Source organism: Rhododendron vialii, chromosome 8a, assembly GCF_030253575.1.
Source record: "Rhododendron vialii isolate Sample 1 chromosome 8a, ASM3025357v1".
Lineage (NCBI taxonomy): Eukaryota > Viridiplantae > Streptophyta > Magnoliopsida > Ericales > Ericaceae > Rhododendron > Rhododendron vialii.
Window position 1 is genome coordinate 12,085,622 of NC_080564.1, and position 288,358 is coordinate 12,373,979.

The following is a 288,358-nucleotide window of genomic DNA, read 5'->3' on the forward strand; positions in this document are numbered from 1 at the left end:
CAACCTTATAATAAAGATATTGAAGCTTTCTTTTTACATAATTTCAAAGGTTGATCGCAAGGATATATATCCATTGAGCTCATTGCCTAGCTAAAGAGTTCATTTTTGGTTTCTCTATCAGCACCTTCTGTATGGAGCTAGGAGAGATCATAACATTTTTTTGTAGCTCTATTTTCTATGCTGTATTTCTCTGTAAATTGTTATAGTATTTATTTAATGAAGGGTCTTGTTCTACTCCTAAACTCTAATGGTGTAATGTTTGTGAGCCCCATACATATATGTTAGTGTTTATGCATTTGGGTGCATGTGTTTAGTGTGGTTGTAGACTTGTTTACCATATCATACAAATTAAACTGAGCAGCAATAGTATCTTGCTTCCTTTATTTACCAAAATATGCCCTTAATAATGCTATTGGGTGTTGGGCAGAAGGAGTAGTTAATTAATAATGCTATTGGACCTTAGACTAACTTTTTATAATTAATGCAATGTTTTCGGGTAATTTTCTTTGATTTTAGACTTACAGTATAGCTCTCTCTCTCTCTCTCTCTCTCTCTCTCTCTCTCTCTCTCTCTCTCTCTCTCCTATCTTAGTTGCGCCAACTACCATCGCCACTTTTCCCATCGTCGCCGATTTAAAATCACAGCCAAAACACCTTGAATTTGCTTGAAGAATGATGACGTTTTTAAGGTATTTGAAGTAGAGAAAGAAAGAAACTTCAAAATAAAAAAAACAAATAAAAAAAAAAAGCAGAGAAGAAATTCTTCCCTTTGGGCTATATTAATTTTTTCTTTCCTAGCTCTTGGTAACATTCTCATGTTGCCACATATTACAACCCTGGTGATTATAATAACCGAAAGACTTAGGGGCTGTTTGATAAAACTGAAAACTGAAACTGAAAGCTGAAAAATTAAGTACTGAAAACTGAATGCTGAAATTTTTAAGTTGAAAAGCTGTTTGATAAATATATTAAGTACTGAATTAAAAAAATGATGAATTAATTTTGTTCCAATTCTATCTTAATTTACTAACGGTCACAATATACTTTTGGTAATGGTGGTGGAGTGGTGGTGGGGGAGTGGTGGAGGTAGTAGGAGTGCTGGTAGTGGTGGTGGTGGTGTAGTGGTGGTAGTGGTGGTGGAGTGGCGGTGGTGGTGATGGTGGTGGAGTGGTGGAGGTGGTGGTAGGAGCGGTGGTGTGTGGTGGTGTAATGATGGTAGTGGTGGGGTGGTGGTGGTGGTGGTGGTGGAGTGGTGGTGGTGGTGTAGTGGTGGGGGAGTGGCGGTGGTGGTGATGGTGGTGGAGCGGTGGTGGTGGTGGTGGTAGGAGCGGTGGTGTAGTGATGGTAGTGGGGGTGGTTGTGGTGGAGTTGTGGTGGTGGTGGAGTGGTGGAGTTGTGGTGGTGGTGGAGTGGTGGAGCTGATGTGGTGGTGGTGGTGGTGGTAGTGGAGGAAGAGGTGGTGGTGGAGTTGCTGGTGGTGATGTGGTGGTAGTGGAGGGAGTGGTGGTGATGTGGTGGAGGAGGAGTGGTGGTGGTGGTGGTGGTGGTGGTAGTGGTGGTGGTGGTGGAGTGGTGGAGGTGTTGGTGGAAGTGGTTGTGGTGGTGGTATGACGGTTGAATGTAAGTACACAAAAATTCAGCCAGAATTAAGTAGCTCAAAGCTACTTAATTTTTTTCAACTTTTTAGCCTATATTTTAAGTGGTACTTAATTTGTTAAGTACTATGAAATGTGGTTATCAAACCTACTGAATCACTTATTACTTAATTGATTCAGTATTAAATGCTGAATTTAGGTTATCAAACAAGCCCTTAGCTCGGTTGTGATATCTATTCTAATGTATACAGGGGAGCACCACTTTGGTGTCTCTCCTGTCATGTATTTTCCTTTCTTAAAATATCCTTTAAAGAGAAAAAACACAAAAAACAAAATAGTTAGTTATGGGGATATATTGGACATTTTAACACACAAAAAAAACTCCCAAAAACAGTTACCACCTCATTACATATCCAGATGTCCTCAATACACCCCTTTTCCCATCAACTGCTCCGTCCAACATTACCTACACCCACGTTGTACAAAACACAATTCACTCCACGTTTAACAACTGTACCACATCCACAAACGAAACAGTTTTCTTCTCCTCTCCGCCATTGTTGGGGGGGGGGGGGGGGGGGGGGGGGAGCCTTCAGATGCTCATGGGTAATTTGCTAATGTTTCTTTTGATACAAGGGGTTTGGTAAACACTGATGTGGTTTTCCAAGTTAATTTAACGCCAAGGCACATGCGGGGGGAAATTCGCATAGCCTTAAAAATGAGATGCAAATCATTTGGATTTTTACCCCGGGATATTTTCGGAGGTCCACAGATGCTGTGACCGTACTCCACTGCCGCGGGTGGGCATGGTTTTTCGGAGGGCCGATCGAGGTTTTCTGAAGGCCGGAGACACTGTGACCGTACTCCACTGCGGGGAGTGGTGAATTAACTCAACTTCTTACAAAGTGGTGAAGTCTTCTCCCGATAGAGTACGTACCACATTTCTAAATTTAGAAAAATTAGATCCATGCCCATGCAAAACTCGACATTTTTTGTAATTGTGGGTGGTTGATATTAAGCACAACTGGATGTCGGGGCACATACGATGCGTGTACAAGTCCAATTTTGACAAAATTTATGAAAAGTTCACTCAAACAACAAAGACGGAAAGTTATTGTGCATATTTTGTCAATATCCGACTTGTACATGCATCGCATGTGCCCGGCCTATAGTACTTACTAATCTCAGGTATGGGCATCAAAGCCTTGCAAATTGTAATTGTCCTCTTTCACCATAAGACCTTTTATCATTATTATCAAAGCCATTCTTAGGCCACTGTATCATAATATATACGAACCAGGGGTACTGGGGGTAAAAAAAATCATGTAGAGTTTCCTTTTACAAGTCAACCGCAACCATATCATTTCAATAAGCTCAACCATATTACAAAGGGATCTATGAAAAATACAGAAACAGGAAAACAAGTATTCGACCCAAAATAGATTTTAAGGGGTCCTCATCTATCTAATCCTCCACCTGCGACAAACCCTAAACTCTCTTCGATCTCACTCAATTCATCACCAAAATCTACTGGAATTTAGACATCGAATTTGGCACTCGTAACTATCACACAAACCCAAGATTCAAAACAAAGGGGGTGTTTTCACTAACGAAAAACGCAAAAAATTTAATGCATTTTATCATCTCATTTCTACTAATAAAAAAGTTTCAGCATTTTACCATATCGTTTTTACTAACAAAAAAGTTGACAACAAATTTCTTTTTTGCTACAGTAACTCTATTCACAAACCCATCAACAACTTATTCAATCATTACCGGAAACACCTAACAACTTCTCAACCACAAATAAAAATCAACAACTTATTTACTACCGGAATTGACATTTCTTAACAACTTATTCACTGTCGGAAACATCTAACAAATTTTCAACCACAAATAAAAATCTACAAAATTTTCACTACCGAAAACACCCTCTAAATTGAAATAAAACTTAAGAGGAAAAAGCAGACAAGGCCGATGGCTTAACCAATCCCCCAATTCCGAAAAATATAAATTAGTTAAAAGACATCTAAAATCTTTGAGATTAGCCTCCAATACAACACATTAGATAGGAAAAAAATGCGAGAAACTCAAACCTCAAAACGAATAACTTACCGATACATAATGTATGTATATATATACACCCTCAAATAGAGAGAAAAAAGAGTGTGTGTTTGCAAATGAGGAGATTACGATGACCCAAGTGGGCTTTTGGGTCTTTTCAACACTTCAATTCCGTTAGAATTCTTAACAGTTTAATTTAACTCCAATGTTCAAGAGGTGCGTTTTTAAAATTGCAAAAAATGCTAAAGACAGTCTAATGGGATGTCGTTAAGATTTTTAAAATGTATTGGAATTTATAAAAGTGCATAGAGTGTGTGAAAGTATATTGAAAAGTGTAAAAAATACATAGGAATGTGTATTTTTTTGTATTGTTCTTTGCTTATTGACAGTCCACTAACTCGAAAAATACTAAGGGCAACGACGGGTATGTGCACCGACCAGGGTTGATTTCGGTTCGGAGTGAAATTTTCGAAGACCGATTCGGTTCGGTCCAAATATTTCTAGGACTGATCCCGACCTGAGTTGAGTTTGGTTCGGTTAGGAGTGGGATCGGTCCGGTCGGAGATTTCGATCTACCCAAAATATAAAATTTCCATTTAATTTAAAGTATATATATGTAATATATATTTTATAGTATTTTTTATGTAAAATATATAGACGATCGGTTTGGTTCGGTCCGGCAAAAATTTCAAGAAACCGAGACAGAGCCGATTTCGGTTCGGTCTGGTCCGATCCGAAAAAATTCTGCCATCGCCCCGACCGAAAACTGAACCGATTGGTCGGTTTTTTTCGGTCCGTCAAGTTTTATAACACCCCTAACACTGATGGTGCACAAACCGGCACACGGGGGCCTTCTGGGTTGTGAACGAATGATCCGAGCCATTCAATATTTAAATATAAAAAAAATCAAGTGGCCCTTGAAAATCAGTTTAATTTGATATGTGTAGGAGTTCAATCCAATATTTCAATTTTTCATTCAGATTAGATCATGTCAAATTATCGAACAACACAGATCATTCGTGCTGGATTTGGAGTGAGCCCCGTGTGTTGGTCTGTGCACCGTCGGGTGGCCGTGGTCGGGTTGCACTGAACTGTTGAAACTTGAAATCAGGAGGTATTGGTTTCATTTTTTTTTACTTAAAGTGGTCATTGTTCAAAATATTTGAGTAAAAGTAAATTTTTTTACTTTTTCGATTCGTCTTGTTGAGACCAATCAAAAGATCAAAAATATTTGGCGCAATATGAATAAGCACGAAAAAATTCAAATAAAAACAAAATAAAAAAAGTGAAAAAAGTTACTGTATTTAGGGGTGAGCAAAATAACCATGAAACCGTGAATCCAGTCCAAACTAATCCAAACCGAATAGTTTGGTTTGGTTTTTTAAAGATGTGGTTAGGTCTCAGTTTAAAAAAAATAGAAACCGTGTTAAATGGTTTGGTTTATGGATTTACGTTAATGGTTCTGGTTCCAAACCAATCCGAACCGTGTGATACACACACATATAGTATATAATTTGTTTAGATATACTTAATAAACTTAATTTTCTTATCTAATACTCTATTCCACCACCCTATTCTTTTCTTTCACTTTCAATATTAATTTCCTAAACTTCCTATTCCTACAATTTCATTACACTAAACATACATGGTTTGGGCTTAGTAAAGTGATTTCCTACTCTTTTATCTCGGTAACTTACTTTCTAATGTATTCTATTCTTATTTAGTTGATTGATGTTAGTGAGCTTTGATGATTTTAATATATTAATTTCAATATAACTTTTAGTTTAAGTTATCTTTGCAATTTTAAGTACTTAAAATAGTTTATAGTAATGATATCTCAATTTTAAACGAACCGTGGTTTAAAACCGAAACCAAACCGCCTTTGAATGGTTTGGATTGGTTTGGTTTTATGAATTTTATGGATTGGTTTGGTTCTCTAAATTCATAATCCGTAAGTAGTGGTTTGGTTATTGAATTATTATAAAACCAGACCAATCCGATCCATGCTCACCCCTAACTGTATTAGTGAAACTGGGTCTTAACCCTAAAACTAAATTATGCCACCCTAAAACTTTTAAATTACGCCAATATCCCTCAATCAATCTTTTTTCAATTTCCAGAGGCATCCACGTTCCACGACAGTACTGTATATGCTTGGCTTCCGTTATCCGCGAGGCCCACTCGGACTCACGAAGCCCCGAACCTTCACGCCGACAACACGACAATTCAGTAGTCCGTGCTACACAATTCCCCACTCACGGAGATCAGCACAAACCATTCAAATTCCCTACTCGAACACTCTCTACTCTGAGTCTTCTCTCATCGCCGATTCGTTCATGGCGAAATCGCAATCCAATACACGAGTAAGTGAGTAACACGACCACCACCATCCGCTGCATAAGACGGTCCGCGATGTTCCTCAACGATTACGTCCAACGGAGGCTATCGTCCCTGTTGCGTCCGTTGCTCCGAGAGGACCCGGACTTGGAACTCCAACTAGGGTTTCTCCGCTCCCACGGCGTCGCCAAGAACCTCAGCTTCGACCCTTCGGTTCTCAACCGGCAGCTGTTCGACGGCTCCTCTCGATGGTCTTTCACGGACGTAACGGTCGAACAGTTGAGTGTTAGAGTGTCCTACTGGTCTTCCCCCAACCTCGTACTCGAGGTTCGCGGTCTCCGTGTCGCTCTATCACTTGGGTAAACCACTGTTCTCTCTACATCTTGCGAAAAAGTTGTGTTTTGTTGTATGTATTGTGTATCTGTGCATGTATTTAGAGTCCATGTATTTTATTTTTTTTGAAGGGAATTGAAGGAGGGGAGAGGTTTTAGAACGAGACAGGAATGGACAGACACGGCTTTGGAGGATAAGGAGAGGGCTTTAGCCGAAATGGATCCTGAGGTATTGGTGCTTTCTTACAGTGAGAAAAGTAAAGGAGAAAAGAGCCATTTGTTGTTTAACTGGGCGCAATATGGTTCACTTAATCCTACTAAATAGGTAGCTTTGATGCTTACAGAAGCTTGAAGTCTTGTACGACAATGTTAAGATTACCATGGCATGGACACCCCGTTGGTTGTGCCAACCCAGTGATATCATTTGCTTTCTGTTTGTTTAACGGAACAAAGCAAACAACAAGAAAAAGAACCACAAGCACATCAATAGAAGAGAAACTCTTCCTGGTATATTGTTAATCAGAGACCAGTCAACAAACATGACATGGTGTACAACGTGCGTATGTCACACCGCCTCATTGGTGATTGGGATGGTTTGTTATTTGTTGTCTTAAACCTAATTACGAATGGGTCATTGCCACTCAGGCATGCTGTATGAATTGTGGCACAGCAAGCATTGTGCATAGGGTTTCTGATTAATCAAACATAACCTGAGTAGCCAAAAATTTCCCCGAGTAAGGATCCCATGCCACCTGCTAACCTTACTTATAGCCGCAGTAGTTCAAAAGAAGCTAGGAACAACTTAAGAAAAGGATATTCTTGTGCTAAGAAGGCTAAATAATTGAGAAAACATGAAAATTGTCTAAAATGAGAATAATTAAGCTCAAATTCGGAAATTAAAGAGAACCACCATTAGGTTGTAAAAAATACATTTTTCCTTATGCCAACATGGAATATTAAACTACTTTTTTAGAGTTAGAGGAAAAGATTCTTTCTTTCTACATTTAGCCGTCATTAACAATGCTAACATACATTCTCGACCCATAACCGACTTCCATTCCACTAAATGAGCCTTGAAGCATTAAAATCCTAGTTTGCATTTTCACACTCTACATTTGCTGATTTGTATATCTGTAAGTTGGCTAATAAAGTTTGGGCTTAATCTGGGTCACAGGGTAATGACTCGCATTGACCCTAGGATACACTAATTCAAGTACAAGCAATAGAAGGCTTCTTAATTCAACATATATAGGCTTTTGATATGTTGGGTTTTAGATTGGACTGCAAAGTGAAATAGTAATCAGTAATGACAGATTTTTTGATGGATTACAGGGTAGAGATTTACATGAACTCATGCAAACATTAGCGGACATCGATTATGCAAGGAATCGGAAGACTTTTATCTTTAGTGGGATACTAAAATTCAGTCAGTTGCAGATGCATGACATTCATGTTCAAGTGCAATTTCCCACTTCAAATGATACATTCAGCTGTTTTTGTGAGATGAAGGAGCTTAATGCAGAATCTATGTATACTGAGAATGGGTGTATTTTGAAAGGACTCATCAGTTCACTTTTTTCTCCTTTAAAAGAGGGATCTTTCAGTCTTGACGTGAAAGGTTTTGAGATTGGGTTGAAGAGGAGAGATAGAATCAGCTGTCCTGTAGTTTCAGCAGATCTGTTCACTCGCATCAAATTCAAAGGTCTGCAGCTTATGGGCGTCAATCTTAATGTTCCAGTGTTAAGCTTGTCAGTTTCTCCAGAAGACCTTCCCATCATTTTCGCATTTTCGCCACCCTCACCAAATGAATCCAATTATCCGAGAAGTGGTAGGCACCTATGGAACATAGCTGCAAGCAGAATTAGTTCCCTGATGTTGACTTCAAGATTGACATTGTATACGTTGGTTGGTATTATCTGTCTGTGGTTACGGTATGTCAATGCTTATGAGAATCTACTTGTGTTAGTTGGATATCCTGTGGACAACGTCATGGAAGGATCTGCTGTTAAGATGTCCAAGGATAATCCCTTTTCAGTATCTGTTAAAAATCATTGGAAGATGGTTTCTGAAATTGAAAAGAAGCTGCCTGCTGAGGCTATTGCACTGGCACGGCGAATAACCCGTTACAGAGCAGCATTAAATATTAGACAAACAAACGATTATTCTAGTAGATTGTTAGTCAGTACTTGCTGGGGATTCTTCAATAGGGTCCTTGCACTCCTACAACTTATTTGGAGCTTTCTATGCGGAGCACTAAGGTCATTAATGATATTACTTGGGCAAATATTATTGGATGACCATTCACACATTGAAGGACAGAGTAGAACTTCTGAAGATTCCTGTGCACAAAGTTGCTTTAACGTAAGCATGGGAATGATTTCTATTGTTTCCTCAGTGAATAGGGTTCAGACTGTTAGTGGTGGGGACCCAATTTCAAGTGCCGGGAGCTCCATGGGTGTAGTTTCAGTTTGTGTTTCAATTGACGGCTTGTTTTTAGTATTCACTGAGAAAATTTGTGAACAGTGTTTTTTCTTTTCATGCGGGAACTTGAAGGTTATGTCCTCATCTCATGCTGAAGATGGCTTGAAGAATAATACTAGATATCTGAACGGACACTTGAAAAAGAAAATTGATTATTCGAAAACCATTGTATGGGGTGAGCCTGCACGAGTGTTTTATCCAGAAGATACTACAACTAATGCAACTGATGGGTCTTCTGTCTCGCCCTTGTGGAATCTTCTTGGTGAGATGAGGTTAAATTGGAAAAATTATTGCACAACATTTGAAGGAAGTATGATTCAGTGTTTCGAAAATCCTTTGATTCTCTGTGAGATAAAACGATTTGCGACGGATCGAAGCCTGAAGAATTTGAGTTCTGGGTTTTGGGAATTCTGTTTGATGGTTGGAAAATTGAAGTTTGTCTTGGATTATCCCTCGATACTACCGACTGCTCGGGTTCTTAGACAGGTACACCATGCTCTTTGTTGGACAGATTGCAGCAGGAGAGCACAAGTGGTTTTGCCTACTCCAGTGACATATGAGATCCCACTAGCAGTCAGTTGGGATAGGAGATGCAAGTCATATATTAGTGAAATGGAGAAGGCAATGCTTAAAATGCTTCCACAGAAACATATTCAAATTGCAGTGTTTATTGCTGGTCCTCTCATCAAAATTTCCCTGAGAAAGGAGGGCTTCCATGATGAGTATGAAAATGGAAGTCATGTCTCTAGCCAGGATGATCTTCACCTTGAACTTGATGTCCACAATATAGAACTTGCTGTTTGGCCAACTTTGAACTCTGATTTTGTAGCTTCTACTGACCGACAAGGATTGAATGATGCAGGGCGAGAATCTTTCAGGTTTAAGGAACCCCGAACAGTTAAAGTGCCTAAGATGGATAATGAGATATACATGTGTCAGGGGAAAATTTGGCACGGTATTTACTTAAATGTTATTGGTTTAGAAGCTTATCTCCATGACTCAGCAAAAAATCAACAGTGTCCAGTTATTTTGCTAAATCCAACAACTATCAAGTTATCCTTCTTGAGGTAGGATTTTAGTCACTAATTTTTGTACCTTATCTGGATACTGCGGTTCCTCTAGATGCGGGATATTGAAAGACCTTGCTTTTGCTTATTGTAACTAGTTAAATCACTTGGCAAGGTTACTACTTACTAGTTCCATACTTTTTTCCACCTCGGTCTTTATTGAAACATGCATTTGTGTGCAGATTCTTGTAACAGCATTGTGGATTTCTTTCTTACAGACTTCTATTTTTCTTTTTTTTTAGTACTATGTAAAATACCAAGGTAATATCGACGTGGAAACTGAAAGTTCTCATGAGGACGATCAAAGTAGCAAATGTAACTTCCGATAAGCTTCAAATTTCCTTTTAGTTCTTCTTGTCAAATTAGCAATCCTCATTTTTGGAGTTATAAACTTGTAATCTTGTTGACATGGCAATGAAGGCATAATATTGCCTTCCATGTATTTTATCGTTCGTTCCTGTACCAAGACACATGTAGTTGATAATGATCACCAGTTTTTCCAAAGCTGAAACTGTTTGGAAATGTGTCCACAAAAATGTATACCAACTTACCAAGTTGTACAACGGAAGGATGGGTAGGTGTGGCAATTTTGGGTTTAATGTGGCCTCTGGGTGTGGATCTATTTTGCAGGGTTAATGTTGTTGTCTCCTAATATTTTCTTGCTGGTCGTCAAGCCTACATTGTTTAGCACATCATCACTTAGTCCGTTTTCCTGGGTAGATGTTAATTGCGATACACTCATGACTCATCATCATATTTGCACACTCAAGGTAAGCTTGTTGAAATACTGTGTAGAAGACTACAAAGGTACTTGCGTACGAGATATAGGAGTCAAATGTCTAGAAATGAAATTAATCTTGTACATATATTCCCAATGGACAAGCTGCATAGGGATTATGTTTTCTTAGGGTTTTCGACATTACATGAGATCACTTTGAAGTCCTGAAGTTACGTTGGGTTGAGTTTGATTGGCCAAGCTTTGCATATTTAACTGGTTGCCCAAGTCTAGCTACCATGCAAACATCATGAGTCCAAGGAAAAGGTGAGCCCTTGTCCTTTCAAATAAATGCTTCTTGTTTAGCCATTGCTTTCACTTCTTGTTTAGCTTGAAGAGCCTCGCAACGGAGTGTAGGATAAGTTTCAGTTTTATGATTGTTGGAATGAGGCCTGTTTTGTGATTTGTGACCCTCTTCAGGTGTTGTCGTGTTGCCTATTCTCTGCATTGTCAATTTCATAACTTGTTGATATGGTAGCTCATTTTGTGGGTATTTCCCTTTGTTTTGGTTTTATACACCATATTGCACCTCTCTCCCCTCCTCCTCTGATTATGAGAGTGCTTTGCATTGTATGGCAGGGAAGATGTTCATTCATTTAGCACATCAATTGTGGCATTCTCAGCAGCGTTGCATGGGATGGCGACAGGAGTAACTGTCTCATTATGCATGGATAGATTGTCTATTTTGGTTGAGGTAATTCTTTTGTTTTTGTTTTTTTTTGGTTTCAGCATATATATATTTTTTAATTCTGCATTTAGTAGTATAATTTTCAAGTAAGGTGCATCAGCTTGTTTCATTGCTCATATTAGATTTCCTTCTCTCTTCGTTTCTTGGAGCATTTGGCGGATACTTGTTGGCCATCTCTTGAATATGACTGAGAATCTTCTTCTAGGCATGTTGTTGTTCCTGTTACAGTCTTGAAACCATCTTCATTACATACTTGGTTATGTACAATGGATCATATTAATGACAACCCTATTTTATATCTTCTTATGTCTAGTGTGTTGTCGAATGGATGAGGAAAACGCCAAATTGTGGAGTGTGGAGAGTCTTGAGGATCTTTTCACACATTACGAAGAAATTTTGCATACTTCCTAGCATTTATCGCCATAGTTATCAATATATTATGATTCACGGTTCGGTTCATGATTCATGCCTGAGTTGATACTAATATATGGGTTATGATGGTGATTTGTAATTAATTTGAAGAGGGATTCTCCCGAATAGGAAACGGATGTGTGCATAGCACGTGATCCATGCGGGATACCACGTGATGGTGAACGGTATAACCGAACTTGTATATTGCTTGCCGGTAGGGGCACGGTGGTCTTTGCCGAACAGGTAGTTCGGATACAGCTTCATTCCCGAACAGTGGCAAACCCTAGCAGAACCGCCCTCAGTGGTAGGGCGGTGGAAGCATTCTGGAATGTTCTAGAAGCAAGATCCTATGTGTTATCCCGTGAATGTTATAAGTCAGTCTTAAGTAAGATGCTTGACAATTCATTACAGCTGTCAATAAGTGGACACTGGATATTAGGTGCTGACATATTGACATATGCCTGCGTAGGCATGTGTTATATGACTCTAGATCATTGGGTATCTTGTGATGTCAGCAGATGATGGGTGCTTTTTTTGTTTTGTCTTGTTTATCTTGTGGACTCTAAAGTTAGTAGCCTTTTATTTCCTTTGTAAGAGTTAACACTTTTCTATATTGCAGGAACTTGTTGACCTGTTTTCTGCCGTGTCATGTGTTGATTCGTATGGTGGTGTAAGCTTTCAAGAATTAAGGAGGCAAGAGATGACGTGCGCTGATTCTGCAAGTGAGGCGACACTGGTGACAGGAACGAAGAGGCTACCATTGTGCTGGACGAAAGTTCTTTTTGGTATTAGTAGCACTTTTGAGATCAGGTCAATAGTTCTTGTCCTCCATAACTCCCGGAAAAGCAATATGGAGAACTCTGTCATGCCATTTGACACAACATGGGGTGTCTGCAACGCTGTTGCTAAAAAGTTTGCGATGGATGGTTTGCCTGTTTATGGAATTTTGTTTTGTGTTCAACAGACATCTTTGGAGTTTTTGTGTGAAGAAAGTGAGCTGGAAGTTATTGCTCATCTCACAGAAATTCGCTCCGTCATTTTCAGAGATCAGAATGACATTTGTATAACATTAGATAAATTTCAACATAGAAATCTGCTGCATTCTCTGAGTTGCTTGTATGAACTCTCTCTTTCCCACTGTACATCTGCTTTGCGGTTAGCATCCCTTCAGAATGACTTACATTCAGGAAGTGTGAGTGATGCAGCTGAGGGCTCTTCTTCTGTGGGAAAGATTTCTCATGTGGTGGAGGATTCGGCTACACCCCCTCAAGAATCAAACACTCCAAATAGGGTGGCACCAGCCATTGGTACTTGGTTGGTTACGAACTTCGCAATCAGTGAAATTTATATGACAGGATTGTTGGTAAAGAAGATATTGGTTGGAGCTCAAAAATCAACCAAGCTTGAATGCTCAGTATCTGTCGGGCATGAATTCCGGATGATTGCTTGCCATATACAGGTAATTATCTTCTCGGTTGGATGAAATGTGAAAGATAGCCTTGTTGCTGAAGTTTTTATTCTTTACTCCAGTGATCATGCATTTTGACTTCATGTAATGTCATTAAAATACGCAGGCTTATTATTGGGTTAATCTTAGCCTGATTATTTGGAAACTTATTAACATACTTAAGGATTTTGGGCAGGGTGGTTCTGTATTCGTTGAAACAGAAGCACTGGCAATGTTTGTTGAAGGTTTTGCTTCGTACCTTGGTTGCATCAGAAGTCTTTCACATGTAGCATCATCTGAAGAGCACATGGTTACTGAAACTGGTGAAAACATGGCTGCACAGGATGGTCATCCCAGTGAAGGGCAACAAAAGACCCTTCAACAAAGGATATGGGAGCAGTTGGAAGTATTTACAGTAGATCTTTCTCAGCTTTCTCTGTTTCTTGTGGCTGCAGAAGAATCTGGTATAACCATTTCTAGGTCTGTTGGTTGTTAAACAATTCTGCCATGTTTGTTTGAGTTATGTTTTACTTTGGTGCAGGTGGATTTAAAGAACTTCAATTTGATGCTGATTTGCATTTGGAGCTTGAATTGGTCAATACGAATAAAAGATTTTTATTTGATCTTTTCCGCTTGTCTATTCTTTCACAAATCCTTCATGAAAATGAGGAACAGCAAACCAATGATATTCCGATTCCTCATTTTTCATCTCTCATGCTGAGCGATTCATCTTCTCAGTCTTTACATGGGGATCCTAAATTAGAATTTGAACTTACCGATGGGATTCATTCAGCTCTTAATGATGCAAGTTGCTCAGGCCCTTGTTTTTGGCAAAAGGAACCTGTTGTGGATGGTTCTGTATCTGGAGTCCTGGATTTAAGTCGTCAAAGCTATATATTGAAACAGTTAAGTGCATCCATTGCCGTTGAGAAGCCTGTGCAGGGAGAGAGTCAGGTCTTGAATGAGGTTTGGGTTGGCATTGGGTCTATTACAGGTTTTGACATGACAATCTCTCTGCCAGAAGTAAAGGTGAGCCCTATTTTAATGTTGTATGTAATTATTCCAGAGAGGTTTTCTATCTCTTATTATAGTAGGGCTTTGACTGATGCTAAAGATCTTGTTAGAACTTAGAAGCGTGTCTATGGATACCATGTTTTTTGACTCTCTCTCTCTCTCTCTCTCTCTCTCTCTCATATGAAGTAATTGGGGTGTAGTTGGTGCAAGTTGTCTGATGTCAAGGATTCTTTATGTACCATTGTTACTGTGGTTGGTTTTGGAATAAGTTACTTTGCATAACTTCATTTTCTTGCATCACAGGTGCTTTCATCTACTGTTGAATCCTTGTCAGGGATTCTTGGTGAGAAGACTTCTGGCAATGTCAAACAAAGGCACAATTCTACTAACCAAGAATCTGATAGAAGTTCGGATGAAACAGTTCGTGATGGTATTATTTTTTCTTGATGCTTTTTGTTGTCATACAATTCTCCTTCCAGAGAACTTTGGGGATGTTTAGCCTAACGGCATGGTCATGTCATGTTTAGGGGCTCTTGTTGCTATTCAAGATGTCCATCAGCACATGTATATGGCAGTTGAAGGTGGAGAAAGCAAGTACATTTTGGTTGGAGCAACTCATTATTCACTTGTTGGAGACAGGGCTCTTTTTAGAGTATGAAATTCTATATGTAGCATTCCTTCCCATATATAATCTTTAAAATACTGGTTTCCTTATTATAGAATAGGTTTTTCATATCATTTGTTTCAACCAAAGGAATTAGCTATGTAATTATTTGAGAGCTGCTAGGTTAGTTGGAAGTTTATGTGATTTGCATTCCAGTACTTGGTAAGCAGTGTTCTAAATGGCGCTCGGCGCTAGTCAGGCTGCGACCCACCGCCAAGCGCCTAGGAGCCACCAAGCGATTTGGCATTTTTTTTTTTTTGTTTTACTATGTTTGTTAGAAACATAATCCATCACACTACATGCACAAAAACACAAATATCCAGTCAACACCGCCAGTCACAGACACACACACACAGAGTCGAACCCGACAATCGGCGATGAGGTGTGGCGGCGATGAGAGGGCTTCTCAACTGGACTAGGGCTTTTCAATTTCGATTGATTGATTGACTGGGGGCTCTGGATCATAATATATGATAAAAAATTACACCGTCCCCTTACATTAGATTACCACGACATAATTTTTAAAAATTACAGTGCCTAGCTCCGCCAAGTCTCCCTGGGCGCCTAATGAAACGCCTAGGGGTGTAATCGCTGTGGCAGGTTGCCGCCTAGGTGCCGTGGCGGCCGTCATTTAGAACACTGTTGGTAAGCTACATTTTTTGTGGAAGTTTCTGTACTGGAGGATTTCCTCTTTACTAACTTGTACTACAACATTGGATTAACAGATTATGTATCCATCGTCTTCTGCATTCTTTTCTCTCATTAAGTGTCCTTTACTTGTTAGTGGAAGCCCATCATGTCTCATATCCCTGATCTCTGATCGAACTTGTGCTTAGGTGAAGTATCAGAATCAAACGAGGTGGAAATCATCAGTTTTGTGGTTCTCCTTAATTTCATTGTATGCTAAGAGTGATTCAGGGGAACCATTGCAATTGAACTATTGCCCAGGATCTGGTTTTGTTGATATTTCCAGCGTCAATGATGGTGGGCGGGCACTTTGGAAGATGATTTCTCGTAGACTTGACAGTTCCGAGGGTGATATAGAGTCAGAGTCCTACAACTTCTTAGCTAGGAATACATTTTATCTTGTAAACAAGAAGATTGACCGTGCTGTTGCTTTTGTTGACGGGGTTCCAGAGTTTGTCAACAAGCCTGGAAATCCTTTCAAGTGGAAAGTCTTTGTTGATTTTCCTCTAGCTCGTGATGTTGGGCTGCCAGATAGATATCCGGTGGATGCTTCTAGAACTAGCCTGCAACATGATTTACATGGGAATAAAGAGCGCTTCTCTGGCATACCGCAAAATCTTCATTACATAGATATTGTGATTGAGAAGATCATATTGACCATTGTTCATGAACTTCCAGATACAAAGGAAACATTCCCTCTCCTTCAGGCATCTATCAGTACCAGGGAATTCACAGTACAAATTCTACCTGCTAAAGCGAGGGTTATAAGCACATTAAGCATGGTGCTATGCTACTTTGATTCCCAAAGTAACTTATGGTGAGTTTTCGTGCCGTTTAAGATAGTAGCAATCCCCACCCTAATCTCTGTAATTTTGGCTCCAGTAGATTTACTCTTTTGATATGAATATGTTTCCTTACTTTCTCCTTGTGATTGCAATATTGCAGGAGAGATGTCATTCACCCAGTTGAAATATGTGTTTTCTACCGCTATCGGTTCCTGATTAAAGGTTCAGAACTTGATCTACACAGGGTGCCTGTCCATTTTTATGGTAGAATGAAAGAGGTCTCATGTTAAATCACTTTAATGTCATTCATTCTTTCATTGCTGTTTTATGTTCATTATGTACTCATATCTTTGCATATTGGCAGTTCAGGATGTCAGTAAGTGAGCTTTCCGTGGACATACTTTTATTTGTGATTGGAAAGTTAGATTTGGCTGGTCCCTATGCCATAAAGACCTCTACAATTTTGGCTAACTGCTGCAAGGTTCTGTACTTTATTTTGCTGTGATTGGTTCATAAGAAGCACTTGTTTGTTTTTTGCTGCTTGTTATTGTGAGTGTTCTCATCTTGTTTTTTTACTTGTTTCTGTGAACACTGTTCTCATCTCATATGCATGCACATCTTTCTGCTTGTACTTGCACTTGTTAGTGTATGCATATCTTGACCAATATTTTCCTTTTCCTTGTTTCTATCGTAGGATTGAATTTTCTTTTCGTTCCATGTGTATTTTACTTTTTCTGATTCCGAATTGAGCCTTTTCGCTTACTTTGTTTGTCTTCTTGAAATCATAGCTTAATTTGTCATTCTGGATTGAGTAGAGAAAACTGGAGGCTACGAAAATGTTGATGGCATTTCCAGTTTCCCAGATAAGTGGTAGCCTGTAGTAAGGGGTTTAAACGCATATTGTATTGTTGATGGTTTTGTGTACATGGGTCCAGCCCCGCCAGGTTGTGGCTTGGCTGTCATTCCAACCAACCTATGCTTGATTTTTAGGTTCTCAAGGATGCTGCATCTAAAACTTCTAATTTGACCTTCTTCAATATATGCTCTGCGGCGATGGTGCCTTATATGCAAAAGACAGGATTTTGACCCCTCTCTCTCTCTCTCTCTCTCTCTCTCTCTCTCTCTCTCTCTCTCTCTCTTTTCATTATGATCTTGGGTTTCGGTGTTATGTTGATATATGTCAAGTACGCTTACTGTTCAGTACGCTTACTGTTCTGATGGTGTTGTTTCCTCTCCTAATTTTATATCCGTAAGCTACTCAGAGTCCAATCGGTGAAATATTTACGTGGCCTTATTTATTTTGTTCTCTTCCACCTTTAAATTTTTCTGAATTTCGATCAATCCCAAAATGTGAACTTGGAGCATTACAGAGGTTTATTGTTATGTTGTGAAATAGGTGGAAAACCAGTCAGGCTTAAATCTTCTTTGTCACTTTTATGATAATCAAGATGCGCTGGTAGCCAGAAAGCAGTCAAGTATCATTATGTTAAGGTACCACTCTTACTATTGATCCTTTAAATATTGTAACGAGTTTCTCTCTGCCTGCGATTCATAGAACGTTTAGCCACATGAGATTTAGAGGATTCGACACAAACTATTTGTCATTTTTTGAGCCTTGCTGAAGGAAGCTTATCATTTCCTCCTCTTTCTCACCTGCTGATAGACATGGATTGCAATTGCAAAACTTTGTAGTTACTGTGTCGTTCAAGCTAATTGCAAGTTAACTTTAGAAGAGAATGTGTCTTTGCTTCGCTAAATCATGACTAACTATTCAAGGTAATATAGGCGAGTTGTAGACTATATTGCAAATTTGTTAGTTTTTTCATGACAAGTTGAATGGAAGGAGATTCAAACTTAATAGGAGTGACATACCACATAAGGAAAATGTATGTAATTCTATGGGAAGTTTTAATACTGATTTTCAGTTAAGTATAAACTTTCCAAAAGGAAAACTATTCTTCCTCACAAATTTTGAGAAGTATTTGTTTCCTGTTCTATTTGAGCAACTAGTTATTTTCTCGATGTATCATGGGAAGTCTCACAATCATGTGATACTTTGTGCGAGATAAACATTTGCAAAATTATATGGTCATTGGTAATATACTTGATTTGTACAATTGGGATAACTTTTTAGCTGTTTAAGCTTTTGCAACTATTGGTGATCTAGCTATGCATCGGATCTGGTATCAGGAGATATTTTGGTCTTGCAGCATGTATTTGTTCCCACATTGGATCTGGTATCAAGAGATACCATGTTATATGGCACGGAGTGTTGGGCTAATAAGAAATGAGATGCTAGTAAAATGGTTGTAGCTAAAATGAGAATGTTGAGACAGATGTCCTATAAAATTTGAAACGGAAACCTTAGCGGGAGGGCAGGGGTAGCACCTGTTATGCAGTCTTGGGTAGAACTCAACCCCAAAAGCTAGTTGTTGAAGTGAGGGTGCCCTAACGCTTATATAATTCACATTTGATACCCAGGTGATATGGGACTTCGCTTCACACCCTCCCTCACACGCAACAAGCTCACTCGGCAGCACCTGCCGCGTGCAGGCTAGAGACACGCACCCTACCCATCCCCAGTACCTAGCTTTGATACCATGTTACGCGGTCTTGGGTAGAACTCAACCCCAAAAATTAGCTGTTGAAGTGAGGGTGCCCTCACGCTTATATACTTCACATTACGTACCTAGACAATGCAAGACTTTGCTTCACAGCACCGATAGAAGATGAGAGAGAATATATTAAGGTGGTTTTGACATGTCTATTGTGGATCGGTAGATGCAGTAGTTAGGAGCAGTGATATGGCTACGGTTGTATAAATCTAGAATGTTGGTATTAGGATGATCTTTTTTTGGTTTGTGTGCCGGTTGCGGGGCTTTGACAGTCACGTGTGAGATGAGGTTAATTTCCAAGCCATCGGCAAGAGATTTGGAGGCTGTTTTGGGGTTGTGAGGCAACAGAGAAAAGGCATTTTGGGTGAGCTATCCTGTATATACAAGGCAATGGCTTTGGATCCAAACTTGGGTTAGCATCATGTTGATGTCGATTGCTTGTGGTCCTGTATGGGTCAAATAACAGAATTGGGCAAGCACATGAATGTTGACAGATAATACTGCACATGTTGGATAGGAGGAAGATGTTGGTTCATGGAGTTAACAATTAGGCGTTCACGTAGTTCAGGTTGCTTGTGCGTGGCATGAGGAGGTGCGTGCCACCAGGTGGGGGGTGCATTGGACTTAGAATTCATAGTGGCCTACAAGATTGGTGGTCTTGGGGTGAAGATGTGGAGCGGGATGGCACATGTGTCCTTAGGTTGGGTCAGCAAGTGGATAGGCTGTGAAGGTGGGTCTGGGAGTTAAGGCACATAATTTGTTGTAGAAATGAACAGGGGTTGTTGGTGTGAAGAATGGGCCACAAGTTGATGTTGGCCGGGTGAAGTATACTCTAGCTGAGAAGGGTTAGAGATATGGAAGGCGACTATAGCCCAAGCATAGATGATTATTAGAGGAGGATACCTGTCTAGTCTGGCCAAATGGAATGCATCTTATATAGCGAAACTTGGATAGTAGCTTTTGAATTTTTGGCTCGGTGCTTTAGTGATATAGGCTTGTAACCCTCTGGAACCGTTACGTTACATACCACAAACAATGGTGACGTAGTTAGCAGCCGTGTTTGTAACCTCTTGTATACTTTGGTGTTTAATGAACGCTAGTTAATTACGATGAGACCACAAGTAAAGATTTACACGTTACATGGACTTGGGTACAAGTGGTACGGGTATGTTTCTAAGCTTTGAATTCATTGAACGGGATGCTCTTATTACGTGGACTTGTAACGAAATTTGCATTTACAAACTTGAGTTTACCACACCCTTGCACCTTCTTGAAAACTACAGCCTTGAAAGGAATCTCCTTTTTCCTTAACACTTTAAAAAGATTTGCAAACAGATCAATTTTTCTATGAAAAGTCAAGGCCACCGACGGCCACTCGTGGGCCCCGCACGGATGATCCGAGCCGTTCAATAATTTAAAAAAACAAAACGAATGGGCCTGTGAAATAAGCTCAATCCAATATGTGTTGGTGCTCGATCCAATCTTGCATTTTTTCATTCCGATTTCGGATTCGTGAAAAAATGGAAGACTGGATCAAGACCGGATTGAGCTGATTTTTAATGAACCCACTCAGGGATTTTTTTAAAATTATTGAACGGCTCGGATAGTCCGTGTAGGGCCCAGAGTGGGCCCTGTGTGGCCGTTGGTGGCCATGGTCAGCGTGTATAGCAGATTTCATTTTTCTATCACTCATGACCTCTTTGTTCTCAAGAGTCGGAGGCGGCACAGCTGGCTGCCCTTAGATTTTCCACCATTCCAACTGGCTCTGATATCAAATTGACTCCTGTCTTTCTACATGAAGGCCATTGAGAAGAATAAGACCTGGATAGTCAAGCCACCAGCTGATACATCTAGTTGGTTAATCTTTTAGGTGAAGACCTAAAGGCATAGGTGGAGGCTACGGACACAGAGACAAAGGGACATGGAGAAGAATTCGATTATGTCTCAAAAAGGGAGTCATGGAAGAAAGCAAAGCCAGAGTGACCCATGGCAAGAAAGACAGAGCGATAGGGATATAGATAAGAGTAAGAAAGCCATACTGGCCTCACTTGATGAACTTGAGCCATCCAATATCTTTCTATCAGTGCCAATTAGACATTTCACGCATGGTATGAGAGCTTAATGCTTTAATTTGCAAAACTCAAGTCTTTAATGGAAGAATGTCAACTACACGTGGCACACATAGCTGATGGCCTTACTGAAGTGCATGTTTAGAACAGTCTATGTAACATGGGGTTACACAGAGAAGATAATTCCTTTGGGCGAGTGAATTTAGGATCCAATCAACATTGACAATCAGTTTTCAAATATTTTTGTTATATCTCTCGTTATAGCATCATCTTGTTTTATGCATGAAATTGGTCAAGACACCTTGTAAGTTGTAATACAAGTTACCGTAGAAATTAAACTGAAAACATAAAAGATACAATTTTTTTTTGCAATGTGCAGGTGTCCTTGATATAAAATTAGATGAGTCTGACACCTAGATAGATAGCCTTCTATGTAACATTTAAGTTACAAACTTTGGTAGTGTTTTGGTCGCGGACCTTACACAACTTGTTTTAAACATACGTCCTGTTGTAGCGGTGCAATTTTCTGCAATTGAGGTTTGGTTTTTCATTTGTTGCATCTTCATGCGTTTAAATATGTTTCTCCAATGATTATGACTTCTACTATCCTGGTACATGTTTCTAAGGCACTCGGCTCTTGCCAATCAACCTCGAGAAGCATCATATGTCTCATTCCAGCTTGCTGAGCGAGGAACCTATTTGACCTCTCCCATCCGTCTATCGCTCTTAGAAGCTAGATCACTTGCTTGGAGAACGCGCATAATGTCAGAACAAGGTTTGTCCAGTGCCTGTCCTCCCTAGATATTGACTAAACAATCTTGTGCTTAAATGTGAAGTCCTGCTATATCCTCTGAAGCCAACAATCCAAACCAAACCCTTCAATGGCTGTGCATGTGGGAAGGAGGTTAAGATCTGATGTATGCTTATAGAAGACCTTAAATTAAAAACATAACATAATCATAAACCTCTTATAAGGTAACAAGATGATAAAAAAAAGAAAAGAAACGTAATTGAATCCAATCCAATCTGAAGCGATTTTATCTCCCAACGGATTTTCACCTTCTCCAGCGCTGTTTTTTTTTTTTTTTTTTAACGGCAACAAAAATATCATTAATCTTGACATTGTTACAAGACTAATAGGAGCGTGCCCAATCTGAGATCCAAACCTACGATTGGCAAGAAACCAATCAAAAGACACCCATTTGGGACAAAGCCCACCTGAAAGGGCCAAAGCCCAAACACCCTATATGGGTCTAAAAATACCCAGATCAAAACATATACAGGACATGAATAACTAATGGCCTATCTGCCCAGATCAGAAAAAAATCCGCTCAATAAATGGGCGAAGCCCAGCCTAAACACCACATCCTAACCCTAACCCATCCACGGATGAACCCATCCCGCCACCCAAACCAAACGTTGCCGACCACCAAAACCTAGGCGAACACACCACCACCTGAACAACTTAATCGGACTGCAAACCCTTATCCATCAGACTTTGAAGACGATGAACAACGCCGCCGTCTACCTACATCGCTAAAGCCCCGAGAAACCTGCCAAGAAGCAGCCACTTCAACCCTTACGAACGGCTGGAGACCCCGGCAACCAAGGCATGAAACACAGCCGCACACCACCATCGCGGAATCGCCCATTGAAAGCTTGAGCATATCCAAACCAGCAAGCCAAGGATTGCGGCCACACCACCACACTAGTCATGAGCTCCCAACACCGTTAGGCCAAACTGGAATCACTCAGGAGTGAATCGGCTGGAAGCCGCACGATCCTCGCCCCCATACCCACGACCACACGTCGTTGTTAAGCAAAACCAGTTACACCAAGTGCGGTAACCGGCGGTTGATAGAAGCAGAGGGGAGACGAGGTGGGAGAAGGAGCAGCGACAAGGAAGAAAGGAGGAGAGGAGACTTGCAAAAGAGAAAGGGAAGGGGAAAAGAGAGGAGAGGAGGGAAGGAGGCAGCGCCTCCCCCCAGGCAGAAAAACCCTAGATTTGAATGTAGAGAGACAGAGAGTCTAGAGAGAAGCTATTGGGAAAAGAGAGTCGGTGCCATGAAAAGCATAGACGAATTTAAACATTTCCGAACTGCGGTAGTACAAATCATTAGGTGTATGTAATAGTTTGTATAATCTTTCTTTTGTTTGGTATCTAGTTCCATCTTTTTCCCCCTTTTTTTTGAGCCAAGGGATTTTGAATACAAGTCTATGAAACTACTTCACCTTTGGGTTCACTTACACGAGTAGTGGTGGTTGCTAACTAGTATTGGTTAATGTTTGGTGTTGATGGTGTGGTAGTAATAAGAAACGGGTCAACATTTTCTACACTTAAAAAGTGGAAAAAAAAAAAATTTGTGCCATATTTAATTGAATTTTTGTTGACTATATTTTTCGTCACACCAAATATCGAAAAATATATTCTATGAAAAATTGTTCTCTCCAAATTTTTTAAATTTTTTATTCGATTCAGATTCAAGTTTCTTTTAACAAAATAAAATGAGGAAGAGAGAAGATGATGCATCAAAAAATTAGAGTCAACCTTGGTGATAAGATTTCTCCCTCATTTTAGGATTCTATCCAGATTTAGTTATCAAAATAAGGTGGATGGAGATTTCCTTAATGAAATAAGGGAGGAAGGGGTAATTGGATTCTTTATATAAGAAGAATATATAGACAAAATAAAACAACAAAGAGTGTCGTGAGTCTCGTGACCAGATGCAAATGCCAAGTCAGCAGTCCACATTGTTGGGATAAAAAATCGGAGATGCTGCCATCAGAGGATAAATCATCTTCTGAATATGAATTGTAAGGATGCTCTTTCAATATGCAAAACTCTGTGATGGCCATTGGGTCATTGCAGTCAGGTATTTCACACCTGGGGCTGGCGTGTCTACTCATGATCGAGAATAATAACTCTGGTACCAGTTTTAATTCTGGAATGGATAGGTAATCAGGTCAAAATATTTAGATATTTGTCCAGCTCAAATTCTAAGGTTCTCAATGATGGTTTAAGATTACCAAAATACAACATTATGAAAGTCCATCTCAATAAACATCTTTTCTGGCAAGATAATCCCTAGTATGTCTCAAATACGACACAAACCCCCATGATAATGCGGGCGTTTACAGGCTTTGAAATTTATTAAGTACCCTTGGGCCATCTCAGACACTCAAGACTTGAGTAAACCGAATGTGATATTCTGGTTTTTTTAGATGGACACTCCGCTGGAAAGCATATTTAAGTTTGAGTATTTGGGAGATTGGTCATAATATCAGGTATGAGTATTGGGAAATTTGTCCAATAGAGCTAAAAATTAGTTAACTAGGCAAAAGCACGGACACGTGTATTGACCTCGCAATATGTGTCTGACACTCTCCGGGCACATGTCAGATACACATAAATATGTTTAATTACATGTCTGATTTGTTATATTTTTTAAAGTAGGACACGTTGCGGATACTCTAGGGCACATTGGGGACACATTAGGACATTAGAACGCTTTTAAAAGATTGCTCATAGTAATGACTTCAATTGTTTCGTTCAAGGGTATACGTATATAATGACTCTCGATCTGTATCTTCATAATCTGAATACTATTTGTGTCTTCTTCTTTTTCTTTTTCTTTTTTATGTACATAAATTTAACAGAAACAATGGATTAATATTTTACATGAATTTCTAAGTATTATCTATAATGTAAATGTTTTCTTTGACGTATCCCTAAAGTTTCCGTGTCCTAGTTTTGGAGAAGTTTGTCGCCGTGCCTGTGTCATGTCCATATCCGTGCTTCTTAGTGTAAGGGTACAAGTTTGGTTGTCATAAAATCAGGAGGGGTACGTGCCCCAGGGTGACTAGGTAATTCCATGTTTTAGTTGATCATTTCATTCTCTGATTCTTTTGTTTTATTGGTAGTTGTGGAGACTCGTTGTGTTCCTTTATGGGAGAATGTATCCTTGACCATTGGGATCTCCCATAGGGACCAAATTATCACCTCATTAACCTTTCCCTTTTCATTATTGAAGATTCCAAAACATATCCAGGCCCATTTATCGTGGTTGACATCTCAAGAAAAAGTGAGGTATTTTCTCAAAATATTTTCAACTTTTCTTAGTTTCAAAAGAAACTCTGGTTATCTGTTTAGTCATGTTGCTTTATTGATACTTTTTAGGATGGTTTGGCGATTGTGGTTTCTCCTTTATTGAGAATACACAACGAAACTAAATTCTCAATGGAGCTTTGTTTTCGACGGCCTGAACAAAATGAAGCTCAGTCTGCTTCTGTGGTGCTCAAGACAGGGGATTCAATTGATGATTCTGTGGCAGCTTTTGATGCTATAAGTTTGTCTGGTGGATCAAAGAAGGCATTGACATCTTTAAGCGTTGGTAAGTGTTAACTAATCGGGCTGAATTGTTTTCAAGAGCAGGAGACTATTTTTCCTTTATGGTTTCTACCAAAGTAACAATTAGAAGTTTCTTTTAAAGCTGTGATGTTGTGAGACCTTAGCAAGAGAAGGACATGCTCTTTTATTGCTGTGTATTCACAGTAAAACTCTTGGTGCATGGATACATTTTTTTTTTTTGGAGGGCCTCCTAGTGTAGTCGATGATTTGCGATGATTAGGGGACGAAATCATATCAAATGGGTCAAATTGGTCAATAGAAAGGACATAATGAAAGCTTGGGCTCCGTTTGCAGTGTATGCAAAAAATGTATACCTGAAAGCCCTTTTGTGTGCTTAAACCTACGTCTCCAAGAAGTTGGACATGTTTGTATGAAAAAGTAATGTGTTAACTTCATATGTTTTTTTCAACTATACATGAACCATTCAATGTTCATTACATAACCTAGAACTCTGGAAATATTTCATCAAAAAGCTTTAGTATCTAAGGAATAATTATTTCTAGTCGTGATTCTGGTGATAAAAGGGCGGCCTGGGTGCAACGGGTAGTCACAGGTTTGAGTCACAGTGACAGCCTCTCCCCTTGCGGAGGTAAGGCTGCGTCAACCCTTCGCCATAGTAGATGTAGCCTTGTCCACCAGGTAGCCTGTTTTAGTCATGTATCTGGTGATGATTCTGCGAAGTACTTGTAGTACTAAAAATTTTAAGCTGCTGCTTGTAATCCAAGTAGCGGAGGTATTCACTGGCAGTTCTCCTTTCTAATTGACTTCTATAATGCCTTATTTGCCTCTTGTGTTGTAATATTGCTCTTGCTGTAAATGATGATTCGATTTGCAACTACATTCTGTTAGTTATACTTGGTGTTTCTTAATCAATGAGCATAGGGATGCAATTGTCTTCATTTGACATGGACATGTCTGTGACTTGTGGTAAAACTGTGTATGCGAGGTTTTGCGTCACATGGTTCCCAGGAAACCAAAATTGCCATGATGCTCATGCTTTATTCATGCAAAAGCAGTTCTCCATTAGTTATATAAGAAGAGGGTAGGCCAGAGTTTATAAATGAGAGCAGCAACAGATCTAAAATTGAGAAAAGGCATCTTTTGGTCACAAGAAAACTAATAGACACTTGTTGACGCCAAGATCTACATGGTTTCTGACATCTCACAACCATCCGACCATGGATAAATCATTCAGCTTGTTAAGTAACCATTAGTCCCAAAAGCTTAAGCGGTTAGAAAATGGGCACAACAATGTATATCTAGTTATCTAACACCCTACCTCACTAGCAACCCCGTCTTGCATGTGGAGATACAAATTTTTATAGATAGAGCGAAAATAATATGAAGGGGAGAAGCAGGATCCAAACGGGGAAGAACTGCAAGCAGAGAGACTTGAACCCTAGATCTCTCACAACCTGAGCTCTCTGATGTAGTCCCAAAAGCTTAAGCTGTTAGAAAATGGGTCCAAGAATGTACATCAAGTTATCTAACACAGCCAAGTAACCAAGATCATTGGTATTAATTACTCATGTTTAGTGTTACTGATTAAATTATCATGGTTAATCATGGATACTCTGCAATTTTCATAGATTGCTCTTGTATTTAACGGTAATTTATAACCCTTGGTAGCCGTTAATCCAATTCTCTTACGTGACCAGTTAATCATGGATACTCTGCAATTTTCATAGATTGCTTTTGTATTGAATGGTAAATTATTACCCTTGGTGGCCGTTAATCCAATTCTCTTAAGCACCTTGATTAGCCATTCAGACACTGCATCAAAGAAGCCCTAACAAGTGCTGCTAAATAAATATCTATTAGCATGGATTGAATTAATGTCAGTCTCTTTTTTAATGTTGGTAAGAAAAATATCATAAATCACAAGTTTTAGGCATTCTAAGTCACTTCGATGAATTCGCACGAGGTAGTTTTCATGAAGTCAATTATCCGAGAACCAAGGCATGTTCTTATATATGGAAGGGTTTTCCGGTCGGGGCTTGTTCACAGACATAGCAGCCAAGCGAAATGAGCATTCTTGGTGTTATAAAGGACTTGTTCATTTAAAGAGGTGTAATGAGCATTATCTATGTACTATGCAAAGTTTTACCCAAGGATATTGCAGATTGGAAGGTAACTGCAAATAAAAAATCTACAGATTATAGGTTTTGGATTGTTCAACTTAAGCCTCCTCTTACCGAGGCCAGCCTTGTAGATGCAAAAATAAGTATCATTGTCCACAACATCATGTTAACTGTTAGGAATTATCCAGCTCTAGCCCGAGTAAATATCTTTAGTGCCATAGCTTCATTAAAATGTTTATTACTCGTATTTTCATTCTGAGTTTTAGTTAAATATTAGAAATGTAGAATATATTATAACTCTCAGAGTTTGGAGTTGTGATGTGATGTGAGCTATTTGGGGAGTTAAAGTCTTTCAGTGTTGACGAAAGGACTTTTATTTTATTATTTTATTTTTTTTGATAAGTAAAGGACTTTTTTATTTTTTATTTTTATGGATTCATGGTAAAGGACTTGATGTTGAAGTGTGTAGCTCCAAAGATTGGATGTAGACTGATCATTTGATTGTTTAATCAACTTCGTTTTTGCTGATTACATATGTGATCTAATTGGTCATATTATTTGTTGACTGATAAATATTGTTCGCTATTTGTTACCAAGATGATTATGACACCAATATTTTGGGGGAAGTTATTCAAACAAGCAGTTGGTTTGGACTTTGGATCCGATGGGAAGCTGATAGACTTGGGTGCGAATTGGAAACATTTACAGAGACAATGGTTGTCTTGTTGGTACTGAATGAGCTATATGCAGAACAAACCTGCTAGCTGACTCCCGATATCTAATATACTGCTCTGTAGTCTGTAGACTCTACAGTGCTACCAGACAATGTTTTAAAATTCGGATCGGTGAGCGAACCGAAAAAGGAACCGGGCGGATGGGACCGGAATCAAACCGTGATATCATAAATATATGGGTTTTTTACCTCTAGGTCCAGAAAATAGAAAGTAATTCCCACCAGGTCTCCTCTAATTAATGAAACACTAAAACCCTATGAAAGTGCCTAAAACCCTAAACCCTTAAATTGCCTAACTCCTAGGGCACCCTATGAAAGTGCCTAAACCGCTAAAACCCTATAATAGGAAAGTGCACCCTAAAACCCCTTTGAAAATGCCTGAAACTAAACCCAAGGGCTCTATGAAAGCGCGTAAATCTAAACCCTAGGGTAACCTCAACCCTAAAACTCAAAAGTACCCTAAAACCCTAAAACCATATGGTACCCTAAGATTTAAGGGCACCTAAGGTAAAACCCTAGGGTGACACTTCCATTAATGGTAAATGTATTTTTGTAAAAGTGGACCTAGTGATAAATAAGTATTCCATCTCTCCTTAGTGAGAATTGTTTGTCACTTTTTTGTACTTAGAGGTAAAAATCTATAAATATATTAAATATATACATATAATTAAAATGAGCATGTAAAAATGTCTTGGAGTGAAAAGAGGACCTTTTTTTAAACAGAAAAGAGGAGGACTTGAGCTAGGAACAAATTCTTGACACTTTTTACCTATGAAGCACCGACACCTCTAAAGGTCGAAGTATCGCAGTGTCAGGACACGGGGACACGGGGACACCGCGGGACACCTCGGAGATACGTACGGGACACGCCACGTGGCGTGTCCCATATTTTAATATTAAATTTTGAGGGGGACACGGCGGGGACACCGCGGGGACACCGATGGGGACACGGCAGGGGTCAAACTGTAATTTTTTTTAAATTTTGGGGGCCAAACTGTAATTTTTGAAAAATTTGGGGGTCAAACTGTAATTTTTTTTAAAAAAATTTGGGGCCAAATTATATTTTTTTAAAATTTCTGGGTGCTAAACTATAATTATTTATTTATTTATATATATAAATAAATAAATAAATATACACGTGGCGTGTCCCCCGCCGTGTCCGTGTCCCCATTTTTTTAGAATTCCTGTGTCCCGGTGTCGGTTTTGGTGTCCGTGTCCGTGTCCGTATCCGTGTCGGTGCATCATAGCTTTTTACCAATCCCACATCGGTGGATTTTAGAACTGTTGGGACCTCTTTCGCCTATCTAATGCTCCTTTTGTCAACAAGTGTGCTAGTGCAGTGAGTGGGTCCATTACCTACTCATCCACGAGCCCAGCTTTTGCGGGAATGGCCACTGATTGGTTGGCAATAGTTTAAATTTTGAATAGGCTGGGTTGCTAGAACTCTAACGGACAAAGGGCCGGTTGGCCCGCCAACAGGAAATTTGAGGCGGTTCTCATTAAAGAGTCCGGTTCTCTAATAATAGCAGTTTTGGGGTCCACCCAAACCGGACAAAGGGCTGGTTGGTGTGCCAACCAGCCCGATCGGCCGGTCCAGTCCGGTTTTTAAAACATTGCTACCAGATATAAATAAAATGAAGGGTGAGAACTACGGGCCTGTTTGATTGCAGGTTTGGGAGATGGGATAGGATTGATAAGGTGGTGGAGGCTTTAGAAAACATGTTTGGTTGGATTTTTAGTGAGTGGATTACAAATCCCATAGGATTCTCAATACCCCAATCGCATGGGATTAGCCAACCCGGGGAGGTGTTACGACCAATCCTGTCCAATGGGATTGGTGGTGAACAGACTATAATACCCTCCCTTTTTACATATATTGACACAATTACCCTCTTCTCTCCTACATAAATGAAGAAAACCAGAGAAGGCAACACCACATCGTCTTCTCCTCCAAGACTGGCAACAACATCCGTTCCAAATTAAAATACAATTGAACCCAAAAAAATCACAAAATCACCATTAGTTCAAGGAGAAACCAGAGAGATCATTTTATACGCAAAAGAACTAGTAACAAATAAACAGTAACAAAATTTTGGTTTTTTTTTTTGATCGGCACAAATCGTTGACGCCATCAAAACTCGAAATAAACTGTAACAAACTCATCGCGGCGAACATGACAGCGCTGGATCCGGCGAAGGCGACTCTGTTCATGGCGGGGGTGGCGCTCTTGGGGGATTTTGCTGGGGAGGATCCTGGGGCCTAGGCGAGGGCAGATCCGGCCAGCAAGGCGAGGAGAGACAAATGATTTTGGGCGAGGGCAAATGGGTCTCTCTCTCTCTATAACTGATTGTGAGTGAAATAGATGGTTTTAGAGAGAGAAAGGGGGTGGGGTGGGGAGAGGAGAGTATAGGTGGGGCGTGGAAGACACTGGTAAGGGTTGATATTATTTTTGCACAAGGGCAAAAATGGAAATAGACATCTCAATCCAATCCTATCTCATGTAAAACAAACATGTTAGATAATAATCCTATCGTTTAATCCGGTGCAAAACAAATATGCAAATTACTAATCCCACCTCATTACCAATCCCTTCTCATTACCAATCCTTATCCTAAGCCCACCTCATTACCATTACCAATCCCCTCGAAACGAAACCTGCAATCAAACAGGCCCTAAGAAGCAATTTGATCCATCTCTGAATTTTCACTTATTGAGTTATGTTCTCCCTATTGATGCAATCCTGCCAGAAGAAGAGACCGGCGCCTGCTAACTGGGACTGAGAGTGGTGCTCTTGCTAACATAGGATAATGTTAAGCTCCACGATCTCGATTTTGGACCAGTAGTTCCTCACAACAATTATTTGATGCTTTTGTCCTTTGTAAAGATGTGAAACAGAAATTTCTTTTGTCAATACGGAGCAAACTAAATCATTTAAAGTGATGTTGTCATGCAACATTTACTGGATGATCCACTAAACAATTACTACGGTGGCGTCTTCAATGTTAGTAATACACTCAAACCTATGGCATTTCATGATTTTTTTTAGTTCAGTGTCTGTGAGAACCACTTCGTCTAGCGGAATCCATAATGATCCTCCCTGTGATTCCTTAAAAAAACCATAGTTGTGATGGAGGTGAAGGAAATTTTTTACCTAGAAGATCTACCTGCTTGACCCGTGAGCCTGGGCAACTCGCGCCATTTCTTACTGAGGGAATCCGAGGTGCTACGTTTTCTGGTTTCCAAGTAAAACCCTTGTGATCTTGGGTTATAAGCCTTCCAGTTCCATATTCTGCTGCTGTTTACAGATAGCATATTTGAGAGCGTATTAGACCAAAAAGATTGTCGGTTATTCCTTTAAGAATATGTGAACTTCATGTTGTACTGCTGTTTTATTCGTTATTCTTCTGATAAAAGTGGAAACTTTGGTTGAGGAAGCACAATTCGGAGAATGTGCTCAAGTTTATCTTCTTCAGGGGATGGTTACAACCATGAAATTAATGTTATCGTAAATGAATTTGCAGGTAACTTCTTATTATCTTTTAGACCAGAAATTACAGAGTATTTAACCATTGCTAAGAAATTACTATCATTGGAGTGGTCAGATGATCTTAAAGGTGGAAAGGCTGTTCGGCTCTCTGGAATATTTGATAAATTAAGTTACAAAGTTCGGAAGGCTTTCCTTGTTGAACCAGCGAGATATTCCTTCAGTACAGTGTGTTGCTCCCTCAGATATGAAGGTGGAGAAGTTGCTGATTTATTTTTCCTTGTTCAAAGTGTTGTAAGGAATATACCTGTTATACAACCAAACAACCATGGATATGCCCCAGGAAATTGGGATTCACCACTAGCATTACAGGAGCAGAAGGAAATCTTTCTTCTTCCTACAGTTAGGGTCTTCAATTTGTTGCAGGAAGAGGTTCACGTGCTTTTAACTGATATGGGTAATAGCAGAAAACGGTTTGTACAAAAATTTAAAGTGTATATTTGCTTTCAGTACTAATATCCATCTTGCTGCAGATCCATGTGCTGCTATGGATCGTGGAAACATTGGGAACCAGGCAACTATTCCTCGTGGGTCATCTATTGATTTGTATGCTAACCCGGTCACGATATACTTCATTGTTACTTTGACTGCATTCAATTCAACCTGCAAGCCGGTTAATAGTGGTGACTGGGTTAAGAAGTTACAGAAGCGAAAAGATGATGTTCATTATCTGGATATTGATATTGATTTTTGCGGTGGAAAATATTTAGCGTCATTAAGATTGTCTCGTGGGAATAAGGGTGTGTTGGAGGTGATTACTTGCAACCCATTTGATAGCTCTTACTTCTTAGACAATCTATTGCTCATCGCATAAAGTTACTTAAACTACAAGTTGCAGATTTAGCCATTTGGAATGTCTCTCTTTGAGTTCTGCACTTGTAACTACAAATTCTTCGGCTTATTTATTTCTGCTTGTTTGAAATTTGTGGGAAAACTGAATTCTGTGTTGTTTGCAGGTGGCTATCTTTACCTCATACACACTGAAAAATGACACTGATATCTCTTTTTTCTGCTTCGCACCCCATCAGAAGCCTCTTTCTAGGTAGCATTGATCTGATTATATTTGGGCAGATTGTGCAACTCATTATCAGTACTTGTTTCTTGCCACACTCGTTAACTTATAGTATTTGCAGGGATGAAACTGAAAAGCTTGGCTTCACGATTCCTCCGGAGCTTGGAACTTTTTTGCCCCCAAAGTCCACCAAATCTTGGTTCATGAAGTAAAATAATTCGCCTAACTGCCATTTTTTGCATTCCCCTTCATCGCATCCCAATGCAATGATTGAAATATCTGTCTCTATCTAATAATGGCCAACTTATCTACATTTTGTTCCCAGAAAGAACAAGGTGTGCCTGAAATTGTTGGAAGAGAAAGGATCTGTGGTGATGTTGGACTTGGATGCTTTGTCGGGCCTTACAGAGATAAGCGTGGAAGTAGAGGACATTTCTGGATTTAAGTACCTTACAAAATTGGGGGTTTCTTTAGGACCATCTACAAGTGAACTGAATGTCACGTCACAGATAGTATCCATGGTCCCACGATATGTTGTATCCAATGAATCAGAGGAAGCCATCATTGTCCGCCAATGTTATTTGGAGGTTTGTATCCATTGTGAAGGTGTTTTTTGTTTGGATGGGTCAAAAAGTTTCTTGAATTGAATTCTTGTCTTTTCACTTTGGAAAGGATGACATGGAAGGGATGATTCCTATCAACAGCAAGCAAAAAATAGCCTTGAAGTTGCTGAGTGGAACTAGCAAGAGGGAAATTAGTGGTTTTGAGAGATTTGTCCGAAAACACAGGAATACTCATGATGATTCCATGGCATTCATCCAGTTTCGACCAGATAAGGCTGGATTGGGCTGGTCAGGGCCAGTATGTGTGGCTTCACTGGGGCGCTTTTTCCTGAAATTTAAAAGACCATCAGATTTTCTTGGAGAACAATCTAGCCAAGTAACTGCAGATAGAAACATTTCAGCAGAATTTGCAGCTGTTCATGTTGTGGAAAGAAGTTCTACTCTTGTTTTGCATTTCCACAAACCACCGGATATCAATCTGCCATATCGTATCGAAAATAGCTTGCATCAAGCATTCATCACCTATTATCAAAAGGTTGTGTCATTGACCCTACCCTTCTTAGAGCATCTCCAGTCAGAATTTACAAAAATTAGTTTTAAAACTGTACTTTGCTACCTTTCATACATAATTTGAAGGGTGGGTTAGTAGAGTGCACTCCAACAGACTCTACAAATTCTACTTATTTTTATCATTTTATATCTTCAGTAAATTAAGAACAAATTTACCTCCCTTTCTTTTCGATATTAGAATTTGTTGTTGCCATTTATTTATTAGATATTACAATCTGGAAAATAGAAATCATTTTTCAGAATATTTATAGAAAAAAATTCTAGGAGAGTGGAAAAGTTTTGAAAATTTGGTAGTGAAAAAACCCAAGAATAGTTTAGTATTTATAGGCAATGGAAAGTAACGAAAGGATAAAAAAATAATAAATAAACATTCAAACGTACTAACTTCCAACTATAAATAATCATTGAAATTGAAAAAGTAAATATAAAAAGGAAAAAATGTATTCTTTAATATTTCTAGATAGACGATAGAAATTTGAAGGGTGGATTAACCTTTGAAGGTTCTACCGGAGCTCTTAAAACATGATAGAACCTTCAAATCTCTTAGTTTTTAACATTTGGTACCTCTGCTAGAGATGCTCTTACAAATTTAGGAGATGCAAAATTTAGATTGTGTTATATATGTTTACCCGATACCATAGTTACCTTTTGAATTATGAATGGGCATTTTCCAGGATTCAGAGGAGCCAGAGAATCTAGGTTCTGGAAGGAGTGTAGATTATGTCTGGGATGACTTTACTCTTCCACGAAGGCTAGTGGTCCAAATTAATGGTAATTACTTCACTTCAAAATGTTTTTGATGATGTTGATGATATTTTGATCTAAATATGTTTTGATGCTGTTTGTACGTGACTGTCATCCTGGTCAATTAAACTCAACGGGCACAAAGTTTGAAGCTGTCTACTCTTTCCAACATCTCAACTCTTATCTAAATCTTGTTCGTCTGGTGATTATTTAGACAAGAACACATGCTTTTGAGATCATTTTTTAGATTATCTTTTCGGGGTTAGACTCATGTGGTTAGGCTTACGATATTGCTTGTCACACATGATGCTAGTGAGGAATGAGCGCAATGTTAAGATTAATCACGAGGCTTGGCAACCATGCGAACTCATTAACTATGTTTACCATGACATTAATTAGCTTCCATGCATGGGGAAATTGGGTTGTCATATGCTTCTGTCTTCCAGATGCCATACATTCCTAAGATGGCTATCTCAATCTGCAGAGTGTTATTCTCTTTTATGTGGTGGTAATATCAGGTCCCGGTGGTTTTATGTCACCAAGACTTGATACACACCACTCTTTTGTTTGAGTTGAAGGGTTACCTCTTGGTGTAATGGTGAAAGCTCAGTTCTGATTTTTGGAAGGCAAGTCAAGCAACTTTGACGGTACCCAAGTTCCATTCGCCAATCCTTATTCCGGATGCCCCTAGTGAGGAAAGGTCATGCGTTATGCCAACACCCCTTGGTAATGAGTTGGTATGCTGGAGAAGCTGGAGAAGATCAGAAGACACATGTACCTCAGACATGGAGTTCTGCAAACTTGTTAAGTAGTGATGCTTGCCCAAACTTTCTCTATCTTGCCATTGGTTGGTTATCCCTTGCTTGGAGACAGTGTTCCTTGGGACATAAAACTTTACCTGAATGTGGAACGAGAATGGGAACATCTTAGACCACATATCTTGTAAAGACACGATAGGGAGGACTTTTGTGGATCACATGATTGGTATGTATTAAGGTACTTTTAAGTGTTCCAATATTTGGTAAAAGCTACACAATTGGTGAAATATAAATCTAAACAAATTTGTACTTGGTTTAAAAGCTTCTAAATATCTAAAGCAGAAATCCTATGAGGACCGACCAAAGCCCACCAAAATCATACCGACGGCCACCGCCGGGCCATCTCCGGCCACCAGACGGCCGATCAGAGCCGTCCAAAAATTCTATAAAAAAAAACCGAGGGGGCCGGCGCGGGAATCAATGGCATCCGATGTGTGTATGGTGGTTGGATCAAGCACCCAATTTTTCGTGTATATTTGTATATACACGAATGCCTGAAAAATAGGGTGTTTGATCCAACCACCCTACACATATTGGATGCCGTTGATTCCCGCGTAGGCCCCCTCGGTTTTTTTTTGAAGAATTTTTGGACAGGTCCGGTGGCCGGAGACGGCCCAACGGTGGCTGTCGGTACGATTTCGGTGGGCTTTGGTCGGTATGGCTAGCAACACTCTATCTATAGTACTCATGTTTAAAAATATTTTAAATTTTACTCTTTAAGGTTGTCTTACAGATGGTTTTGTGGCCCCTTATCAACTCTCGTGTTACCTTTACTTCTCCCTTTCTAGACTTTAAACAAATTGTCATCGATATCTATATTCTTATTCAGAAAGTCTAGGCTTACCGCACGCATGTGGGGCCCACTCCGGGTTCTACAAAAATACATAAAACTACCCATAAATTTTAAAATAATTTTTTATGGAGCCCTGTAAAAAAATAGCTCCAACGGATATCGGTAAGCATTTTTTCTGGATTCGTGGGGTGAAATTGCTCAATTTTGCCCATACGAATCCAGAAAAAATCCTAACCGATATCCATTGGAGCTGATTTTTTACAGGGCCCCAAAAAAAATATTTTAAAATTTATGGGTATTTTCTGTATTTTTATGGGACCCAGAGTGCACTCCACACGCGTGCGTAGACATGTGCGATAAAACTTGTGTGGTGACTGTAGCAATGCTGATTCTTATTGGACTAGTTGTAGGCAAATTAACATGGAAACATGTTTGGATGGCTTTGGGCATAGTTGTTAAAGGCACTCCTAGGCGCAAGCTATGTAGCACGGACACGGCAATTCTAAAAAAAATGGGGATACGGACACGACAGGGGACCCGCCGCATGTATGGAAAATATATATATATGGACCATTGTATATGAAAATTTTCACAAATTGTATATTTTTTTCCAAAGGCATAATTACAATTTAACCCAAATGTTTTGAATAATTTCATATTAACCCCAAAAAATTTTAAAAATTACATTTTGACCCCTGGCCGTGTCCCCAGCCATGTCCCCCGTGTGTCCCCTATCAAAAAATAATAAAAAATATTGTGTGTGTCCAATACATATCCCAACATGTCCAATATGTGGATACGGCGTCCTTTTGGAGCGTCTGTGCTTCATAGGGCGCAAGGCGAGCCGAGGTGCACCCCCAGCGCCTTGCTAACCCCAGGCGAGGCGACTTGAAAAAAGCGACAAGGCGCAAAAAAGCACGCTTCTTTCAAATCGATCAAAAAAGTGAGCTCTTTTCAAAAAAGCGCACATAACACAATTATTGTCAGAAATAAATATTTTTTCACATAGGTGTGTCTCTCTTCAAAAAGGCGCGCGCCTCGCCTTGTGCCTCTGGCCTCATGCCCAACAGAACTTTGTGCCTTGGTGTGCCTTTCACCCTTGACAACTATGGCTTTGGGTAGCTATGTTTATTGTGATGAAACAGGAATGTACACATACATTACTTGTATTGGGGTTCTCAAGTAACTATGCATGAAAATAAGCGGCTTTGTTAAGAAACCAGTCCTCCTTTATTGATCTGGCAAGAACATCAATAGGGGTTCAAACCCAGATGAGGGGAGCCGGATACCAAGGTCTCTACACTGGGCCAAGCCCTTTGCTCTTAGAAACCAGTCCAATAATGAGATAAGTGACTCTTTTGTGAGTCCCTGATTTGATATGCCTGTTACTTATTTCCTCCATGACATTCAATTTTTGTGAACTTGTCCCCTAAATAATGGCCAATATGAAAATGCCTTATCAACAATTGCTTTATGAATTCCAGTCACATATTTTGGTTAGTGCCTAGGGCAATGCACGAGTTGTGCGTGTGTGCTGCAACTTTGTTCTTTTGTGTGCATGTTTTTGTTTCATCTAGTCATTGAATCGATTCCTAGTACAACTCATGCTTATTTTGGATCACCTATGGAGGATATAATTCATATGCTTATTTGTAATTGTCCATGTATCTGCTGTGTAATTCGCAAGTTTAAAAATTGAATATCTGAACTACAATACCTCCAATTGTGGTTGATTCGCCATCTTCTGGACTTTCTTTTTTCTCTTTAATGCCGAGAGCATAATGGTTCAGTGAACCTTTTTCTTGGGTAGCTTTACACCATATTCATGACTAAATATGTAGAGTTGTCCTCTTGTAGGTATGAATATTTTGCGTGAAATCAACTTGGATAAAGTGCGAACATGGAAACCATTTTATAGAGTCAGCCAACGCAGGGGGTTGGGATTTCATTTGCCATTAGATAAAAAGCTAGGAGAGCGGGAAAAAACTAGTGTTGGTGAATCAATGGGCCTTCAGATGGTAAATGTGGGATATGAAGTATATGCAGACGGCCCCACACGAGTGTTGCGGTTCTGTGAGGTTCGTGATAGTCACAATCAAGATGTAGTTTTCCACTCGAATACAAAGATACGATTGAGAATCTCCTCTTTTGCTCTCCACTTAGTTGAACATGCCAATCAGGTTAGTTTCTGTTTATTAATGCTTATGTCACCTTGAACACTTCTTATTAACCATATATTGCTATCTTTTTCTTGTCAATCCAAATTTTAATGATCAATCATCAACTTCGAAACTGCATTTCTAGAATATTTGTTAACATTGGATCATTACGATTTTCTTGATTGGAGCTGGTGCAACAATTTATTTAACGTCTTTGCTTTCCCAATGGTTTTCTGCTTCACTAGTTCTAATTCTCTCTTAACTTCCAAAATCTGTGGCTGGTCATGAAAAATGTTTGAGCTTGATGGAAAAGCATGTACCCTTCCCATCTTGTGGCTGGACATTAATAGGTGCAAAGATGAGTATCATTTCTTCCAGTTTACATCATAGGATTCAACAGTCCTTTTTACTGTAACAAAAAAAAATGGAGCCCAAGGTTGCTAGTAGTCTTGCCTTGTATTGTGAGTTAACTACCGCTAACGATTCGTGTCTTTTGATACTTTAAAAGGAGAGAGATACTGATGCTTCAAGTTACGCACCTATCATAGTTCTGAGGCTTGAAAACGTCAATTTGGATTCTATGCTTACTGATAAGCACAAGTACAATGAATTGCGGGTGCAGGTATCCTTTTTATGTGCTGGTGCATATTTATGTAGTTCTATCTCTCTTGGATCTGTGCCTTCAATTTGCTTCATTTTGAATAATTTAGAAGTTCTAAAGTTGGAATCCTTCCCCAGGTTTAATTCACTTCTTACGTCCTTGTCCAATGCAGTTACTCAGTATCGATCAAAAATGGGTTGGAGCTCCTTTTGCGGCAATGCTTCGCAGGCACCAATCGGACTACAGTTACATGAACGACGATATTCTGCGCGTCGTCATTGTCCTACTTCCGTCCAGTTCTAATGTCAAACAAGTCAAGTACTCGTCAGTGGTTCTGCAGGTAAGAGAAGAAGCAGAATTGTTACTTTTTAGACACATTCTCTTGGGCTATTGTATATATTTTTGTTTGCTTTGCCAAATGTCTTATGAAAACTGATGATACGATATACTGATAGTAATCAACCATACCACAGCCACTTGATTTGAATCTTGATGAGGAGACACTAATGAGACTTGTTCCGTTTTGGAGAACATCCCTCAGCGAATCAACTACTCGAAGTCAACAGTATTACTTCGACCATTTTGAGATCCACCCAATAAAGGTTAATGCCTCAATTGTGTACATGTCTTTAGGATCTTAGTGACTCTCTTCGGTAACTGTGGTGATCTTACGTGTATTGTGTATGTGTTTGAAGATCATAGCAAGCTTTCTTCCAGGGGACTCATACTCCAGTTATAGCTCATCACAGGAGATGTTGAGGTCTTTGCTGCATAGTGTGATAAAGGTCTGGCAAGAAGCACTTCACTTCTTTTTTTTTTCTTTTTTTTGCCTGTTGTTTTGACTTCTTGGCATTACTAGATTCATTGCTTGCCTATTTGTTTTCTTCTGTTCTCTTGTTTTTCATGAATTTTCAGGCCCCATCTTGCTTTGTTTTCTAGATCCCTGTCATAAAAAGTGCGACAGTAGAGCTCAATGGTGTCTTGGTTACTCATGCTTTGATTACCATAAAGGAATTGTTTATCAAATGTGCGCAGCATTATTCATGGTCAGTCTGTTGCTCAACTACTGTTCTTTGGGTTTATTTTTTGATATTTGCAGCGGTTTGTCCCGCTATAAAAAGTTATGTCTTTCCAGGTATGGCATGAGGGCCATCTATATTGCCAAGGGGAGCACGTTGCTTCCACCAGCTTTTGCTTCTATTTTTGATGACTTAGCATCATCCTCTCTTGATGCCTTTTTTGACCCGTCCAGTGGCCAAATCCATCTTCCTGGTTTGACAATAGGTACTCTCTCTCTCTCTCTCTCTCTCTGTGTGTACTTTTGTTATTTTGGATTGAAATGAAAGAAACACATGAGCTCTTCAAACATACCTGCGTCAGTGACGGACTTTTTTAGATCACCTATAGTCCCAGAAGCTTAAGCAGTTAGGACATGGCCCAACAATGTGTTTCAAGCTATCCAACACCAGCACAGGTGCAAACCAGTTTTTCACATCAAGGAGAACCAAAGCTACAGTATCATGTTTCGAACATAGACCATTTGTTGTCTTTAGAGCTGAAGCTGTTAGGGAATGGGCCAAACATATCAAGCTATCCAAATGAGTTGACTTTTGTCAGTCTAATTTTGTTTGTTTGCCTCGATAATGATTGGTGAAATTGATCGGGATTGAGATGGCTTGAGAGGATGCAGGAAAAGGTTATATACTGACCCACAGCCTTGGTGGTGTTCACAAGGATGTTTCATGGACAAGTAAAAATGTTAATTTGATGGTAAACAGTTTGGTACATGCTGCTTGTATAAAGTGGCATTTAGAGGTGCATTAGAAGCAAATGTTTTCTTCTCTAACTTATGTTCTTTTTAATTTGATACTGCGCCATCGTGCATAATATTACATATTCAGATTTTGGAAATGGAGGATCAGAGATTATGAGTTCCTGTCCTAGATGGCTACTGATTCTGTGCCATTCGGCATTGAGATATTGTTTTCTAGTGAAACCCAAATATTTAGTTAACTGTAAAGGATTACGATGATGCAGCTGTTGGTCTTCCTTGCTTTAACTGTGTCTCCCGCTATCCATGTCACATTGTAATCCATTGTCAATGGTTGAACTGTCAAGGGCAGGTACATTCAAACTCATCAGCAAATGTATAGATGGTAAAGGATTTTCTGGAACAAAACGCTATCTTGGTGATCTGGGGAAAACCGTAAGTTTTCATGTTCTTTCAATTTCAGATTTGATTCTATAGTTGCCTTCAATTTTGTATCCTGTTGGTTATCCAGATGAAAACAGCTGGGTCAAATGTACTATTTGCTGCAGTAACTGAAATATCTGATTCAGTACTGAAGGGCGCAGAAGCAAGTGGTTTGAAAGGAATGGTAAGTAATCTTTTCCTATTCATACCCCATGTGTTCTAACTATGGTTTCTTTAGGCCACCTACCGTTATATTAATGGATGTACTCTAAACTTTTCAACAATTTAGAAAGTCCTTAGCTGGACAATTTCAAACTTTTGGGTCCATGGTTTTCTTTAGGTTAGTGGTTTCCACCAAGGAATTTTGAAGTTGGCTATAGAACCGTCAGTACTGGGTGCTGCTTTTGTGGAAGGTGGCCCAGATAGAAAAATTGAGCTTGATCGAAGCCCTGGAATTGATGAGGTATTCTACATTTCTGTGACTGGTTTTGTGCATTAGTTTTGTAGTAGAATTGGTTTGGGGTGATTTTGGGTTTATGAGCTGAAATGCTGGTCACGTGCACGTCATTAGAGTCCATAGTTTGTTATGCCACTTCCTATGTTACCATGCCAATTCCTTTATAGCTGGTGTTGAATGTGAGACCATAGAGTAATTCGTCTATTTGGGAAAATGCAGTTATATATTGAAGGGTACTTGCAAGCTATGTTGGATACAGTGTACAAACAAGAATATCTGAGAGTCCGAGTTGTTGACAATCAGGTGACTTGGTTTCTTTTCAATATCCTTTTTTTAAATTATGTTCCCATTGTGGCTCTAGAAATTTTTGCCAGGGTGGTCGTTGAGAAACTTGGCTTTACAAGCTCTATTAAGACAAAACGTCCCAGTTAATATGATAGATCTATTTCTAAAAACTAACAAATCAGTGGTGGCTCCAGAAAAAACATCTTGTTAATATCTCAGATCTATTTGAAGTTTAATCTTGAACCAATGCTTTATTTGTCTCTTGAATTCCAATTAGAACATTTTAAAGCCGATTTTACTTTGTTAATGCCATCATGCATCGTATTGAAACAATATCTCATGTCAAATTTAATGATCCGGGTAATGTCTAATTCTCTTAGGCTCGTTCGAGAAAGCATGTAGTACTCAATGATTTTTCACATGGAGATGGAACGCTAAACAAATAACTTCATGTTTTACAGTTGTGCGTTTTCGTCCTTTGGCTTTGGTGTAGAAATTATAGTCCGTCCCAATTGATGTGAGAATCACCAGCAAAATTATCATTTAAGTAGATCATGCCAAACTAGATTCACCTACAAAATTATTGTTTGTTGTTACGATTTTCTTCCCATTACCATTCTCTACAGGTGTTCCTCAAAAACCTGCCTCCAAACAGTTCCCTTATAGACGAGATCATCGATCGTGTGAAGGGTTTCCTTGTGAGCAAGGCATTGTTAAAAGGAGATTCTTCAATAACTTCACAGCCTTTACGCCACCGACGTGGTGATAGTGTATGTCTGTGCACTATTTAAATTCGATTTCTTTCCTTTCATGTACCTGCTATGCGGTTTTCAGCATACAAGATCTATCACTTATCGATTTTGGTTTCCAAGTGTTTGTCTGCATTTGAAAGTTTTATGCATTTTTATCACTTAGAGTATCTATTGGTGTAGTTAGATCCTCTTCCTTTTTGTTCTTATGCAATCTAATTTGGTGCCAACTTGCTTAATGCTTAAGTCCAACACCATATGTCCAAGGTGCAACAGGAAACTAAAAATTATGTTCAGGGTGGTTTCATAATTTTCCAAACCATGGATTTTTTTTGATCTACTACAAATAGTTGCACTATCTTACTGCCTTTTTGATGTATGATAGCTTGGGTTTTGCAATGTAAAATAGTACATCTCTTGTTTTAAGGTAAAATAATGTTCATTTCTTTTCCGAAAAAAAATTTGTTGCACTATTTGACCTGTATTGTTGCAGGAGTGGAAAATTGGGCCGACAGTGGTGACTTTGTGCGAACACCTCTTGGTGAGCTTTGTGATTCGTTTACTCAGAAAGCAAGCCGGTAAGCTTATTGCCAGAACGAAGTTGAAGGAAAAATTCGTGGGTGATGATCAGAAAGCCATTATCCCGACATCCGCCAAACAAGGACAGAAAATGAAGCTTTTCTGGAAGTGGGGAATTGGCAAGTTTGTGGTGTCGGCTATATTTGCTTACATTGACGGACGGTTATGCCGCAGTATTCCTCATCCTGTAGCGAGGAGGATTGTGAGCGGCTTTCTGTTAAGTTTTATTGACAAAAATGAGGATGAATGAATTTACTAGAGGATAATTGTGATCTCTGATTTGGGTATAGGGGTACAAGCTGCGACCCCTTTTGTATGAAGTAGGTGTACATATTTTTTTCCACGGAAATGTGTATATATCAGTGATTTGCAATTCAGTATAGGGACTGGAGCTGTAAAGGCTAAAATGTATGTCCAAATTGTGCAGCCAATTTTTGGAGGGTTTATGCTCTCTCTCTCTCTCTCTCTGAGGTTTGGAAGACCATATATTTCATGTACAGTATCTGCTAATTGTTTTGAAGGTGAGGATGTATCTTTGCTGCTGCTTTTTTTTTTTTTATACTCATCCAAGCAATACTTGAACATGACTACCCGTAAGGAGTTTTCAGTTTTGTCAGCATGTCTTGCTTGATTATCTAATGTGTGCTTCTTTTGAACTGTAATAAGAACCTCAGCAACCATATCTCAGACTAAATGCAGCCTGACAGCAATATGCATGTTTTTGTGCTTTCATGGTACATCTGTTTTTTAGTTAGATGGATGGCACTCTTAATGGACTTTTGCTGCAACCTCAATCTCCAACTATTCCCTCACTTGTGTTTGTCATAGTGTTAATATATCCAGTAAAACATGAAGTGTCGGTAGTATTATTGAAGCTCTTATGCCGTGAGGGTTTATAGAGTTATATCTTCTTCATAATTCATCAATTCATTCATATAGTGAGTTGGCTTCACAAGAATCATATGAAATTTGATATTCGGTTGCTTGCATTCATAATATTACGCTAACATCTCTCCCAAACTCAAGTATGTCTACCAACTTGAGTTTGAAAAAAGAAATCAGGGGCAGCCAAAAATCAGAAGCCAGGAGAAACCAGAAAGAAAACCAAGAGAAACCAGAAGTGAAGAGTATAAGAAAACTAGGAGAAACCGAAAAAATTTGGAAGAAATCAGGAGCAAGGAGTGGGGACTATAAGAAAAGATCGAGATCGAGACAGAAGGAAAGCAGCTGTGGCGATGCTGCAGTTGTCAAGGCAATACAAAATCATATTAGAAATGTGAGCCCGGCAGACGGCAACGAAGCTTAGGCTGCCTACCAGAGAGCAAGCATCCCACATGGCCTAGATCTTATAAAAAATTGGTCTCAGGTCTATTATGTGAATTTTATAAGTTCACAAATCCACCTATTAGTTTTGTAAGATGTCAAGTCCAATTTTAAAAAGTTTATAGTAGGGTAACATAGGGTTTAGACACTTTCATAAGGTTTTAGGGTATATTTTTCTATTATAGGGCAGGGTACCTTAGGGTTTAAGCACTTTTATAAAGTGGGTGCACTTTCCTATTATAGGTTTTAGTGGTTTAGGCACATTTATCGGGTTTATGATTTTAGGCACTTTCAAAGGGTACCATAGGGTTTAGGCACTTTCATAAAGTACCCGAACATGTGGACTTGTAGGCTTAGAAAACTAATAGGTGGACTTGTGGGCTTATGAAATCTTTTTGTGGCTCTAATACCAAGTTAAGAAAATTGAAATTTGGATTGACAAGAATCTTGTTTTCATTGATGTTGTACTTATTAAACACAAGTCTAACATACCTTTATACAGGGCTAGGAAACATGCATAATAAAGAAACCGAGACTAACTACGAAACATGAATAATTATCAAGACTAAATAGGAAGCATAATAAAACTTAAATTACATGATAACATAATATTTTCTAATATTATGCTAACAGTTAGCATCAAACTAGTTTTAAGTATTTGGTGGTGTTTTCATACTAGTGAATTTGTTGTGTCATCAGCTTTTTACCATTCGAAAATTTTCCCTATATATTGGTGGCCTATACAATTGCTTCTCTTAATTATCCTTCATTAATTTTTACCCACCACTCTTGCGTAATTAATCGAGTTAATTAATTAAAGTTAAAAAAAAGGCTAGTCGTTTTCGCACTTTTTTGAATAGATTAATTAACTCAAGTTTTCTAGACCTTTATCTTGCCTTTAAAAAATTTACCTGCATATTCTCTACATCCATGTTCTTTAAATGCACTGGAAATCAAATAAAGGCATCTGATGAATTGTTCTCTTTGCTTCTACTTTGTACGGAGATCAAATAAATCCATTAAAATGAACTGGAAATCAAATAATTTTTTTCATTTCTCCTTAAATAGTTAATTTGTTCTGTTTTCTGATAACAATGTGAATTGTTCCTTTTCTTCCGGTGAAAAACTTGTTTTCGGCTAAAATTCACTTTGTGTATTTCTATGGCGTTGGAGGTGGAGTAGATATCTAGAGTACAAAAATAGGACGCCACCTGTTTAACCCAAAACCAAGGGAAGTTGCCCATAGTCTTGTCACTGAGTAATTATTCAGTGGTGTCAGGGCACCGTCAGGTAATGCCTCAACACCTTTCTTCAGTTCTCTTCTACACATTCTTATGGAGTCCATATATTTAGTACTGAGTCCCACGAGAATGTCTAGTGAAAAAAAAAGTGTTGTGGCAGTGCCCCAAGACTATTGAATAATTTTTCCTTTTTCACTCGGTAAATCTGTTCATCTTTTTGGCTTTCAAAATTCAGAACAATGTATGCTCGCTCTCTCTCTCTTTCTTTTTTTTTTGGGTAACGCAGGATGTTCCGGCCTGGCAAGCTTACGCGCATCACGAACTAATCCCCACAGCTGTTTCATATGCTTACACATGTGGATGAAGTGGACTTAAGAGTTGCTTGTAAAGATAATCGAACCTGAAATTTTACGAGAAAGTAAACCCGTAAATCTCGAGTCAAGACCACTCGGTCAACCCCTGACCTTATGGTTAACAATGTCTGCCTTCCCTTCAACATACCTGGTAAGAGTCTTGAACTTTTTTTTTCCAACTCTTTAGCAAAGACAACGGGAATTTATGCATTAGTTTTTCTCATCATTTATCAAACAGAATAATGCATTAGTTTGTTAGTAGGGGATAAGGGGTGGAGGCTACATGGATCGCACATTAATTGTCAGACTTCAAAATGAAACAGGCGGCTGCAATAAAAATCTGAGCCGCATTCGGATCCAACCCACCAGATTTCAATAATACCACTCGTCAGAGGAAGTGCTAAAATGCTACACATCCACCTTCAATACAAAAACCGGAAGCCGGGCTGACGTAGAGCGCGACCTGTAGTGCACATTTGGATTATCTGTTTTTATAATCAATGTTTCAGATTCACTGAAGTATTTTTAGTGGGCAAAATTAACTCTTACCGGTAAGAATTAAAAACCATATATGAACCATCAATTGCGGAAATGGTTCAAATTTGTTGAAGCACTTTTAGAGAGCAAAGTTAACTCTTATCTGTAGGAATTAACAACCAGAGACGGAACTACCTTAAGGTCATATGGGGCCGTTTGGTTTGTTTTTTTTTTCAAATTTCAATATTAATATTAGTTATTTTTTGTTTATTAAGAGCACCTAGATATTGTGTTTTGTATTGGGTGTTATTTAGACATTTAAATGTTTTAAAAATGTGTTCATTTTGAGACTTTAACTATTAATTTCATCTCTCTCTCTCTCTCTCTCTCTCTCTCTCTCTCTCTCTCTCTCTCTCTCTCTCTCTCATTACGCAAAAAAATCTCCCTCAAAACCCAAACCAAACAAACTATAAAGATTCCGGAACCTTGAAATTTCAAAATGTTGATCATAATTCGGTCCCCGCGTTTACAAAATCATGGTTTCATTCCTGTTACCAACCATATATGAACCATCAATTATGGAAACGGACGGTCCAAATGTGCACCACAGGTAGTGCACTACATTGCCCCCATTCCGACAAAAACCATGCCATGTCGGACCCGCTCCTTTCATTTGACGTTTGTGTACAAATTTATGCAGTTGGTATGTGCATGGGGACGAAGTTAGAGGGGGTAAGGAGGCCTAGGAAGGTCATAGCCTACCTTAATTTTTCTGTAATTAGACGAGTACCCCTCTAATTATAGAGAGATTTTTAAATTTATATAGAATGACCCTCTCAATATTACTAGTAAATTATATTTTCTCGAGTATTCTAAAAGAATGATGCGACACCCACTAGTTTTCCCTGTATTTCTGGTAGCGTCGTTCTAGTTATTTAATACGCACTTATCACAAGTGACACAATTCCTTACGAATGCGTGAGTAAGAGCGCGAGCATGTGAAAACGTTTTTGAACCACATTCCAAATTACTAAAATTTGCGAGAATAGGATTGAGAGTGTGATCGCAATACGATGATTGAAAGTGAGACCGCAACGTATTTTGAAAAATTATGTGACTAAGCCACAAGTCTTTTCTTGTTCTTCTACTATAAAAACATATCATTTCCTATGGATTATTTTCTATTCACATAAATTGTCTGGAAAATGATACACACGCACCCAATGGGTAGAGGTTAATTACTGAAAATCCATGGGAAGGAACATACAAAACCAGTGGGCAACCAACCCACAGGAAACTCAACTTTTGTGCCTTAACCATACGTGTAAATATAGAAAGCTCAAAAGACTTCCAATCTCCCCATTTTTAGACATATTGCTTCCACATCAGAGCAAAAAAATGGCTTCCATGGCATCCAAGAGCCACCCAATATCACAGGCAGAGGAAGTGAGCATCTCAGATGGTAGTAGAGCCAAGAGCACCACTGAAGCAGTCTCAAGCTGCATCCACCTGAAATCATCATCAGGCCAAATCTCTCAGCCTCTGGACAAAGAGGTCGTGCTCCGGCGGATTCGACATCACAAGTGCTTAAACAAGATCCGAAACACTTTCCAAGCTCTCCTCGCCACCCCTCCCTCCTCGGAACACCGGTGGCTGGAACCGGACGACGCTTTCTCTGCTCCTTGAAACTGCTCTAGCTAGTACTTGCAGCAGTGTCTAATGCCCACTTCTATATGTACTAATAATGTCTGCTATTCGGCTAGTTTCTTGTAGAAAATTTTCCTAATGGCTGGAATCCTGTCATGTTTGCATTATATCGCTTGAACCAGAGGGTTTTTCTTTCATGGCAGACCAAAGCCAGCAAAAACATAGCTCGTTCGACGTGTTCCTATGGTGGGTTTCGTTGCTACTACTGCTTATCGTTCCGTTTTCTCGAGGTTTTTCTTAAAAATTTTAAGGATTTAGTTAACTCCAATGGAAAGTGGAATAGTAGCATACATGATGTCTTAAATGGGAATACCCACCCATGACACTTTTTAAGGTCTTTCTGAGTCCTTTTTTTTTTTTAATCAGCGGTCTTTCTGAGTCCTTGATACGGATTTTCTCCCTCTTATTGGGAAGTAACTGATTGATGAGTGGGAGATATCAGCACACAATTAACTAAACAAATCAGCGAAAGGTTACAAGGCATGTTCCGACTACAGTAATTAGGAATTATCACAAAAAACAAATATTCATGGTAATTAGGAATGTTTGATGTGAATAAGACCAGAATAGTACTAAGCTGCACAAGTGCAATATGCAAGGAAGGATAAGAATCTGATTTTAGAGTAGTGTGTCATCTGTTGCGGATTCGTCCTAATTTCTTTACTCACAAACAATCAAGAAAACCAGATTTTTTTTTTTTTTTTTTATCATGGCAAGAAAGCTAGATTTGATCAACCTATAGGCTAAAGAAATTAAAAACACCAGGCAATTATGGTAAGAACCCGGAAAAGCCATTCAGTGAATGTATTGACCGTGGATAGGACACAATCACATATTAAAGCTTCCCTTCGGAGCATGGCAAAAGAATCTCAAACGTCAGAATAAAAACAATCTGCAGAAAAGGTAGAAATGGAAGGATTGACATATGCAATTGATTTGACAAACAACAATACCACCTTGTAGTTTTTTGAACCGTAACAAAAATGCACTGGCCACAGTTCCAGAATTGAGTCTAAACATTTAAGTTCATCACTTTATCTCTTATCATAGAAACTATTTCATACTTAACAAGCCAGATTTAGAAAGCAGGCGTAGTGCTTGATTGGAGTTGTTCAAAACAGAGGAAGATCTTGCAACCTGCATTTTCCTTTTCTTCAAAAACTCCAAGGAATTCTGCAAGCATTGAGGAGGTGGTAGGTCCTTCAAAATAATGGGTTCAAGCCTGTGAAGGAATATCATTGAGAGAAAGTAAATTCCACCGATAAGCTATCTACCTGAAGTATTTTATATACCGTAAATACCATAGGGAATTAGTCCTTACCCAGAGCTTTTGGACCTTTTCTTCTTGGAGCTTCTCTTTTTATTGGTTGTCTCTTCCTTCTCCCCTTCTGAGTCTGATTCGAAAACTTTCCTGCAGATGCAATGTCGCATTGAAGTTACATATACAGGGAGGAGAGAGAGAGAGAGAGAGAGAGAGAGAGAGAGAGAGAGAGAGAGAGAGAGAGAGAGAGAGAGCATACTTTTCACGAGCTGCCAGCAGTTTGACAATGTCATTTGGTAGCATTCCGGCATTATCCGGGGACTCCTTGGTTGATTCAGGTTCTATTACATCTCGGATGTTTTCAGCCCTAGGAGGTTTTCTTGGTGTTTTCTTCTGAGCCCATTGCCTGCGACGGTCTTTTCCTTCACGAGCAATCCTACAAAGAGGACCATTGCTGGTGTTATCTGCATATGGAATTATCTACCAAGAATAGCGTAGTAACACAAATTAAGGTAACCGAACTTATTAGTTGACCCTGATCACAAACTCTTTCTACTAAGACCATTATGTTTCATGCACATTATCTGCCAAAGATATACATTCGACTACACTTACTGAGGAGGTTAGCTTCAGGACATAGAAAACAGTAAACAGCTAGGCCAAAGAGAAGAAAGTCAGGCCGTTAACATTATAAATGTTACAGCAAGGAGTTGGTTCCTGTCTAATCTAGTACCATGCAATGCATTAAGGTGAATGCTGCTAATTGAAAGGGAAAGGTATTCAAGATATGCAAGTGTTTCAGCAATTGAATTGCAAAGGAAACCTATTAGAGAAGACTTCAATACATCATTATATGACCATGTACACATGTCAGGTGTCTTTGTAGAGTATGTTTTGATGAAGAAGCAATGGCAGACCACAACCGTTATAACTCTTTTCTGTGTTCAGCAGGAGAAAGCATAGCCTGTTTTGGCAAAATAAGCCAAAGTGTGTCTTTAGGTGTGTCTAACAAGTGTCTGTAGTTAGTCATATCCTATTAGAAATAAGAGGCTCCCGCTCTCAATCCTCGCTCTACGCTCTTGCTCTCAATTCTCGCTCTCGATAATTTCAATACTTTGGAATGTTTTCAGAGAAGCTTTCACGCTCGCACATTATGTGACTCAGGGTCAGACGGCAAGTCTTTGCTTTTTAGATTCTTGCCATTAGAGGCTAAGAAGCACGGATACGTGGATACGTGGTTTTTAAAAAAAGTAGGATACGATACGTTGGGGGGATACGTTGAATATAAAATTAAATAAAAAAATATTATATATATACACACACACACAAATTTTCATTCCTAAAATTCCATTAATGAATAAAGTATTCCATTCCTAAAAAAAACAGACATAATAAGGGTTTCAGTTGATAAGGGTTACAGTCTATTGTTTAAAAAAAAAGTGAGAAAGAGATGAGAGAGATATATATACTGCATATACTCAGTATGTACTCCAATCTATATATACATACATACATATATATATATACACTGTTTATACACAGTAAACAGCCAGAGAGATGAGAGAAGAGAGACGACAGACAGAGAGAGAGAGAGGGAGAGATGAGAGAGACGAATAGGTCAGAGAGAGAGATGAGAGATGATCCTCTTCTTTCTTCTGGACTTTTCTACATTTCTTCGTTTCTGATTGATAGGGGGAGAAGACACACACACACACACACACACACACACACACACACACATATATAGCCCTAATTGCAGTTTAACCCATATGTTTTAAGAAATAACATATTTACCCCCACGAGTATCCAAAACGTATCCGAATCGTATCCGAATACCAAAAAATAAAATAAAAAATAGGATACTCTAGAAAACATATCGGATACGTATCTGGAGCGTATCCATATCCGATACACATACGGTATGTGATACGGAAGCCAAAATAGAGTATCCGTACTTCATAGATTAGAGGTGTAGGCATAGTTGTTAGAATCGTACGATTCATGATTCGTATCGTACGATTCGATACGATTCGGTGGGTAATCGATACGATTTGGTGGGTAATCGATACGAATAGGCTGCCGAATCGGAAATAGCTGAGAATCGTAAGTGAATCGGTGATTTACGATTCGTATCGTACGATTCGATACGATTCGGTGGGTAATCGATACGAATAGGCGGCCGAATCGGAAATAGCTGAGAATCGTAAGTGAATCAGTGAATCGTTCGATTCACTTAAAATTTCCGAAATTCATTTTTCTCTCGTTTTGCTTCTTTTGTTGTTTGAAAAGGGTTCAAATATTTTTTTAAGGTCTAGTATTGTTATATGTCATCTATTTTCTATGTTATATGGATAGATAATAAGAAAAAGAGATTTATTACAAGAGTGAATCGAAAATGAAGAAGATAAATGGAATAGACCTTCTAAGGGTTTGTTTTGTACTTATAACTCTTTCGTACAAAAAGAACCATAAGTAGGCTTTACGAATCATCATCTCTTGGTAGTTGCAATAAAAGCAACTTACCTAATATTCCACGTTATTATCAAATCATCATTTAGAAGAAAGTATTTATTGATTTAGGTCTAAATCTTTCATTTGTAGTATATATTGTTGTTACCCTAATCAATAAGCATAGGTTTCTATGCATTATAGAAGTCATGACTGAATCAGAGCGATTCACGATTCAATTCGATTCACGATTCGAAAAATGACCATTTCGATTCTCGATTCGATTCACGATTTGACAACTATGGGTGTAGGCACCTTTTCTCCTATACACGGCCCAGACAACCAAAAAGCTCGTTCTAGAAAACATCGGCTAAGTAGGGTGGAACAAATCGATATTCTGTAATCAGGATGCATTTGCCAGCGACGACCAGTTAAGTCCCTCAATCAAGTTTTAATTTCCACCTAATTAGGTCAACTATTTACCTCATTAGTTTCAATTTTCCATCTGAACGTAGCGGACAATTCTCCCAGTGGACAGTGATTAACGTTCAAAAAGTTCCTTGATATTTGTGAAAGGGGTAAAAATATCCGTGAAAGTGCATCAATATTTGTGAAAACTGCATTGAAACTCTAATTTAAACGTTTCTCTTGTACCACTAACACAGATGCACATGCCTTGTACATTGCAGTTGCTACATAAAGCAAAACGGTAAAAGAAACATATCACGACTCCTCCCAAGCTGAAAACACCATTTTTAACCGCACCAGCCAAAGAAAGGAGCAAAGAGAAGCCTGCGTGTAACAAACACAAATCACTTGGCCAAATAACAGTTGCATCACTCCGTCCCATAAAGTCGGTCCCCTATGACACTACGTGCAATTTTCGAACTTAAATAATGTACTTAACAAAATGATTTTTTGATTTTTTTGCACTGTTCAAAACAAGATCCATATTGCATAAAAAATTATTTCAGTAAGCATGTTATTTTAAAGTTTGAAAATTAAACGTAGTTTCGTAGGGGCCCAACTTATGGGACGGAGGGAGTACAAAATAGTTAAGACTCAACCTTAGAAGTAACGAGTGGCAACTAGTAAGGTGTTTGCAAATTGGAGGTTTTTTACGGTACATAAGGGCAAATTGTCCATGGACATTCCAGTGGTAAGTTACTGATAGGCATAAGTTTTGGAGCTGGGAACTTTTTGAATATCCTAAAATGAAGGGGATTTATCGCTATCAAGAAGAAGATATGCTCTTGCATATGAAACCATCAACTACCAGCACAACTGGAAATTGGAGATGTTCTCAAGTGGAAATCGAACGGTCTGCAATGAAACCTTCGATCCACAAAAAAGTTTTTGTGCTTGTGGTTCGCGCATAACCAAACGAGTTTATTTGGTGTCGATTCTTGATAATCCTTATTCCTTCACAAATGGATTGATGAAACATCCGCAACTTCAGTAAAATTTTAATAATGTCATAAGTCGGTCTACACTGAGTGCACATCACCAGATGAAAAGTCTAAACCTTAATGAGGCGTATATTTCTGTCAAGCACCACTGACAAGTGACTGCTGTAGCCCACCGAAGATTTTGGTTCAAGTTCAACCACACTGAAACCAAGCTTGCTTGTGCAAGCCCATGTCCCAACACCTAAATGCTCTAACAGAACTGAGTATCAAGATTAGCCTCCCTAAAACAATAGGAGACACATCCTTAATACTCAACAGTTTTCCACGATGTTCTAGCGTTCAGGTTTAGCCTGAAGGTCCCAGCAGGGGAAGTGTGTATGTTGTTTTTAGTCCCTGTTGGAAAAACTCAAACTCATAGAATGAAGCATGACAATGAAAATCTCTAGCAATATTCTCTTCTTTGCATTGCATATTTTGGACTAGAAAATTCACAATGGTAAAAGATTAGACAAGGTTTACTACATGGTTGCAGCGGTATAAACATTAACTGCATCCAATTCAAAATCAGGATGCACCATGTCAATCCCTCTAACAACATCAATTTTATAGACCTCTACCGTTCCATATGAGCTTCTTCTGTGATTTACCTTTCCCCTCTTTTTGCCCCTTTTAATGAGATAGATAACACTTTGCAACATGCAAGAACACTAAAGGATGATATGGCAAGCAAATAGCACAGCAATGGAATGGTATTTGAGGTGATTTCTTTTTTCAAATTCTATTTGAAATCAAACCAACCGTCTATACGTATATAGGCAGCTGGAAAATGTATAGAATCAGAGAGAGGAAGAGATGTGGAACATACCTGGCCTTATTTTCTTCTTGAACTTTTCTTAGCTCTTCGTCATTTTCTAGTCCCTGCAACGCAAAAAGAAATATCGAATCAAGTAAATTTTACGGAAATACGCTTCACAATGACCTTTATTGAGTGACTGAATCAATAAGCATGGATAAACCTACGAACGGAAAATTTTGGGCAGAAGAGAATAAAAGAAAACCTGTTCGGAAGTGAATTCCTCGGGAGCGTCCGAGTCGATATCTTCTTCTCTTTCAGACATCTCGGCTTCAATCTCCGTTTCAGACCTTAGGAATTTAGGGTTAGGGTTTTGCAGTCTTTGCTAACACAGGGTATCGGAAGTGGGGTCGTATCCCAACCAGTTAGGGTTGGGACCAGTTTGGTCTAGTTAATACTGATTGTGGGTCCTTTTTAGGCTCACAACAATAATCGGAACCGTTCACTTTTTAGAGCTTATTGAGAAAGTTAACCACACCAAAAATCACATTGATCGAATATCGTTTGTCATGTTTTCTACATGCATTAATCTTCAAATAGGTTTGCAATCCGGTATTGCATACTTTTATTCTTACAAACTTAATATATTTCGAAATCATGTCAAATTATATCCAATCAACGTGATTGTTATCATGGTTAATTTTCTTGACATGATCTTAAAAATAAACGGTTCCGATTATTTTTTTGGATCCGGAAAAGGCCCACAATCAGGATTAACTGGACCAAACTGGTCCCAACCAAACTGGTTGGGATACGCCCCCATTGGAAGTACACAGTAGCAAAGCTGGGAACTCGTGTGGACTCGGCAGATTCTGCCACGTGCATTTCCTAAAATATGGATTTTACCCCTTATATTACTTGAAATATCACCTAGGGCATCCCCGAAATTAAGAATCACTATATATGTGTTGAACTTGACCACACCTAAACCGCAAGACTAGTCCGTTTTGGTTCGATTATGGTTCTACCTAATTAGCATTCGAACACGTTTTCACAACACATGAACTCGTGAAATTTGAGAATTGGGGAAGTACTGGAGTAGGAAACGAATGAAATTGGGTACCGGGTGTTAAATACTAAATAGTCTACAAAAGGTTCTCGTAGCTACAATAATATATTGCAAACTTTCCTAACAAATGATATTTCTAGAGCTATGTTAATATTTCTAATAGATTAACATAGCTCTCCCTTATCTCTTTTTTCTCTCTTTACATTTCTTGACCCTAGTAGTACCTTTCTAGGGTTTTGCCTGAGGGCGTCGCCTTTCCTCCTCCCCCGAGCGCTCTTCCCTTTTTTGTGCTCCTTCTCTCTATCCATCGCCCCCTTCCTTTTTTCTTCCCCTACCCTTGCTATGCACATTATCTCCATCTACATCATTTTTCCGTTTCGCTTTCATCTCTGCTCTTTGTCTCCACAATTGCCGTCTCACCTGCCGACTGCTTCCGATTGTCCTAACGGCTAGCTAGGGCGGCGGCTATTAGTGAAGGAATGACTACTTGTCTCTTTCGTCATTCAAGGCTCTTGGACTTGTTTCGATTCATCCTAATGAGAGTGGGATCACTTTTTCTAAGCATCTTCATTTATGTGGTGCGGCGGTTGGTGGTGACGCATGAATGGGTTGCTCGGGTGGGTTGGATGGTGGTTTGCGGTGGCGTATGGAAGCTTAGGAGTCGGAGCTTAGCTGTTTGTGAGGATTGAACCAATAGTTTCTCGGCGAGTTCTGGTGGGGTTCGGCTTCTCGCGGGATTCGCGTCGGTGCAAACTGCCTTTGGGTTGGTTTGTGGTGGATCATTGCGTTCTCGATGGTCCTTGGGGTGGTGGCGTTTTGGCTGCCTTTGAGGTGGTGGTGATGACGGTTGCTTTTTTAGGAGATGATGGTTGTAGCTGGTGAATAGTTTTAGGTTCTGGGATGGGATGGGCTTGGTCCTTTTGGGCTTTATTCCTTTGGGTGTTTTTGGGCTTTTGCCCTTTTAGGTGTTATGGGCTTGCCCCTTCTTCGGATGTTTTTATCAATCCAACCTCCCCTCTCCCAACTTGATAAACCTTGGTCAAGTTTTCTTAATAAATTTTTTATTGTCTATAAAAAAAAATAGGTTAACATCTTTAGAATACAAATTAACTTATCAAACCAAAATACTATATATATACACTAACCACAGTTTTGCTGCTTTTATGGTTGAGATGAATTCTTAGTAGTTGGAAGGTTTCCTCCTATCTACTCGATCAAGCGTCCCACAGAAGCAATACTATAATTGATGAATCTGCCATACTAACTTGTATTTGTAGTTTCTCGAATGCAATGGCTCTGACTTAATGAAAGTATTAGAAAATCAACACCCTCAAAATAGTCGCCAGGGAAGGGCCACCTATATTCATGAAAAATGTGTCCGTCCATGACGAACAAATGTCACTTTAAAAGCCACGACTCCTAATCAAGTCAATTTCCATTCAAAATATTATATTCTAATATATTTTTGGACACACTTCTAAAAGTGACTGATAGATGGAGGAAAAAAAGAGAGATTTTTTCGTTATTTGAGTCTGATTAAAAAAGATTATAGCATTAACAAAAGCCCTAAAAGACTAGATGGTGACACTCTTAAGTCCAGAGCCAGCTTAGAGGAAAAGTCGCGGAAGCCGTCGCTTTCATACCCCAATCTCTGGCCCAAAGAGGGCCCCAAAAAATACCATTTATAGTTTTCAATAATAAAGAGTTTTAATAGCTTTTGGGTAACATTTTCTTGGTTGTATGGCAGCTTAGGTTATTTGAATGCTTTAAGTGTTGGTTTCGAATATCCACCCCTTAAGTTTTCCTCAACATTTTGCAAAATTTAGTTCAAAGATGCAAAAATAGATGACCTCCCTATTAGAACTTTCACTTCGAGCCCCAAATATCTTTGAGCCGGCACTGCTTAAATCTTATGTACCTAGTTACAGGCAACACCGTTTCCCATATTTATAACAACAAAAAGGTATTAGTATAAAGAAGTCATCCCAGAAGCGAATATAAAAAAGCAAAAAAGCAAAAATAGGTAAAAGTTTTAAGTTTATTTTTTGGGTAATTAATTTTATCACTCCCTTTTTTTATAACCGCAACTCATTTTTTGTCCTCTTGTGATATGAATTCACAAAATTAACCTATCATTTGTTTGTTTTTTGAGTTTGTTTTTTGAGTGAAAGAACAACATGGTAAATTCAAGTCACAAGACAAAAAAGGGACTGCGATTATAAAAGGTGGAGTGTGAAATCACTTCCCTTTTTTTCTCGATTTTGTTGAACTTCGGTTCATAAAATTTTACTGTTCTGATTTTGTTGAACTTCGGTTCATAAAATTTTACTGTTCATAAAGTCAATTGTTTTGACAAAAAATTCAAAAAAAACAACTCTAATGACGAAAATAAGTCGCCTGTAAAAATATGCTCAAATATTTAATGCTTAATTGATTATTGAATTAGCTTAAGTAGTTCAAAATTATAAATGGATTATCTTCAACCCCTACGTTTGGTTGGCGGAAAAAGAGGAAGGAAATGGGGGGAGACAACGTGGGTGGAAGACCGGAAGGCTTTAGTCAACATCTTATGCCGCGTTAACAAACATGGCAAAGAAGGAACAGTTATGGATATTTTATTAGTAGGAAAAATCACGTTATTCTGGAGAAATTTCCACTCATGTTATAAAAGAGAGCAAATTACCAAAATCACCCCAAGGTTTCTGCAAATTATAGATTGCTCTCTCATGTTTGGAAATTACAAAATATCCCTTGTCTCGTAGAGTCATAATAAATTACTCCATTGGCGTGATGTTGCCCCTAGGAAATTCAACGAAATCTATCTAACATGATCAAATCCTAATTACAATAGATCATACTATTTTTTTTTTTATAGCTTTTGAAAGACTGTAGGAGGTGTGAAAACAGCCTCACATGCTAAAAAAAAAAAAGTTGATCCACTGCAATTAGGATTTGATAATATCAGACAAATTCCATCAAATTTCTTAGTGGTTGCATCACAATAAGGGAGTAATTTGTTATGAGACAGTGAGTCTTTTATAATGTCCCAAATATAAGGGGCAATTTGTAATTTACAACCTATCAGCGGGTCAATACTCCAAGGACAGGACAACATTGCCCTTACAAAATCAAAAGTTTAACTTGAAGTGAATTGATTCTATACAAGATTAATTAGTTCATAAACTACGTCAACCCCAAAACAATCACAGGATCGAACCTTGTTCATCTTCCCCAATGAAATGTTTGAAATAAAAAACATCATGGTGGATACTATTGCTGAATCCCTTGCTGTATTAAGTTTGGTGTTAAATATCATACTTGTATTGCGGTTGTTTGTGAAGGTGCGAATACACTCTTTTTTCATACTTGTATCTATATATGTCATCAAGGACTCTTTTTCTTAGCCCCACTTCACGCCCACAACATCTTGAAAAAGATAAGCTTAATTGAATATCGACAGCTATAGTTCCTATGAAATAAAAAATTTTAGTTCAAATTATACTTTGTGGGTGTTTGGTGTTGATTTTTTGCCTAATTCTGGATTCTAGCTTCTAATTCTGCATTTTTGAGCGTTTGGTGCAGATTTTGAGATAGATTCTGCCATAATCACTTATCAAAACCGACACAATGAGGCACAATCCCAAAAGTAGCTCTAGATCTATTTTTGAATTCTGATTCTAGATTGTGAACTATGAAGACCATTTTTATCCTTCACCTTTTCCACTATTTCCAACCCTACCCTTCATTTACTTATTTTTTGATATGTGCAATGAAAGGTTGGCGATGGGAAATGTTTTTTTTTTGGATGGTGTATTTTATATGTCATGAACTTGAAATGACTTTGTTTTTCCGTATACTTTGATGATCAGATAAATGATAGGTAAAAGACATGAAAATATTCATTATGGAATCTCATTATTGACTAGCATTAAACTTATTTGTATAATTCTACACCTGAATAATTTGTTTCAATAGAACGCATATTAATATTGTATATTGCGTAAATTCTTATTATTTGCATTATGGTATAATTTTTGTATAATTATACACCTGAATATTTTAATTTTAATGGAACATATATTAATATTGTATATTACGTAGATACTTTTTACATATCTATGAAGAAAATAAAAGGCCATGTATATGGATAATAAATAAACAATAGCAATGGCATCATGGCCAAATGCACACTTACAATCCAATAATCTGATTATACTATCAAACACTTTTAAGATGCATAATCTATTTTTCATACATTTACCAAAACTCTTTCACAGATTCTGATTATGTATTTTCCATCTAGAATCACAATCCAGAATTCACCAAAATAATCAATCCTAAACACCCCTCTTTTATGTCAGTTTTATAAAACAACCTACAACCTGTTCACGCAATTATTGATAATATGATCAAGCTGATTTTTGTGCATAGATATTGTTCTTTTTTGCAGTATCTACGAGATAAACGGTTTGAATTATTGTTGTGGGCTTGAAGTGAGGCAAAAGAAAAATAAAGGAGTCAAATGGAGGTATAAAGAGGAGCGAAGATAGTAATAATATGTTTGTAGCTTTTAGTTTCACCTTCGATTTTGTTGGAACTGATAATTTCTCATTATCCAAACGAACAAAAACCGCAAATTCTCAAAAGTTTTACAATAATATCCCAAACCATAGGAATTATTTTTCCCAATTTTGGTGGAAAAGATAAATTATCGATGAGAACTGAGAATTTTCCACTCTACGGAGATGAGAATCTCATTATGGTTTAATGTGAAACCTCTCCAATTTTGATCAACAGCTGATGGGTGAGATTAGGAACTAAGTAACAAGGGACTCGCGAAGCTACAACCAAAAACTTGTTACTTCTCCAATATTTATGGTTGAGGATATATTACACCTATTAGAAATACGTTTTTAATCATACGCGGGTATTTTAGAAATCCTAACATTTCTCTAATTCGAAGCTTGGGTGAATTAATCTAAAAAAATTTCACCCGCTAAAAAAGGCATAAACAAATCCTACATAGTAATTAACTATCCTTCTATAATAATCCCCCATTCTACCACCACCACCACTCCATTGCAGCCATATCTCCTTCACTTCCAACTGTCCATCATCACAACTCTCACTCTCTACCACCTTTTGCCATTGTAAAACTCACCACAGTCACTGGCATCACTCTCACTTTCGTCATCTCTACACCATAGTTCGTACATTGTTGTCGTACCACTGCCACCACAAACACTTGATTATGATTAGTAATATCAAAAGAGAACGATGAAATTAATTTATCTTTCCATCAAACCATACATTGTAATTCAACTTCTAAATTTTAATTAAATAATTAATTTTACCTTAGAAACCTTCAAATCAAATTTAAAATTTCAATAACTTCCAATTTTCAATTTTACACAATCAAACATAGTACAGTAGTAACAATCACTTAAGTGGGCCAATCCTGCCGCTAAAAAAAAACAGGGGTGGGCCAAGCCTTCCCATATTCACGACGATGGACGTAATGATTTAACGCGCAAAGTTTATGCCTGGTCAAACGATTCTTCATTTGCCTTTTATTCTCTGTCTTTTCCCACTTTTTCTAGTTGAAAATCGTTACTATTTTTTCGTCTTTTTTTCCTACTTTTTTTTTGTAGGTTTCTAGTCTAATTTTTGTGAATATTAGTTTGCTTTGATGAGAGCAATCAAAGAAGTAAAAAATTCTAATCGAAACTAGATTTTTTTAATAAAACCAAAAAAATATTTTTTTTAACTTATTTTTGTCTTATTCAAAATATTTTGAATCTCAATTATAATTGTTTACTTTTGTCGATTCCTAGCGAAACAATAATTCACATAAATTTAAAAATTTATCATAACACTAAACAAATACAAAACAAATTATCCTAGAGACAAAAAAAAAAAACTATATTTGTCTTATTTACCAAATTAGCCCAAACTCCTCAGGGCAGAAAGGTCGTTCAACTAAAGGAACACTCCAAGTAATACTGTACTAACATTTGACAGTTTGACTTCTCTCTTTCGGCGTTTCCGAGCCGCGAAGTTGCGTGACAAAGGCCAAGCTTTCCGTGTATTCTCTCTCTCTCTCTCTCTCTCTCTCTCTCTCTCTCCACATTATCGTGTTCTATAGTTCAGAAAATGCCCAAACATTTCCAGTCCCTCCAGAGACCTTGACGAAGACCTCCGGGTTTGGTTTCAATCAGACAATCACCCATCCAACTTCGGAAATTGAATTCACAGAGCAATTGCAGAAATCGTTGCAGGGAGTACGCATCACCCCGCATTAAAATTCTTCACCAGACCATTTACGTATCTATGTATGGTCCTCTCCTCTCTCTCCCCATTTAATGACAATCACGACCCCCCATCCTCAACCACATCAACCACACACCTTTAATACCGCAGTAAATGTTCAGCAGACTTCCCCCCGTCGACAGCCTTGAAGGAAATTTTCACCTCTTCTCTCAAAATTCACATCCATCATTCATCGTACACAGCTCTCGATCACAAACTGCGTTCGGAGCGCTCTCGATCACAACTGCCTCTGAGCTGTTTGATGCATGGGAACCCGTTCAGCTCAATCCGCGATGAATCTGCTTTACCCACAAACACTCGTCGCTCTTACCGTGTTAGTAATAATTTCCATTTCCGGTTCAGTCAAGCCCGTTAAATCAGCTGAATGCAACCAGACATGCGGAACCACGGCAAGGGGGAATCCGAACCGGGTTTCGTACCCGTTCGGATTCTCCCGGGGCTGCGGAATCCCTCTCGACTGCACCGGAACCGGCCAAATCAAAATCGGCACGTTCCAAGTCCAGAACATCACCTCCAACAGCATACTGATCGACCTCCCGGCCAAGTGCGGCCGCACGGTTCCTCAGACCAAACAGCTCTTCGGCCCAAACTACGCGCTCAAGTGGCAAAACGGACTCCTGTTGAAAAACTGCACGTCACAGCTGAACGGTTGCATAATTCCGACGGCCATGGTGAAGGCCCGGTTCGGGTCGTCGAATTGCGGGTTCGAATCGGGTAATGTCAGCTGTTACTCCGGGACGGATGACGGGTCGGGGTTTATCAGTTACCGCAACTTGACACGGAGTGGTTGTGGGGAGGTGTATAGCTCGATCGCGGAGGTGGACGTGGGGGGCGATGATGATGATGCGGGGAGGAATTCGACGGTTTCGCTGCTGTTTCAGGCGGCGGAGTTGGGGTGGTGGTTGGTCGGCAGGTGCGATTGTTCGGCGGAGGCGGAGTGTACGAACGTGACGGTGCCAGGTGGTGGTTCGGGGTACCGGTGCCACTGTAGGGAAGGGTTCGTGGGAGATGGGTTCGCCGGCGGCGGTGGGTGCAAGAAAGGTGAGTCCAAGTCTACGGTGATTAATTTTTGTTTTTTTCCCAAAAAAAATTGTCACATAAAATTAAAATTTAAAAATATTTTATTGAGTTGGAATCCTCTACAGTCATTGAATAGTCTAGTAGTGAATAAGATAGGGAAGATATTTTTTAGGAACCTATTTTTTTTTTGGGATCATTTTAGGAACCTACATTTGAGACAGCTCCTTATAAGTCCTAAATGTCTTAGAAATATCCAATTTCTCTTTATTTTTCTTGAAAAAAAATCAATTCTTTTGCCGCTAGTTACTAAATACCGTCAATGAGTTCTTTTAATTTGAATTTTTCTTGATAAAATGTATTTTAAGTTCTCTTTTTGAGGACTATAAATCCTTTTTCCATGTTCTTGTTTTTTTGTTTTTATTTTAGCGATTAGATTACTATGTCAATTGTTTATATGGCGGGTGGCCTAATTTGCGTTTGACTCTTGGCTAGTGGGGTTCAATTAGTGGGGGGATGTGGTCTGTTTTTATCTGTTGACCAATACGGGAATGACGACCAATGTGGGAAGGACACGTTGTAAGTTGTCGAGTGGCCAAAATAGCTACTCCACTTCATGATAGGAGTATTTAATGGGGTTCCTCTTCTTTTCTTTTAAAAATAAAGTTGGGGGCAACCCGGGCAAGGTGGTCATTAAGTTAATTATGAAGTTTTGACCGGTTCTTTTAAAATATAATTAGGCATCCGGATAGCTCGCGCATAACTAATTTGACCTTGAAATTAACAACCAGATAAATTTACAGTAGTTTTAAGGGTTTTTAATTGACGGCTGGTGAATAGAGGATCTTGAGACGTAAAGCGTTATTCAAAGTTAGGATTTGCCAGATTATTAAAACATTAAGTTAAACGACGCAATGTGTACATTTTCTATGTTTGAGGTAATAAGCTTAGTCGCAAATTCATCTTTTGAATTACGATGATACATTGGTCTACAAGGATACGTATCCAATCCTAACCAAATCAAAGTTTCTCTAATTTGCGCCGAATCATGTGCCTCAACCTCTTTTGATTGACCAACAAAAGTTGTTCAAGCCAAAATTTTATCCTACAATAAGAATTTTCAACTATGGCTCAGATTGTGCACTACACCCCTGTAGTACACCTTACGTACTATAGGGTCCCGGTTCTCAGCCGTTAATTCTTTTATCAAAGTTAATGCATAATTTCTTACTCTACTTTCGGCAAAGAATTCTGACTTGAATGAGGCTTTTAGTTTAACATAAAAACAAAACATGTAGGATATTTTAAAAGATGAAGAGGACTAGAAAATGACAAATGGGAGTCTGGAGTTGAAGTTTCAACCGGTGTGCATAGAACTTTCTTGGCATTAAACCCTAATTAAGAAAAGGATTTAGTGGGAATGAGGCTAGGGAGGTACATCCAACTAATAAGAGCATCTCCAACTCATACTCTATTTCTTTATTTTGGAGGAAAAACATTCTCCAATCCATCCTCTAAAACTCTCTTCCATTTGGGAGGATGAACTTTGATCCTTTAAATATAGAGGATGAAGGAAAAAATAGAGGATCTCCTCCAAATATGTGTTGGAGTTGAGAAATAGAGTGTTGGGTTGGAGTTAAGATAAATAGTACAATCCTCTAAATCTACTTTTCAAATAAAGTAGATTAATTTGATCCTCTCAAATAAAGATTTGGAGGGTGTTGGATTGGAGATGCTCTAATGTCAATGGGTTTCTGGGTTATGGAGCTCCAACTGCTAATCTAAGTTTGACCAGACTATTAAGTATGCATCCCATGTACTTCTCCCAAGCCAAACATAAGGAACTTAGGATTGTTTTTTAATTTTTTAATTTTTTTTGGATCTGCATAATGAACTTAGATTGACTTTGTAAATTCTAACTTCCCCAATGAATGATCTCCGAAGACAAAGCCTCCTGCATTTGACTTCAAATGTTTATTACTACTACTATTCTTGTTTATAAAAGCAGGCCACATGCTGAATAGATGGGATTTGATTTTAAATTAGAAAAGTCTGAGGATAGAGGAGACATGTAGTATACTTGTACATCCAACTGAACTGGATATGAGTGCTACCTTTTTCCTACGTTTTAAGCTTCTGTTGACTCTGAGCTCCAAATCTAACAGAGGAGGTGATTATTGAACTGGTTTTGGTGGTGAACTGGTTTTGGTGGTGGTGGTGGTAGTTACAGTAGAACAGGGTTAGGGTTTGGTTTTGGGCTTCTTGGGATGGGCTTAATTTTTGGGTCTGGGCATTTTTAGGCCCTTTGTTTTTTTTATTTGAGCTATGTTTTGATTTGGGCATTTTGTGGCCTGTAAGTGTTCGGGCGCTATGCCCCCAAGTGTTGTAGGGCTTTGCCCTCTTCAGGTGTTTTGTCTAACCTTTGATTGGATCTCTCTCTCCCCACTTGATCCCTTATCAAGTTTCTTAATAATATTTTGCCGTTTCAAAAAAAAAAATACACAATCCTGTAGGCCTGGCATGATTGTGTGGTCGTTAAACCTACATGATTATTTGGTTGTTGAAGGAGTTGAGTTACCACGTCGCTGTGCCCAGGACGGCCCAATAACTTTTCCAGATAACGAAAATGTTATCAAATAGGGGAGATAAAGTTAACCTCTTCAGACTGGATAATGTGGTAACAGTTACCTGATTACAGCATTCAGCTAAAAGCATGAGTTTTCAGCTTAAAACAGACTTGCTTTAAACAGAAAAAAGGCTAGTTCATTAGTAAATGAAGATCAAACTGTAATTTCCGTTTGACCGGAAAAGAAGAAGATCAAACTGTAAGTTTTCGTGCTACTGGCTGTTATGAAATTAAACGTTTTATGCCGGTTACACAAGATGAAAAAACGTTGAACTAAGGAAGAACTGTGTCTAATGTGATGCTCCTTCCATCATGCAAGTTGAAGTTGATTTGTAACTCAATTTCTTGTTTTTAGTATTCTACAAATTTTTTTGTTTATTGCTGATCTTCCCCTCCCCACCCCAAACTGTTGATTGCCAAAATCATCAGTTCCTAATTGCAGTTTTTCAAAGTATATGTCTGGCGAATGCGGAGGAAGGGCCAGAGTTTTTGTTCTTATCGCAGGTACATTTATTTGTTGTTAATTGGCAAGAAATTAAGTTGTTTTTTTCAACTGTAGCAAGCGTACTACTCTCACCACTTACATTCCAAAACGGAATTTTTGTATGCTCAAGCTCCTACCATGGTGGCGATCTTCAGTTGTGTGACCGTTTTTGCTACAATGACTTCTGGGCTTCAGAAGGCTTCTAAGTATTTAGCTACAAAAAACCGGAGAGATTCCATTAGCTTTTGTACTTCATACTTGTGTGCCTTGAGAAGCTATTTAATGCGTTTCCTTTTCCTACCCTTTCGAATTCTCAATTTTGCTAGACTAGAGCTAGAGTCATTTCCACAGTCCTGATATAAGTGTGCATAGCAACCATGCAGTAGGATTGGGTAGGGATGTTACGAACATTTCTTCTGTGTGCTTTGTGATGATATTGTTACCAAAAGAACCAATGTTCATTCATTCGGTTAAACGATGAGGTTTATGAGACACACTTCATGGGCCTAACTTATGTAAAACAGTTTTTTTTTTTTTTTTCTTCTTTGCTTAATTTTTTTCAGGTTTTGTTCAACATTGCTTTCTTTTCCAATTTGTTTCGTTCTGACTCTTCTTGTCGAAGCAAACTGACAAAGTAAAATTTGCTTTACAAAAGCTAAAATAAGTTCACTAAAGGCAGGAATAAGCCAAAAAAAAACTCAGCTTTTTCGGTTTTGTTCTCGAGTAATATGTAAAACAAAATTTACTATAGACCAAAATAAGCTTCTTTATAAAGATCGGTTAAGACGACCCAAACTATTTGTAGAAAATGTCTGTTCACAGTGACCAATCAGAAGTTTGCAATTGTTTTTCCCCGGTAAGTTTAACAGCATTGTCCACTTTCTATCTCTTTAGGGATTATTGCTGGAGCTCTTCTGATGGCTGCTGTATCTGCCACCTGCTACTTCATCAAACGGCGGTCTAGATTAAGAAACCTTGCAAGTACAAAGCGCCTTCTTTGTGATGCTGCAGGCAATTCCAGTGTTCCTTTCTATCAATACAAAGAAATTGAGAGGGCCACTAATAGTTTCTCTGAGAAACAACGGCTGGGAACTGGGGCCTACGGTACAGTTTATGCGGGGAAACTCCACAACAACGAGTGGGTGGCAATTAAAAAGATCAGACACAAAGACACTGACGGTTTTGAACAAGTCATGAATGAGATCAAGCTTCTGACCTCTGTGAGTCATCGGAATCTTGTCCGCCTGTTAGGCTGCTGCATAGAGAATGATGAACAAATCCTTGTCTACGAATTCATGCCAAATGGAACGCTATCACAGCATTTACAAAGAGAAAGGGGTAAGGGCCTTACGTGGACAATACGTCTTACTATTGCCACTGAAACGGCTCATGCAATTGCTTATCTCCACTCTGCCAAGAATCCACCTATATACCACAGAGACATCAAGTCTAGCAATATTCTCTTGGATCACAACTTCAACTCCAAGGTAGCCGATTTTGGTCTCTCTAGACTTGGTATGACCGATGATTCCCACATTTCAACAGCTCCACAGGGGACCCCTGGCTATGTGGATCCTCAATACCATCAAAATTTCCACCTTTCTGATAAAAGTGATGTTTACAGCTTTGGGGTCGTTCTTGTGGAGATCATAACAGCATTGAAAGTGGTTGATTTCTCCAGGCCCCACAGCGAGGTGAACTTGGCTGCACTTGCAATTGAAAGGATCGGAAAGGGTCGTCTGGATGAGATTATAGATCCGTTCCTTGAGCCAAATAGAGACGCTTGGACACTTTCGTCTCTCCACAAAGTAGCGGAATTGGCATTTAGATGTCTTGCTTTCCACAGAGACATGAGACCGTCCATGATGGAAGTCGCGGATGAGCTAGAACAGATAAGGCTGAGAGGATGGGCTCCACTTGACGAGAACAAAAGCATGGCATCGTTGTCAGTGGCATCGTCTTGCTCATCCCCATACAATGGAAGTGAGAAGTTGTTTGGTGGAACGTCGTTTAAGAAGTCAGAGGTTGCGAGCAAGAGATTGTTTGTCCCACAAAGGGCAGTAGCTGATTGTCTGACTTCATTGGAGGAGGTGAAGGATAGCTCCCCTGTTTCTGTACAGGACCCGTGGCTAAGTGGACATAGCTCGCCTTCATCAAGCAGCTTGTTGGGTCATGTAGTTCAGTCAGCAAACATTACCTAAGGCTACATCTCTCTTTGTGAATGTAAAGGAGGTGCTTCTGCAGTTTTGTGTGTACCTTAATATTCGCGTATAGCCTTGATACATATCCTTTTGTAACCTTCAAACCCTTCTTTGTAATTTTTTTCTAAAACATAGCAAGCATGTAGAAACTATTCACTACGTGCATGGTGCGTAGTTATAGAAGTGATATACAATTACGATATTGCCGATGTGTGAAGCAATTGTCATTGTAACTTAATGGCAGATTCACCAAATCGGTCAAAATTAGCGTCCATCGTGGACATTTACATTGTGGAGATCGAACCAGGAATATTGTCTCCTGTCCTGTGACATTGTTCCAGGTCTATTGACTTTTTCTATGTGCATGGAGGCAGATGATTTAGTGCATCCTCTGTTTCTAGTTGGCCAAGTTATGGGCCTTATGGCTAATTGTTCAAAGGGTTGTTCTGCTGCCAATCCATCGATTTTTCCGGTGACTTGAATGGGTTCCACTACTTTTCAAGATACAAACTCCCACTTACCGATTGTGTTAGAAGCATGCAAGTATCCCTACCCAAATTTTACAGGCAAAACGAGAAAACTTCAAGAAGTCACAAAAAAACTGAAGTTGTTTTTGTGAACTACAGTCGTCGATATCAATGGATGGTGCACATAATCAATCTGTTATTATGGCTCGAGAAACTCACCGAGGCGAAAACAATATGAAGTGATGAGGAAATGCAGCACGGGAAATATGTTAGATAAATACAGAGCCAGGATAATAACAAACAGAATGCCTAGGAAAGTGAATCTGCTGTTGATTGATTGATTCAGCATTTGGGATGGATATGAGCATAAGAGCATCTGCCATCCATCCTCCATTTTTGCCTCTATTTTTCTAGCATGTAAGAGCATCCACATTGTAATAAGCAAATTGGTATGGATAATCAAATTTAACAATAATGCTAAAAAAATACCTCACATTGTAATAAGCAAAGTTACAAGTCTTTTAGCAAATAATCAAATTCCACCCATTCCATAACCAAACTTAACAACTTTTACCAATAACCAAAACTCAATAATCAAACCTAATAATCAAATTCAAAACTAAAAAACTAAAAAACACCCCACATTAGAATCGTCTCATCGAGAAGAATAATTTGGTGTGGTCGGGTGCGTGATTAGAACTCGTTTGTAATTGGACATAGGTGCATTGCGTATTGTGGGGTTTTTTTTTTTTTATAGAGATGCAAAAATAACCAATGTGGAGGTAAAGTTTGTTAAGTTTGATTATGAACTAAATGGATAATCAAATACTGACGTGGCACATTTTGGTTATTGATTTTGATTATACCCATTGCGGATGCTCTAAGAGTACGGAGACAATACATTATAAACGAGAAATTTTTTTTTTGGAGGATACTCTATTTAAGCAAACTCCAACTTTTTTTTTTGGAGGATACTCTATTTAAGCAAACTCCAACTCTAACTCCAACCCAATACTCTGTTTATAATTACTAAAAATTAAACACCATATCTCAAACATTAACCTCGTTCTGCTTTCTTTCTAAATTTTTTTTTTCAAAAAAGAATGTAATTTCAAACTCAAATATAATAAAAATGAAAAATAATTTTTTAATTTTTGTTTGCATCGTTTAAAAGATCTCAATGAGATCTATAAAACGAGATCCATATTGATAGAAAAATTATTTGCGCAAACGCATGATTTTTTAGCTTGTAATTATCTTCTTTTTGAAAAAGAAGGTGAAGTAAGAAAGTGGAACGGCCCCTAACACTTTCTCTCCGACATTCAAATAATAATTTTCTAATTTTTTGCTAAGGATATTCAATATTGGTCTTGTGAATATCTTTTGAATGATAGTTTTTAAAACAGTAAATGTACAAATACCTAGTTGATGAATAAACTACAAACTTAAAAAATGTGAATAGTGAATGGAGGATATCCTTCGCAATTTTCCGATACTCCAAATCCGGAGTATCAAATCTCATCTCAAAAAATGGAGGCCAAAATAGAGGATAGGTTGGAGATGCTTTTTCCTGGAAAAAAAAAAAAAAAGATACTCCATCCGTTCCATATTGAGAGTTCATTACGAAAAGTCGTGTGATTTTTCAAATAAAAAAATCAACTACTTTCGTATATAATTTTTGAATTTTTTCGCACCAAATTAAAGTACTTATTGAGATCTTTAATACGGTGCAGAAAAAATTCAAAAAACTATACACGGAAATAGTTGATTTTTTTATTTGAAAAATGGCAAGAGAAATAGTATGAGACTCTCAATATGGAAAGGATGAAGTATTGATTTTTGCACTATACCTTTTTATAAATGCACTCCATCATTTGTCATTTAGTAGTTAAAATTACACAACACAAAAACTAAAAGACAATGGGCCAAATACGCAAAAGTAGTTGATTTTTTTATTTGAAAAATGGCGATGAGCCAGATGCCGTTGTTCCGCTACGCTCCACTCGTTCCGCTCTGCTCCGCTTCGGTATTTGGCCTTCTTTCTAAAACTCATCAGTATCTTTTCATACTTAACATATGAGCTAAAACTCATCAGTATCTCTTCATACTTAACATATGAGCCACAGTTCTAACAATTATTCATGCTGATTTTTCTAATTTCATCCCCATAGCCATTGAAATAATGAAAGTAGACGTCAAATATAGCGGCCGGTTGCACCCATAGAGGTGTGCAAAGCTATGTTAAAATCGCAAGCCAATGCAGTCGCCCACGAAAGAAGCATGTTATAGACCAGACATGTTATCAGGTGTCCTTCGTGGCTTCGTTAGTTGTTACCTCTTGCAGTGATGAGTTCGGCCATGGCTTTGGAATTGCGGCTCTTGAATTCCGACCTGAAGTGGTTAAGGTCGTCGCTCAATTTGATCCCGTCATCGTAGCCGTAAGAGAAGTAAGCGAAAGTTAAGTCCTCTCCGATCGGAGACGCGTTGTTTGATATCATATGTCGATGGACAAAGAGAGTCGCCAATACGATAACCTTAACGCCCATAATCTCTGTCTTCGTTTCTGTGTGGAAAAATTATATCTAATTGCTCAAACCCATTCCACTGCTACCTGATACTTCTAACCCACCTCCACCTTTAATTGCTCAAATCCCTTCCACTACTACTTGATACTTCTAAACCCACCTGTAATTGAACAAACCATCTTCAACTAGAGAGTTCAAAACCCATTCCCGTAATGTGTTATTTCACAACCTCTAATTTGGAATAACAACCTCCATCGTTTTAATTAAGCATGAAAAACAACAAACAAAGATCGACGAGAGAGAATTTCGAAAATTAATTTCCGAGCAAAGCCCATAATTCGAAAGTTCACTCCTAGTTGCAGCCCTATAATTCAGAATTGAACATCCGAACAAGATTCGGAACTCAACTTCCAAATTCTTTCGATTTTTTTTGGGAAGTTGACTTCTAAACTCTTTCAATAATTTCCAGAAATTAACTTTTCAATTCTTTTAGCATTTTTCGAGACTATTCTCCGATCCGTTGTTCTTCATTTTGTTTTCTCATTTTTTTAGATTTTCCTTTTACTTTCTGGATAAACGATGACCAGAAACTGAACCTGGGAGAGGTGCTGTGCAGCACCGTGCTATGCACATCTCGACCGTCTGTTTGACAATCCAACGATCCAGATTTTATCTTGAGAATGAATGGCTCGGATGCTAAGATGGTAGAGATAAAATTTAGACCATTTAATTGTCGAACAGACAATTCAGATGTCACACAACACTCTGATGTGCGGTTGGTGCACAACACCATCCTCCAGATGAAGGGTTTCTACGCTCGGAGATAGCACCCCATACCTGTCCTTTACTGTGGCAACAATTGTTCTTTAATTGCCACAAATCTTATACTATAAGGACTAAGTAGACAAAATCGGTCGATAAGGGATGCAGTACAAAGATTTCAAATAGTTAAGGGGATAAAAGTGTTAAAACGCCTAAAATCTGTGTTCCACCGTTTTTTTAATTTTATTAAATGTTAAAAATAATACAATTTTTATAAGAAAAAATCAAAAAAATTTCAACAATTTATTAGATATTAATGAGTATTTTTAATTTGTAAAAAAATTTAAAATTTTATTTTAAAAAAATTAAATTATTTTTAACATTCGATTTTGCGAATCCGCTAAAGAATTTGGGAAGAGGGATTATTTTTTCCGCCAGGAGTGGTTCTGAAGTGCAGAGACCAAAGCAACTATTTCCTATCTCTTTTCATTTGCGCCCCAACTGAATTCATCAATGGCCGACGACGCTCTGAACCCAGAAACCCCACCACTAAATGCTGATCAAGCTTCTTTTGAAGCAACCGTTGGATCGACCGTTCAGGGAGGCACAGAGTCTTCGTGCAACCACTCGAACGTTGAAACTTCTGGTCTTGCGTCTGACGGTGACCGCGAAAAGTCGCTGGGGTATGCGGAAGAGTTGATGGAGAGGGGATCGAAGGCTGCAGAGGCGAACGATTACGCCGAAGCCACTGAATGCTACAGCCGTGCCCTGGAAATCAGGTTAGGGTTTTAGTGTTCCACTTTTTTCTGTTGTTTTCCTTATGTTATTTCCGTACGTGCTGAAGAAGTGGTGGAAACAAGGAGTATTTTATAAATTGTTAACACCATTGCTTACCAGTGTAGCAATGTCCTTTTCCTGCATTGACCTAGCTTAGGCGTGTAGAATGAGTGGTGGCTCGACTGCTAGAGTCTGTCCAACCATGTAAGGTATTTTGCCTAGTCAAAGTACACTAAATATTCAAAGCTTTACTTTGCCTTAACTCTTAAGAAAGTTGATGAAGTGGTTGATTGTTTATGTGGTATTCTTCCGATTGGCTGGCTAAATTTGTTTAGTGTCTCACTGTTGGCTACACATTATCTAGTGACAAGACAAGAGGCACATTGTCAAGCCAAGTAGGATATCCGCTGAAGTTGGAAAAACAGCCTGTGACTGGCTAGTTTGTTTACAAGCCCTCTAGTGGACAGCCTGCTGAAGACACTCATTGTCCACATTATGCTAGCTTAGGGTTCTAATGGTTGAGGCTACTGGGAGTGGTGGGAAAACGGAATTGTTAAAGCACAATGTTCTAAAAAGTCGGCCGCTAGGCACTGACTAGTCGGCTTCCTAGGCGCTAGGCGATGGTCCAATGCCTAGAGTAAGCAGCCGACTAGTCGGCCTAGTCCCCGCCTAGGTGCTAGGCACCCCTTTTCTGTCCGACTAGCGCCAAGCAATTCTTAGAACATTGGTTAAACAAGGGTGAGCTTTGTGCAACCTTCTTAATTCTTAATTTTACATGCTAAAGGCATAAAACTGTACTACAATTTTTAAGCCATCAAACAAGGAAGCCAATTATTAATCTTGCATGCAAAACTATTAGATGTAGTGGCATTTTTTTTAAAATAGATATAGACATGTGCCCTTGGAACCAGGAAATGATGCATTGGATGATTAGAGAAAATAATTTTCTTTTCTTATTTTGTATGTCAGTACCAAGAAATCAAAGCTAAGTGTCAGGAAAAATGTTTTGGTCTGGAATGGATTGGGTTGTTGCCTGGATGTATCACTTCGTTCAGGACTCCAGGGAAGGAACAAAGATTTTATCCAAGGGGAGGCCAAACTATGGCAACCGTAAAAGATAATCCAAAATTTCATTCAACAAGCTATCGCCCTTTTTCTTTTTCAGTTGTATAGAACCCATCAAATCAACTTTCATGTAACATGCAGAGAACATTTCAGTTGATTTTCTAAGACATGAATCGAATTTCTACTCAAGTTACGCCCAATCATCACGATTTAACACATAAAAGTGATTTTCAGTTGCTTCATGGGTAGGATATAAATGGAGGAGCTCATTAGTTATTTGACAACCTGTAGCATATAACAAGAACATAAACTACTCAATACTAGCCAACAATAGTACAAGGTCAGATCACAAAGCTCAGAAAAGGCTCTCACATGTCTAAGTTGTCTAATATATGATATGAAGAGGATTGAACTCATCTAATATGGAGTAATAATGGTGTCAAACAAATTTTTTTAGTGTTTTCGAGTCACTTGGAGTGGGTGAATTTCGATAGGATTATTCTATGGCATTGGCTGTCTTTGCCTTCATCAATGGAGAGACTGATTTTCAAGCAGTGAGACTGGCCCATGTTGCAGGCCTTCTAATGAAGCTGTTTCTTGATTGATGTGGTATTAACTGTACTCCTTGTGGAATTCAATGAAAAAAAGAGGTGGATATTGTCCTTGGTGTGCGTTTTGATTGCACAGCAATCTTAGGCGTCTGATTTCTCTGTATTCAGGTAAGGTGAAACATGCTTTGCCAATTCTTAAGCTGAGCATTTTATGTTGTATTTTGGTTGCTGACGTATTATGCAGCACTTGTGGTTCTCCGTAAGGAAGTACTGTAGTATATGTGTTGTGGTATATTGACTCCACATAGCATGCAACATTTGCTTCAATTTTGCAACTATTTTGAATGTGTAAATTTACTGTGTAGAAAGAGCTAACATGCATTTGATCCATGGTTGGCAATGTTTCTGTAGTTAAGTATTTATCCAGTTTTTGGAATCACTATTTTGGACCTGGTTCTTAAGAATTGCTAGAAGCTTTTGGCCTTCTTTGATCGGGTTCCCGTTTCTCATCATCATTCTATGTTTTTATTCATGTTGTTTATTTTAACCAAAAGTCTACTCATTCCTTCCTCCCAATCAGGGTTGCTCATTATGGTGAACTTGCACCTGAATGTGTAAATATGTATTATAAGTACGGATGTGCTCTGCTGTACAAAGCTCAAGAAGAGGGTGATCCGTTGGCCACTGTGCCGAAGAAAGAGGGTGAATCTCAACAACTCTCGGCTAAAAGTGGACCTGTTTCTAATAATGGTGAACTGGAGGAAACTTCAAATCCTGAATGTGTACCTGCTAATGGTTAGTTTCCAAATATATTGTACCATGTTGTGATACATTGCTTTTCTGCTCATGCTTATAGATGGGCCACCCAGGACATTTCTGGCATAAGTGGTTAGTTTGTTACAAATGATGCCTCGTTTTTGTTTTTTTGTTCATTTAGCTAGTGATACCTTTTAGATAACTACAGCCATTCCCTTCCAGCTGTGATGACTTGGCTAGGTCGAGTAACTTTTTTCCATTCGTTATGATTGGTTTAGTGCTGATGAACACTTAGGCTTGAATCTACTATTTGTTTTCCAATTTTTGTTGACAAGTTGGTTTGTAATTTGTCTGAAGGGTAATCTCCTAATACTCCCCCACGAATAGATAAATTAATAACAAGACCAAAAAGCGTAGAACAGAATTCTATACCCATCTCAAATACATTTTCTTCCATAGATGGTGCATCGGTTGTTATTTGATGTGATGACAAGTGCTATCTGCTCTCGCGCTACGGTGAGGGTTTGAGTGGGGAACTCTGGATAATCAGTCCTTCCACTAAACTAGTGGGGGCGAGGCTGCTGCCTCGTGCCTAGTACCTTTCCCAAGCACTACTGTAAGCAATTGCTAAACAGCAGGACCTTAGTCGTTGGGTACAGTGAAAACACCAGGATCTTAGTCGTTGGGTACAGTCAAAACAGCGGGTCCTTAGTCATTGGGTACTGTAGAAGTTAGAACTTTGGCTATGTGTTACACATTGCTCAAAACGATATGTTGGTCCAGAGAAAAGTTCATGCGGTGGGCATCCTGGTCCTTGTTTTTGCATCTGTATCTAAATTTTGCACGAGCCCTGTGATAATCGAGTATGTGCTCTCTATGCTATGTGCTCACTCATTCCCTATTAGCTAAATTCTTGGGTTGCCTTTATTTACCATGAATTTTGCTGCATAATTAACTGGAAGTTTCTGTACTTGAAGAGTGTTATTGATTGAAATTTGAAGTACATTACTCTTGCCATTTCTGGGTTTCAATGAATTTTATTGTTTTGTATACTAATGACTTCTACCTAAAAGGTCCATGTTGGTGCCGAATATGACGAATCTTGAACACTGGGCAGTTATTGGAAGCACTAACCCTTGCAGGGTTTGATTTGCTCAACCGGACTATCCCCAATTCAACTATTGCCAATGAACTCAAGGCTTTATTAGCCTGTCAACTAGTAACTCTGACAAATCTACACTAAGCTACAAAACTGGGTTAACTCTGACAAATCTACACTAAGCTACAAAAATGGGCTTCAATTAATAGCTAGATGAGCAATAACAAACAAGCAATCTGGTAATCAGACTGCAGTAGGAGATATATAGGAAATCCCTAGACTGAGCAAAAATCACGGGAGAGAGAATCAAGACCTATTAACTTGCACAGTTGAAAGAGACATTACAGACCAGTTTGTGATTCTACACCTGAAGGCATAAGCTCCTCTTACCGATTCTAGTTACACAGTGCATGTTTTCAAAACCTTATTATCCGGTAGTCCAAACATCCAGAGTCCACCTGAGCCTCCAATTTTTGTTTTTACCCGGAACCTCCTCGAATAGCATTGGCTTGCCCTTGGTTCTCAACCAAAGGTCTTGAACTTCAAATGAAATCTTGATCAAATATCCGTGGAGACTTTTTTATGATGCTCAAGAAGCTTGGATCTAAGCTATATTTTCATGTTCAGGTTATGCAAGCTATACCAACACCTAGGGATCTGGAATTAGGTATTTCGCAGCTCTCGTGTAACGTGTGATACTCGGATTAGTCCAGGAAATGTGTTAAGGATCTATTTATGTAAATTTTGTACGCTACTGACCATTTTGCTCGATCCATTTTATTTTCAGTTGAGTGGGTTCTACACTTCTGAGACTGACAAAACAGCTGCAACTGCTGGTCAACCTTTCGCTCAAGAGACACCATTTTCACTTGGGTAAAATGGTAGACTCTTAATCCTATTCCAACTGCTGCAAGCGCAGAATGACCCAGGCTTGAGCTGAAACTGCATAAATGCTAAATCCTGAAAATGCCTTGAAGCTTCCCTGAACCCAAAACTGAGGTCTTAGGGTGTGACTCACAGATTCAACTCCTAGGAACTCAAATGGAACTACATCTCAATTAGGGAAGAAAAATACAACCCAGTTAGTGCCTGTCTACTGGATTTTCAAACACATGTAAGGGACTGTGGACCTTATGGTAATGAATAAGTTTTGCGATAGCTAGTTACTGCATTTTACATCCAATTAAAAGTTACATCATTGTAGCTTTTGCTGGCCATTAACTTTTGTGGCTATATACGCAGATACTTATTAAAGAATTATGGGACGTTCTTGCTCTTGTTATTATAGCAGTAAACAAATGAGCGTCTTGTCCCTTGTCTTTCTTCCATTCTCAATTCATCTTTGATAATGTTTTGGAGTTCAGTTTACAGGGAAGCATGTATGCTTCAGAATGCCTTGCTCTTTATTTGGTTCTTTTGCCCTACTGGATGTGAGGAATATAGAAAGAAAGAAATTGTATACTAGTGTCTGATTATGGGTCCAATCTATCAGTGCTATTGACTCATTGGTGAAGTAAATTGGTGTGGCAGATTCCTCTAGTTTTTGTTTGTAGTCATTGAATCTGTTTACGCATCCTCCTAAGCAGTAAAAGGTATTGTGCCACTTGAATCCTATTGTGAAAATACCCGAACAATTATGACTGTTGATTTAAATCTTCGCATCGACAATGTTCACATGTACATTGAACAGTGATGAATTACTGTAGCTTCAGAAAAACTTGTGCTTCCATATGCAAGCTTGGATCAGAAACTCCTCACACAATTTTTTTTTTCTTTTCTTTTCTTGGTGATAGCTTGCAGTGGGAAAGATCAAGAAGACGATGAGGAGGAAAGTGAGGCTGAGTCAGCTGAAGGAGATGAGGACGAGTCTGACCTTGATTTGGCATGGAAAATGCTGGATGTTGCTAGGGCAATTGTTGAAAAACACTTGGGTGATACAATGGAGAAAGTGGACATATTGTCAGCCTTGGCAGAAGTCGCTCTGGAAAGAGGTTTATTTTTTGGTTTTTTAAAATACTTTAGAACTAAGTTTTTAGCGCTTGTGGTTGATGAGTTTTGTAGGGGACTTACCCTGCTCATTTTTGTATGCTTATTTATCCATCTAAGACATCTTTTAATTTGGTCAACGCAGAGGATATTGAAACTTCCCTCAGTGATTATCTGAGAGCACTAGACATTTTGGAACGTCTGGTCGAACCAGACAGTCGACGAATAGCTGAACTGTATCCTTTTGAAGGTTGTAAAGTAGAACTTGAAGTGATTTTTATCCATGGTTACCTGAGTATTGAGAGGTTGGCTGGGTGCTGAAGTCGTTCATAGTTATAAATCACCCTTTGTACTTTCTTTATCTTTTTGTCAAGTCACTTCTTTAATCAGGTAAGCCAGAAATTTTAGGATTTGTCTGTGTTTGGAGATTGGGTCGAAAGCTCAAGAAGCCATACCGTATTGCCAAAAGGCTATATCAATTTGTAAGACTAGGGTGCAGCGGCTCTCGAGTGATTTGAAATGTTCATCCAAACCAACCATGCCTGACTGTACGGTCCAACTTTCATCAAGTGGATTTCAGTCTAATGATTCTGTGACAGATAAAGAGGCCGAGATTGAAACACTCAATGACCTGTCTGGTGAGCTGGAAAAGAAGGCAAGTATAATTCTTATCAGAGTTCTCGTTTTGATATGACTAATTGGTGAAGGGAGATATCCCGTAGGATTGATAGTGTGAGGGAATTGTATTGTATACCCATGTTTTGTGGTATATCATTCCGAATTGTATTTTGTCCTAGTCGCAAAAGGTTCAACTAGCATGAATTTGTATCCAATGTGATGCTTTAATCCAGAAAAACAAATGGGAATATCTTGATGCGCTGTTGTTATTTTGTTTTTCTGGTATTTGCAGCTTGAAGATCTCCAGCAACTTGTCTCGAACCCAACATCAATCCTCTCAGATATCTTGGAGATGATATCTGCCAAGGCAAGAGGCACTGAGAATCCTCCTCCAGCTATGAGCTCTTCACAGCTTGGGGTTTCCAGCAGCAGTGGAAATCTCGACTCCCCCGCCGTTTCCACTCAAACAAATGGAGCTGCTGGTGTTACAAATCTTGGGGTGGTGGGAAGAGGAGTCAAGCGAGTGGTAATGAACTCAATAACAGTAGAATCAAGCCCGTTGAAAAAACCAGGATTAGATCTCACAGCAGATAAAGGTGATGGCAAAGCCTCTTAAAGGTATTCCTCCCAGCAGTTCGTACACTTTTTGGGCAAACACTTCCAAGTTTTTGGGTCATGTTTCTTGCTGCGCAAATCAGGTTAGAGTCTGAATTTCGTACGGATGGTAATAGTTCGTTTCTGGTCCACATTAACTGGAGTCTTGGAGCCTGAAATAGTGTACCAGAGGCAGATAGTATGCTTAACAACCGGTTTTTCTGCTGTCAATGCATATGCCTTGTAGCTATGCTACTTTTAGTTTTTTTTTTTTTTTGATCCGCATGCTACTTTTAGTTTAAACTGTTGATTTGCTGCTATGATGCTTTGCCTGTAATATTGTTCATTTCAAATATCATTCCGACGATATTATGCTTGAACATTACCTGCTATTTATGCTACCTTTCTTACGTTTCTTTCTCTGTTGTTTTGTCATCTAATGAGATGCGGCTGTACCATTTCGTACTTTTCCTCCAACAATTCCTTATTTTTGTACTAAAAAAACTCACCTACATATAGAAGGTGGACGCAAATTACTATTTTATGCCGTAATAATGAGATGAGAGTTGAATTCAAAATACGCAATATACAGATAAAAATATTAAATAAGGGTTAGATTTAAAAGAGAAGGAATAACCGTTGCCGATAAAAAAAAGAAAAGACAAAAGAACAATCCCACGCCGTTTTGCTGTGGGGCATGGGTTGCACAACACACTCCCCTGATCCCCTTTGGGCATATGTGCGCATGGATAATACCATAGACGACTAGGAAAGATGGAGAAAAGAGGAGACGAGAAAGTGAAGATTGGTCAGAATAAGGCTTCTTGTGTTTTTTGGAAGCACGTAAAAGTTGACCTGGGGACCTGCCAAGCGCATCCGGACCATTTATCTCGGTAATTAATGGTCCGGATTAAAAACAAATTAACTCTTTCTTGGAAGAGTTAATTTTTTAATTTGGACCGCTGAAAACACTTTTGGACAGTTCAGATGCCCTCGGCTAAGTGCTTGGCAGCGTCTCCCAATCCGTGAAGGTTATGTTGCATTATTGCATAAGCTTGTAGTATGATGTACGGGGAAAAAACTTTGACTTTCTACAATTTTTATACTTTTCCTTATGTTTTTTTTTTTTTTTTTCACTTTCACGGTAATGAAACGGAGAACCCCAAGTAGTTTGGCGAAGTGAGTATGAGAAAATAATAAGTGTTTGTCCTCTATGAAATTACACGTTCGAATCCCACGAATGCTAAAACATTCTAAACTTTTGGGCCATTAAAGGATTTACTTTAGCTAAGTAATTAACAAATGGTTGTGACTATATGACGTATAATTCTAGAGACCTATTCTTTTCTAAAATATGGAGGTGTGACAAAATCTAGACGAGTAGGGCTACCAGTGCTTCTCCGGACATAGATGCGTTCGCAATAGTTCGATGCAGGTGAATCTCACAAGATGCATTTGAGATCCACATCCATGGGATGGTTATTTTGTGTCCGAACATATATGTCCAAAGCATTTTTGAATCTAAACAAAATGTAACAAGTAGAACCAATGACAGAAGAATATACGTTATGTTTCCATCCCCTCTTCTTGCTTCCCCTTCCCCAGGCTGTTCCTTCATCTCTTCCCTCCCCCACCAACACACCGCCCCCCCCCCCCCCCCCCACCCCCCAACCTTTTTCCCCATCATTTTTGGACTGTGGTGGCTCAGATCTGGGGAACCAAGTCTGGGTGTTGGTTCCTGGTTCCGATTGATATAGGCGACGGACTTCAGGTCTATCCATCGACATCGGTGAAGGCGTCTTGCGACGGGAACGAGCTACAATTGGTGCAAATCTTGATTCATCCACCCACCTCTAGGATCTGTGAGTTCCGACACCGGAGCTGTTTTTTTCCAATTTTCCTTTGTATTTTGTTTTGGTTTCTTGTATTTTGGGACCTCTGTGTCCTTTGTAATAGGAGTAGTTCTTTTTGTTATGAATATATGTTTACCAGTTCAAAAAAAAAAAACTTGTGTAACTGGTGAACCTATATTCATTAGAAAATACTACTATATAGTAGTATATAGCAACAGCATGAGAGACAGAGAGAGATGATTACGCCAACGATAATTCTAGAGAGAGATGATTACGCCGATGATAATTCTAATCCAGCATTCTCGCATCATTACTGCATAATGTAACCAAGTTCTTGGGTTAATTAAAATAAGCAGATGATAAGGGGGAATCCAGGTATATAGGTCAGAATAGCCAAATTATGATCCATCCTTACCCAAAAAGAAAACTACTTCTAATTGTTAATCATATGAGCTGTTTCGGTGGAATCAAGCCTTGAAAATATCATCAAAGATAAAATTAGGTAAACGCTGCTTCCAAACAAGGCTTTAATCTCCTTGAGATGCCCCAGATTCTTACATGACGTTGATAGGGGCGCCAAGAGGCATTTGGCTCAACGGTATTAGGAGTGCACATATAGGTGTCAGGAGAAATAAGTTAAAAGTTCAACTCCTTACCAAGCTAGGTGGTAATCTAATTATTCTAACAATGTGAAAAGTATTCATGTACCACCATTTACGGTGGCATTGAAAAGGGGAAGCACTGCTTGTGCCGCTCTCGGCAAGTACCGTTGAACAGCCACCAGCACCTTTGGGGGCATGCATCTTCATCAAACAACAACTCTATCTTTTATTGGGACCCATGACCAGGATTTTAATTAGTGATCATTACGCATTCGATAAACCATTATATAATGGACTTCTCAATTTCGATCTCTAAACATATTCAATATATGGTTGTATCATTGATGTTGGGATTTGAAACTCTAGCATGCCACAAAGTAAGAACTTATTGAAAAAGTTTCAAGTTATTTGTGGCAGACTGTTTAAAGTGTATTTTGTATTTAGAGTATGTACTACTATGATTGTTATATTTTTCGCTTATAGCTAGGGTTGCTAAATAAACTATTCATGTTTGACTCATTTTCGGGTTTATAATATCTCGTTTGAATTCTATTTCTTTTAAAGACATACAAAACTTGAAAACATTTGAAGCTTTGTTAACTTTGCAAACCAAGTTTGAATAACATACTCAGCTCGTTTTGGTTAATTTGCTTGAAATCAACTCGATTAATACAGAAATAAAGCTTGAGCGTGTATTGAAACTCGTTGAGTTTTTAAACCAAACACGACTAAGCTACTGCTCAACGCCGCTAGTTTCATTTGTAACCCTTTTAGAGGACCGAAATATTAGTTATAGTCCAATGGGCTAATTGGGCCCATGTTTCCATTAGCCCACTCGTTTGGAATGAGGAGAGGAGCATAGAGATGCCCTGCCCATCTAGGAGACAGCCGGGTCGGAGCACTGGCCCGGGTCGCGATCAGGAAATACAATGGATCTCAGGTGCTCCCGTACGGAACAATTCGGTCCAGCCCCGTGCCACCACTCTGGGTCAGCCGCGTTGCGAAAAGTATTTACTTGATAGTCTCATGTAATCAGACAACGGTGAAATTAATTAAAAATGGCTGCATTTCTTAACTCCTTTGAATACGTTATTCTGTTTCCGTTTGTTGCTAATCGTGACGGATCACACATGATTCAAGATATTCCAGATGGGTACAAAACTAAGTGCCAAAAAAGCAATATGGACTTTATACCAGCAAACATAACCACAAAATAACGACAATAATGAAGCACTATAATTTTTAACTAGTTCAAAATAAGACAGTTTGTCTACTTACTAGGCCTATTGGCCTTCATTTGGTGCAGATATGATGGAATCTTAAGGGTGCTTTAACCCTAACGGGTTTTGGCCACCCGAAATCAAGAAAGCAATAAGTGTTTATCTTTTATGAGACCGGATATTTGAATCTCACAAAGACTATATATTCCAAACTTTAAGGCCATTAAAGAGATCGATTGTCCGATCGTTTAACTCCAGAGGCTTGAAATCAGTTGAGGTTTGCACAAAGTGACCAAAAAATCTGAAAATATAAGGGAAAAAAAAATCTTAAAGGTGTTTTGGATGCTATTAGCATGAACTATGTTAGAGTCACTCGTGGGCCTATATGTCTAAATTAAAAAAGTAATACTGTATTTGATTTATAGGTAACAATTAAAAAGACGTGCTAATGGAAGTTGTAACTTGTAAGTAAAGGTCAACATGCATTGACTAAAAAGCTGCCTTTTGAATGCGCCAAGTGTGTGGAATAATTAGGAGTGGAAAACTGCAACCCTTTTTCCTTTTCCTTGTGCAGGGTGCCTAATTTGTTTAACTGTTTGCATTAGCCACGGGTTTTGTGCTCTTTTTGGCTGATTATAATTGGGTCATGGTTTTTGGCTCACTTCTTTTCAACTAACTTTTGTCATGTTACTTTTGTCATATCATTAATAATCATTCACACAGATCAACACATGCACGGTTTAAAGTTCGGCCCCATACCGCGTGCATAATAATGTTATTCGGGCTAGCTTATGTGCAGCTCAATCAATTTCGAAAAATCAATGCTACCCTCCATTTGTTGGAAACGCAAGTAAAGTCAGAGTGAAGCTCTATGTGGACTAATTTCGAAAAACTTGATAGCACCTGAAAAGTTTCGATCCTATTCGGAAAACCAATTCTACCCTCTATTTGTTGGAAACACAAATAAAGTCTGAGTGAAGCTCTATGTAGACTAATCTCGAAAGAGTTGATAGTACCTGAAAAGTTTTGACCCTAAGAGTTCAAGACAAAACAAACCCAAAGTTCCAAACTTTTAACTAGCAGGCCACCCTTTGAGTTGTGCATAATGATGCTTCTTCCAATAGAAGACCCCAAAAAAAGAGCACGAGGCAAACTTGAACTTTATGTGGAAAAGAATGTTTTGAATCATCACAAATGAGAGATTGCTACATGATGAGGGCTAATAAAGAGTGCCACTCGATATTCTTTCCATTAGGAAGAATAATTTTGTCAATCCTAGCTCTTTTTATTTTTATTTTTATTTTTTTTATTGGTGAAAATCGTGTGAGTTTTACCACAAACTCATTATTACAAAAAAAAAGTATATTAATTCTGTGGACCCTACACAATTTTCACCAATCACAGGTACAGTAGTATCCACCATTTTTAAGGCCTCGTTTGATAAAAGTATTAGAGGGGTGGGATTCGTAAGGAGATGTGATAGGATTGTAATTGGTAATAAGAAGGGATTGATAATGAGATGATATCGATAATGAGTATGTTTGTTTGAGATGAGATTAAATGATGAAATTATTAATATCATATTTGTTTCACATGGGATATGATTGAATTGATAGTATACATTTACATTTTTGCCCTTATGCAAAACTGATTTAATTTATGGATGAATATTTTTTGGATCAAACTTATTTTCCAAAAAACAATCAGAACATCAAAAAAATACTTTTGAAAAAAATTTATTACCCAGATGATTTCAAGAAAAGTTATCACCAAATTGCGCCAGAAAATTAATCACTGAGAATGGGTTTCATGTGCCTTCCAAGAAGAAACAACGAACTGTGGCATTTTGGTCAATGCAAAAAAATGGGTTGGGAATGGACTGTCAATACAATACCCCTATTTTGGGGGATTCCTACTCTCATCGGCTTACCAGTCCTCCCCAACATTGTGAAACCAAACATAGAATTAGGAATCCCTACTCCTTCATAATCTAATCCCATCTCCCATACCTCTTAACAAACGGGGCCTTTAGGCCCCATGAGACAACACGACCCACGGTTTTTTCAAGGCTTTTGTAAACACCGCCAATTAAATTGGTTAAATTATGTGTAATTCATATTTTTTGGTTCAGTTCGTACATCAGTTATAATGCGCTTCTATGATGCGTTAGTGGATCTCGAAAAGCTAAACATAAACGTAGTTTATTTATTTATTAGGGTGAGTTGATTTGAAACTCGATTTTTATCGAGTTGATCACAGATCTAGAGTACAATATTGAACATTTGACAATATAAAGTTTATAAGCCGACTAGTAACTTGTCCAAGATTAATTAACCCAATCAAAGAATATTCAAATTCGTCTAACCTAATCTCTTAACAAATTTTTGACCAGCGGAACATGAGCTCGAACTAGCTTAGTTGTTTTTCTGAGCCCCGACGGATAACCCTTCTAATCACTTTTCCAGGAAAGAAAGTGAACAAGATTAGGGCCATAATTCTGGCAGTGCGTGGATCAGTGGGAAGCAACTGCCGCCCTAAAAGCTGTTCAAAGAAAACTGCGCCACTACAAGAAAATGCGACCCACACTCAAATATTGGTCCAAGCCATCCTCAACACTAGTGTCCATATATATATATAACACATGGCCTAACCGTCAAGGCTTGAAATTTATGAGCTAGATTGTTCATTTTTAGAATTTTAGATGCATGCGAAATCTCTTAAGTGCTATCGTTTCTTTTGGGACAAATCTACACAGAGCTTTGCACTCTAGCTTTTATTGGAACCCTCGCGGGCCTCACAAGTGGACAGTATGTAAGCGACCCGACTCGTCTAGCCATGGATCCTCTTTTGGCTTGATCAACACTTGGCCATAACAGATACTATCTTGTCCCTTTTTTATAGTCAATTGTTTAATTTTCGATTGTCCCTTAATAAATGTGCATCTGGAAAAAGTTAGTGGATAAAAGTTGATAAATTTTTCCTTTTGCCCTTCTGACTAGATTTTTTTTTGAAAAATTATTGAGAAAAAGTGTAATCATGATATCTCCATAAAGGGGTGGAAAGTTAGAATGTTTGAAGGGTAATACTACTTTGCTATAATTGTTGCCTCTCTATCTCGATCCCTACCAAGTGATCTAAGCTGCTACTTGTCCATGGCTTGAATTCAATATTATGTACTGGCAGGCTGTTTTTTTGGGGTAAATATATTGGCAGCTGTTTAGTTCTAGCAGTAGAAGATGGAGAGGTGCTTAAACCCAAGTTACTAGTAGTAGCTTACATGATTTGTTATATACCGAGATCATCTATGTATACTTCTAATGTGGGATGATGTGTTACGGCGGAATTGATTCTCTAAGATTAGTCGAGGTGTCCGTAAGCTGATCCGAGCACCTCAGTTGTAAAAAAAAATAGAGGAATTATTAAATAGAGGTCATGTGGCATAGAGATACTTAAGTCCCCCTCCTAATTGGTTTAAATAATTAAATTAGCATCCTAAAATTCAAATAAACCCAACAATATGCTTGTTTATTAATTTTCTGTCTCCTGCTCAACAATACTATTATCTTCCATTTATTACGCCCATTTATTATATTATCTACCAATTTTTAAATAATTTTTTTGATATTTCTTTCGAATTTATGATAAATGGATCATAAACAATAAATACACCATAAACACACATATTGCTTCCAAAATATACCGTCAATTTTCATGACATGTTTTTTCAAATCTTTTATGAAAACTTGATTGAATTTATAGCACAATCACATAAACAAAAATATTTTTAGAAATCAATCATGAATATACACATTGCTTTCAAATATACCATATATTTTCATAACGTATTTCTGCAAATGTTCCATGAAAATCTTGATTGAATACCACAACAACATAATTAAATATAACATTTATTCCATGATTTTAAAAAAAAAATCTACTGTGTATTTCATGAAATATTTTCGAAAATCTACCATGAAGATTATCTGTGACATGTGTCAACAATCACAAACATCTCAAAACAATTTTGTCTACATTTTCCAACTCCAAAATAAATGCAAGGAACATGATAAAACTTTAACATTCTATTAAATGTCAAATTTGCCATCAAAATCTCGAAAGTTGCAGTAACCCCAAGATCTTCAACAGAGAAAAATACCATCATCCAATGATGTACTGTATAAACGAATCAAGAAGAAAATAATGAAAACACTTTTCAATGTGTGTCCTCATTTGATCTTTAAAAAAATTACTCGAACTTTAAAAAAATTACTCAAAGAAAAGAGAACACAGCCTACAGATTCTCCCAACCTCTTCGGACTGGATGTCTTGATGAACTCGTTCCGATCGGTGCAGTCATTGCCATGGGGATCGACCTTAGGAATCATCGTCTCGATCTCCTCCATCGTGATAGTTCAACGGAGACAGCCAGGATGGAATCTTCCTTTGCCACGGAGAGGTCTTAATTTGTAGATCTACGCGAGATTTAAGGCAGGAGGAGCAGGACGACCATTGTCTTCCGGTCGACGGGCCGCTATCGTTTTTCTTCTTTCAGGCACTGTATTTGAATGGAGAGAGAGAGAGAGTGATAAACATTGAAGGGAAAGGAGCGAGAGTGTCGTGATAAATTAGATATGATAATACCATGTGTAGAATACAATACTTTTATGCATTCGAATTTGACACCAATAAAAATAATTTTGACATTAGCACTATTCTATTAATTAATAAAGGTATAATGGGGGCAACAATGCGTTTTCAAGATAAAAACATAAATAGCGATGACATTACGAATGTAAACCAAAATAAGTCCTCTGAATAGGACGCTTTTACAAGTACATGCCTTTGTTTCACGCACTTTTTGTCCAAAGATTAGTCACATGAATGCAGTACCAAATAAGGGAATCCCACTTTGAATGGTTTCTTCTGCCCCATTGCAGGCATTCACCCAAATCCGATTTTAAAAACTATACTGTACAAGATTCCAGTTTGTACCCCAAGGGCCTGTTTGGACAGGTATTGTGAAGGGGGATTGTGATATCTTCATTTTAGCTCGTGGATCCAACCTTAAGATTTCGTTTGGGAAGTAAAATGGAGGGAGTATTATCTACGCCCCGGATTTTATTGTATCTCCTAATACCCCCGGAGGGTTATTATTTACGGGGAAGTTCTGAGGTGTTATTACATAATACCCCCGGAGAATACTCCTCTATCTTCCATTTTAACTACAAACAACTCCATCATCTCATTTTATTCCTCATCCAAACCAAGTACTATTTAATCCCCCGTCACATTAATATAGGCCCACCCTTTGTAAATAATACCCTATACTATCTTATCCCACATTCATAACTAATACCATCAATCCTTATCCCGCAACCAAACGGGCCCAAAGTGGATATGTTTGTTTTCCATTGCCACTGTTTCCAACATTGCATTTGATTTATTTATTTTTTCAAAATTGATATAAGTACTGATCAGGGGAGGAAAATTGCACCGCCGGCCTCCGGTGGGCCATTTCCGGCCACCGGATGTCCGATCTGAGCCATCCAAAAATTTTAAAGAAAAAACCAATGGGGCCTTCTCGAGAATCAACGGCATCCGAGGTGTGTAGGGTGTTTGATCCGAGCACCCTTTTTCGTGTATATACATATATACACGAAAAAGGGTGCTCGGATCAAACACCCTACACATCTCGGATGCCGTTGATTTCCGCGAAGGGCCCCATCGGTTTTTTTTTTAGAATTTTTGGACGGCTCGGATCGGCAGTTCGGTGGCCAGAGACGGCCCGCTGGCGGCGGTCGGTACGATTTTCCTCCCCCAATCGGTACATATAACATCACTCTTATTTTTTTAATGTGCCTTTCGAATTTTCCCAGAATGCCCCCACTGGAAGTAGTTAATGCTTAACATTGACATCCCACCCCTCCTGTCACCCCCATTTAATTAAATTGCAATTTAATGCACGTCCATGGGGTAGATATGCTCCTCATTAATGGCCAACGTTCAAGATTCAAAAAATTTCTTTTATTTTTAAAAAAAAAATGGAAGGAGGGATGGACCCAAATTATTTGTTTAAGCGTTAGTAGTATTTTTTTTGATCGTCGGACCCAACTTATTTTAAAAAACTGGACAAATCCTTGGACCTATTGATACTGATGTCATTAAAATCCAATAATTTTTAGTTGATATCCCAATTGATTATCTATGAATTTGAAGGCCCGTTCCAGAAACCTTCTTAAAAAATAAAAAGTTTATTTCACATTTTCAAACTCAAAAATAATGTAAATGAAAAATAATTTTTAAAATTTTTTTGCACCGTATTAAAGATCTTGATGAGATCTATTAAACAAGATCCATATTGGTAGGAAAATTATTTACGTAAACGTATTATTTTTTAGTTTGAAATTGCCTTCTTAAAAAATAAGTACTTATTTTACGTTTCGGAACGGAGCCTAAGATACTTTGGGACCAAGTATTAAATCAACGGCAAATGATGTCATATATATTTTATAATATAAACGTGCAAGCCCATCACAACTTGTTTGACAAATTAATAATTCAAGGTGGATGTTATTGCCACCAATTTTTTGGAATACTATAAGGCCCCATTTGTTGAAAGTGATGTATTGTATGCGAATAATATGTCTCGTAAAGTGAAAAATAAATACTCATAAATCTTAACGGAATGAGACCTAATTTTAATGCATCACTGAATGACTATAAAAGATACATACCCCAGAAAAAGATTGTGATCTTGCACAGATTCGAAAGTTCAATTTCATGATATATAAATCTATCCAACACCAACATAGATTCAAGTTTTGGGAGGCAAATCTGTCCGTTAGCCTCAAACCTTATTTTTAAGTAAAATAACATTAAAAAAAAAAAAAACATGGGCTAGTTTTTTTTTATACTAATAACTAGATGTTCGGGTCAGCTTGTGCGCACATTAGCTAATTCCAGAACTTTGATTAGATAGGCTATTGTACCCATATATTACTTGTCGGGAAGCATTTTTTCAGCACCACACAATCAGTAGTCATGATTTAACGATAGGAGCACCTTTTAAACACTTCAACCCAAAAACTCGTAATAAATGCCGAAATAATAAAACAACATTTGTGTTGACAATAATAACAAAGCTAACATATTTACTAGGAAGAGGTAGTAATTACATAAACTATCAAAGCAAACCACTTGCTTAAATTATCTAAGAGCAATTCAACACACTAAAATGTCAAATATTTTAGCAATCTTGAATCAAATCAGAAAGAGTATCCTTTTTCTTTTTTCAAATTTATCCATAAATCTCAGAGTTCGTATTGCATCGTGGGTTCCATCGATAGAGACAAGAAACAAATCATTTTCGTAAGCAACTTAAAATTAAAGGGGAGAAGAAAGTAGCTCTCAGACACCAATTGCTCAAACACACTACTTTGTCCTAACCAGTTGGCGTTGGCGATGTGTGCGGTGTGCCTATCGTGATACCAAATGCGCATCGATTTCAATCATTCGTTATTCATGATTTGTGTCCTTAAAAGTTGGTTAATTCAAAGTCGTCCCGTCCCTTATTAAAATCGCCCTTTATACCCCACCCAGCCCAACACACACACACACACAGAGAGAGAGAGAGAGAGAGAGAGAGAGAGGGGTGATTCTCTCTCCATCTGATTCAAAAAGAAAATGTAGAAATTTCGGAAAAGAAAACCCCCAAACCAGTATACTGCTCTAGCTTTTTCGAAATTCGTTCCAGCCCTATTTATCCGTTCTCGACCTTCTCGATTCCTATAAAACCCCCTTCCCTTGCCTCCTTCCTCCACCTGCTCCCACTTTGCTCACCAATCACCGTCTTTTCTACCACCATCATCATACCGCTCCACAGCTCGATCTCCTCTTTCGCTTCTCCTGTTGACGAAAAGAGAAAGGCAGACTCGATTTTCCTTCCCTTTCATTTTCACCTCGAAAACGAAGAAGAAAAACGAACAAGCTACTCCACCACTCATTGCTCCTCCAACATGATAGATCTCGCCTTTCAGAAATAAATTTCGCATCTTCTTCCTACTTGTTTCTCAACAAACACAAATGGCTGCCGATAAATCCACTTCCAAGGGCCAAGCGTGGTGAGCCCAATGCAATTTTTCCTCTTTCCTCTTTCGTATTTCAATTTTAATTTGTGCTTAAAGAAAGAAAGAGGGCTTATTACAGTTGTCTCGTTTACTCTCTCAGGTTCTGCACCACAGGGTTACCGAGCGACGTCGTTGTCGAAGTAGACGACATGACCTTCCATCTCCACAAGGTCAGTTAACGTCAAAGTTTTCCACAGTTATTCTCTGCCGTCAAAGTTGTTTTGATTCTTAAAACGTCAGTTATTTTGATTGTTACAGTTCCCCCTGATGTCCAAAAGCAAGAAGCTTCACGATCTGATAACACAGCAAGAGGCAAACCCTAGCACTAGCACCGCTAGACTCCAAAAAAAATCCTCTGCTACAGCAGAGGAGCAACAAGACGACGAGATCGAAGAAGAAGAGGAGGAAAACGAGGAGTCCTACTGCCACGTCTCACTCCCGGTCTTCCCGGGCGGCTCGGACGCCTTCGAGGCCGCCGCCAAGTTCTGCTACGGCGTCAAGATCGACCTCTCGTCCTCGAACGTCGCTCCGATCCGCTGCGCCGCGGAGGTCCTGGAGATGACGGAGGACTACGCCCTAGACAACCTCGTCTCCAGGACCGAGAGGTTTATCTCCCAGTCGGTTCTAAAAAACATCAAGGACTCGATTAGAGCCCTAAAATCGTGCGAGAAATTAATTCCTCTGGCGGAGACTCTCGGCATTGTCGAGAGGTGCATTGATTCTATTGCGGTTAGGGCTTCCTCGGCCGATCCGACTTTGTTCGGATGGCCGGTGAACGAGAGGGTTGAGATCAGCGGTGGACGTCGGAAAACAACCAGCTCCTGGTTTGAAGAACTAGCCTTGCTCAGCCTACCGCTGTTCAAGCGGTTGATTTTCGCGATGAAGGCTCGGGACCTGAGTCCCGAGGTCATCGAAAACTGTCTGATTCACTACGCCAAGAAGTACATTCCGGGGGTTTCTCGGTCTAATCGGAAGGCATCGTCCTCGTCCTCGTCTGTTCCGACGGAGAGCGAGCAGAGGGAGCTATTAGAGACTATAATCGCGAATCTGCCGCCGCAAAAGAGCTCGAGTTCTTCGACTGCCACGAGGTTTTTGTTCGGGTTGCTGAGGACTGCGCATATTCTGAACGCTTCGGAAGGTTGTAAGGCGGCTTTGGAGAGAAAAATCGGATCGCAGCTGGAGCAAGCGACGCTGGACGATTTGCTGATACCTAGCTATTCGTATTTGAACGAGACGCTGTACGATGTTCAGTGTGTGGAGAGGATATTGGGGTACTTCCTGGATGGTTTGGAGGAGAGATCGGCGGGTAGAATTGAAGGCGAGGAAGAGAATAGCAGCGTTAGATCGGCGGCTCTGATGTTGGTCGGGAAATTGATCGACGGTTATTTGTCAGAGATCGCTTCGGATGCTAATTTGAAGCCGGAAAAGTTTCTTGAGCTCGCTGTTGCTCTGCCTGAGCACGCCAGGCTATTTGATGATGGTTTGTACAGAGCCGTCGATGTTTACCTCAAGGTATGTGATTTGTTTACAAAAATTGTAATCTTCACAGTAGAATGCTACCCCAATCGAAACGTTTCCATTTGTGTCATAGGTTAGGAAGATCACAAGTAGGGGTGCAAACAAGTTGGACTGAGCTTTGTAGTATTCGAGCTTAGCTTAGATATCCTCAACGAGTATAAAATTTGCAGAAAGTCTATACACACAATCTGTGCACAGATTTTGTTGTGGGGCCCATCACGGGTCCCACACAAATCATCCGAACCGTTCATTAAATGTAAAATATTTTTTCAAGAGTTCCCGTAAAAAATAATTTCAATCCGATACCTATAGATACTCGATCCAATCGTATAACTTTTCTTTATCCGAAAATCTGAATGAAAAGTTAGATGGTTGGATGAAGCACATATATGTATTGGATTGAGCTTATTTTTTACGGGGACCCTTGAAAAAATGTTTTACATTTAATGAACGGCTTGGATGATTTGTGTGGGACCCGTGGTGGACCCCACAATAAAATCTGTGCACAATCTGTGCACAAAAATCTGTGTGGATAGCACATCTCTCTAAAATTTGAGCTCAAGCTTGGCTCATTTCTAAACGGGCCGAGCCGTTTCATTTTCTAAACTTGACTTTAAAAACAAATCGAGCCTACACAAATGCGCCGAATTTTAGTCCGGCTAAAACTTGAGATTGGCTTGTTTACCACACGAGCTTAAAACTCGAGCTCGAGCTCCTAACGAGCAGGGTTCATTTGCGGCCTAATCTTGAGGAAATTAGTAAATGTCCTACGTTTGAGTGCAGTTGAACTATTGATATACCTAATTAGAAGTAACCAATTATGTTTACGACAAAATGTTTTCCTAGCGTCACAATCTATGAGTTACTATCTCTTAAACGCACTCTCACTGATATATCCAGGCGCATCCGTGGATATCGGAGGCCGATCGAGAGAAGATATGCGGCATAATGGACTGCCAAAAGCTGACGCTAGAGGCGTGCACTCACGCGGCGCAGAACGAGCGGCTTCCGCTGCGTGCAGTAGTTCAGGTGCTTTTCTTCGAGCAGCTGCAGCTCCGTCAAGCCATCGCGGGCACGCTCATAGCCGCGGACATGGCACCGGAGGACCTCCCTCGGCCCTCGAATCTGCAAGGAACGGAAGAACGAGGTGACGCGTCGGACACAGCTGAGGGGGCGCCTGCTGTTGCGGCCGAGGCGCCACGGCAGCAGGCGGAAACTAGCGGTGGTGGTGGCGGTGCGACGTGGAGGGCGGCGGTAAGGGAGAATCAGGTGCTACGGCTGGACATGGACAGCATGAGGTCGCGGGTGCAGGAGCTGGAGCGCGAGTGTTCGACGATGAAGAAGGTGATCGAGAAGATTGACAAGGTGGGCCCACGCACCGGGGGCGGTGGATGGAGGGGGAAGTTTGGGTGCAAGTTCAAGACGCAAGTGTGTGATTCGCATGAACGAACGGTTGTTGAAGCTGGAAAAGGACGAAAACCACCTCCGTCTTCATCAGTAGGCCGTTAGATACTGTTTCCCTTTCACCCTTTTTTCATTGATTTTTATTGATTTTCTTTGCTTTTTTTTTTTCCCCCCAATCGTGGTTATGTAGATTGCAAGAACTGTAAAATTTTGAGCTCTTCATAATATGTGTTATGTGGTGGGTAGGGTTATAAATAAATTGAGCCGTTTGTGGGTGAGCTGTGCTATGTGTACAGACTGCTGTGCACAACAGCTTTTTTCTCCCGTCCCGGGTCGCACAAAGATGATCGGAGCCGCTCATTTTGTTCAAAATATGTCGTTTAAGGTCTCTGTAAAAAATGAGCTTCGTTCGATATCGTTAGAGGCGTTAACAAAACACTCAAAATCACTTCAGAATTTCGGCTCCGATCATCTTTGTGCGACCCGGAGCGGGAGAAAAAGGCTGCTGTGCATAGCTTGCTGTGCACGAATCATTTCTGTTTGTGGGTAGGGTTATAAATAAACTGAGCCGTTTGTGAACTGTTCGAGACTCGACTCGGTAAAAGCTCGTTCGAGTTCGATTCGTCTATTAAATGAACCGAACCTGAATCTCAATTTTAAGCTCATTTCATAAATGAGTCTAACATGAATATAGCAGTATTCGGCTCAATTAGGCTCGCGAACCTAGAGTATATGTATATCATAGAAATTTAATATAGTTACATAGTGAAAATTTTAAAACTTGTACAAGTCTAAACATTTACAAATACTATAAACTTACTTATGTATATATATATTTTTATCATTTTACATGTATGTGAACATATTTATGCACATATTAAATTTTTTATTTGCAACTTTAGACTTGCATGAGAGTATAAATATATGATATTATTGGATCGTTAAAGTTCGTAAACAAGTTCGAATTCGACCCAAACTTAGGCAAGCTCGGTTCGAGTTCGGCTTGTCATAATTTTCATTGAGTTCGGCTCGAACTTGAGTTCGCTAAAAAACTTAATGAACACATCTAAACATTCTAATATTCGGTTCGATTCGATTCGTTTACAGCTCTAGTGGTGGGTAATAAGTTGTAACGCACCATGAGACTTGCATTCACCAATGCGAGTTGAATATATAGTTGCAACTTGTAAGCTTTGTTGATCGAGATCATTCATGATTGGATCCTATTCATTTAAGAATAGATAATACAGTACTATTTTAAAAGACAATTGTGAGCTGATCATTATGTGTTTATTGTCTGATTAATTTAGTAATTAAAAACAGTGTAATGAACAAATTAGAGCACATGCTTTAGGAGGAATTAATGACAACATCGGTGGAAGATCATTAGGTACTTTCGGAATACAATGTAGCATCGATTCGTGTCGTGCTTCCAGTAAAATGAGAATCAACAACACACTGAATCTGGATCACTCCGTTTTTTCACTGGATAATGCTACATCCACCGAGTTCTTTTCGGTGACCAGCCCACCGAATGATGGCCCCACCCCTTAAAAAAAAAAAAAAAAAAAAACAAACAGTGGAAAACAAAAACAAAACCACGCGAAAACAAAACAACCACAATGCTTGTTCTTCTGGTTCCAAGAAAAAGCGAGAGAGAAAATCAGAACGCAACCACCATGTCCTCCACCTACCTACGCCGAGGACCCCATCACCACCACGTTCGCCGGCGACCCTCATCACCACCTCCGACCACCACGTCAGTGGCTCCAACTTCGGCGAGCACCCCCAACACCTCGCGAGAATCGCGAAAACCTGCGGATTTGTCCTAGATTCAAATTGGGACGCACTCCACCGCCAAGGTCTCTCCTCTTCTTCTTCTTCTCTCTCTCTCTCTCTCTCTGAACTTTCCGATTTGCTCTAGATTCTCCATCTTCAAACCCCCAAAAATTAGGGTTTCGAAAATTGGGGATATTGCAGATTTTTTGTGTTCAGTTTGATTGGGTAAATTAGGATTTAAAGTTGAGAAACTTTGTGTGCACTGGTCTAATGAAAATTAGTGTTCGAAGTTGAGAAACTTTGTGTGCACTGGTCTAATGAATTAGGGTTCGAAATTGCGAATTTGTGTCCGATTTTCTGTTTACCTGTTTGCTACCTGTTAGTGTGTCTGATTACCTATTCGAAATTGCAAAAAATTTCGGTCTCATCAAATAAGCATTGATTTTTGTTGGAATGAACTGCTAATGAACTCTTTTTGAAAATAAAAACAGAACAAAGTCATGGGTATTTGCTTTGTAGAAGTAACTGAGTAATGTAGGGAATCTTCTTGCTACATTGTACATTAGTTTTCTCCTTCGCCCCACATCTCCCATGTTCCAAACATGTCGTCCTTAGTCATGCTTGATTCATATGGATTAACCATAGGAGCAAACATGACTACACCTGCAAAACAACCACAGATACATCACAACAAACATATACCAGATGATATGATTTTCACAAAATTATAACATCATAGACTTCAACCCGAATAACTTTAGTCCATTGTCATAATTCAAAGAAGCATATTATAGACACTTTTTACTAGATCAGGTACAAATGGCATAAAATAGTGAATAGGACCCTGGCTATAATGCCTCTTTCCCGTATCTTTGTAAGAATGTTCTGATCATGTTTCAATTCTTTGTTGACATTGCTTCTTCTTTTTTTATCTAGGAATGGCTGGAAAAAGGTCAGATTATGTTCTTTTTGTTGGAATAGTCCCTGGAATATATGAAAGTTGGATAGCTTGGAGGGTGTATGTCGAAGTTCATTGCAATGTGCAATTGTCGTCTCAACCTGCTCAACTCCGCACCGATTACCCACCTTTGCTTGTACCTTTGGAAGCAAACGTGGACGGCCATGGTGGTGCAAATACGTGCATGTACATTGCAATGTTCTTTTCCTTTCTCTTTGCTCGGTGCAAATATGTGCAAGCAAACGTGGATGGCCCTGGTGAACATGACTCGGAAGACTCCAAAGGGACCTTGCAAGAAGTGACACTCTAGGCTTTTCCTTTCTTTTTGCTCATTTATTTATTTTTTCTTTTATTGGTGCACTATCCAGGGTAGAAAGCTGATGTAATAATGCTTAGCTTGTGTCTCCTTTTTGTATCCTAATTTCATGACACATGTACCTCACTTGATCGATGTCAATGGATGCCGTACTTTCCTTTACCTTGTGGTTTGCTCATAACAATGCTTGAGTTTATTTAAAGTTTTAAATTTGAATGTGACTGATGATCGTAATGAGAATGACTCGGCGTTGGTTTACACAGGAATTGTGGATTTAAAAATGATGACCCGGCATGGGTTTTAGACATGATTTGTTTGCTTGACTTGGTTTGCCCAGCTTAGGATTTTATGACTTTGATTTTGTGAATGGTAATTAGGATGAGAAATGCCTGGCGTAGGCTTATAGACTGCTGTTTATTGTTGCTGCCTGTTGTTTGACTGAGACGCTAGACGTCGGGCTGGGACAAAAAACAGGGGAGATGCTGCCCAAAAATTTTCAAATATTGTCCGACAAAAAACAAGGGAGATGCTGCCCAAAAAATTTCAAATATTGTCCGACAAAAAACAGGGGAGATGCTGCCCAAAAAATTTCAAATATTGTCCTCAAATTAAAAGTATGATATTGTAGTATCCTTTTGAGTCTCCTTTTTTCGAAAGAGCGTTTCAAACGAATACAATTTCCGATGCAAGTTCTGGAACAAGAATTTCACCTAAATCACTCAAACAAGAATCCACTTATTGAGCGAGCATTTGTGGACATTTTAATGTCTGATTAATCTGCCTTCCGGGAGCAAAATATCACGACAAATACTATGCTTTAATAACTTGCCTTACATAGATTTGTACAACTTAACACAGTTTTTCAAAACCACAATTAGATTTTCAAAGAGAGTAAAAGACACAATCAGATTACTAAACCAGTCACATTACTAAAATAGTTCAAACTATAATCATCTTTTCAAAGAGAGCTCTCCACTGCATTTTCATAAGTTCACAAAACTAATCACCAAATTCTCGTTGTGGCCTAAGACAAATCCATACCCAAAACTTTCAATCCACCAAAAGTAAAACGGGAACTTCAAATGAGAGACACATGTTCGACTCCCATTAAAAGCAAAAAATTCTAACGATCCGAAACTAAGTCGTAACCCACAAAAATGAGAGACACATGTTCATACTCATCAAAAAAGTTTTCTATTGTTCACCATTAGCTCTTGCATTCAAAATTTCCAAAAAACTTTGTTGTCCTCCTCCCCAACCATGTCCTTGACTTCGGTGATTGCTCGATTGTCCTTCCCAAATTTGAGTACCCGATTGTCCTTCTCCCCAAACTTGAGCACCTGATTGTCCTCTCCAAACTTGACTATCAAGCAAACTTGGCATGTTGCTTTGTGAAGTTGGAAAGTTGTTAAAAAATTGGTTGAAACTTGTTCCTTGACTTTGGTGATTGCTCGATTGTCCTCTCCCCAAACGTGAGTACCCGATTGTCCTCTCCAAACTTGTGCCATAGTTGGTTGCATATTATGGGGCATCATGTTTGGCCACATGAATTGCCCCATATAGCCTTGGAAACTCTGCCCAAAAAAAAAAAATTAACATAATAAAGAAATTTTAGGAGGAACGAACTTAGCAATAAAAAAGTTTCTTACATTTACATTTGCAACGCTTTCTTGTGTCCCAAACACATTGCCATCTGCATTCTCCTAAAATGAGTGAAATAATATAACTATAAGCATTCATCCAACATATGTATATGTCTATCTTAACAAGTATGCAACAAATTTAAAAAAAACAAATAGAGTATGCAACAACAAAATCAAAAACCGTATACCTTCGCCTTTTCGTTTGACAATGTCTTCTTTTTTGGTTCTCTCTTCTTCTTACCAAGTTTTTCAACATAACCTTGCTTTCTTTTCGTTGGCGGTCTCCCTTTTCGACGGAGAGCTACCGGGTCAAGGATCTTCCTGCTCTCTTTGGAAGGTAGAACTCCATCTCCAAGTGGACAAGAATCATTTGGAGTATCGGAAGCCTTATTACTACCACAATCATCCGAACATTCAATCAACTCTCTTTTTAGCTCTCGTAGCCGTCCCATCACCTTATCATACTTCTCTTGAGAATCTTCCGCCAAATCGGCAACCTCATTAAAGAGATTGCACATGTTGTCATGCCGGCGTGCTTCAATTGTTGATGAAGAGTTATCGTAGTTGATTCGAATTTTAGGAGGACATGTGTCCATAGGCATCCTGTTCTATCTACAAGTCCTACCATTTATTACAGGAATCCAACTCAAAAATCATATTGCTATGTGTTTGATTTTCCAAATATCCCATTCCCAATTCACCACGCCATTCCAAAGATGGATTTCGCAGCCCACGTGAAACAAGTTTGGCTACCCGATATCAACTTCGAACCCTAATTTATGCAATCAAACTAAACAAAAAAATCTGTAATTTTCCCAAATTTTGAAACTGTAATTTTCAGGGGTTTGAAGATGCAGAATCGAGGGTGAATCGGCAAGTTCAGAGAGAGAAAGAGAGAGAGAGAGAGAGAGAGAGAGAGAGAGAGAGAGAGAGAGAGAGAGAGAGAGAGAGACGTATACCTTGGTGGTGGAGTGCGTCACGATTAGAATCTAGGGCAAATCAGCAGTTTTTCACGTGGTTCTTGAGAGGTGGTGGAGGTGATCGCTGGAGGTGGAGCTGCTGACGTGGTGGTCGGAGGTGGTGATGCGGGTCGGAGGTGCAGGTGGTGTAGAGACCTGTCTCCTCTCTCTCTCTCCCTCGGAACCAGAAGAAGAAGAAGATCGCGCGCTTTTTTTGAATTGTGGGATTTTCGCGTGGTTTTGTTTTTGTTTTCCACTGTTTGTTTTTTTTTTTTTTTTTAAGGGGTGGGGCCATCATTCGGTGGGCTGGTCACCGAAAAAAACTCGGTGGACGTAGCATTATCCTTTTTCACTCAACTAACAAAAATGTGTCAGCCTGATAAATTCGCTGTTTGTTAGAAGCACAATTTTTATTTTTATTTTTGACAAAAGGTGAGAAGAATTTTATTCATTTGATAGGCAGAACCTAAACATCAAAAAGAGATGCAAATTCCAGAAGGTAAAATGGATGTTCACAAACCGAACAACTCCGAAAATGGAGTATTCAACAATTATGTCAACGGCCCCACGCAAGTATTCCTTTTTTTGGTGCACAGTAGAAACTTACCCCACACGAGTAATGTCAATACTGGAACGCACTAACACCTTACCCATTCTCCTTATGCAAATCTCCATTATTGTGTTTTGGTTCAGCTTTAATAGAACCCGAGAGGGAATTGATTAGTACGTACATGAAATGTTGCTGTCGACACCAATGAATATCTTCTCATAAATTGGTCCCCTCCTTGTCCATGATCCGAAGTATGTGCCAGCAGACAAAGGCAAAGTGAAGAAAAACTCAGACCTTTTCCTTTTGTGGGTGTGTTTTCACTTCGAAGTTCCAACTAATCATTCACTTCTTGTACGAAGAAAAGCAGAGGTCCTCGTTTGACGATGTTCACCCCCACATGAACTCACGTACTAGGGTGTTCCGGTTTTTAGAAAAAGTACTCACTCCGTCCCATAATATTTATTCGATCCGCGAAACGAGGACTACAAAATAATACATTTCTTTCGAGAAAAAATTTAAATTTTTTTTATAAGTTAAAAAAACTCATCGAGATCTAATAAATTGTTGATTTTTTTTTCAACTTTTCTTACAAAAATAGTATTAATTTTACGTCTATGTTTTGCGGACCGGACAAATATTATGGAACGGAGGGAGTAACTTTTGAAAAAAGAAGGTAATTTCAAGTTTAAATATAATGAAAATAAGAATTTTTTTATTTTTTTCTTGCACCGTTTAAAAGATCTCAATAAGATCTATCAAATAAGATCCATATTGATAAAAAAATTATTTAGGTAAATACATAATTTTTAAATTTGAAATTACCTTCTTTTTCTAAAAGTTACTTTTTCTAGAAACCGAAACACCAAGTGGTCTCTAAGATCATTCCCTTCTCCCTTGTCAAAGTGAGACAACACAGCTAACCTACTCTTGACGTTGTTCTGTGCTATGAGTTGCGGAGAACTCTTTGTTGTAGTGACACTGTTTGCCTGTTTGAGATAGGAGATCACACATTTATGATTTAACCTAGACCCTAGGGGCTTCATGGTTTGGCCGAAATAACTGTTCTAAGGATAAACACTCTTATCTCGACTAATCCTGTAAATGATGGGAATTGAACGTGAACGACTATAACTCCCTCTCACGCTCTCTGGTTGCTTTTCTCGGTGCTAGATATGCTTTCTTGGTGTTCACCACTCTTTATCATTCCACATATTGACATATACATGTAAATATATAGAGGAGAAGGGGAGAAGGCGCGCACACACACAAAAAAAGCTATTTATTTAAACCTTGGTAGGCGTCGGTGGTGTTGCCGGCACCGTATTCGTTATCTATGAGTTGTCAGGGTGACCTCCTTGCACGCTTGAGAGGAACTGTTTACACCCGTTTTTGTCACTCAATTCTAGGCAAGCGTTGGACAACTATTTAATTATTATTCAATTAAATTGGGCCATAAAATGAAGAGTCGTTGGGCTAAGATTAATGGGCTAAGGCAATATCAATTGGGCCCGTTCAATTTTAGTCCAAACCGGATGTAGAATCAAAAAGTCGTGGGCCGTGGGCTACGTTGTTTGAAGAATAAATAAAGTCCAGCTAGCCTTTAACAAGGCCTGTTACATTCTTGAAGGCCCATGACCCATGAGGAGCAAAAGGACGAAGAAATGGGAATGGCTGCCACATGGCTATTTGACTTAGTCAAATTAGCCAATTATTCGTTAATGCCCACAGAAAAAGGGGATGAGATGGCTCATTACTTGTCAACTGCCCATGGAAATAGGAGGTGGAATACCCAATATTTCCAGTAACTTCCCATGATCAAGAATAAACACATGGGTAACTGTTATTTACCTCCAATAATCACTCATGATCCCACTAAATATGTTAGTGGGTGGTTATTGCGGACACGTGGCAGCATCCGGAGCTCACATGGGACACATGTCAACTCGTGGTGAAGGCGAAAAACTTAGCTCAGATCTGGACCAGTGCAATATTTGTCCATGATCTTTTATAACTTCCAATAACTATCCATTATCCCATGATTTCATAAATTGGAAGTTACAAGGGACACATGGCGCCACGAGGAAAAGCCAACACATCCGTTTGCATGCAGAATCGAAAACCCTTGGCTTATAAATATTAGAAGACAAGAAGAAAAAAGGGTTCACACACCAATCAAGCTCAACGCTTAAAACCAAAGCCTTCCCAGCGAAGCAACTATCTCACTTCTCCTTCATTTCTATCTCTCTTGTACCCCCAATTTTGTTATTCCGACATAACAAAGTTATTCATATCTCCCTTATATCCCCAATTTTATTATTACGACATAATAAAGTTATTCTTACGTCGTTACATTTTTTCCTACATGGTTAGGAAATTATTAAGTCCTCGCTCGTAGAGGCAAAACCACGGACCTTCACTGCAATCCAGCCCTTAGGTTGCAGCACTATCGCCCTCACAGATTCGAAGTCAGAAAAGGGGCACTCAGTCCTTCACGTTGGACGCGACAAGTCTTGGCATGCCTGCTCAGTCCTTGAGTTACTTCGGAGCCGAAACAGTTTTTGGCACGCCAGGTGGGACCCTAATCGTCTAAGGGTTTTAATATGGCAAGGAAGCAACAACAGCAACAATCGGATCCACCCATCTTGGATCCACCACAGAGTCCTGAGGGAGTGGCAGTCGACGTGCCATTACCCGAAGAGGCTGGTCCTCACATCAGCGCCCAAGATCTTAGCGATGCTACCGACAGCGTCAAAGATTATATGTTTTTGGTAGGACGTGAGATCTCCCGCGACGTAACGCACTAAATTTCACAATTGTTCTCTCAGTCCTTGGAACCTTTGACCACAACAGTCAACAAAATGGTTGCTACGCTTACAGAGAGGCTACCGCTCGCTCCTCAGCAGCAGGGCTTTCCATTGTTTGGTGTTTATGGCAACGGTCAAGACCAAGCTGGCTTATTGGGGGCACCTCCCCTCCTCAAACATTCTATCACGCTACATCATTTAGTAGCCCTGCACTCGAGGGCAGAAAGAGAAGGGAGTTGTGATTGGAGGAGCTCAAACGCAACCAGCAAACAACGATCAAAGGTTTGTTTTGGTTGAAGATCTGAACAAACCTGACAAGACGGACAAAAGGCCTTCGCAAGGAGGCCAGGGCTCTGGAAAGGATAAAGGAATTGCTTATACTCCTCAAAGCTCTGATACTTGGGGGGCAAGTCCAGCCCAAAACCAATAAGCACAAGAGGCACACCCGCAGCCGCATCTTGTCCCAGACCTAGCTATGGGAAGGGATCAAGTCCCGAACTTGCTCCAGGAGTAGTTAGGGCCTGGTTTCAGACCTTTAGGAAGGCTAATGTATAGGAAACCTCATACCGAGGAGGTGGATAATACACCTTTCCCAAAGGGCTATAGAGTTCCAGAATTTCAGACCTTCAATGGTGAGAGTGCGCAATCAACGGTGGAGCACATTGTCAGGTTTCAAGTTTAATGTGGAGAGGCTGGTACCATTGATGCTCTAAAGTTAAGGCTCTTTCCCAATTCTCTTACGGGGACAGCCTTTACTTGGTACATTAACTTGCCGCCTAACTCCGTGCAGACCTGGGCACAGTTGGAGGAGATGTTCCATCAGCAGTTTTATAGGGTATAACCAGAAGTGACGCTGGCAGACCTGTCATGCTATTGTCAAACCCATTTGGAATCCATGGAATCCTACCTCTTACGTTTCAAGACTGCTCGATTCAAGTGTATGATAGTCCTTCCAGAGGCCGAATACATGCGTATAGCATTAAACGACCTGGGCTTTGAAATGAAGAAGAAGTTCTATGGGACAGAATTCAGAGATTTGTTTGAATTATCCTCTAAGGCCTCTCATTATGAAAAGTTCTTGGCAGAGGAACATGACAAGAAGACAGCATCCAAGGGAACGTATTACCGTGACCCTAATTACGAAGTTGCTGCAGTAGAAGCAGAGACAAACCCAGACGTGGTAGTGGCTGAAATCATCAACAAAAAGCCATACGTCTGCAAGGCCTTTGTCAAGATGGAGCCCACAAAGCAGCCAATCCAAAACGCCTTCAATAGGCCAACCAGAGCCTATACCTTTGACGTTGGAAGGGCTGAAGCTATTTTTGATCAACTCCTGGCCGACAAGCTGCTCAAACTACCCTTTGGTCACAAGATTTCAACTCCAGAAGAACTGAAGGGCAAAGAGTATTGTAAGTACCACAATTCTTGGAGTCATACAACTAACAACTGTATAGTATTTAGAAATGATATCCAGGACAAAATTGATCGGGGGGAGTTCAAGTTTCCTGAAAAGGACAAGTAGCTCATGGGAGTCGCTGGCAATCCTTTTCCCTCAGGGCTGAATACAAATATGGTCTCTATAGACATGAGAGGAGTGCCTAGGACTGTTCCTAGGCAGAGGATAAGTTGGGAGCACTTTCCAGAGAAATTTACAAGTCCAACTCGGGCAGGTGCTGAGATTCTTATTATGACGAGAGGGATTTCAGGACTGAACGGGTCAGAAGGTTTGAAAAACAGAATTCGTGGTGGTCCAAACCTACAGGGGTGAAGAAACCAGAAAGGCTAACTTGTTCCATGATATGTACGGAGTGCAGTCATCATGCCAGTCCTAGCAGGCCTAGCAAACCACCCCTTAAGAGCATTATCGTGGGAAGGACCGAACCAAGGACTGAGGAATCACACAGGTTTAAAGGAAGAAGTGTTGTACGTGAATCTGTGTTCAACTGAATCCAGCCAAGGTTGGTTGAAATTGAAGAAGAGCTGGGCAATCTAAGGATTTCTGCTCCTTCTAAGGACAAGCCAAGAGTTGTGAGACCTCCAGTCACTCCTCCAGATGAATGGCATAAGGTTGAACATCCAAAGTTTCCCTCTGAACCTCCACCTTTGTTCAGATCTCAGAAGAGGCGCCGCCAACGATTCAGGCAGGCAGCAAGAAGGGCTGAGGAAGAAGCAAACCTACTTGACGATCCCATGAATGAAGATGACCTCATGAATGGAGATGATCCCAAGGGGAAGACGAAGATGGAGATCCTAGTGGAAGAGCCTATGGTCGGAAAACCTAAGGCTAAAAGAGTATACAAGCCTTTGGAAAAGACTATGGAAGAGGCTATCGTTGAGCCTCCTCCAAGGACTTTACCCCGAAGCAAATCCCGTTCAAAAGGACGAACAAGGAGGCCGTTACCAAACCACCTCCAAAGCAGGCAACGGTACCCAAGAAACAACCTCTCTTGGAAAGAACTCTTAAGGAGGCTAGGATTCAGCCTCCACCAAGACAAGTCTCTTTGCTCCAGAGGACAGCCCTTGAACCTAGAAAGCCAGACTCGGGGGGCAAGTCCAATCTGAATCCACAGGCCAAGGAATTCAAGCCTGGACAGGGTTCTAAAATGCAATGCAACATGGTTGTGATCCTACCAGCAGATCTGGAAGCCAAGGACAACACTCCAACAGCCATGGAAGGAGATGTTGTGGAGATGGGGCAGACTGCTGAAATTCTAAACGAGTCCTTCTCTGTAGGATTGAGCGGGCCTTCGGTAATTGTGCTAAAGGATGAGACTGAAGGGAAGACTGACGATCGGGCAGCTAGCGTGATCTTTGAAAGGCCAAATCTCAAGATGAACAAACACATTAAGCCTTTGTACATCACGGGTTGTTTTGATGGGATGCCGGTCAATCGTCTCCTAGTGGATAATGGGTCAGCAGCCAATCTCATCCCTAGGTTTATGATGCAGAAGCTTGGGAAGATTGAGCAAGACCTAGTCTCCTGCACTTCAACCTTAACTGATTTCACTGGAAAGGAGACAGCTTGTCAAGGTATTCTGATCATGAATCTAACAATAGGGTCCAAGACTTTAACAACACATTTCTTTGTTGTTAATTCACACTCTTCTTTCAACGTTCTGTTGGGGAGAGATTGGATTCACTCTTGCCTGGCAGTTCCCTCAACCCTGCACCAATGCCTTATTTTTTGGAATCAAAACGATGTGGAGGTAATATGGGCTGACCGCAGACCTTTCCAGGCCTCTTCGAATCATGCCAAGGCTCATTTATACGATGAAGGAGTGGGTCCAATGAAAGTGGCAGGCCTTGACAAGTATGGTCGCCATAAGATAGCTCCCGTACACGGCAATAAGTCAGCGGAAGAAGTAAAAGCACTTTTTCAAGAGTTAATCGGTCCAATGATCACGGAGTCAAATAGGCCGATTACAACTTCATTAACGCCCTTCTCAATGTTAGTAAACCCTTCAGAAGAAGAAAATAGTGTGGCCCTTCACGCCACACTATCAAAGTTCGAAGCCTACTTGCTTGAAAGGAGGCTAATGGGTGTCCAAGAATCAGAGGAAGATCATTCGGCCTGCGCGGCCAAAGTAATCAACGAGGATGAAAACCTGGTTGAAGATCTGGATGAGATCAGATTGGAAGACCTTAAAGCAGCCCCAGCCAAGTTGGATGATCTAAAAGCTGACGTGCAAGATCCTTTGGAAGAGGTTAACTTGGGAGATGCAGAGAATCCCAAATCTGTATATATTAGCCAACTTCTCCCAGAAGATGTCAAGAAAAGGTTCATCCAGCTCTTAATGGAGTTCAAGTCCTGTTTCGCATGGACTTATAAGAAACTTCCAGGTCTGTCCAGAGATCTAGTGGAGCACAAGCTACCTATTCAACCAGAATTTAGACCTTTTAAGCAACTGCCAAGGAGGATGTCCAACGAGGCCTATTTGCAGGTCAAAGTTTAAATCGAACGACTCTTCAATGCTGGGTTCATATGCATAGCCAGGTATGTTACTTGACTTTCTAATATCGTGCCAGTCCTTAAGAAGAACGGCAAGGTCAGAGTATGTGTGTGGATTTTAGAAATTTGAATTTGGCATCTCCAAAGGACGAGTACCCAATGCCAGTGGTAGATCAGTTAGTGGATGGGGCTTCTAGTCACAAGGTCTTGTCCTTCATGGATGGACATTCTGGTTACAACCAAATCTTCATTGACAAGACCGATACGGCTAATACTGCTTTTAGGTGTCCTGGAGCCCTAGGAATCTTTGAGTGGGTCGTAATGCCCTTCGGCCTGAAGAATGCAGGAGTCTCATTTCAACAAGCAATGAACGCCATATTTCATGATTTCATTGGCCGTTTTTATGGAAATTTATATCGATGATATCGTGGTCAAGTCTCAGTCCTATGATGAACACTTGGAACACTTGAGGAAGTCATTTTTGAGGATGCAATAGTTTGATTTGAAAGTAAATCCCTTAAAGTGTGCCTTCGGAGTGTCCGCAAGCAAATTCCTTAGATTTAGGATGTCAACTTTGCCAAGCCCATGGCCTAATTCAGCGTGTTCCTGCAGCTGATTATCATGCTGTGGTCAAACCTTGGCCATTTAGAGGTTGGGCCCTTGACGTAATCGAAAAAATTTATCCGCTCTCTTCGGAAAATCATACTTACATCTTGGTAGCCACGGACTATTTTACTAAGTGGGCAGAAGCAGTGCCATTAAAGTCTGTGGATCAATAAAAAGTAATCAATGTGATCAAGGAAAGAATCATCCATAGGTTTGGACTGTCTGAACATTTGGTTGCAGATAGGGGTACAATATTTATGGGAGAACAAGTAGTCAACTTTGCTGCCCAGCAAAACATCATCATGTCCAACTCCACTCCTTATTACGCATAAGGGAATGGCTAAGCCAAATCCACCAACAGGACCTTGGTCAATATTATAAAGAAAATGGTGGAAAATAATCCAAGGGCTTGGTACGAGTTACTCTCTGAGGCCTTATAGGCCTACAGAACTTCAAAGAAGGAAGCTACCAATATAACTCCTTATATGTTGGTATATGGACATGATCCAGTCCTACCAATGGAAGTGGCGGTGAAATCAATAAGGATAGCGTATCAATATGGCCTCACTTCTGCAGATTATACTCAGGCTATGTTGATAGAACTTGAAGACTTAAATGAAGTTAGACTCGCAGCCCTTGACCATATGTTGGTTCAGAAAAGGAGAGTTGCTAGATCTTATGACAAACGTGTAAGAAAGAAGAGCTTTTCTGAAGGTGACTTGGTTTGGAAATCCGTATTTCCTCTAGGGGAAAAGAATTCAAGATATGGCAAGTGGTCCCCGACCTGGGAAGGACCTTATCAGATTGCTCAAGTCCTTAGAGGTAACGTCTATCTTCTTATGGACTTAAGTGGTGGTTTGTTTAAGTATTTAACAAATGGAAAGTACCTAAAAAATCATTATCCTACTATGTGGGAAATGAAAGATTTTGGGGAAAATATTGTTAATAAACCATAGAGGGACCCACCAACAAGGCCTGAACGGAGGCCATAATACCTGTCATGCAAAATTCATAAAGGCCTCAAGTTCAGGTCACATATCATCAAATCAAACCATTATCCTAGGCCAGTTAAAGGAAAGTTCCAGGCCAGGCACAAAAGGAACGAAGTTAAAGTTATTACAGGTCCAAATCGAAAGAAGGAGTAAGTTTTGAGGACAAGACCTACAGGAGGCCTTCAAGGCTGTTCTTGAGCTTTTCCCATGAGGTATCAAAGCTAGCAAGCTGGACTTCAAGTGTTTCCCTCTGCCCACGGAGACTTGGAACTTCTTCGACCAGGAGATTCAACTTCATCTTCTAACTTTTTGATCCAGCCTTCAGCTCATAATGATGTTTGGCCAGCTTCTTGGATTCAATCTGAAGTCCGTCCAATCGACCTTCAGCTTCTGCCAGTTTAGTCTTGAGATCCTAGATTTCATTGGAAGTTGCAGTGATGTTAGCCTCATTGGTCTTGACGTCTTCTTTCAGCTAGTTCCATTCAGTGCTGAACCTAGTTAGCTCCATATCAACCACGTCTAGTTCGGCCAACTTAGCGTTTATCTTGCTGAATTCATGTATGGAAGAGTCATGAGATTTGATTATGTTGGGGAATTCCTTTTGAAAATACCGAAGGGAGGTTTCTTCTGTTTCTAAGGCTTTTGCCTTCACCAGCACGTCTATGACTTTCTTGATGTTTAAGGCTCTGGCGAGATGCACGGCAGCCTTAAAACTTTGAAGGAGAGCCATTCTGAGGGCTGTTTTTGCCTCGAAGACCTCTTCTGGGGTGAATTCAGACTGAGAAGTTGAGCCAAGACCACTACCTGAGGTGCCGGAGGTGTCTGCCTTCAACAAGTCTTGGGCAGATTTGAACAAGGAATCCAGGTCCTCGTCTTCCTCCTCTTTTTGCGCATTAACAAATTCAGGCTTCACGATAGGATTGGTTGGTGGAGTGGATTGAGCAATCGGAGACCTAGGTTTCTCTGGAGTCCTCGAGGAAGCTTCATGTTCGGGTTCCTGTTCAGGCACGTTTAGTCCTTTATCTGCTGCTTCTGCCTCTTCTTCAAAATAGCCGTCGAGTTCCTGAGGATTGAAAACAAGAGGAAGTTGATGATAATAGGGAGCCATAAACGCTTGGAAACTCCTGTCACAATACATCCTTACAATAGGATTATGTTCCGTAGTAGACACGGTATTTTCAGAATCACCCGGGGTGGAGGTTATCTTTCTCAACCTTTTCTTCTTGGATGGAACAGATTCAGCTTGCTCTTCTTTAGCTTTAGAGTCGGCCTGTGAGAAGGAAGATTAGTAAAACATTCAAATAGAGCATGGGGGCAGAGCCATACAGGGCACATACCTTTTCCAAAGGATCAGTTTCAGGAGAACTAGTCTTGGCGCTGCTTCTGGTCCTGCCAGCAACCACCTTCTCAGAGGCCTACAGAAAAGATGAAGGCATAATTACCCTATTTTGGAGGATGGAGCAAAGGACTAAGGCGGTCATACCTTCGGCCATTGCCTTTTGGCTGTTGATTTCAACCTCTTTGATCTTTAAGGGGCTGAGGAGGCCGCAGGAACGTCTTTAGGAGCATCTCCTAGACATACCAGTACAGAGGAAGTTTAGTCAAACTTCAGAGGCTTAAAAAAGGAATAAGACAATAAGGAGCCTCTGAATTACCTTTTCTTTTTATACTTAAGGTAGGTGAAGGACTGATTTGTTGTAGAGGCATATGAATGCCAGGTTCGGGCGCTCTAGCAGGACTGGGCAGAAGCGTGGTCAAGACCTCCAGGTATGAATTGAAGAAGTGCATTCTTGTATAGCCTCCCCACCAGCTATCAAACTTGGCGCCCTTGTCAGTACGTTCAACGTAAGTATGAAAGGCAAAGTTCTTCCTCATCTCAGGGAGAAGGTTCCTAACTCGTTCTAGGTCTCTCGGTTGGATCACAGGCCTGTCAGTAACGTCCTCATTCAAGGACTGATATGGGGGCACTGGGGTGAGCTGACAAAGGCCAAACTGTCTGGCGAATTGGGCTGCGTTGTAGTACTCAACTCCACATTTGTAGTTTGTGGGAGTAAAGGCCATTCCATACATAAGATCTCGTGAGATCAAGAAGCTGGTCCAAACCTCCATATGATCATCATAATCATCACCCGGATCTGATGCCCCTTGCTTCAACCACCAGGGTACTGTATCCCTAGTAAATGGCATCTAGTTCTTTCCCATTCCCTTGAGTTCGTAATAGAAAAACTTGAAGTAAGTACCAAACGCATATCTTGGACCACAGGCGTTAATATAATGAAAGCCATAGCAGGTATGGTCTGGATTTTTGGTCATAGGTCGAGCGAACTTAGGGAAGTAGGACCAGAGCCATAGAGTGATGATCCACAGTGGACCAGGGGCAAATATGAACTTGTTGCTTATTAATTCTTTCATCCCATGATAGAGGTGAGTCAAGACTAAAGGGCCTAGTGCTAACTTTTGCCCTGAAGCAAGGGCACAGGCCAAGTCTATGAAGTCTTTGGTAACTCTATTTGCAGAAACGCAAAAAATAAACTTGTTCAGCCAGTAAAGGAGAAAAGCTACGTGTTCACTATCCTCTACATGACTTTTTTTGGCATAATGATTTATGAAGGGAGAGAAAGACAGAGGCTCTTTGTGCTCGAAGTAGGGGGTTTTCTAGGATAGAAAGTAATTGGCCTCAATCCCGTGAGGATGGAGGCCTGTCAAGAAAGCAATATCCTGAAGAGTAGGACTCATAAGGCCTACCTTGAAGTGAAACGAGTTCGTTGTCACCGACCAGAACTGAGATGCAGCAAGGAATAAGTTCTTTTCCATGTCGATCAGGGATCGACCAAGCAAGATAGAGTCTCGGATCCCTATTTGCCGCCATAAATCCCCTTTGGCTTCCAACATCTGATCAAGCCATTCCACGTATTTTGCATTAGGCCTATGCCAAAGCCGGTTGGGAATGTCTGTAGTAAATCGACTCCAATCAAGGCTTGGAGACTCGAAAGGAAGGACCTTTTCTGCCAGTGGGTACATTGGGGCGAGTTAAGATGGAAACCTTAATTGGAAAGCAGGTCCAAGCCCAACCCGGTCAGCGTTAGCAATCACCATAACGTCGTTGGTTACTGTTATGCGTTCCTCTACTAAGATTTTTCAAATCTGCACAGCTAAGCTATTAGGGTTTAGGGGAGGCGTATGGGCTTTATGGGTAGCCATCGCTTCAAGGGTTCGGATGCAAGATCAAGGAACAACAATGGATCAGGGTCTTTGAGCTCTGTTAAATTCGGATGAGTAGAGATATTGAGAGGATAGAGAAACAAGAATGAAGTTTGAAGATGACGATACAAGATTCGAGGGGTACCGTTGCACTTATCTCACTTGGGATTTCAAAAATTAAAATGGCAATTGAAGAGATAAGACTCTTGATTGACCCGAAAAGGTCCTGGCGGTTTCAAAGGCTGCATGCAAACCAATGCAAGGCCTAGGGAGATGACACGTGTCCCCTAGGCCCAAATAGGTGATAATGATTTCAGCCGATAGGACTCTTCGGTGGGGTTTCTATCCCAAAGTTATTGGGATTTGTTTCAATTCAAAACGTGGGGAAGTCCCAACCCAATTAGAAGACATATTTGGAGATTTAAAAGTTGTTAGGCTTAATTAAAGTCTGATCATCTTTTAAAATTCAAGCATTTAAGAATTTGGGAGGGGTTTTTTAGGCTAATCTAAGCCTAATTATCTCTTTATTTTTTTAAATCCACTGATAAGGACTTGTTTGGTTTGCCAAAAACTACACTCTGTCCTAATCGACAGGCCTAGATCTTGAACAAGGTCAAGGCCTGGGGGCATTGTTTACACCCGTTTTTGGCACCCAGTCCTGGGCAAGCGTTGGACAACCATTTAATTATTATTCAATTAAATTGGGCCATAAAATGAAGAGTCGTTGGGCTAAGATTAATGGGCCAAGGCAATATCAATTGGGCCCGTTCAATTTTAGTCCAAACCGGATGTAGAATCAAAAAGTCATGGGCCGTGGGCTACGTTGTTTGAATAATAAATAAGGCTCAGCTAGCCTTTAATAAGGCCTGTTACATTCTTGAAGGCCCATGACCTATGAGGAGCAAAAGGACGAAAAAATGGGAATAGCTGCACATGGCTATTTGACTTAATCAAATTAGCCCATTATTCATTAATGCCCACAGAAAAAGGGAATGAGGTGGCCTATTACTTGTCAACTGCCCATGGAAATAGGAGGTGGAATACCCAATATTTCCAATAACTTCCCATGATCAAGAATAAACACATGGGTAATTGTTATTTACCTCCAATAATCACCCATGATCCCACTAAATATGTTAGTGGGTGGTTATTGCGGACACGTGGCAGCATCCGGAGCTCACATGGGACACATGTTAGCTCGTGGTGAAGGCGGGAAACTTGGCTTAGATCTGGACCAGTGCAATATTTGTCTATGATCTTTTATAACTTCCAATAACTACCAATTAGCCCATGATTTCATAAATTGGAAGTTACAAGGGACACATGGCGCCACGAGGAAAAGCCAACACATCCGTTTGTATGCAGAATCGAAGACCCTTGGCCTATAAATATTAGAAGAGAAGAAGAAAAAAGGGTTCACACACCAATCAAGCTCAACGCTTAAAACCAAAGCCTTCCCAGCGAAGCAACTATCTCATTTCTCCCTCATTTCTATCTCTCTTGTACCCCCAATTTTGTTATTACGACATAATAAAGTTATTCATATCTCCCTTGTATCCCCAACTTTATTATTACGACATAATAAAGTTATTCTTACGTTGTTACTTCTTTTCCTACACTGTTAGAAAATTATTAAGTCATCGCTCGTAGAGGCAAAACCACGGACCTTCACTGCAATCCAGCCTTTAGGTTGCAGCACTATCACCCTCACAGATTCGAAGTCAGAAAATGGGCACTTAGTCCTTCACGTTGGACGCGACAAGTCCTGTCACGCCCGCTTAGTCCTTGAGTTACTTCGGAGTCGAAACAGGAACTCAACAATAGTTTCTGTTATGTTTTGAGTTTTGTATGCAGTTGTCCGACTAGGGGGATCCGGATCCTTTATAACGATTTCTCTGTAAGGTTCGTGTGAAGGTTTAATGAGAGAATGACACCTCACAAATGAAGGGATCCAACGGCAGATAACCAGGCTCTCATTCTGTAACAAAAAATTGCGTCGTTTGGCAAGCAAAGACACATGCGGAGAAGTAACGCTGCTTAAATTGTACTTTCCCTTCCCATTCGCATGTCTGGCTTCCCAAAGAAACCTCTCTCTCTCTCTCTCCCTCTCCATTTGTCTTCTCCTCTGGCCTCTTTTAGCATCCCTTGCTGACCCAATCGAAGTGCAGGGCCGCCTTCTTTCTTCTCCAAGTAAATCAGATGTAGAAAACACTAGTGGAAATTCAAATCCAAGGCTCGGTGAACTCTTTACAAGGAATCGAAGTCAAACATAAACTTATAATTTTAGTGAAGATCAATGCTGAAGAAGATTGTTATTTTCTCCGTTCGAAATTGCAGTTGGAAAGGGGTTCTATGTGAGGAACAAACTTGTTTTGGTCGGGAACAGTAAAAAAAGAAAAAGGAAAAGTAGGCCGCAATTTCGGTAGTTGTTTCGTTTATTCTCCGTTTGTGTTTTGTTTGCCACACGACGTTATTTTGTTTAAAAAGAAGAGGGCTTGGTTATCTACCGTTAGATCCCTTCATTTGTGAGGTGTCACTCTCCCATTAAAATTCTTACACGATCTTCACAGAGGAATCCTCGTAGAGGATCCGGATCCCTACTAGGGCAGTGCCGATTTGCACTTGAAGGGGTTCAATAAGGAAAGACAAGTTTTCGTCAGGCGACATTTGAAAATTGGCTTTGGTTCTTTTTAGTAATTCTTATAGAATGATTATGATACTATTAATGAATTAAATCGCAAGAAATTGTTGATACCAAATATTAAATGACACCACACTTCATAATGCAACAGTAAACTACGATGTTAGCAAACAAAACACAAGGTCAAATCTTTGTCTATAGACTCTATACCATAATAAGAGTTTTTTTTTTCTTTTTATCCCCTAAACTATGGATATTTTCTCTATTTAGTCCATAAATTATCAATTTGATAACTGAATCCAAAAGATAACGGAAACTAGAAATTTGGACGGAAAATGTCACATAAGGCCTTATTTGGGACTCTGTAAAGCTGACACATGATTATGAGAGCCTTAGAGATAAAAATTAATTATGACTCTTTAGGATAAAACGATCAGAAAAATAAGACATTCGCATCAGTTCAAACAGATTGAAAATTGGAGTGTCCTTGCAAATAAAAATTGCAACGATTATCTTCTTCCCTCGGGGCTCGGGGTTTCCCTTGATACATCCATCCACTCATGAATTTCCGGTTCATGCAGCTGTTAAATGTTACTCCTACTCCATACTGAGAATCACATGGCCTGTTGGGACCATCTATATATGCATCTACTGAGGAGGAGGAGGAGGCGGCGGCGGGTAAAAATGTGGTTTTGCTCCACTCCTCGCCTAAAAATAATTGCCCTTTTTATTTTTGTTTTCAATATCAAACTCTCTAAAGTACAAACCATGCATGCGGAATCCTGTCTTATGTTCTCTTCTTTTCCAATCATTTTAGATTCTCATGCCCTATAGTGAAACATCTTTCTAGTATAAGTTAGCGTCTCCATATCTACCAGGGCAACAGAATTACAAAGATTGAATGTCGTTCTTATTCCATCACCAAAAAGCCATGTTTACACTCAATACATTTCGTAGAGAAAGATTGAATACACCATAGGAACTTACCCGAGAGAGAGAGAGAGAGAGAGGGCGAGAGAGAGAGAGAGAGATAGATGTGTTTTGTACCGGTTATAATGGGCTAAACATATTGTTTCGGGTACGTACAAGAATGGATCGACTCAATATACAGGAACATCTTGGCAATAAGCCACTTGTGTCTTTTCAGATTGGTCTAGTACTGGTCATTAATTAGACTTGGTAGTTTGTTTTTTCATAGGTCTCAGTTTTGAAACCTCCTAGGTGTTATCAACTCTTTTGCAACTAGTTTATAAAGAGCTTTTCGACTTTAAATGAGCCTCCACTAGTGAATGGTGTCCTTCTCTGTTTAGGATCATGATTGATGCCAACGCGGTTGTGAAGATAGAATGTGGCTTTTCTACAATGTTGCCATGTTCCTTTCCCTATTCCCTTATTTGTTTAACTTTGTGAGCCATTTTAATCCTACCGACTTGACTTTAATCCCTGTTTCACTATTCACCAGAACAGAGAATTGGGTTATTCTCAATCAGCTAACTGGGTGATCATCAATTGGTTGACATTGCCCATTTTGCCATTTGGTGTACAGTGATATCGTCTATCCATTTTCAGTTCCTGGCCCAGTCCAAATTAAAATATTAGCCGGGCCTACCATTTCTCAAATTGGGCTTAAATCTGAGTGAGTGATAGACCCCAACCCACCCACCCACCCCACCCCCCCCCCCCCCCCCCCAGCTCTCTCCCTCTCTCAATTAGAGCATCTCCAATCCACCTCTATTTCTCTAAAATAGAGGATGGATGTGACACATTGAGGGGAGATTTTATAATTTATTCTCTTTTTTCTTCACTTTTTGTAATTTTTGGGAGAATTTTTGAGGGGCCCACCGTCCTTTTTAGAATTTGGTCCTCTAAAAGTAAATTTGGTCCTCTAAAAATGGAGGATCAAAAGTAAATTTGGAGTACAAAATTCCTCCAAAACTCTAAAAAGGACGATGGGTCCCTCAAAGATTCTCCCAAAAAGTACAAAAAGTGAAGAAAAAATGGAATAAATTACAAAATCTCCCCTCAATGTGTTACATCCATCCTCTATTTTGGATGGATTGGAGATGCTCTTAGAGGGGTCAAACGAGCTGGACTGATACATGCAAGGTTTTAGACGTACCGGCAGCGGCACCGAAATGGGCCGAGCATAGTATGGCACGGTTCTAGACGGACATGAAAGAGCACTGGCACGAGGCACAACACAACCAATACTAAGTTGTTTGTATTCACACAATTATTTTTTTGGACTGAATACGGTTGGAGATGTGCCAACACAGACATGATACGACATGACACAATTAAATAAATGGATCGACACAGCACGACAAAAAAAAGAGGGCACGACATGAAACGAAGCATCATTTAGGTACCAGTACCACTAAAATAGGGGAAAATGGAATAAAGGTCATCACCATACAAAAACAAAAATGCTAATCACACAAAAATTTAAATACAATATCAAACACAACATCTTACATATATATGGTTCCACACAGACTACAACACCTGTACATTCAAGCACCAGGCGGCTGGCAGGCAGGCATCACTCATTCCATTCAAGCACCAAAACGAACTACTCCATCCACCTCTACAAGCGCACCACGTGGCAACTTCCTAAACGGACACCCGAACTTACCGTTTTGGGAAACCCGTAAAACTCGCACCGTTTGTACGCTCGTTGCTTGATCTCCAACTGAAGCATCGCATCTCATCGCTGTACACATACATAAATTCACAAACACTAGCAAACTGTGCTCTTGTGATCTAAACCCTCTCTCTCTGTTTCGATAATTCAGATCCGTGCGAGTATAAGAGAAAAATGGGAAGGAGATCAATGGGGTTCTTGGCGGATCCAGCCGATGCTGAAATGATCGACTCGGATATCAACGAGCTGAAGATCGCGGCCAAGCGACTGATTAGCCACGCCACCAAGCTCGGTGGGCTAGGGTTCGGCACTTCCTTCCTCAAATGGGTCGCCTCCTTTGCTGCTATGTGAGTTCTCACTTAATCTACAATCTGCATTCCCTTGTACTACATTCACAATTATGCGTGTTTACTCTTGTTTGTGTACAAACTCGGGCTTTGAGATGTGTTGATGTGTTTGATTGAATTGTTGCTGATCTGTTTTGAACTTGGCAATGCCATACCTACTGGTGGATTATGGTGGGGTGTCATGGTAGCAGGGGCGGCTGGAGAATTCTAACCCAGCGGCGAAAGAAATGTATAAAAACATCTTACATACAAAACACTATGTAAAATATTATATTTAGTTCGATTGAAAACTTATCGGCTAGTTTATTTAGTTCAATTTAAACACTATATTTTGTTAAAAAAAAAACTGGGAACCAATCCCACCAACAGTAATCTCAGTTTGCGTGGCTACTCCATAAAGTGGAGCCCATTGAACTGTTATTTCACTTAAGCTTTTGTTTGCGGGTAGGATGACCTAGAGAATTTTGCTCTGGGGAGTCGATCTAGAGACTTGTGTTTGTAAGGGACTTACTTCTGCTCTCCTTACCACTTGAGCTACAATTATTGAGTTGTTCTCTCGAAGGGACAGTTGTTGAAGGAGAAAGGTGCATGGAGAAATACGAAGTGAAGTGTGAACCAAATTCAACCTCTGGTTGAAATTATGACTTGAGGAATTTGAGCTGCAAGTAGATTTCTCTGTGCATAGTTTGTTGAATTTTTTTCAGGGTAGGTAGTGTTACAGATTGTTGAATAACTATGTAAAAAATGTCAATTATGCTGATACCCTTTTGTCAAGAAAGGGAACGAAAGAAAAAACGCTCTGTCTCCCTACCTTTTTGGTGGATAACTTTTAACTTGATTAAATATTTACTCTTTTCGCTATCCTTGCTGTCATTGTGAAGTTTCATATGGGAAAAACTTGACCTATTTGAGTTGTTTTTTTCTGAATTCCTAACTTGATGTTAGCTGCTGTGCATCAATATATTTTATTTGACTTGGATTAGGAAATCTTTTTGGGCAGCCTTGTTAGGCTAGAAATCTAAATCCCCGTGAAATAAAAGTGGATTAGTTGGCTGTTTGGTATGCTTGGGATGATGCGGACGAATATACGATGATGTTGATGTTGATTAAAAGGCACCAACTCAATCGATTTGCATGTTAGGCCTATTACATGATGTTTTACTAAATTCCCTTGGCCTCATAGATATTGTTGAGACAGAAGTAGCGTCGCAATACAGGTTGTTTCTTTTATTTACCGTAGTTTTATGCCTCTATCATAGACAAAGGGAATTCAGATAATAATTCAAATTTAGAGTCTCAAACGGTTGATTAATGAATTCAAATGGATGAATGCACCAAATATTTGGAAGAAAGCATAAAACGGAATGAAAAGAGAAAAGAAAAGGAATTCATAGGAAAAAGATGCAAAGTAACAATTTCCAAATAGTGAGTTCACTTAATGAAATTTTCTAAGGATTCATGCATATTAGATGAAGGTGATAAGTGTGAGGAAGTTAGCCGGAACAAGTATGTTTAAGGTGCTGTAGCTTTTTGGGGTATTCAGCCATTTTGCAGCAAGATTAGCTATCCAGAGTTGCTATTCAACAATAAGCTTGAAAATGACAATCACTCTTGTTTAGTGATCACCTCACTCATAAATTGAGTAGATTTGCTAACATTGCTAGTTGTACCTGTACCACAACCAATGTCGTCGTACTTTTCAAGGTGCTTGCTACACCTACTGGAAAGAAGTTTTGGCTCTCTTACTGGTGGCATTTACCCAGGCAAAGCATGTTTCGGCTCATTCACTTGAGTTGCCAACCCTAACTGGAGGAAGCTTTCAGAGGAACTCCTGCCAAAATCATTAGGAAAGTGTTGTCCTTTTGTTCTGTCTCTGAATAGATGGAATGACCTTGCCCACTCGTGATAAATGAATAGATTTCCATTGCTGGTAAATTGCATGTTGTCTATGCATCTTCCATAATAGAGACATGCTCTGTCGAGTTTCATTGTATCGAACTTTTTTGAGGATTTTGTTTTTGTTGAAGTCCTGAAGTTACTTTTGTACGTTTAGAAGTCTGCTATTTGTGATAAGCTTTGATTTCTCATATCGGCTCTGTTTTGTTGCTGTTCAAAGCTAGAGAACTTATTTGACAACTACATTCTTTGTTGGATGGTTCATTTCTTCTGTATGGGTCTTTTAGATGTACTGGATATTTTCGTAAACTGGCTTCTGGAGAATCTAGGCAGACTTTAGTACAAGCTACTAACCCTGGATTTTTGCTGCAGTTACTTGTTGATATTGGATCGTACAAACTGGAAAACCAATATTCTGACTTCACTTCTAGTCCCTTATATTTTCTTCAGCCTTCCTTCGGTGTTGTTCAATTTCTTAAGGTGAACATTTCTGTCTTCGCTCTCAATTTGTTTTCTTCTTCATGGAAAGTACTGTTCTTCAAGAGTGTATATTTTTATCTTTAGAGGAGAGGTTGGGAAATGGATTGCTTTCATTGCAGTTGTGCTAAGGCTTTTCTTCCCTCGCCATTTCCCAGGTATGAACCCAGTAACTGTTGTTTACCATTTGTGACAGAATTGGATTCCTTTTTAGTATTAGTTGTTTATTACCTGCAACTGCATACTTTGGCCTGGCGTCGCTGTTGACTACGTTAGTTTGCTAGAATTCTTGCTATATTTACTATTCCATATTTTGTTTCCCCATTCATATGTGGCGAAGCCTAACCAGAAAGAAAGAACCTACAACCTCAAAAGCTGTGCCATTGGTGAACTTTCTACAAACTTCCTGGTTCTAACCTTGGGAATTTGCATAAAACTTCAAATTCTTGATTTGAACATCTCTAGTTGCGTGAGTGGCCTGAAGATCCTTGATTTGAAGTTGCGTGAAAGTTGAGATTCTTGATTTGAATCTTTGCTGTTAACTGAAGGTAAACAGAATCTACAACATCAGTTATGATCATCTTTAGAAATCTGGTAAAGATCGTCCACAGAGCGGTGGATGGCCTTGATGCACGTGTAAAATGTGTACAGAAATCTGGAAGAAAGTGCATATTGAAATAGGTGAAATGTGCCTCAGGATTCTAATCATTTTGGCTCTATTCTTATTTTAACCACCACTCTGAAGGCAGTTGTTAGCATGACCTTAAGATTTAAAAGGGACAACCGCATGAAACTGGTTGCAAGGATTTGAAGAACTAGCTTTCGGTAACAAAATATCATCTGTCAACTAGGCTCATGATTTTTTCGGTAAAGGCACTTTCATTAGAAGCTCAAACAAGGATACAAACCAGTCCAGAAACCAGACCACCATCCCTTCTAGAGGTCATACAAGACCAAACTAGAACACAAAAAAACAAGCCAGAGCATAAAGATATCCCAGGAACACAAAAACGAATCAAAATAAGTTACAACTAGGCTCATGATTTTTTATTTATTTTTTGATCAGCACAACTAGGCTCATGATTATTAATATATTACCATCAGATTCTAATGTTCTGGAAGAAATGTAGTATCACACCATTTCTTATGAAGTGAACTGTTTCCCTACCCCCTGGAGCTACATTTTCTTGCGTTGATAGCCGACATGTAATCCTTACAAGTCAAGAGCCCGACCCTGGCATGTTTTTGATAATTTTCGCAGCAATGAAATTAAACTAGAGCGTACTTTGAGTCGGTGTGTGGTTCTCATTTATTCGCATGTTGTGTCATTTTTATAACTTCTGATGACTGAGTGCAGATTGGCTGGAGATGCCTGGGTCGTTGATTCTTCTTCTCGTGGTGGCCCCCAGCTTCTTCGCAGACACCTTAAAAGATAGCTGGGTTGGGGTAGCAATATGTCTAATAATCGGTTGTTATCTGCTGCAAGAGCACATCAGGGTGTCCGGTGGATTTAGAAATTCCTTCACACAACCCCATGGGATATCAAACACTGTTGGCATTATCCTCTTGCTAGTGTATCCTCTCTGGGCACTTGTTCTCAAGTTCGTCTAGGCTTTACTGCCCCCAGTAAGTGAGCCGTCTTTTGATCCGGAACTTGTGGAGATTCAATCATTATTTCGTTTTACGTCTTGCTTTTTGTAATTGTTTTTTGGACGAACCAATTCATTGGCAGCAGCAATAATTTGCTTTGTTTGGTGAACTTTGTTTGTGATTGCACCCAATCAGAGCAATATAGAAAGTGTTCTCTTAGTCCCTTTTGATACGTATTGATTTTTTTTTTCTTTTCTGTATGATCTGAATTTTAGTATAATGTTGTTTCTTCCAATAACGGGGATATATTTGGTTTTTCTTCAATAACGGAAATATATTTGGAAGAGAGTTAAGGATTAATACAGCTATGATGCGTTGTAGTAATTATCTATTGCATATTTCCTTGAGTATTTCGACTTTCCATTTTCTAGTGTCAACAAAAAAATTTATGCTTGGAGAATAACCTTGAAAATCATTTGGAATTTTCTTCTTAACAAGCCTAATCAGTGCGTAATATGAGTTGTGTCTTCTCATCTCACCTCTTGAACAATACGAGGAATACAATGGGCAATTAGCCTAGAGCAAATGCATATGAATTCTTTTCAGGATGACCGTCGAATCGTTAGCTTTTGTAGTACCGATACTAGATACTAGGAGAGATGTACATATATAGTTACGAAGGTTTTCGAGTTAGTGTTTTTCCACGTATTTAACTGAGTAATTGATATCATGAGTAATGTTACAGTAACCACATTTATGCATTATATCTTGGGTAATCATCTAAAGTGGAATCGATACATTTGGAGATCGCGTCTCCCATTTAAAAACTCAACCAATTTATTTGCGACACATGAGATGGCACCCAACATGATACTCAAAAATATAATTACCTGAGCATTAATGCAATATCATGTGAAACGGGAATTGATTTTCGCACTCCTCAAATTGTTAACCGCACTCCTAATGGGAGTGCAAAAATCAACCTCATATTGATTTTCGAACTCTCTTAAAGAGTGCGGTTAACAATTTGAGGAGTGCAAAAATCACTCTCGAAACTAAAGTATGGGAACAGGTTAAGTAGTAGCACTGGATGCTCATTGGTCAGAAACCCACCATTATCCCAGTCTGAGGAAAGTATCTTTATCCCAAAAATTCATGGCAAAGCCAAATGGCAAAATATGAAGCAACCAATGAAAAAAGACCTTATCCTATCCCCTTATCTTAAAGCAATGCCACCAATGAAGTAACACTTTGTCCACACCCCCTCCTCCTCCATACAATCCAATTCCTACTCCTTTAGTACAGTCCTCCTGAGGGGGTTGTAAATCTGAGAGAGAGAGAGAGAGAGAGAGAGAGAGAGAGAGAACAATGGCAGCCTCCTTACAAGCCGCGGCGACGCTCATGAAACCGGCCAAGGTCGGCGGTCTGGGCCGGAGCAACGTGCAGCCGCTGAGGTCTGCTCAGATAGTTTGCAAGGCGTTCGTCGAGGAGGGCAGTGGAAGACCGAGTTGCGCACTGCAAGCTGGCATGAAGGAATTGGCTCACAAGTGTGCTGATGCTGCCAAGGTTGCTGGCTTTGCTCTTGCCGCTTCTGCCCTCATCGCTTCGGTATGTATACGACAGGCTATCTTGTTCGTTTCCAGCACTGCCTTGTAGAGTTGTAGTAGCTAGTATCGCCTTAGCAGGGTTATTGCTCAATTTCAGTAGTTAATACTATATCCAAACAGGTGGATACGATAGCTATACCTATACTTCGCTTTGGTGGAAGACAAAGTAGACGGTGTCGTGCATTTTGTCTTCCACAAATGCGAACTGTTTTCGTAGCTATTGATATCCGATCGAGCTAATTTTTTACACGAACATACTTACTTATCTATAAGGGCTACAATATAAGCAATTTAGAACACAGTAAACTGGACCAAACTGGATGGGAGCCTGGTCTGAATTCAAGGTCATGTTGGGCATAATTTGATGTCCCCAAACTCAAATATATTTCGTTATGCAGACATCATATGTGCTCTTTACAGTAGAAGGAAATATAGGCCAGACCAAGAACTTTTCAAAGAACCCCCATTCATGGTTCAGTGCAACCTTCTTCGAGTGGTAATATTGCTAATTAGACTATGAGATACTATTGGAATTCAGATATATACTACTGGAATTCTATATCTCAAAATTACACTATTTAATTGGAAAACAAACTGATCCCGTATAATTTGATGGAGTCGAGTTCTCTACGTACCTTTCGTCGATGGAACAAAGAGATATCTCCATTCAAATCGATGAATGATAAAAGAGTAACAACAACAATGATTTTTATGTGAAATTTCAAAGCAGTTCTCAATGTCATTGTTATCATTATGATAATGAAAATTTCTTTTGCTAGTGATTTCATTTTCTTCCAATCCTATTTCTTGAAATGGAGATCTCCACTCCATCTAGACGGATTGACGATTAATTATTTTCTACATTGTCAAGTAGAACAAACTAATTCCTGCATTTCTTGGGACAAACCTAGGGTGCAAATGCAGAGGGGGCTCCCAAAAGGCTAACCTTTGATGAACTCCAAAGCAAGACTTACATGGAAATCAAAGGAACGGGAACCGCTAACCAGTGCCCAATCATAGACGGCGGGGTTGACAAATTCGCCTTCAAGCCCGGGAAATACAACATGAAGAAATTATGCCTAGAACCCACTTCATTCACAGTCAAAGCTGAGAGCGTGAACAAAAACGCCCCGCCGGAGTTCCAAAAAACCAAGCTCATGACCCGCTTAACCTACACCCTCGACGAGATCGAGGGACCCTTCGATGTGTCCCCTGATGGCTCTATCAAGTTTGAGGAGAAAGATGGAATCGACTACGCTGCTGTCACCGTGCAATTGCCCGGTGGCGAGCGTGTCCCGTTCTTATTCACGGTCAAACAGCTGGTGGCGTCAGGAAAACCGGAGAGCTTTGGTGGAGAGTTCCTTGTTCCGTCGTACAGGGGTTCTTCTTTCTTGGACCCTAAGGGAAGGGGTGGTTCCACCGGGTATGACAATGCGGTTGCATTGCCAGCAGGAGGGAGAGGAGATGAGGAGGAGCTTGTAAAGGAGAACATAAAGAATACTTCTTCGTCGACGGGAAAGATTACATTGAGCGTGACGAAGAGTAAGCCGGAGACTGGAGAGGTGATCGGAGTGTTTGAGAGCATTCAGCCGTCCGATACTGATTTGGGTGCGAAGGCACCTAAGGAAGTGAAGATCCAAGGGATCTGGTATGGTCAACTTGAGTAAATAGTGCAATGTTAAACCTGTTGTGTTCAATCTTCGGCTCGGATTTTGATAAAACTTGAAGTGTAACACTGTTGGAGAAAACATTGAGTCTACTATCCTGCTTGTATATTATCATGGCTTTATATATATATGTAATGATGTTTCAGATTTCACGTCTGTTTTTATTTTAGATTTCTAACGATCGAGAGATGGCTTCTCAAGCAAGGTTGTTAAAATATTGCATGCATAGGTGTAGTGAAAATGATAATCAGATCAGTTCAATGGGAAAATTAAGCATCTTGAGCAAAGGCTGCAAAACTCCATGGTTTCGGATTCCACAACTACAAAAAGGTTAAAGAGCTGAAATCTCTAAATCGATGCAATGAATAAACTAAACAATGAACTCCAATCGCACAAAACAAAGTAAAAAAGTATACTTGATGCATAAGGTTTACGTGGAAAACCCCCAAAAAGGACAAACCCGGTGCACGAGACTTCCGCCACTAAGGATTCTGTTTCTCTTCTTTAAGTTAAGGTTCATATGTGTCCAAACTTAGATCATACAGAATTTTTAAAGTGAGCGCTTCACGCACGCCTCGATCAACAGACATTTCCACAATCGACTTACTATTGCTTCTTGTTTTCCACAAATATTCAAATGAGTGTTCTTCCACTCTTATCAGCATTCTTTTTCCTGAGTTCTCGTCATGCTCTTACAAAGAAACACTATTCTCTCTATGTTACAATGCATTAGCCTCATTCCAGATCGAAACATCATCTCCACGTGCAGCTAATACACTGCCAACCTTTTTCAGCGGCAATTATAATCGATAGTGCTAGGGACACACAAAACGAGTGATTATTCAGTGCTCCAGGAGCACCGCCACGTGGTGCTTTAGGGAATCACCACACATTCACGTGGAGTCCAAACGCTATGTCCTAAGCCCCACGTGAATGTGTGGTCGTAGATGCCCTAAGAGCACCACGTGGCGGTGCTCAAATCCAAGAGCAAGTAATAGTTTTCCAACAATTACACACATCTTACAACGGACAAGGGCCCCAATCACAATAGCAGTGTTCTCGAAAAAAATAGCAGTTTGTGTGTAGGGTCCTTGACCATTGGGAGAGTGTAATTGTGTGTGCATAGTTGTTTGTGTGGAGGGCCCTTGCCCATTGGGAGAGTGTACTTGTGTGTGCATAGTTGTGTGTTTCCCCAACATTTTTGAATTATAACTATAAATCAGCGCAATAAATCAATCCAAAGATTACAACACTGCATTTGCAATTCGTTTAAGCTTGAAGGTGATACAATGGGATGAAATAACTCCCAAAAGAATACTTCAAGCGGCCGGAGTATATTCTTGAATCGCTGCTGCTAGCTTATTCCGGTCCTCCTCCGTCTTTGTCCGTATTAAGAAGGTCCGTGCCACCACACCATTACTGTTGCCACCGTCATTTCCACTATCAGGCTGCAAAAACAATAGCAATTTCCCACTATGAAGTCAACGGAAATTTAACAAAAAAAAGGGGGAAAAAGAGACTATATTGATGCTTCAACAAATCATTCCATAAATACATTCCTCAACATGCAGCCACCATAGAAAACTATAGAGTTTACAGCCCAGTCGAGGGGTAACATTCCTGGTTCTACTTCTTATCCACGAGTTTCAAATGAAGAAGAAGATTCTTCAGAAGACTTTACGCAAAAATGTACGCATATACGCGGAAGTCCGAACAAAGTCATCTGGGAATACCAAGATACATATGGGAGAGAAGGGATGTCATGATTGCTGTCAAGAGAATATTCCAAATCTCATTTATGCATTGTGCTTAACCAAAACACATCTAAAATGTGTAGAACATCATTGTCTTACGCACTTGTCTATGTAAATTCTGCCACCAAGCAGAATCTTCAGCAATTTGAAGAAAGTTGGATTCTTGATTGGGAGATGAAGATTACAAGTGACCATAAAAAACTAACCGAAAATGTGAAAGGTGTAGGGTAGAACTTTAGCATACCGTAGTGTGAAATATTGCAACAATAGAATTTTTTTGCAAGCTTGTTTTGATGCCTGGATATAGCAATGCATTAAGCAATATTTTCCCCACCTGCCACAAGTAAAAGGGAAAAAAAAAAAGTAAAACTATGGTCAACAATGAGCTTTAGTTTCCTGTTATAAGAAGTAAACTTTGTGGTGCAACAATGCAAGTTAAAAACATGGAAATGAGAGGCCATGGAAAATGTCAAATGGCCTAACTGATATGCCAAAACATTGAAGCTACATCAAATATCTGCAACTGAGATATGTTATGACTTTGACAGCTTGAATCATCTTTCCCTAATAATTTCATTGCAGTGGCTAGATTTGTCAGTGTGCAATGGAGGTTATCATGGTGGTATATAGACTGAGGGCAGAGGGAAAAAGGAGGAGCGGATGGGTACCACATAGATGTTGGGAGATTTGATTTGAAAGAATAGAATTTGAAGACATGGAAAGAAAAAGGGATTGTACGTCCGGAAGAAGGGTGGGTTGGGGGAGGCTGCATAGTTCGGAAATTTATTCTGTTTGACATCTGCTACTTCTGTTTAGTCAATAACAGTCAACTAACTAGTGGACGAAACTGTTACACAAAACATTGAAGGGAGGGAGGAGAGCGGTACTTCAAAGAGTAGAGGGGGTGATAATGTGGTTTTGGATGAATAAAGGGGGTGTCAGTGTAATTTAGCATAATACTTGGGTATACTTTAAAAAACTTTCAAAGTAAAAAAAAACTGAGGTATATTGACACCAGCTACTAATTAACATGTGCATTTGAACTAACAACATAATAATATCTTAGGGTATCTATATAATTCCCCATATGTGTACAGCTATATATGCTCTCCTACAGACGCTCAGAACCTTAGACCTCCTGTATCCTCTCGCTCTCATGCACAAGCTCATGCTCCCTGCTCCCGTTTTGGCAACCAAATTTTGAATCCTTTGAGGTGATTCATTTGGTTTACCAAACCATGAAGACGTAAGAAGAAAAAAAAAGAAACTATCAATTGCCTACTTTCATATGAAACAACAGTAACAGTACCCATGTCATCCACAACTGATGGGGGTATGGGCGGGATAGGACTGGAGACAAACCTAACCTTTGGTAATATATGCAACAAGTGGCTGCTCTTAGAAATTTCATATGAAACAAAACTTTTTAAAAAAAATAATAGTATGCTTTATAGAGTCAAGATTTCAACCTGAAACAAACTTATAGGGGGGGAAAAGATATCATGACGAAACATACATCATTTCGAACAAGAACTGTTGGTTTAGATTCTCTTGTGCACTTGCTGACCCCCTCTTTACATTTGATGGAGAGCTGGCCGGTGCCTTTATCTTTCCACGCATCTTTATCTGCTGGATCACTTGACTGAACAAAGCATAGAAGAAAGAACTTACTGCTAAGAAATCAAGGAAATGCCATGAAAGCATGCACACTAAGAAGCACAGACACATCAACCTGCCTCCCATGTGTGCAACATGAGCACGCCACGATACTCTCTGGGTACGTGTCAAACACACCTAAATACGTGTCCAATTTTTTTATATTGGTTTTTTTTCTTGGACATGTGGACACTGTATGACACGTTAGGGACACTCTTGGGGCACGTTAAAATGCAGTTTTAAAATTTAGCCCGAGTCAAAATTTCCATGGTATTCAGTTCATACTTCATAGTACTTACATTTACAAAAAATTGTATCTTCATAATGTCAAATATCATTTGTGATTTTCATCTTTATTTGATCAAAATAATGTTTTTGAAGTTCATAAGATACATCTATTACATACATATACTTTATGTTTGACGTGTCCCCAACGTATCCGTGTATCAGTGTCCTACTTATTGCAGAAATGACATCTCTACGTGTTTGGTCCAGTGTCCATATCCGTGCTTCTTACCATGCACATGTACAAAATGCCAATCTATAGTCACCAACAATAACATAGACAATAAACAAGGCTTACGTAATCAATACATCAACTGAATGCAACCCACACTGTTCATACAAACTAACCACAAACACTGTGGTGTAGCTAGGAATATGAATTAGTTGGGGCACTATAAAACAAAAACTCCGGTGACAGCCAACCTCCGACAACATCCCACTGACCCACGACTTGATGGTTATTGGCGGTGTGACGGTGCCTTGCATGCTACATCATCACAAATGAGGGGGATTTTTCAGGGTTTGGATTACTATTTTGTTCACCCACCTAAACAGAGGGTGAACATTAGGACCATTACTCACTTTCATGAAGTTCAGGCCAGATTTTCAATTAGATGATCAGAAACATTCAATTTGTGGGGCTTGATTTTTAATTAGATGATCAAATAACATGGATCTTGCTTTAAATTTGTAGTCCAGAATTTAAACAACAAATTAGAAGTTTGATTAAGAACTTATGGATATCTAATCGAGATTCAATTTAACAAAAATGATTAAAAGGGTAGGACATTAAAAAATGGCCTTGACCATTGAAGTGGGACGTAATATGGATCATAAATAAAGTAGTAACTGTTCTCCCAATTTTTGAGTTATCGAGCAAAATATCCTTCATACGTGTGAGTTTGGGTGAGTTGGCTGAACTATATAAAGCAGCATTAACTCTTTGATTCAAGTAAAACAAAAACCCCCAAAAAAGTTGAAGTTGGGCCTGTGGCCCGGTGGGCCTACATTGGCTCTGCCACTGTAGACACATGCACTCCACAGGCAGAGACAAGTGGGGTTATGTGCATAAGTGCATTGGTAAAATTATTTTCCATAACCTTGTGCCTTCAATAAAAATGTCGCATCTTTTCTCACAATCTTTAGTGGTTGTTTTGATATAGAGGTCCCATGAAGAACTTCTAGGTTTTCCAAAATTAACAGCTTTCATGGTGTATGGGAAGTATAGAAAAATAAGGATTCCCACTAACGAATGCAAGATTAAAAAAGGAAAAAATTGACTATTAGAAGATTGTTGAATTATAAAATAAATTGACAATATAAAGCACATTGATTTGTATACATGTTAAGAAGTAAAAAGGTTCAAAAAATTCAACTCAACTATAGAAACAAAAAGAAAGTCAAAGTTCCAATAAAGCAGATAAGTATCGCACATAACTCATTGCAAAAAAATAGATTACCTTCACATAAAGTTTACATTTGACTTCGTGCACCACACTAACACCCTTCTCTTCAGTCTTTTTCACAGATGGGCTACTAGGCTGCTGCAAGTCTTCTGATGTTCCCAAGAAATGAAAGCAAGTTAAAACAAAATGAATTCATGAGCAGAGCACATACCCTATATTCATCAGACAGTTTGTTCAATAAAGGAGTCAAGATCTTAAGGTTCTACGAAAAACACTAACAGTGAATGGCCATCTCACTAGAGTGACCCAAACTTTTAATGGTCCTCATCTATGATGCACCGACACGGACACGGACACGGACACGGACACTGAAACCGACACCGGGACACAGGAATTCTAAAAAAATGGGGACACGGTTATTTATATAAATAAATAATTAATTATAGTTTAACACCCAGAAATTTTTAAAAAATTATAATTTGGCCCCAAAATTTTTAAAAAAAATTACAGTTTGACCCCCCAATTTTTCCAAAAATTACAGTTTGCCCCCCAAAATTTTAAAAAAAATTACAGTTTGTCCCCTGCCGTGTCCTCATCGGTGTCCCTGCCGTGTCCCCAGCCGTGTCCCCCTCAAAATTTAATATTAAAATATGGGACAAGCCACGTGGTGTGTCCCATACGTATCTCCGAGATGTCCCTCCGTGTCCCCGTGTCCTGACACTGCGATTCTTCGACCTCTAGAGGTGTCGGTGCTTCATAGGTCCTCATACTTGTCCAAGAAAGGCGGACTGATATAAGTTTCACATAAAACTAAGGAAGAGAATAATTGAAATTCATTACATACTCCTCCGCTAAGAGCATCTACAGTGAAATAACCAAAACCATAAAGTTGTTAAAGTTAGTAATGTTTTCTCAAAAAAGTGCTCACAGTGGCATAACCAAACTTAACAACCTCTTAGCAACTCATCAAATTTTGGCCCTTGGATAATCAAAACAAGCATCTTTTTGCCAATAACCAAACATTCTCTCTCTCTCTCTCTCTCTCTCTCTCTCTCTCTCTCTCTCTCTCTCTCATATTGTTAAAAAAAGTTTTTGTTTTTTTTGCAAAAACAGTAAACCTGTTTTTTAAAAACTGTTATTTAAAAAAAATGTATTTTTATCAAAAACTGTTTTTTTTTTAAAAACTTTTTTTGAAAAGTGTTTTTTCTCAAAATAAAAGTATTCCAAAAATTATTTTCTATTTCTAATAACCTGTTTTTATTAGTTTGAAAACTATTTTTAAAAAAATTATTTAATATGGTGACAATTTTTAGATTTTTATAGGTTGAAAAGGCAATGTGGCAAGTTTTGATTATCCAATTTAAATTATGTCATTGTGGATATCTACATTGCAACCTCTTAAAAGGATAACCAAAACATGATATGGCAACTTTTGATTATTCCACTATGGATATGCTCTAAAAAGCCCCTTTTGACACCACGAATTTATGTTCATAGTTAGTAAAGTATTCTAAATGATTCTCATGAGAATGTTATATAAGAAATCAATGTCTCACCATCATCCGCTTCATTTGAGGCATCATTGTTTAAGGGAGCTGAGATCTGGTTTCCTGAAATAAAACCACTTTGATTTATAAATCAAATTACAAACAAGAATGTGAACATGAAATAAACAATAAAAGTAAAAAATCACTGACACTACAGTTTATAGAAATGTTCTATGGATCCAACAAAATTTCAATCTCCTTATTCGACATTCATTTCCATTTGCGCCCTCCCTTCTACTAAAAGGTCCAACCTCAATGGGACCCTCTCATGCAAGTGGGATGGGGTTATGAACTAACAATATAACAGTATCACCAAATATAAATGATGGCATAATAAGATCAGTGAGGATTAAGGAACATGTACACAGCTGTAAGGTTACTGTGTTGTGGCAAGCAAACAATAAAAACATCAAGAGTCCCTAGACATTGCAATCGTAGAACAAATAAAACTGGGATCAATACACGACATAGTTACAACCACCCAAGTAGTATCCTAGGGTGGACCTCAAAAGGAGGCCTTTAATGCTGCCAAAAAATATTTTACCAACCAAATGTGAAAGGGCTTTGACTTGAGAAGAGAGCTCCAGACCCCCATGAAGGAGCGAAGACTGCAGTTGCACTAGGTCGAGCAAAGTCAGTTTCCTCCTTAGATGATTTTATCTGGTTCTCCTTACTTTCAAGCACAAGGTTATTTGGAGCAGCGTGAGATCCCAATGCAGAGAAACTTTCTCCATTACAAGAAGCTTTTGCTCTCAACCAACTAACAACGTCATTAAATTTCTCCTGCAGAAAGTACACGGAAGAAAAATAACAACCCTATTCAAAAGTTTCAATGTCAAGATTACAACAAATGAAATCAAGCAAACAAGCACGAGAAATCTTCTATAGTAGGTTCAGATGAGAACATGGCAATCGATTTACAGCAAATCTTGGTAAGAAAACGTCCATCAGGACTTAATTACAGAACCTTCAACTTGATGAAACATACAGAAACTGATCAAAAGAATATCCCTAGTGTTCCAGGCTTTCAGCTACAGATGCATGGCTTATTCGTCCCCAACAGAAATAGCGTCATGAACTTTACAAGCGTAAATTAGGTTAGTCTATATATAGTACACATCCTTTGAATGCACATCTACGTAGGTAAAAGTGATAAGATCATGCACATAGATTGCTGAGTTGCTGACCTAGTGGGCCAGATATAACAAGTCAAAGAACTGGAAAAAGAGTAAGAGCTGTAAAACTCAAAAATTACCAAATAAGTTGCGGAAAATACCATTATGTTTGTAGCATGAGCCAGGTAGTCTTGGACTCCATCTTCCCAAAGTTCATCGGGGTGATTCTGTAGTTGTGTTTGGACCCAACTGTTTACCAAAAACAACACAAATTGTCTAACATGGAGAAGATGCAACTGTATGCCACAAACACAAAAGCTGTAAGGAATCTATAAGTAAATGGCTCAGTAAGACCGGACCTGACTCACATGGGTCGTCCACATGGGTACATGATTTGGTTGGTTAGAAGAATGAGTTACACTTCTCATCTCTATCTGTTCGGGGAGTTCAAAGTCAAATGATAGATTATCTTGGTCTATCAGGTGAATTTAAACTATTGGAGTCTATGTATAGGGAATGCATCTCCTCTACCATAACCATACCTGAGGGAAATTTTCGGTTACGGTTCAGAGGGGGAATTTTGGTTTCGGTTCGGTTGAGATTACCATACCTAGATGGAGCTCTTTTTTTTTTAGGCAGAGTTAAAATATCATGTTCTAAGAGATGAACTGTTCTTATCACCAAAAAAGGACCGGGAACATGGTAGGTAATGTTCACACACTTTTAAAGGTGGGTGAACAAAATTGAACTCGTTTGAGAGTGATTGTTCAGTACAGATCTAACGTTTGACATTCCATACATAAGGGAAATACCAAAACACAAAGATAAAGCTTGACAGCTGACTCTATTTCTTAAAACAACAATCTGTGGACCAATTATTTACCAGACAAACTACTATATAACAAAAGCAGAGAGAGTGGAATAAAAAAGAGTAGACCTTGCAAATTGGGCATTGAGAGCTCTCACATGCTGTCTAGACAATTGAGCCCGACGCATATCCAATGGTGGTGTCGCCATTGGTTGCTGCTGAGATGGCTCTGCCTTGCGAAAGCCAAAAATAGATCCTTCCATTATTCGTTTATTACTCTGGAACTGCAAAATCACAGCAGAATAATAAACAACTCAATGAGGAGTCGGGGAAACCTCCGACTACAATGTGGAAAAAAAGAAAAAGAAAGAAGCAGCGGACAGATATCTAGCAAAGCCACTTAGTGCATTGTACCGGAGTACCACACACCGACACAATGTTTAATCTGCAGTCCTAGGTTGAGGATATCACACGAAGTGTGTAACTTATATTACATTGAATTCTAACTCTGATGGTGGGGGGCTATGTGATCAGTAGTATTCAGAGTTTACATGTTGATAAGTTTTGTTAAGCAGACTTCACCTTAATTTTCTTTGTTGGAGAAGGCAATCTCAACAATTGGGATGTCCGTTGGCACATTCTCAATTATTAATAGCGACGAACAAATGTTTGAAGTCAGATATCAAACTTTCGAACTTAAGCTGAATTAGGTATTCGACAAATTCAATGAAAAAGTGCTGCACCTTCCTCTTTTTTTCAGAATTTTTATTATTCACGGTTTATCTTCTCGACATTTGTGCCAGTAATCACTACAACACTTTTTTCCAGATTGACATTAACCACTACACATTAGAATGTCCCTGCTCACAACTGCGTACAATGTAGTTGGAAACCCTTTACACTACGGGGACAGAATAGGAGATATTGAGCACTCCAAGTCGACAGTGGCATCATTCTATCACTTGAACAGAGAGCTTCTGCCTTCACAAATTTCTAACTTTGGTAAACCAATTAATGAGTGGCAGTGGTATCAAGAACTGGTTTCTTACATCATTTTTCTACTTTCCATGCGCACACACTCTTAGATTCAAGATAGAATGGCAGCACCCCGTCGTCCAATGTATCTCTGCTTCGCACTCAAAAATAACCCATGCAATCCCCCCAACTATGAAAGCACAATAGAATCTATTCTCATTGAAAGTTAAGACACACAGTCACTTTATGAGAAGCAGAAAACTTGTGCTTAGAATTCAAACAAAATAAACGAATTCAGAATGACGCAAGTAGAAGCCAACGTTAAGAAATCTCCAAATTTACAAAATAGAGATAGTTAGCACGACCATTGTTGCTAGACGTCGTTCGACATTTGAAAAATCACTGCAAAGAGGAACTATATTCACCAAAGGACCATGTCCTGATTGACTACAGAAATTGAAAATGGAGACCAAGCAACTGAACTCAAGACCAGGTCTTTCCTTCTATCGTGCTTCTGTCCCCGCTCCATACGTGCTCACAAGTATTGATATTCATAAGATCTAAAAACCACCAACTATCCTACCACTGTGGATTGTGAGAAAGAATGAGATAAGAAAGGGGAGCCCTTTCTCACGAAATCACACTAGCCGATCAAAAAATATCTGTTTTGTACTTATCTCTTCATTTTTTTACCAAAGTAACTCAATCCAAAATAGTGATTTTGCAAGAAACTCTAATCCTTTCTTTTTCATTTAATAGCTCAATCCAAAGGGGCAAAATTTAAGCTCAAGAGCACAGATAACACGCTTCAATGAAGTGGAGAGAGAGAGAGAGAGAGAGAGAGAGAGAGAGAGAGAGAGAAATTAGGGCTTCAGAGAGAGAAAATGAAGTAGAGAACCTACAAGGGAGTCGGTGGTATCAGGGTTTCCGACCGAAGAGGGACGTTTCATTGGTGTCGTTGGTAAGTGATTGTTGGAGCAATTTCCGAGCTGAATGAGTTTGGAGGATGGATTTTCGTAGCGCTTCAGGCGGAGTTCAAAAACTGCGATAGAGAAACAAATTAGGGTTCTTGGAATTGTTGCTACCTTTTGTTGGTTCTTTACTCGGGAGAAATTTTAACAGGGTACGATCTCGACCGTGGAAATTGGGTGGGACCGTAATATGCTAAGTACTAGTAGTAAGTTACTGTAGTAACTACTTTCATTTTGCGGATAAAAAAAAAAAAAACTACTTTCATTTTGAACTGATCAAAAAAATATATATACTTTCATTTTGATCCAGTGTGAGGGGGTTGTGTTTTTTTTTTTTTTTCATTCGTTAATCATAACCTATTCTATTCTAAAAAAATTAGAAAGAAGAATGAATATTTACGAGAATCGAATCTTACTCATATGCATGGAGATAAGGATGATAACGTGGCACTATCCGGAGGAGATATAATTTCATGATTTCGGCTTTACACCATTCACGGTGAAAATAATTCACGGTCCATTTGACCGGGGGAGTAGTAAACTTTTTAGTACGGCTGCAATTTCAATGAAATCAGGGATTCAGGGCTATTAATATTTTTTGGACCGAGTTTTGAGCCCACACCGGTCCAAAACTAGGCCAAACCGGAGGATAACAGGTTGGATGGGAGCTTGGCCTTCAAGGCCATATTGGGCAGAATTTGATGTTCCAAACTCAAATATTTCCTCCTGTAGACTTCATATGTGCTCTTTATTTATAGTAAAAGCGAAAATGTAAGCGAAGGTATTCAACCTCTGAAACAATTCAAAATCAGACCAAGAATTTCTCAAAGAACCCCCCAAAAATTTTAGTGCTGCTAATTTATTTAGGGGAGTGATTTTGACACTCATTGTGCAATAATCAATATGGGAAGTGCCAGAATCAATTCCCTTAAATTATGATAAATCAATGATGGCGCAAGAGTTTGTCAAAGAACACCTCTAATTCTCAAAAGAACAGTGAGAATGGGGGTTGGGTCAGGTGAAATGCTAATTAAATTATCGGATATCGAAAATGTTATATTTCAAAATTATACGATTCAATTAGAAAACTAATGGAGCATTTGATCGATTTAAATCCTCTAAATTTCGTAGATGGATCTGAGATCTCCGTCTGAATCAATGATAGTGCAATAGTACCGACATATCGATGATTCTTATGTAAAATTTGAAAGCAATCAAACGAGGTTTTAAAACTTGTTATGGCAATATGACATATCAATTACTAAGTTTGGGTTTTGATTGAATTTCAATCTTATTCTTTGAAATGGAGATCTCCATTCCATTTAGAAAAATAGAGAATAAAACTTTAGATTGAAGGCGGATTAAAAAAAAAACTTTGGATTGAAGATCTGTTAATCTCTAGCCCATATTCCTAGTTTGAGGTGAATTCTATTCACACCTCTTAATTTCTCAGTACCAACACCATATATTGCTAATTCGCAGAAAATACTAAATTGCCCTCAATTTTCTTAATATATACTATACACCCTTGACTTCCCTTTATAGTGAATATTTTACAACATATGTACTTTGAGTCATATTTATCGCTACATCGTTCAAAAAAATATTTCAACAAAAAGCATTTTATCATTTATGTGTCTTAATAATCATCACCCGTCACACAAAAGTAAGACTTCCTTGTGTTTAATTAGAGTCTTAGAGACAAACATTAATTCTAACTCTTCAGGACAAAATGATCATAAAAATAAAATCTTCGCACTGGTTCAAACGGATTGAAAATTTGAGTACTTAATTTTTTAACCATATTTTTTAATATATAAACACTCTTAAAAATTAAGTGGTCCAATTTTCAATTTGGTTGAACCGGTTTGAAGATCTTATTTTTCTGATCATTTTATCATAAAGAGCCATAATTAATTTTTGAGTCTAAGGCTTTCAACGAAAGCCCTAAATGAGCCCTAGAACTAATTCATCTAATTGAAGAGAATAACTGCCGTTTCATCCAAAATGGCGCCATGGAGAGGTCGGACAGAGCCACTCAGAGCATCCGCAATGGTAATAATCAAAATTAATAATCAAAATGTGTCACGTCAGCATTTGATTATCCATTTAGTTCATAATCAAACTTAACAACCTTTACCTCCACATTGGTTATTTTTCCATCCCTAACCAAAAAACCTCCCACAATACAAAATGCACATTTGTCCAATCACAAACGAATTTCAATTACGCACCCGACCACACCAAATTATTCGTCTCAATGAGACGATTCCAATGTGAGGTGTTTTTGAGTTATTGAGTTTTGAGTTTAAGTTTGGTTATTGAATTTTAGTTATTGATAAAAGTTGTTAAGTTTGGTTATGGAATGAGTGAAATTTGATTATTTACCAAAAGACTTGTAAGTTTGCTTATTACAATATGTGGTGTTTTTTGAATATTGTTGTTAAGTTTGATTATTCAAACTCATTTACTTATTACAATGTGGATGCTCTCAAACAGAAGATCCAGAGCTGCATTTTTATAGTGTCCCTAAAGTGTCTCGAGTGTGCCTTAGCATTTATTTAGTGTCCCTAGAGTTTCCAAAGAACAAACGTTGAAAAATAATACTAAGACACTTTAGTTTTCAAAGTAAGACTTGTGTTTTAATTAAAGTCTACTATTTTGTCTAATGCCCTTGACTCTCTTTTTTGGAAAATGACGGCCCAGGACGTGTTTTGATAATTAATACCCGCTAATGACATTTTCAGCATTAACAAATGTTCTTAGTTTGTCATTGCTGGGTATTAATTATCAAAACACGTCATTGGCCGTTATTTTCTCCTCTCTTTTTTTCTGATCGAGTGTGTCTTAGCATTTTTATAGTATCCAGAATTTCCAAAGGAAAAAAGTTGAAAAATAATAAGACACTTTAGATTTGAGCGCCGAAAACATATTTGGAGTATGTCCGGAAAGTGGTAGTATCCAATAAGTGTCCAATATGTGTTCGGCATCGATATGTAACCTTTTGATTGTTCGTGTTGCATAGTGTTGTTTTATATACCCGCATGGACATTCATCCCTTCGACACTTCTTAGAATGGAGGTTACAAAGGGTCAGAACAATAGGGGGCATGGGTGGAAGGAAAAATTATTGGGTGATCTTGAGCCACCATCACGTGATTCTCCAACACCCTTATTTACCACATATTTGTGTGAGGTTTAGTACTAAGTATATACTACCCTTAACAGAAATGTGGAGTGGAAAAAGGTATTGGAGCACCACAAGATCACTGGATAATAAGTCGAAGACCTGTACTTCTAACAGTAATAACGGTATTAAAATGCCCACTTGCCAGTGGGTCTTTCTTTCTTTCTTGAAAAATTTTAAAATCAGCCCAATAGGCTGGCGTTAGTAGGCGTGTGAATGTATATTAAAAGATGTAAAAAGTGCATAGAAATACATGTTTTTCTTGTCTTTTAATATGTTTATCGACAATAGCAAGATCGTTTTTTCTTTTCACTTTCTTTTTTTGGGTTTTTCTCTTTTAATGTGCTTTTCTTTTATTATTCATCTTGACTGCACAAGAAAAAGAACTCCTCCACCAGCGCCGATATATATAAATTAAAATATCGGTGTACACGTATGAAAGAAACTTGTAAAAACGTTGATGATTTGGAAATCAGTATTTAAATTTGAAGTGGGAATCCCTTAATGAAAAAGGACTGGTTACGAGTCATTCCTCTATATATAACCAACAATCAACCATTGACCTAATTGTTTTTCAAAGACTAGAAGTTGAATGAACCAACATATACTAATCTAAGGAGGGGTGAAGAGCAAAAGTGTAAAGGTTATTATACTCCATATGCTTAAGTTACGATCATGCGTATCCTTTTTAAAGATTTATAGGGTGGAATAAAGTGAACATCTAGGGAGAAATTTAATTAAGGGGAAAATTTATAATTAAAAAAGGAAATAAAAGATGATATATTTTTGTATGGTTTCATCTACCAATAGGATTAAACTTAAGCTTAGATGAAGTGGATGGTTAAGGGAGACGCCTCAACCACACCTCTCTCACATATATGTGGATTCCTGGCATTTATTGTGAAATTTCCACACATGCTTGTGAGAGAAGTGTGGCTATGGTGTGACACATTGATGTATCCCTACCATTTTCCGGATGGTTAATATGCAATCGGTATGTATAACTTGAGAATTATCCTCTTGCCCTCCTTCAAAGCTATTTGATATCATCAATGAATACAAAACAGAGTTGTTTTTTTTTACTATAAAAGTGGTGAAGTTCTTTTCTTTTTCAAGACGGAAAAATGGTGAAGTTCAGATTGTGTGGTTTTTTTATTCAAGAGATATACTAGTAGTAGTGGTACTATGGTTTTTTCTTTTTGTGGTTATTTATTTATTCAAGAGATATATTAGTTGTAGTAGTAGTACTATGGGTTTCTTTTTCGGTTGGTAACTCTTGTCCGCTTTACGTAGGAGGCCAGGGTTCGAGATCCGTCGTGGGTATTTGATATTTTGGGTTATGAATAGCCTCTAAAATTTTTTGTGGACTAATTTACTAATACCTCGATCATGATAGAATTGGAAAAAAAATAAAAATGCTGAAGGGCCCACTTTACGTGGTTTCAAATATTCAATGATGAGATTGTGGCATCACTTGGAATATCTTTTCCCACGGACCGTGGGCTGCGAATGTCCAGCTCCCCACGCCAGAGGATTCAACGTTAAAATAAGGAAGTGCCTAATTTTTTTTGACCATTTTTTAGCGCCGTTTCTTGTTTTTGTTTATCGTTTAATTACTTATTGAATTTGGTTCAACTTTTTAAGCGCCATTTTATATGCAATTTTCCCAGCCTATGTTTTTGTACTTTTTCTATTTCTTTCATGGAAACGAATAATTAATCTATCTCTATTATAAAATAAAAACGTGTAGAGATAAGTTGTTAGAACGACTTAGATTCATTTGATCCAAAGGCTTTAGTGCATTCTCTCACTTCCAGGTTAAGTGCTCATTGTTTTCACCTAAATCACACAACTACCATCCCCTTCCAGCATAGTGTCGTAGGAACGAACTAGCACTAGTACTCTATACAAATGTATTGAAGTCTCACAAGGCCAGTGGGGAGTTAAAAAAAAAAAAAATAGAGGGGACTCAGGGGAGAGTCAATTATTGTATTTAATGTAAACTAAAATCACACCATTTTACTATTTCTGTTGAATTTATTTATGTTTTAAGGACTTCTCTTTCTATTTTCTCCTTTAATTGGTCATGATTTTTTTTATTTAAACATACAATGAATTATTTTAACAACTATCTTTGTGTTCCAAGATAACGAATAAAATTCACTCCACTGTATTTTCACTGTCTCATACAACGAACGGGATACAACGTTAGAATTATATAAAGCTTGACCATAATGTAGTGGGGAATTAAGATAAATTTTTTACTTAAAGAAAGCCACCAAAATTTATGCCAAAGATTCCAAAGTACTCGACTACTCGTAGGCCATTCAATTAAGATACTTCTACGTTAGTAGTAATTACCCTGATTAAATAAAAGTGAGCTGTGCTATTCACACAGATTTTTGTGCACAGATTGTGCACAGATTTTGTTGTGGGGCTCACCACGGGTTCCACACAAATCATCCAAGCCGTTCATTAAATGTAAAACATTTTTTCAAGGGTTTCCGTAAAAAATAAGCTCAATCCAATACCTATATGTGCCTCATCCAACCATCTAACTTTTCATTCAGATTTTCGGATAATGAAAAGTTATACGATTGGATCGAGTATCTATAGGTATCGGATTGAGATTATTTTTTACGGGGACCCTTGAAAAAATATTTTACATTTAATGAACGGTTTGGATGATTTGTGTGGGACCCGTGGTGGGCCCCACATCAAAATCTGTGCACAATCTGTGCACAGATTGTATGTGTGTGTAGACTTTCTGTAAATAAAATGAGGGACGAAAAAGTCTCCCAACCGTAACCAGACCATTTATTACGCCGACTTTGTTAAGACAGCGAAACATTACCGCCTTCACCAATTCCGCAATCTCCCCGAGAAAAATTCCCTTCCTACCCAAAACTTCATCAATTCAGATTTCAAATCACCTTAAACATACCGACCCAATCTATTCTTTCTCAAAATTCTAACCCATCAGATGACCAACTTGGCGTGGAGGAGAATTCAGACTACTGAATGGCTATGACGAGAATAATCACTCTCACACAACAAGGACAAGGAAAAGGAGAAGGGTTGCAATCGCATGCTAAATGGACCAAATGCCGGGGGCCTTGGGTACGAGTGCCAGCTTGGCTCTGCGACTGGGGCAGGCCATCTTCTCTATCGCTTCCCTCCTCTTCATGTGCCTTGACATTGACTTCTATAGCTATACTTCTTTCTGGTAATTCTGTAAAATTTTACTTTTATCCCTTTGATCGTTCATTCCTCAATTGGGTTTTGATTTGATGGTTTCTTGTTTTCTCGTTATTTTGAATACCCATTTTTGTTTCTCTGTTTTCGGACTCCAATTCTAGCTAATCTTGGTTATGGTTTAGGCGGATTATACGGTGTTCGACGTATATGGGTGAATCTCAGGTATAGATGGTCATGGTGCAAGTGAATTGGATTTTTCTGTTCAAAAAAAGTCGATAGAGGAAAGTTGTCAAAAAGTGAAATGTAGTACATACATGTGGAACATACCCCCACGTATATACGCCTTTGGGACCCATTTTGGGTCCCACAAAGATTGATCCGAGCCGCTCATTTTGTTCAAAATATGTTGTTTAGGGTTCTTGTAAAATATCAGCTCATTTGGATATCGGTAAAAGCATTTACGAAACATCCAATTTTGCTTTAGAATTTAACCAAAGTTGGATGTTTCGTAAATGCTCTCATCGATTTCCAAATGACCTGATATTTTTACAGGGATCCAAACAACATATTTTGAACAAAATCAGCGCCTCGGATCATCTTTGTGAGACCCATTATGGGTCCCAAAGACGTATGTACGCGGGGGTATGTACCCCATGTATGTACTCTTATTCTTTTCGTTTGGCTTTCTATAGGGTGTGAACTATGGAGACAAAAGAAAAAGTGAGAGTTTTGAGGGTCATCTTCAAGAATTGGGAAGGGGGATAGATAATGAAAATCAGATTAAGCAAAATAGACATGTTGGCAAATTAGAAGAGGCTAGGTTCAGCTGTCGGATTTCCAATCATAGTGGACTTCCTATGGTTGAACCTGATTGTTCTCCAGTATGGTCTAATTCTAAACCGAGTTTAGTTTAGATTTTGCTCCGTTACATTCCTATTATTTGCTTTGGTGTGTATCAACTGTTGATGTCCAAAAAAAACTGTTGATGTCTATGATTCCAGACATCATCAAAACTAAAGGACTTCGTAGTTTGAGTATTTTATTTTTGCTTAAAACCCATGTGCAGTCAGAGCATGTGCAAAAAGTAGTACAAAAGGCATCTATGATCTACTTGCAAGGTATTTGTTTATGTCACTGAAGGGTGAGACATAGAAGCTCTAGTCTTCATGGCCTACGGTTATGCCCTGTGCAAAAGGATTAGTTCGATTTGGCCATTAGGAAGGCAAACTATCTTGAATGGTTGATTATCAGCAGGTATAGATACTCAACAACTAACAAACACAGTTAGCTTTAAGTTTGTGGATTGCAACACTTGATTAATGGGAAGACTATTGACGACATATAGAACATATTATGGTTGCAAATCATGTCATACATTCTGAATTGGGTAAGAGTTCTTGAGCAGATTGGCTTATTGGAGATGTCAGCTGGTACATTGGTTAACATGAAACCACCTTGAGTGAATGTTTTCAAGGGCTAAGTTGAGGCTCTCTTTGAGGCTTGCATTCACCTCAAGGCTTTCAAAATTTTCCCTTACCCTCGAAAACCTAAGCCTTGTTTATGCTTGTTTATGCGGTGATCCCTCAAGGTGTGCCTTTTGTGCATTTTTAAGCATTTAATGTGAGGCGTACACGTTTTCGGAACATCATTGCCTATAGGTCTTCACAATCTTACCCTCTCTTTCAAGCTGCCATGTTTATTTTATACATACACTACTAGAGTCGAAATGTATTTCTAGTTTCAAAAGAGTGTTTTAAAATTTTACTTAGCATTGTTATTGCTCTATCTTTTTTTGCAATTTATAGATAGATAAGTTCACGAATGTACTAAACTTGAAGTTAAAATTCTGCATGCTTACACTTCTTGAAGCCTACGCCTCGCATTGCCCATTTGCCTTCAAAGACATTGGTTTTAATTGAGAGGTGAAGCAACGAATAGGGTAGTATCATAGCAGACTTTAATGGCTTTAAGATAAGCAAGTAACTGTGTGAAACTTGGGGGAGAAGAGTGGATTTGGGTAAAGGTTTGTTGGTAAAATTACTTGACCTGTGCTGCTACAATCTGTTAGAACTTCAAGGCACGGTCAAAGGATGGTAATTGGTATAGCTTGTCCAACAGCGAGGAGTTATAACATACAAAACTTATATGAGACCACGCGGCCCCAACACTCATTGCTAGTTGGTTTTGAGTTGCATGCTTTAGCAGGGTATCAGAGCTATGCGTTCAGAGGCCTTTGGACAAGACTCTTGTTTTGTCTCCCCGTTGTTTGTACCTTAATTGTACCATATTTCTTTGTGATAATCCCTATTTATGGATCTTTTGTTTACGTCTCCTCGCTCGGGTCAGGTAGCGCATGTGCGGGGCATTGTGGGAGCTTGCCCACTTTCATCACTATAACGGTCAAACCTAATATATGAATCCGGGCGGCCTCTCCACTCCTTGCTGATTGGTTTTGAATTGAATGCTTTCATGGTGATGTGTGGTTATTACAATCTGTGTGAACGTTGGGGAGTGTTGGAATGGGTACATCCTATTTTGAAGGTGCATCTTTGAAACAAGTGGATTAAGCTGGTCTGTATCAAGGACAAATATTTGAAGACTAAGAGCAGAAGGATCCAAAACAAGATAAGTAGGGGCTTTAAGATTGGCTTCACCACCACTTTGATTCCTATTTTTAGAGGCTGAAGATGTAATAGACTGGCGTGTGGAACCATTGTGGTGTTGATTTCTCTTTTAAGCAGAAAAGATGGTGGGAGAGATGTTGGGGAGGATTAGTGTAGAAAATTCTTGCGGAGCATGAAGCCAATGGCAGCATTTGGGCTTATCTCGTAATCTGACCAATATGGCCTGGACTAGCAGAATTTGTTCGAGTTGGAGGAGGAAGAGAGGAGAGTCATTTGCGTATAGAGACATAATAAGTGCACATTTTAGTTACCCTAAAAAAAGTGCACATTTTATGTTCCTTGTAATTTCTCTTTTTGCTGCCTTTCCGCCCCGCCGCCGCCCCCCCCCCCCCCCCCCCCCCCCCCGCATGATTGCCTATTGTTGAACCATTATTTTGGATGAGTCCTAGCACCAGATTCTTGTGTGTTTGCACGTTTGAGCCTTGATGAGTTAAGAAGCTTGGTGGATTTGCCTTCCTTAAGTAACTGGTTTTGGGTTGTATTTGCCCGGCTGCAGCATTGACGTAGAGGTTCTTTTTCTGTTAGGTCTTTGAATTAACACCTGGAGCCTATGCATTACTAGAAATCCAATAGTTTGATCTGCTTTGGTTAATAACACATCCAAACTAAAACAGTTCCATAATGCAGTCCATTGTATGGTTGCTTCTTAAGAAGATTCTTCAAGAGAAAATTACTAATTAATTACTGCTTCTGAGTTTCAGTGTCAGTTGATATTTTCACTGAACATTTAGTTAATATTTTCACTGAACAACTCTTCGGAACTTATGCTTCCTGATTGATATCTGTAAAATTGGCAATGGATTTTTGGGAGGGCTGTTTTGATGGTTGAGATATCCAACCTATGGTTGTGAAAAGTCACAAGAAGCCCCTGCGTTCAAGCAATAAGAGCCTAAGAGATGATACGGGGTTGCACAACTTTACTACAACAAGAGCGACAATTAACAAGATATAATCATACAAGGCAAAGGGTAACTTAGTTTTTAAAATTACTAAGCAGGAAAAAAATTCTCCATTTAACCGTACTTTTGGGCTTTTAGGTCTTACAGTTATCCCTTGCTTTTGGAGCATCATCCCTCTGAGGTTTGTAGCTATTTGGGACGCGGTTTTAGGAGTCTTAAATTAGATGGTGAGGAACACACTTGGATAGAAATTCTCCTTCTTTCCGAATTTCTTTGTTACGAAGTTCAAATTTTTTTTCTCTCTAGCTGGACAACAAGAAGATATATCGTTGACTTCAATTTGCACAGTCAACATGAATTCTTATCAAGTCTCTCTCTCTCTCTCTCTGTAACTTGTTCATGTTATCTTGCAGCTTCTTGGTAACAATTATGGGTTTAGTAACCCCATGGAGCTTGACATTGGCGCTAGTGGATGTGTATTCTGTCTTTTTTAAACGGCCGTCTCGTCAGCCAGGAGTAATGTCGATCATCGTTGTAGGAGATTGGGTATGTGCTGCTTTCCATTCATTAGGCTGTGCTCGGTTCATGGATATCCAAAGGGATGTACTACTAGAAAGGAAGATAATAGGAGAACAAAATGACTAAATTTTGCATCTTACTCTTCAATATCTCTTATTATCTTTGGTTTTAAAATTTGATTTTGTAGCATACCTCTTCAAGTTCGTGTTTTCAAAGATGAAAATCATTTGACTTCAGTCTTCTTCACATAATATTGATGTACAAATTAAACAGGTACTCTCGTTTCTGTCACTTGCTGCAGCGTGCTCAACGGCCAGTGTGACGAATGTGCTGATCAATTCCACGAATTTCTGCCGTTCAAGGATGTGCAGTAGATATCAACTCTCCGCTGCTATGACTTTCTTGTCTTGGTTTCTATCGTTAGCCTCCTCTCTCTTCAATCTTTGGCTTCTCCCTTCTCTATAACTTGTGAAAAAACCTGGCTTTAGCCATGTATAGAAATCAAATAAAAATCAAATTGCTCATGTTTAGGGGCAAAAAAATTGGTTGCTTGGATTTGTATGTTTTTCAATGGTTGAAATCGCCATTTCAAAGCAACATTGGAACTGTACAGTTAATTTTTGATGTTCATAAAGTCAAAACTAGTCCAATGCGATGTAATGATGCTGGATTTAATTTTTCGCCAAATATTGTTTGATAGTTTGGCTTTGATAGTTTGGCAGCAGAGGAAGGATAGATCTTGTTAGTACTTGATTTTTTGCAGGATTGTTGAGCTCGTGCTCTATAAAGTGAATGGTTCCGGTCCAATTTTTAAGCTGAGGACGTAGCCCCTGTTGGAGGCATAACCTTGTCTTCTGTCCTCAGGGTCACAATAGGCCGTCCAATCTCTCTTGAGCTCTTAATTAATGAACAGAAAGCCACAAAAAACACTGCTTGGATGTATTTCTCGAACATGGATTACGTGGGCCCTGTTTTCGCTAAATTACAAGTTGTAGACCACATGACATGTCCCAATATGTGGCTTACAAATTCTTTTCGTTTGAGAAAAATGTTTGGGTGTTCATGTGACCCCCCAAGTGATAATGTGTAGCCGCCTCAGCATATAATTGGTTTTATTTTATAGCTAAAATGATGCTAAAGTTTTGCAAGTTCAACTTACACATACTTGTATGCGCAGCAGGCCCATACATGAAATTGCTCGGACTTTGAACTGAAAATGCTCGGCACCCAAAAATTTCTGCAAGTTGAGGCAATGGCAGATTACCCAACCATAGGCATGTGGACTTTGAATCAACTTGTTATTAATTTGTTAACGACCATTTGTAGTTCACTATTATTTTTGTTTTGCTTTTCAGAACTTCATTGTGACGCACATGTTGTCTTCCGTCTTACATATATCAGGTAATTTTCAAGCCTAAAATTTGAGTAGATAATTACCCAAAAAAAAAAAAAAAGAGTAATGGAACACTAAACAGTACTAGTGTGCCACATGCGTGCGGCCCCTGTGTGTGTAACAATAGTATGTGTTAGTAGTACCACTGAATACGTTTAATTATAATTTGATCTAAAGAAATCAATTCTGCCGGTGGTACACACACTTATAGATAAAAACTTTACACATACTTGTATGCGCAGAAGGCCCCACACACTGCATCCCTGTGGGGCTCTCAACCCATATGAATGTGCGGAAGTATTTATGAAAAGTATATGTATCATTAGTGGTATCGAATGAATAATCATTTACATATCTACATGACCAACTTCTAGTTGGATTTGGGAAGCTTCGAACAAAAATTTGGTTGGTCGGGCCATTTCTCAAGAACAATAGCTAAATCTCTTCACTCTTTTGAAAAATGGTCCATGTCAAGTACTGTTCAAAAAAAAGTATTGTATCTAGGAGCACACCTACTAATCACACATTTCTCACATATGCATGGACCCACACACATGTGAGAGAGAGGTGTGTATAAAGCATGAGAAAAATTTATTCACGGCTAAAGCTTCTTTACAGTAACAATCATGGCTAAAATAATTTTCCTGCAAAAGTTTTATTAATATTTGGAACATCCAAAATACTCTTGGACGGCCGCTATTAGCGCCGTAAACGATTATGAGCCGTGAATTTTATTTTATTTTTTTTCTCATGCAGCATTCCTAGATTTGTGGTGATAGTTGACATAGTAAACCTTGTGTTGTAAACCCACATAGGAAGTGAAAGTCCAAAATCAAAAAACAAATAAGTCCAACAAACTTACAAAAGAAAAATGAACTTCTCACATATTTTCCAATCTCTTGCCAACCCAACTGAGGTAAAATATTTGACACATATTTCGGCTCCGTGTAACACATTTCCACTCACCTTTTGAATCTAAATTTCCCTATAAAACCCCATCAACTCAGCCCTTCATTTCCACCACCTACATTTTCACTATCTATTCCTCTAGTTCAAAAATATTCAAGTGTCAAAATTACAAAGATGGGCTTGAAACAAGCACAAGTGCTCGTTTTGCTACTAACTGCTGCTTCTATGGTAGCTGTTGGAATGGCGGATAGAAACATTTCCGCTACTCAACGCTGGAACTTTGGGAGGGATTGAATCTGCTTAACGGCGAGGCGGTTAGGTGGTGGTGTTGGCTGGATGGTGACGCTTACGGTGTTTCGTGTGGTGGCAGTTTGGGAGTGGGTTTGGGCTTTGTGGGGTTGGGTTTGTCGGGTGGGTCTTCCTTGGCCTGTTTGTTTTGTTTGGGCTTTGTTATATATTTGGGTTCCGGGTGGGTTAGATTGTATTTTTTTTGGACTCCTGTTTTGGACCTTATGGGCTGGGCTTCAGCCTTTGTGATGTATTATCAAACTTTTTTTTGGATTCCCTTTCCCTCTCCTCGTTTCTAATAAAATTTTGCCTATCAAAAAAAAAAAAAAACTTTGGGTTTAATTACACATACTAGTTTGCCAAACACCAGAATAATAATACTGGATCTGGGCCCAACAAGATTAGTGTTGGTGGATCCACCAAATGACAGTTTGAATTCAACTACACTGATTGGGCTATGAAAAATAGCTCATTCTATCTCAATGACACTCTTGGTAAGTTGATACACATTCCTACTTTTTTTTAGACACTAAAATCATGAAAGGATACATTCATTTGTTAAGGAGTAGGGCAAAGTATTGGTGAAATCATTTTAATTTATTATTACAGGTACAATGGATGCAAAAAAAAAAAAAGGCAAATTTTCGTAGTCGTCCATCTAGTTTTACGGTTGTCTCAATTTCGTCCATCTAATTTCAATTGTCTCAATTCTTCCCTGTAGTTTGTTTTACGTTCCAAATTGGTAAAATCGTTAACACTGTTAATGAAACTAAAGGAAAAATATGATTAAAAAATTAAATGCTCCAATTTTCAATCCAGTTGAACCGGTATGAAGATCTTATTTTTTTGATCATTTTATCCTAGATGGTCGTAATGAATTTTTGGCTCTAAGGCCTTTCAATGAATACTCGAAGACTCCTTATTTAGTTTCTGGGGCTCTCTTACAATGCTCATTGAAAGGTTTTAGAGCCAAAAATCAATTATGCCTATTTAAGATAAAATGATCAGAAAAATAAGATCTTTGGACCGGTTCAAACGGATTAAAAATTGGAACACTTAATTTTTTAACTATATTTTTTAATATATAAACGGTGTAAAAAATAAGTGTTTCAATTTTCAATCCGTTTGAATTGGTGTGAATATCTTATTTTTCTGATCATTTTATCTTAAGTGGTCATAATGAATTTTTGGCTCTAAGGCCTTTCAATGAGCACCCTAAGAAAGCCTTAAAACTAAATAAGGAGTCTTCGGGTGCTCGTTGAAAGGCCTTTAGAGCCAAAAATTCATTACGACCATTTAGGATAAAATGATCAAAAAAAATAAGATCTTCGCACTGATTCAATCAGATTGAAAATTTGAGCACTTAATTTTTTAATCATATTTTTCCGTTAGTTTCATTAACGGTGTTAACGATTTTACCAATTTGGAACATAAAACAAACTACAAAGACGAAATTGAGACAATTGAAACTAGAGGGACGAAATTGAGACAATCGTTGTAACGCCTCGAATTTTGGGTACGTTAAATAAACGATTTCATTGAAAAGCTAAAATAGAGTCTGATTTATTATTACATCATAATTCTTATGGGAGTACTTTTATTACACAAGGAAAGGGAAACTAAGATTCTTAACTACAGCTCTGCCTGCTCTTCCAACCTAGCCAGATCTTTGGCTCCAAAAGTCTTCAAGGTGTGCAGCTCATCCTGTTCATCTACCAAATCTGACACATTATACCAACATCGCCACCGATTTAATATGTCAGGATCATCAAAGGTAACACCGTGAGCTACAAAAGCTCAATAAAATAACTCATACACACTGACTCTTAACTTACAACCAATAGATCGCAAATTTAATGATTTCCACATAGTTCATGCATATTTAACAAAACAGTTAACAATGACACATCCACATTCACTATCCAAACTAACGTAGGTGTCTTTGATTTCCTGAGTTTCTCCTATGTCACAACCGTGTCACTATTTTCACATTTCATTTACTAAATCAACATTTTCAAAATCGTTTTAACACACCCAACCTCGGTTCCGCCGCGCCGGTCTCTCAAGTATCCTCACAATGGTTCCGCCGCGCTGGGTTCCCATTGGCACACAAAAAAACATTGAATTTGGCTCTGACTCCTCTCCACGGATAACCAATCCACAATTCAAAACCTTCGGTTCCACCGCTCCGAATTTCTGAGTATCCAACAATGGTTTCGCCGCTCCGGGTTCCCATTTGGGTTTTCGAAAATCATTAAAACAATTGTGTTGGCTCCTATCCGTGGATAACCAATCCACAATTCATCCCTCGGTTCTGCCGCTCCGGGTTCCCGAGTATACCACAATGGTTCCACCGATTGATAAGCGCGTAAATGTTCACATACGCGCCTCTTAATTTATCCTTGTTAAATCTATTTTTATTTTATTTCTTAGAGCTTAATTCTTGATTTTTGTATTACAGATATTTTGAAGAATATATTGGAATACATTCAAGGTTATGGCCAGAGGTACAAAAAATGAGCCTTAAAAAATGTTCCTCCTGGACACGTGATTGTGAAGGGTAGCAGAATAACAGAAGCCAATACATGTTTTTATGGTGGGCCAAATGCTACTATAATTGATTACATTTTATATTAAGTAAAAGAATTAGGTTTTGCCCATGACTTGGACGGCAGTAGAAGAATAGGGTTTTATGATTATAAGTAAAGGAGCAGCAGCTTTTTAATGAGGATGGGGGCCATGGAAAGAAAAGAGGAATTGGTTTTAACGTGAACAGCAGCTTTCGACGAAAAAAAAATCGACGTACGTAAGAAGATTTTTGACAGCCGATCACTGCTCGACCAGAGAAACGATTCTTCTGTTCCAATTCTTCCGAGCCTTCTTTTCCTTTCAAGTTCTATTTGAAGTTTAATTCAATTACTCGCACTCCGGTAACTAATTTTAATTTATGTTCTTTATAAAAGTTGTTCATTCGTTCTTGTTTAATTTAGATCTTTTATTTATTTATTTTTCATCTCGCGTAATAGAAGTATGTTTCAAATTAAGGTTTCTTCTATTTCTTGCATAATGGTTAGTGAGTAATCGTTTAGATAGGGTCATGGGGTGATTAGCACATCGTAGCCAGTTCGGACACTGCTCTTATTTTCAAACAATGAAAAAGACAATTTTAGATTGAAAATATACTTCCCGCGGATGAATCCGGGCATTGTCGGAGTCCATGTGAACGGGAGATTGGGGGTCCAAAACTCATTCTTCGCTGCGCATGGGTAAACGGCGACCACAGGGTCTCGCATCTTGCGGGGTATCTTTTTTCATATAAAGTTAAATGTTTTTAAGAACGTTGAATGGGGCAAGTTAATCCGGACTGGTTGCGAGTGCTATGAACCCTACGACCGTACCTTTCTTTTAATTATCTGAAAAGTTAAATTAATTTCTAAGTTTTAATTAATCTCAATCAAAACAACAAAGAGTGGCTACCTAAGAGCCCATTTAAATTATAACAACCCGAATTTTTAGTCAGCACACATCACCGTCTCTGTGGATTCGACTCCGGACTTACCGGATATTATGCTGCGTCGATCTCCGCCCTACGCTTGGGGCAACCCATTAATTTAGGACTAGGAAATCGGTCAAGCACCGATCCAAGTTTCCATTGGGTTTTCGAAAAATATACACACACCACACAATGGGCTATCATGTCCGGCCACATTGCAGTTTTCAAACCGTTTTTTGCCTTTAACACATCCTAGGTGTCATGTTTCTATTTTCTCGATTTTTGTGTCACGTTGAATGCATAAACTCCGCGGTAGGACTTTTCTTGTACATACATATAAATCATTCATTGTAATCTTGAAACTAAACTAGCAAGATCATCCAACTCTATAATATTAATCATGCTCAATCACAACTTAAAACATAACGCCACATGTACGGACGCCTTTAGAGTGAAAATCACTTATGCTTTATCACTCAACAAATAATACAAACAATTCACGTATACATGTTCATACTTCCATTAGCAAAAATAAGTTTGTTGACTATTATGCATTCCAAACATTATAAGTGACAGGTAACCTTATCTACTTAGAGAAAAACGGTTAAGAATATTCTATTTTATGCCTTGAACTAGAGAGTAAGGGCATTCTACTTTCCAACATACGGTTCTATGCTATATGTGGGGTTAGTGGACAAGGGACTCTACATTTCTTCTTGGCGGTAGTACGACTACGGAAAGTAAGTTGGCTATCGGACAGAGTAACTTCCTACGGTAAGCTTCCGGTAGTTTCGAAAAAGAAGGGTTTCTCTCGAAACTAAATCTTGATTAATACCACTAAAATTTTTGGATCAAGAGGGTGGTCGAGTGGTGGTTTAGTGGCGGCTTTGGATGAGTTTCTTGAAGAACTTCAAGAAAAACTCAAGAACACTAAGAACAAAGAAGAACAAAGTAAGAACTCAAGGATTCTAGAGAGAGAAGTTGAAAGGTTGGAAGGTGTGAGTTAAATGGCAAGGATGAGGTGCTATTTATAGCAAAAGTCTTGACTATTATCCAAGAAATAATATTTTCCCTAGCATTTATTGTTCAACGGGTAAATGAGCAATTATGATAGGTATGGTCTTGTCTTGTCCTAAGAAAGCTTGCTTGCAAAAAAGGATAAAATGATATTTAGGCTAGAGAGTAGTCTTCCCATGTGTAGTCAATCCTAGGCTAGGTTGTAGTCATGTTCTAGGATGATTGCTTGACCGATTCCTAGTCCTAAATTAATGGGTTGCCCCAAGCGTAGGGCTGAGACCGATGTAGCACAATATCCGGTAAGACCGGAGTCGAATCCACAAAGACGGTGATGTGTACTGACTAAAAATTCGGGTTATTATAATTTAAATGGGCTCTTAGGTAGCCACCCCTTGTCGGTTGATTTGAGATTAAACTAAACCCAACAGATAACTTGCTCAAATGATTAAAAAGAGAGGCACGATCGTAGGGAATCCGGCGCTTGCTACCAAATCAGAATCGGCTCGTTTTTCAAAGTTCTAAACAACGATTAAATTTAGGGAGAATTGGAAACCCCGAAGAATGCGAATCCTAAGGTTGCCGGTCCCGTACACAGCGGCGAACAGGTTTTGGTCCCCCATTCCCGCTCACATGAGCCCTGGCAATGCCTCGGATTTGTCCAACGGACGTAGTTTTCACCAACTAAATTATTTAATTAAATTAATGTGCAAAAAAATTGCGAGGCAAATTCTAATTGGGTCGCGGCGCGCCTTTACCCAGCGACCAAACCTCAGAAAAACTACTCACTTATTATTAAAAATAAAAGGAATAAAACCCTAGAATTAATCATGCTTCTATTACGCGAGATAAAGAAAATAAATAAAAGATAACAACTTAATTGAATGCCAACGAATAACTTTAATAAAGAACAAAAATTAATATGAATTACCGGAGTGCGAAAATCTGAACAAACCTTTAAAAACTTGAACGTAACAAGAGCTCGGAATAACTAAACAAAAGAATCGGCAGACCCCGTTCCTGTTTTCTTTTTCTGTCCGTCCGTTTTTTTTTTCTATACAAAAGCTGCTCACTTCCCTTACTCAGTAGGTATAAGTTTAGCTTTATAGGGATTGAAAGTATAATTACATAGTGGCCCTTGGACTTCACATAATAAAACATTAGCCATTCAACTTCGAAGGATTTTGCATTTTGATCCAGAACTTCTATAAAATCTTCGTTTTACCCAAATTATTGGAAACCGAGCTCGAGCAACCTATAAACATTAAAACACATAATAAAAATCAATTAACAAAATAAATGACTAATAAATGTAGATTGGATGGCCAAAATATGTATATTTTGACACTTATCAATGATTCAAGACTAGGTAGTGTGCTTAAAAAAGACTAGAAATAGGTTCTCACATTGTACTTAGGCTGGAGTGTGAACATGGGCTAAAAGGATAGCTTGTAAAAGTGCCCAAAACACAAGCACACACTTCACTCCTCCCTCTCTCTCCCATTCGGCCTCCCCCCCCCCCCCCAAAACACAAATGTTTAGTTGGACTCATGTAAAGAGCAAAATTCTTTAGCGTCATCCTTCGGGTGAAAGTTTGCGCAAAATAGACGTGTAAGAAGGTTTTGATTTACGGTGCAGCCATGCAGCAACCCAAGGTTGCGGTGGGTGAAATTGGTTCTGGGTTAAAAACGACAACTAGCTGGACAAGATAAGGATGGTAAAAAACAAAAAAAAAAACCCGTAGCATTGGAAAGTATTTGTAGATCAATTAAAAAAATAAGAGAGAAAGTATTTGGCCGTGCAATAGATAAGTTTGTTGGTCATAGAGGTGGGCCGAAACCGAAAGGACCTTGTCAATCTCAGCTACTTTTCACGGGGTCCAAGGGGTTTCCGGCCATTTGTTATGGGATGGGGGTCCCCACGGAATGAAGCTTCATAGAGGGTTCACAGGTAATCATAGTACTGGTACTTCTGTACACAAAATACCAAATTCCAACAGCAAAGAAAAAAACAGATAAACAAGGACACGTGAATAATATCAAAAAAAAAAAAAAAAAACTTATCTGTGCTCTTTTTTTTTTTAAAATTGACATCTTTAAATTATTCGTGTCATGATTTTCAATTAACAATTCAGCAAAAGCAGCACCAAATAAATACGAATCGTGTAATATTAACAACTTTTGGTTGCGATTTATAAAAAAGAGGGATCATTTAAAATCAAGAGATGACAGTATTATTTTTAATTTTTTAAAAAAATTGGCACTTTATTTTATCAGCAGACACTCAATTTTTTTTTTTTTAAGATATCCATTTAAAGTGAACCTACGTAAGATTCCATTTACTTGTCACATACTTGTCCAGAATAGAAAATTGTACTAATATGCAAGGGATATAGGTAACTTTGCCGAATATAGATAGACAACAAAAGAGAGTGAAAACTAGAAGAGATATATACTCCTATATTACTACAGTATAACCTCTTTCATTTTTTTAAGCTTTCAACAGGGAAATCCACATTGGGCCAAATCGATCTTTGTCAATATTATGAAGGGTCGGGAATACAAGGGTACTGTTGTCGAGTAGGTAGGGTTCCCAACAAAGCTAAACTAGACATATGATCGCAGTAGGTAGCAGCTAGGTGGGTTGGCATGCAATAAACCCAGAATACACTTTCACGGAAACTTCCATTCCCATTTCTTTTCTAATCCCTACTGTCGTCACTCACACTAGTAAAATTGAATGCGCAGGGGATGCTGCTCGGCAGCATCCCATTGAGCAGTTTATCCAGTCGTTCATCTCAGCATGAACGGCTCGAATCGTACTTGAGCGCATATAAACTTGAATCATCTATTGATCAGTTAAAATTTGAGCCATCGATTGTTGAGATGAATACCATGTGGAAACTTTATGTCCATCTCAAAACCAATTGGCAATGAGTGGAGAGGTCCCAGATGTTATTAAGTGATCACCCATTCCACTCTCAAGCAATGTGGGATTCTATTTCCTTAACATTCCCCCTCACGTGCAGCCGCATTTGAGGTCTGTCACGTGTGGCCACTTTTGGGTCCTATCATCGCGCAGCCTTTTTGCTGGTCTGTCATCGTGGGGTGTGGATTGTTAATTTTTAAAATGTGGGGTGGAACGGGCCCTGCTTTGATACCATGTGGAAACTTTATGTCCATCTCAAAACCAATTGGCAATGAGTGGAGAGGTCCCAGATGTTATTAAGTGATCACCCATTCCACTCTCAAGCAATGTGGAATTCTATTTCCTTAACACGACTGGTCTGACCGCTCTGCAACGCTCTATAGGGAGATATAAACATCTCCCATTCCTTGGCATACTGATGTTTGCTTTCTCTCTTTTCAGTCTTTTTGTATCGACTATATATATAGAAAGAAAATGATCAGTAGACCGTTGTTCTTAATTTTATACGGCAAGGAAAACTAAAAGTACCTACAGGAAATCATGGCTTTCATAAAACGCCAACAATAGTGAAATTAAGAGGGGCATTTTACTCTAGGTCCAGAAAATATAAAGTAATTTTCATCAGGCCTCCTCTAACTAACGAAACACTAAAACCTTATGAAAGTATCTAAAATCCTAAACACTGAAAGTGCCTAAACTCTAGGGTATCTTATAAAAATGCCTAAATCCCTCGGGTACCTTATGAAAATACTTAAATTATTAAAATCCTATAATAGGAAAGTGCACCCTAAAACCCCTAGGAAAGTGCCTAAACCTAAATCCTAAGGCTCTATGAAAGTGCCTAAACTTAAACTCTAGGGTACTCTAAATTCTAGGGTATACTAAACTCTAAAATCTTGAGGTACCCTAAAATCCTAGGGTACTTTAAAACCACAAAACCCTAGAGTATCCTACCCTAGGGTGATACTTTCATTAATGGTAAATGTATTTTTGTAAAAATAGACTTAATGGTAATTAAATATTTCATCTCTCATTATTGATAATTAAGTGTCACTTTTTTCTACTTAAAAGTAAAAGACTGAATGAAAAAACGTCGAGATGGTTATAATGTAGCATATGTGATCGGTTCATTTGAAAGGAGAAAAAGGTGAGAGCTACATGGTCTCGCAAGTGGGTTTGTACTGGACCCTACTGATGAAAGGAGCACAGGTGAGAGCTACCTGGTCTCACAACGTAGGGTTGGTACTCGACCCTACTGATGAGTGACGTGCAAAAAATTACTCATAAGAGTAGCACTATTGGTACCGATCCGTCGGTACCAAAATCGTAAGGGCGGTCACGCCGGGTCATCTCCGGCCACCGGATGGCTGATCCAAATTGTCTAAAAATTGGAAAAAAAAAATGAGGGGGCCCACGCGGAAATTAACAGCATCCGAGGTGTGTAGGGTGCTTGATTTGAGCACCCCGGTAGCCGGAGATGACTCGGCGCAGCCCTCCCTACAATTTCGGTACCGACCCTGTCGGTACCAATATCATTTTCCAAATTATAAATAGATGGAAAATTTTAATCGTATTTCACAAATTTTTTCTCATAATTATTATTATAGAATTGCTAAAGACCTCATTAAAATTCGACAATTGTCATTGTTTGATGATCTATTACCCAAATACTACATAGATAGTATTCAATAAAGTTATGGGTACATATAAGTTTGTATATATATCATGTGTATATGAGTTTTGTGGAGTTTATCTCAGGTCTCACAAAGATGATTAGAACCACCGATTATTTTTAAAATATTTTTTTATGAAGCCCTGTAAAAAATGGGCTTAATCCGATATTGATAAGTATTTTTTCTGAATTTCTGTGGGCGAAACTACTTAACTACTCAATTTCACTTCTTCAAATTCAAAAATTTTTTTAGCGATATTGGGTTGAGTTAATTTTTCACAAGGTTTCATAAAAAATTGTTTTAAAAATAATGAACGGTTCGAATCATCTTTGTGGGACCCAAGGTGGGTCTCACAAAACCCATATGTACACATAGCTGTGATCCTGGGCCTGTACAATCCTGGCTCCACTCCTAACAGGCGTATCATTTTGAGCTATGCTATCCACACAAACTTTTTATTGTACTGATCGTGCACAGATCGTAATGTGGAGCCCACTACGGATGCTATAAAAATGATTCAAGTCATTTATTAAATTTAATATATTTTTTCTAGTGCTCCTAGGGAAAATCAACTCAATTCGATAACTGTAAGTGCTTGATACAATCTCCTAACTTTTCATTAATTTTAAGGGTCTAAAATCTGAAGCAAAATTTCGAAGATTGAATCGAGCACTTACAAATATTGAATTGAGATGATTTTTTGTGTGGGTCCTTGAAAGAAATTTTAAATTTAATGAACGATTCGGATCATTTTGTCAGACCCATAGGGGCCCCCATATCACGATCTGTACAAAAAAAAGTTTGCATGGATAGACTTTTTTTACTCCCTCCATCCTTATTTAATTTTCTACTATGATTTTGCATGCATTTTCCACGGCTTATATCTCTTGACGTATATTGTTAAAAATATGCAATATGAATCTTGTTTGATAGATCTCAAATTTTTTGTATAAGACAATGATTTTAAAAATATAAAACATAATATATGTCGAGAGATATAGACCGTTGAAAATGCATGTAAAACCGTAATGAACAATTAAATAGGGACAAAGGGAGTATTATTTTTTCATTCATTTAAAAGTCGCTAGGTGTACATCACGCAAACACGAATGTACAGATACGTTCTTTTTTATAACCAGATGTCTAGTTTAGCTTGCGTGTGTGGGTGTCTGGTTTGATCGGTATGATCTAGTGTGATCCTCTGGTTTGTTCGTTGGCACTTCGTCCGTCTTCAAGCGACCTGCAAGAAGGCGTTAGGGTTGAGCCGAGCCCAATAACCCTTCGACGATCAAGTTAGTCTAGGAAGAAGAAGGAGTAGTACTACTTTCTTGAAGTGGCGTACCTCTTTATAGAACCTCCATACTTAGCCTCCAAGTTAGCATGAGCTCAACACACAATAACCGTCTCGGTTGACATCACAAATTACATAAATTGCCAAGCGGCTAGACGCACATGGGTGAACTGGCTATAGTATGAATTTTCTGCACACGCGGTAACCGCCTCGAGCTACATCACCATGACGTACGTACCTAAGTAGTTGGGCGCGCACATATTACGCGGGTTCTCACCGAGTCACCGGTCATGTCCGAGTTGGGCATACCCGAACAGAATGGTTCCGAGCAAGGCAGCATGGTTGCACCGGCGAATAACCCAAACGTCTTGTCTGAGGAGTCAAGTCAATCCGAACGATCTTGTTTGTTTGAACTTCTCAAGCTTTTTGTTTTTCTGTGTTGTGCGTGGGTTTGTGGGAAGAAAATGATAGGTAAGATTTTAGTTTAGTTTAAAGTTAGTCATTAGATTAATATGATGTTCAAAAAAAGGGTACTGTAAATTCTTAAACAATACTCATGGCCCTAGCCTAAAGGATGACCTGGCAAATTAATGAGAGGAGTGATGAGGTTGATGGTCCTTCTTCTAAATACTCACATCACTGATACCAATAAACAGGTCTGTATCTATCTATGATGTACGCCATAATTCTTGGTTGTATCATCTATACCCCTTCCTCGACGAATGGTCGTTGTTAGATATGGTTGGCGACCATTAAAACCTGGGGCGATTCTCCTTAAAAAAAAGTCACTTGTGTTTCTCTGTTTGACTTTGATTATCTTGTACAGTATATATTCACGGGATCCGTCTGATTTCGAAAAGTATATGAATACGTACACACACATATATATACATACATGGCGTACATATGCATTTTGGACCTGTCTCGGGTTCCAAAAATTATCAAAGCCCTTCATTTTATTCAAAATAGTTTGTTTATATAGGGTCCGTGTCAAAAATATACTCAATCCGATACCGATAAAGGTAAGTATGAAACATCTAAATTTGCTTCATAATCTAGGCCTAGATTATTAAGCAAAATCAGATGTTTTGTAAATATCTTTAATGATATCGGATTGAGTTTATTTTTTATGAAGAATCCTAAACAAATAATGTTGGAAAAAAAAAGCGGCTCAGATTATTATTTTGGAATTTGGGTCTAAAATGCGTACGTACACGATGTAATACATATGTGTATGTACCTATAGCAAATTTGGTATGATTTCGTAAGAAGTCAAAGTTTTGAGTCTACTTTCGAACGGGACATTACCTTTTTTTTCTTCTTCTGAAATGTAAAAGGCGTTGAAAAGGTCACGTTGGCCGTAGTTGTGAACCTATAATATCCAAACTTTATGTACTAGTTCTTTATTGGTAATTGATTTTAGCTCTATTTTTTCTTAATCGCATTCTTTTTTTTTCCTTGAAATGGGGGACCTTGTTGCTCCTTTGGGCAATGGACAGCTCATAATTCATTTCGGGCAAATAAATCTCATTAGTTCAGTCGAGGTGAAATGAGTCATGCATTGTCAAGTATTGAGCATGAACGACACAGATAGAACAAACACCCACGCTGTCCCCTGAATCACCGATTACCCTTTTATTTGTATACTCTTGCGTACTTTAAAAAATAACATTTAAATTCACATATTAAAAAAATAAAAAAACGAGTGTGAAAATCATTATCTTAATTTTTCTTATCATTACTTTCAGAGTTCATGACCTAATTTCGTAGTAAAAATAAAAATCTCCGCAGTCACTGCGTCCGTAAAAATTGCCGTTCCCGAAACGTGAGTCCCTGTTTAAAAGGACGCTGTGCATTACAAGCTGTCCTCCACCACTTACAGGTTGGCAAATCCCCCTCCCCCCACCACCCCCCACTTGGCCACTTCTCCCAACAACAATAACTAATCATCAAAACTCCGATTTCCATCGTCTGCACCACGTGGCATATCGATCGCTTCTAGTAATACTATCCACAACAAATCCTCGAAAATAATTTCAATGCAACGATTATTTATAAGATTTCTGTCAGATGGTGTGAGATTTACATATACGTTAAATTCACATCATGTGAGAAGATATTTCAAATAACCATTACATTGAAATTTTTTTCCAAATCCGTACACCGAATCGTGTGAGAATCATATTGGAGTTCCATGCTAATAATAAAAGCGCTCAATTTATTGAATCAATTGTTTTTTTTTTTAAAAAGTAGTTCATCTAAATTTTGGTCAGGACTCGGGATTGAAAAATTGAACGAATTAATTTAGCATTTATCATTATTCTGAATGTTGAATTTTTTTTTTTTGAAGAGTCCTATACAATACTTATGTTTTAGATGAATTGAATTCATTTATTTCGCAGCCCAAGTGAATCCGCACAATCAAGTGTTAATTTGAAGTACCCATAATTTTTTTTTAATTATTCGGCGGGTCTTTGAATACTACATGCAGCACCAAAACAATTTCAATGCTACAAAATAGGAGGTCTATAGCCTCTATATACTGTACTTAGGTGTGAATCTCATTTAAATACACGGCGTTAAAACGTTTTGGAGCAATAAGCGCCGGTGCAATAAGACCACCTAACAATTTTTCCCTAGATCTCTCTATAAATCCCTCCCAACTCCCTCCCTCCCCCCTCCGATCTATACGTACACGAAATATTCATTCTCTCTCCCTCTCTCTCTCTCTCTCTCTGTGTCGATTTCTTCATTTCTCTCTCTCTCAGCCATCCATGGGCATATGCAGCTCCTGCGACTCCACGTCGGTGACCACAGCCAAGCTTGTATTACATGACGGAAGGCTACTGGAATATTCCTACCCCGTAAAGGTATCCTACATTCTACAAAAGGACCCGTCCTGCTTCATTTGTAACTCCGACGAAATGGACTTCGACGACGTCGTGTCGGCCGTGAGCGACGACGAGGAGCTTCAACTCGGTCAGCTTTACTTCGCGCTCCCGTTGAGTCGGCTGAGACGCCGGCTCCAGGCGGAGGAGATGGCCGCATTGGCCGTCAAAGCCAGCTCCGCGTTGATGAAGAGCGGCGAAAAATGCCGCCGGCGGCGGCGGCAGCCGTTTTCTCCGATGGTGATGGTAAAGCCGCCGTGTATGGTGGTTGAAGGAGGTGGCGGGGGAGATCGCGGGAGGAGGAGGAGGCGGAGGTTTACGGCGAAGTTGGGTGCAATACCGGAGTAGGGGTAGAAGTGGAAACGAAGATGGGTGGTATTTTTTGTAAATAATAGTAGAATAGTTCGGGTGCCGATCGGTCAGGCACTTTTTGGGGATGTTCTAATTAATTCTAAGGGGTGGTTTACCTTTACCATTGGGCGTTTACCTTTGTTCCGTTTAACCATTCAAGGGGTTTCTTCCAATTTTACCCATGACTGGCTTCGTGTCATCATGTGGACCAGTAAATGTTCAGCATTTTATTTTGTAGAAATACTTTTCTTTTCTTTTTTTTCCGGAAAATTTTCTTGTACATATTTATTTTTCAAGTCTAGTTCAACGCAGGTTTGCTGTGTTTCTTTTCTACTGTGACGCCTTATTGCCAAGAAAAAGATATGGGTTGCGGCTGTGTTCCTTTTCTACTGTGACGCCTTATAGCAAAGAAAAAGATTCGGGTTGCGGCCATTAATAATAATTTTACAACTTTTCCATCAAAAACTAAAGGGGAAATTACAGTAAGCCCCCTCTAACTATACCTCGGTAACGAGTTGCCCCTTTCATCATTTAACTCGAACACTTAACCACCATCCGTTAGTGAGCCATTAGTCAAGAATACATACAACGGTATACACACACACACACACACACACACACTCTCTCTCTCTCTCTCTCTCTCTCTCTCTCTTTCTATGAAATCTCTCTCTCTGCTCCTCTTAACGATACTCTCTCCCTCTCTCTTTTTCTCTAAAATCTCTCTCTCTCTCTCTCTCTCTCTCTCTCTCTCTCTGTGTGTAATGGAATATAGCACTAGGTCGCATTTTATTTGTGATTGCAGACAAAATTTGGTTGTGGATTTTTCATTCGAAAATCCTATGTGTACCGACCATTTTTGGACCGAAACCGTACCGACGGCCGCGCGCGGCGGTCTCCGGCCACCGGACGGCCGATCCGAGCCGTCCAAAAATTTTAAAAAAAAAAACCGAGGGGCCCTACGCGGGAATCAACGTCATCCGATGTGTGTAGGGTGCTTGATCTAAACACCCTATTTTTCGTGTATATGTGTATACACGAAAAATAGGGTGTTTAGATCAAGCACCCTACACACATCGGATGACGTTGATTCCCGCGTAGGGCCCCTCGGTTTTTTTTTTAAAAATTTTTGGACGGCTCGGATCGGCCGTCCGGTGGCCGGAGACGGCCGCGCGTGGCCGTCGGTACGGTTTCGGTATGTTTTGGTCGGTGTATATAGCAGTACTCTTTTTCATTTGGGTTGACCCACCAAAATCTGAGAGCATCCAGTTCAACATAGAGAGCACCCAGAATTTACAGATCCGCAAGTTAGAGTTGCAGAGAAAGGTTGATGAATTGGAAAGTAGAGTGGAAGTGTTGGAAGCAATGAAATAACAAATGCATAAAGAAGTTCAACAAATGCAGAAAAAAATTGGGCAAATGCAGAAGGAAGTCCTATGTTTGAAGAAGAAATCATGGTCGAAGAAAATAGGTTTTCTTTTGATTGTTCTCTTTTTTTTATCCCACATGTACAAAAAAATGGTGACTGAAAAGTACCTTGCTTTGGCTTAGGTACAATATGAATGAGTATTGGTTGATTAATCTAATGCATTCCAATAAAGATTACATCCCAGAAACAAAGTACCGGAAATAGTAGTTGTTACCCAAAAAGACAACCTACTTTTTTTAATTGTCCCGTGCATCGAACGGATACAACGCTAGAACGAATTAGTTTTGCCCGTGTATAGAATGGGTTGAACGCTAGTATGGAATTTGCTGGTAGGAACTACAGTGGGAACTAGCCGTTGGAGGTCATTTACACTGGCCAGTTGACAGAGCGGTCGACCTGGTGGACGACCGAGTGGACGATCGGGTGGTCGACCGATTTATCATTAGGGTATCATCTTATTCAAGGTTGAAAGAGTGTAAATTGGTAATTTTAGCAATTCCGTTAATGGAATCTTCCATTTTGCGCGAGATAAAAGATGAAGGGGGTTAAGTGTCCGAGTTAAACGATGAATGGGGCAACTTGTTACCGAGGTATAGTTGGAGGGGGCTTAATGTAATTTCCCCTCATCTTATTTAGGGCTGAAAGAGGGTAAATTGGTAATTTCAGCAATTCCGTTAATGGCATCTTCCATTTTGCGCGAGATAAAAGATGAAGGGGGTTAAGTGTCCGAGTTAAACGATGAAGGAGGCAACTCGTTACCGAGGTATAGTTGGAAGGGGCTTAATATAATTTCCCCAAAACTAAATTCTGACAAACTTACCACACAAACTGGCTCCAAAGAGAAAAGAAGATGGTCCAATCCTAGCCGTAATAATCTCATGTGATCTTTATACGAGGATAAATAAGACACGGACGGTAACATTATTATCATTGGAAGTACTTTTGAAATTTCAATTCGCAAGTCATCCATGCGAAAAAATTATAGGTAATCGACTAGCAAAAAGTATTTGATTGCATCAAAATTTGTGTTGAGAGTCAAGAGAAATGAATGAAAAGAACAAAAATGTACATTGACAAATCCTATCCATCCGCCTTTCTCAAGATCAATATAACTTGTTGAGTCCAATTAACCTGATTTTCGCTAAATGTTCTAGACATCAATTCTTTCAAATAATCAACTCAAAAAAAAAAAAACCCCTTTTCTCTCTACTGCAGAGTAGTTGTTGAGAAATTAGATGAACCGCAACACATAACACACGGAGAATAATCACGTCAAGGAATACAAAAAGGCACGTAAGTTTTTATGTGGGTTTTCAACCGTCTAGTTGAATTCATCCACGTGTCGTCGCAACACTTAGTCCCATTCGACCCTTGATTGTCCTTTTGAGAATTATCCAAGAGATCGAGCAAATACCAATTAAGTGACGTCAGATAATTCTGTTTTCTCTTTTTGGTAAAGTAGTGACCATTGGGGTCTTTTTGTCCTGCTAATTGTTGTCTAGCTCGATCTCTATCTATTGGCAACGGGGGCAAAACATATTGGCCGGGTGGGGGAAATGTGACTCAACTATTACTCCGTACTATACAAGTGAAATTACACGGAGATTCCCTAACGTTTAAAATCATCAATTCAGGCCCCCTCATCTATGTAAAATAAAAAATTGGCTAACTCTGTTTATGAAATGAGGGGCAATGACAATTCTACTCCTTAAAAACCACCCACACTAACACCCTCTTCTATAAAAAAAAGTTGTCCACGTTGACCCATTCATCTTAGTGGTCTTTTGACCGAAGGGTGCTGATTGGTTAACGGTTATAGATGAGGGGGTACTTTTGAGCATTTTTAAAGGTTAGAGGGTATTCATGTTCAAAGTGTATAGATGAGAGGGTCTCTGTGTAATTTTACCTATTATATATGCATGCCCACTATAGTTCATTGCAGGGAATGGAAAGACAAAAAAATTAATGCGTAAATATTTCTGTTAATAGTAAGGGAATTGATATTCGCATTCCCTTTTTGTTGTTCATATTCTCTCTTTTTTTTGTCTTTTAGTGTTGATAACAAAAAAAATGTGAATATCAATTTCCAATAACAATTCGAGACATTATACACAATACTAGAATTTACATTGTTAATCACAATTATGTTCGGGGGGCGGCATGTCCTAGAAGCTATTGTTCAGTTCATCCTAGAGTAGGGGCTAAGAACGGTCTGGGCTACCCACAAGGCACATCATATAAGAGTCAGAGCCTCCTACCGAGAGGGTGCGGGAGGAAAGAGGTACGACTAGAGACAGAACCAGGATTTTATCCTAGCAGTGGCGAAATGTATATTAAAAAAATAAAAAAGATGCATTACAATATTAATAATCATTGATTGTAGAAAAAATTAAAATAACATAATAAAAACTATAGTAAATGATATTTATCATTTGCACATAGAGTAAAAAAAAGACTAACTTTAATTTAATCTATCTACTAAATTGAGGCATCTTGAATTACACCCCATCCTTTACGTTATTTCACTTTGGCCCATTGAATTTCGTTTTGGAATACTTTTTTGGGTCTCATTTCTTGAAAAAAAAAATAGAGAATATAGGACTAGTATATAACAAAAAATAAGGGAAAAAAATCTAGCAGTGGCGAGATTATATAAGTTGGGGAGAAAAAAATATTTTTACATATAATAATTGCATTTTCTAAAATTCTTGTCGTGACGATCACCGCCACTAGACCTAGTAGCGGACCCAAGAATTATTTATAGTGGAAGCACATAGTCATTCATAACCTTAGAGAAGTTCACCGTCAACTACAATTATATACCATTCCAAAAGTTTTTAAACGTATGCACACATATGTATTATCTGCTAGATTTTTTTTTATTTGAGGGGTAAAGCGGCGAAATACGTTTTCCAAAATTTTGTTTTAGTGTTCTGTTCTTCTCAAGCACTTTGTTTTTCTTTCCTAACTTAGTAAAAGGATTCAGATTCTCTACAAGTGCAATTGGTCCACAAGTATATCTCCCGTCAATCCGAACCATTCATATGATAGGACTCGTCTGACCGCGTCGTACCGTGTCAAAAATATATTTATAAAAACTAAGAATTAACCCTTATTCAGAAGAATAGTGGCCAAGCTCAAGTATCGATCCTCAGGGATAGTATGGCGAAGTTACTATAGATTCGATCAATTTTTAGATTAATTTGGAACAAAAAGGAGAGTTGATTGGTTTGATTATTTTGAGAACTAAAAGAAACTAAAGCAATTAATTAAATAAGAGGTTTGAAAACTGATGTGGAAAGGTCTAGGGTTTAGAATCCACCCCAACCGCATAACCGTGTATCGCATAGACTGGAATAACACTCGAATCGCAAATCACTATCGCTAAGGCTTGCAATCCCAATAGATAGTGGCTAAGCAAGTGAATTTCTGCAATCCGTCAACTGGCATGGACTATCCCACGGCACGAACCGTCTCACTAAAGCGGTCTAGCCGCCTAACGGCACGGTCCATCTCACGAGCATAACCCATCTCAGTCACCCAGATTGAGAACAATGAAAACTATTATGTGAACGGTATTTGAAAACCTAGAAAACAAATACTCAACCGATAAAAAGAATTAAAACCATTCCATTGATATCTTAGAAGGAGTTCTTGAACACATAATCCAATTCGAATAAAAACCCTAATCTATGCAAATACAAAGTTACTCGGTATGGGGCTTCATCTTTCACTAAAGAATGGAGTTAGCCCAGGGGCGGACCCAAGATTTAGTGTCACTGGGGTCAAAGTATCTTCAACATAAACTGATACACAATGACTAGTATCAGCGAGTGTTGTGCACAACTATCAGGAAAAAAATAGAGATAAGGAAGGGTTTTTTCAAGTGAGAAATAGGTAGGTAAATAGATTTGATCCCTCCCTAAATAGTAGGATTTTTCAAATTTGAAGTTATCTTATTGTTGGGGCCAATAAAATTTAAAATAGGTAAAACATATATAAGTGTGTTTAGAGTAATTCTAAACTATGCACATGCCAATGAAGTTTTTCATAGAAAACCCCCCTTTAATACTATATAGTATAGATACTAAAAAAAGAGATCAATTCATAATAATAGATAAAAAAAAGGTGGAAATGTCAATCCATAACATATCGTTTGATTCCCAACTAACCCCGATGATTTTTCATATTTTGAAATTGATTCCTGATAGTATCATTTTTAACATATCAAAAATCTATTGCTCAATGTAAACAAAATTCCAAGTCTGAAATTAGATTAAACCAATGCAGGTACTAGATAGTGATAAAGAAAACTAAAGCGAAAAAGAACTATTGCATAGTTAGTAGTACAATTCCAAAAACAAAAGAAAAAAAGACAAAATCATAGATTCACAATCATACATATAATTAATCAAATTTGTCTCAAATTATCTACGTTTTTATTTTAAATTATCAGGGGTTTAGAATTGTAAATGTTTTATACTTATAATTTAATGCATCTTACATTTTACAAAAAACACATAGGCAAGTTCACTTTGGAACTTCCTTTTTTTACTCTCTACAAAATACAAACTGTTTTGGCATTTTTTGAGAGCGAGAGACTGTGTTACTGATTGAAAGGCATGGTGGAACCACAGTGGGTAAAAAGTTGGGCAATTTTGTAATTTTTGCAGAGTACTTGGGGCAAGATATAAAAGGGAGAGATAGGATCTTGGGGCAAAATTACTAAAATGTCCAGAAATATATATATATCTCTATGGAGAGATTTTATCCAGTGGGGTCAACTGACCCACCTTGCCACTACTTCCTTCCGCCCCTGAGTTAGCCAACCATCGAAGCCGGAGTTCTCATCCGTGAAGTCAGTGATATGTGCAGCTTCTGTCCTCTGTTCGTCGAGAAGTCCCCAATAACGAAACCCTCTTTTTTCTTTTATAATGCTGCTGCCCATTGCTTCTTGTAAAGGGAAATTCTTGTTCTAGTCAAACTCCCCCTGGTCCAATTCCTAATTGAGTCAACTCAATAGCAAATAAAGTGGACAAATTAATTAACACCCCATCACTTGTGGCATGGCCACATCCCGTTGCCATATAACGTGCCGAATAAATGTTGGCTAATCTTCACGGCAACCTTCCGTAAGACCTCTTAACTTGCATGTTTTTGCACTCATCGGTCTCCAAGGCCTATAAACACCACAAAACGCTAAAATATATCAAGTAATAATGTAAATAGACCAGCAGAACGTAGATTAGGTGGATTAAATTGGTACTTTTCAGCACCTATCATCGTCATATAAGTTGTCCACTAAAAAATTTATGTCGATTACACTTTAAATTGAAACAACTCCATTGAAATACTCATACTCATAAAAAATACAAGGTCCAACCATTTTTTGCATAAATGAAATATTTTTAACAAGTTGTTATCAGTGCCCGATCAACTTGATTTTTTGTGTGGACAAATTAATTATTTGACAATCTTTGCGTTATACACGTCTTGAATCATTGGAAAAAGATCCATAATTGTGCGAGATATATTTGGCACCCCTAAATCAAACAAGAGAAAATATTAGTTGAAAAAATTAGTATAAGAGGGTGTGGGGGCACGTGACCTCACGTGTCTCTTACTAAATCCGCCCCTAATTAGACCCTTGGTTCCATCCTTGGGTATGCCAAATGATGGAACCTATACTCTGTGAAGTGATTATTTTTTCAATTGTTGATAGATCTTTTTTTTAAACTGTTTTTAGTAGTCTTTTTAAGATACCGAATGAAGTAAGTAAAAGATTTGGATTAAAAGATGGAAACCGACATCATAAGAAAATACATTGATTGAGAAGCTGAAAAGTAACCCCATAGGGATTTGGCCAAATGAATATGAGAAAACAATAAGTATTTATCTTCTATGAAGTTGCATGTTTAAATTCCACCGAGACCAAACATTCCAAATATTGGGATATGCCTCATGTTTAGTAGCTTTTGCCTGAGCTCCCCTTTAGTGATTAGGGATGGCAATGGGACGGGCCAGAGTCGAATTTTACCGTAAGCGTGCGAAATGGCTGTGGGAGGAGCTGTATGGATTAGTCCCAGGTGCTCGCAAGCTGGCCCGAGACATCCTACATTATAAAAATATATATGTATGATTGTGTATGAGTGGTCCCAGAGTAGTCAATTTTAATTTTGGCCTTTTTTATGTGCAGGTGAGATGCCTGTGACCTCTTCTTGTTAATGAATACCTTATCTACGGCAAGTTAGGAAGCTACGCTGAACGTGGACTTAGCTCCCGGGTTCGGAGATTTCTAGAGTTACGTACGTCAGCAAACAAATGTCTACAAACTGATCTGTCCATCCAAAAATCATGAATCAATTCGAAGCCAGTTGGAGGCAAGAGGAATCCAATGCTTCCAACAAATGTCTGCAGACAATCCGGCAAAAGTTTCATTTTACTTACTTCAAGATCATGTGTGTTGAAAAGAAAAGAAAACTAAAAGAGCACATGTGAAACGTGACAAGCAATAATGTCCAATAATCATCTTCTTCTGTTGTGGTTCTCTCCCGGCGGTCTTTCGGTCTTCTACCGGCTGTAGTTCAGTCCGGTCGTGTTCCGTTTCGGAATTCCCCCAGATTTGGTGTGGTCGTTGTGGGGACTTCGGTGATGGCCTCGGTGGTGTAACCGGACCACCATTAACCGAAGTCTCATATCAGGCGGGACAGTGTATATTCTCCTCTTTAATCGCTCGGTATCAAGTCTCCTGTTTTACGCTTCGGTTAAATACCGAAGTATGCATTCCGTTAAAGCCTCTTGGAAGAATGTTGCATAGCACGAGGGGACCAAGAGTGACACGTGGTGGACGGAATCATCTAGGCCAGGTCTGGCCATGTGCTTCGTAACCGTCTTATCCGGTGCGTCATCTATGACGTCACCCGAGGCGGTTACCTAAGTGTGACCTACACACACTGGCTTGGAGCCCAAGTTAACCTAGGTCTATAAATACAAAGGGATACTCATCTTTGAGAGGTATGCCATCTTTCCCTAACCCTAGACCTAAAAGCATCTCTCCTTACATCTAACTTGATCGTCGGAGGGTCACTAGGCTATTCCAGCCTTAGTGACTTGTTGCAAGGTCAGCGGCGGAGGAACGGAGCAGCGAAAGAGAAGTACTAGTTCAGGCCAAGGTCCCTCCTCTTAAATCGAACCCCTACAATTGGTGACTCTGCTGGGGACCTAGCCACCCTTTCAACTTTCACCTCCCCCTTTCTGCTTCGTTAAAACATCCAGAATCAAACATGGTGGAGATCGACGACGCACATCACGGTGGTACCGCCCACGGGCTCGGTTCCCTCGTGGACCACAGCCTGGCTTCTGGCCGAGCAACCGCCCTTGGAAAGACCCATGTATCCGTCGGAATTGGCGCTGGAGCGTCAGCTCCAGACGCAGGCCCATCTTCCGAGCTCCATTCCTACATTCGCCATCTCGAGCGAAAAATCGACGACCTCACGACAGTCGTGGACCGCGACAGACACGTCCGAGACGAGTTGGCGGAGATCAAACACCTCCTCATCTCCCCATCTCATTCCTCCGGGAGCCGTGGCGGAAGGACAAACCGTCACACCCCCCCACGCAGTCACGAAGCCGGTCACCTGCTAGAGCACAGACCCCGCCCCCCAGTCAAGGATCGTCTTGAGTCACCAAGAGCGGCGGACACTCGAGCCCCAAAAGACGCATCGCACAGGGACCGTTCTCGTTCCCCTGTGCAACTTCGAAGGAAACCATCGGCCTTTGATAGGCTCGGTGGTGCGAGCGTCTCTACCTTCTCCACCCACTCGGTCCTCGTGGGCAAGACAGGCCGGGAATCTACCCGTAGCCTCACAAGGGCATCCAGGGGAGATGACGGCCTTGTCGAGATCCAGACTAGAGGATATCGAGAGCGCCTGAAGGGCCCCCAAGCCAGAAGTCCCATTGTCTCGCACCCCGGCGGCGCGCACAGCAGGAGCCCGGTCACCGAGCGCCTCGAGCCTTCCGCTCGGGATAGCTACCAACATCACCACCAAGAGCGTTTTTCCAGGAAATCGGTTAGTATTGACCCAAAGAGAAAGGAGCATGAACGATTGGACAAACTCGTCCCCAAGAAGTGTACAGCGACCGAGCATCCAGACGGCCCCGACCGTTCGATCCGACCTCATCGCGATGCGCGACTTGCACGACTCATGACCTCTCCCTTCACAAGAGAGATCGACTCGGTTACCCCCCCCCCCCCCCGCCCCCGCCCCAAGGGATTCTCCCAGCCCAAGTTTGCCAAATATGACGGCAAGACCGAGGCGTACACTCATCTGGTTCAGTATAAAACTGTCATGTCTCTGTTTCTTCGGAATGAACCCTCGGACGATGCCTTCCTGTGCAAAGTGTTTCCTGCAAGCCTCGGCAACCTGGGCCTCACCTGGTTCAATCAACTCCCGGCTCGGTCAATCTCCTCGTTCGATTCCCTCTGTGATGCCTTCATGGCTCGGTTCGTAACGAGCAACAAGCACGAGAAGGAGATCGACTCCCTCTTAGCCCTCCGGAAGAGGAACGACGAAACGCTTCGGCAGTACGCCGGCCATTATTGGGAATTGTTCAATGAAATAGAGGGTTGTGACAGCGTCATCTCTGCCCGAGGATTCAAGCTCGGTCTCACCTCCCAGGATGAGCAAGTCTATGACGACCTCGCTCGCCATAAGCCGAACTCTATGAAGGACCTTATGACTCGAATTGAGGGCTGGTGTCAGCTCATTGAATCCAAGGCAGAGAGAGGCATCGGGAAGCCTACAAGCTCAAAGACGTTAAACACCTCGGTGTCCATACCGGCTCCCGCACCTGTCCCAACATCGAAGAAACAGGTCAACACAATCAAGTAGTCGCCGAGGAGGGGACCGAAGCCAAGTGACTTCAACGCCGAAAAGACCGTCTTCACTATTCCTATCTACCGGATCATCGATCAAGTAAAGGATCAGCCCTTTTTCTCCTTCCTAAATCAAAAGCTAGGAACCGAGAATGGGAAAATCAAGAATCCCATCGTCCGATGTAGTTATCACAGCGAACAAGGTCACTTCACCACAGCTTGCAAGCCCTTCAAAGCCTACTTGGAGCAGCTTGTCGCGGGAGGCCACCTCGGCAACTTCATCGATCACGAAAAGACGATGGCTCGGGCGCAACGGACCGAAACAAATACGGAGGAAGAGGTCCAGACAATCCACGTCATACACGGTCCCTTGAACCCCGAGGCCGCTCGAGTCATCCGAGCAGAGTTGAATGAAGCCTCCTCCTCCAAGCAGGTCATGTTAGTCGGCCCCGAACCAAAGCGCCCTAGAACCGATGACGGCTCCAAATGGACGATAACGTTTACCAAGAAGGATCTCGACAGCGTCCAGCTTCCCCACAACGACGCCCTCGTGGTCACGCTACGCATCGAAAATTTCAACATCCGTCGCGTCCTCGTAGACCAGGGTAGCTCGGCCGAAGTCATGTATTACTCTCTTTTCAAGGATCTGAAGATTCTCGAGACCGACCTCCGTCCCTCCGAAGTTCCCCTTATCGGCTTCAACGGAGCTCCTGTCTGGCCCATCGGTATGATCACTCTTCCTGTCCGTGCAGGCTCGGTAACTCTTGAAATGGAATTTGTGGTGGTCGACGTCCCTGGCCCTTACAACGCCATTGTCGGTCTAACCTGGCTGCATAGGCTTAAAGCAATTGCCTCCACTTATCACCAAGTGGTACGTTTCATTGGCACTCACGGGCACTAGGAAGACTTGTACGGAGACCAGACCGCGGCCAAGCAGTGCTACGTCAACGCCGTCCGAAGCACCAAACAGACCTCCCGGGTGAATCTCATCGAAGCCCCCAAAGCCCCAGTTTTGGAGGACGTCGGTAGATCCCCCGATGACAAAACCGTTGAAGACGTGGCCACCATCCCAATCACCGAGGACGGCTCCCGCTTCTTCCTTGTCAGTTCCTCACTTAGTTATACTGATCGGAATGAGACAGTAGCTTTTCTCAACCGAAACATTGAAGTGTTCGCCTGGACCCCCCATGAGATGCCGAGGCTCGACCCCTCTTTCATCTGCCACGAGCTCAACATCGACAAAGCCAAACGACCGGTCGTACAGAAGGCACGACGGTCCTCTCCTATTCACTCCGAGGCCGTCATTGAAGAAGTCAATCGACTCCTAAACGCTGGGGCAATCAGAGAGGTCCAGTACCCCAAGTGGTTGACTAACACCGTCGTAGTCAAGAAGAAGAATGGCAAATGGCATGTCTGCGTCGACTACTCAAACCTCAACGACACTTGCCCGAAGGACTTCTTTCCTCGTCCCCGTATCGACCAGCTTGTCGACTCCACCTCTGGACACGAGCGACTTAGCTTTTTGGATGCGTACCGGGGCTACCACCAAATCGCCATGAGCGAAGGCGATATCGAAAACACCGCCTTCATTACCCCCCACGAGATATTTGGTTACCTTGTCATGCCCTTTGGTTTAAAAAATGCCAGAGCAACTTTTCAGCGAATGATAACCAAGATGTTCGAGCGATTACTAGGCGACACTATGCTGGTGTACATTGACGACATGGTGGTTAAAAGTCTTCGCGCCGGTGATCATCTAACTCACCTCGCCGAAGTCTTTGAGATACTCAAGAACCACAAACTCCGCCTCAATGCCGAGAAATGCGTCTTCGACGTCAGCTCCGGCAAATTTCTCGGCCACCTCGTCTCCTGATGCGGTATTGAGGCCAATCCTTCCCAGATTCAAGCTATTGATCAGCTCTCGGCTCCCCACAACAAGCGCGATGTTCAGCGTCTAACCGGCATGGCTGCAGCCCTGAATCGGTTTATAAGTCGTTCTTCGGACAAATGTCAGCCATTCTTCGCACTCATGAAGGGCAGTCGACGAAGCTTCAATTGGACGGAAGACTGTGACCGAGCCCTACAGCGACTAAAGGAATATCTTTCCATGGCTCCACTCCTCGTCACTCCTCAGAACCAAGAGGACCTTTTCCTCTACCTAGCTGTCTCTCCGCACGCTATGAGCTCGATGCTCGTTCGACAGGAGGGCCGAGAGCACCATCCAATCTATTACTTCAGCAAAACCATGACTCCCGCCGAGACGCGTTACCTCCCCCTGGAGAAGCTCGTGCTCGCCCTCATCTCAGCCTTCCGAAAGCTTGCCCCGTACTTCCAGTCGCATCGCATCATCATCCTGGCCGAGTTCCCCCTCAAATCTCTTCTCTGGAAGGCCGATCTCTCCAACCGAATCTCACAATGGGCCGTTGAGCTTGCCAATTTTGAAATCCACTTTCAGCCCCGGACAGCAATAAAAGCTCAGGTGCTGGCCGACTTCATTGCCGAGCTTACACCGCCCAATATATCCGCTTCGGAACCCACCCCGAGCACCGAGGCAGTACTCCAGGCCAACCCTAGCACAGCATGGCAGCTTTTTCACGGAGATGTTTGGAAAATGTACGTCGATGGCGCCTCCAACAGCCGAGGCGCAGGTGCAGGCGTCGTTCTTCTCTCACCCTCCTGTGTCTTGCACGAAAGCTCATTCTCCATCAACTTCCCAGCCTCTAACAACGAGGCCGAATATGAAGCACTTATCTCGGGACTCAAGACTGCCGAAGCCATTGGCATCGAAGAGCTCGTCGTTTACAACGACTCCCAATTGGTGGTTAACCAACTCTCTGAAGAATATGAAGCTCGGGATGATCGCATGCGTACCTACGTCAGCGCCGCAGTCCAGCTCATTCAACGATTTAAAGCAATCAGGGTCGAGCATATCTCCAGGGAACAGAACGCCCATGCCGACGCCCTCGCAGGGCTCGCTTCGGCATTCTCATGTACCGGACACCGCTCCATTTCCTTCAATTCTATTGACAAGCCCAATTTTTGAGCTCGAAGATCTACAAAAGGAAGTACTGAACATAGAGCTTGGCCCGAGCTAGATGGATGAAATCGTCCTTTAACTGAGGGATGACTCCTTTCCCACTGACAAAAAGGAGGCTCACCGACTCCGAAACAAAGCCGCTCTCTTCTGGCTCAATCCCAACGGCAAGCTTTACCGAAGATCATTTACCGGGCCATACTTATTGGTTGCGCACCCACATCAAGTTCCGGGCATCATTGAAGAGCTTCATGCCGGCGACAGCGGTTGTCACTCCGGTGGACGGTCCCTCGCCCACCGAGCCCTCACTCAGGGATATTGGTGGCCGACAATGAAGAAGGACTCTGAAGAGTTCGTCAAGCATTGCAAGAAGTGTCAGATGTTCACTCCCATTATCCATCAGCCGGCCCGGGACCTTAGCCCTCTCACCAGCCCCTGGCCCTTATCCCAATGGGGCATGGATTTCGTTGGAAAGCTCCCAGTCGCTCCGGATGGATTCAAGTTCCTCTTAACCGCAACCGATTATTTCTCGAAATGGGTCGAGGCCGAGCCCCTGGTAACCATCGAAGAAACAGACGTCATCCGCTTTGTGTGGCGCAACATCATCTCACGCTTCGGTGTGCCGTTCGCCATAATTACTGACAATGGAGGGCAGTTTACAAGACAGAAGTACCGGGCTCTGCTTGACGAATACGGTATCAAATGGGACACGTACACTCCGGTTTACCCCCAGGGCAACGGACAGGCCGAGGCTGCAAACAAGGCAATTTCATCTGGACTTAAGCGACGACTCGAGTCACGACGAGGAAAGTGGGCCGAGGAGCTACCCAGGGTACTCTGGGGCTACCGCACGACGCCTCGGCGATCCACCGGTCGCACTCCTTTCTCCTTGGCATTCGGAATGGAGGCGGTCATCCCACTCCAAGTCAGACTCCCAACAATGAGAACAGAAAATTTTGATGAGTCGGTCAACAACAACACCATTGCTTCGGACCTCGATTTAGCCGAAGAAGAACGGGACAACGCAAGGATCAAGCTCGCTTCATACCAACAGGAGGTTGCAAAGGGTTACAACCGAAGCGTGCGCCTCAGGTCGTTCAAGCCTGACGATTTCGTTTGGAAAAAAGGTGGTGGAGAAGTCCAAAAAGCGAAAGCTAATGCCCAATTGGGAGGGTCCCTACCGAGTTCTCAAGCACCTCGGATCGGGTAACTACAAATTGGAGAAGTTGGATGGTTCCCCCATTGCTAAGTCATGGAATGCAAACAACTTGAAGAAGTTCTACGGATAGTGCTCGGTTACCGAAGCCCGTTTGGTCTTTATTACGTTGCATTTTCTTTTAAGAAAGTTTTGAAGGCAATCTGCTAATGTATTGACAACACTCCACCGAGTTTTAAGGAGAATTATCTCTTCGGCACTATTCGTATACTGATTGTTTAAATTACTTATACTTGGTCTGTTCTTGCCCGGACCATTTTATACCGACTTCAGGGATATTGTTCTCCCATAGGTGATACCCTCGGACAAAATTCCCACCAAGTCGCCCAAGCCTCTTCGGTCGTCTTGATTTCTGGTCACTCGCTCTAAGGATACTCGGCCTCTCTCTCCGGGCCCCTTATACCGACCCACCAGAAATTTCCCACTGTTCGGACTCGCTGCGTCACGAACCTATGGTAGAAGCCATACCCCTTCGTGACCCCGGCCTACATCCCTAGCAGTAATACCATCCTGCCTCTGCTCGATAAGTTCATTTATATTAATAAGCAGGGACGTGCAAAATCAAAAAATTCATTAAACATGTGCTTCTGATTCGGTCCCTACCGGCCCTCCTACTAGCTGGGGCTTTGGAGCAAGTCACTTTTTCTTGCTTAAACATCTTTTTTATGCTTGGCAAAACGATTCGGTTAACGCTCGGTTAAACTTGTTTCTACAAACTTTTCAAGTCCCACCGAAGCAGGGGCATCATAACCTAAGGAGCAAACCAATCAAACAAGCATTTCAAAGATAAAAACATTCAAGAAAAGAAGAGCATTCATTCACAAACAATGAACAAAAAAGTTACTGCTTCAATATCAAATATTTACAAATTCTGGAACGGCAAACTCCAAATGTCCGGAGCCGTCCAGTCAAAAGTTGCAGAATCAAAAGATATGAAATCTCAAGAGAAAGAAAAAAGAAGACTATCCTAAGAGTGAGCAAGGTTGTCAGGCTGGTCCTCGGGCGCAGGGGCATTTGGATCGGCTTGGTTCTCGGGGCCCTGGTCCTCAGACGCAACCTCCACCACCTCCTCCTCCTCTGGTAGGATAAGCTCCTCGGTAGGCGCCTCGGGAAGGGTTCGGAGATCAGAATCTTCAGGGAGATTGAGCCTCATCACCAAGGCTTCATGACCATACCGAAGGCTGTCCAAGAAACGGTCCCGGTGCAGCTCAGCCTCGATCTCCCGAACCTGTTTTTTGTACTCTACTCCGGCTGTGTCTCAACCTTCATCGTAGCCTCCCTTCCTGGCGAAGTTAACCTCTGTGGCCCGGGTGACTCGCAGTGTGTTGGCATCCTCCTCGGCCTTGGCGGCTCTGGTCTCTGCCTCCACCCTCTCCCTGTCGCACCGTCGGAAGTCCGCCAGGTAGAGCTCGCAAGTCTCCCGAGCCAGTTTCAAGTCCTCCTCCTTCCGAGCCAGCTCCCAAGCAAACTTCTCTGTCTTTTCCTCCTGCGCCTTGCACCGGTCGTTGATAGCCAACGCCCGAGCTCCCGCCTGCAAACAAAAAAAGAGAAGAAATTCAACAAGTGCAAACTCAGATTGAAGAGAACGGGACTTAAACCATTAACTCACATTAAAAAGGGCTTGAGCTATCTCGGCCGTGACGTCCTCGGTCAAGCCAGAGACAGCTCGGGCATCCCTCGGAAGGATGCTTCCTCGGAGCATCCCGAAGGCCACGCCGAGGTTTTTCACGCTGTCGGCATGGTGGATCGGGCGGCCAGCGAAGTGACAGAATTCCGGAGCCCAAGGGAGCTCCTTTGGGTTAACCCACTCGCCACCCCCTTCCCCGGCGTTCCCGGTTCCTCCGCCCTGCTCCTCCTCCTCGGGGATCACGATTGTCTCCTGGCCTTCTCCTCAGCCATCCCCTCGGTCTTCGAACCGTGGTCTCTTCTTTGGGGGCTCTTGGGGGGAAGCGGGAGGTGCCTCGAAGTCCCGGCACCAGGAGTACCGGAGACTGTCCCCTGCCCTGACCAGCCGGCCTCCGGCGCCTCAGGTTCAGTACTTCACGAGTTCCAGGGCCCACCATTTCCTCGCCCAGCCCGGTCCTCTCTGGGGTCTCAAGATCAACCTCCTGGCGAATGACTCCCCGAGGCGCTGATGTGCTGCCCTCGGCTTCATTCTCCCCTCCTGTCTTCTCCCTTCTTCCCACACCTCTTCCGGTTCTCCCTCATCGACCTCGTCCTCGGCCTGCCCGCGGGACCCCCTGTTGCCTCGGTTTCTTCTTCAGAAAGCCTGTATAAGTTGGGGTGTACCCAAGCAGCTCCGGTGCGTATCGACTTGTTATGGGAATGGCGTAAGCCGCTCTAATCCGGGCCCGGTCAACTCTCTCCCGAAGTTGTTGAACGATTCCCTCGCCTGCAAGGCAAAATCAAAACAAAGAATCAACACGAAGTACGCCAGGCATAACGAAAACAAACGAAACATCTTTCGAAAAGTAAATTCTACCAACTAGGAGCCCCGGTCCCAAATTGTACTCTGGTAGTGGTATCGGCATTCTCCCCGGGCCCGAACATAAAATTGCCGGTCACCGAGATGTAGATGTTCGCCCATTCCTCAGAATCAGGGAGATGATCGACAAGGAACGTGTCGTACCCCGTCCTGCACGAGAGATAATATCGGTTGCTCTCTCGGTTGACTCCTAGGAGGTATACGCCGAAGAGTTCCTCGACCCCAAAGGTCAAGTTGAACTGCCTCCTCAGCTCAATAATGCTTGTGATGATTCGGTAAGAGTTTACTGTAAACTGGGAGGAGGTAAGGGAAACGGTTCGGAGAACTCGCCGGACAAATTGATGAAAGGGGAATCTAATCCCTCCCTCAGTGATAGCCATTAAAGGAAAGATCAACTCCCCTGGTCGGTGTGGAAGGACCTTGGGGTTGTTGTCAGGAAGCAGCCGGACCTCTACATCCGGAGGGATGCTGTAAACCCTCCTGAACTCGGCGTAGGCAGCCGGGGTCCCATTAAAATATTGGTTCACGTAGGTACACGGCCTCATCGGCCTCCTTCATCCCCGAACCTCCTCCGGGGCATCGGCAAATGGGCCCGGCCCGTGGCCCGAAGTACTAGGGATTTCCATCTCCCAAGAAGCGAAGGTTGTGACGGGGCGTGAAGCTCTAAGAGGGTCTAAAGGCTCGATGACGTCCAATGGGATTCGGTAAAAGACTTGGGCACGACACTCCCTCAAGGTCGGCAGAAGAGGAGCTACTGGTACTGTCAGAGGAGACTTCAACAACCATTCGCCCCTACCTAGCAACAGAAAAGAAGTGCAAAAACCCGTTAGCTATATGCTCAGGGAGAAGCAACATGACCTAGCAAACAGGGACAAAATGGTAGTCGCTCCTCGGTATGTTTCTGGGGCCCTCTCCCCATGAAGGGTCTCCGAAGCCGGTGGTTGTTTCTATGGTCTCGGGTTGAAGATTGGCCCCGGGAAGAATGTGGGCCTCGGTTTGAGTTTAGACCTCGGGAAAACTAAGAGCACAACGCTGGAAATGCCCAACGCCGCCGTGGGACGAACAGCGGCGAGCGGCGGTACAGCCACAACGCGTGAGGAATGTGGATTGAAGGGAAGAAAAACTTCTAAAAAACAATCAAAACATGAAAACCAGCAACTGAAGATCGTCATACCTGAGTTTCGTGTCGAGATCCGCGTCCAAAACGCTCGAAATCTCGATTGAAAGCTGAAAACAGAAGGCGGCGGCGTTTTGACTTCAGAAGCGGAGGAAAAGGTGATGGTCTCACCTCTGTCTCACCTATTTATAATGGGAGAGATGGAGGGCTGCGTGGGAAACGAGGCGTCGTGCATCGAGCCGTTAGATCATCGACACGTGTTATCATCGAACGGCTTGTATCAAGGACCCTGCACCGAGGACAGGCGCCGGATTTTTGGACCTTAGGCGTAATGACGCGTGTCACCGAAGCGACGTTTCGTACCAATCAACTGACATGGCACGTGCTGAGACAACCTTTCTATTCTGAGACCTCGGCAACTGCTGACACGTGGCTCTCGTCTCTGACACACCCAGGACGGGATCTACCGAGGCAAGCTTACTCTCCGGTGGTTCTCTAAGAAAAGGTCTGAGGCCTGATATTTCATACGATGGGATCAAGACCCTAAAGCAGAGGTGCAAAGCTTCAGGACCTTGAGGGGCTATTGTGGGGACTTCGGTGATGGCCTCGGTGGTGTAACCGGACCACCATTAACCAAAGTCTCATATCAGGCGGGACAGTGTATATTCTCCTCTTTAATCGCTCGGTATCGAGTCTCCTGTTTTACGCTTCGGTTAAATACCGAAGTATGCATTCCGGTAAAGCCTCTTAGAAGAATGTTGCATAGCACGAGGGGACCAAGAGTGACACGTGGCGGAAGGAATCATCTAGGCCAGGTCTGGCCATGTGCTTTGTAACCGTCTTATCCGGTGCGTCATCTATGACGTCACCCGAGGCGGTTACCTAAGCGTGACCTACACGCACTGGCTTGGAGCCCAAGTTAACCTAGGTCTATAAATACAAAGGGATACTCATCTTTGAGAGGTATGCCATCTTTCCCTAACCCTAGACGTAAAAGCATCTCTCCTTACATCTAACTTGATCGTCGGAGGGTCACTAGGCTATTCCAGCCTTAGTGACTTGTTGCAGGGTCAGCGGCGGAGGAACGGAGCAGCGAAAGAGAAGTACTAGTTCAGGTCAAGGTCCCTCCTCCTAACTCGAACCCCTACGGTCGTGGTGGTGGGTTAATAATTTTTGAGTTTTCTTTTCGTTCTATTTTGGATGGATTTCTAATGGATAAATTTTCTGCCGGTCGCCGTGACCGTGCTTCTCCTACCGGATCTGGTTAGGTTAGAGTGGTTAGAGCTCGCTGTAACAACAGGGGCATGCTGCGGAGTTCACCTCTACTTTTTGGACAGGGTAATGACCGGAGAGATCTCTTTTTTGTTGTTCGGCCCCTGTCCGTCGGTCGGGCGTGCTAAAAGGACATCAGTCCATGGGACCAGTAGGCTGTTTGTCTGGTTGTTTTCTTTCTTCGGCCGGCCATGGGTCGGCGGAGTTGGCTCATTTTCAGGCGAATGACCCAGTGCGTTACTACAGGGGCATAATGATCAGCGGTCCCTTCAAGATCCCTACAACGAACGCTACACGTCTATTGGAAATTCAACTGCGCATGAATGAGTCATCCCTCCTTGCTGTCTTGTTAGCGATTCTTACGGTTCGGGGATATTTCTTTCGGCTAGGATTTGTCTCTATATTTGTTTATGGTGTGTTTGCAAATGTTAATTTTAGTGGACTATTTAGTCATTTCTTTGTAATCCTGTTACTATTATATCTCGTTCTGTTTGGATTTCTTAATGAAGATATGCGGTTGAACAAAAAGAAACGTGACAAGCAAGTGATTTTTAGTACTAAGAGATTGAGCAGATCTAGTTGGTGATAGTTATGGTTATCTTCGCAATGAATACAAATTCCACTAACTCCCCCGATTTTTACTAGAATTGTCACCCCTTTTATTGTTTGTAATCACATTACGTACACTCCCTTGCTTTAGTATTCTGTGTAAGCCTTTGGGCTCATTTGGATGCGAGATTAGGTTTTGAGGTGTTATGTAAGAAGGGAGGATTGGATAGTAAGGGGTATTGGTTAATAAGGAATGACCCACATTTATGAATGTGGGTATTAAATAGTATTTGGTTTGGATGATGTATTAGAAATGGGGGGTAAAATAGTATTTAATTTGGATGGAGGATTAGGGGTATAAGGAAGGGTGGATGATGTAAAAAGCTGTCAAATGACCCTTTTGCCCTTGTGCAGTCCCAAACTTAAATATATATTACGTAATATATATAATTACAAATATAATTAATCTTTCACACTTTAAGCCTTAATATTTAATTTTACTAACAAATGTACTAATTTAATGATATTAAAAAATAAAAAGTCAGTTTTAATTTGTAAAAATCATTTTATTTTTTTTATAAAATTCTGTTTTTTTTTTTGGAAAAATACATTGTTTGGTAGTTGAAAATATGCCCAACAATTTTGTTAGGTGAATTCCCATGTGGCCAACATATTTTGTTGGTGAAAATGTGCCTAACTAATTAGGTTGGTAAATTTTTTTTCCTTATAAATTGTTCCCATGTCTCTTCTTCTCATTTCACATCTGATATTCATTAAAAAAAAATAGTTTATCTTTTCGTTGGTCAATCATATTGATGGCACGCCGAATTTGGACCGAGGCGGAGGAAGAAACGTTACTAACAAACGTTACGACCCTTGTAGATCAAGGAATTTGGAATGGTGAAGCGGGTGGGTTACATCCCGCCAACTTGGAATATCTTCAAATTCAAATGCAAGCTTCTTTTCCCCAAGTAGGTATTGAACGAAATCATATCCTGGGGAAGATGAAGTACTAGAAATGGGATTATTTCTACGTAACCGATATGCTTAGCCGTCCTGGGTTTGGGTGGGATTCAAATGAAACAAAGTTGTGGCAGAATATGAAGTTTGGACTAAATTAATCCGAGTAAGAAAATATTACTCCTTCCGTCCCAGTTTGTTTGTCTAATTTCGATATACGTGTCTTTTAAAAAATTATCTATATCTCACAATCTATAATGTTTTACATAATTTCAAAAACATCATATTTTAGATATAATTGAGATCTATCAAATAAGGTCCATATTGCATATAAAAAACATTATAAATTGAAACATATAGACAATTTTGTAAAAGGTCCTAAATAGTGAAAAGAGACAAACAAATCGGGACGGAGGGAGTATATAAAGTCTTTTTTAGTAAATTTCATTTTATATAAAGTCTTGTTTAATAAATTTTCTAAAATATTTTCCCTTACTTGATGTAGGATCGGCCAGAAGTGAGACGTTATCGGGACATGCAAGTTTCCAATTTCAATAAATTGTTCCATATTTTTGATCGTCAGGGAAACTAGATGGTCAAAGTTGAAGGCATGTGTTCGAAGAATAAATTTGTACTTGTGAAATAAATGGATATGCCTTTTCATGGCTTCCTAATTTGTGTTATGTATGTGTGTGAGGGTGGATTTCTGTTTGTCCTCTGTATTGTAGCATTGTTTCCAAGTGAAATTTTGAACCACCCAAGAATTTATCTTTGCATACGTTAGTTTTGAACTGAATATTCGAACGAATATGTAATCACGTGATTGATGAAATAAAACGTACAACTTACGATAGTCTTTACAACTTATACAGTCTTCCCAACCTAATTTGTCCAAATTCTTGAAATAAAACTTACGACTTCATTCCGAATCGAACAGATGTGCCCATAAAATACAACATACGAAACTTAACAAAAAAATTACAACAAAGTATGTCGTTAGACTAGTTTGATGTTGAACTTCCAAACCATTTGTGGATATTGAAGCACCGTCACTAGATTGATGTTTTGTTCTGGCCAACTACATGTCTTGAATGAGCCGGTATCTTTCCTCATGAAATGCTAACAATGCTTCTTTCGCTTTATCTAATGTGTTGTACTTTTCCCTCAAGTTCTCCGTGTATCCATTAGCCCAACTTGTATATATTCCCGGTTTACAGCCAATGAAAACCACCCAATACTTATCTTTTTCTTGACTTCCCATTGAAAATCTATTCGGATACAACAATTACGATATTTAAATGTCTAACAATAGTAAGAGTATGCTTACAAATAAATGTGGCTCAGATATATTTGACCGACACATAGTGCACTTACTTGGCTACAAGTTATGTTGCCGAACGGTCATTTAACCGTTGGCCCTCATACCTTATCCTGCCAAGATAAGTGACTCGCCTAAAATTGTCTCGTTTTATATCATCATCGTTTACAATTCCATGAAATTCGACAACAAAAAGGCCTCAAAACAGCAGGAGAAAACACATGCGCAACACATGCTGTCCATACTCACACTTGGACACATGCACTTGAACAACTTCCACATACACATAAATGATAATGAACCAAAGGCATGGCATAATAAGTTGATTGGGCTGAAAATACCCATCCAAACAAGCCGTTACGGTGGATATGTTGGCTACAACAAATGTTACCCCGCCAAGGTATCGACTGCACTTCTAACTCACACATACTGATCTGCACAAAATTGCAGGTAGGTGACTACACTACGCATTTGCATAGCACTACACATGCATGCTAGTTTTCTGCACTTTGCACACATGTTGACAGCAGCACAGAAAATAGCAGATTTCCGTTTCCCTAGCCTTAGCAGCACAGAATTCTACAAAAAACTGTAGAAACCAATGTAGCCCTAAACAGCACAGACAACTATGGAAAACAGCCGAAAATAGGCCCATACAATCCCCTTTCACAATATCCGAGAATAACAGTACTGAACACAGTTAACTACACACACCACATGCAACAAATGCCATTTGTCTCAGAAAAATTTCATCATAAACACTAATAAGTACTTGAAAAAATAGCTCAGCTAAAACATAACCAACATGCCACAAATCAGTAAAAAAAACTACACTATATTATGTAAGGAAACAATCCATAAAGCAAAAAAAAAAATGCACAACATATAACCGAGAATTCCACAACAAAACAATAGCAGCAGTTCAAAAACCCTCATAACAGTCCACAAACTGTAGTTTTTTACCAACTGTCCAAAAACAGTAAAAGAACTGCACTATAGTATGCGAGGAAAACAGTCACAAAAACAGCAGAAAGAAGGCACCAAAACTGCTTTGTAGCATGTTTCCATGACACACACACACACATTGTCCGCCAAATTGCACATGAACCACACAGCCCACACACCTGCACATCCCACACAGCCACCCCTAACCCAGAAAAATGCACACATAATCCCTCTCCAACCATCATAGTGGGCTCAGGAAAGTACTACGAAACGCAAGAGGGTACGCATGGTTGCAACCAAAAGTTGCCTCGCCAAGGTAGTACCTTCATTTACATTGTCATTTTTTCATCATTGCCCTGTTAAGAACCACTTAATAACCATTGAAATTGAGAACAACAAATTGGATAGAACAGAAACAACATGCTAAAAACTGGACAGAGAAGAAACCATTGGTAGCACAGTTGAATTGCACACACACACACACACACACACACACACACACACACCCTCCAATTTGCAACAAAACCCATGCCAAAACAGTCCAGCCACTGCAAAAACAACTCAGAAACTGCCCACAAAGTGCACCAGCTAAAAAGGGGATATCATAATACCCCTTCACAATACCCCATCCAAATGGACCAGAATGGTGCAGAAAACTGCACTTTACACTCACACACACACACTGATAAGCCACCACTTAACAAATAAACATAGCTGAAAAGTACCAGTGTCCAGAAGTACTAGCTAACATTTGGCTCAGAACAATGTCATCATTGCCACCAGTAATAATCATGAAACTGTGTAAGAGCAGTTAAGTGATTCAAACATTTGACTAAAAAAAAACACATCATAGCCACCAACTTTTGGGCTCAGGAAAAATAACATCATAGCCCCTAACTTTTGTGATAGGAAAATAACCATAATGCTGTCCGTATTGGCTCTGATGTGGGTTTAAGCAATTAATGAAAAACCATTGAAAGTTACTCATGGCTGATAAGTGCCAAAATATACCTATTTTGGCCATCCAATCTACGTTTATTAGTTTTTTATATTTGTTAACTGATTTTTATTATGTGTTTTTATGTTTATAGGTTGCTCGAGCTAGTTATCCAAGACTTTGGATAAAAAGAAGAATTTAAAGAAGTTTTGGGTCAAAGTACAAAGTGCTTTGAAATTTTAGATGATTAATTTAATATTAGACAAAGTCTAAGGGACCACTATGTAATTAATGCCTGAAATTCCTATAAAACCAATCTTATACCTACTGACGATGGACAACAGCTTTAGGAAAAAAAGGTTTTCTGGCCGAGGACGAACGAAATACAGCAAGGGGTTGCCGTGTAAAAGTCTTCGACGGAAAAGAAAAAAACAAGAACGAGGGCTGCGAGGTTTTTATATTGTTTAGTTTTTTTTCGAGTTTTTTTTTTCCTTTCAAGTTTTGAAGTTTTGTTCAATTATTCACATTTCGATAACTCGTTTTAATTCGTGTTCTTATTAAAAGTTGTTCGTTTATTTTTGTTTGGTTGGGATCTTTTGTTTATTTTTCTCTCGCGTAATACGAACATGTTTCAAGTTAGGGTTTCTTTTATTTCATGTGCAATGATTAGTGAGTAGTTATTTAGGTAGGGTCGCGGGGTGATTAGCACACTGTGGCCAGTTCGGGCACTGCTCATATTTTCAAACAATGAAAAATATAATTTTAGGTTGGAAAAATACTTCTCGCAGACGAACCCGGGCATTGTCGGAGCCCATGTGAACGGGGGAATGGGGGTCCAAAACTCATTCTCCATTGCGCATGGGAAAACGGCAACCCTAAGGTTTCGCATCTTGCGAGGTATCTTTTTCAATCTAAAATTGAACGTTTTTAAGAACACCGAATGAAGCATGTTAATCTAGACTGGTTGCGAGTGCTATAAACCCTACGACCGTACCTTTCTTTTACTTATTTGAAAAGTACAATTAATTTTTAGGTTTTAATTAAATCTCAATCAATCGACAAGGTGGCTACCTAAGAGCCAGTTTAATCAGTAACAATCCGAATTTTTAATCAGCATACATCACTGTCTCTGTGAATTCGACTCCGGTCTTACCGGATATTATGTTACGTCGGTTTCTGCCCTACGCTTGGGGCAACCCATTATTTTAGGACTAGGAAATCGTCAAGCAATGGCTGCAACTAAGGTTACTTCGCCAAGGTAACTACCTTGTTTACCATTTTCAATTTATTCATTATCGCCCTATTTGTAGTACACAATCACCCAAACCCTGTCATTCAAAAATATTATCAATTACATAATCATCTTTATAATAAGATGATTATTAAAACCATATCTAACACAACATTGATGACATAACAAGCACAATTACATGATCGGATACAATACAAATTAGTGTGTCCAACATTGTTCTTAGTTCACCTCCTACAAAAGTATTGTTTGTAGTTATTCATTACAAATTAACAAATGGCCTATACTCTACGACGAGAAAGTACAGCCACTTCAAAAAAAGTGGGTAAAGTACCAATCTTGCTTATAGTAGTACTTAAGTCTCTTCAAAAAGACACTACTATTGCCATTAGATGGGACCATACACCTCACCGGCAAAAATAGCCTCCATCATAGCCTGCCTTTCCTCGGGCTTCGTGCCATAGAAGTCATCAACCTTTTCTTCCTATTGCACGATTACAACACTAAGCTTGAACTTCTCCGCCAACTTGATATCAAGTTTTGACAACTCCTTTTTCACCATCGTGCATCGGGCGGATAGCTCTTTCTCGTAGCCAAAGGAATTGGCCAATTTCTCCACATGACCATTGTTGATTTCAAGAAATTGTCCATGCTCGCATAGATGGACAACTCCGCTTCACCCATTCTTGTCCTCTTCCTCCCCTTTAGGGCTCCGGCATTGGCTGCCGACATTGAGCCATAGGGAGTGAACATGGGGAGTGATGCATGAGGTGTGAATGCTAGAGGAGTTGTCGAAGTTACGGGAGTTGTGGGAATGTTGGGTAGATGTACGTCGTATTTAGTGAAAAGTGCATCATAGAAGTCATTGGAGTTGTGTGGCTCTGCACTTTCGTTGGCAACTTCTGAGCGCGCCATTTCGTCATAATCTTCCGCACCCGCCCCCGTAGCCCTATCCTTGCTAAATATTCTTTGCCAATCCTCAAAGTACGAGAAAGACTTCCCGTATAAGCCTTGGGCATTTCCCATGCCTTAATATTCAATTAAAGCATTGGAATTCAAAATTGGGAGTTATCTTTTCATACTCATCCCAAATGGGTTTCTCTACGTCAATGCGATTGTTGACAGTATCCCACCCGAAACCACTTAGGGCAGTAATGTCAACTAATCTAGCCCATATGGATTTCCAATGTTTGACCTTGGAGTCAATATGGAGGTTTGCCTGAATGGTGCATCCCGGGAGCACTTTTTGTAACTCCTTTAGCAAGTGGGTGAAGTAACCCCGTTCGAAAGCCATTCTCGGATTTCCACTTATCCCCTTCTTCATTCAACATGCACTTCATTAGTGCATCCTGTTCAACTTTCCTCTAACTCCTACGTTTTTGCTTTGACGGCCCTTCCACGTCCACTACTTTGACTTCATTAGTGGCCATTGCTGCACATGCATTTAAATATGTGCATTTATTGTAAAAGTAGGACCTCAAACAAAAGTTATGAATAAAGCATGAAATACAATAGTACGTTACAAGTTGTTCAGCGACAAAAGTTACGAAGAAATTACAAATAATACAATTACAATGTCAAACACAACAAAACCAAATACAATCAAGGAATGATGCCCTCCATTTGTCCCCCACCATTGGCTAACCAATGGTTATACATGGCCATTGCTAGAGCATCCCTCCCTGCGGTCCACTCATTGGAACTTTCTACGGCACCAATGTGATCATCAACAGGGACATCGTTGACATGTGCTCATTGCCACGCTGTGTACTCGTGTTCAATTGGATCGTTGGGTATCTCTCTCTTAATTAGATTATGAAGAAGACAACATGTCTACACGATATGACATTGAGTCCTTATCGGGTAGTAGGAGGGAGATCTCCAAATTGCAAACCACATCTTGAGAACCCCAAAGCTTCTCTCAATGACATTCCTAGTGGCGGAATGTTTCATGTTGAAGTACTCCTCTTTGCTTGTTGGTATATGACCTTGCCTCCAAATGTTAATGTGATATCGTTGGCCATGGTATAGTGCTAGAAAACTGTTCCCATTGATGTAGCCAGCATCAACAAGGTAATAATGTCCTGTAAGCAATGGAAGACAACACATTGATGGGTGGATAATTGTAATGGACTCAAAGGAAACATAAATTTAGGATATGGAACATACCATGGGGGACTCTGAGACCGTGGGGTCTTTCCATGGCATTCCCAATGATTCTAGAGTCAGCGGCCGATCCTTCCCAATCAGACAATATATAGACAAATTTTAGATCCCGAGTACAAACACCTAAGACATTTGTAGCAATTTCATCCTTCCTCGATCTATATCGTGCCCTATCAACGGCCGGGAGATTTACTGGGACGTACGTCCCATCCAATGCCCCAAGACAATTCTAACAAATTTGGAAAAGATTATTAACTGAAGTGAATATGACCAACTAAAAGAAAGCTTTACAATGGAAGAAATAGGAACAATTGAACACGACTATACCTGAAACCAATTCCACCTAGTGTCTTGGTAGTTAGCAGGTACAGGTTTGGGCGTCACTAGGAGCATTCGGTGAAGGCACAAGACAGTTTGGAGTACAACATGAAATGCCTACTTATTGTCTCAGTAGACCTATAGAAATCAAATTTGGTACGCCTTTGCTTTGTATGGTGAGAGATGACCCACAAGAATATTGCTACCCTCTCCTCAAGACATACGTTGCGTGAGTCCCCTAACCCAACACCTCGGACTAAACAACAAAGTCTAAAAAAAGTATGCCTATTCACCCTTAATTGCTCGTGGCAGTCCACGTCATTATCCCATACAAGCCTATTGATATTGTTTATGTGCGACTGGTAAAAGTCTAGATTCGGAGACAATTCCACATGAGGCTCCGGACGGCGAAACGTGGACGTGATGAACAAGTAGAGACGAAAAACACCAATCTCAACGTTCATAATGGCATGTAATGCCATGAACCCCTCTTGCTCTTCTCTTCTCCTTTTTTGTTTTCTGTTTAATCTTGGCATATCCTAAAAAATACTTACAAGGTTTAGGGTTTTTAATAGATTACTTATAGATTACTTGTAGCACAATATTTATTGATGAATGAAAGCTAGATTACTTGTATCATTTCTTTGATAAGTACCTCAATGTTTATTGATGAATGAAAGCTAGTTTTCACCAAACCTAAGAATTATTGTAAAGGAAGTCTCTTTGTAACTAAAAAGATTATAAAGAAAGCAAGATATACGGAAAATTTATTTATTTGAATGTAGTATGCTATGAAAACCTATAAACCTTTCATTTCAATTTAACATACAAGGGTTCACTAAGGCTTTTCCAATCTGAAAGCCTAAGTTATAAGGAACACCTTAAAGCAAAAATTTAAGCTTCGAGTCAGTTCTTGACAAAGGAAAAAGGGTTTTGATTTATTGTAGGGTTACCTTAATTTGGTTTTTGATTTACTCCTACCAAGTGGGATTTTCTTAAAAGTGAAGAAAAAATGGTGTTTTAACTATTAGGATGTGATGTCAGAAGGGGTTTGATTGGTTGTTGGGTTTTGATGGACCCAAGCAAATTCGTAAACTTTAATTGTAAATTTCCAAAACCCAGAGGGGGTTTTATTAGTATATAAATAGGTAGAAGGGTACACTGTTGAACTTCCCAAAAGTTGTGGGCATATCTATGTACTTGGACCTATGAGAGGATGAATCCATGTAAGATTAACAGCTCAAAATAACTAAAGCATGGCAACAGAACAAGCAGAATCAGTAGGAAATAATAGTAATTATGGTTGCACACAACCACACACACAACCACAACAACCATACCAATACAACCAAAAAAAAAAAAAATCAAATACTAGACAGAGATCTAGAAATGAAATGGTAACAACCCCAACAAAAGCAACAACTTTTTCTGGAAAACTCAATGAAAGAGAACCGTCAAGAATCATAGAAAGCTTCTGTGTATCAACACCATTTTCACTTAATATGCATGGGATCTAACTCCAAACCTTCAAACATTAACATTTCCATCTCTCAATGCACGAGAGACGGTTGGTAATGGGTATGAGCATTAATTTATCTCTTTTGCATTTGGCTCATTTGCTGTGAAATAACCTAAAATATGAGTTATGGGTAATTTGTGGTGAAAGATCCTGAAAGAGAGTAAAATGGTGATTCCTTTTTGTATAGTTGACGAGGGAGGAAACTGGAGCAAGAAGTCTATCTATGCTAATCTCTATAGGTCCATTCGAGCTGGAAAACTATTAAGGATGTATTTGGTGCAATATTTTGTCAAGCAGATAAAATTGGATTTGTTTATTATTCCAACTGTCTTCTTTTCCTTTGGAGCTGGAGAATTTCAATAAAAATTCTTCTGTTTTATGTCTTGAATGGGAGTTTAATTTATCCCTTCCTGTGATCGTTACATGTGGGGTCAATATGAATGTTGGCTGTAGATACCTATCTAAGTATCAAATTTTCAATTCTAGGAAACAAGGAAACGCTAGAATATTTAATGTTTGATATGTGTTATATAGTTTGTAACTAGTATGGTCTTTAATCAGTTGTTTGGAATGTAGTTGGAGTTCTATGCATAGCTAAGTTGTTGTCTTACCAAACATGTCCGACACTGATCCTACATTCTTATTTGAGTTTCCAGTGCCCGACAAGGATATTTGATCAGTGCGTGCATGAACAGAGCCTTCCTGATTCCAAAATTTCATTTTATGGAGAGTCAACTAAGAACAAACAAAGCAGAAGAAAATTATTGCACAGGGTCGGCTGCTACTGCTGACATTTTCATGATCTATACTTATTATCGCGATAAAAAGGAGGTAATGTAGTGTTTTTTTTTCTGTGTACAAGTAACCAAAAAATCAAGATCTAAGGTTTGGGTTTCATAATCTTCAACCCACAAAATCTGAAACAAATCCAAAACCCATGCATCCCACCGGTCGAAACCCTAGCGCCCAAAATCGAACCTAACCTGAATCAAAACAACAACAGAGAGAGTGCGGGAAGAGTAGGAACACAAAAAGCACAAACAAATCAAACCCATACCTCACTGAATCGAACTCAGATAGAAACGCACCCAAAATCGCCACAAACCCTCGTCTCCTCGAAGAACATCTGTGGAGAAGAATTGTGACAAGAAATGGGTACCTCGGGGTGGGAAAGGGGGATTAGGAGGGGTAGATTCGTTCGAAAAATAGGGGAAATTGGGGGGATTCGACAGCAACTGGTCGAGGGTAACCCATCGCTAACACCCCCTCAGCCAGTGTAACGGTGTTAGCTTGTGTAGTGGAAGACGCCGATTAGAGAATACCCCCTCCCTTTTGGGTTCCCAAATGGGGTATAAGGGTGGGTCCAGGTGTTAAAAAGGGGATAACATAACACCCCTTTACAATATCTCATCCAAACAGGCCCTTTAGTCCATTTGCTCTTTAACACCAGTTTTGCCCTTGCCAAATAGTAAAACAACTCATACAACTAGTTAGTTAGAACTAATAAGCATAACAAAAATGCTACAAACCCAACAACTCACACAACTGCTGACGTCATGATGACATCAGCATAAAACGACGTCGTTTTGATTTTTTTAAAAAAAAAACACGCCTGGTTCTCCTTACCTTTTCTCCTTCTCGTTCTTGTTCAAAATACAAACCAGTGGGAGGGGCTCCCACCACAACCTCAGTTGCTCCCCCATCGCCGGCAACCGCCACCCGCCACCCGCCACCCGCCACCATCGGCTCCCACCACAACCCCAGCTGCTCCCCCATCGCCGGCAACTGCCACCAGAACCGGCTTCTGGCACCCCGACGCTGTCCCGGACAAAGGTCTCTCTCTCTCTCTCTCTCTCTCTGTGTGTCCTTGTTTCAGATAGATAGATTATCCCCACTATCTACTCCTCATCAATTAGGGGGTTTCAATTTGAGAAACCCTAAAGTGTTGTGCTATCGAGAAAAAAAAAAAAAAACCTAATTTGAAAATTTGAGAAACCCCTAATTCGAAAATATGAGAAACCCTAAATGGGAGTTGTTAACCCCAGAATAGTGGTTTAACGTGTCGGTAATCTTTGCTAATTGATACCATTTTGTCCTCTGGGTTCAACGATCAACCTCTTGCCCTTTTGCTGGAATTGTGAATCTCGGAATTGGAGATACGACGGTCAGTTATCTGGTTGCTATGTATCATGTTTACATTGTGGTGGCATTGCAATCTTTATTAAGCTTAAAATAGGGTGGAATTCAGTTTTAATTGTCTCAAACGCTTGAGCATCGTACGTTGATGTTCCAAGTCAGTTTAGCATGGCTTATTGTTGTATGGAGGACGGGATAATGGTTGGAAGCACACTGTGCACCTCTGTTGCTCACTATACATGTGTAGCTCTCATGGAGAAGAGAATTTTTGTGACAGTAACTATAGGCTTCTAATCTCCATCTATAATATGAGGCCCCTCGTAGTGACACCGTAGCGGAATTTCTCATGGAATTCAATGTCTTCTTGTTGTACATGTTTTCCACATTCTGCGGTTTCTGCTTATTCTGCTTGAATGCTGCCACACTGCACGTATAGATGAATAACAACTCGGCGCCTTTACTAAATATACCCATCTAAAGCAAAGTGAAATTATTATTTGCAGTACCTTGATAATTTTTAGCAGTTTTGGAGCCAGACAAGTGCTTCCTGAGTGCATTTGGATCACATAGGAAGTTGAACTGGAAATCATATGTATCTTTGCTTATGATTCTGTGTATGTTAGACACAAACACACACACATTTGGGTTGTGAATTTAGCTGAATATTTGATTTATTTCACTTTTATTGTGTTCACAAATGTTGAGAAATGTGTGCGGCCATGGAAACGAGAACTCGTCAAAATTTTCTAGTTTTACTGTCAGTCAGTAAGAGATTGATGAGAGGAACTATTTCTGTCAATGCTGCAATTAGTTATTTACACCTTGAACATGTGCACTTCTATGCCGAAAGCTGATTAGGGAGAGCTGAATCGTTGTTCTTAAGTGCTGAAAGTCAAACTAATATGCTGAATTATGTGCTTAGATGGTAGAAATTATGTTTGTGTAAGCTGGAAATTATAATTGAAAGCTAAAAACTGAAGTTTATATGCTGAAACTCATACTTAAGTGCTGGAAATTGCTATATGGTGCTGAATCTATCTTTTTAGAGCACTAGAGCTACTGGTTTGGTGCGAAATTACGGGTATAGATGCAGGAAATTATGTCTACAAACTGAAATTAGGTGACTTTTGCACAGGACTATGTCCAATAAGTTGAATTTGATAAACGGTGAGTTGGAAGTGCTCTTTTTATGTGGTGGAACTTTGTCTAAGTGCTAAAATCTATATTTGGCTGCTAAAAATTTACATTTGAAGTGCACTAGTTCATGTTTGGTACATTTGGGGTGATGGCTAGAAGCAAAGCTATGAATAGAATTTAATTGAGTACATGGTTATGGTTTTATTCTTATTGATCATTGTTATTCTCAGGTTATGGTTGGAAGATTGGGAGGGCAGGGCAGCTTGATTACATATGGCTGCGAACTTAAAAGCAAAAGAACGGGAGAGCTTACAAGATTTATGGGCTAGAACTATGGGACCAATAGCTTTGCAAAGACTAGTGGAGACTCGAAAAGGCAGTGAAAGAGATTGAAGCTATTCAAGTGAATCGAAGGCCAAGAAAAATGATCAATTTGTTGTAGTTTGGAATATCACTATGTACTAAGCTTTGTAATATCAAGTTGTAGTATTGCAAAACCTAACTTCGTATGTAATTAATAATTGTGATGAGAATGGCTCGGTGTGGGTTTGAAATTTATTGTATTATGGTTTTCGTTGTGAAATGATAATTTGGCAATAGATTTTGGCTATGAATGTAGCTTGTGATTGTTGATTTACAATGAGAATGGTCCGGCGTGGGCTTGTGCATAACCTCGTTTGGTTTCTATTGTTGTTATGGCTGTACTGATTGAGACGTGAGACGTCGGGTTAGGACCAAAAAACAAGGGAGACTATGCCGAAAATTTTCCAAAACCAAATACGGTAGCATAATTGTAGTATTAATATTGGTGACTGAATTCACCTCAAAACTTAGTACTATTTTGCTTTTATTCTAACCTATCGATAAAACCTTGAACCGACCAAATCATTCTCAAAAAAAAAAAAACTTTCAAAATCTTATCTGAATCTTATCTGATGGAACTATGAATTTAACAAGCAATCAGGTCATTACAGAAGCATAATGAAAGTAAATAAGTGGTGCAATTTTATGAACAAAAGTAGAATGCGTCTCATTAAAGAAGTCAACTTCAAACAGAATTTTCCAAACGATCTACCTTATGAAAGGTCATTACAAGATCAACAAACAATCAGGTCTTTCAAGGACACAAAAGGGGACATAGGACACATGACACAATATGGACAGCTTTCAAGGACACAAAAAGGGACACGGGACACGATATGGACACGATATAAAACAATACAAGCAAGTGAACTACTCTTCGACATTATCCGGTGCATTCATCATTTGCGTATAACTTTGTTGTCCTCCGCATCCTTGCCATTGACTTTCCAGCATACTTGGTTGTGGTCCTCCCCAATATTGACCTTGAGCTTCCAAAATACCTGATTGTCCTCCTCCCCAACCTTGACTACCCGCAATAGTTGATTAACCCATCCAAACTTGACCATTTAATAAGCTTTGGTTCAAGCTTGTTCCGGTGGGGCATAAAGTTGGGGAAAATGGGGAGATGCTTCCGCCTTGTGTCATATTTGGTCGCATAGGATGTGGCATCATGTTTGGCCACATTGAGTGTCCCATGTAGCTTGGGTGGCCCTGCCCATTAAAACAAAGGAATTTTGAATAACAATTACATGACACATTAAATTATGCAATTAAAAATAAAATTTTACATTTACATTACGATACTCTCTTGTGTCCCGATATGGTGGCTAACCGCAAGCTCCTCAACCTCCTGAAATTAGCAAATGATATAACTATTACACATTCATCGAACAAATCTATATGTCCATATTAACTAGTAAGCAACAAATCGTAAGAAACTTATACCTTGGATTTTTCGTTGGATTATGGCTTCTTGGATGTTTGTCTTTTCTTCTTAACAGCTTTTTCCACAGCACCAATCTTTCTTTTGCACGGCGGTCTCCTTTTTCGTCGAAGACCTTCCGGGTCAAGTATGTTCGTGCTCTGTTTAGGAGGTATAACTGTAGGTGGATAAATTCAAGTAGTGCTCCGAACAGCACTAGAATGCAGCGGCTTCACGTGCCTCTTGAATGTAACCCTAATTTTGTCAATGAAACCCTTGTCCTGCAAAACAGACAAGGAGTGAGCGCACCTTTGCCTCTCGTGGCAAAGGCCCTCCGATGCCTTTGTTAGTATCACGTACTAGCAATCAAACCCTAATTATCAGTAGGAAAACAATAAGAATGCAGTGTATTGCGTACCTTTTACCTCTAAGTTTACCTCTTATTTATAGATTTGCGTATGCTTGCTGGCCAAGCATCCGTGTTGCCTTAGGATTCCTAACTCGTATAGGAATCCCAGGATATCAAGGATTCCCGTTTCCTTTATCAGTTCATTACCTTAATCCTTGTAGGACTCTTTTCCATAACAAGCCGAACATCCCATACTCGTTGGGTATCTTCCTCAGATCCTATATTCTCGGGATCTTATCCTTTAACGGATTACCAGTGATTCTGGACCCTTCTAGAATGTTCCCTCAAATAGGACTTCTCTCTCTGTTCGGCCATCTCATGGCCGAACAGACGGCCTGGACCAGTTACTTCACGTGTTACTGGTCCTAAGGAAACAATTTGAACCATATCCTTTCTAAGGAGCTCTCCTCCTGTTCGGCTTTCTCTTGCCGAACAAGTTTCTTGAACAATGGCATCTCTTGTAATTTTCCTTGTATTTGGTCCAATAACGTCTCGTGTTATTGCCCCGAGAATCGTACGACCTTTCTGGACCATTGACTTCTCATATCACCGGTCCATAATGCGTTGACCTTTTCTTGGCCGTGCTCGGGCTCGTTTTGTACCTGTTCGGGAATACCTCCCTACAATTGCTCCCCAGCTTTGCTCGTTTATATTTTACTTCAGATGATGAGTAAAGCTTTTTACCGAACAAATTTATTTTGTTTTTGCACCCTATTTCATATATTGGTGCAATGTTTCATCACGTTGCTAAGAAAAGATCATCTTTTCTTGTGGTCGTCACAGGCTTTTAGCCTTAACTTTTACACGTGTCGATCATCGTATTGCTTTTACATCAAATACGAACAGACGTGTTTATTGGAAAACGGAACGCTCAAAACGGCGTCTGGGGTGACGTTTCACGTACGCCACCTACTTTTAGGGTATTTTTGGGTTTTCGTCCCATTTTTAAAAAACCCCAATCTCTCTCTTAGACTCCTTCTACAGGAAACAAACGGTTCAAGCTCTTCCCCGCCATTGAAGCTCTGTTCATCGTCTCAAGGCCTCTTCTTTTTTGCTCTTTAGGGATTCCATCGACTATTCTCGTAAGTCATCACTTCTTCTTCTTACAACTCCCTTTCTCTAGTGGATTGTTTACAATCTCGTTTTAGGGTTTTATCGTCCTCTTTCTTTATACTTCAAAGAACCCCAAAAGTTTTTCTGGTAATGGGGAGATTCCGTAGACACTATAATACTCCTCAAACCATGGCTAGTTTCAGATCTCAATATGGGATTCCTGACAACGTAGCTACTGTTTTGGCTCCTGAGGATGCCATTCGCGAAAGCTTCGATTTCGACACACTTCACATTCCAGTAGTAGCCGTCGTCGAAGGCGGAGTTAGGTTCCCCTTAGCCCTTCTACTCCGCCAAGTTTTAGCGTATTACAGGCTTTCGCCAATGCAGGTTTCTGCTAATTTCTTCCGAGTAGTTATGGGTATAAATACCCTAAACCAAATGTTAGGGACTTCTCTAGGCTTGTATGATATCCATCATCTATATAGCATTTCCAGAACTGGGGACGCCCTTACGTATTATTTAAAGAGTAGGGATTCTAGAAAGAAGCTCGTTCTCGAACTCCCTGACTCTGCTCGAGGGGATGATGACGACTTTCTGATCGTTACGGGCAACTTCGAACCCAGAGACGAGGACGACCAAGTGATTGGTTTTCATGCCCCTCACATATTCGGGAGCCCACGTTAGTGCTCTCCCTTAATTTCATTTGTTTTGTCCTCTTTCATAGGAAAAGCTTTTTCGTGCTTCTAATTGCTTATGCTTTGTTTCAGCATCAAATATTAACCGTGGTTATAACATCATAACCCCACAAGTTCACGTAGCTGATATCAAACGAGCACTTGCATTCAACGGCGAAGGGACATACCTTGCAGGCCGAGCAAGAGCAGCTCAAGTACTTCTCAGCTACAAAGCTTCGTACGGTGGGTTTATTGATCGGCGAACCCGAGCAGCCGATAATCCTGCAGTAGCTGGTCCTTCAAGACCAGTTCCCGAACAAGAAGAGAGGCATTCTCGGACACCTCCAATCTCCGACGAACCTATTCCTCTTGCCGAAGAAGCTTCCAGCTCAACATCTGATTCTTCTTCCAGCGGCAACACCTCCTCACCTCCTGATATGAACCGACCAATTGATTTAGGCAGCCTTCTCACCATCCCTGGTCGAGGTCGTGGCACTATTCGGGGCCAAGGGGGTCAAGGTCGTGGCCGCCGCATCCAAACTCAGACTGATGCTCCTCCTGGATTTTCCCTAGAAGACATCAAAGCCATTCACAGAGAAAAACGTCAAAGGGTGGAGGAATCCCAAGAAAGACCCCCACCTTCTTCCTCATCTCCTGCACCTGCATGGGCTCCCTCTTTCTCTCATGGGAACCGAGCCATCACTGCTCGGGACTCTGTTGAGACTGAAGGGACTGCACTTGCATTGTCCCAGGCCTTTCTTTTGCCTGTGGACATGCAAAAGGAAGTTGCAATGTCTCCTGACAACCTACTGAGTTCTTTTATGTCCCATAATGCCAAGGTAAAGTTTCTCTTTGCTAACTGTAGTGTATATAGTATTTGATATTTAAGTTTAATCATAGCTGTTCTGATCGTTCCAGGTGATGCAAAAAATGGTGGCCATGGCTCAAAAACTCAGCCAATCCGAGCCCCAACGTGCCAAACTTGTCAGTGAGAATACCAAGCTCCAACGCACTATTATTAGGCTTGAGAGGGAAAGAAACCTGGCTATTGGGACAGCGGATGGTTTAAAGGGACAACTGAAGGGGGCGGAGGACAGTCTTGCACAAACTTTGAAGGAGCTTGAGACGACCCAGACTGAAGCCAAAGCTGCTTTTGAGAAAGGATATAATGAAGGAATCAAGGTTGCCACGGAAAGCTACACAAGCCAAATGCCTGGAATTCAGGACCAAGTTTGGGTGGCTTCCTGGACTACTTGCCTTGCCAAAGCGGAGATTCCTGAATCATCTCCCCTTTGGACCAATATGGATTTACCGAGTGCTGCTGCTAGCTGGGAGGAAGATATTGTAGAGGAGAGGGCTGAAGAGCAGGTGGTGAATGCATCTGAGCAACCTGTTACTGAAGTGGAGCCACAGAATGATATGACCAACCCTGGCCAGAAGGAAGCCAGTGGTGGTCCTATTGAAGATGAAAATACCACAGAAGAGCTGGCTGCTCCAGTAGCTCCTACAATTACTCCTGCAGCTGTCCAAGATCTCACAGAAGATGTATAAAGTCAGTCGTTTATTTGTTGTGACAATCCGTTTTTGCCTCCTGTGGGTCAGAATATTGTGTTTCGTAAAAACTCCTTTAGTACTTCGTACTTGTCTTTGATTTGTAAGTTTCCCGTACTTAATCGTTTGAAGTTTCACGTACTTATGCATATATTCGTATGCTTCCAAGTTTGTGCATAGTCTCGTATGCTGTGGACTGTGTATGCATGTATTCGTATGCATTGCAAGGGTTTAAGTTTCTCGTACTTGAATATTTCGTGGCTTAAATTCCAAACAAGTGTTTCCACACGTTAAGTTTCACGTACTGAGAACATTATACAAGTGTTTCGTACTTGCGTTCAAGTGTCACGTACTTAAACTTAAACTTGTGTTTTAAGTTTCACGTACTTAAATGTTTGAATTTTACACAAGTGTTTCGAACTTGTGTTCAAGTGTCACGTACTTAAATGGATATCCCATATCCTGCTCCCCAATACGAATGAGGGAAATCAATTTCGTATTTAAAACAAATACTAAGAAAACAGCAGTTTATACTAAAAAAGTAACTTCATTCATAAACTGTAAAACTCAAGAGGGCATTACTCGTATCCCTTGTAGCTAAAATAACAAAACTAGAACACAAGAGAGTTTTATTCGTAACTCTTCACACAATCACGATGTGCATAAAAAAAATTTCATATAAAAAACTTTCTCAGATTATGGACATTCCAAGGTCTTGGTATTGGGTTCCCATCCAAGTCTGCCAATCGATAAGCCCCAATGCCCGCGATTTCTGTAACTCGATATGGGCCTTCCCAATTCGCCCCTAGCTTTCCCTCATTAGCCACTTTAGTATTGCCGAGCACTTTTCGTAGCACAAGGTCTCCAACACCGAACTCTCGTGGGTGTACATTCTTGTTATAACTTTTGATGAGCTGCTCTTGGTATGAGGCTAAGTGCACCAGGGCCCGCTCTCGTTGTTCCTCGGCAAAGTCTAACTCAATCTCTAAGGCTTTGTCATTTCCTCCACTTTCAACCAAAGTGGTCCTGTTGGTCGGCAGACCTATTTCCAATGGAATAACAGCCTCTGTTCCATATGCTAATGAATAGGGGGTCTCTCCCGTAGACCTCCTAGGCATTGTTCGGTATGCCCATAGAACCAATGGCAATTCGTCGGGCCATTTCCCCTTTGCTTTATCCAAACGTTTCTTAATCCCATCAAGGATTGTTTTGTTTGAAGCCTCTGCTTGTCCGTTGCTTTGAGGGTAGGCTGGAGTCGAGTAATAATTTCTTATCCCATACTGGGCACAGAAAGTTTTGAATTTCTTCTGAAACTGTGACCCATTGTCTGTAATCAACGAATAAGGTACCCCAAAGCGAGTTATGATGCTTTTCCACACGAACCTTTCTATCGTAGGTTCAGTGATCTTGGCCAATGGCTCAGCCTCAATCCACTTTGTGAAGTAATCTGTTGCAACTAGTAGGAATTTTCGATTCCCAGTTGCCTTGTGTAGTGGACCCACTATGTCCATTCCCCATTGAGCAAACGGCCAGGGACTTGTCAGCGGCACCAGGTCCTCGGCTGGTGTTCGAATCATTGGTGAAAATTTCTGACACTTCTCACAAATTTTTACGTACACCTTAGCATCTTCTTGCATGTACGGCCACCAATACCCTTGGGTAATTGCTCGGTGGGCTATGGACCGACCACCAGCATGGCTTCCACATGTTCCCTCGTGGATTTCGTGGAGGAACTTTTGCACCATCTCAGGATGCACACAAAGCAAGTAGGGTCCTGTAAAAGACTTCCTATATAGTTTTCCCTCTGGGGATAACCAGAACCGAGCAGATTTGGTCCTGATTTTATGTGCCTCCTTTTTGTCCAAAGGGAGTATTTCATCTCGTAAAAACTCCACTATTGGGTCCATCCAACTTGGTCCTTGGTTCACGTCCAAGACCATCTCCACACTTCTCCCAATGCTCGGCTCAGTCAGATACTCCACGGCTATTTTTCTTTTAAACTCAGATGGTACATCTGCGGCTAACCATGCCAATGAATCTGCATGAGCATTCTTCCCAGAACTTATCTGCTCAATATACACCCTTTCGAAGGTATCGAGCAGATCTCTGGTCACCTGTACATATGCCGCCATCTTCTCGCTCCGGGTTTCATATTGCCCGGACAGTTGATGGACTACGAGCTGTGAATCAGAATACACCCTAACTCGTTCAGCTTTTAAGGTTTTTGCACTTCTCAAACCAGCTAAGAGTGCCTCGTACTCTGCCACATTATTTGATGCATTGAACCCTAGCCGAACAGATAATTCCAACATTGACCCTTCAGGGGGTAAAAGCAAAACTCCAATTCCTGAACCGGTGTTGCAAGCTGACCCATCAACAAACAGCTTCCATTCTAAGGGATATTGTTCGGCTAATGCCTATTCCTTCGTTACAGGAGGCTTTGCTTCACACTCCTTTCTCGTAGGAGGCAAAGGTGCAACCGCAGGTGAGAATTCTGCCACAAAATCTGCCAACACCTGGCCTTTGATTGCTGTGCGCGGCTGATAGTCGATGTCATATTGGCTCAACTCAACGGACCAAGTCGAGATCCTTCCCAAGAAATCTGCCTTTCGGAGCAGTGATTTTAATGGGAACTCAGTGTAAACCACAACTTTATGGCTCTGGAAATAATGTGGCAATTTTCTAGTTGCTGTCCTTAATGCTAGGACCAATTTCTCGAGGGGCAAATACCTTGTTTCGGCATCTAACAAAGTTTTGCTCACATAATAAACTGGGATTTGCTCGGATCCCTTATTTCTTAAAAGAACTGCACTCACAGCATGCTCAGAAACAGCTAAGTATAAAACTAGAGGCTCACCTGTTTCTGGAGTCGAAAGAAGGGGAGGAGAGGCCAAATATCCCTTTAGATCCTGGAAAGCTTGTTCACATTCTGCTCCCCATTCGAACCCTTCCCTTTTCTTCAACAGCTGAAAGAAAGGTCTGCACTTGTCACTTGATCGGCTAATAAATCGATTAAGAGCTGCTGCCATCCCAGTTAATCGTTGGACTTCTTTCGTTGTTCGAGGACTTTCCAGATTTTGTAAGGCCTTTATTTGGTCGGGATTCGCCTCTATTCCCCTTAGAGTTACAAGATGGCCCAGAAACTTTCCAGAGCTGACTCCAAACGCACACTTCGAGGCGTTGAGTTTCAACTTGTATTTCCTCAAAATCTCAAAAGCTTCTCTCAAATCTGCAATATGGCCTTGCCCAGATTTACTTTTTACCACCATGTCATCTATGTAAACCTCCATAGTTTTGCCGAGCAATTTTCTGAACATGATGGTTGCCAGTCTCTGATACGTTGCCCCTGCATTCTTCAATCCAAAAGGCATGACATTATAACAGTACAACCCTCGTGGTGTAATAAAAGATGTCTTCTCCTCATCTGGCCCAAACATTGCAATTTGATGGTATCCTCGATATGCATCGAGAAAACTCATCCGTCCATATCCCGCTGTTGCATCAACCAACTGGTCAATTCTTGGAAGAGGAAAACTATCTTTAGGGCACGCCTTGTTTAAATCTGTGAAGTCAACACATACGCGCCACTTTCCGTTCTTTTTCTTGACGACAACAGTATTGGATAGCCATTCTGGATAATAAACTTCCCTTATTGCCTTGGCTTCCAACAAATGATCCACTTCTTCAATTACAGCGTCAACGTGTTGTACGGCTGCCCTTCGTTTCTTTTGAATGACCGGTTTATACTGTGGATCTATATTCAAATGATGGCAGATAAGATCTGCATTCACCCCAGGCATCTCCTCTGGTGTCCAAGCAAATACATCGACATAAGTTTTCAAAAAACTAATCAGTTCATTCTCTTCCTCTTCTGGCAGTGATTCCCCAATTAGAAAATACCTATCTGGATCAGTCTCGTTGATCAGTGTTTTCTTCAAATCCTCAACTACCCTCTCGGTTGGGTCTTTTCCAATATCCTCAATGGTCGGCAGATCCGGAATTTCCACAGTATTAACATGGTGGGCATTTTGGACTCTTTTTATGATGGATACCAAACATTGTTGAGCTATCTTTTGGTTACCTTTGATGTGCTCAATCCCATTAGACCCTGGGAACTTTACCATCTGATGGAAAGTTGAAGAGACTGCCCTCATCTTGTGCAACCATGTTCTCCCTATAATCACGTTATAGGAAGACGGTACATCCACCACTAAGAAGTCGATTCGTAGCACCACTGTCCCAGCCCGAACAGGCAGAGTTACCTTGCCTAACGGCCAAACTGCTCCTGCTCCAAATCCGACCAGTGGAGTTACTGATTGTACCAAATCTTCTTGTGTGAGCCCCAGTTTCTTGAACGCATCATAGTATAGCACTTCGGTGCAACTCCCTGAATCCACCAGGATTCTTTCCATATCATATTCCCCAACTCGTAGGGTTATGACCAAAGCATCATTGTGAGGTACCTGGACTCCTCCCAGATCTTCATCCGTAAAAACTATGCCCTCGTTGCTTGCCCCTTCGTTACGCCCTCTTTTCTTCCCCAACTGCATTACATGTTGGTCATGTTTCACTTGTCTCTGAAGCAATCTCACCTCATTTCTCGTATAAGGTTCCGCTAATCCATGTATCATATGGATTACCCCTTTTGGATTCTGTTCGTAATCCAATTCCATTGCCTTGTCTTTATCCTTGGAATCTTCTTGGATAAACTCTTTGAGGTAACCTCGTGAAACCAAATCATCAAGATGCCGTTTAAACATCTCACAGTCCTCAGTCATGTGACCCCAATCCTTATGGTAACTGCAGTGCTGATTCGTAGCACGTTTTGCATCTTTATTCCCACCAAGAGTTGGGAGCCATTTGAAATAAGGTTGATTCTTTATTCGATAAAGAATCCTGTAAATGGGCTCTTTCCAAACCGTGTTTATGGAAAAGAATGACTTGGGATCCGGGACTTGTTTATCTTTGTACTGCTCTTTCTTTGCCTGCCCATAATCTTTTCTTTCTCGATAAGTTTTGGGCTCTGGCTTGTCAGCTTTCTTTATAGGTCCCTTTACTTGCTCGGCGGCCAACTTGCCATCCTCTCGAAGGATGTCATCCTCGTTCCTGGCGTGCTGCTCAATTCTCTCCATCAATTTTGCCAATGTCTGCACGGGACTCATGTTTAGAGACTTACGCAGTTCCTCCCGAACAGGTAAGCCTGTTTTGAACGTGGCTATTGCGTATTCCTCACTACATCCTTCAATCTCGTTGAAGGTTTTCCAGTACTTCTTTGCATAAGTCCTGATCGGCTCGTCCTCTCCTTGTTTCATAAAAGAAAGACTCTCAAAGGTTTTGGGAGCTTTCCTGCTCGTCAAAAACCGTGCAGTGAATTCCTCGGCCAATTGCACCCATGTTCGGATGGAGCGTGAGCCCAATCTGTGGAACCAGGACAAAGCAACCTTCCCTAAACTTGACGGGAACATTTTGCACATGATCGCATCATCTCCTTCATGCATAAACATCGCTTGCTGGTAATGCTGTATATGGGCCACGGGATCAGCATCTGTCTCGCAGAGGATGAATGTTTCGTGTTTTACCCTGGTCGGCAATCTTGCCTCCTGTAACTTTTTTGCAAAAGGGGAGGATGCTATATTCTGAAGTGCTTTCCGTGCTGCTTCCCGTGCAGTCATGGCTTCATTCTCTGGTCCTTTCTTGGATCTAATTCGTTCCCAATCGGAATCAGGTCTCTCGTACCTGTCCCTATGATGTTTTCTACTCCCTTCTTCCTCGAGGGTAGAGCTTCGACCTCTGCTTCTCCTCTTTCTTGGAGATACCCTCCTTCGCTCGGGTGTTCGGATCTTGCTCCTCCCTTTCCGTGGAGAAGTTTTATGTCGCCTCGGGGTCAGACTTCTGCTTCTGCTCCTCCTTCCTCGTGAAGGAGCCTTTTGATACTGTACCAAAGCGTATTCACTACCTCTAGAATTTCTTCGAGATAGTCCAGAGTCCTCCGGATGTTCTCTGATTCTCTCTAATTCTCTGATTTCATGTTCTCGTTTTTTAATCAAACGAGCATACTCCTCAATTTCTTGTCTCTTCTTATCAAGAACGTCTTCGCTATGGTATACACTTCTGGAGTGTGCAATCGATTCATCCTCTCGATGGGATTTAGTCCTTCTCGTGGACTTCGATGCCGTATCTCCATCTCTATTTTTGGAGTTGCCGTGGATAGTAAGGGGGTGACCCTTACTCGTGGTCCTCTTGTGTCCTCCTTCGGGCTTTCTCGGAGCCCCGGGTGGAGACTTATCCCCTCCTCCAACTAATACATCCTTTGGGTCGTGTGGCGTTGCTGGATCTACTTCCACCATGGTTGTATTTCAAAGGGAACTCTTTCGTTTCCCACAGACGGCGCCAATTGTAGGTGGATAAATTCAAGTAGTGCTCCGAACAGCACTAGAATGCAGCGGCTTCACGTGCCTCTTGAATGTAACCCTAATTTTGTCAGTGAAACCCTTGTCCTGCAAAACAGACAAGGAGTGAGCGCACCTTTGCCTCTCGTGGCAAAGGCCCTCCGATGCCTTTGTTAGTATCACGTACTAGCAATCAAATCCTAATTATCAGTAGGAAAACAATAAGAATGCAGTATATTGCGTACCTTTTACCTCTAGGTTTACCTCTTATTTATAGATTTGCGTATGCTTGCTGGCCAAGCATCCGTGTTGCCCTAGGATTCCTAACTCGTATAGGAATCCCAGGATATCAAGGATTCTCGTTTCCTTTATCAGTTCATTACCTTAATCCTTGTAGGACTCTTTTCCATAACAAGCCGAACATCCCATACTCGTTGGGTATCTTCCTCAGATCCTATATTCTCGGGATCTTATCCTTTAACGGATTACCAGTGATTCTAGACCCTTCTAGAATGTTCCCTCAAATAGGACTTCTCTCTCTGTTCGGCCATCTCATGGCCGAACAGACGGCTTGGACCAGTTACTTCACGTGTTACTGGTCCTAAGGAAACAATTTGAACCATATCCTTTCTAAGGAGCTCTCCTCCTGTTCGGCTTTCTCTTGCCGAACAAGTTTCTTGAACAATGGCATCTCTTGTAATTTTCCTTGTATTTGGTCCAATAACGTCTCGTGTTATTGCCCCGAGAATCGTACGACCTTTCTGGACCATTGATTTCTCATATCACCGGTCCATAATGCGTTGACCTTTTCTTGGCCGTGCTCGGGTTCGTTTTGTACCTGTTCGGGAATACCTCCCTACAATAACTCCATCTCCAAGTGAAAAAGAACTTTTACGAGTACCAGTGTCATCACCAAGTGAAACCGTATTACTTTCACAAACAACCGAAGCTTCTATCAACTCTCGTTTTAGCTCGTGTACCCGTTTCATCACCATATCATACTTCTCTTGAGATTCTTCCGCTAAATCAGCAACTTCATTAAAGATATTGCACATGTTGTCATGCCGACGTGCTTCAATTGACGTTGACGACTTATCGTAAAAGATTCGAACTTTTGTGTGGACCCTTTTCACATTTTTACACCATCTTCTCAACACATACTTGTCAGGCACTCTTTCAATTCCCTTTTGATGCCACACAAATAGTTGATGTTTACATACCATTCCTCTAGACTCGAACAATCGACAATTACAATGTGTTTCATTGGTTTCAGCATTGAAATCAACAGTAAATGCCACTTGAATCTTCTTTCTCTCTTCTCCTTCGCCATATGTAACCCACTCATTTATCTCATGTTCGGACACGATACCATCAACTTTTGCCGGCTTATCACAAAAACAATGAATTTTATCGAAAAATTGTTTCTGAAACTCCTTAACCTTTGCATGCGTATAAACACTTTGAAATTGCTTTTCCAACTCATCTTCAGTCATTAACGGGATGAAAGTGTTCCAACTTTTCACATCTGCTTGATTTTCACTTTCCACCTTATTCCCCAATGCATTTTCATATTGTCCTACAAATTGTTTCAGGGTCGTCTTTGAATGAACGTAACCATCAAAATACGCATTTATATTCTCGCTTCTTTGTGTGGATGACATCCCCGCCCAAAACACATCATTCAAATAAGCAGGCACCCACCGTTTCCTTTCCAAATACAACCCCTCTAACCATGTGTTACTTTGAAGTTCGTACTTCTTGATGAACACATCCCAAGCATCCTCAAATTGTTTGATGGTCAATGAAGCATAAACTGCCCTACGCATACACCAACTAATATTCTCATACGCGTTGCACCCATTCAACTTTTCCGGGATCTTTTTCATAATATGCCATATGCACCACCGATGTCGGGTGTTAGGGAATATATCTTCTATAGCATTCTTCATGGCCATACATTGGTCGGTAATAATTGCTTTCGGAGCACAACCCCACATGCATGTCTTCCAAGTCTGAAATAACCACGAAAATGACTGTGTCTTCGTGAGAGATGAGCCCGCATCCCAATAAAACAGATTGGCCATGATGACTCATGCCTACAAACGGAGCAAAAGGCATGTCATGCCTGTTTACCAAGTAAGTTGTGTCAAATGTCACAACATCACCGAACTCCTTACAAGCTGCCCTACTCCTTGCATCCGCCCAAAATGCATTCCTTAGTCGACCCTCATCATCCAAATCCATTGCAAAAAAGAAGTCAAAATTGTCGGCTTTCATCTTCATGAAATAATTATGCATCACCTGAGCATCTCCTTCCACAAGTAGTGAACGACGCACTTTATCCACATGATTTCGGCAATCTTTCTGGATATATGGAAGCTTACCAGGTCCCTCAGCCTCAATCTGAAGTGAGGTATAAGTCTGGTTAAGATTGATCCCAGCTTTATCATTCAATTCAAGTCTTCTTTTCACTTGTTCATCGAGTACCCTATTGCTCCTCAAATACCTTGCTTTTCCCGGACTCTGGTCATGATTGTGAACTAAAGCAACCCGGTTTAACCTCCACTTTTCATTTGGCTGCAACACAACGGTAATATGAGCTTGACAATCAATTTTTGATTGTGGCCGTGGTTTGACCGGGTTGCTTGATGTCACTCTTGCCTTTCCAGCACGACTACAAGCTAGAGTTACATCCTTCAACTGTCCATCTTTTCCCTTTCTCGATGTTCTTTTTGCCACAGCAAACTATTTTTCTTTAGCATATCTTGAGTAGTATGAATAAGCTTCCTCTGATGTGTCAAAGGTCATTCCCTCTTTCGGTTCTTCAACTCCATCTTCACAATTTTCTGTTGCCTCCTTCGTAGCTCCGCTTGTATCTATTTCACCACATTTTTTGATTGAAGGATTACTCCATACCTCTTGTTCGTCTTCACGGTCTCCACTCCATACCTCTTCTTCTTCTACACACTCGTTGTTTGGAGGCATTGCCGATGGAACAGAATCCGATGACATCATCTATTGGTTAAAAAAAAAATGAGACAATTATATAGCGATATGATCAACTTACAATGCAATGACTAGAGTGAACAACAATATAAGATACAAGAAGACTATGCCGAAATTTTGTTTACAATATAACATTATTCGCAATTGCAAATCAATTTGAACATGTATGTAGTCGAAAAATTTAAGTTATATTTTTTTATCAACTAACATTGCGTCTATTCGATACGGGGCAAAAAAATACACAAAAGTATTTTTTTTGTCCCGTACATTAAATGTACACAACGTTATTATTTGCCGAAGATATATGTTGTGCCCATACACATACTTTTGCTTTAAATAGTCCTTTCAAGTTTCAATATCCTAAACCGAAACCACTTGTACTAACATCAAAACAATCAGGCCTAAAGAAATCCCAAACATACTAAAATAAATCTGTAACAGAAAGAAACCACATAAGGTTCAGTATTTCATTAAATGAAACCAGGGTTCAAGCAAATCAGACCCTTTAAAAAGGTTTTACATTTTAATCTCATTAGTTCCCCCCAAAAAAAAGAAAAGCAATTGACCCTTTCTGTGAACAACCAACACGGGAAGGCCTTGTCACTAGGCTAGATGGCTATTTCGAAGAACAAATTGAGACACTAGGAATTGGACTAATCATCTCAATTTGAACGTAAATGAAGTCTTATTTCATCATCATGATTTCCATCTTGGTTCACTAGTACGCTCTTTTTTTGTTCATTAGCAACAAATTTAGGGTACTAATTGAAATAAGGAGAGAGAGAGAGAGAGAGAGAGAGAGAGAGAGAGAGAGAGAGAGAGAGACCTTCGCTGTGGGTGTAACAATGGTGGAGTTTTCAGAAATCAGTGGTGGGGGCGGTCGCCGGAGGTGGGGGAGCTCTGAGGTTGGGTTGTGGTGGTCGGCGGTGGTCGTGGGAAGAGTACTGTGGTCCGTGGTGGTGGTGGGAGCCCCCTCTAAAATTCTGAATGTTTTTGACAGTCAAAAATGGAGGGAACGAGAAGGGGAAAAGGGTTCAGTTCGCGACCTGGTGTTTTTTTTTTTTTTTTAAAATCAAAACGGCGTCGTTTTATGCTGACGTCATCATGACGTCAGCGGTTGTGTGAGTTGTTGTGCGGGAGTTGTTGTGTTTGTAGCATTTTTGTAAGCATAAAAACTAACGTAGTACCAAATTTTCTAAACCACTACCAAATCGACCAATCTAGGATATAGGTTAGCCTAAATTAATTATTTTGTTTTTTTTGGTCATTTTTAAAATTTTGTTTACCCGGAAACTTGTTACTTTTTACTCGCATTGATGAGAAATATAAAAGTAAAAGAATTATTACCAAAAGCTAAAATTTTAGTAAAGAAACAAATTCAAAACAGACAAGTTTTAATGATTTTTTTTTTCAAGTTGGTCCGTGATTTTTAAGTTTTTTGAGTCTCCTCGTAGACGAATATGAAAAGTCAAATATTTGGACTATAAGCTAAAAATTATATACTAAAAATGAAAATGAGTCATACCCGAGTAATAGCTACATTTACCGCAATTACTAAAGCTTAATTTTTATAATAGTCACATTCATAACCGGAGATGCCTAAAATATTTTTGTTGGATTATATTTTTTTCTTTTTGAGAAAATTAAAAAAAAATACAAGAGATTGTATGGTCTTGAAAGAGTTTAGGAAAAATTAATTTTGTTGTTGAGCTAACGACTCATTTCCATTATTAGTTAATATTTTTTACTCTAATGGTAAAACTCATAGAATTTTCGTATTCTTTTTTTTTTGGTCAAGCGGAAAATATAGAATTTTTGTATTCATCTCAATGACAAGAGTCAAAAAAGTTAAAAAGTATAAACTGTCTCTTGGATTGATCAATTTTCTGGTGGTTTAGGACATCTGGTATTAATGTTCATTTTGGTTACGTAGTTATATAATTTGTTTTATTTGGCAAGGTGAAAACTGGATTTAACAGAGAAAATGGACTAAAGTACGTTACACAATCTACTAAAGTAGGAGAGTGTAGTGTGATTTCAAAGAGTAAAACGACAACAGTGTGATTTTAGTAAATTCATGGGGCGTCAGTGAAATTTACCCTTAAATTTTTTAAAATTTTTTAGATTTATGTAGTCTAGATGTATAAGAAAGAGACCTGCTATTCCCCCTGACACACCCCACCCCCGGCCCCACCTCCCTTTACTCAAATTACCCCCGCTTCTCTCTCTCTCTCTCTCTCTCTCTCTCTCTCTCTCTCTCTCTCTTCTTTCTTTCTACAGTTTGCTTCTTTTCTTTTCTTTTTCAGTTTTTTTTTCATTTTATTTCCTTTTCTTTTTTTCCAGTTTAAATTTTTTTCTCTCTTTAATAATAGGTTCAAGTCTAATTCTAGGCTTTGTAAAGTAATTGAGAGAAAAAAATTGTTTCAATTAATCATGTTTATCCAACTGTTTTATTTTTATTTTTTTGTCCTTTATAGATTAAAAAATATAATTACAAAAATAAGTGTTCCAATTTTCAATCCGTTTGAACCGGTGCAAAGTTGTTATTTTTCTGATCATTTCATCCTAAATAGTCATAATAAATTTTTGGCTCCAAGGCCTTTCAATGGACACCCTAAGAGAATCTTGAAACTAAATAATGAGTCTTAGGGTGTTTGTTGAAAAGCCTTAAACCAAAAAATTCATTATGACCATTTAAAATAAAATAATAAAAAAACGATCTTTGCTCTGATTTAATTGAATTGAGAATTAAAGCACTTAATTCTTGAATTATATTTTTAAATATACAAAGGGTGTATTTATAGAAATTAAATAAATAAGATATAAGTAATTAAATAAAAAAATAAATAAAAAGTATGGGGGACCCGGGGCTCTGCTGCCACCATTGACACAATAGCCCCTAAAGCCCCTAAAACGTTTCCGTTTTAGTTTTAAAAAAAAAAAATAGAAACCAGCCATTTGCAATCCTAAATATAAAATTGTACTATAGTTAAAAAAAAGTAATCCTAAATATAACATTTGTATTCTGGATTAGTATGTCGTTTGCAAAATACATTTCGTAATTAGTTCCCGAACACTAATTGTAATCTTAATGAATTTTTTTGATTTACGGCCTTTCAACGAGCACCTTAAGACTCATTATTTAGTTTCAGGACTTTCTTAGGGTGTTCATTGAAAGGCTTTGGAGCCAAAAATTTATTACGACCATTTAGGATGAAATGATCAGAAAAATAACATCTTTGCACTGGTTCAAACGGATTGAAAATTGAAACACTTATTTTCGTAACTATATTTTTTAATCTATAAAGGACAAAAAAAAGAAAAATAAAACCGTCGGATAAACATGATCAATTGAAACACTTTTTTTCTCTCAATTACTTTACAAAGCCTAGAATTAGACTTGAACCTATTATTAAAGAGAGGGAAAAATTCAAACTGGAAAGAAAGAAAAGGAAATAAAATGAAAAAAAAACTGGAAAAGAAAAGGAAAAAAAAGAAGAAGAAAAGAAGCAAACGGTAGAGAGAGAGAGAGAGAGAGAGAGAGAGAGAGAGAGAGAGAGAGAGAGAGGCGGGGAGTAATCCGGGAAAAGGGAGGTGGGGCCGGGGGGTGTGTCAGGGGGAGTAGCAATTTACATAATAAAAGTAGAAAATGTCAGACACGTTTTTTGCAAATGCACTAAACACAATTACAATCAATTATGTAGTGGAACATATGATTATTTGACCTAAGAGAAAAAATTTCCATTTTACGCAAGGTTAGAAATGTCATTTACCATTTTGGAAAGACTAACAAGGGAGGTCAGTGCAATTTTAGATAAAGCAGAAGAGATCAGCAAAATGGTCAGAAACCCCAGGAGAAGTGATTGTAGGGGCCGTTCCAACTCTATGGTAAAAAAAACTTTTGAAAAAAGAAGGTTTTTCAAGTTCAAATGTAATAAAAATAATTTTTTAATTTTTTATGCAATGTTTAAAAGATCTCGATGAGATCTATGAAACAATATCCATATTGGTAAAAAAATTATTTACTTAAACACATGATTTTTGAGCTTGAAAAACCTTCTTTTTCTAAAAATTCTTTTTACTATTCATCCGGAACACCCTCGTAATTTACCCTAAGTATTACAGTATTCAATATATGCAGCTTGTAAGAGCATCCACAATGTAATAATCAAAACTAAAAGATTGCTAAAGTTAGCAATGTTTGCTTAAAAAAATGCTCATATTGTAATAACCAAACTTAGCAACCTCTTAGCAACTCATCAAATTTTGACCTTTGAATAACCAAACTTAACAACTTTTACCAATAATCAAAACTCAATAACCAAATCCAATAACCAAATTCAAAACTAAAAAATTAAAAAACACCTCACATTAGAATCGTCTCATCAAGACGAATAATTTGGTGTGGTCGGGTGCGTGATTGGAACTCATTTGCAATTAGACATAGATGCATTGCGTATTGTGGGGGTTTTTTTTATAGGGATACAAAAATAACCAATGTGGAGATAAGTTTGTTAGGTTTGATTATGAACTAAATAGATAATCAAATGCTGAAGTGGCACATTTTGATTATCGATTTTGATTATTCCCATTGCGGATGCTCTTAAGTGACGTATATGCATTCATATCTTGATACCGCGCGCCATTTGTGTGGTGTGGCAAACCTTAGAGTTGACGTAAGATAGGACAATTTCAAAATATACTTCTTAGCTTTGTTTTTGTAATGAAAAGGACCAGAAAAAACCCGCATAATTATTTAATGTGCTCATGCACAAAGATTTCACCAATGAAGGACGGACTAATCGAGAAACCCTTTTTAGTGAAGTTGATTGTCTCATCCTCTTTCTACAGTAGAGGCGGAGGTTCGAGCCCACCCCCCACCCCGCGGAGGTTCGAGCCCCCCCCCCCCCCCCCGATGTATAATATTGGCAAAAAATAAAAAAAGGACATTTTATTCAGTGCTCCAATTAAGGACGCTGACATATCTGGTATTCTAGCTAGGCCCCGTTTTCGCTACACATTAAGATAGAACCCAATTTGGAGTGGTTCAATTCCGAGACTTTCTTGCTAATCAATCATCGCAATCACATGATAAGGGTGGTTGTAACCCAAGACTTATTCCTACGTAGTGTTACTTATGTTCGAGTTCACCAAATTACAAAAATCTTAGACCCGCTCATCTTGAGATTTTGAGATTTTGAATTTTAATTATTATTATTATTTTTTCCCTCATGAGAAATAATAAATGGTGCACCACATCCAAAAACATTGGTACGTTTCTCCAAAATGGACAAAGTTGAAGATAGTGATGGACCCCCTGGCCTGTCCTTTCCTGATGGGCTGTCCACCACCCTGACCCTGACCCTAGATAGCTAGTCCTGCCTAGGAGTATCTTCTTCTTCTATAGAAACATATACATTATACGTTGCCTACAAACTCACCTGAGAATGGGAAAGACTCCAAATTAGAGTTCACTGGCATGCATTTCATTGGGCCCCCATTGAAGTTAGTTAGTTGTGCATACATTTCCATGTTCAACTCACCTTCGCGCACCGGCCCTAGCTATGGGCCCTTCATGTTTTCTCCAAACCTGCTGCATTGCCCAATATATATTTGATTCCTTTGTTGGTTTCATTTGTGGGCCATACACCAGCTTTCTCCATATACCAAGCCTAGCTTGGGAGAATTTTTATATATGGTTCAAACAAAATCACTCTTTTAAGAGGAAGTGTATTGTATTCGTTTATGTCTTCAGAATTACTTGAATGAGACTACGTACAGATTAATCGCCGTATAAGAGTTTGCAAAGAATTGAATCAAAGTACTCAATAAATAACCAAAGAAAAACAACCATTTATTTTACGTTTAGTAAGATTTAACTCCGTGACTTCATAGTTGATACTTGAGAGTACTCTAAGTGTGGCCAAAAAGACTAACCCTAGCTAGCTAGTTGTCCATATAGTTTAGAGTACCTCTATATTTTCTTTCCTCTATCACATGCATATATACCATCAAGGTTCTATCTCCCATTTAATTTGATCATTTTATATGTGTAGATACTCGATTCAATCTTTTATTTTTCCATTTAGATTTTAGCTTAATGAAAAAAATGGAAGATTGGATCGAATACATACACAGTTATATGTGGACTTTATGAAAAACTGTTTGAATCAAGCACTTTTCGGTCATATTTTTTGCCGATTTCTCGCAAGGACCTTTAAAATCACGTTCTGAACACATTAAACAGTTCGGATCATTGAAATTTGATCGAAAAATGTGAAGTCCTTACTTAAGCTAAGTAAGGACTCCTTTACAAGAAACGTGGTGTGTGTATATATTTCTTGTAAGTAATAATTATATGGATCGGTTTAGATTCGGTCTGAATACTTGCTTATACCAAACCCAAATCCAAAACCGGCCGGCCGGGTATCATGTTTCGAAAACAAAAAACTGCCACATGGGTAGGAAAAAAATAAACCCCGCCCCAATAGGACCGAATCGTTCGGCAATCCATCGGTTTTGGATGAAATTGCCATCCTAGGCCAAGAGTTGCCATAGTCGCCCTCATGTTTCTAATTATTGTATTACTTCCTAGTAATTTTGGAGATTCATATTGGATATATAAAAAGATCCCCCCATGTTTTCTTAAATTATGTTTGTTGCCTCTCTTTTTCACGAGTACTCCTTTAAAAATATATGACAGAACTTCACTTATTTTCATGTTACACAATACTTTTCAATTTCTAACAATTTATTAATGTTCTTACACGAAATGTCATTTTTAGTAGTAATTTCTCTTTTCTTGGCTATACTTATATTGGTTAAGCCAAATCGTCTAATATTCCCAGTGCTCCGTCCCTGTATATGGATATGCTTAAGATAATTTGATAATACGAACATACAATACTCACATACGTTTGCTTTCTTTTTCTCTTTTTGCCTTATTTGCCTTCCTCCTTGATCCTCAGCATTAATGTTAAAGCACTATATTATGTACCGTAGTAGACAATTAACCACACCAATCCTATGTCAACTTAAACTTACGGATCAAAGCTCATGAAGCACTCAACCTAAAGAAGAAAATCCCTTTTTGTTTTGCATTTAGTGAAATTATATATGTTGTGCTCTATGGATCCCACGATTCTCGGAAAAACTTTGTATGAACCTGGAGCTTCCGTGATAACAAAGAATCGTCGGTATGCTCAAAATATTTAATTAGTAGGTCTGACCAAACTCGTCAAGAAATTATAACATCATCTCTACTATGATGTCTTATAAGAAAAAACATAGTATATAGCAAATGGGAATGAGAATTACAGTTAAGTCTCCTTCCATGTGTGTAACGGATATGCTAACATGCATATATGTCTGCCCGGGGGCAGGAATGTTCAAGCCCCACACGCTCAATTCTCGCAAGAGTAGTTGGTGCTCGACCTGTCACAAAGCTGGATTTGGACCAACACCACTGGGACTTCCCCAGCTAGCAAACTAAGGCGATGTCTCACTTTTAACTCTACAATGAGATCATTGCAATCGAATGAGTATCAAAAGGGCTCCATTTACGTTACAACTAGCAGTACACCCCTCTAAACCCAACCCAACCAAATCCAATCGAGCCTTATGTCCCAATCAATTGGGGTCAGCTATCAATTATATGAAGCTTTTCAATCTACTGAAGTCAGGGAAAAAAGTTTGCAATTATCTCGAGGTTGTTGGCCTGAATCAGCATAAAAAGGGCTCCACTGACATAGCAACTAACAATTGCCTTTGGTTTTTCTTGTCAACTTATAAGGGGTAATTTTCTTTTCCACTTTTTTTCTATTGATATTAGTTTACCCGTATATAGTTAATGGGGCGATTTTTGGACTCGTAATAGATTATGCCTTGAAGCATTCTTAAACTACACTCACAGTTTGTATACTTCTCATTTTCATTCGTCCATGCTACTAATATATCGCCTCCAAAGGTAGCTAATTTTGGGAAAGGAACTTCCCGAAGAGTGGGAGACCTGTTTCCTTCCCTGGTTTTCAGCTGTGTTGAGGAATTCTTCTTGTACTTTAAGTTAGGTATGCGAATGTTGAATGTAATCTTTGTTTTAGAACTAGCTTAGCAAGGCAGCCAAGAGTCCTCAAGTATTCTCTTGGGCAACTCATATAAAAAGAGTAGGGTAATATTTTTTTCTTCTGGAACAGAAAAAATCAGAAGCATGAGTAAAAATTCAAACAAAAACTTATCAAATGCTTCCCTGGGATTTGTATTTTAAAGCCTCGTTTATGGAACTCCCCAAAGTGTGGGAGCATGAGTTCCTTTCATGCTTTAGAAGTGGGAGGAATGCAGAAGTTGTATACTCTATTTTAAGCTGGGGAATGGACGTTGGAGCTGAATCCATCTTTGTTTTAGACCTGCTAATTAGGAAGGCAGCAAAGAGTCCTCAAGCATTCCTGTTGGGAACCTCATATTGCTGAATATGTAAAGATATAATCTTTCTCCAGAAAATGGAAATCGGAGGAGAAATCACACTGTAAAGGTTCAAACAATGATTAGTGAAAAAGAGAGTAATCGAGAAAGCATACTCACTCAAAATTGGCAGTGCCCAAACATGTGCATTGTTGCTTGTGTATTGCCGTCCACACATTGCGGGTTCTTTATTTCAAGAATAGGCTGGACCCAACTAGCTATACTTTTTTCCTTTCTAATTAGGAAAGAAGGGGTGCATGATCTCACGAATTGCTTCTGAATAAATTAAGAAATTATATGCAAGAACTATAGCATTTCGTGATTCATTCGTAAATCAACTTTGATTCTCTATGAACCAGTAATGCGGGATTGTTAACGTGGTTAAAGCTAAATTGTTTGAAGTCCAGACGCAGAGGAGAAAATGGAAACCAGAGGAGAAATCACAAACGCTATAAAGGTTCAAACAATGATTAGTGAAAAATAGAGTAATCGAGGAAGCATACTCACTCAAAATTGGCAGTGCCCAAATAGGTGCATTGTTGTTTGTGTATTGCCGTCCATGCAGACACGCATAGCGGCAAACCATTTGAAACAAAAGAAGACGTACATATGTGGCACAAAAACAAAAAATCCTTGCCATTTATAACAATGTTACACCCTCAATTTTCAACATAAATATTAATGATTATCCATAAATTAAATTCTCACGATTATTTAGAAAATACCCCAAAAGAGTTTACCCGGTTCATTTCATAGAATTTCAGTTTCAACACCAAGTGTTCCAAAATATTACATCCATGGCACAACGGCCCCAAATTACCATAAGTACGGAGTAAGGAAAAGAGTTAAGTGTTTACATATATCCATGGTCAAAAGAATTATAATGAAAGTTAAATTACATCTCCAAAATAAGATTTACAAATTGCTAAGTAACTTCTCCATGTCAGCTTTCAAAAGGGCTTTTCAAGTCAATGCACTCCAAGCATACTATGCTATTGTCCCGGGGTCACACCTAAAAAATGAAGAGGTTGAGTTACACTAACCTAGTAGAAAATTTTACACTAATTTTACATGCAAATGAGATTACAAGCAGAAAAAACAACAGAAGCAAGGTACAACAACTCAAGCAAGTGAAACAAATATAACTTGATGAATTGATAACCAACATTCCACCATTTCTAACATACTTTCACTTCCTGCTGAGCCTGTTAAGGGATCCTGATACCCCTGCCTAGCAACCTACTCGGTGGGTCTAGCTTATATTCTCGTTTCGTATTAGGTGTCCATGTATTTCATTTCATCATTTTTGTTTGCTAAGTCTTAACACACATAATTAAAACACTAGTTAGCACACCCATTGTGGATGCTCTAAGCTGCTTGACCCTCCATTGATCCAACGGCTGATTTTAAGAGTCGTTTATCCCATTAAACGGCCTCAGATATGAACTATCTACACAACTAACAATTGGGTCGCGTAATTCAAGTTCAAGCTCATTGCTAAACCACTACAAAAATGGATTTTAATCTTTTGTTCTAGCATTTTTTTGGGTATTCTTTCATTTTAATAATTTGAATTAAAAAAAATCATATCGGATGACATGAAAAAAAGACATTTGTGTTGATATTTTTTTGTCTTTAGTGAAACCTTTTTTTTTATATTAATTTGTGTTGTGTTAATATATATATATATATTAATTTTAAACTCCCCTCCTTCATTGAGAAGAGTGACCAATTATAAAAAGTTTACCGTGAACCTAACAAAAGTTAAAAAAACAAATTATTACCAAAACAAAAAGTTAGTAAGAATTGGGCCTTAGTACTACTAATCCTTGTATTGGATGACATTCAATAAACAGACATTTTGTTTTCTTCTTTCTTATTTCTTTATCACAACATTAATTTAATAGAGAATAGTTTAGTTCTTCATCATAGAAGAGAGATTATTTTAGTTCTTCTGCAAGGAAAAAATACTTTAGTGAGTGACCCTCAGCATCTAACAAAATTGGCAACTTGATGTTAAGAATGCATTATTTTTTCCCAAGAAATTGATTAGGAGATTTATATGGACCAACCTTCCAGATTATGTTTAAATGTTAAAGAAAGTTCTCTACTAGCTTAAGCAGGCATTCTTTTCTTCCTTTTTTTTTTTTTTATCAACATTAGGCTTTGTCCTTCGATAGAATGATTGAATAGCTAGAGATCATTTTCAAAACTTAGATAAATTGAATAGCTAGAGATCATTTGTTGTCTATATACATATTTTTCTACAAGGACGGACCGATGGGCAAATACGTGCTCTGCCACTATATAGTAGAAGTAGACTAATGAGAGTGGTGGCGGTTTGAAAGGGACCAACCAAAGTTGGAGCATGCGAGAGAGCTATAAACCTCACCTCCTAAACCACAAGGTTAGTCCGGCTAATCTGTGAGTTTGTTTGATTTGCGGGATGTGTGTTTCAGCTGAAATGCAAAGAGATCGATATAGAGATGTATGTGTAGTGTGTGCTCATGACAAGAGTCTTTTGATTAGTATATTTACCGGGAATAGAAAAAGGCCTCTCTTTTTTTCTTTTCTTTTCTTTTTTTTTTATTATAGAAAAAGGCCTTTAAATAACAGAATTTTGAGTAAGTAGATTATGTTTGGGTGTCCCTGTTTAGTGCTTTGCTGGGAGAGTTCGTTATAGTTTCTCTAGAATCAAGTGAGTTTTTACTTGATACCACATTTCCTCCCCATCATATATATATGGGATGATATATATCTATCAGTCAAAAGGACAAAGATATAAGAACCATCTGTAAAGGAATAATGAAACCCCATGGGTTAGTTTAGATTTGCTCTCATTTTGGGACAGAGGTAATAGATAGGTATAGGGAGAAGGTGGGTGTTGGAGAGGAAAAAATGAGGGTGTTCTTAGAATGTGATGGATCTGTAGGCATTGAGATCAAATGGTTCAACTGCCTCTTCTTATACTGTCCGTATCCGATTCGAAAGAGTTTACTAGGAACAGCTAGATCAATAGATGAATATGAGCACCATTTTTTTACATACAAAATTCAAGTGCACTACAATTAGTTGCATCGTAACATAACAGGCCTCCCATTTCAAGATGGAGCAAAAGGAAAGATCAGGCAAACACAAAATACAGAGGGATTGGCCAAGCCACTCTGTTCCACTGACTCGTTACAGGCTCCATAATCTAGATCTTTTATACCCAAGGAAAATAGACATGCAATGGGAGCTCCCCTGCCTCTGCGACAAATCACTTGACCAGCTCTTTTGGTATCAGATACCGGAAAGCAAAGCTATAGGGAGCCCATTCAATGCTCTTGCGGGACTTCCCAGACTGACACTTCTTAATACTTTTTCTTACGGATTCAGGCAAGCAATTTTGGATCATCTCTATGAGACCCGCTTGACACAACCCTGAATCCTTTGCAAACGACTCCACAATCTTCGGTAAAATAATTTTATGGTCCTTTCTTATGCCAAAGGTAGCCCGAATGTACTCTTCTTTTGCCACTTCCAGCTCTTGAAATACTCTCTTGGGTGTGTAAAGACGGACCTAAAAGTAACCAAAGATCACCCTTTAGTTACTATCATTGAAGACAATGTTTATCCCCATCATGCATCAAATTTACTATTCACATATATGGGCTGCAAGGACGGACACATGAAATAAGACAGCTCCATACACACAATAAATCCAATGCAAATGAAAATTGGATGTCAACACATGAAATATAACATCTCCATTAGACCAAACGTTTAGGCCATACTAAAGCAATGAACTTCATCAGACCTACTGCAAGAACAACATAACCATGTAAATGGTAGTGCCTGTTCTTCCTCTCCCAAAACATTCTGTAAACAAGCATTCCAAGATTTGCACAATGGTCACCTATTGAAGCCAAAACAACAACAGTGGTAGTAATAATAAAAACATAAATCTATTGTTCGCATCACAGGTTAGAGGAAATTTCCTCGGTCGTATATGGTGGCAAGGTTGTATTAACAAACAATGTTCCAAAAAATGACCACTCAAATTTCTCGTTTCTAAGAAAGAAAGATGTGACCAACTTAAAAACTCAGAACTTTTGATTTCTTTAAAACCGTAGTCATAAATTTACCATAGTCCAATACCACACAATGGCAGAAAGGAAGTCTGTACTACCTATGTTGCGGCTCGTATAGTCATATTCGTCCATTTCTTTGTTCCTTTGCCAACAAGAAGGACATCTCCACACTACAGGGTTAACTATTCACCGAAAATATAAAGGAGCATATTGCCAGATATGTGTCAGTCTTTTTATATTGAATTCATCAATCAACACATAGGTTTGAAAAGTGGCCAAGAGAAATTATTATGCTGGAACCAAATGGATAGTGCAGCAGATGCTGATGAATGTGAATATAAACCTTCCTAGTTTCCAGTACTGAAAATGCCTTCTATTAAGGCCAGTGCTTCTCAATTTGGCAGATTGAAAAGCATGCTCAACATTGACATGAAAATAACAACCCAACCTATTTGCATCACATGCAGAAGAAACGCTACTAGGAGATCATAGAAAATGAATTACCGCAGGATCAGAATGGCTTCCTGAAGATAGCGCGAAGTATAAAAGGGGTTCAGGATGGTCAATGCCAAACGCTTTCCGTTCATCTCCAGTCTTGAACTTCGTTCTTGAAGAAAGTAACAAGCGAAGCCACTACAAGCACAAATAAGTTGTATTAGGCCGCATGTGACCATAATCACTTCAGACATCATAATCATCTGAAAAAAATTCTCTAAACAAGGAAGATTCTTTTCTTCTTTGTTGTTTAAATGGTTGACAGGGTGATTTATCTTGAAATGATGTCTTTAAAAGAAGAAAGAACAACAAAATATAGAAGGGAACAATGTGAGTTCGAAGCCATGAAAAAAAAAAAAAAAATCGCTTTTTGTTCTCATGACATACATCGAAGAAATCTTTAAGATGCACTGAAAACCATGTAACCAGAGAATACATGTGTGTAAATGAAAATAAATAATTGAAAAATGCGTTAAAACAATATCTGATAGCCAATAGGTACGTAATTGTCCCTAACTTTCAATGGCCATATGAAAGATATGAAAACTGAAAGCTAAGCTCCAAGGACTATAACAGATGACTCTGAGGGACGTCAACAAATATAAAAACTTTAGAGAACAAAATAAATGTATTGCATACATCACAAGGTGTCTACCTGTCCAGGACGAGATATGCGGCATCCGAAGATGGAATTTTGGATTGTACCAGCACTTACTATGTGACCACCAACTTTGTAGGCAGCCTGAATTAAACTAAGTTATTTAAGTGTAAGAAAACTAAAATATGGACTTAATATTCCTTTGTTGAAACCATTGAGGTGCTACTTACTTTCATGAGTAGAAAGACTCTCTTCACATTGTTTTGTGGAGTCCCATAAGCCAGAAATGCCTGTTCAGATAAAAGAGGAAAAGTACATTGAACTGTGGTCAAAGCAGAGATGGAAGTCCACAAAGCGGACTAACGTACAAAGTTTAAGTAAATAAGATTCAATACATGCATCACCAACGTGTTGTGTATGTTGATCCAGAATGCTAGCTTCTCCTCGTGTTTCATCTTCCTCGGATCTACTTCCTCTAACCGACAAATAAGTGACCTATCACAAAACAACTCAATTAGCCAACATGAAACTGATATAAACAGGGGATTCAGAATTATGTTGGCTTAATTCAAAGACACCCCACTGATGACTTTTTTGCAAAACATGTTGTAAGGCTCACCTATAATCTTGTAACATGTACTCAACTTCACCCAATTTTTGATTATCTCTACATATAGATGCCACTTCAACCATTGTGCTGTATGGCCCGCTGAACTCCTTTAGTCCTTCCACATGGAAAGGATTATCTAACCGTACATCAAAAGAAGAATCTTTTCTGAACCCTGGACTCCAACTATCATATTGTTCTTTTGGAGAGAATGCGCCCATTGATGACAACGATGAACTGGGAGATGAGAGACCATGACTCGTCAAAGGTGGGTCTGCGAGCTTGCAGTATATGGCGGCCATGCATTTGATCATATCTTCAGAAATCCTATTAGGTGTCTCTGGAATGTGGTCTGAAATACGTGTGCCAAGATGCTCTGCCAGACTGATCACATTTGAAGATGCATTCTGAGCATACTGTGGAGAAGCAACAGAAGTCATAATCCATAAATTTAATATACATCATTTACATTAGTCTCCTTTTCAATCAGTTCTATTATCAGTTTCACGTATCTGTGTCCGAGACGTTTGGGACAAGGACACACTTGGGCATCCTCCTTGATACGTGTTGGACGCGCTCAAATAATTGTCTGACCGCATTTTCAAGATGGATAGCTGGGACACTTTGGGAGGTCAGAATACAATTTGCATAAGATGGAGCTTGCAAAATGTCCTTGGATGCTTTGGTTCATAGATGCTTATCTGAGTGGCTTTGTTGTTTTCATCTCCTCATACTGTGACCATCATTTATTTCATTCCCCAGCTTGATTAAAAGAACTGTTTTTGTTTGTGTTCTACAACATTACTGTGCCTAGTGTTTTGGAGTCCATGCTTCTTAAATTATTTGGATTCTTAGCGAAAATAAAGGGAAAGACCATCAGAAAGCTCCACGTTACAGCGCGCGGTTTGTTTCATCGATGAAGGTAATATGACAAATAATTGACAATCCCCCACACTGTGATAATGAAAGAGAAAAACTCATAGATTGAAATTTGCAATTTTAGATGATTAAGCTTAGGTTACCTCCATCATAGACAAAGGTTGAGAATGACAGGCACGGACAGCTTTACCCAGAGACTCGGCTGGAGGAGAAGTTCTAGTGGGGAGAACTGAACGGTTAGATAGTGAAGATTGGCAGCGGAGATCTGTTGTTTCTACTACCTTCTCTTCACCTATATCACCGAATTCATTCCACGGGTTGGCAAGCGACTGAAATCTAGCTTGAAAAGTCGCAATTTCCTTCTTTGTTGTGATGCCAGATCTGGAAATGAGCAGATGTTTTCCCCTTGGGGAGGTCAATGGGGACTTCAGTCTTTCATCTTTCATTGACAGAGATGGGGGAGTTTGTTGATCAAATGCTTTCCGGTACAATGAGAGAAGATACTGCTCCAAATGCCCAACTTCAAGCTCCAAAATGGCAATTTCTTTAATCAGTTCTATCGCTGGCTGGAGTCAAATAAAACAGCTCTTTCAATTCAACCAGGAAGAAGTAGTGTGTAAAGCAAAAACAAGTGAGCATAAGTCTCGAATGCTAAATAGCAATCTTGCAAAGATAGAAGAGACACAACTAAGAGAATTTTTAAAAACCATTTGAAATGTAAAAAAGTTGTTAATGTGTCTTAGTATGTGGAAAATAATTGATAGGGAAGATACAACATCCAAAAATTGATTTAGATGAGTTAAAGATAGATTTAAGCTATGCACTTTTCAGTTTCCAAAAGAAATAAAGGCAAAAGATAGTCTAAATATGTAGGGTAGGGGGTTGGAGGGATAAAAATGGACACTTGTGTTAGATTAAGACAAGAAGCAGCTACCTTAGGTATTGAGGTTTCATTTGTGACGTCATGAGAGGAAGACTGATACCCTAGTCCTTTTTCTAAGGCACAGCGAACGACAACTTGATCTTGCAATCTCTTTTCAAGCTGTAGAATCTGCACAGAATGGTGATCAAAATTACAACAGCATTACCTGAGATTGAATGCCTATTGCAAGACAGGACCTACTCATGCCATGAGCAAGAACACAAACCAATTATGCATCTTTTGAAACATTGTGCTTTGGTATCGACATGTTCTCGTACCACACGCTGAATCTAAAATATTTGGATTTGAGTGTAACGAAACATATAAACTATGGATTGACATAAGAGTTCTATTTCTATACCTCTTGCCGCAACGCATTTTGAACTTCGGAGGTAGGCAATTGTTTCTTCTTGGTCTTGAAATAGTCCTTCAAATGCCTCATATCCTGTTCACAAATAAACTCCTAAATAGATAAGAAAATATGTCCACGGAATTTTCTTGTTGGATGGTCCTCTAGAAAGTGTGATTGATTGAAGACCACATTAAGCCATTATTCTGCTAGAAAATGCATTGGATAATTGGGGACAGTAGAGAAAAATAATTCAGCATCACAGGCACACAGCAATGATCCGGCTGGCACCATGCCCAAGCGTTTGATGAAAAGATGTACAAAGGCAGGTATCCAGATAACATAATCAAGTCACAAATAATGTAGTAACCTCCATACTTATATATGGGATTTATCGGATATGTTGTCCCATGAAATCAATAGTGATGAGATTAATAATACAATACATTGAGGAATTCTATAACCAAATTTATCTAACACCAGATATGCAGTTCCCTTGGATAAGTAGTCCGATGCGATGCTCATATCCCGTCAAACAAACGGCCCCTAACAGTACTTCAAAGTTCGAACAAGTAAGGCGAAAAAGGGCAGAAGAGAGAGACCCTTACCAACTTTAGCCGGTGAGAAGCTTCTTGGAAATGATCCAAGCCATCTTCTTCAAGTCCCCTCTTATCAGGGAAGCTGCCATTGAAAAAGAAAATTGAATGTAAAAACAGATGGAAGAAGAAAGCATTTAAAGCTTGCAACCGCACCTTTGGCTATATATCCATATCGCTCATATATTGTTGTTGACAACTCAATTTCTTAACTTTCATCTCTAATAAGAACCAAACTCAACTGGATGCTTACAATTATCAGTGCTGCCATAACCTATCTAAACTAATAAAAGATTATATTACACCGATAATTATAGCAAGAAGATACTGAAATTGATGGAAAAAGAAATATAAAAAAAAAAAAAAACCAGTACAACATTTAAGCATAAAATAAGGTAGCCCACACTTTTAAAAACAACTCCCATACTCATAACTAAACATTTTGGATAAGAAATTCCAAGATTTTCTTTCAAACAATTATTCATTGAGAGTAGGAAAATTAGCACAAAAAGGCTCAATAAAAGGCTAATGCTGCTTCTAAGAAAATTGAGTCAAACCTCTAGTTTCAGTTACCCGCAAAAACCAATTCTGACGTCATTACTATTTCAGGAAACCCATCAACTTCAAGCACTATAAACAGAACAAAGGAAGATCACAAAGTAACAAGAACCCCAATGGACTACCTCTTAGAGCGTCTGTGTCCAGAAGCTACTTGGATTTTGCTATTGCCGCTCTCTTCAAACCCCATCTCTGAAAACTAAACACAGAAAAGTACCATCTCTCATCTAATTTTCCCAGGAAAAAAAAGGACACAGAAAAAACAGAGCAAGGAGCATTTACCATGAAACTCACAATGGGGAAACAAAAGAGTACCCAGATGAAAAATGATGGAGAGATGAACAGACCGACCAGTCCAAACGACCAAATGGGTCCTCAGAAACTTCTGAGCGCACTCCGAATCACCCCCACTTTGTCTTCTTGCTCAGGTACTGGAAATGAATTTTGATGGTCTGAAGTCTGAAAATATAGACTTGAGTAAAACACTTGCAATCAGTTTACCAAATCCGGCTACGAGAAGATGACTCTTTCGAGTTTCTGTGAAGGGATTTATTTTGTTCTTTAATCAGTTAGCTTTTGGGTGTAAATGGAGGGGCTTTTGGCATTAAAAGGAGTAAACCAGATTGTGGGATTTTAGTTGGGGAAAGTCTCCTACTACCAGACGCTAATGTCAAAAAGTGTACTAATAAAGCTATAAACTCAACCAGAGGAACAGAGGAAAAAATATTAAAAAAATATAAAGACGAAATAATGGATAAAATCGGATGAAGATATGACGTGACTGGGAGTAACTCATGAGAGCGGTTAAGGCCTCGACTAGGAGCTTTGAAGAAAAAGCTTTTCTTACGGGAATAAATTATATGCATGGACAGTGCAAATATTTATTTTTTTAAAATTAATTATATTGTTAAAATAGTGGTCACAGCTTAAAAAAATCGCGTGACGAAATATTATTGATTTGAAATAAACAAAAGTTTACAATGTAATTTTATTATTTTTAGGATTATATGCTGACTACTAGTACGTATTTTTCTTTTTGGGGTATGTGCTGAGTCTTAAAAACAATAAGAATCCTAAATTTTAAACGTTATTAAAGCCCTAAGGCCACGGTTTCTTGGGCCGTAACTCTAGGTTAGTTCTAAGTTAGCTTCCTCTTAAAATTTCATGTTCGACGCTTGGAATTATTGGGGGCATTTCACCCTATGCGGAAGCACTTAAAAAAGTTGTGGCTATGAGGGGTTAGTACTACTCAGTAGTGGGGATTGGGATGGATACAAATAACAAACCAACATATATACACCACATTCTCTTCTCTTGTTGGGAAGCAAGTGGGAGTTGGTGAGCATCCCCCTGCCCACCGTCGTCTGATTACATACTATATTTGATACTCTCCTATGCCTAGGTTCTAGTCAGCTAAAAATGCCCCCAATTGACCATCTAAAATACTAAAAATCAGCTGTATTTTGCTATTTTCACAACTAAAAATGCCCCCAATTGACCATCTAAAATACTAAAAATCAGCTGTATTTTGCTATTTTCACAACTATATATATATATATATATATATATATATATATATACACATACATACATACATACACACACACTTAGGATCCAAGTAACTACAATAGTATTCTACTATCTCTTAGATCATCCACACCGAATGTCTGAAATGGCAGACACATGCTATAAGGATAGCTACTGTTATATAGCAATGTTACTCCAATGATATTGCATTTGTTACTTCTTCAACTGTTTAAAAAATGTCAATTTTAATTGTCATTTATGGATCTAATAATGAGAAAGGTAGAAACAAATGAACATGCTAAATTATAGCAATCGCTGTAACTTATGTTATATTTGACACCACATATGGCTATAGTTAACTATATAATATGTTTTACATCACCATAGGAGAAGGAAATTTAGAACTTCATGTTATATAATGTAGGTATAAGAACACATATCGCATATCGTTGGAGATGCTCGAAAATGGCAAATTTGGTGGTAAACACAGAAAATTCTCTCAAATTTGGCAAATGCAAATTCCTTCGATATATATGGAATTTATTTTTGAGATTGAGAGAGAGAGAGAGAGAGAGAGAGAGAGAGAGAGAGAGAGAGAGAGAGAGAGAGAGAGAGAGAGAGAGATTTAAAGCAATAGCAAAACATGGATGCAACAACTTTGTCAATTTTTTTCTGACAAAATAACACTGTTCATTGCCCAAAAATGAGAATGGCAATTGCAATGGCAAACTGGCATTCATGTGTGTGGATTCTCTTAGTCACATATCCTTGATCGAGAATGTCCGCTCCTACTCTCAGTCATCATTCGGCATTAGCACTCGCAGTCTTTGCCTTCGTGAATTTTAGTAGTTTGAGATATTTTTCAAAGATGCTTTTACATTTGCGCTCGCGTTCCTGTCTACGCACTCGCACACAAATTATGTGACTTAGGTCCATCTATACAATCACCAAATAAAATGCCCAAGTAACGGACATCAAAACTTAGCTTTCCTGAGCTATGCAAATCACTTGGTTTGAACTGAGATATAGTGGAGTATTAAACTATTAATCAACCTGGTACATGAGATATATATTATAAAACAATCAGGTAAATATAATTCTGTATAAGAACTATATATATCTGCATCTCCACCTAATGTTTCCAACCAATTTCAACAATTTGCAAAAAGCAAGAAAGAAACAATATTTGTTTGATCTAAGTATGTTGTACCTCTGCATCATTGATGAGCAATGCAAATAATGATACTAGTTATAAATGATCCCACACTTCATCCAATTATTTCCACATGACAAGCAATCTGATATGATGTCTCAGTCGAATTCAACATATATATATATCATTGACATGTGATCTACTGTAGATCATTGTTAATAGAAAGATGCTAATCGCAGCCTATTGTGGTTAACAATAAAAACACATGTCGTACACTTGTAAAATTAAGTGAGTGTGTTGAATTTTCCAAAAAAAAAAAAAAATGATTGGTACCAATAACTGATATTGAAAATGCATAAAGCAAGCGTAGAACACAAGAAAAGACTATGCACACAAATTTTGGTGCATAGATTATGAGACACAGATATGTCTAAAACCATTCGATAGACGTGGATTTCTTAAATATTAATGAGTGGCACAAGTGCATCAAAATGGTTCCAAACATATCATTGTACGTTTTCTCTGTTCACTAAAATCGATATACTTAAATTGTGAACTGAAATTGCTTTTAGTTTCCTATTTTTAAACTTAGATTGGCCAAAACCTTATAATACGCTAACGCCCAAGGAGTAAGGTCTCCAAGTGAGTTCATCCAAATGCAACAAATTTTGACCACTGATCGAAATGGGTCATGTCTGTATGTGAAGAAGTTGGCACACTGGGAATAGGCAAAATGAAAAGCAGGCCATGCAGGGTCACCTCAAAAGGAATGAAAAAGAAAGCGAGACGCCTAAAGGAGACATTGGATGCCGTAAAAGAGAAATAAGCGTTTTTGTGGGGTTTCTCTTTGTCTAACCTTTCCATTTGATTTTGAGAGATAAGAAGATACCCCAAATTGTCCTCAAGTAGCGCAGGGACTAACGCTTGTCCTAGAATCCCCCAGGATAAAATATGATTTTAAAGTTTGACGTTTTACAAGACCGATGCAAAAGAAAAAAAGATGGTAGTGTGGTAAGGTCATGATCAGACACCTCTTGAGAGAGAGAGAGAGAGAGAGAGAAAGAGAGCGTGTGTTCTTTAATGAGAACCTTTTCTATTTTCTTGAGAGTAGTTCTTTAGTGAGATCAAACCTTTTCTATTTTCTTGAGAGTAGTTCTTTAGTGAGAACCTTTTCCATTTTCTTGGTAATTGACAACCTTTTCGCTTTTGGATTCAGAAATGTTACACATACAGCAAAAGTGCACAGATTTTGTGCACAGAGTTTTTGTGGGGCCCACTACGGGTCCCACACAAATAATCCAAGCCGTTCATTAAATGTAAAACATTTTTTCAAGGGCCTTCGTAAAAAATCAGCTTAATCCAACATCTATAAGTGCTCGATTCAATCAACTAACTTTTCAATATCCTGAAATTCGAATGAAAAGTTAAATGATTGAATCGAGCACCTATGAGTATCGGATTGAGCTGATTTTTCGCGGGGGCCCTTGAAAAAATGTTTTACATTTAATGAACGGCTCGGATTATTTGTGTGGGACCCGTAGTAGGCCGCACAAAAACTCTGTGCACAAAATCTGTGCACTTTTGTTGTGTGTGTAGCATTGCTGTTTTGGATTATTGCAGAAAACACCCAAATTAAGTGAAGTGCGAGGAAATGTGTGTGGAGTTGGGAATAGTTTAGATTGAAGTGAAGAGATAGGATCCTCTCGGTGTTGTTCAGCTTCAGGTGGGCTTTTCGTAAAGTTTATTTGATGATCAAAATGATTTATTTTTATAATAAAAGTGGCCGAGAATATCGGCCACGTCCAAAATTCCGTTGATCGGGTACCTTTTCATGTATCATTGGTACACATCTACAATGCAAAAAAAGCGTTTTGATCTGTATTGTATTCAAAGAGTAAATGCGTTGCAAAATCATATCAATCGATATTTGATCAACGTAATTTTCTATATATATAGCTGAGATGTTGACACATCTTAGAAAGTAAACTTTTTCGATCAAGGAAAGTAAGAACAAAGAACCTACTAAACATGGTCAGTATGTCTTTAGAAAGAGGCCGTTGAGAATCCTAATAAATAATTTGTTACTGCTGTTTTTTATTTCACAATCATATATATATGGTAACATATTAACCTCCATTCCTATGAAAAAAGACCATCTCTGCTTTTTTTTGAATTTACCTGTTTTAGCCATTTAGAGGTGAGATTGCTCTCTGGACTTAGTTGAGGAGCGGTCTCAGACACCCAAAGTTATCAAAAGGAAAAACAAGAACTACAGTTCGCTCTTTGCTATATATATGGCCATTATGCGATTATGAATTTACTCTTTTAATTCATAGTAAATTTTAATCAGTGGGGATTCCAGAGTTAAAGAACTTTACATAAAAGAAAGACTCATAGGATTCTGAAATCTATCCTCCTTTTTATACTTTATCTTTGTGTAGATCTTCCTTTCGAAAGGTACCAAAGTCGTTGAATCTAAGGTTGAATCTGCATAATTATGGCAACTTCCAACTTGGATTATTGAAATGATCAATTTTTAAAACCAAATAAAATAAAGGGAAGAATTATAAGTATTGACTCGATCGTTTGATAACGGTGATAGATAGGTGAGATTCGTAGGAGATAAGATTATGATTGGAATTGGTAATGAGATAGGATTGGTAACTTGCTTGTTTGTTTAGGATATGATTAGATGATAAGATTATTAATATTTTGTTTGTTTCAATGAGATAGGATAGGATTGGATTAATAGTATACATGAGGGTACTGGACTCTTAAGAAGGAGATTAGATTACCAATACTGGATTACCAATACCATCTCTACGAGGGTATTAGTAATACCCCTAGAATCCGGCTTATTCATCCCACGGACTAGCAATCCGAAGGTCTTTTTGGTTACCAAACAGCCGCTTGAGAGTCCCTTGGAACTATTAATCCAATCCCTAGTGCTAACAATTTTATTAAACAGGGCCGCCTGATGGTATAGAGGTACTAATGTCTGGAAACTTTAGTTACATGCTTATTAACGAACATTTACAAATTTGCGGACTGGAAAAATACGTTGGCAATATCTATATGTACATATTCTGAGCAGTTTTTTTTAAATTGTTTTTGAAAGACAATAAAATTTTATTAAAAACTCTATAAATGATACATCGAGTAGGAAAATAGGAAGGGAACAGTTATATATTCCCTTTTGTTATTCATGATTGCTTCTTTATCCCAAACTTTTCTCATTTTCTTTTTCTTTTTAACTTTATGTTTTCGAAAATTCATAAATACTTAGAACATCGTAAGAGGAGGAAGGACGGCTTGCGAGGCCACCACAGAAAGAGAGAGGAGCTTTACAAAGATATCATGCGCAGATAAATATGTATGGTTATAAATCCAAGAAGTTGATCTGATGGTAAAAACCTGAGACTTAAAAGTTTATTCTTTCCTAAAAGATTTTAAACTCAACTCTCCTTACCAACATTTTGAGATGAGTACTCAGTTTACCCATTTTGAGACCACCCACCTTACCCCAACGCTTAAGCAAGTGAAACGATTGTGAAAGTGGTAGTACAAATTAGTGTGAGATGAGCGCAAACTAACCCACCTATATTATCCAAAAATTGAAACAAAGAAAAGAGGTAGGAAAACCTTTGATAAATCAAGCCCCCTTCCTCGAATGAAACTTGGTTTCCAAATGATGAAAAACAAATGAAATCTTCTATTTTAGCTTATTACGTACTAGTTTCATACGGGCAAGTCAGATTTGTTGTTTTCAACGTCAGATGGCGAAACATGAAGACAAGAAAATAGTACTCCACTGTGTAAACAATACAATTTTGGTTTGGAGCAAGTGAAGCATCAATTTTCAGAAGAGAAAACATTTTTAATTGTGGAGCTGTGAATAGTTGTTTACGGAACCGATCGCGACCGTCCAAGAGTATTTACGACGATTCGGATGTTAATAAAACTTTTCCGGAAAAGAGTTAAACTTTTTCCTGAAAAAGTTTCGTTAAAATCCGGACCATTCAGAACATTTTTAGATGATCGCAATTGGTTGTTGCAATAACGAACTTGTTCATTGCTGAGCTGTAAATAAGTTTCTCTCTTTTCAGAATCTGACAGACATATGCTTCGATTCGTGGATCTGCGAACAATTGTTGTAGTAGTATTAATTAATGATATTCTTAATATAATTGTTGATTACAGAAAAAATTAAACAACATCCCCCTTTTTCTAATTAATTAATTACTTGTTAATTACTATTACTGTAGCATACCAAGATTTTCTTGACACCTCGATCGCTTGTTTTCTATACAGAAGAGATTAGGTTGGATACCCCATCCATGTGTGCCTCTGACGCTTAAATCTAACAAAATTGGATTTCGAACAGCTAGCCTTAATTGCTTCATTTTCTAAACGTTCAGATGGTACAACGGATCTTTTTTAATCCGCGGTATAAAAGGATTTGATAGTAATTGTTCCCAGGGATCAGTCTAAAAATAAGTTGATATGTGTGGACTACACTTAACGTGTATATGGTCTGTCATCTGTCCTACTCTCGTGGGATGTTTACAAGACTACTATTATTGCGAGCCATGTTTATGTGTGTGCGTCTTCGTCTTTGAAAGGTAACATGCCTAAATCAAAATGATTTTCCGGAACGAACAAGAATAAGAATCTCTTTTTATATTTAGCCAGACAATATGATGTTAGTATAATAATATATTTGTTTCATTATTACTAGAGAGGCTGAACTCTTGTTCACAAATATCGAAGTCTAGACCTTACATTCCAAAAGATCAATAGACGACACTAAGGCGAAACCCCAAGGTCCCCATGTCTGAGAAAAACGCCCGTTAGCAGAGCAGAGACAGACAGACAGAGAGAAGGAAGTGGGGGACGGAGACGTTGGTGGTGGTTTCGTGAAGGGGGCCGGGGGTAGAATCCCACACATTTACATTGGACAGAAAAGCGAACTTTCCAAGGGGCATTTGGACAAGTGAGTCAATGCCAATGATATACTAATCGACCATCCAAAAAGGCATCTCTCTTTCCCATGGCTCTGTCCCCACACACACACATTCTTTCTCTCTCTCTCGCCCCCCCTATATGAACATCATGCATTTGTAGATAGATGGGTCCTTTCGTGGCTATGGCAACATATAAATAAATTTGATAAATAACCAGGGATATAAGCATTAAACGACACAACTCCAATAGGTTGCCTTGGTTGTTGAAATTTAGGGTTTTGTTTCTCATAAAATTTCAGGTTCGATTCGTTAATTTTGTCGACAACTATGAGACTGATCAATTCATCTCACGTGTTAAGTATGGGAAATAGATGTGGGAGCGACAGTAAAGATTGGTCTGAGATACACGCAACTTGATTCGGGACATCTTATATTATAGTAAACAAAAAAAAAACAATAAGCGACATTGCATAAAGAAAAGGAAAAAACCACTTTACACCGGCGGGAGTCTTGGGTCCATGCAAATTCCTTTGGGCATCACACCCCCTATGCCTTATGCTTATAATTAGCAAAAAACCACTCTCGATAGAGATTCGCTAATAGAAAACTTTAGACCTTACAGCTCCGTGATTAGCGCAAAATAGTGAACCCGCAAAGTGATCATGTTCCTCTGACTTGACACCAACAAATCAAGCAAAATATTTTGCTGCCGGAGGTCGACCCATGCCTACGAAAACCCAATTAATAACCAGCTTCAAGCATTTTTATTTTTCAATCGATATAAGAGAATATTTACATTATATATATAAAGTACTAAATACAAACCCGAGACACTATATCAATTGTGAGAGTTCATGAGACAGTCATGTTCAACAACTCAATCAATACAAGAAATAAACTTATTATAGAGTAAAAAGAAAAAAAGAAAAAATCCATTTAAGACAAGAGTTCTGGCTAACTCATCTTGCCCCAGTTGATTCAAGCATATTCAATTAAGTTAAACTTCTCACTTGGTGCGCAATGGTTCACGGTGCATCATGGGACCTAGGTTTAGTGAATGATTTTTGGATATACAAATGTGTTCGAAAATTATCCCTATCATATATCCGAAAGTATTGCTATATTAAGCTTTCTGAGGGAAATAATGGGATACCATGACCTAATACCCTTGAATGGGGAATCACACCATAAGGATGCCACCACAAGGGTACTCAAAGTTTCATTTGCTTTATTAGGCTAGAGGTGGTAAATGGGCGGGTTTGAACGGGTTGAAATGGATCGTGTGGTGAATATGTGGGCGGGTCAATAGTAGATGGGTTAAAACGGGTCGGGTCAAATATGGGTCAAGTCATAACCAAATCTGACCCGGCCTGTTTTCCTTCCTTTTTCAAATTGAAATCCAAGTGAAAAAATTGTCGTTTGCTGGAAAAAATTTTGCAGTAACAGTTTGTTACAGAAAGGGTTTGAATGGAATTTCATCTGTTGTGTTACTTTTTCTATGGATTTTCCCCAAAACATACAAACCAGATTGAAATTCAAAAATAAAAACTTTAGGATGATCGGAAAAAGGCAAGAGGATGCTTCCCAGAGTTCAAATTCAAAAAAGAAAAAGCGTTTTATTTCTGTACGATTTTAATGATTGTAGTTTTTTTAAAATTATGGGAAATAATAGTTGATTTGTGAAAGAATGGACTAAGGCCCCGTTCCTCTAAGGGAAATAAGTGTTTATTTTTCAAATAAATACTTATTTTTGAATTAAAGACGATGTATTGTGAGAGAATGTCTTGTAAAACAAAAAATAAATACTTAAAGAACGTTAGCGGAACGGAACCTTATAAATTTATGTTTAAAAATAGATGATTTTCATATATTTATTTATTTCTTACCATTTGATTAATGTGGTTTTTTCGATGGATGAGTTTGAAATAATTTTGAACATCGAAATGATCCTGGGATCGTTGGTTGCTGAGATGATCCAGTGATCCGACTTACCCTGTCGAAATGATCCAGTGATCCGACTTATCCCGTCGGATCATGCATCCGACGGCTCGAATCTCATCTCGAAATGATCAAAATGATTTAGTGATCCGCCTAACACATAAAATGATCGAAATAATTTTGAACATCGAAATGATCAAGTGATCCGAGTTACTCCGTCGAATCGTGCATCCGACGGCTCGGATCTCATCTCGCCGCCACTGTTGCCATTGAATTGGTTCCAAGAAACCATATCTAGAACCCTAGATTTGGCTTCTGACTCCAAAAATGATGGGGAGAGTGGGAGGTCTCATCTCCCTAAGAAAAGAGTTTCATCTTTTGCACGATGCTGCGCACACCAGTGCACAACACCATCTTCCAATTGGTGAAGGAAGCCTGTTTAGTTCCAACTATATTGAATCGATTTTCAACCTAAGTAAACCCATATTTGTATGGGTTGATATGTGTTCAACCTATTATACAATACGGGTGGGCTGAGTTGAGTTATAAGTGGATGAATTTAGACGAGTTAAAAAATATAGATTGAGATTGCCACATCTAGGCTAGAAGCACAATATAGTATCTAGAAAGATTTGTTTTGGCACAACGCGTTGCCCCTAAAATGGAAAAGCTCATCACTTCGGACGCGGGGGCTCTGCTGCCCACCATGGGCAGCAGCCCCTGCCCACACCTCACACACACCTCACACGGCACCGTTTTGGGAAGGAAAGAAAAACCAAACTTTTCGTTTGCAATCCTATAGAGCAGAAACGTAATTATGAGAGCCCTAGAGTTAAAATTTAATTATGTCTCTTTAGAATAATATGATCAGAATAATAAGATCTTCATGTCAATTCAAACGGATTGAAAATTGGAGTACTTAATTTTTTAATCATATTTTTTAATATATAAACGGTCTAAAAAAATTAAGTACGCCAAGTTTTATTTCGTTTGAACAAGTACGAAAATCTTATTATTCTAATTATATTATTCTAAAGTATCATAATTAATTTTTGTCTCTAGGGCTCTCATAATTAAGTATATGCTCTTTATTTAGGATCCTGTAAAACAGAAACGTGATTATGAGAGCCCTATAGACAAAAATTAATTATATCTCTTTAGAATAATATGATCAGAATAATAAGATCTTCGTATTTGTTCAAACGAATTAAAAATTAGCGCACTTAATTTTTTTAGACCGTTTATATATTAAAAAATATGATTAAAAATTTAAGTTCTCCAATTTTCAATCAGTTTGAATTGACACGAAGATCTGATTATTCTGATCATATTATTCTAAAGAAACATAATTAAATTTTAACTCTATGACTTTCATAATCACGTTTCTGCTTCATAGGATTGCAAACAGAGAGTTTTGTTTTTTCTTTCCTTCCCAAAACGGTGCCGTGTGAGGTACTGAGGTTTGTGAGGTGTGGGCAGGGGTTGCTGCCCATGGTGGGCAGCAGAGCTCCCGCGTCCCATCACTACGGTTATTTAGTTGATGAAATGTGACGTATGGACGGAAATGACTGCTAATTTTCTTATTAGATCATAAAAAGAGGATTTATTTTTTCCTTTGATATTTTGTGTTTGGTACATTACATAAGAATTTCATCAATGCAAAATTAGCTAGGCATGTAAAATTGGACCAATTTGTAGCCTTGGGTATATTGAAAAAAACAAACAGGACTGAAAGTCCAGCTTTCACAAGACCACACGGACCTTGGGCTATAGGCCCATAGCTAAGGGTGGAAGTGGGGATTTATAAAGTTGGGCCGCCACAGTCACCTGGAAATTGACACAAGTTTGACCAATATGAATTTTGAACCGGGCCTGACTGACAGGTCTAGCTAAAGGAATGGGTATTTGGAAGATACTTGCAGAATGCATTTTGCAACAACTGTAGTGTTTGAGAGATATGTGCAGTGTAGAATACATCTGTAGATTTATATAAACAGAATGGACAAAGTGAAAAAAATGAGAAGTTAAAAAGCTCATTTCTCCCTACTTTTAGCTTTTTTTTCTCTATCATCAAAATCTGAAAATGCATTTTGCGAGTAGGTTGTCATACACCTGAAAGTTAAAAACTGAGAAAAACGAAAAAATGTGAAAAAGAAGGTGCGAAACACCGACGTGCTAGGACTTGCTTCTTGGTTGCACATGCGTTTTATTCTGGATGTCATACAAGATATTAGTAAATCAAAGGGCTCAAATGCGGTGCCGCATGCTCCCTTCCCGGTTGCCTTCCAAAGCAGTACGATGCGATACTTTTTCATGCATGACATGATACTTGTAATTAATCATATAGGGATGAATTGTATTGTTGTTAGGCTATTGTGACACAGAGTGACTCACATTGATTGTCTTGCGTTTAATTAGTAGGAGTAACTCATTGGTTGAGTATATCTCGCCCCCTCCTTTTTTTCCCCTCCCCCACCATCGTCCTTCCTCTTCTTATCTCAATCCCCCGTCTTCAGTCTTCTCCTCTCATCCCGTTTTCTTTTTAGGCCCATGGTTGTGAGCTGGTTGAGACTCTCTCATTAGGGGAGATGAGACCTCCCACTCTCCCTATTATTTTTGGAGTCAGGAGCCAAATTTAGGGTTCTAGATCTGGTTTCTTGGAACCAGTTCAACGGCGACGATGACGGCATTTGTAGCGGCTTCAGCCTTTAGTCTGCGAAGGAAACGAGCTCGAGTTGTTGTAATGTTTTCTTTTATATATTATCTGCATTTTCTAGTTGGTTGACAAAAAAAAAAAACAAAAAACATATGCACTGTTTCCTTCAGTCGTCTTACGGGATTGTACCGAACAATCCAGCCCATGGAACCCACCACGCATTCCTCTAAATCAAAGTCTTATATGGCCTTTCGCTAAAATTTTTATTTTTTAAATATATTTATTTTTCGTTTTGTGAAATATATCATTTTAAATCAGAACCTACTACGGGCAAAGTGTAGGGATACAAAGTGTACTTCCCCAATTATCAACGAAACCCTGGTGCCCAGTGTTCGGTCTGATCCTTTTGCAGGGACGTAAAGGAGAATGGTCAACTTCCACAAGTAATTGCTGTGATCATTTTGCGCTGGCAAAAAACAGAGGGTGCCACATAGTTTTGTATACCCTAACTATATAGTCTTGACGGGGGATTCTGTCCCTCTACTTTACGATATGTTTGGTAAAGTTAGTTTTTGTTTATTTATTAAAAAATAAAAATAAAAAACATATTTGGTGACCATAATAATTTTTGTTTATTTGTTTTTTGATTGTCGAAAGTGTTTTCAAAACAAATGAAAACGCAATTTTTGTGTTTCTAGAATTTTCGTAAATTAGTGGAATTGATTATATATTTTGTAAATAAAAACATTAATACAAACATGTTTATGGTGCAAATTTCAAAAAATATCAAAAACAAAAACAAAAATTAGAAATAAAAACTTTTCAAACAGAGCATAAGCAAGTTTGTTTATTTTTCCCCCCGTTTTCTTGAGGTGTTAGATTTTTTGAACACTAGAATTTGAAGAAAAGGACAATCATGGACCAGCGTTAATGCCTAACAATCAACTGGAATAACATATAGCAGTAGTATTTCCCTGGATTCTTCAGGGAAATTGCCTGAGTAAAGCAGATTCAAGAGAATTTCATTTCTCATGTTTATCCAACAGCATCAGCAAACATGAATTCTCTTTCATCAAGGCATATATATGCACATATCATTGTCCAGTGGTTTCGATTAACCTGAATTATTCAGCAATTAGATTGGACTTGTGTTCCGCGTTGGTGTTATGGTTGTTAAAATCTTACGATACGAGATACATATCCAATTTGGTGTAAAGTGCTCATTCTCTACCTCTTCACCAATCACGACTTCATATCTCCCTTGTAGAACATAACGAAGACCAAGGACGTCCCATAACCGAGACCCGCCAATAGTGCCATTCCTGTTCCCCATTCAACGCCCATTTGCAAAAGAAACAGTACTAGTATTTGAATTGCATTTTACTAACTCACGTGTTGGATGATTCATACATGATGAGTTAAATTCATAATAACACTGGGACTTTTCCATTCATTGTTAAGCAAATAAAATTTTACATTGCTTGAGAATGGAATGGGTGATCACTTAATAACATTGAGAACCTTTCCACTCATTGTCAATTGATTTTGAGATGGATATAAAGTTTTCACATGGTATTAGAGCGGAGCCCGTTCCATTCCACATTTTAAACAATTTACAATCCACACCTCACGATGACAGACCAGCAAAAAGGATACACGATGATAGGACCCAAAATTGACCACACGTGACAGACCTTAAAATGCGGCTGCACGTGAGAGGAAATGTTAATGAAATGGAATTCCACTTTGCTTAGGAATGGAATAAGCGATCACTTAATAATATTTAGGACATCTCCACTCATTGCCAATTGATGACATGGATATAAAATTTCTACAAATATAACTTTCCCTCTAAAAGAAAGTAATTAATAATAATCTATGCTTCTGTATTTCTACCAATTTTATTCTAATGTTATACAAGAAGTTTGACAATTTAAGTTCATGTTAGTTTAGATAGATACGCCCTAAAGTATCCGAAATTAAAAAAATAATAAACTACATTTTTGTATTGTAGGTACTCCTGAGATACACATGTGATATGTCAGTGTCAAAGTAGTATCACTATTTGATAATGCTGATAGTGGATTACTAATCGCACCCCCTGTCAGACCCCGACACGGGTCCATTCCTATTACGAAAATACTTTGCTTGGGCCCAAAAATATCCGAACCTATTTTATGTTATTTTTTTATTTAATTAATACTAATGTTTATACATACTATGTATCTTTTTTCTTTTTTATTTATTTAAAATTATTTTAGTGTTTCGATTTTCAATCTGATTGAATCGGTGAAAAGATCTTATTTTTTTTATCATTTTATATTCAATGGTCATAATGAATTTTTGGACTTATAGAATCAAATATCTCTTAAGGTTAATGAATGAGAGCCCTAGAGTCAAATTTTAATTATGACAATTTAAGATAAAATGATCAGGAAACTAAAATCTTTCCACCGATTCAAACGGATTGAAATTTGGAACACTTAATTTTTTAACTATATTTTTAAATATATAAACTGTTTAAAAAGGTTAAAAAAATTAAGTATTCCAAATTTCAATCCATTTGAACCGGTGGAAAGATTTTAGTTTTTCGATCATTTTATCCTAAATGGCCATAGTTAAATTTTAATTCTATGGCTCTCGTTGATTAGCCCTAAGAGATATTTAATTCTAGGATTTTTTTAGGGCTATTCAACGATAATTGTAGAATCAAAATTTAATTATGACCATTTAGAATAAAATGATAAAAAAATAAAATCTTTCCACCGGTTCAAACGGATTGAAATTTGAAACACTTAATTTTTTAACTATATTTTGAAATATATAAATTGTCTAAAAAGTTAAAAAAAAATTAAGCATTGATTCAAAGTTGCCTGTTGGTTCAAAAAAATTTAATTATGACCATTGGTTCAAACTTGCAAGAGATTGAACAAAATTGGGTGCTATACGATCAGCTCCATAACGTGATTATGTATACCAAGTGCTATAAAGACTTCGTTGCTTTCAGCCATCAGCACCAGAGGATCATTGGATGGATTCTATATCATTGGGACTTGTCATCGCATCAACATACAACGTTGTACTGCATACATTCGATATGATTGCTTCGAGTTATCTCACTCACTTGTCGTTGAGCTTCCATCCAGTTCCATTTGCAGCGCCTAAACATATAGCTATTGGTCATGTTAATGGCAATCATTTCGTGCAAGTTTTCCTATACCCTCATTACCCTGTACCACCCATCATCATATGGTGGAGGCCAAATGCATCAGATGAAGCACGCGGATGGGCTCATCCTTATGAAGCACGTCTCCAATTGTGGTACGAAGTAATGCAGATAGATCTGCCGGGATGACGACCACAATTTGGCGGAAATATTGACTAAATTAGTGTATTTATTTATGTTCATGTATTGATTTTATATACTCAATTATAATTAAATGAAGTTTGATTTCAGTTTGCATTATTAACTGTTCAGAGAAATATAAAGTAAATTTAATTGGATTCAACATACATAATTTACTTGAAAACTCAAATATAGAAGTTTAAAAAAAATAAAGGAAAAAAAATAAAAATAAAGAGATAATATATTGGGCCCAAAAAATTTAAAACAAAGAGATAATATGGTTAAAAAATTACGTGTTCCAAATTTCAATCCTTTCAAACCGATGGAAAGATTTTATTTTTTTGATCATTTTATCCCAAATGGTCATAATTAAATTTTGACTCTAAAGCTCTCGTTGATTAACCCTAAGAGATATTTGATTTTATGACTTTCTTAGAGTTAATTAACGAGAGCCCTAGAGTCAAAATTTAAGTATGACCATTTTAGGATAAAATGATAAGAAAACTAAAATCTTTCCACCGGTTCAAAAGGATTAAAATTTGGAACACTTAATTTTTCAATCTCTTTAGACAGTTTAAACTACCACAAAAATATAGTTTTCTCGTTTTACATTATTTCACCATCAATATTAGGCTCGTTTGATAGGTTTCATTAAGTAGATTTCAAAAATATAAAATTTATTAAAAATAAGTACGTGAAAAAAAAGTTATTGACATTTAAAATTTTGTAACAAAAAATAAAATAACAGAGAGTGAGACTAAAGTGAGAGAGAGAGAGAGAGAGAGCAGGTGAAGGTGAGGGTAAAAGGGAGAAATGGAGGGAGCCCGTGTCAAGGGGGGCCGGACACGGGAGGGGCGATTAACAGCTCTCATGCCGATATGATATGAATTCGAATGTCGTATACATTATCACTATTTGATAATGCTGATATAATATGAATTCGAATGTCGTATGCAATCATTTGTGCTTCGTAGATGACAACCAAATGTTAGAAAAAGAGAGGGATCACCGTTGTAACATTTGACATTGAGATGTTTTGTTAGAGCATTTCCAACCAAAGATGCGAATTTCACATGGCATGTCAGGGGTCGAATTGACATGTGAAGCAACTCAACCAAAGTGTCAAACACTTTAAGGGCATTTAGCATCTATTTTCTCATGTTAAATTCAGCATGTGATATCAAACAGTTTTCTATGATTTCTTTATTGAATAAGACACTCAACATTCTTGGTATAAGAAAATTAAAAAATACGATAAGATAAGTTTAATGTATTGGTTGGAGTGTGCATTTTCAAGATGTTTAAACTTCTATCATGCCGATGCGGTTTGAAAATATTTATTGAAAAAATGTTGGTCGTGGAAATTTTATTGAGGGGGTATAACGTAATTTATCCTAAAATTAATTGGCTTCGTGTTTTTAATTCGGTCAATGTAATGTACTGTCTATTTTGGGCTTTGTAATGTTCGTTATAGTTGGGCCTGTATATAAAAAGTGTAGGCCCAAGGATAAGGGCCAATAGTCCAAGGAGTATATTATTATTATTGCAAATTGCAATATGATATTGGAATTGTGTGGACAAGAGGTGCGCTTAATTCCCTTGTTCATTAATTTGTCTTCTCCCCTAAGTGTTCTCCGCAATTCTTAAACTTGAGTGGTTCAACAACTTTCACTTTATTAATCAAGGGTTGAGTGAATTTCAAGCTACCGTAGTATGGTTTATTATTTAGTTAGTTTAGAAGAACAAGAACTTTAATATTTTTTTTATCCAAGAAAATCCTACGCTATACCATTCGAGGGGAAAGCGGAGGGGGAGGTGGGGTTGAACCCTCACCAATTCAAACACCCATTACCTGCTATTCCGTTCCTTCTGAAGTAGGAGACAACTTCAAGAACTTCACTTTATGAAGCTAAAGAAATTACAAAATCCCATAAAAAAAAGAGAAGAAAATGTGTATCTGAATAGGGACACATACAAAAATAAAAATAAGACGCTAAAAAAGAAGATCTAGTGTTAGAAACCATCATCCCTCATGGAAGTGGTGGTGGAAAAATTCCGCTTGGACAACTCCGTCACAGCCTTCATCATCGTTGCTGATCGAAGAAATCGGGTGGTCCCTATTGGCTTAAGCACACGGTTTTGTGACCTAGCTAACACATGGGGGAAGATAAGATGCCATGCCCGTGGTGATTGGCGGGCCAATATTACAGCAAAGCCATCATCTTGGCATGCTTTTACTTTTCCTGCTTTTTTAGGTACGTACCCACTGTCCACTGCCATTGATGATGACATGAAACCGTGCTCTCTCTTTTTTCCCATTCCAATCATCATTTTGAAAAATGCACTTCTACAGCAACCCTGCGGACCCCCAGACCTTTAAAATGTGCACCAAGAAAAGCAGAGCTAAGTCAAAAGAAAGTCAACACTTAAGATTTTTGGTGTAAAATCTTGCAGCAAAGTGATGTACTGTGGTTGCACCAAATTGGCAAATTCACACTTCGTATTGAAAACGAACCCCATTAGTTTTCACTCTCCGTTTTTTTTATCTTTTTAGGATTATCTTGATGAAACAGAGAATTGAATAAAAACTACTTTATAAACCTTGCTGCGGATCAAGCATTCCGGGGGGTCTAGAGAGCCTACTCTCTTCATCTCAATTTAAGTGTCTATAATTTTATTTTGGGATGCCAAGCTTCCAATTTTACCCCTATAAAGTACATATTTATTTGACAACTTTTTATATTCATGTCATTTTTAGATTGATAATATCTTTCAATTTATAATATTTTTTTATTATTTTAAAAACTTTGTATAATTAAATTAATTGAGATCTATCAAACAAAATCCATATTACATATTTTTTGAGATTCATATTGAAAGATATAAGCGATTTTCATACATATAATTAACTTCACAGTTTTCAAAGTTACCTTTGGAAATTTAGAGTAAAATTTTGACTTCTTTAAATTCATGATTTCTAAATTGGGACGGAGGGAGTATTAAATGTCTGATTTGGCTTTTCGGAGTGTGATTACTGCGCTTGTAAACTAGTTTGAAAATTAGGACTCTCTCTGTGAATTTGTTAGGGGAAAGTCTGTGGACACAGCAAAACTGTGCACAGATCGTGCATGGATTGCGTTGTGGGGCCCATAACGAGTCTCATACAAATGATCCAAGCTGTTAATTATGTTTACAACATTTTTACAAGGGCTCTCGCAAAAAATCATTTCAATCCGATACTTATAAGTACTTGATCTAATCGTCTAACTTTTCATGATCCAAAAACCTAAAAGAAAAGTTAGAAGATTAGATCAAGTATTTATAGATATCGGATTGAACTAATTTTTCGCAGAGGCCTTTGAAAACAAAATGTTTTAAAGATAATGAACGACGCAGATCTTTTGTGTAGAATCTATAATGGACCCCACAACACAATTTGTGCAGGATCTGTGCACAATTTTCCATGTCGAGATCAAGTACTCTTTCGTCAATGGGCCATTAAACTTCAAAGAAAGGACAACTTGCCTCAACAGTGAATTTTACTGTTGACTTATGGAGTACTCCATTTTTACAGCAAAAGTTCCCAGTTAGCTGCTTCATCTAGATCTTCCAGTACGTCTGGGCTGTCCTCTCTCTGGTGTAACGTTGCAACCACGTGTCATGTTTGCCATTTCCTCCCCTTATTAAACTTCAGGTTCTGTTTGTCATCATTCTAAGATTAGTACTAGCTAGTATAGTATGTTTTAAAGGTAAGCTACGTTACCATCAGCCTAACCATTAGGGCTTGCTTGGATGGAGTCAAGAGAAGAGTGAAAATAAAAGAGGGGTAAAAGGGGTGGGCCCAAGGTTTTGCTGCCGCTTGGATTCTTCATTTGCTTCCCTCATTTCATTTCCTCCGCTCTTTGTTTTCACTCGCACAGGGGTTTCACCCATAAAACTTTTGAGCTCCTTTAGAGCTGTCCAAATTTTATTCGGCTATATAAAGGGGTGAAATTTGGATGGAATCACCCCTGTTTATCCTTTTTTCTGAACTCAAAAACTCTTTATTTAGTTTCATGATTCTCTTACGGTGCTCATTAAAAGGCCTTATAGTCAAAAATCAATTATGACCTTTTAAGATAAATGATCAGAAAAATAAAATTTTCGCACCGGTTCAAACGGATTGAAAATCGAAACACTTAATTTTTTGACTATATTTTTTAATATATAAATGGTGTAAAAAAATAAGTGTTCCAATTTTCAATCAGTTTGAATCGGTGCGAAGATTTTATTTTTCTGATCACTTTATCTTGGAAAATCCTATGTGTACCGACCATTTTTGGACCGAAACCGTACCGACGGCCGCGCGCGGCCGTCTCCGGCCACCGGACGGCCGATCCGAGCCGTCCAAAAATTTTAAAAAAAAAAACCGAAAAATAGGGTGTTTAGATCAAGCACCCTACACACATCGGATGACGTTGATTCCCGCGTTGGGCCCCTCGGTTTTTTTTTTTAAAATTTTTGGACGGCTCGGATCGGCCGTCCGGTGGCCGGAGACGGCCGCGCGCGGCCGTCGGTACGGTTTCGGTCCAAAATGGTCGGTGTATATAGCAGTACTCCTTTATCTTAGATGCTCATAATGGATTTTTGGCTCTAAGGCCTTTCAACGAGCACCCGAAGACTTCTTATTTAGTTTTAGGGCTCTCTTAGGGTGCTCATTGAAAGGCCTTAAAGCCAAAAATCCATTATGATAATTTAAGATAAAATGTTCAGAAAAATAAGATCTTTGCACTGATTCAAACGGATTGAAAATTGAAACACTTTTTTTTACATCATTTATATATTAAAAAATATAGTTAAAAAATGTTTTTTAATATAAATGTTTTAGAATAGACAATGTTTTAGAATAGACATTTTTTAATTAATTAATTTTTTTTATATTTCCAATTGTCCAAAATTGATTAAATATATTGATTTTGAAATTTATATACTTATTTTAATACATAATCAAATTTAACACTGCATATGGGCAAAATAGTCATTTCACAGTTTTTTCCATCATCAACCCCTTTTTATCCCCCAATTATATAAACTATCCAACCAAAATCAAATTTTATCCCTCTTTTTAATACCTCATCCAAACCACATAATATTTTATCCTCCCTCCATAAACATCAAATCGATGTGGGCCAACCTATCAAAATTAATACCCCCTACTATCTTATTCCCCCTTCATATTTTTTACCCCCGATTTTTTACCCGCATCCAAGCGGGCCCTTGGGGTTACATAATTTACTCTAGCAGGTACTGATCAAACCTAACTATATATATACCTACCTATATGAATTTTTTTCTTGAATTACTAAAGAATAAGTAATTCAAAGTAGTATTAATTGTCCCAAAACTTTTTTTAGACACGTGCATGCATGCGCGCGCGCGTGCACACGCACACACACATATATATATATCTAATGGTATTCAGACTAGCTTATGCGCAAGTCGATTAACTCTTATCGGACCAATTCCACTGCATGCTAGCTAGCATGGGTCCATTTAAAGTCGGAGCGTATAGACTGATTGATCATGTCGTACGGTATTAAAATACATTTGTAAAACCTTGGACCTTATAACTACAACGTAGAATAATTTTTTGTTTTGTTTGATATGTAGAATAAAAATTAAGACCAGGTATTGTTGTTCTGCAGTGGTCGTTTGGCAAAGTTATGACACTTCTAACTACTGACTTCTCGATCAATTAATTAATAAAAAGGTGATTCCAATTTGGAATCGACTTGAAGAACTAAGAGCATGTACATCAAGCATAGTAAAAATTACATTCAAAAAGGTACTTTTATATTTTTCCAATTCACTTTTTCTCTCAACTCTACACCAGACTCTCTATCAAAAAAAACAAGAAGACTCTCTATCATAAAATATACCCAGAACTCCAATAGATCAACGGACGAAAAGCAGAGAGCTGGAGATCAACTCACATCCGGATGAGGAAGGAGAGAAAATATAATATTTTATTGGATACCTTTTTAACAGTAGATCGGTATATCAGGAGAGGTTTTTGGGTTGAGGTAAAATTGGTTCATGTTTACCTAGGCTGCTGTAAACTATTTTGGTGCCTTTAATTAGGTAAAATAGCTAAAAAGGTGGTTTTTGCTATTCTCATGTACATGCTCTAACGACTAACTAAAATGGAGTTGTAAAATGTTGAAAGAGAAAAATCTAGGGTTTTGAATCCACGTCCATTGCATAACTAAGTATGTATAGATTCGGTTTATTATCAGATTATGGTTAATATTGATAGCCCTTGAGCAATCCCTATGAATATATAATTACCAAGAAAATACTCAAAAATTGTCGATTGGTATAGACAATCACCTGGTACGAATTGTCTTTCTAGTACGACCTATGTCATTGCACGAAATGTCTAGCTAATAGCACGATTGGTCTTAGGGCATCCAAATTGCATGAGCCGTATTCAAATTCAAGAATGCAAACACGAAATACGTAGGAAGTATTAGACTCAAATTTAGTGAACGAAAAAAGGGTTCTTTTCATACAATCAATTTGAATAGAAAAACCTAAGGTCTAAACAAAATGAATTATTTAATTTGGGGTAAAGAAATTGAAAAAATTAAGCACAAAAGTACTTTAATTTGAAAATTGCACATTTTTTTCGTTTGGAACACCTAAAAAGTGAGGGAGGGAGTAGAAAAGTAGCGTGGAACCCACATGCAGTGAGTGGAGTTGCCATGCCATTTTTTTGGAAAATTTATGGGATCTCTTTTATGGGATCGGATTGTTATTATTTTCAATAAGGTTGAAAGCAATTTGAGATTGGAGAGTGATTTTGACACTTCTGAAATTGATAAACGCATTCCTTCTAAAAAAGGAGTGTCAAAATCAATTCGAGAAGTGTGATTTTTTTTTTTAATTTAAAGAATGTCAAAATCAATTCCCTTTGAAATTAAGGATCTTACATGGAAACGATTATTGTTGATAGGTCACACTACCACATCATCAATCGGTATATCAATTCAGGATGGCTCCAGAGCAACTTTAATAAATTATTAATGATGTCGTTGCCACTTCATCCAATCTGGCTCAATTGGATTTGGACTCGAACAAAGGGGCCTCCTTCACGATCAAAAAAAAAAACTCCTCTCTGTGAAATATTTTTTTTTTTTTGACTTTTTTTAGCAATCGACCATTACTTTAAGGGAAAATGACAGCCAAAACGTATTTTGATAATTAATATCCGTCGGTGTCAAGAATATGCTAAGAAGATTTGTTAATGTTGAAAATGTTCTCGACAGATATTAATTATCAAAATACGTACTGGATCGTCATTTTCCCTTATTTTAAATACAATGTGCCGGATAACTTTTGTCAAGGGGAGTGTCGGAGTGCAGGGTTCATAACTTAAGTTAAAATCATCCGTGCTTCTTAGCATTTCTTATGCTGTGTTTGGATGAGTTTTTGAAAAAAATTTAAATTTTTGTATGAGAGTAATGATTGGAAGTAAGGGTAATGAATGTTTTTTGAGTTGAAATTTTTTCTACAAATCTGAATTAAAATAAAAAATTTAATCAACATACGTGAAAATTAACTCGAACCGATTTCCAAAAAAAATAAATCCTTCGTAATTCCAAACACAAATATGTATTCGTGTCGCTTAATAAAGGCATATGTCACGAGGATATTCTGGTCATTTCGACTAGGCAACATCTTGCTTCGACAACGATCGTGTCTCTGGCTATCGAGAATCAGTCCAAACGGTGTAAAAAGCAACAAAAGCCATAAAGAATTCCGAAAAACACAAAACAAGACTGTGAAAGACGGGCCCAAGGCGTGCCTCTGTCTCTCTCTCTCTCTCTAGTCTCTCAGTTAGGATAGCGATGAGAGAGAGAAAGAGAGGCAGTGACATGCAATTTCAAGCACACTTTTGACATGCTCATTGGTAAAGTTGAAACTCAACCAATCACTCACTCACTCTTTCTTTTCTTTTTTAAGTAGTCATGTGCTAATTTATCTCTTTTAGAAAACAATAAAATCTAAGAGTATTTCTTTAATCTCTTTTAAAACTTCCATCATTCCAACCTGTAAAAAATCTTGCCCTTGTTCCCTCGATGCTCGACACCGGAGTTCATTCAATCATTTCAAACACAAGGATGAGTCATAGAACAAAGAAACACAAAGAAATGTAATAAAGGAGTGGAGATGCTTCATGGACTTCTCAGAATACCCTGTTGTTGGTCAGTCTTTCTTGTTTTAGGGATGTTCAGAAATTCTCAGAATTGGGTATTAGGAAACACCCACTTCTATTTTGTTGCTTGTTTGTAATTTGTCAAGTGGTCTTTTTGATGGGTTTGGTTATTTTATTTTATTTTATAGGAATTAGAAGATTTGTTGTGAGATATCTATTATAGTGTTTCTTGTTCCCCTAGTTAATTCTTTGCATGCAAGGAATTTTTCTGTTACGAAGTCCAAAATTTTCTCTTTGGAACCATCCTTTTCAATTTGGGTTGCTGACTAATTTTATCTTCACTTTGCCAATTTGGGTTTTTATGTTTTAACCTTTCCTTTTCTGCATTTCTGTAATTTTAGTGAATTTAGTTGGGGGAGGCTTCTGGTTTCAACTATCAGACTTCAATCTTCTTGATATTTCTCTTTCTTCTTCCTTTTCTGGGAGAAGGATTTGCTGGTGTAATGAAAATCTAGGGACTAGTTGTAATCCTTTGGATCCACATTCCTGTTTCCTTCGTAAATGCCATATCTTGACCCAATTGGGTTTTGAATTCTTGATAATATGGCTGAGATTAGACTCACAAGGTTAGAGAAGGGTCAAACCAAGATAAAAAATGTTCCAATTGCTGTGACCCCGGAAGGGTTTTGGTGCTGCCCTTCACCCGTTGTGTTCCAGAAGAACCTCAAAACCCCAAGTCCTTTGAACAAGCCCAAAACATCCCCTTCAATACCCAAGTCCTCTTCTCAGAAGAAACAAACCCCGTCAACTGAGAAAAAGCCGGCATCCACCCCATCACGGCCGGGAGTTGTTTCCGATGAACAAAGAATTTCCGGGTCTGATGAACCTGTTGATGTTGCCCCAGTAATTATTGAGAGAACGCCTCGACCCAAAAGTGAAAATTTGCCAAGGAAGGTGTCGATTGAGTTCGGTGAACCTGGTAGCGGTGATACGAAGGTGGTTTTGCTTGGAAAGCAGGGGTTTGCTGTGAGGTTGAGTGTTCACAGGAGTGTTCTTGTGGAAAATAGCGCTTTTTTTGCAGAGAAATTGTCCGAGGAGCTGCCTAGTTTGCCTTGTCTTGAAGTTGATGACTGCGAGGATGTAGAAATATACGTTGAGACTGTGGGACTTATGTATTGCAAAGAATTGAAGCAGCGGTTGATTAAGCAAAATGTTTCAAGGGTTCTGCGTATTCTCAAGGTAATTCTGAGAATCATGCAATGAATTTCTCTTTGTTCTGTTTGCATTGGTTTGTGGATATCATAGTATTGCATAAATCTTCAACTAAATGGGAATAGCTTCGTGCATATATTTGCGGTAGAGGTGTTCCACACAATATGAGCTCGTTGTATTGCAATGGATGTTATTAAATATCACGACGTACTAAAATTTGTCACTTATGTGTTCAACTTACTAAAATAAGTACTTATTTTTTGAATTAAAGGTGATGTATTGAGAGAGAATGACTTATCTCGTAAAACGAAAAATAAGTACATAAAAAATAAGAACCTTAGGGGAACGGATAGACAATAAGGGCCTATGTGATGGCCGTTCTATGAGATGGGTTTCGACTGCTATGGTTGTGGGTTCCCAAATCAGTAGTACATTTATTATGGATGGAGTACTAGTCTAGTCCTGGCGGATTACGAATCCCCAAAATGGTGGGATTGTCAGATTAGTCCCCTAACTCCTCAACCAAAGAAACATGGTTATAACAATCAATCTCCTCTTTACTACCAATCCCCTTCAACCTGCCAAATGTTTTGTGTGGTTAAGTAATATGTTCAACGACACAATGCTTAGATATCAAACACATCTATTGTTGAAATAATAAGCATCAAGCTGACTTTTATTGATCCTAACTAATATGCTAATAATGGATAATAGTGAAGACCCTTACCTGATGGCCCATTTTGGTGAATCGTAGTAGTTAGATGTTGTTATTGGTAAACGAATTTTTTCGTTTAGATTTTGGTAATAGAAGGGTTTGCCATAAAAATCATTGATTTTGTAGTTCAAGAAGCACTTAACGACCCACGCCATTTCCCTAACCTATTCAGTTTTACGTGTTCCGAGAAAAATATAGATGAGATGAGGATGCACCATCTCATTCTAATTTGATGATCGCCCGGGAGAAGGGCACAACCGTTAATGCAAGAATCTTTCATTTATTTGTTAGTAGTTTTTCACTTTTTACTTTCTTTGTCATTTGAGATACTTACAGGTAAGGAGATCATTAAGGTATCAACCTATTCTGTGGTTACGAGGCAATCTGTAGTTGATGGAAGGTGTTTTGCAAAGGGATAAATCCTTGTGAGAAATAAGTTCTATTAGATTGTTAACCACCAACTCATCTGAAAGCTAAAAGCTTGAGCTGTTAGAGAGAGGGGAAACTTTATTATTTATATTCTCAATATGCGCTCTCACGTGTTGCTAGACTCTCCTCCATAAGCTGGTTAAATACGTGTAAATTTCAAACATTAGGTAGGCGGTGAGGTTTAAACACAAGATCTATTGTCTATTGTTTGCTCCGTTACCATGTTTAAGCATCCAACAATGAGTGGAGAGGCCGCCCAGACTCATATACTAGGTTTGGACTTGGGAGGTTATATTTAACCAATGTGGGAGAAGCGCGAACACTCCCCCAAGTGCGACCCTTGATTCGCATGTGGTGAGGTAAACGAACGATTCAGCACATAAGACAACAATCAATTATCCATGACAAACAAAGCGGGATCCAACCATCAACGACACAGAGTCTTGTCCAAAAACCTCTGAAAGCTTAGCGCTGATACCATATTAAATTGTTGACCACCAACTCATCTAAGAGCTTAAGCTGTTAGAGAGCGGCAACTTTATTATTTGTATTCTCAACATCGAATGACAACAAATGAAGGATCTTGCATAAACAGTTGTGGCCTTTTGCTGTTGTGGTTTCTTTCCCTCATTGTATGTAACGTGTTTATTGTAGGTGAATTCATATAATGGACATGCAATTGAATTTGAACTTCTTGATGTTTCCTTCTAGTAGTCTTTACAACTCTTAGCACCTCATAGCTTTAGAACTGACCATGGAGGGACTTACTGCTTTAGCTTTCAGCTTTCAGCTTTCATAAACATTTTGATGGCTACTTTTCAAGTGTTTGTGCTGGTGTTTTGTTTACTCATTTGGTTTAATCGAGTTTTATTTTAGAGCACGTTTCTGCTATGGTGAAGGGCAATGCTGCCATAGTAATTGTCAAAAGTGGGGTACAAGGGTATGAACATAGGCTTGTTCCGCAAGATGAGGTTCTTTGTTGTTGCTGGTGCTTGGTTGGAAATTGCTTAGTTCTCTTGTTTTTTTTTCTTCCTTTTTCTTTTCAAATTCTTGCCCACAAAACTTGAACCAGCAAACAAACCCCCACCCCTTTGTGGTAGGCCTTCCCATTTGCTAAATGTGGATGTATTTGCTTGTATGGTATAGCTAAGCACCCAGAATAGCGTACATAATTTTTTGCACTTTCATATGTTGGTAAAGGGATTGCATTCTGTAGGTTGCAGAACAGCTTGGATTCAGCTCATGCATACAGTCATGTTTGGAATACTTGGAAGCAGCCCCTTGGGTCGGTGATGAAGAAGAGGATAAGGTTGTTTCTTCTGTCCTCCGCCTTCAGGGAGAAGGTATTGGAGTCACCCCCGTACTAAAACGAGTCTCTTCCCATTCTTCGAACCCCCCTAAAGACACAATTTCACACATATTGGAATTGGTACTGAAGAGCAACGAGGAGAGAGGCCGACGCGAGATGAAATCCGTAGTCCTCAAGCTCCTTAGGGAGAATAACATGGTTACGACCTCATCAGGCTTGGCTGACATTTGTAACCAAACAATTTACACCTCATGTAGAAACTGCATGAATTCCCTGTTATCGTCATTCAGACAGGCTGCGGAACTGGAATTTACAGAAAAACCCATGGAAACCAAAGACCTTATAGCGAAGCAGATGGGTTTAGAAGCTGATAATCTCTCATGGCTGCTTGAGATTCTAGCTGAGACACAAGCAGCAGATGAGTTTGCTGTAATGTGGACCAACCAACAAGAATTGGCATCACTTCATGCGAAGATTCCCATTGTGTCTCGCCACAAAGTTAGCTGCATCACGGCGAGGTTGTTTGTCGGAATAGGAAAGGGGGAGTTGCTTCCATGTAAGGATACCCGTCAATTGCTATTGCAGACGTGGTTGCAGCCCCTGATGGACGATTACAACTGGTTGCAACATGGGTGCAGGTCATTTGAACGGAAGGTTGTGGAGGAAGGAATTGGCCAGACGATCCTCACGCTGCCTATGGATGACCAGCAGAGTATCTTGCTTGATTGGTTGGGCAGATTTTTGAAGGCTGGTGACAATTGCCCAAATCTTCAGAGAGCGTTTGAGGTGTGGTGGCGGAGGACTTTTGTTAGGCCTTATGTTGATGGAGGGAATTTACTCCAGTCGGAAAGTTCAACGACATCAAGGGAGTAGGCCGTAGAAGGAGTGAAGCGTATAGTGTATTGAGGTATGTGTTTAAGTACTTTGGATTGCTGAATGTGGATTGACTGCTTGTTGGGGTAGAGATTCTGACCGGAATGTAAGATCAATATCTTAGTTTCACTGAAGCTCAATTTGGTTCTTTATGTACCACTTTCATAATATAAAATAGAGAGATTGCTTGCCTCCTAAATGAAATTAGGTATTCGTGAAATTTGTTTCCTTTTTTTGTTGCCATTAGATAGGTTTAAGCAGCTTTTTGTGTGGTTCAATTTCTGCTTCAAATTTTCGGTACACAATAACTTTTCGCACAAGCAATTTTTTTTTACAATGTTGTGTCACTGTTTTGGTTTTTTTTGTTGGAAAAGCGCAATTAAATTGGCTTACGAAGTTCTGAAATTTAAAGATTGCAAGAAAGAAACTTCAATAAACCATTTGTATCACTGAAATTGAGGCAATCGCAACATCGACTTCCCAGTTTTGAGCAGACATGCGGGCAGTTGGTCCTGCCAACAGCTTGATCCAGAGCCAAGCTAACCCATGTGAGCAATTCGAAGAAATTTCTATGATCCCCTCCATGTACGTAGCCATTCATGAATCTTTCCTTTGGATGACTTAGCAATACTGGCACTCGGTTAACTCACCCCTTAATTTCTGAGCTCCATTTTAGTGTTTTTTTTTTTCCAATTCAAATAAAGATGCAGCAACCGTATTCAAGCGCCCTTCCACATAAATTGTCTAGTAGTCACTGGAAATTTTTGCGGGAACTGGAAAATTAGGGTGGCACCGTGGCAGTTTTAAATTCAATCTGTAGTATCTTGGTGAATGATGGGTTACGAAGTTATAAATTTCATGCACGGGTTGCATTGCATTGCATTTCCATTTGTTGCCTGCAGAATTCCCGGGTGTTTTGATGGCTTTCTTAATGTTTATGTACTTGTTGGACATAAAGGAGACTGATTACCTAAGCTCTCTTAATGAAAGCACCGATTATCAGATTCCCAGTACTGTACTTGGGATGAGTTGATCGAGATCTAGGGACTAGGTCGCTCTCTTTCGGAGTAATATGTTTTTCGCAGCTCTACTCTCTCTGTGCAAGCAAAAAGCAGTGATGCCGTTGCCAGAGTAAGAACAGCCTTTCTCTTAACCTTCTCTGGACGGAAAAAATTGCAGAAGAGAGTATTGTGGTGGAAGGTTTGTGGTCCAAGTGCATTCATTCCAGTTGAGAGCTGAGGACACCCCTTCATGAATACGATGATCTTAGCTATGAGTAAATGACCCCGTTTATAGTCAAAAGTGGGCCTGCATGCATGTTTTGATTAGCAACTCTTACCCGTGGATTCAGTCCCCAGAGTATTTTCACTACTCCAGGAGCTTGTTTGGTTTGGGATTTGGATTTTGGATTTTGAGTGGAGAGAGAGAAATAAGAATAATGATTGAAAAAAAAATTTATTGAAAACCGTGCACAGAGAGAAAATCCAAAATCGAAAATCGAAAATCAAACAAGCTCCAGAAGATTGGGGTGGGGGGCCCAGTTGGAGGTATGTATGTGTTAAAGAGTCGTTGCGCTGTATCCACCCGGGTTGGGGTCCGCAAATTTGTCTTTCCTTTCGAGAGGCATCTTTCGCAAAGTTTGATCAATCATCAAAATCAAGACTCTTTTCTTTCTTGAGAATCCTATAAGGAATCTGAAATTGAATTCTTGTTTTCATCTTCCTATTTGATACACTGAGGGCACGTCCGCCCTATGACTACTATACTTCTTTGTCATTGTCATGGTTTGACATAGTATAATTTTTGAAAAAATTCAAGTTCATCCGTCCCTGTTTCTTGATAAAATGACAAAAATTTCAATGTTTTTTTTTCCCTTTGGACAGGTCAATCGCACAACGATATCATTTCATAAAGCCTTGCACATATAAATAATCTACCTATAGTACAAAGATATGAACTAAATGTGAAGTCCAACCAACAAATAGACAAATCACATACTGCAAAGTAAAACCGTTATACGAAGTTTGATTAATAGAGGTAGTCAACGATAAAGAAATAAGCACCTAAGGAGGCATAGATGAGAATTAATGCATAAAAATTACGGGACCGTGGATTCCAAACAGATCTAAAAGTAAGAGATTTAAATCAAACTTAAAACAACTAAAACAATATTAACAACAGACGTAGAAACCTCCGCACTGCCTCAAAAAAGCCCATCCCAACACCGGAGGCTTCATCTCTGCCCACGAACCACGTACTAGCTACCTCGACACGGCAATGGCCAGGATCGAACGGCCTGCATAGATCTAAAACCGGCATATGAGACAGAGTGGGAAAGGACGGCGGATTGGAGGTGGCAGATGAGGTTGCTAATGAGAGAAGGCGAAGGTGAAGGAGGCTACAGATGATAGGCTGCGGCGAAGTGGTACTGAGAAATGGCGGCTAAAGGAGATGCCGGCAGAGAGCAGGCGGCCATTGGAATGGGGAAGGTGGGGGTTGGGAGACGGTCGAGGGAGGGAGGAGAATCTGGCCGGCATTATCATTTTTTCCCGGTTCATTCAACTCATTTGATTTGGATTGAAAAATTAAATATAAGTTTTTAATCCAACGATGTGATTTTGAGATTACGCCAAAATACTGAACGAGAACTGCTATATGTACTGATAGATTTGTAGGGAAATCGTACCGACCGGCGGCGCTGGGCCGTCTCCTGCTACCGGACGGCTGATCCGAGCCGTCCAAAAATTTAAAAAAAAAAAACCGAGGGGACCTCGCGGGAATCAAGAGCATCCGATGTCTGTAGGATACTTGATCTAAACACCCTATTTTTCGTGTACCGGAGATGGCCCAGCGCCACCGGTCGATACGATTTCCCTACAAATCCATCGGTATACATATCATTTCTCATACCGAATGTTGTAGCAACATTATTACTGTAGTGTATTTAGTACCATATGTTAACTTTCTGACGTCCTAGTAACACTCAGAAACTGACTTTTTTTATTTATTTATCCAAAACTGACTTTGGTAACGAGACTTGCTCCGACGTGGTGTATATACGAAATTAACAAGCGAGACAAAAATATGATACCGATGACAGAGAGCCTATGCGAGGCCACAACCCAATGATACTCCGATCTGTCCTATGGCCCAGATGTTATAAATGATCATGGTCAGAAAAGGCCCCCTAAACAGCAAGTTACTGCTAACATTTTCTAGAGTCCAGCTACTGGTACAGAAAAATTGGTACAGATTTTATACATAATTTTTTGTGGGGCCCATTACGGATCTCACACAAATGATTCAAGCCGATCATTAAATGTAAAATAGTTTTTCAAGGGCTCCTGAAAAAATTCAGCTCAATCCGCTACTTATAGGTGTTCAATCTAATCATCTAATTTTTCATTTAGATTTCAAGATATGAAAAAGTTAGATGATTAGATCGAATATCTATAAGTATCAGATTGAGCTGAATTTTTGCGAGGGCCCTTGAAAAAATATTTTACATTTAGTGAACGGCTCGGATTATTTGTATGGAACCCGTAGTGGACCCCACAAAAAATCTATGTACAAAATTTGTACCAATTTTTTTGTACCCATAGACTTTCTGCATTTTCTATGGGCTCATATACGAGAAAATGATCTTCTTTACTGGGCAGCTGTAAATAAGTGTTTACGGAGATCAATCTCGGCCGTTTAAAAGTGTTTTAATTGGATGATTCGGAATGAAAATAATCTCTTAACGGTAACATTAAGAGATTATTTTCAATCCGGGCTGTCCAATGCCGAAACGGACGGCTGAGATCACTCAAATCCGTAAAGAGCCGCTTTGCAGCGGTTCTGTAAATAAGTGTATATATATATATATATATATATATATATATATATAGACACACACACACACACACACTTATATAATTAAATGCTAGGCTATATTCTTTTTCTTTTTATTATTATCTTTGACAAGAACTGTAGGCAATTGAATAAATAGAAGTTAAAATAAAAGAGAGTTTATTAATCTTTGAAAAATACAAGGATTAAAAGGATATGGCATCGCAACAAGAAGCTAGCATCCCAATAAGGTGGACACTCAACTCAAGCCTTTCGACAATCACACGCCACCCAGAGACCGATAAAGAACTAAAGTACAAAATTAAGTTGGCAAGTAGCCAACAAACCCAATAAAAAAACTAGGTACCACCCCAATGTCCGATGTACACTACCATTGCATATCGGTAACAATAAGATTACCCACCCAAACCCCTGTTCAGCCTAATAAGAAAAACTCAAGCTGGACCCAAAACGGTAGGCAAAGTGAAAATGGAATCACCCAAGCCTTTCGATTGATGGGGTTAGGTGTTGAGTACTTTTAAACTTTAGGGAGAAAAAGTGAATAAATCAGGAAGAGAAAAATAATCGAAAACGCGGACAAGTAAAAGAAGAATTATCAGTGAGTGGTTTTTTTTTTGGGGGTACTTCGGAATATTATCAGTGGTTTAATTGGATTACTGGTTCTGTTGCTTTTATAAAATGTACACAACAGTAAATGATAATTTTTCATAAGCCTGTCAATTGTGTATTTGGTAATGACTTATTAAGAATAACGTGGCACATTTGAAAATGATTTTGGTTTGTTAGTTGACATATATATGCACCTACCGCATACATACACTGACACACAAGAAATGGAAATAGTAAAAATAGGACACAAACCAGAAGAGGGGAGACATCAAAACTCAATTCAAATGTACCATCTTTTTCATTTTGGTAATAATGGGAGACAGATGCAGCCTCTTACATCAAACATACAGTATATAGGAAATTTCCCAATTCCGCAACGTTCATTTTGTGTACATATTTCCATTGTTGTTGATTATACTTTACTTCTCAACTGGGAAGCAACCTATGTTGGTAAACCGTAACAAGAAGGGACACTACCGGTCCGAAAAATACAAAAAACAATAGAACAAAATAAGGACAAAAACAAAAGAAAGCCACTTAGCGTTGGTGTCAGATCCAGAACTCCGCTCATGGAGGTGAGCGGATGGAGGATCACCACCGGATCGTACGTACGTGCTCTTGCCGCAAGATCGCCATCGGAATCTGCAATAAGACGCCTTCATCGTCACTGTTGGAGTGCTCAGGAAGCAGCTGCCGCCCGGACTGAAGCCGCGCGACCAGGGTAAAACCTCATTGTTACTTTGGTTAAAATTTGGAATTGAAGGAACTGTGATGGCAGCAGTATAACTAACCTGCCATTTCTGTAGAAGAAAGAGATGGTCGTAAGCTTCTTTTTTTTTTTGTTTTGTTTTGTTTTGGTTAAGATGTTGCGAAGTACTTTTCAAGCGTGCAAGTTTGCACGGAAAGAGATGGGTCGTATGCTTTTCACTAGCTTGGACATTTTGTACCAATTCTTCTTCCTAGTATTGGCATTTTCGTGCCTTGCAGTATGTGTTAAATATTAGAGCGCATGCGTCTACCTGATATTGGTATAGATTCTAATTGATTCCAATATTAATTGTGATGAAATTCTTTTATTTTTTTTTCTAGACAAACGAAATATTTTATAAAATTCGAACGGGGTACATCGAGGAAAAAAGTGAAATAGTGCATGCCTCTAGACATTCTTAGAAATGAATTTTTGCAGCTGAAAAAAAAGCGCCCATTCTATATTTCTATACATGGCCTTGTAAGATTAACACCATTTTTAATTGGAGATATCTTTGTTTACTGAACACCTTAGACATATAATTGCAAGGGAAAACAAATTATTAACAATCTATATATAATAGATTGACACGTTAAATATTCTTTGGTCAATGTTAATGAGAAGTAACACGGCCCCCAGGATGAGCTCTTCTCCATAACCTCCATCTCTTCATATTTTTCTAAATCACCAATTTTCTTTTTCCCTAAGCAAAGAAAGATTTTATTAATTGATCTATGAATATTGAACACATTACAAACAAGGATTAAAAGGATTACGGAAAGACGGCATCATATCCCAACCATGAACATAAAAATCCCAACGAGTTTGACACCTATACTACAGACTGTCAAATACCGGATCATCTGCCACCATTTTTACACCAGTATAAAGAGTCCAAAATAATGATCCGACCCACTCGATTCGTAGACTTTTGTGCTGCTACTATTCTTAAGGTGAAAATCATCATAGGGGTACAAGTAAAAGTTGTAAACATATCCAGCCAGGTAAGAAACAAAAACATATGAGGGCAAAACAGTGTAGTGGAGTACTACTATATATACAATTACAACACACCTAGTACTGCATGCTACCTAAACAGTGTAATCTTCTTAATTAATCCTCTCATGCTGTAAACTTTCTGGTATTAATCAATACTCGGTGGAAAATGATCACAAAGTATAAAGTGATAAGACGAAAGGACCAAACCAAACTCTATTGAGAGTATTCCTCAAGCAGTACCATAGAAGTAATAATTGTGATCTTCTTTCTTAATCAGGGTAATCATAATTATTGTAGTAGTAATCTAAAAGCCCCCAAAACCTCTAACGGAAAAAGGGTTCTTCTCCGGCACGTTCCCGGCGTGCCGCAGCCCCAGTGTGAGCGACACGTCACCGCTCGCGGTCCCGAACCTGATGAGCGTCGATCCAGTAGTGTCAGCAGCAGCTGCAGCACTGGTGGTCCCGTACTCAATCCCGATGCCCGGACACGTGTCGTGATCACGGTACGCGGGTGGCGCCACGGTGGCCTGGTCCGCTTGGTTTTCCGAGAAGCGTTGTCTGGTGATTGCGACGCGGCGTGAGGGGTCGCTATCGGGTGCATTGATTTCGGATCTTTTGTTGCCTGTGTGATCGGTTTCTGATTTTGGGGTTTGTGAAAGTGTGTCAGTGCTGGTTTCTCTCTCCTGATCTTCGTCGTCATCCTGTTCATGATCGTGTTCTTGTTCTTCGACCTCGGCCTCTTCTTTACTCTCTTGTTGATACATGTCTTCCACCATGGGTTTCCACAACCGGACCCTGGCATTAATGAACCAGTTTGATACCTGAATACACACACAAACACACACACACACACAATTGAATTAGTTGATGAAATTAAGCTTGTCTTTACGGTCGTGGGGGGACCAGATTTCATTAATTTATCAGCGGTATTTAATACAGGGATCGATTGGGTGAATGCAAAGCAGCTGGCCCATTAAATCCGTACTTTAAATGGAGAATACAATTCAATTGAGATGGAAAAAACCAGGCACGTAGGGAGGGAAGGGTGCATATTTTTTATTTTTTTTATAATGGAGAACAACCTTACAGTCAGGCCACTAAATGGACCCGATTACGTAACCCAATTCTCTGGGGGAGATAGCGCGGCTACAACAGTCACACTCCCACTTACTTCAAGGTGTTCATCCTTTGGAAAATCAAACGACAGACCTTGAAGAATATTTCCAAAGCCTGAGCATCCGCCCGAACTATTGGGGCAACTCTGGATGTGAAAGACAATACTATCATCTAAGATTATGTAAGTATGATAAGAAGATCCACTAACAACACACGAGGAACCAATTTACTACGACAAGCTGGTGCTACCAAAATTTCACACCCTCATCAACTGATCCTGATATAAACCGCTTCATATTCAATTTTTTGGCTGCTACACCAGTTTCTCGTTACATATCATTCGATACTTTCTTTACCAATATACTCGATGCTCCCACTACCATTATACCACTGCCGCGACCGATACGCAGTTCGGTACCATTATTTAAAACTTTGGTACTTTAACATAAATATATCACAAATACCATCCCATGAACGTAATGGTAGAGGTTGAGGTGTAATGGTCTCAGGAGTATCTAACGATACATAGTGGAAATTGGTTGTAGTGATTGTGAATTTTTTTAAAAACTCCTTTTTGAGAGAAAAAAAATTAAATGACAAAATCACCCGCAACGGTAGATGACCACGAATCGCTATGTGAATCCAAAATTGACTGTTCTGTAACGAAAACTGGCCGATATGAATGCGATTTTCCTCTCTCACCGATATACCTGGGTGTACTATCAAAAGAGCGAAAAGCCGTTATGTTGCCTAACAGCCCATTTTTTAAATCCTTCTTGGCAAATCACGTATGTATGTATCAGCCGGTTCCCACTTGCCATAACGGCTGACGCTCGACCGTTACGGGTAATTTCAGTATATTTTTTTCTCTCAAAATTGATTTTTAAATATTCACGGCTGCGACAACAAATTTCTGTTGCTTGTAATCTTAGTTGTGAATAAGCTTTAATTGTGCTTAGGAACAAAGAAGAAAAGGTTGGAGGTTAATAAGGGGTGAGTTTATACGCTAAATTGCGTTTTGGATGATTAAGTGGTGAGTTTATAAGGGTTGAGGAGATGAGATAATTGATTGTTTATTTTATGGTTGTATTTTTATAGGTTCATGTAAATCTCTGTTGCATGTCTTAAGTATATTGCATGGTACACTTTAAAAAAATAAAGGAAAAGAAAAATACGTGGGAGAGTGCAAAACAAAAAGAGTAATGCTAGAGATCCCAAAAAATTTACCGAAAATATTTCCGAAAATGAGATATTCACTTTTCATATCTCACTTTCGGAAATATTTTCGGGATACATAGAATTATTGAAAAAGAGAGAGCATGTATATCTAATTGAAGGCTCGTGTTACCACGAACACCTTCAAGTTTTCCAATGCGTGGTGCACCATTGCAATCAGTGAAATTACGTGTCAAGCTATAATACGATAAGTCATTTTCTTGAACCGAATGATTGGAAAAAAAAAAAAAACCGAAATTACAGGTGAATATGAAATTAATGTTTTATGGTTTGGCAAAGAGAGAAGAAACTACTTACTCTCTCCATCCCAAATTTCTTGTTTGTTATGTATTTCAATTTATAATGTTTTCTATGATTTTGATATATAGCTTCTGTATTAGATAAATTAAATCGAAATCTATCTAAATGAGATTTATATTGCATATTCAAAACATTATACGACTTCGTTTGGATTGAGTTTTGAGGGAGCTGATTGTTGCCTGTTGGGTACTGAGTGAAAATAGATGGATAGAGAAATTTAAAAGGGAATTGATTTTGTCATTTCTTTTTTTGTTAATATCACTCACCTTTCCTTACAAAACGAATCAACTAATAAAGACATTAAAGGGGAGTGACATAAACAAAAAAAGGAATGGCAAAAACACTCCCCATTTGAAATTAGTGTAACAATTTGATAAAGACATATTGAGAACCGTATGCAGAGAGTGATCAGTTTTAGAGACCCAAGAAGAACATTGTCTATGCATTTGAAAATATGAATCAGATTTTGAGATATTCGAAATAGTAAAAGAAGACCAAAAAAAATTTTGAATATTCAACAGAAAAATAAAAAAGTGACTAAGAAAGTTAATATAACAAAAGATGTAAGCTAGTCTTGAGGTGTGTTATCCAACTATCAGATGGATGCGTTGTATTTTTGTGGTGCTCCTATACTTTATGAGCCAGGTTGTTATACATCGATGCAATCTTTCAAGTAATATAAATTGTTTCGTTTGTCGAGAAAAAAAAATATATAACAAAAGATGTAGATAGTGATGACGTGATAATGATAACTGTGTGATGTTAGTGATATGATCAGTTCAGCACCTCAATGATTTATGATTGTGATGTTGCTCCTCATTTAGTAGTTAATTATTATCTCAACGAAACGTCGGATAGGATCTAAAGATAAGAGCGACAATCGAACAAGAACCTGAAAACTAACACACTAATACTAATATTTGACCTAACGAAGCAGTAATTAAATTAAATTAAATTAAATGATGTTAGTACATATTAACAAGTTATAATGACAGACCAAGTTTCCACGAAATTATCGGTCTTTTAACCTAGCGAAAAAAGCGCATTTGTTTTTACTAGCATTAATATTTAATACATTTGATTAAGGGAAATGACTTCTCTTCGTACCTACTCTCTGAGCAATAATAGGGCATGTGGATTTTTTAATTTCTCGACTTCTTTTTCTTCAGGCACATAAATGCCACGTGATGAAAATAATGAAAATATGTACACCATTTAATCAATAATGGAAACCGAGCTCGACGACATTTTAAGAAATCATTTTAATTTAGTTGAATTAGAAAAGGGTTTAGGTCAGAATAAGCCAACAACCAGTTGCTCCGACTCAAAAACAAAGAAGACGTGTGTTGGAGAAATGTGTCGAAAAAGAAGAAGAAGAAGAAGTGATTAAAAGATGCGCGTGTCTTTTCTTCCGGTCTTGTCTGTGTGGTGGGTGTTTTTTTTTTTTTTTTGAAGTTGGTTATGTCTGAGGAGTTTTCTTTTCTTTGTTGGTTTCTTGCCAACGATTTTTCTCATGCCTCGGGGGCTTTTTGCTTGCCCTTGTTTCTTTTGATCTTTCTATTCTTTTAAAAAATGAATAAAATTTCTTTTTCCAAAAAATTTTAAAAAATAAAGACGATTTGTTTATTAAAACAAGTAAGGGTATAAAATTTTGGGAAAAGTGGTGAAACTCTGATTAAAGGAAGGAAATGTAGAGTGCACGTGCTATTCCGCTTGTATTTATTGGTGTCATTGTGTGGTTGAATTAATACTGCTACGTTCGTGGAAGAGCAGTATTTGCTATCTCATCTCTCCTGTAGTTTTCTCTAACTTCAAATTATCCGTGGAGTTTATACTGTTTTCGGATCTTAATTTGTCGTCCTTTCTTCGGAAGACATCCAAAATAAACAACAAATAAAAAAGGAAGAAGCGCTTATTTAAGGGTGCGCTACACTAATTAAAATAATTACTTATTTTAAATTAAATATGTATTTTTTGAATTAAATGTGATGTATTATGCAAGAATGATTTATCTTGTAAAACAAAAAATAAATACTTAAAAAAAATAAGAACCTTGACGGAATGAAACCTGAGAAAGAAGTGAAAAAATGGATCCAAGACCTGAAGGTCCAATTGTACTAATTATTGAGGGTTTCAGAGTTCGACTATTGGCATAGATTCTTCACGTGTGGGGTCCACACCGGATCCCACCAAAATAATCCGAGCTGTTCATTAAATTTAAAATATTTTTTTGAGTGACCCTAACAAAAATTAACTCAATCGTATAACTATAAGTACTTGATCCAATCTTCTAACTTTTTATTAAGATTTGAAGATCAAAAAACTGAATGTAAAGTTCAAAAATTGTGTCAAGTACTTACATTTATCCGATTGAGCAGATTTTTAACGTGAGAATTAAAATATATATTTTAAATTTAATGAACAAATTAAATAATTTTTCAGAATCCACAATGAGCCTCACCCATGAATCTGTGCTGGTCTATGCAGGAAAAATTTGTGCCGACAGACTTTTTGTTTGTCTTATTACTTTATCTGCTAGACTGCTTAATCAACAAGCCCAGAAGTTATGATAACCAGAAACATGGGACACTGGACACTGTGTCTATACGTACAATAATGACGAGGGAAACAAGTGGCCGTATTCGTCATTACAGCAATTTTAAACAAATTCTCTTACCCCTGCTCTTGTTTTACGTATTATATTGTTTATGCCGTTTTTAAAATATTTATATTCTCTAATTTATAATATTTTTTAAAATTTAAAATTTTATATTATAAACTAAAAAAAAAAAAATCAAAATCTATATTGCATATGTTTTGGAGATTTATATTGGAAATTATAAGCGATTTACAAACTGACACGAACACTGATAAATGATAAACAAAATGGAACAATCGCTAGTCATTGATGTTTTAAACAATGGTATAGTGGTAATAGAAATGTCATAAAATACGAATCAGGTATAGTGATTATGGGTTTGTGAAACTAATTTCGACACTTGAGCACCTGAAACGGCCACGAAGCACGAAGAAAATTGAACACAAATTAATACGTAGCGAGAATCGGCTGATACAATTGTGATTTTTTTTTATAGCATTGAAGTAGCAATATCAGAGGTCTGAAAATCCGATACGTATCTGCCCATTGGCTACGTAGCGCTTGTGGATATATTTAAATCAGTGCTCGTGAGGTATGTAAATTCGTCAATCCAAAATCAAAATTTTGACTCCGTTCCTATAATGACTATTGTAAATGTAACGATGACAAACACTGTATATTTGCATGCATGTTTGTATGAGGAGAGAGAGAGAGAGAGAGAGAGAGAGAGAGAGAGAGAGGTGAAGGAACCTGGTTTCTGGAAAGACCAGTCTGTCGAGCCAAGAGATGCTTATCTGCGTCGCTCGGGTACCTGACATACAGAGAGAGAGAGAGAGAGAGAGAGAGAGAGAGAGAGAGAGAGAGAGAGAGAGAGAGAGAGAGAGAGAGAGAGAGAGAGAGCGAGTCAGGAAAGGAGACCACGTAATGACATAAAGGTTCTTACCCAAATCATGCTAAACAGACATCCAACTTTATTTGTCTATACTATCCCCAGATTGGGTTGAGCCTCTCTCTCTTTCTCACTTAATTCCACTGCATGGGCGTGATAATCTAAGAGAGAAAGAAAGAGAGAAAGAGAGAGAGAGGATCTGCAATAGTAACTGTTATCACTGATCTCTCTTTATATGCACGCTCTAGAGAGAGAGAGAGAGAGAGAGATGGAAGTAGGACGTTGGTGGAAACGTTGTTTGATGACATGGGCTGCCATGAATCAGGAGGAAATAAAAAAGGGGAAGGCTTTTATAATAGAAACAAAAATAGGAAAGCTTTTTTTTTTTTTGTTTTTCCAGCCTTTTGAGCTGACGAGACAAACATGCAAGGACACTGCATTGTACTCCGTATTGCTGTTCCATTGAATACCAAAACCCGACAAAAAGCGAAAAACAAATCCAACGACCCTATTACTCCTAGCTATTGGATCCCTTTGGCCGGGGTTAACTAACTTTTAATTTTACTCCACAAAGTAGGAGGAGTACTACTACTCCTACTTGTTAGATTAATAATAATTAAACTACTCCTTAATTACGACGGAGTACTAATCGCCAATCAATCTTAATTACAACTTCAAAATGCTAATTACTACAAGGTAACTTCATCACCTCACCATCATATGACTCCGACTGAAATGAATCTCGATTCTGATTTTAATGTTCCATTAATGCATCCCAAATCCAGAATAAAATTACTTAATTTTTATACCCCCCTTTCTTTTCATAATTTTAGCCCATTATCAAAATTTTAGATAATTTTTTTTTGGTTCAGAACGAAATTATATATATTTTTGATCAGCAAAGATAACTTTATTAAAATGCGATAAGAGTAAAATTGAGGGTGAAAAGAAGTTGAAAAATACAAGCCAACGAGCATACTTTAAAATTTGTAAGCAGAAAAGTGCTTATTTCTTTTATTCCAAACGTAGCACAATTATTTCTAAAACCAAAATTACAAAACAAAGGGTTAATATTGTTCTTCTAGTATCCTTGTGTGTGACACAATCCTCTCACTTAGAATATCCTTAAGGATTAAGCGGCTCCAACACTTGGAAATAGCCCCTTAAACGAGCCGAGATTTGTCGAGTTCGAGCTCGGCTCGTTTGCTAAACAAGTAAAAAATTTGAGTTCGAGCCAAGTTTAGTCATTTACTAAACAAGCATATTTAATCAAGTTGAGCCTCCCTCAACGAGCCGAGCTTTTATGCAATGAGTCGAGCTCCACTCAGCTCATTTACTAAACGAGAAAAAAACTCGAGCTCGAGCTCAGCTTGTTTAGTAAACAAGCCTAGCTGAGTCAAGTCGAGCCGAACTCACGAACTGCTCGATTCTTTTACGGCCCTACTTGCAAATAATGTAGTTAACACTATGGATCCCATCGGCCAATGTGTTCGATCTAACCTCATATGATCCTTACGTGAATAACAAAATGTAAACGTACTCCTAGTATTATTTATTGTCATATTCTAAAGGATGAGAATAAATCATAAAATCTAAACTTGTTATATGCTACTACCATGGTAGATTATTCAGGACTTTCATCGTTCAAAAAATCTCAAAAGCATAAGCTGTTAGAGAAAGTGTGAGTTTCATAATTGTGTCGTTTTAAAAAAGCCTCATTATTATAAATGGTTGCTATATAATTGGCTTCGACATGTTCAATGTTTCTTCTATTTTTGTCATGGAAATTTAGTCCCCTCAACAGTAGATAAGATGGAGAGCGAAAACGTACGGGTGGAGGAAATGCTCGAAAAGCCAAGCCCTCAAAATGTTGACGCTACGTTCGGGCAACCCTCTTTGGGGCCTCCAAGCCTCTTGTTCGATCATCCCCATCTGGTGAAACGCTCTTTGCTGCCTCAAGCTTTGCTCCAGCAGCTTTAGCCTTGGCGTCTCTCCTTTCGTCACTCCAGAAGTCCCCGCGTCTTTGTCTCCCAACAACTCGCAACTGTGCTTCAATTGGGCCGCTATCGCATCCTTGAGACACCGGAAGTGCCTTGACATCGCCTTTTGGGCTAAGGCCGTGTAGGGAATAGCCGATCCAAAACCCATTACCAAGTCGAATGAGTTTACCACCATTTGCATTTGTTCGCAGTAGTGGTTGTATCTTCTGTCCACCTACGGTTTATTCAAATAATACACCATCTAGAAGAGTCAATTACTATACTCAACAAAAAAAAAAAAACGTGAAATATGTGATCTAGTGAAGAATAGAGAGGTTTTCTGTGATTATTCCACGTTATTTGAATTCTCACATTAATTAGAAAACTTAATCTAGAGAAGTGGACAAATAATTTTTATTTAAAAACCAGTGCGATGAGAAAAAAAAAGAAAGAAGGAGTAATAAGATCAGATTATAATTTATGATTTTTGCGTTATTAACTGACGGGGAAGACGGTTTATTGGATCCACTTCCAGAATTTCATTTACCACAGCAATTAGCTGAGGAGAATTTTGTTGCTTTTGAAAAGAGATGTAAGTAGGCTAAGTGGACAAGTTGTGTGCATGTTATTAAAAAAAAAAAAATTACAAATTGAATCTAAACGTGACGCGGTGAAGAATTGTTAATGTGAAAAAAGATGATCCACGGGAGTTTTTTTCTTCTCTCTCTTTTCCCAAATCGTCCAAAACATTCATATAATCAATAATAACTAACGATAAAGTGTGGAGAAAAATAAAAATCAATCAAATTAATTCAATAGTCAGGTCAACTGAGCTAGTATAAATCAAATGTGTTTGGTTGCAATGTTGCTATATATATGATTGGTATGGGAAGCTTTGAAGGACTAGCACTTTCTAATGGGTAATACGAAAATGCCATTAATTTGGTTTAATTAATAACAAAATCTTATAAATCACAATTAAGTAACGTCTGTTAATTAGTATTACTCAATACCACCCCCCTTGCCTCCCATGCTTTCACCAATAACATTATAATACACAATTAATTAAATACCCAAACCTAGCTAACCCTATGATTAAGAATTAATTCAGTTTTTATTATAGTAAAGTGGGAGTATTTCTAGTACGTATGTGAGCAGAGATTAATCAATTACCAACACAATCTATGCCAGCAGCCTGTGTCACCATGCCGGCCTTCCTCTGTAACAAAAGATTAAATATTCCACAAAACTTGCCGGAGTTTAATTTTGCTTTTCAGATTTCTAATATTGGAAAATAGTAAACGAAAACGATTGGCCCTTGACTTCACACAGAGAGAGAGAGAGAGAGAGAGAGAGAGAGAGAGAGAGAGAGAGAGAGAGAGAGAGAGATTAATTACTTGCCTCATCAATCATGGTTAGTAGCTTGACCTTTCTTCTCTGGTGCTCAATCCTATCCGCGGCTGATAAAGACGGAATATCCTTTGATGTTGATGAACCACCACCACCACCACCACCGCCTCCGCTGTTTGGATTAGGGTTAGATATGGAATTTTGTCTACCCAGCTTGTTCTTCTTAAACTGACCCCTCCCAACACTGCAGAATTCCTCCAACAATTCTTGGGCTGCCTTGACATACTTAGAATTTCTCAAGACATTCACTACCCCTAGTGAAGCCCCGTAACCAACATGAATCTGTTGATTCCCACCTACGAAATTCTTGTACGAATAATTACTAGCAGCGGCACTGGCACCAGCGCCAGCGCCGCCACCTCCCTGGTTGAAAAACAACATCGTGCCGCCGCCGCCATCTCCCATCCTAAATTCCTCGGCTTTCGCGGCCCCCAATTGCTGCAACGACGACGACAATGATAACGACAACCCTTGTCCTTCCACTAAACCACCCCCAATTTCACCAGGAATATTAGTTCCTCCTCCTCCATGGCCAGTACTAGCACTAGTATCCGGAACCCAAGTGAATTGACCAAACCCCCCTCCTGCTTGAGACACAGAACCAGGACTAATTTGACTATTGTGAAACCCTTGCAGTTGTAGAGAAGAATTACTGGACGGAATTGACGGGTTAGGAAGCAACATGTGAAGGGTACTGGAGGAAGAAGTTTCATGAGGTTGAGATGGTGAAGGAGGTGATCTCGGTTGTTGCTGCTGTTGTTGTTGTGGGTTCATTAGAAAAAGCTGCATGACTGCTGCTGCTGCTGCTGCAGACGATGATGACTCCCCATTAATGCTAGAAATATGGTTGTGGTGGTGGTGGTGAGGATTCAGATGGCGAGGATCAACCGAATCCCCCATCGGTGGTCCCATGCCCATTCCTAGTCTGCTTCCGTACCACTCGCTACTGCCCCCGACCGCCGCCGGCTGCCGCGAGTTCCGATCGTAATTCTGCGGAATCTGGTTTTGCAACAACTCGGTTGGAGGAAAATTGAACATTTCCGAGAGCATATTCCCGGGCGCCTCGTACACCGGGATCCCACCCGCGGATACGTCCTCTTCCATCGGTACGAGCGGGGGTTGGGGTTCGAATCCCGGGACCCTCAGTTTATCCCTCCGGATCTGCTGCGCGACGTGGTGGTGGTGCTGCTCTTGATCTTGTGGTCGGTCGAACCCATTTGGGAAATTGAAAATACCTTGGTGGTGGTGGTGGTGGTGCTGGTAGTCTTGGGACATAGGATTTGCTGAGTTGGGATTTTCCGTCAAATGAATTATCTGATTGGATTTGTGATTTCTTGTGCTGGATACGGCTGATGATGGAAGTGGTGGTGTTGCTATTGCCATATCACTGACATCCTCATCCTCATCATAATCATCTCTCTCTCTCTCTCTCTCTCTCTCTCTTCAACCTCAATTCTGACTTCCTTCTCCCTTCTTATCTGCTCAATTCAATTCAATCCAAAGAAAACAGGTAGTAGAATTTTCGGATAACAACAATTGTTCATCAAGAACACTAATTATGGTACTATGGAATTAAACAAAGGAAGAAGAAAGAGAAAGAAAAAGGGGGAAGGCATCAAATGGGTTCTTTCTCTGTACCTTTTGAATTAGTTTATTCTTCTTGTATTTTCGGGTTTAGTTTTTAATTTCCCTCAGCTTTATTCATGTGTATATAAATATGTAGATGATAGATATATATGATACCTGTTATTGTTGTTGCAGGGTGGAAAAGGGTCTCAGACATCGTTTTCTCTTTCTGTGGGGATTGAAACTAACTGGGAAAACCCCCCCTCTTGAATTCTCTTTTTCTGCTGTCTCCTTCTCGTCTCTCTCTCTCTCTCTCTCTCTCTCTCTCTCTCTCTCTCTCTCTCTCTCTCTCTGTCTTTCTCTTTCTATACTTGTCTTTCTCTTTGTAGTACTACCGAGTGTTCTATGCAATCGCCCTTCTGCAAAAACAAAGATGAATAAAATACAAAAATATGAAAAGCAAAAATGGAAGGTTTGTTTAGTTCAGATATTTCACCTCTCTCTCTCTCTCTCTAAGAGCACAGCACCAAAAAGAGAGGAGGGAAGAGAAGAGGTCGCTATTGTTCCTCTACACCTCCTTTTCTACTCAATCTTATTATATTGTTATTTAATTTCTTCTCCAATTTGACAATGCAATGTGTAGGTGTTTTTAATGTGAGGACCAGGATAGACGACCTTTCTTATTAATTAGTCTTTTTGTGAAAGGACAAAAATAACCTCGGCTTGAATATATCAGAAATTAGATGTATAGTTTCCTCTAGTATATACTAACAATTTTTGCGTAATCAAAACCATTTTTTGTCGGTTGAGTACCATGAGATTAGAGGAGATAACTAGGATGCAAAACGACTTGAATCAAACAGGAAAGGCCATGATACTATTTCGACTCAATTTGTTTATTTTTTTCTTTCGTCTCTCCAGAAGTTAATTTTCGTTTGAACTGTGAGAGTTTTGTTTCTCGTTTTACGAGAGTTAGTTTCGTCTTTGAATGAATTTTGTCTACAGATCGGGTTCTCTCAATCGAGGTTGCTTTACAACAATATCTGTGCTTCACAATGTCTATGCTTGACGAATTTTGTATACAATATATGTGCTTGGGATATTGCTTCACAACAATATCCCTACACGATATCTTTGGCGGGACAACTCGTGGCAGTTTGGCAGATCTGTAGCTCTTGAGAGTTCATCCTTGGTTGAGGTGCATCTGATCGTCTGGTTATTTGGTGTCTTTTATCCTTAACTTTGCACTTTTTCTCGTTTGAGACTCCTAATTAGATGTTAGGCAGTTTAAAAGTGTCGTTACATCAGGTCATGTTTGGGTTAGGATGAAAGACATCGATTGCGTTGTAATTTACTCATTTTGTTTTTGTTAAACGATTAGTTTAGCTTTGTCCAAGTTCTTTGTAATGATCTCTATTTTGTAAGTGCCGCTGAACGTTTATCAATACAATATTTTCACTTTTGACAAAAAAAGAGAGAGTAGGGAAGCAAGTACTCCATCCGTTTCAATTTATTTGTCCCTCATTTTATTCTAGAAAATAAAGTATTGGGTATATCTTTGACAATAAGTTGTTTATGTAATATGGAGTATGAATTTGTTTCATGTATCTCAATTAGTTCTATTAAAAATCCCAAAAAATTTACAAATTCAAACACATATAGATTCCCCCTATTAAAAAGTTTATAAATTCAAAAAAATTGTTTCATGTATCTCAATTAGTTCTATTAAAAAGTTGTTTATGTAATATGCAATTTAATTCAAAAGAGGTACGACTCCCAAAACAAAGTACTCCCTCCGTCCCTTTTTAAATGTCCTACTTCGTAACTCTAACTAATTAAAAAAATATGATCATTATATCTTTCACATCAACTTTTTTCTTCACTTTCCCTACTTACCCATCATCATTACACTTTTTATTCACTAACTTTTCAAAATGGAATCTACTTTTAGGGATAAAATAGACAATGTACCAACTTTTACCTACTAACTTTACAAAATGGAAACTTATTAAGGGACAGCCCAAAATGGAATACTGGACTATAATAAGGGGACGGAGGGAGTAACAAATTGGGACGGCCGAGGAAATAATTGTTTCCAGATTGGTTTGAATACTTTATTAACGTTATTATTAATATAGTCAAGCATAGATCTTAACCGAATTTTGATGGAGTTTATCAAGGCTTGAGCTTGTGTGACTTTGTTTCTTGATACGTATTTTTTTATATTGAAGATGCTCGTTCCAAAATTTTCACACACTTTGAAATGTTGGAGGGACCAACCCCACCCTTTACTTATTAAAACTGAAGCAAAGTCCCGATAAATTCACTCTCACAAGAACTCAGAGCAATTATGTGATTTCAATAAGCATAATAATATCGAGCAGAGTAATGCGTCATCAATCTTAATTGAAAACTTAACGAAATTAAAAAATTTGTTGAACTTAACTGATACGTCACATGCCCTTCTTGATCTGAGTTTTGAGTAAACGAAACACAATTGAGCTCGAAATTGTTCAATTAACAACATTCGAGATATATGAGAGGTAGATTGGAGGTTAATTAAATTGTTCAATTATAAAATGTCGTGGATGGGGAACAAAACTAATAGAACGAGAAGCTGAAGAAATTCAAAAAAAATTTCTTTTGTTGGTTGGGTTAGAGAAGTAAAAATAATGGAATAGATAATACATCCGGAAAAAATCACATATTTTGGATTGATTAATCCCCAGAAAGGATATGTTTTTTCTCTCCACGACAAAAGCCACAAAACCAGATAAAGAAAAAAAAAAAAAAAAACTATGTGAAGTTTCCCCCGTTTTGGAGTTTGGAAAAGAAATAAATATGTATTTTATGGGGTGAAAAAGTACATTTAATAATTACTTAAAAGCCAATAATTATTTTAATAGACGAAAGAAATATAATTATTTTAATTGTCGTTTTCTATAAGTCATGAGAAACCAACGCAAAGCAAGGATATTAATTAATTCAAAGCACAAGTACTAAGTCGTCTAAAACTACTATGCTTCGTGAATTTTTATTTCCATTGGATTTAATTAAATTACCAAATTGCTGTTGGCAATCCTTGTTTAGACACATGATAAAACTAAGTTGAATAGGCCATTTAGGTCATTTTACCATAGCTATCCAATTATTGGAGCAACCAAAATCTAATAACAAAAAGATGAGTAAAGCAAATACGAAAGAAAAAGGAAGTCTAATGGAGCCTACAAGCAAAAGACTTGTTTGGCACGCGCAAACAGGTTTGGGCTTCATGCAAGTTATGCTTGTGATTGGCGAAGCGGGGGCTGCCGTGAGCAAACACAGCACCGTGCATCTGTACTCTATCTCACTGTTTGTCTAGGTAATTAATGATCCGGATTTTATAAAAAATTCAAAAAAGAGTTCTTTTAAAATCCTGACTGTCCAAAACACTTATGGACGGTGAGATTGCGCGTTGCTATGTTTTGTTCACAGCAGCCCCGCTTCTTGTGATTGGAGGGTGGTTCTGATCATCAGATTTTGAAGGTGAAATCTTTTCGTATAACGGTAATATCATTGTACAATATTATTTTCTAAAGAAGAAAATTTATTGGAATTAGTCTTGCAACATAGGATGAGTCTTTTTTTTTTTGCTCGGCAAAACGAAACTTGTATAACACTCGAAAGGATACATCGAGTAGGCTTGAACAAAGAAAGATTACACAGATACTAGTTCAAACAAGAAAAAATGAAACAGCTAAAACAATACCCTCTAACATAGGACGAGTCTTCCAATCTGTCAAGTAGCCAACCCAACCCATGCCCCAGCACAGTTCTGTCTATGCCTTTCATTAGCCCAAAGTAGCGATTGGCAGCATTCATTGTATATGTACCTTGTTAGGAAATTGATGAGCTTGATTCGGAGTTCAAGAAAAATTGGACTGACATTATATGATTTGGAAGCTTTTTTTTTTGCCAAAGTTTAGAAGAGTTTCCATTGCCAGAAAAAATACCAGTACATCAACCACTACCTTATCAAGAGGATCTAGAAGTCGGGGGGGGGGGGGGGGGGGGCGATGTGTGTGTGTGTGTTTGTTCCAACTTACAAATTTCACTTTCTCTTGCAGCACTCTTGGCCACACAATGAGCCACAGAGTTGCAAACACTTCTTACAAAATTCAGTGGAATGGGGGTTATCGTTTCCCTTTTGTTTGGAGCTCTTTTTTCCTTGTGGGTCCTGGCGGGTGTATTTGGTTTCAGTGTTTTGATTTTCTGGCTTTTCGGTGGCTAGCGGGTGGTCTTAAGGTTTCGACAATGTTGATGTTGTAGGGCCTGTTTTTGTTTTGGTCTTCAGGCTCGCTTGGTATTTGCTTGTTTTCAGGTCAGTTTGCTTTGGGTTTTTGGTGTTCGGTTTGCTTCTTGCCTTCTTAGCCGTTGATCTTCGGTGGTCTTGGGTGGCTTTTGCCGGTGTGCCCTTATTCCATTTAATCTTTTTTTTTATTGACAAAAAGAATTTTATTAAAATCTCGATAAGGGGTACATCAAGAAGGATAGGGCGAACATCATAAAAACAATCATGTGCAGGCCACAATCTAGGGGGAGAGGAGAGAACCAACCAAGAGTTGGTAGAAAAAATACAAAAAAAGTAAATCAAACTTCAAATGAAGGTCCAACCATGCCAAGCATTTAAATCCTATGTCTTCTAATACCATCCAAGTGATTCCTGAAATCTTTGTTCCATTTAATCTTTGCAATTGTTTATAAAGATTAATAAAAAAATTTTGCAGTTGCAAAAAAAAAAAAAAAATCACACCAAGTTCATCAAACAAAGAAAGCAAATGACACCCACAAAGGGTGAGAAAGTCCCACGAAGGGAGACAGACATCGACAGCAAAATGATGTCGCTAGAGCCGTCACGTTGGATCTGACAACTTATTCGCCAGAGGAGCAAAAACCAAGGCATCCTTTCTCCATATCTACGGCGCCAGCAGATCAGTCCCCAACTTGACTAGAGCTTCCAAAGGATGGGGGAGAAGGCGGATGGAGAAGGCGGAGGATGGAGGGGAAAGGCAGAGTGTGGAGGTGGAGATCGAAGTGACTAGGAGATGAAGGTGAGGGAGGCTGGAGGGAGAAGGAAACAGAGGTGGTGTAGGCAGCAACGTAACCCCCCCCCCCAGAAAACCCTAACTAGATAAAAGTTCTAGAAAGAGAAATAGAGAGAGAACTTGGAGATAAAACTATGATTTGATTTTGTACATAAAACTATCGATGTTCGATCGATTTAGCTTTTTACAAAGATGATCCACTTAAGAAGCCTTAAAAAATGAATGATTGCAATCATTCTCTTAGCCCTGAGGGGTCTTTAATGGACACTATGTGATTAGATGTTGGGAGCTTCATTTGAGTACATGCAAATAAAAAATCAATCAAAGCGGATCCCAAATGGGAGAGGAGGGCTTGTGGTGACTCAATTCATCATAAGGGTATAGTGACCCAAAACTATGCCATGTTGCTATCCACTCCCTTCCACCATTTCATGCTTTAAAGTCATGTTTGGTACTCATTAAATGGGCAAGAAATTAATGTTATTTATTTTTTATTTTTGTGGAACTCATTACGCATCCTACAAAGATGATTCAAACTGGAAGTTATTTTTAAAACATTTTTTATGGGTTCCTAAAAAAAAATTAGCTCAGTCTGATATTAGTAAGGGCTGTTTCAGAATTTATAGGGCGCCTTACGAATTCTTAAGGATGGCCATCTCGACCGATCCGTCCGTATCCGATCCATTATCCGTCCCGAATGGATTGGATTTTTCGGAGATTTTTCGGATATCGGGGCGGATTCGGATTTATTTTTCAAAAAAAATTCGGAGATCGGATCGGATTCGGAGGTAAGTCTACCTCCGATCTGATCCGCCCTGAACCCGATATCCGATCTACCCCCGATCCGATCCGCCTCGAATCCGATATCCGATCCATCTCCGAATATCCGACTATATAAATACCTCTTATTTTTAGGGTTAGTCAATAGTCAGTCTCCTACCCAATCGACTTCACTTCACACAACTCTCCTCGCCCATGACTTCTCCCCTTTTTCTCTCTCCTCCCCAACCCGCCTCCCTCTCTCTAAAAAAAAAAACCCTCCGGCAATGGAGAGATGTGGCAATCTCCCCTTAGGAACGCAGCAGCGAGACTCCCTCTCTATGTTAGTTTTATTTTTTTTCAATCTGAGTTTTTTTTTTTATCGAGTTCCAATTTGTTTTTTTTTTTTTTCCAAATTCGGATATCCGTTCCCCGATCGGATAGGGGATGGAGGACAAAAATATAATCCGTTCGGAGTTCGGGGCGGATTCGGAGGGCAGGTGGAGGGTTCGGATTCAGATTCGGATTCGGATATTGCAATATCCGCCTCCGATCCGCCCTGTTGCCATCCCTACGAATTCTAAAACACCTTATGAATTTGGAAACACTCTACAAAGATGATTGCAATCACTGAGTGATTGGATGTTGGGAGCTTCATTTGAGTACATGTAAACAAGAAATCAATAAAAGCATATCCCGAATGAGAGCGGGGACCTGTGGTAACCCGATTCACCATAAGGGTGTAGATTGTCCACTCCCTTTCCACCCTTTCATGCTTTAAAGTCATGTTTGGTACTCATTAAATGGGAAAAAAATTAATGATTTTTTTTTTGATTTTTGTGGAACCCATTACATGTCCTACAAAGATGATTTAAGGTGTGCTTCCAACAATTCAACCAAACAAGCTTGGATGGTGGGGGATTTAGTTAAAACAAGTGTTGCGATGTGGATGAAAGCGAAATTCGACATCAAGGTCTACACCGTTGAGGTGTTCAAGATTTTCTTAAACGGTGTCCAAAAATTGAGATTGTAATCTAGTTTTCAGGTGTGCTTCCAACTGTCAGTTGGAAGCAACTGTAAATTTGGGTTGAGCCAAGCTCTGTCTTTGGCTGTGTTAGCCAAAATGGTAACCTAAAAGGGGGTGAATAAGGTTGCTATATAAAAATGACAATAAAGACTATCTCTAACAAACTTTTAATCAAAGTAATATGAGCAAATAAAAGAGAGTTAGAGAGATAGAACCCGATTATAGTGGTTCGGTCCGGATTTGTCCACGGTCCGACCTAGTTCACTTCTCCTCAAACAACTATTCGAAGGTTCCTTTAATCTTCAAAAAATTACAAGCAGTAAGTCTTGCGGGTACTTATAACGACCTTATCCTCTAGCTTTTCCCGAGGAGCTAATACAACCGGAAGAGTTCTCTGTGAAAACCTCTCAAAAACAATAACATCCAAATTCAAACCCGAATTTGGTATTCTAAGCTTTCAAGTGTTTGACTCAAACACTCACTTAGGAATTACAAGTATGTGGAGAAAGTATGAAAATTATCGCTCACGACTTGTACAAATTTTCTCTCAAAAAAAATATGAAAGTGAAAGAACAAGGAGAATTTTTGCTTTGATCTTTTGAGAATTTTGCTCTTGGAATGATATGGAATATTGTAGCTTGTATTGATACTCATTAATGAGTTCTTGATGCCTTATATAGCCCTCCATATGCTTCCTTACTGTTAATAAAGTGTTGGAGCCATTGAAGAATTGATCAGGAAAATATACGTTTTGTTTGGTTGGTAATTTAGTTTAGTTTAGTTTTGATAGCAGGTGGAAAGAAATAGGGTAATGATTGAAGAGAGAGATAATGAATAGGAATAGATTGAGAGAGATGGAAAAGTAATAATTGAAAAAATAGGGTAATGATTGGAGAAAGAAATAGGGTAATGATTGAAAAACTAAACTAAAATGGGTGCTTGATGGAATCTTAGTCCTAAATTAATGGGTTGCCCCAAGCGTAGGGCGGAGACCGATGCAGCACAATACCCAGTAAGACTGGAGTCGAATCCACTGAGGACGGTGAAATGTGTGCTCTGGAAACTCTGGTTGTAGTATTAAAATTAGCTCTTAGGTAGCCATCCCTTGTCTTTTAGTTGATTGATTAGCTAATACTAACAGATAACTTGCTCAAATAATTAAAAAGAGAGGCACGATCGTAGGAAATCCGGCGCTTGCTACCCAATCAGAATCTACTCGCTTTTCAAAGTTTTAAAAACGGTTAAATTTAGGGAGAATTGAAAACTCCGAAAGATGCGAATCCTAAGGTTACCGGTCCCGTACACAACAGCAAACAGGTTTTGGTCCCTCGATTCTGCTCACATGACCCCTGACAATGCCTTGGATTCGTCCAACGGATATAGTTTTCACCAACTAAATTATGTAACTAAATTAATGTGCGAACAATTGCGAGACGAATCCTAATTGGGTCGCGACGCACCTTTGCTTAGCGATCAAATCTCAGAAAAACTACTCATTCATTATTAAAAATAAAAGGAATAAAACCCTAGAATTAATCATGCTTTTTTTCTTGAGATGGAGAAAATAAACGAAAGATTTAAACTAAGCAAGCACAAACGAATAACTTTAATTAAGAACAAAAGTTGAAACGAGTTACCGAAAGGTGTGTTCTTGAACAAAACTTAAAAATTTCAAAAAAAAAGAGCTCTGGAAGAAAAAGAACATAAGAAAAAGCTGCTGCGTAATGTTCGAACCCTAAAAACGAAGTCTAGGGGACTATTTATATTAATCCCCCAAAGTCTAAAATTAAAAATAATAAAATACAATTTTTTTCCCGTTGTTGCCTTCGGTAGCCCTACAGCAGAAAGCTATAGCCCTACGCGTTTCACTGGTCCACACACTAGTCCGCGGCTAGTGCTATCCATCTGTAGGGGTACAGATTTGCGCTGTAGCCCTACGCGTTTCACTGGTCCACACACTAGTCCGCGGCTAGTGCTATCCATCCGTAGGGGTACAGATTTGCACTGTAGCCCTACCACTATACATTAGGGAGATTTTCGTGCCTTGTATGCAATATTGGCACCCAATGTCCTCATCACGTCACCCGACGCCTCACGCCTTCTTCTTGGCTTTCCACAGCGACATCCAACACGGCCTCAAGGCCTCGCAATCCTAATTTGGCGCAAAAGTCGCATTTTTTCTTGCGAAATTAACAAAAACACAAAACAAGACAAAGCACGGTATCAAGTGGAAACTGAAATAAACCGCCCCTCTAATGTGCTAATATGTCCTACTTAGGCTCTTATATCTATGATATCACGCGCCTATCAATGGGTACCGAACACAACCTATAGCTGTTGGAACTTTTACTGATTTGCAGAAAAACTGCAGAATAACACTACCGGACTTCCGGACTGTCAACCGACCTGTCAACCGATGCACTCCGGTTGTCACAGCTCACTGTAAAGACAGTCGGCCTGTCAGCTGGTTCGTCAATCTGTAACTTAAAACTTCATCTCAATAAATTCGTTAAAACATGTATTGAGCTCACTAAGTTTTTGTAAATATTAATCATTATATTCAAGAGACTTTATGCAATATAAAAGGCAAAGAAAAAATTGTTCGAAAAAAGATTTTGCGATAAAAAATTTTCTTTTGCCAAATAATAAAAACTTCATCAATATAATCATCAAAATAATAAATAGTAATGTATATAATTTTCCTACAAATTATCATGCATATATTTTTCCAACAGACTGTTTTTTTTCCTCTTGCTGTATCCCTTTCGAGTTTTATAAAATGTTTCTTTTGCTGAGAAAAAAAAAAGATGATTTAAACCCGCAAGTTATTTTTAAAATAATTTTTTATGAGTTCTTGAAAAAATTAGCTCAATTCGATATCGGTAAGGGCTGTTTCAGAATTTGTAGGACGCCCTACGAATTCTGAAACACCCTACAAAAATGATTGCTATCACTAAGTGATTGGATGTTGTAGACACCTCAATCTGGGTCTCCCAATTGATTTACTTCGTTTTTCGATTTTTTGTTTCCCCGATGATGAATCAAATAAAAAATAGTCTTGAGAAAGGAAAAGTTTGAGTTTAGAGTGATTGGAACCCTTTTTGAACCTCGAAACCCTAAGTCAAAACCTTAACCCATGGTTTGACCAACGTGTGTTGAACTGTATATCACGCGTGTGTGGTAATGCTAGGTGTTGGTCAAATGTCAAAGTTTTGACTGTTGACTACGCGCGCTGATGTCACTCCCGCGCGCGCAGGTCAACACATGTCTCTTTCACGTTCTTCCAGCTGGATTTTATAATCATCAAGGGGTCTACAGGCCTGTGGAACCCCGTTTTCGTCGCCTGAACAACGTTTGCAGTTGCTTGGGGTGCACCACCCTCACAACCACTCCCATCAGCTTGTTGGCACTTGTCTCCACCAAGCCACCTTCAACCAGTCTTGTTGGCTGATTTTTTCACCAAGTTAGCCACGCATTACCCTCCTTCCAATCTCCTATATATACACTTTTTGTCTTCCATTACAAGGGTTAAAAAAAATCAAGTTTAAAAATATTACAAAGATCTTAGTACTCTTGATATTACTTCACTCAGTCCATTTCCATACGCTCATTTTGTCACCATTACCTACTTGTTCAAGCTATTCCCAAATCACTCAAGAAAATGCATAGACACCTTCTTCTGTTTACTGTTTTGATCCCTGAGGGGACTGGCAGGGCTAGAACTGGTAATCAATACCAGCTCTGCCCCTAAAGTCAGCAGGGTTATAAGAATTGTGTATTGGCTCTCTCACGCGCGCTGGACTCCTATACGCGTGCATTTGTCATAAGCTGCACGCGATAGTCCACATGGGGATGAGATGCTGGTTATTATCTGTTTGTATTATATTATAAATCACTGTGATGCATGATTAAAACTGATCTACTGTTTTGTATGTTAAAATTATTGATTTAGCCAAACGTGCTTCACTGTTTACTTTGGAATATTCTTGGGTTGCTTCTGAATATGTTTTAGAACCCAAGCATGTATAAAACACCTTCTTCTGTTTACTGTTTTGATCCCTAAGGCGAGCTGGCAAGGCTAGAACTGGTAATCAATACCAGGTCTGCCCTTAAAGTCAGGGTTACAAGAACCGTGTACTGGCTCTTCCACGCGCGATGGACTCCTATACACGCGCGTCTGTCATAGGTTGCATGCGATAGTTCACGTGGGGATGAGATGTTGGTTATTATTTGTTTGTATTATATTATAAATCATTGTGATGCATGATTAAAATTGACCTACCGTTTTACATATTAAAATTGTTGATTTAGCCAAGCATGCTTCACTGTTTACTTTGGAATACCCAAGTATGCTTCTGAGTATGTTTCAGAGCCCAAGTATGCAAAGTCAATTCCTGGAAGTCCAATCAACACAAGCGTGCGCTTGTCCATGACTTGTGCGCGCTGGTCAGCTCATTTCCAGTGATTGGTTTTGTATGGGCAGCTTGGCCCTTGTTTCGATATCCACATTGTTTAGAGGTTGTATTTCATTTTCATTCATCCTGCTTGTAATTATTATTTACTTTCAATACATATAAACTGCTTGATTTACTCTCTGGGTGAGCACTGGTCATTCCAGAGCCCAGAAAGGAGATAAAATTCAACCTATGGTGAAATATCAACACGCGCGCGTGTGTATGACTTTGACGCGCGCTTGTCAACTTGCATGAACGTAGATCCATGCATGCAAGTTGGTCACTGTGCATGTCAAATTCATACAACAACACTGTTTTGACATTTTAATCACAGTTTTGGATTTTAGCCCATTTAGCTTTTTGCTTCATCTATTCATTTACAAATCACATATTGCAAAATGTTACAACATTAGTCCCCCATTAACTGCTCCCCCGTCCTAATTAGCTAAAAATCGATTAATAAAAGAAGAATTACAAACTTTTTCACAAAATATCTTAGTAGAGATTGATCTCTGGATCAGGCGAGAGAGGTGCCTTAAAATCATTCCCCTCTCGTAACCTGACTCCCAAACCTAGATATGATTATGACGGACTTTGTTCCTTCACTTTTTCAAATCAAACAATGCGACAGACGCTTCAAAATACTGTTCTTTGGGTGTCGAACCTTCAAACCCAAGTGACGACTCTATATTCCGAGCGCTTGCCATTCGCGCTCGCGCTCCATCGATTATGGGCCCTACTTTGGGAAGGAACGGAATCCTTCCTAAGGGCATGCTGCCCACATATGTTGGGAGCTTCATCTTAGTACACGTAAACAAGAAATCAATCAAAGCGGATACCGAACATCCTTTTTGAAATTAGAAAACAAAAAAAAAAATCCCATATAGCCGCAGTACGAATATATATGCATGATTGGTCATTGGAAAACAAGGCGCATCTACCAAATTTTATTTGGACTTCATAAATTGCTGATAATTTGATACTGCTACGTATACACACTAATAAATTGTTCAGGAAAGGTACACATAACTGATTGACAGTTTAGGTGTTTCGTTCCTTTTCTTTCTTCAATTAAACTATTGCTCCTACTATTTTGGAACATTTACAATTCCAGCTTTTAACAAAACAACCTGTATGATTAATGCACTTTCATGTTGGGCCTGAAAGTAACAGTTAATATATACATATTGTCTGTAAAAATATGAGAGTTGTCGAAAAGATAATCATTTGGCCAAGTTCTTGGTGAGCGAAAATCTTGCGACTATGATTGGTTACTTCAATGCTAATCAATCCTCAAAATAGTTCCTCGATTGAAAAATCAATGTCTTATGTTTTTTTCCTAAAAAGTAGTAGTTCATATGTGATGTACTAACAGTGATTTATACGGTGGAGGATTTCAAAGGTTATTTGGATAGGATTTGAAAAGTGAAGGTGTAGAGCGAGTATGTGAGGTGTTTTATCCAACTTTGGTTGGATAGATCTTTTGTACTTTTGGTTCCCCTATCGATGTACATGTACCCCTTCGAGTTTAATAAAAAGTTCCGTTTTGCCGAGCAAAAAAAAAACCAAACTTAGTGATTGGCGGATAGTGTTGGTAATGATTATTATTTTTCTGTTACAACTTGAAAATTTTAATTCATAAAATCTTTTGATGTAATTTGATGCCTTTATTTCATTGATTAATATAATCTCTTTCTGTTGCTCAAACAAAAATAATGTTGCTCACGTCTTCTATTTCCTTAACTTTCAATTAGTCGATTGAGAATTTCAAAAAACTAACCATGGGAAAATAGTTCTATGTGTTTCGTTATTTTTGATATTCAGATATCGCTCTCTAGGCAAAAATAGAGAAAAAAAGATAGAAGTCAGTGAAGTCCTTAGCATAGTCAGTTCGGGATGTTTTTCGATATCTTATCTTTCTTTTGCCGAGCAAAAAAAGATATCTTATCTTTCTTTATGGTCAGTAAATTTTAGAAGTTAAGCAATCGAAAGTGAAAATGAGAAATTAGACCCATCTTATCAAGCCTAAAAAGAAAAACTGAAAACTAAGCAACATAACCGGTATGGTAATTATGAGCTTCATTGAAAAGTGCAGCACAACAGCAACTGGCAAGGCCTTTTACATCTACATTTCAAGCCCTTGTTTTTTTTTTGCAAACGGAAGTACCCATAAATTAAACTAGAAAGCCAGAGTTATAAAGACTAAGTATCATATTAAAGACACGCCTAAAAAAAAAAAGGAAAACAAGAATCAAACTTAGGTTTTAAGATGTTCAACATTTCAAGTCCTTGTTTGCTCCAAAAAATTACTCACTGCATTCTCCCGGACCATTGTTGCATGTACACATGGCACTGCTCAGCCACGCGAAAAGGTAATTTATTACTCTTCTACAACTTCACGCACTTAAACAAACGCTCTCCATCCTAATTTTTTTTTTATTGGCAAAAAGATAGATTTCATTACTTCATAACACAAAGTACAGAGTCAATAGAAACTTGGGTACATCGGTCTGATCACCCAAAACTCTCATCTCCTAACCACACGGAGCAACCAATTTAGGCCCAACAAACTGAGCCCAAACCAGGAAGAAAAAAACACCTAAAACTTGAATTTGGTAAGAAACCAACAACGAGATCCAATTATTTAGCTCAATGGGATCCACACACATGCACTAGTTTAGGCTATCTCTTATAGTAATAGATAAGGGAGCTTCAGTCATAATCAGAAGAGAGTCATTTTGTTCTGCCGTACATGCACGTGTGTCATTTTAGAGAAATTTATGGATCCTTTTAAAAACATGTTTTAAACAAATTAAACAGCTTTGGTTATTAGCGCGAGGCTCCGAACTATGAGGTCCACACCTAAGGTCCGCATTTAAGGTCCTTATCAATATAGAACTAAACTTTATAAGAGAACAAAAAGTACAAAATTATATATCTCAAAAAATTTGATTGTTTCATGTACATATATTTTATCTTTAGCAATATATTTTTTAAGTTTTTGACATTGTTATTTTATTTTTTAAATTCTTCTCATCGGTATGAATAATTACTATTTTTTTTTAAAATTAAACGAAATAAATTCTCGCCAAAGACAAAATTCTAACTTAAAAATTAAGTTAGGGTAAATGACCCTTAGAATCAATAGATCAACACAAATAAGGATCCATAGCTCAGTGGTAGAGCATTTGACTGCAGATCAAGAGATCATCGGTTCAAACCCGGTTGGGCCCTTCTATGCACTTATATTTACGTGCATTTTATTTTATGTTTTCGTTTCCTAAAAAAATAAAAAGATCAACATGTCAAATTGGTGCTCCGAAAGAACTTTCTTCAATACTTGGTAATTAGAAAAATGAAATTGACAATGAAAATGTAAATTCAAAGCAACTTATCTATACTAAATTTTGAAGTTGATTTGTGAGTGATTTGTGGGTAGTGTCGGACATTTTCCAGTAAACAACAGATTGAATAGACCCATTATTATTAAAAGCTAACCAGATGTAGATATCAAACATTTGCATATCTTCGATGAAACTTCTTAATTTTATGATCCCATTGAGCTAAATAATTCTTGTGTACATGTATATCGAATTATATATTTGGCACAACCACAGTCACGCCCATGAATAACTGTCTCCTTTATTTCTCTCCACTGTAGGAGGACACGTGGCGGTTTGGGATCGCGTTTGACCTTTAGTAACATGAGCACATCTATATAAGGATAGCGAAGCGTCTGACGTAGGTAACTTCCTCTTCCCTTTCATTACTCCTATCAAATAATCCTAATTTCTTTTATTGGTACTGATTTTGTCGTCGTCTTTGAGGCCTTGATCTTACTACCCTTTTCTTTCTCAAGAAACTTGTTCTTAGATCTACCGGCCCTATTTGGACATCATCAAAAAATCAATACAATAAATGATATAAAACCCTTTCTTTTGCTAAGCAAAGAGAAATTTTATTAATTTAAGAGAGAACAAATTAGTAAAATACAAGGATTAAACAGATTAAGGGCGACCACATCACTACCTTGAGCAAAAATCCCAACTATGTTTAGGTTGGCACTTTTTTTTTTTTTTTTTGGTCAAGCGGAATATCAAATTAGACTACGAAAGAGAGTACCACATTAGGGATACACACAAAGTCATTAGGACCATAACCTAAACAAAGTACCTATTGTTATTCTAACACCTGCCTGATATTCAGGCTTAGGTTGGCACTTAAACATATGTAATACAGTACTTGAATTCAAAGAGTCAGGCAAACAAGGGGGAGGGAGGAAAATGGTCGCATGACTAGCTAGCTAGCGGCTAAGTAGTAATTAAGAGCTCGTTCATCATATCATATACTATGTAATCCTTGATCAATTCAAGCTTTAGTCGCTTGGCCGGTAAGACAAAACATACTTGATAGCACATAGCAGTTGAACCCGAGCTTCGGCCCCAGTACAATATTCAAGGTCATGAGATACCCTATGCATAATTAGCTATGTGGTTTTGAGGGAAATACTCCC

At 39.1% G+C, this 288,358-nt stretch overlaps 15 protein-coding genes, 1 long non-coding RNA gene, 1 other non-coding gene and 1 pseudogene across 26 annotated transcripts; 12 read left to right on the forward strand and 6 right to left on the reverse strand.

Moving 5' to 3' along the window:
* The first annotated feature begins 5,809 nt into the window (after positions 1 to 5,809).
* LOC131336651 (uncharacterized) lies at positions 5,810 to 43,771 on the forward strand. 5 transcript variants are annotated; one of them, XM_058372558.1, is made up of 36 exons: positions 5,810 to 6,354; positions 6,460 to 6,556; positions 7,660 to 9,875; positions 11,230 to 11,344; positions 12,369 to 13,208; positions 13,393 to 13,660; positions 13,738 to 14,225; positions 14,514 to 14,640; positions 14,738 to 14,862; positions 15,711 to 16,378; positions 16,507 to 16,624; positions 16,711 to 16,827; positions 17,743 to 17,837; positions 21,657 to 21,805; positions 25,062 to 25,117; positions 25,208 to 25,421; positions 31,774 to 32,193; positions 32,270 to 32,547; positions 32,753 to 32,838; positions 32,930 to 33,016; positions 33,134 to 33,395; positions 33,481 to 33,906; positions 34,616 to 34,712; positions 38,154 to 38,476; positions 38,964 to 39,077; positions 39,229 to 39,396; positions 39,530 to 39,658; positions 39,752 to 39,841; positions 39,996 to 40,102; positions 40,192 to 40,340; positions 41,180 to 41,262; positions 41,339 to 41,434; positions 41,591 to 41,713; positions 41,927 to 42,010; positions 42,619 to 42,762; positions 43,235 to 43,771. In XM_058372558.1, the coding sequence occupies exons 1-36, from the start codon at positions 6,071 to 6,073 to the stop codon at positions 43,568 to 43,570; spliced, it is 9,579 nt and encodes a 3,192-aa protein (XP_058228541.1). In that variant the 5' UTR covers positions 5,810 to 6,070; the 3' UTR covers positions 43,571 to 43,771. The 5 variants fall into 5 exon arrangements, 3 of the variants coding, with proteins under 3 accessions (XP_058228541.1, XP_058228542.1, XP_058228543.1); XR_009202900.1 differs by lacking the exons at positions 41,591 to 41,713; positions 41,927 to 42,010; positions 42,619 to 42,762; positions 43,235 to 43,771 and having other exon boundaries at positions 41,175 to 41,262; XM_058372559.1 differs by lacking the exons at positions 40,192 to 40,340; positions 41,180 to 41,262; positions 41,339 to 41,434; ... (2 more) ...; positions 42,619 to 42,762; positions 43,235 to 43,771 and having other exon boundaries at positions 39,972 to 40,104.
* A 5,543-nt stretch (positions 43,772 to 49,314) lies between these two features.
* Positions 49,315 to 54,738, reverse strand: LOC131336653 (uncharacterized). The gene is made up of 5 exons (XM_058372561.1): positions 54,598 to 54,738; positions 54,405 to 54,457; positions 49,942 to 50,118; positions 49,743 to 49,832; positions 49,315 to 49,643 (listed from the first exon to the last, which is right to left on the reverse strand). The coding sequence occupies exons 1-5, from the start codon at positions 54,655 to 54,657 to the stop codon at positions 49,475 to 49,477; spliced, it is 549 nt and encodes a 182-aa protein (XP_058228544.1). The 5' UTR covers positions 54,658 to 54,738; the 3' UTR covers positions 49,315 to 49,474.
* A 6,677-nt stretch (positions 54,739 to 61,415) lies between these two features.
* LOC131336654 (wall-associated receptor kinase-like 14) lies at positions 61,416 to 68,268 on the forward strand. Its single transcript, XM_058372562.1, has 3 exons — positions 61,416 to 62,772; positions 65,804 to 65,878; positions 66,753 to 68,268. Exons 1-3 carry the CDS (start codon positions 61,977 to 61,979, stop codon positions 68,057 to 68,059), a joined length of 2,178 nt encoding a protein of 725 aa, XP_058228545.1. The 5' UTR covers positions 61,416 to 61,976; the 3' UTR covers positions 68,060 to 68,268.
* Positions 68,269 to 72,215: 3,947 nt separating this feature from the next.
* Positions 72,216 to 79,669, forward strand: LOC131336655 (NASP-related protein sim3-like). Its single transcript, XM_058372563.1, has 6 exons — positions 72,216 to 72,592; positions 74,787 to 75,001; positions 77,855 to 78,052; positions 78,193 to 78,283; positions 78,447 to 78,702; positions 78,958 to 79,669. Exons 1-6 carry the CDS (start codon positions 72,327 to 72,329, stop codon positions 79,279 to 79,281), a joined length of 1,350 nt encoding a protein of 449 aa, XP_058228546.1. The 5' UTR covers positions 72,216 to 72,326; the 3' UTR covers positions 79,282 to 79,669.
* Positions 79,670 to 90,505: 10,836 nt separating this feature from the next.
* On the forward strand, positions 90,506 to 94,241 carry LOC131336656 (BTB/POZ domain-containing protein At5g66560). The gene is made up of 4 exons (XM_058372564.1): positions 90,506 to 91,054; positions 91,161 to 91,230; positions 91,319 to 92,572; positions 93,479 to 94,241. The coding sequence occupies exons 1-4, from the start codon at positions 91,017 to 91,019 to the stop codon at positions 94,085 to 94,087; spliced, it is 1,971 nt and encodes a 656-aa protein (XP_058228547.1). The 5' UTR covers positions 90,506 to 91,016; the 3' UTR covers positions 94,088 to 94,241.
* Positions 94,242 to 95,691: 1,450 nt separating this feature from the next.
* On the forward strand, positions 95,692 to 97,197 carry LOC131336657 (uncharacterized). Its single transcript, XM_058372565.1, has 2 exons — positions 95,692 to 95,844; positions 96,698 to 97,197. Exon 2 carries the CDS (start codon positions 96,700 to 96,702, stop codon positions 97,027 to 97,029), a length of 330 nt encoding a protein of 109 aa, XP_058228548.1. The 5' UTR covers positions 95,692 to 95,844; positions 96,698 to 96,699; the 3' UTR covers positions 97,030 to 97,197.
* A 19,695-nt stretch (positions 97,198 to 116,892) lies between these two features.
* LOC131336659 (cold-regulated 413 plasma membrane protein 2) lies at positions 116,893 to 121,553 on the forward strand. The gene is made up of 4 exons (XM_058372567.1): positions 116,893 to 117,371; positions 119,640 to 119,747; positions 119,832 to 119,902; positions 121,102 to 121,553. The coding sequence occupies exons 1-4, from the start codon at positions 117,199 to 117,201 to the stop codon at positions 121,353 to 121,355; spliced, it is 606 nt and encodes a 201-aa protein (XP_058228550.1). The 5' UTR covers positions 116,893 to 117,198; the 3' UTR covers positions 121,356 to 121,553.
* LOC131336660 (uncharacterized) lies at positions 121,499 to 121,937 on the reverse strand. Its single transcript, XR_009202903.1, has 2 exons — positions 121,799 to 121,937; positions 121,499 to 121,736 (listed from the first exon to the last, which is right to left on the reverse strand). It is a non-coding gene; the product is annotated as an uncharacterized LOC131336660 (long non-coding RNA).
* Positions 121,938 to 122,534: 597 nt separating this feature from the next.
* On the forward strand, positions 122,535 to 124,760 carry LOC131336658 (oxygen-evolving enhancer protein 1, chloroplastic-like). Its single transcript, XM_058372566.1, has 2 exons — positions 122,535 to 122,942; positions 123,853 to 124,760. The coding sequence occupies exons 1-2, from the start codon at positions 122,703 to 122,705 to the stop codon at positions 124,606 to 124,608; spliced, it is 996 nt and encodes a 331-aa protein (XP_058228549.1). The 5' UTR covers positions 122,535 to 122,702; the 3' UTR covers positions 124,609 to 124,760.
* Positions 124,761 to 125,806: 1,046 nt separating this feature from the next.
* On the reverse strand, positions 125,807 to 135,259 carry LOC131336661 (uncharacterized). 2 transcript variants are annotated; one of them, XM_058372568.1, is made up of 9 exons: positions 135,057 to 135,259; positions 133,309 to 133,463; positions 132,533 to 132,620; positions 131,805 to 132,039; positions 131,266 to 131,319; positions 129,764 to 129,858; positions 127,879 to 128,004; positions 126,607 to 126,696; positions 125,807 to 126,056 (listed from the first exon to the last, which is right to left on the reverse strand). In XM_058372568.1, exons 1-9 carry the CDS (start codon positions 135,102 to 135,104, stop codon positions 125,928 to 125,930), a joined length of 1,020 nt encoding a protein of 339 aa, XP_058228551.1. In that variant the 5' UTR covers positions 135,105 to 135,259; the 3' UTR covers positions 125,807 to 125,927. The 2 variants fall into 2 exon arrangements, with proteins under 2 accessions (XP_058228551.1, XP_058228552.1); XM_058372569.1 differs by having other exon boundaries at positions 135,053 to 135,255.
* A 5,845-nt stretch (positions 135,260 to 141,104) lies between these two features.
* LOC131336662 (CASP-like protein 5C1) lies at positions 141,105 to 146,344 on the forward strand. Its single transcript, XM_058372571.1, has 3 exons — positions 141,105 to 141,537; positions 145,506 to 145,638; positions 145,885 to 146,344. Exons 1-3 carry the CDS (start codon positions 141,407 to 141,409, stop codon positions 146,074 to 146,076), a joined length of 456 nt encoding a protein of 151 aa, XP_058228554.1. The 5' UTR covers positions 141,105 to 141,406; the 3' UTR covers positions 146,077 to 146,344.
* A 14,931-nt stretch (positions 146,345 to 161,275) lies between these two features.
* LOC131336663 (uncharacterized) lies at positions 161,276 to 162,172 on the forward strand. The gene has a single exon (XM_058372572.1). The coding sequence runs from the start codon at positions 161,375 to 161,377 to the stop codon at positions 161,834 to 161,836; it is 462 nt and encodes a 153-aa protein (XP_058228555.1). The 5' UTR covers positions 161,276 to 161,374; the 3' UTR covers positions 161,837 to 162,172.
* A 29,218-nt stretch (positions 162,173 to 191,390) lies between these two features.
* On the forward strand, positions 191,391 to 195,108 carry LOC131298558 (uncharacterized). Its single transcript, XM_058324040.1, has 3 exons — positions 191,391 to 191,494; positions 192,890 to 193,058; positions 194,729 to 195,108. The coding sequence occupies exons 1-3, from the start codon at positions 191,391 to 191,393 to the stop codon at positions 194,825 to 194,827; spliced, it is 372 nt and encodes a 123-aa protein (XP_058180023.1). The 3' UTR covers positions 194,828 to 195,108.
* Positions 195,109 to 198,915: 3,807 nt separating this feature from the next.
* On the reverse strand, positions 198,916 to 209,372 carry LOC131298559 (protein FAR-RED IMPAIRED RESPONSE 1-like; annotated as a pseudogene).
* An 11,444-nt stretch (positions 209,373 to 220,816) lies between these two features.
* On the reverse strand, positions 220,817 to 227,613 carry LOC131336664 (uncharacterized). 4 transcript variants are annotated; one of them, XM_058372574.1, is made up of 12 exons: positions 227,216 to 227,612; positions 227,026 to 227,092; positions 226,355 to 226,427; positions 225,759 to 225,842; positions 225,410 to 225,526; positions 224,619 to 225,041; positions 223,609 to 224,012; positions 223,385 to 223,484; positions 223,220 to 223,279; positions 223,047 to 223,133; positions 222,401 to 222,529; positions 220,817 to 221,385 (listed from the first exon to the last, which is right to left on the reverse strand). In XM_058372574.1, the coding sequence occupies exons 2-12, from the start codon at positions 227,088 to 227,090 to the stop codon at positions 221,083 to 221,085; spliced, it is 1,845 nt and encodes a 614-aa protein (XP_058228557.1). In that variant the 5' UTR covers positions 227,091 to 227,092; positions 227,216 to 227,612; the 3' UTR covers positions 220,817 to 221,082. The 4 variants fall into 4 exon arrangements, with proteins under 4 accessions (XP_058228557.1, XP_058228558.1, XP_058228556.1 ...); XM_058372575.1 differs by having other exon boundaries at positions 227,195 to 227,612; XM_058372573.1 differs by having other exon boundaries at positions 227,183 to 227,612.
* A 22,645-nt stretch (positions 227,614 to 250,258) lies between these two features.
* On the forward strand, positions 250,259 to 255,439 carry LOC131336666 (BTB/POZ domain-containing protein At3g50780). The gene is made up of 2 exons (XM_058372579.1): positions 250,259 to 251,920; positions 254,254 to 255,439. The coding sequence occupies exons 1-2, from the start codon at positions 251,285 to 251,287 to the stop codon at positions 255,217 to 255,219; spliced, it is 1,602 nt and encodes a 533-aa protein (XP_058228562.1). The 5' UTR covers positions 250,259 to 251,284; the 3' UTR covers positions 255,220 to 255,439.
* Positions 255,440 to 261,553: 6,114 nt separating this feature from the next.
* On the reverse strand, positions 261,554 to 273,009 carry LOC131336665 (BEL1-like homeodomain protein 2). Of its 2 annotated transcripts, XM_058372577.1 has the most exons (6): positions 272,893 to 273,009; positions 272,699 to 272,854; positions 270,947 to 272,433; positions 269,398 to 269,780; positions 267,428 to 267,488; positions 261,554 to 262,247 (listed from the first exon to the last, which is right to left on the reverse strand). In XM_058372577.1, the coding sequence occupies exons 3-6, from the start codon at positions 272,336 to 272,338 to the stop codon at positions 261,732 to 261,734; spliced, it is 2,352 nt and encodes a 783-aa protein (XP_058228560.1). In that variant the 5' UTR covers positions 272,339 to 272,433; positions 272,699 to 272,854; positions 272,893 to 273,009; the 3' UTR covers positions 261,554 to 261,731. The 2 variants fall into 2 exon arrangements, with proteins under 2 accessions (XP_058228560.1, XP_058228561.1); XM_058372578.1 differs by lacking the exon at positions 272,893 to 273,009 and having other exon boundaries at positions 272,699 to 272,862.
* A 13,998-nt stretch (positions 273,010 to 287,007) lies between these two features.
* On the forward strand, positions 287,008 to 287,079 carry TRNAC-GCA (transfer RNA cysteine (anticodon GCA)). Its single transcript has one exon. It is a non-coding gene; the product is annotated as a tRNA-Cys (tRNA).
* The last annotated feature ends 1,279 nt before the right edge of the window (positions 287,080 to 288,358 follow it).

Coding starts and splice junctions, on each gene's coding strand:
- LOC131336657 (XM_058372565.1), top strand. CDS start 96,700: ATGGCTGGAAAAAGGTCAGATTATGTTCTTTTTGTTGGAATAGTCCCT.
- LOC131298558 (XM_058324040.1), top strand. CDS start 191,391: ATGGTGATTCCTTTTTGTATAGTTGACGAGGGAGGAAACTGGAGCAAG. Junction 191,495..192,889: donor GCTGGAAAACTATTAAGGAT/GTATTTGGTGCA, acceptor AATACAAACCAG/TGGGAGGGGCTCCCACCACA. Junction 193,059..194,728: donor CGACGCTGTCCCGGACAAAG/GTCTCTCTCTCT, acceptor TGTTATTCTCAG/GTTATGGTTGGAAGATTGGG.
- LOC131336655 (XM_058372563.1), top strand. CDS start 72,327: ATGGCCGACGACGCTCTGAACCCAGAAACCCCACCACTAAATGCTGAT. Junction 72,593..74,786: donor AGCCGTGCCCTGGAAATCAG/GTTAGGGTTTTA, acceptor CCTCCCAATCAG/GGTTGCTCATTATGGTGAAC. Junction 78,284..78,446: donor AGTCGACGAATAGCTGAACT/GTATCCTTTTGA, acceptor CAGGTAAGCCAG/AAATTTTAGGATTTGTCTGT.
- LOC131336666 (XM_058372579.1), top strand. CDS start 251,285: ATGGCTGAGATTAGACTCACAAGGTTAGAGAAGGGTCAAACCAAGATA. Junction 251,921..254,253: donor GGGTTCTGCGTATTCTCAAG/GTAATTCTGAGA, acceptor TGCATTCTGTAG/GTTGCAGAACAGCTTGGATT.
- LOC131336664 (XM_058372574.1), bottom strand. CDS start 227,090: ATGGGGTTTGAAGAGAGCGGCAATAGCAAAATCCAAGTAGCTTCTGGA. Junction 226,428..227,025: donor GGACACAGACGCTCTAAGAG/GTAGTCCATTGG, acceptor TTTCAATGGCAG/CTTCCCTGATAAGAGGGGAC. Junction 223,280..223,384: donor ACAACACGTTGGTGATGCAT/GTATTGAATCTT, acceptor TTATCTGAACAG/GCATTTCTGGCTTATGGGAC.
- LOC131336665 (XM_058372577.1), bottom strand. CDS start 272,338: ATGGCAATAGCAACACCACCACTTCCATCATCAGCCGTATCCAGCACA. Junction 269,781..270,946: donor TACTAACCATGATTGATGAG/GCAAGTAATTAA, acceptor AATAAACCGTAG/GTGGACAGAAGATACAACCA. Junction 267,489..269,397: donor TTCGAGCATTTCCTCCACCC/GTACGTTTTCGC, acceptor TCTGTATGTCAG/GTACCCGAGCGACGCAGATA.
- LOC131336662 (XM_058372571.1), top strand. CDS start 141,407: ATGGACCAAATGCCGGGGGCCTTGGGTACGAGTGCCAGCTTGGCTCTG. Junction 141,538..145,505: donor TATAGCTATACTTCTTTCTG/GTAATTCTGTAA, acceptor GTTATCTTGCAG/CTTCTTGGTAACAATTATGG. Junction 145,639..145,884: donor TCATCGTTGTAGGAGATTGG/GTATGTGCTGCT, acceptor CAAATTAAACAG/GTACTCTCGTTTCTGTCACT.
- LOC131336663 (XM_058372572.1), top strand. CDS start 161,375: ATGGGCATATGCAGCTCCTGCGACTCCACGTCGGTGACCACAGCCAAG.
- LOC131336653 (XM_058372561.1), bottom strand. CDS start 54,657: ATGTCTGAAAGAGAAGAAGATATCGACTCGGACGCTCCCGAGGAATTC. Junction 50,119..54,404: donor CAAGAAGAAAATAAGGCCAG/GTATGTTCCACA, acceptor TCCTCTTTGTAG/GATTGCTCGTGAAGGAAAAG. Junction 49,833..49,941: donor CTGCTGGCAGCTCGTGAAAA/GTATGCTCTCTC, acceptor TTGCATCTGCAG/GAAAGTTTTCGAATCAGACT.
- LOC131336658 (XM_058372566.1), top strand. CDS start 122,703: ATGGCAGCCTCCTTACAAGCCGCGGCGACGCTCATGAAACCGGCCAAG. Junction 122,943..123,852: donor CTTCTGCCCTCATCGCTTCG/GTATGTATACGA, acceptor GGACAAACCTAG/GGTGCAAATGCAGAGGGGGC.
- LOC131336661 (XM_058372568.1), bottom strand. CDS start 135,104: ATGAAACGTCCCTCTTCGGTCGGAAACCCTGATACCACCGACTCCCTT. Junction 132,040..132,532: donor CTCATGCTACAAACATAATG/GTATTTTCCGCA, acceptor TACTTTCTGCAG/GAGAAATTTAATGACGTTGT. Junction 126,057..126,606: donor TTGCAATATTTCACACTACG/GTATGCTAAAGT, acceptor TTGTTTTTGCAG/CCTGATAGTGGAAATGACGG.
- LOC131336659 (XM_058372567.1), top strand. CDS start 117,199: ATGGGAAGGAGATCAATGGGGTTCTTGGCGGATCCAGCCGATGCTGAA. Junction 117,372..119,639: donor GTCGCCTCCTTTGCTGCTAT/GTGAGTTCTCAC, acceptor TTTTTGCTGCAG/TTACTTGTTGATATTGGATC. Junction 119,748..119,831: donor GTGTTGTTCAATTTCTTAAG/GTGAACATTTCT, acceptor TTTTATCTTTAG/AGGAGAGGTTGGGAAATGGA.
- LOC131336654 (XM_058372562.1), top strand. CDS start 61,977: ATGGGAACCCGTTCAGCTCAATCCGCGATGAATCTGCTTTACCCACAA. Junction 62,773..65,803: donor CGGCGGTGGGTGCAAGAAAG/GTGAGTCCAAGT, acceptor CAAAATCATCAG/TTCCTAATTGCAGTTTTTCA. Junction 65,879..66,752: donor AGTTTTTGTTCTTATCGCAG/GTACATTTATTT, acceptor CTATCTCTTTAG/GGATTATTGCTGGAGCTCTT.
- LOC131336656 (XM_058372564.1), top strand. CDS start 91,017: ATGGCTGCCGATAAATCCACTTCCAAGGGCCAAGCGTG. Junction 91,055..91,160: donor ACTTCCAAGGGCCAAGCGTG/GTGAGCCCAATG, acceptor TTACTCTCTCAG/GTTCTGCACCACAGGGTTAC. Junction 91,231..91,318: donor TGACCTTCCATCTCCACAAG/GTCAGTTAACGT, acceptor TGATTGTTACAG/TTCCCCCTGATGTCCAAAAG.
- LOC131336651 (XM_058372558.1), top strand. CDS start 6,071: ATGTTCCTCAACGATTACGTCCAACGGAGGCTATCGTCCCTGTTGCGT. Junction 32,194..32,269: donor CGTGCTTTTAACTGATATGG/GTAATAGCAGAA, acceptor ATCTTGCTGCAG/ATCCATGTGCTGCTATGGAT. Junction 32,839..32,929: donor CATCAGAAGCCTCTTTCTAG/GTAGCATTGATC, acceptor TAGTATTTGCAG/GGATGAAACTGAAAAGCTTG.